A 288,358-nucleotide genomic window follows, 5' to 3' on the forward strand; every position below is an offset into this window, starting at 1 on the left:
ACAGCTGAGGGCTGTCTCTGGGTTATAGATGGGGGCATCTGTTTGGTCACTAATGATCCCATGCTATCTGGATCAGCCTCTGGGCAAAGCAAGAAAAGTGTTCTCTTAACAGACCCACCTCTGTGCAATTTAAATTTACCCACGGTGCGATGGGATTTAGAGCGAGCAGAAAGATGGAGTTATTAAATTGTTTGAGAAATTATTTAACGGGCAAAAATGTTAGCCTGATAAAGATGTGTTAAATATTTTTACTATTGTTTTTTTTTAATACAGTCCCTCCACTTTGTACCAAGAGACCATGCTAGCTCAGAGGGTTAGGACTCCAGGGTGTGCTCAGTCTAGGCATGACTTCCAGTATGGAAGGGCTAAGTTCTTGGAATAAAACAAAAATAAAAACTAGTCTTTCTCCTAAAACTGTGCCCTTTCCATAGGCCTTAATGGCATTCTGACATTGTACTCTATATTGTTGCAGTTCCTAATTTCATATATGATATTTTTTCAATAAATAAAAAGCCAAGTTTACAAAGCAGCCGGAGGACACAGTCTAGAATTCACACGCATCTTTTGGAGATGATGGTTTTATTATTTAGAGGATCCAAATGGGGATCTTTTCTTATTTCATTGCCATTTCTTCTTTGAAAACATGTGTTACTAAGGGTGGGAGCAAAGTGTTTCTTTTAGATAGCACATTCCTTATTCTTTAATCGAACGCTGAGAACTGGTGTGCGTCACACGTCTGGAATACGTAGAATGCAATCGCGCTGATAGTATTGTAACATCTACACCAGTAGATGGCACTCTGATTCAAACTGAAACTCGAACCTTCCAGGGGTCCTGCAGGAACATATTCTGAGCTCTGTGGAGACACGGCCCTTGTCAGCCAGGATGTGCCCAAGTGAAAATGTGTGGCAATACAAAAGTAACTGAAAATCATGTTCGCACGCTACTTTCGGAAAGTGGACGTGTACAAGGTTATAGAGTGATCAGATGCCGGAGTTAGAGGGATTCGTTGAGAACTCCCTTATGGAAGAGCTTCCTTCGGGGAGTAGTGTTCTGAACCCGAGTGGAAGGGGCAGGATGCAGCAGGCCACAGACACACCAGGTGGAAGTGGCGTGGAGTTCGAGAAGCGGTATGGGGACTAGGAGTCCCCATAGATAACTACTGGGAGCAAGTTATCTGATGCAGGCTTAGGGTCAATAGCAAATCTTTATACAATGGGAAGAAAGTGGGGAGACTCAGGCGAAGTTGCTGAGACCAAGACAAACACTCAGCTTTGCAAAAATAAAACATGCCAAAGTTATGGATTGTATTCCATTTTCACTTCTGACTGTTTATCACAGTAAATAAGATTCAACTCAGCCAACTGAGCCAACATCTTTAACTTCTGACTTTATGTAAATTAAGAACTTGTGTTTGTATTTTATGTTATGTAATTCTGGAGATGGTAGAACTCGTACTGGTCTACTATAAATGCTGAGGTTTCCACCTAGATATGGTGAAGACTCCGTGTGTCTCCAGAACTTTCCAAAAGCCATCCTTCAAACTTCAATTTTTTTCTTACCTTCATAATTTCCCAATCTTCTGGCTTGTCTCTCTCGGCCACGTTGCGTGTATCATTTCTGTCTTTTGCCTAAGGTTAGGATAACAGGAAGGTCAGAGTATAAAGAGAGAAATGTATTTATGGTTGGGATTTAGCTTGTATTTATTTTTAGAGCATTTGAGGCAATGGAGGAATCTTAATTGGCATTGTACTTCCTAATGCAAATTCATAGTTAAAGCAGTAAGGAGGTGTTTTAAATAATTCAGCAGAAACTGCACCAAATGAACAGTGCATTAAAATCTCTTTAAGTTCTAAAGTATAGAAAACCATTAATGGGAACTATGTTGCTTAATCTACAAAAAGTGTTTTCCATTCACCATATGTTACCAGGACTATAACTAAAATAGTAATTTATTATGAGGATGAGTCTTTAAAATGCTGCGCTGAGGCCCCGGGTTCTGGAACCACTGGCTGGGTCAGCACTTCGTGGTTTTAAGCAGTGATATGCCTTGGGTGAGAGAAAGAAAATGAGGTTCATTAATTCTTGATGTGCTTTAAACACAGAAACACTGCACTTTTTTTTTTTTTTTCCTGGATGGGGAAAATCATCCTTAAACAAATAGGCTAAATGCTCTGATTGGTTAGCTCTCCTCCAGATTAGTAATAATGTCTCCCTCTCAATGTGAGTGAATGAATGGTCTGGACAAGCTGTCATTGGGACCGGGCTTTGAGGTTTCCATGAGGTCCCTGCCTCAGTCACCATTCTAATCAATAGAACCAGTCTGTAAGAGGACTAGGTGAAGTTCAGTGTGCAGTCTGGTGGAAAGGAGTGAAGGAAATGGAGCTGTCATGCTGGGGGTCATGACCTAACCCTTGTTAGCCCGCTGCGCTCTCTAGCTCAGCCAGTTGGTCTCCATCTGGCTGAGTTTCTCATGGTGGGTGCTATCGCCCAGCTTACATGCTGGCCTTGGGATCTGAAGATAGTCCTGGGGCCATATTCCTTGATGTGAAAATGTACGTTCTGTTCAAGTAAGTTTGTGCGACTGGAAGGAGGTGTGGAGCTGAATTAAGCGGGGTGAGTGTGAAAGCCTAATCTAGAAAGATAGGAGGAAAGAGCATTGCATTGTGGAGGGCCTTGGACACCTAGGACTTGAGTTTTTTAGAAGCACATTTGGGATAGAGGCCACACATACACTCTTACACTTAGTTCCAGTGGTTTATGACGTGTTTTCCAAAGCAGTTGCCACTTAAATTTTTTATTTCCAACCATAAGCCATGAAAAGAGTCTTATGGCCCCTAAAATATTCATGTTATTGCTGCTGCATGTTCACGCTAGAATTTGAGGGCTTGCCTTCAGCTATACCTTAGCATAAAAGAAATCGTAGTAAAAATAATTGGCATAAAGCCATCAACTTGTTCATTTGCTCTCTTTCACTGTAAGACAATAAAGGAATTAAATGAGGTCTCATTTGGCTTTACACATTTGCATACTTAAATGTTTGGATGCTTCCCTGCTAAGTAAATGGAGCCTGATCAGGCTAGCTAGTAGTGGGTGAATACCTAGAATTTTCAAATGGATTAATTCTCTCTGACTGCAGATTACGAATGATATTTTTAATTATTATACCATATCGATGGCATATTGTTGGATGGATGAAGCAGGTTAACAAAACTGTGTGCTATCTGTGAGGAAAAAATTACATATACATCACATATTTTTTTTTTCTTTCTAGATACATGTGATATGGTAGTACACACACATAGACATATACACATCTAAGAAACCAGGATGTCACTGTCTGTGAATACAAATAAGTCATTTTAACATTTAAATGGCCAAACTACAATGGCCCTGAGCCCCTTTCTTGCTCCATTATCCAGTCTTTTAAAAAGTCCCCTTCCTTGAAATCTCTGTCTGTCAAATAAATAAAATCTTAAAAAAAAAAAAAAAGTCCCCTTCCCAAAATATTTCTAAGGGTCCCAGGGGAATTCATATGCATCAGAAAAATATTAGCCTCAGGCCCAATGACTCCATTAATGGGAAACCCCCATCTACATTTTTGATAAATTTGAAATTTACTCACACACATCAAGACCTATGGAAAAAAATTGCTTCCAACAGAATCACTTATTCCTGCCAACTACATGTTTTGTTCAGGAAGCAGCAGTTTGGAGGTGATAGTGAAGTCTCCTCTCTTCTTTGTGTTTTTCCACCACCCAGGATGTCCCAAAGCAAAGCAGTTTGGTGCCCAAGTGTTGCAATTCCTGAAATGTGCGCACACACACACACACGCACGCACACACACTCGCTGATTTATACATACACATATTACCTTTCTCTGGATTATAGGCCATCCACTGGGACTAAACTGGAGAAATTTTCTTTGATTTTCCTTCCACTGGGAGGAGGCATTCAGCCAAAACTCAGGCATTTTCCTCCTTCATTCTCTGCTTCCACTCTTCTTACAACTGTTCATAGAATACATGTCTCTACAAGTGCCTGGGTGGCTCAGTCCTTATGCCTCTTTGGCTAGGGTCATGATCCCAGAGTCCTGGGATTGAGCCCCGCATCAGGCTCTCTGCTCAGTGGGAAGCTTGCTTCCCCCTCTCCCACTCCCCCTGCTTATGTTCCCTTTTTCACTGTGTCTCCCTCTGTCAAACAAATAAATAAATTTTTTTAAAAAATGTATCAGCATAATACAGTCATATAGAATACAGAAGGAAAAAAAGTCTCTCCCCCATCAACCAACTTATGCCCAATCCTCCTTACTGACACTCATCCAACTCTGGATTAGGAGATTTTAAATCCACATGACCAACTTTTGTTCAGATTTTTAAAAAATCAAATATAAAGAAGATTTTAAATAACAAAACAAGAACTTGAATCTATCTACCTATCTATCATGAACCTATGATCTTTAAGAGAGAATATACTACTCAAGTCCATATGAAACATATATATACCAATCAACAATGTAACAGCATACAGAGGAAGCCACAAGAAATTCTAAAGAATCAAATAATACAATATTACCTGACTGTATGCAAAAAAATTACTATAGAAAGAAATCAGTAATAAGAAAAAAAAATTTTTAATGTATATGTCTGGTGTTGGGTCCCCCAATAATGGGTCCGTGATTAAAGGAGCGAGACTGATACAAAGCAAAAGTCAAGCAAAGCTTTATTTTGCAATCAAACCGACCATCAAACAGACCGGTTGGGGCCGCCTCTTACAGAGAGGGTGACCCCTCTCTGTTTCACAGACTAGCTTTTATAGAGCAAAGGCCATGTGATTGGGCCTGGCCACACACAGGTGACCAATGAAATTGTAACACACAGAGAAAGCTGCACAGTCATGCTAGGTGACCAATTGAATTACAATTTACCCTAGTAGACATTTGAAGCAGCCTATCACCTTGGTCAGAATTGGCGCCCAAAAGGTGCCCAAAGGGTGGGGCCCATACTCATTGGTAGCTAGGAGACAGTATGTGCCCCCACTGATTGAATACCTCCACCTGGTCTGACCCACCCTTGTATTTGGGCTTTGTTATGGGACTGGTTTCCAGGACTTGTTTTTAAGTAAGTTCCCCTGGGGGAGGGGGGGTGGGCAGAGTCAATCTAAGTTTTACAACAAAATGGCAGTTCAACCGGGGTGGGGCCACTCTGGCTGAATAGGCCCTTACATCTGGAAATTGAAAGATGTACCCTTTGGTTAAAAGGGAAATTTAGGAGTGCCTGCCTGGCTCAGTCAGAAAAGCGTGTGACTCTCGATCTTAGGGCCATGAGTTCGAGCCCCACAGTGGATATAGAGATTACTTAAATAAATAAACTTTAAAAAATAAAAAAGGAAACTTAATAACAGAGAGAGAGAGGCAAACCATAAAACAGACTCTTAACAAAGAGAAAAAACTGAGAGTTGCTGGAGGGGAGGTGGGCAGGGGGATGGGCTAAATGAGTGATGGGTATTGAGAAGTGCGCTCGATGTGATGAGCACTGGGTGTTATAAGTAAGTGATAAATCACTAAATTGTACTGTACTGAAACTAATATTATACTATATGTTGACTAACTAGAATTTAAATAAAAACTTGAAACAAAAAGAACCTTTAAAATTAAATGGTATTAAAAACATACCAGTTAGAATCACTACTTGGAATGAAATTTATAGATTTAATAAGCTTATATTTATCAGAAAACAAGAAAGACTTTAAACTAATGAGCTAAGTGCTTACCTCAGCAAGTTGGAAATGAACAACAGAGAAGGTCCAAAGATATATGAAGGAAGGAAGTCTAAACATGAGAAATCAATAAAATACTGAACAACAGCAACCTTCCAAAACAGAGAAATTCAGCTAACACAAGACTTGAATTTTTTAAAGATCAATAAAATAGACAAGCTTCAGGCAAGAATGATAAAGAGGAAAAAAATGAGAGAGAGAAATTGCAAATAAGCGAAATACAGAAAGAAATTAGAAATTGAAAATTACATACATGCATATATAAACACCAATGTATTTGAAGACCTAGACAAAATGAATAAATGTCTACAAAAGTATACAAATGCCAAAATTGATGCAAGCTGAAATCTAGAATGTGAATAGACTAAAACCACTACTCAAATCAGAAAAATAATAAAAGAATTCACCTTTGCATAAAAGGAATAAAAATCCTCCAACCCCAGATAATTATACAAGTAAATTCTACCAAATTCTTAGAAATATTTGATTCCTACCATATGCAAGTTGTTACAGAAAGTAGAAAAAGTGAGAAAGTTACTCAATTCACTTTATGAAGTCAGTAGAACCTGGATTCCAATACAAAATATAGTAGTAGAAGATAATTACCCCCATTTCATATGTGAAAATAGATCTTAAAAATCCTAAAAAAGCAATAGCTAACTGAACCTAGCAGTGTTTTTTAAAAATGACATAATGAAATAAGATTCATCCTAGGAATGAAGAATCGTTTTATAATAGAAAATCTGTCATAAAATCATCATATTGATGAACTAAAAAGGAAAAATTACCCAGCTATCTCATGGAAGCTTAAAAAGAATTTGAAACAATTGAACAACTATTTGTAATATAAAAATATAAACTCTCAGATAACTAAGAACAGAAGAGAACTTCTGGAATGTGTTAAAGACTCTGCATTGCCTCCTACAGCAAACACCATACTTACAAGAGAAAGTTTAAATGCAGCCATTGTGAGATTAAAAAACAAGGCAAGAAAACAGTTACCACCACTATTGTTCAGTATAATATTGGAAGTCGTGGCCAGTGTAATAACAAAGAAAAAAAAATTAGAAGTAAAACTATTGAAAGGGAAGAGACTTCCTTGTATCGTTATTTGCTGCAGCATGGTTACCTACATGGAAAACCTTCAGAATCAACAACCTGTCAGAACCAAAGAGCTGGGATTTTCATTACACTAACAATTAAGGAGAAAATTTGCAAAGGAAACAACTCACACTAACAACAACTATATAAAGTGTAAGAGTGAAATAATAAAGTAAACATAAGACTTCTATGGAGAAAAATCTAAGGCTTTATACCCTTAAAAGGTATTAAAAAGAATCTGAACAAATGTAGGGATTTTTTATGTTAATGGATGAAATGATTTACTTATTTTAAAATAACAGTTCTCCCAGATTAATCCGTAAATACAAAGGGCATTCCCTATTAGAAACAAGAGGTAGCCTAAAGCATTGTGGTAACGCTGTAGAAATAGGCAAAGAGAACAATGAACAAAATAGAGTCCTCCAAAATACATTCACTGACATATGGCTACTTGACAAACGAAAAAGGTGATATCTCACATCAGTGGGAAGAAACGGATTCTTTAGTAGGTAGAGTTGGTGTAACTTTCTTAATATTTGGAGAAAAACAAACATAGATCCCTCCCTTACACCATATACAAAAGTGAACTTCAGTTCAACAAGTCCTAAATACAAAAGATTAAAATTATACAGCTAAAAGAAGAAAATGTAAAGAGTATCTTTGTCTACTTGGGGGTTGGAGAGAATTTCTTAAACAAGACCTAAAAAGTATATGTCATAAGGTAAGAAAAAAATCTTGATGGTTTTGACTTTATCAAAATTGAGTATTTCTTTTTTTTTTTTTTTCTTTGAGGGTGTTTATTGTTGCATTGTCTTTTCTAGAGAGCAGCGAACCTCGAATTGTTCAACTTTAGGGGAAGGGATCAGAAAATGTGAATAGATTTTATGGGATATTATACAGGAGTGGGAAGCTATAAATTAAATATACATAGAACCACAAGATAGATCATAAAACAGTGTTGAATGAAAAAAAGTTACATCACAATACCCTTTGTGTGAATTAACACATACGCATACAAAAGAGCACAACATAAGTTATCAGCATACATAAATATCTGAGACATTTGCCAAATCCATCAGAGTGGATTGTCTTCTGTGGGGAGGAAGGAATGGGTGTGTGGGGATCGAGGTTGAAGGGGGAAAATAAAATAAAATATAATGAAATAAACAATGGGCTGTGCATAGACCCATGTCAATGGCAAAAGTGCTATGAACCAGAAGTGTGATTAACTCAGTCCTTGGCACCTGAGGAGAACGGCGCCTGGGTGGCTCAGTGGATTAAGCCGCTGCCTTCGGCTCAGGTCATGATCTCAGGGTCCTGGGATCGAGCCCCGCATCGGGCTCTCTGCCCCGCAGGGAGCCTGCTTCCTCCTCTCTCTCTGCCTGCCTCTCTGCCTACTTGTGATCTCTCTCTCTCACTGTCAAATAAATAAAATAAAATCTTTAAAAAAAAAAAAAAAAGGAAGAAAGGGAGATTGCAGAGCACTGACCGTCCCTGAGACAAATCTCCATTGTTTCATAACTAAAAGGTATCAGGAATTCCTCAACTACCCCATAACTTATAAAGTAAAACCCAAGGTCCTTAGCAACACATTCAGTTCTTTTCACCATCTGACCCCTGCCTCCTTCAACCTCTTTGAACCTTTCTATCCATTTGTTCCCTAAGAAGGCACTAGACTGTTTCATTCTCTTTGCACCTGCTACTGCCACCGCGTGGGTGTTTTCTTCCCCACTCATCTAGTCGCAAGCTCCTCCTCATTCAACATGGCCCCCTCTGTGAACACCTTCCTTGACATTTTGTCATGCTCTTCCCCCATATATACAACTATCAGGGTGCTCATCACCTGGCATTGCAATTACTTGTCCACATCTCTCTCTCCTGGATTAAATCGCAAGCTTCTTGAGGATATGACTGTGTCTTAGTTTGGCACCCAAACATGCCTTGAATATATAGCCTTCTTCACAATAAATAAGAGCATGCTCAGTCATCAGAATCTGTAGAGATTTTTAGTAAGTATCCATCTTTGTGTCCAGAGAAGATCTTATTCAAGAGGTGTTGGGAAAACACCAATGTGTGAAGTTGTGGAGACTGGAGAGGTAAGAGAGGTAAGACTGTGAAGCTAAAGATGTAAGGAATTTCGAGTTATGTCAGTGATCCTGTCACGGCCCCCCTTCTTTTTGCAGGATTCATCCCTACCACTATAAACAGCCATGGGCCCTGGGTAGGGACCTGGGCTTCCTTGCACCTCAGACCTGTTGATTCTCCCTTACTGGATCACTGTTGTGATTCCCATCAGCCTTTTTTTCACCAATGTGACAAGACATATGGACTTAAGACTCAGGGCAAAACCAAGAACATGACTAAGCGTTTGAAGAATTGTGAGGTGGATGCAAACTGGCTTGTGCACTGGGCATGTGAAAGCTGTGGCCGCACTCACTTCTCATCTCAGACCTCATCCAAGACAGGTGGGTTCAGGGAAGTCACCATTTTGGAAGATGTTCACAGATTTTCTTAAGAACCAGTCCTAATATCAGTTCCTCAACCCTTGTTGAGTTCCAGCCTAGAATTCTGATTCACTACCTGTTTTGCAGGTTTGTGGGAAAGATTAACTTGGACGATATTTACAAAGCTTCTGTCCAGTTCCTCGTGCACAGTGAGTACTTGGCAAGTTAGTCTGTTCCCAGCCGCTGCTCATGAGAAAAATAAATTAACTAATGGGAAAAATTATTCGAAGACCCAAGCGCATTATAGATTCCGATCATATTATTTCACATGCTCACCACCTTCCTTCAGTCTTACAACTCTATCTTCATCAAACTTAATCTTGATATTCTAATATGCATGTTTTGAGCTGGCTCATTGCTTAGATTAAGCAGGTATGACTCTAAGGACTCTGGTCTCTTAGTGCAGTTTCCAGTCCATAATGATTTCCCCAAATGTCCTGCTTTCAAGACTGATGTTCTCTCCATTACAATCAGTCAAGTCCCAGGCTACTCACACCGTTTTTTTAGACTTTAAAACAGTGGATTGCAAAGTCAACATATTTATACCTATTATGAGGGCATCACATTAGCAAAACCATCACCCAGGCCAGGGATCCAGAAGTACATCCTAATGAGGATAATGGGAATAGCAGACAGGAAGGGGAGGTTAGAAAAGGGGTCTCCGGGCCAAACACAGAGAGACAGGAGAGGACATGGGGTAGTAGAGGAAATGCGGAATGGGCATAGGATGGTACCAGAGAGGTGCTATCCATTTCTTAAATTGATTTCCTGTCTTCCACAGTTCTTCCATTCTTATTATGAAATTCTTGCCTGGGCAAGATTTGTGGGTATAGGGATGCCTGGGTGGCTCAGTGGGTTAAAGCCTCTGCCTTCTGCTCGGGTCATGATCCCGGGGTCCTGGGATAGCCCCACATCTGTCCCTCTGCTCAGCAGGGAGCCTGCTTCCTCCTCTCTTTATCTCTGCCTGCCTCTCTGCCTACTTGTGACCTCTATTTGTCAAATAAATAAATAAAATCTTTAAAAAAAGATTTGTGCGGGCGCCTGAGTGGCTCAGTGGGTTAAGCCGCTGCCTTCGGCTCAGGTCATGATCTCAGGGTCCTGGGATCGAGTCCCACATCGGGCTCTCTGCTCAGCAGGGAGCCTGCTTCCCTCTCTCTCTCTCTGCCTGCTTCTCTGCTACTTGTGATCTCTCTCTGTCAAATAAATAAATAAAATCTTTAAAAAAAAATAAAAATAAATAAAAAATAAAAAAAATAAAAAAAGATTTGTGGGTATAGTTTTTTTCTTCTCTTTGGTCTACCTCCTCATTTTCATAGACAAAGTATCTCCCCAAAGACATATTTTCACCTCTTTGCATGAGTTTTCATGAAACTCACCCTTCTCTCCACCTCCACTACCCCCAGTAAATTCTCCAGGTAAAGCTAAACTGCTTGGGCCAAAGGTCGGTCACATTATATTTACATAAGCATAGGGACTATCAAGAACACCGGAAACATGGTACAGATGTCTGCAGCTACACTTTGATAGGCCCAGCAGCTGGGGCCATTTGAACTCTTTCACGGGAAGTAAGAAACTAAAATCCATAAAACAATCTTCAGGCAATAACAGTGAGTTTGTCCACCGAGAATAGAAATCAGTGGAGTAAGACTCAGCATTAGTGAGCTCCCTACTGAATCTAATTATTTTCTGGAGTGAATTTGTTGTGGGGAATATAACAATTGGTGCTGACTTTCAAATAGTTCTGAACTTATTTAATGTTTGACCTCATTTTTTTAAAAAAATTTTAAAGATTTTATTTATTTCTTTGACAGAGAGAGTGAGCGAGCACAAGCAGGGGGAGTGGGAGGCAGAGGGAGAGGGAGCCCAGTGCAGATGGATCCCAGAGTCCTGGGATCATGACCTGAGTGAAGGCAGATGCTTAACCGACTGAGCCACCCAGGCGCCCCATATTATTTGACTTCATTTAATGCATTTCCTGGTAAGTATTATTAAGAATGAAGCCAAAAGAAGAGGGGGTAAGTTTTTCTTGTCTGTTTGTTGCGAATGGGACCAACGGAACTAACCCTTAAAACTACTGAATTGCTTATACCAATCTGAAAGCCACTCTCTTCTTGACATGAAATACAAGGTCGAAATGTCAGTTTGGTCAGTTAAAGTGGTATGTCCTGCTGGCGTGTTTATTCTTTGACAACCAAGAATTATGATTTTAAAAAGTGCAAAGTCTAAGTAAATAAATAGAAAGAAAAGGCAACTCTGTGCAATTCTTATCACAAATGGCACTTGATATCCAGTACCAACAAACCTACCACTGCTTTCCTCTGCTGGAGGCCACCTGTAGGGGGTGAAGAAACAGTGGAAGGCGGCAGAGACTTGGTAGGCGCTGTCCCATTCAACCCAGGCACAGTTCAATTTACTCAAAACCCCTTTATAAGAACACAGTTTACAAAACAGTTGTGAGTGTCCACTAATCTGGCTGAATTAAAAACACAACACGGTAGACTTCTACTGATAACTGATAGCGGTAGCTATCAAAGTGCATTCAGCGAGCATACTGGATATCAGGCCCTATTGTAGGCAGCTGTATTTACCTTACATATTGAGCCTCATTTTAGAAGTAAGGATCACGAGACTCAGAAGCAGTAGGAACTAGTCCATGATTTCATAGCAATTGAGGTGCAAAGTGGAGATGGGAATGTGATTCTGTGGGACCCTAAAACCCAACTTCTTTCCTTTACTCCTCACACCCCATCCCTGTCAGTGGTGCCTCCGAGACACCAGCATGTTTCATGCAGAGCCCATCTGTTGGGTAAGGTGGGTGATGGATTCCTATTTGAATAAAGGATTAAACGACTATTTAGGAAGACTTTCTGGAGCATCTTATGCAGCTGCTTCATTTTGCTTCTCCTGTCTCTTGCAACAGGGTAGTATTAAGAAAAAAAAAAAAATTCATGCTACTTGCTTCCTGAATCCAAGACGTTCCCCTAGTCTTGTACTTCCAGCAGAGCCACTTACGAGCCGTTACTAGTGGTGGTGGCTCTGAAAGGCATAAGTAAAGAGAGTGGAGGAGTTAATGTGTAGCTCTTGATATTGAAAATAGAATTGTGCAGAAAAAGATGTTTGTCCTCAAACAAGATTATTTTCTCAAGGTAACATTTTCAAAGTTCCTGTTTCCCCTTGAACATATCAAGAAATAAGTCTGGAAGAATCAACTTGAAGAGTTCTCTCATACTACAGAGAAGGTACTCCTTCCACTAGAGCGAGCTAGACCATGAAGCTTATTGTCCTAGGTTAAGAGTAAGAATATGGTAGAGAAAGAATAAAGGTCAGGAGAAAAAACTGATCCTTCTGACTCTAAGGGATAGAGAAAAGATGAGAACAGACAGAGTAGCTGTCAGAGTTCTTTTCTCTCTCTTCTTGGGACATTGGTCTAAGGGAGGGTGGCTACAGAAACACCAGCTAAACTGAGGAGCAAACACAGTGCAGGGAGGGGTACTACAGAATGAGACTAGCGCCTTTATTCCCACGTGCCATGTTTCTGAGCGAGGGTATTGAGGGTTTACCTTGGAATCAGTGAGTTGACCTCATGGCAGAGGCTTGGAGTGGACTCTTCAGACCGGTTCCAGATGGAGCCAGTTGGAGTCCTGCATGGTAAGGATGCAAAGGGGGCAGGGTCTACATGAGTAAGAGTGAGGGGAAGCCAAGTCAGCTAAGGAGCCTCTAGACTAGGAATGAGCACACTATTGTCCATGGGTCAAATCCAACCCAAATAAATACCCATTTGTTTACACACTGTGGAGTTGGATAACTGTAACAGAGACTCTAGGGTCCATAAAGCCTAAAACATTTACTACCTGGCCTTTTATTTAAAAAGTTTGCCAACTTCTGCCCTAGACCTGATGAAAGGCTAAAGGACGAGCTGCTGTGAGGCCAGTAAGAGACGGTGCTTTGGAGCTCAGAGGACCAGAGGGTACCAAGCAAGTCCAGGGAGCTGGACTCCTTTCTTTCATCATGAGATCACCTAGCATAAACCCTTTCTTCCATACACAAGCTATCCTGGAAAGAAGCTGGAAAAGGGACTGAAGACTGAACTAAGAAATTCAGGAGGCTGAGCTTTTTACCTAAAGAGACTAAATATTATCTAAAGGGATAGCTCTATTTGCTCAGTAGGTTGGCCTGAATATAGTTTTTCCAACATGAAAGGGTTGAGATTCATGAGGAAGCCTGAATCAGGAAATTGCATTTCCTCTGAATATCTCAAAGAGTGAGTTTTACAACCCACCTACTGATTTATAGATTCTGAGCCCTGATAAATACCTTAGCGATACTTTAAACCTATTCTCTCATTGTACAGATAAGATAAAGAAAGAGTGTCCCGGAAAGACCACGTTCCTGTAGTTATGTAGAGGATGAATGGAGGCTTGAATCTAAGTCCCCTGATCCAGGGGTTCCAAATACCATATTTTCAAAGGGATCATTGGTGCTTTGTCTTTCCGGTCTTGGTAGGAGAGAGCACAGTCAAACATCAAAGAAATGAAAGGAGTTGATAAGGAAACTGTTTACAAAGGTGTGGTCAGGGTTTAGATATACCACAAGGGAGACTACAGTTCGCCAGGGCTAGCAACAGTGGGGACCTCTTCCCATCCAGGGGTGGAGTGGCGGGGGGAGGGGGGGCACCCTGCCCTGAGATAAGGTACTTAGGAGGCAAACACCAACAAGAGTGGAAGGATACCTCTAGTTCAAAGTAACCCAACAGGGAAAAATCCAGGGAAGTATGTTTCCTGACTTCGCTTTTTTTCTATTCTTTCCTCTTTCTGTTATTCCATTAGCTGAATCCAGAAAATTAACCTCATAAGATCAGTAGGGTAGATGTAGTATCTAGAGGAGAAAACAGAAAAATCAGTACCAAGATATAAAATAATCCTACGAAACAGTGCCTGGAAGCATTCCTAGCTTGTGGTAGGTGCTCAGAAATTTTTGGATGAATGAATTGATGAATTAATTAACTTTACTGTTGATAAAGCCATTCTTAGGAAATTTTAAGGGATTCTTACCAAGTACCACATCCAGTCAACATACCATCCATCCAAGCAGGAAAGTTCTAAAGGGAGACATCTCTTCCCCACAACAGAATATGCAGCTCTCATAGCTGTAAGGGTTATTATCAGAGGCAGGCTTTGGATCTGTGATTGTAATAATTGCGTATCTATTGCTTCATAACAAATCATCACAAGTTTAGGGGCGTAGAACAACACGAATGTATTATCTCACAGTTCCCATAGGTTAGGAGTCCAGGCATGGGTAAACTGAGTTCTTTGCTCAGGATCTCACTGGGCTGAAATCAAGGTGTTGGCTAGGGTTGGGTCTCATCTGGAGGCTGGGGGACTCTTCCACGCTCATTCAGGTTATTGCCAGGATTCACTTCCTTGAAGGTGGAGGACTGAGGCCCCTTTTTCTTGCAGGCTGGAGGGCAGGGGTTGCTCTCAGCTCCTACAGGCCGCCTTCAGGTGTAGCTACATGGCTACCTCTGTAAGCCCCTTGATACCTCCAATCTCTTAGGTCCACCTGCATAATCCCCCTTTGGAATAAGCAAAGTCAATTCACTTATTAGTAACCTGATATCTGATATCTCATCATATTGGCAGGTTCTGTCTATATTCAAGGGGAGAGGATATATATAGGATGTATGCTCCAGGCTGTGGGGGTCTTGGGGGTCATGGCAGAATACTGCGTTCCACAGTGATGCAAGTTCTAGTGTTCTTCTAAGTTTGTAGATTTTTTTTATGTAATGTAACATAATGTAACAGAGTGTTTACATTTGTCACCCTGACGCAGAATCTTTAAACTCTAGAGTGCTTTTTGTTTTGTTTTGCTTTAATTTGGGACTATTTCCAGGCCATTTTCATTCCCAGAGATGAATGTTGAGTAGGCTGGGTATATGCTTGGATTTTTAAAATTTTTTAAATTATTTTTTAAAAGATTTTATTTATTTGACAGAGAGATAGATGGAGAGCACGAGTAGCCAGAGCAGCAGGCAGAGGGCATGGGAAAAGCAGGCTCTCCACTGGGAAGGGAGCCTAATGTGGAGCTCGATCCCAGGACCCTGGGATCATGACCTGAGCCGAAGGCAGCCATTTAATCGACTGTGCTACCAGGGCACCGCCATGCTTGATTTTAAAGCTATTTCTGAGAAGGGGATTTGGTGAATCCGATGTTATTCACAAAAGAAGGAAGAGGAAAGAATGGTTGATTTAAATATGAAATAAAATTATTTGAAGTACTAAGTACCTTATAGATTCTGATTATAGTTCTACAAAATTTTGTAAGCATGGTAGGTAGGGTCTACAGTAATTTGTAGACCAACCATGAAAAGCTAAGCAAACCATTTACAACCAAATCAAAATAGCATTAACAGACCAAATAATGTTTACTCTTAATGCCAAGAGCAAATGTATTTTTTATGCTTTTATGCTTTCCAGAATATCTGTGAGATAGGAGCATTCACACAAATGGCCACAGTTAAAAATGAAGAAAAATTCCTACCAGTAAATATTTACAGGACTTCAACTCCTGAACTTGACCCTCTTTGTATCTTCAAAATCAACATGGGGGCGCCTGGGTGGCTCAGTGGGTTAAAACCTCTGCCTGCGAGTCAGGTCATGATCCCAGGGTCCTGGGATCAAGCCCCACATTGGGCTCTCTGCTCAGCGGGGAGCCTGCTGCCTCCTCTCTCTCTGCCTGCCTCTCTGCCTACTTGTGATCTCCGTCTGTCAAATGAATAAAATCTTTAAAAAAAAAACAACATGGGCCTTACACAAAGTGAGATCATATTTGATTGTAGATTTTTTAGGACTTTAAGAAGGAAAAGTATCAGATACATTATTTTCCATAGAATCTTTGACTACATGTTCCTTTTGGATTTTGTGAGAAAAGAACAGGAATTTTAATGTCTTATCTAAGGTTTTCTGTACTGTCCTACTGAGGGCCAGGGAAGGAAGCAGAGGGGGCTGTGGAATGGTTTTGGTAGTATCCCCACTGAAGCCACCATTTTGGCATGGATCAACTCTGTTACTGCAATTGTTACATTTTGAGAAAAGTCCATCCTTGGATGCAGTTTGAGCAGGACATCATGGGGTGAGTGAGGAAATGGCACTGATTATTTTACGGACTCCCTGCTCATCCCACTTTCGAAGTCTCCCACTCCCTCACTCCCTGCCGTGGGAAGCACGGGACTGGCAGCAGAGAGAAGAGAGAGGAGAGCCGGGGAAAGGGGGAGAAACACTGTGGGAAGAGTGGCAGAAATGGTTCAGAAATGGTTTTTGCCTCCTCGTAAATAGAATAAGAAGAAAGTCTTCAAATAGGGAATTAGAGTGTATCTGGTTCCACCTTTCCTCAGAAACTAGATTCAGTCACGTTTAGCGGCTCAGCCCCAGAGGCACCACCATCATGTAATGCTACTATCGGCCACCAGGCAGAGCTCATATATGGAAATACCGCGAAAGTGGATAACTTTTAGGGAAGAGATTCAAGGAACTCTTCCGTTACAATTTAGACAAACAAATTGGCCCCACCAGTTTACTTTCTCTTGCATCCCATTGGCAGAACTAGACCACACGGCCATCCCTAGCTACAAGAAAGTAATTTGGGGGGATGGGGGAAACCCGGGTGGCACAGTGGGGTAAGCATCTGAGTCTTGGTTTCAGCTCAGGTCTTGATCTCAGGGTCATGATCTCAGGGTCTTGAGATCGAGCCCCAAGCTGGGACTCATCATTCAGCATTCTTCTCTCCTCCCTCTGCCCCTCCCCCTCCTCACATGCACATTCTTTCTCTCTGTCTCTAAAATAAACGTCTTTTTTTTTTTTAAGAAAGTGAATTTTTTTTTAAACTGGCATGTATGGAAGTGTTGAATCACTATATTGTACACCTGAAACTAATATTACATTGCATGTTAATTAACTTGAATTTAAATAAAAACTTTGAAAAAATAAAAGTAAAAACTGCATGTAGACATTGATGAAAATGGGGTTCTGTTAATATAAGACAGGGATCAGCAAACTTTCTGTAAAACGCCATGGTTTCATCTTTTGGGTCTGAAGGTGTCTGTTGCACCTGCTCAGCTCTGTCCTTGCCTCGTGGAAGCAGTCACAGGCAATAATTGGTGAGACTATGTTCCAAGGAAACTTTATTATAAGAACAAGCAGCAAGCTGGATTTCACCTAAGGACTACAGTTTACCCAATCTCGACAAAGGAGAAGAATATTAGGTAAGAAACGAGCAGGATCTCCCATCCCACCTGTCTGTTTTTAAGAATCACTCCTTGAGGGCGCCTAGGTGGGTTGAGCTTCTGCCTTCAGCTCAGGTCATGATCTCAGGGTCCTGGAATCGAGCCCCGCATCGGGCTCTCTGCTCAGCGGGGAGCCTGCTTCCCCCTCTCTCTCTCTGCCTGCCTCTCTGCCTACTTGTGATTTCTCTGTCAAAGAAATAAATAAATAAATCTTAAAAAAAAAAAAAAAAGAAAGAAAGAAAAGATGCACTCCCTGAGAATCCTTTTCCCACCCTGCATTCTAGGACTTGAATACGTCAAGTAAATAAGGATATCAAACACGGCATTTCATATTTGGAAGGGGTTCAGCTTCTGGGCTGTCACAAGACTTGGTTTCTAATCCTCTCCTGACATCGGTATCTGAGATTCTATGCGACGTGGAGCTCAGCTACTCCGGTGCCTTCGTCATACTGTTTATTCCAGTGTGGGAGCCCCACGGCACCGGAGTCTAGAAGTCACAAACAAAAGTGAAGAAGTGACTGTCAAAGGAGGATGAATGGCTGCCCTCTGAAGTTTGGATTTGGCTCCGAAATGACAAAACTGGGCCGACCTAGAGAACTTGGTAATTTTCTCTGCTTGTAGAGAAGCCACCTGGTGAATATCACATTGCAACCACCAACCCTTGGCAGAGGTTGGAACAGCAGCTATAATTATAAAGAGCAGGGAGGAGAGTCTAAAAATCTCTTCTGAGTGGCAAAAATTCTGAAAATCGAGATAATTACAACACTGGCTCATCCCTGATTTGCTTGGCTATTTATAGATGAGGAGAAGCTGATGCACTGAGAGCTTTTTCTTTTCTTTCCCTTTCTTTTCTTTTTTTCTTTTCTATCTGCATTAAATCCTGTGTGGCTCCTCTCTGAAATGTGTGCATATGCTGGGTCCATGTGAGACGCCACCACGGGCACTTGTCATAAGAATTAAATCCCTCTCAAGCTTGTTTACAGCTCAGCACTTGTCATACTGCTCCCTTGAGCTTCATGGCTGGTTGGGTTCTTTTTTTCCCCAGCTCTGCGGAAGATTTAATTTCTTCTTTGTTTATGTGTGTACTTACCCTTGCAGGTGCAGGGAAAAAAAAATTGCTGTGCCCAGATGTTTTGAAGCTACCGCAGCATACATACAGCTCAGATTAAATAGAAAAATTGCATAAGATAAGGCAGGCACTTCAAGTACATTATTCTATAGGGTATTTAATAAACCTATCATGTTTGCTTGACAATAAGACTCTTGAATATAACTTTGGGAACAGAGCAGTACGTTAAGGCATCACCAGCTCGATTTGTTTATAGACAACCTTACAATGAGATTTGCCATTTTTGAGTGGGACCCATTACATTTACCCCATTTTCAACTCAGGAAATATCTTCCCAGAACAGAACAGTCTGGGAATTGGGTAGGAACATCGCCGATCAAGTTGTCTCAGTTCATTACTGGATTAATTAGGCCTCAGGGATCTGAGGCCAGATTTCACCTTAGTCTTGAAACACAGCAAACATAAGCCAAGCACAAACAACCCTCTTGCTGCTCGTTGGGCTCTGTACTGATCTGCAAACGCCCTGTTCAAGCTGCAGATGGGTAATGCTTCTGCGGACCCTCAGTTTGGATTTTCCTTTACCCAAGGCACTGGGTTAACCTGCTTTGTACATAGCAACTGTCAAATAGCGGGAAGGAGTTCAGCTTAGGAGAGGAACTAATGCTCAAAATTCTCCAGACTCCACTTCACCAGCCTCCAGCCATTGTTTCCCAGGACTGCGGGGAGGTAGCTCATCACCTTTGGCAATGAGTCTTTTAAAATATTCCTTCACATCACAGCCAAAGCTTAGCTCACAACGCTTGTCAGGAAGGCCTATACAATATACCCACCCCCGCTTTGTGCCATCCTCCCCGCCACCCGCCCCCAGCCCGGAGCATGTTACTGTTTTTACCTTTCCCTGAGGTGTAGAAGAATTCCCAGCTGACTGGCTTAGGATGTTGGTTTAAAAGAAAACCTCTATATCTCTTTGCTCATGAAGCTAAAGACCCCCCCAGTAGAATTAGTGAGGTCTTTAGCTAGTAAAAAAAGAGGGCCTAGGCCTGTTTCCTTGTAGGGAAGAAAAGAGGTCTTGCAAAAAAAAAAAAGAGAGAGAGAGAGAGAGAGAGAGAGAGAAGCTCTCACGTTTTAATTTAAGTGCCAGTGTCGGATTCCCAGTTGGCAAAATCGTTTATAGTCAGTATTTGGCCCAGCATTTTGCATCTGCAAGATCAGAGCTTATTAGTATCATCTCTTACTTGTGCCTCCCAACACTGCCACCAGAGAACATAAAAGGCTTAGACCATGCACACTGCAAAATGAATGGCTCCTTCTTAACTTCCACAATGCAGGTTTTTGCTTGTACCAAAAGAGTTATAGTCCCCTGGTCATTCTGGTAATATGAAACACTCTCTTCATCCCAGTCACTTCTAGAACCCCCACTTGGAACATGGGGACTATATTAGAAATCAGTATCTCCTGTAATGGGCTGTGTGTGGAAGACAGAATAGTAGGCTTCAGAAGCATCTACGATTTCATAGAAGATGACTGTCTGTTTGTAGTCATTGTCAGTTCTGGAAACAAAGCCATCATATAATTTATAGTCTTGTCTATTTGAGTTTTCTGTCTTTAATTTGTTCAAAGCATACCATTAAACAGCGATTATTCTTATAGCAGGAAGCCTATGGACTCATCAAGATGGGGTGGGACTTTATGAATGAAATCTGTTGTAGTGGTGGCTTTGCTAGTGTAATTATTATATCTCTACAGGTAATGATTACAAATATTTTAAGCATATGAAGCTTGTACGTTGGAGCTCCAATCAGGCATAGCTACCCACCACCAGACTATGGGTGATAGAACCACAACCACAACTACCAATGAGATGAAAGTGGGCAGATATGGCCAGCTCCTCACTCTCAGTGGAGTGTGAACCCAGGTGATGACTTCAGCAGCCCAGAAACATCTGCTCCCCTGCTCCCCTCAAATCTTCATAAGCACACAAACAAATAGACATCCGTATACTTGCCAGATCCAAAAATTTACTTATGCAAAACCCTGATCACTTCTGCCAAGAGTCAGGTATATTGTGTTAAGAAGTAGCACAGGGAAGCTACTTTTTAATGTGTTTATCAGGTTCATGGGAGCCTGGAGCAAAGCCACGAGGAAGGGAGTCTCCGGCTGACAGTCTCTGTTAGGTCACCAGAATAAAAGCAGCTGGAAAGAAGTCTGGTGGCAGAGGGTACTCTTGGGAAGGATGGAGGGGAAGTAGAAGGGAGACAGAGAGATATTGCCTATGCACTTTTCCTGCTTCAAAACTGTCTTAGAAATGACTGGGCTAACGCACAAGAGGAGAAGCCAAGCAAAGGTCAACTAGGGGAAGCTCCATTATCTCTCAACTCTCAAGTTCAGAGGGGCTAAAGCTGTAATGCACTTAGTTGTTTCCTCTTTTCTGTATGGCTGTCCCAGTCTATCTTTCCAGTTCATCTCCTGCCACTGTAATCTTTACCTAAACCTGGTCACCTGTCGAATACTGTGACATCTTTCTTCAGCAGATCAGTCAGTTCCCCCACTGTGCTTCCAGTGTACATTTTACAAATATTACCTCCTATGGGATTGTTTAAGTGCTCCCTCCCATCTAGATTCAACTCCCAGAGAGTAGTAATGGCATTTGATTATCTGGGTGTCCTTAATGTTTAGCCCACGATAGGTACTTGATTATGTTTAGCTGTTGGATGGATGGATGGATGGATGGGCGGACGGATAGCTGGATGGGGCATTAGAATTTTTAAGGGAAGAAGAAAAGAGCATGAGGAATTAGCAGGTGAGAAATTTCCAAATGGGGTGCTAACCAAAACTCCAGCCACGTTCTCACAGAGGTTCATCTTTCACCTCTGAACATTGGTCTCAACGCTGCTGCCATCCTTTCCAAATTAGAGCTACAATCCAGGCAAGTAGTAAGGCTTAGAAAAACCATAGGAAAAGTCATGGGATCCTGCTAATTTGAAGGTGGATTTAAACTTCAGTCAGGTATCAACATTGCCGGCCTGTGTTATTTCTTCATGCATTTAACAGAGCACTTACCTCTCAAAACCCGGCTGTGACTTGATCTCACATGTTCTTCATACTTGCTTCAACACCTGTTAACCACAACACTGAGGCTGCCAGTCCTGGCTTCATCTTGCTCTCCGACTGTTACTACGACGTTGTAACCACAGCTCTGCAGCTGCTACACTGGCAGCCATTCCAGGGACTGGGCTGGCCTCTGGCCCCTGGGGTGCTTTAACGGCCACACAGCTTCTTGGTGCAACAGACACTTCTCTCTCTCCCTTCTGGCCCTCACAGCCCCTTGCTCATCCTGCCTTTATAAAGCCTCCTTCTTTGGTGTTGCTAGCTTACATGTGTCTGTCACTCTCACTGGACTGCAAGTTCTGTGAGGGAAGGACTATGTCCTACTCATTATTGTTTCTCTCATACTTATCAGAGCCTGGCAATGGAAGGTAAGAGTGAAGAATGAATGAATGAATGAATGAATGAATGAATGAAAATATTCTCATTAAAATTCTTTGCTGCAACCTCAATTAAGTCACTCATCACTCCTACCTGTTATTACGTCCCCCAAAATTATACTTGTGATTTAGTGTAATTAATTGCTTTTTTCCCTTCACCCCAGAAACAGGTAATCTTTCTTGATTATCAACAGCTATGCTGTAATACAAAACTAGAAAAGAAAAATCTAGGAATGGCATAAACCTGCTAATGGTTTCCTTTAAGAGTTATCTTTATACATCTCTAAATTACATTTAGTAGTATTTGATTTCCTCGACCTCTCAGGCCAGTTGGACATGGTATGCACTGCTTAGGAAGCTAAGTGCATCTAATTTCATGAACACCAGAGACATAGTGACTCTGCATTTTAACAATACGACTTGTAATTTTTTCACTTAAAGAACTGAATGTTTCTGCTTTTTTGGGTCTTAAGAGATAAGTGTCTCTTTGGAATCTTTGGGAAATTAGACAATATATTGAAGCTTTATCACACCTTTTAGTACTAATGATGCCAAGTAGATGATACCTCCACTCGACGTATCTAAATTGACTCACCGAGAGACTTAGCAAACTCAACACCCAAAGAACAAACAATCCAATCAAGAAATGGGCAGAGGACATGAACAGACATTTCTGCAAAGAAGACATCCAGATGGCCAACAGACACATGAAAGAGTGCTCCACGTCACTCGGCATCAGGGAAATACAAATCAAAACCACAATGAGATATCACCTCACACCAGTCAGAATGGCTAAAATGAACAAGTCAGGAAATGACAGATGCTGGAGAGGATGTGGAGAAAGGGGAACCCTCCTCCACTGCTGGTGGGAATGCAAGCTGGTGCAACCACTCTGGAAAACAGCATGGAGGTTCCTCAAAATGTTGAAAATAGAACTACCCTATGACCCAGCAATTGCACTACTGGGTATTTACCCTAAAGATACAAACATAGTGATCCGAAGGGGCACGTGTACCCGAATGTTTATAGCAGCAATGTCTACAATAGCCAGACTATGGAAAGAACCTAGATGTCCATCAACAGATGAATGGATAAAGAAGATGTGGTATATATACACAATGGAATACTATGCAGCCATCAAAAGAAATGAAATCTTGCCATTTGCGACGACATGGATGGAACTAGAGCGTATCATGCTTAGTGAAATAAGTCAATCGGAGAAAGACAACTATCATATGATCTCCCTGATATGAGGACATGGAGAAGCAACATGGGGGGGTAGGGGGATAGGAGAAGAATAAATGAAACAAGATGGGATTGGGAGGGAGACAAACCATAAATGACTCCTAATCTCACAAAACAAACTGGGGGTTGCTGGGGGAAGGTGGGATTGGGAGAGGGGGAGCGGGCTATGGACATTGGGGAGGCGAGGCGAACCATAAGAGACTATGGACTCTGAAAAACAACCTGAGGGTTTTGAAGGGTCAGGGGTGGGAGGTTGGGGCAACCTGAGGGTTTTGAAGGGTCAGGGGTGGGAGGTTGGGGGAACAGGTGGTGGGTAATGGGGAGGGCACGTTTTGCATGGAGCACTGGGTGTTGTGCAAAAAGAATGAATACGTTACACTGAAAAAATAAATAAAATGGAAAAAAATATATATATATATAAATTGACTCACCGAAATTCAATCTCCATTTCCAAGTCAGAGGGCATGTCTGGGTGGGAAGTGGGAAACGAGGGCCTGGGCTCAGAGCAGACTGAGGCTGATGGACCAGCTTTCTCTTCGTGTCTGTGAAACAGGGATCATAATGTTGACTACATGGGGTTCTTGTGCAAATTAAAAGAAAATATGGCATACATAATGCTCTTGGCCAAATTCTGTGAAGCAGCATTTCCTCCATTATATTCGTACGCTCCCCCTTTGGACATCCAGGGCGCACTGTGGTGCCAATATACAGACACAACTTCCTGTGGCAGAGGGATCCTGGGGGGTGCGGGGTGCTTCACAGAGCTAGACAGTTGGGGCAAATGGTGAGAACAATTTTACAATGTTTTGATATAAATCATCCAGAGACATTTTGCCTCTTCCCTACTGATAGCTCCTTTTTTTCTTTTTTTCCCTCCGAGTCCAGAAATTCCTCTTCTAGGCCTCGGCCTTTGGGATTACTGATTTTCCAACTTCACCCTTGTAATCCTCCAAATCTCAGGAACAAGGTCTTCGCTTCCCCACCAGCCGTGCTGGCAGTTACCTTTGCTATCAGTTTAGCCAGAGTCGTCTGTGGGTTCTCCTCACAGGAAAATGCTCCAGCTTTCCTGGTCCAGACTCACCTCTCTGACCTGGGGCCTTCACACCCTGAGTGCCATCCCCATCAGTGCAGCCAAAGCAAACACTCCTGCCTTCAGATGTTAAGGTGTTGCTTGACAGGGTATTCCTTCAACTCTGCCACTGGATCATTTTGTTCCATTCTTCTTCGGACCCTCAGTGATCCTAAAAATGCATCTGAGCTCATCACAGTCACTCTTATTCACCGTTTTAATCTTCTCAGACTGGTGTGGAAAATTCCCACCCTTCGCAGGGGTAATAGCGATGACCACCGTCAAAGGCACATTTACAGCTCAAGAACAACTTCTGGAAGTTGTTTCTCATCTTACTTTAAAATTAAAGTACAGGGGCGCCTGGGTGGCTCAGTGCGTTAAAGCCTCTGCCTTCGGCTCGGGTCATGATCTCAGGGTCCTGGGATCGAGCCCTGCATCGGGCTCTCTGCTCAGCAGGGAGCCTGCTTCCTCCTCTCTCTCTGCCTGCCTCTCTGCCTACTTGTGATCTCTGTCTGTCAAATAAATAAATAAATAAAAATCTAAAAAAAAAATTCTTAAAATTAAAGTACAATAAGTTCAGAGTGCATACTTATTTTTTTTATATATCTACTACTTCCACCTTTAACTAACTAGTTCCTTTTCAACAAACAGTCAACTAACAAGGAGTAATATTTTTAAATTTAAAATGTCAGTTTTTTCCTCTTTAAAAATTTTTTTATGTCAAAACTGCAAAATAGGGCAACTGGGTGGTTCAGTCGGTTGAACATCAAACTCCTGGTTTCAGCTCAGGTCAGATATCAGGGTCATGGGATCAGGCCCCATGTCAGGCTCCCTGCTCAGAAAAAAGTCTGCTTGAGATTCTTCCTCCTTTCTTTTCCTTCCCACTCTGTTCTTCCCTGCTACTCATGCTCTCTCTCTCTAAAATAAATAAATAAGCAAATAAATAAATAAATAAAATAGAATCCTTAAAAATAATACAAAATTTAAAAATGAAAAATATATAAACAAAAAGAAAATGTAAGATACTACATAATTCCATAAATCAGACTTAACCACTACCAAGTTTTTTGTTTTGTGTGTCTTTCATATATATCTATGTATCTATATCTGTGCTACAAAATCTCCATACAAATTTGTTGTTAAAAGTCATTAAGATATTGGGGCGCCTGGATGGCTCAGTCGTTAAGCATCTGCCTTCAGCTCAGATCATGATCCCAGGGTCCTGGGATCGAGCCCCGCATTGGGCTCCCTGCTCAGCAGGAAGCCTGCTTCTCCCTCTTCTGCTCCCACTCCCCTTGCTTGTATTTCTTCTCTCCCTGTCTCTGTTAAATAAATAAATAAAATCTTTTAAAAAAAATCTTTAAGATACTGAAAATGTTCTGACTTATGTTCCACTAAGTTTATCATGTGATCACCACTTGTCATCATGATTTCAAGAGATTTCTTTAAATAATGTGCTAATATATGTACAGTAGTTGCTTAATAAATATAATCTCTTATTCATAAACTGGATTGGATTTTATGACCTCATATAATTTTGATTGTGTTAAAGGTGCAACATCAATGCAATAATTTTGGAGAAATGTAAATTCTACTTTTTTTTTTACTTTTTAAAAATTAAATTCAATTAGTCAACATATAGTACACCATTAGTTTCAGATGTAGAGTTCAATAATTCATCAGTTGTTTATAACACCTAGTGCTCATCACATCATGTGCCCTCCTTAATGCCCGCCACCAGATTACCCCATCCCCCCCACTGCCTCCCCTCCAGCAACCACCAGTTTGTTTCCGAGAGTTAAGAGTCTCTCATGATTTGTCTCCCTCTCTGATTTCTTTCCATTTTCCCTCCCGTCTTCTATGATCCTCTGAGCTATTTCTTATATTCTGCAAGAGTCCAGGGCCAGACGGCTCCCCAGGGTAATTCCACCAAACATTTAAAGAAGAACTAACACCTATTTTTCTGAAGCTGTTAAGAAAAAATAGAAATGGAAGGAAAACTTCCAAACTTGTTTTATGAGGCCAGTATCACCCTAATCCCAAAACCAGACAAAGACCCCACCAAAAAGGAGAATTACAGACCAATATCCCTGGTGAATATGGATGCCAAAATTCTCACCAAGATAATAGCTAATAGGATCCAACATTAAAAGGATGGTTCACCATGACCAGGTGGGATTCATTCCTGGGATGCAAGGGTGGTTCAACATCTGCAAGTGAGTCAATGTGAAACATTACATTAATAAAAGAAAGGACCAGAACCATATGATCCTCCTAACTAATGCAGAAATTCCACTATTAAGAAGCACTTAACAAAGGGTTTCACTCTTTCCACTCATAGTATTTGTTTTCATAGCATTTATCTTTAAACTAGCTCATATTCATCTGTGATTAACATAGCAGCAAATTGTGTTACTTTAACTATTTCAAACTTGGGATTATGAATATACTCAGCCTTTTTGAAAAATAAGAAAATAGCTTCCCCAAGCAAGTTTCTGTCCCATGTCCTTTATTTTGTCTTCAAGCACCCATCTTTCTCTTGTAGTCCTTTGTACTGACAAATACTGATAAAGATTGTCCACATGAGCTGCCTTGAATTCCTTCTAATTACCCCGTAATTCTGGACACTGGATTCCTCCCGCTCTACTTTACTGACACCAGGCTCCTTTATTTGTTAGGACAGAGGTTTAGCTACTATTAATCAAACTGTTCCTTTTCTGTTGAGTTGGATGAGTTCTTTATATATATTGGATATTAACATATTATCAGATATATGATTTGCAAACATTTTCTCCCATTCTGTAGGTTGCCTTTTCATTTTGTTGTTGGTTTCCTTTGCTATGTAGAAGCCTTTTAGTTTGATGTAGTCCCACTTGTTTATTTTTGCTTTTGTTGCCTTGGCTTTGGTGCCAAATAAAAAAAAATAAATAAATAAAAAATCATTGTAAAGATCTAGGTCAAGGAGCTTAGGCTCTATGTTTTTTTCTTGGAGTTTTATGGTTTCCCATCTTAGGACATCTAAGGACATTCAAGTCCTTAATCCATGTCGAGTTGACTTTTGTGTATGGTGTACATATGTCCATTTTTAGATGCATGATTTGCTAGTATTTTTCCCAACCTATGGTTTGTCTTTTCATTTTTAAATGGTGTCTTTTGAAGAGAAAAAGATTTTAGTTTTGGCAAAGGCCAATGTAAGGGCCTATTTGGCCAGAGCGGCCCCACCTCGGTTGAACAGCCATTTTGTTGTTTATGCAGTAAAACTTAAACTGACCCTGCCCCCCCGCCCCCCCAGGGGAACTGACTTAAAAGCAAGTCTGGGAAACCAGTCCCAGGTAACAAAGCCCAAATGCATCCGATTAGTAGAGTGCGCAAACTGTCTCCCTAGCTACCAAGGAGTGTGGGCCCTGCCTTTTGGGTGGCAGTTCTGAACAAGGTGATGGGCTGGTTCAAATGTCTACTATAGGGTAAATTGTAATTCAATTGGCCACCTGTGTGTGACCTAGCATGACTGTGCAGCTTTCTCTGTGCGTTACAATCTCATTGGCCACCTACGTGTGGCCAGGCCCAACCACATGGCCTTTGCTCTATAAAAGTTAGTCTGGGAGGCAGGGGCGGGTCGCCTCTTTGCAAGAGATGTCTCTGGCCAGTCAGTTTGATTCTAGATGCTTGGCACAAAATAAAGCTTTGCTTGATCTTCGCTTTGTATCAGTCTCTCTCCTTTGACCATGGACCCATGTGGTTGAGCCTGGCCACACACAGGTGGCCAATGAGATTGCAACACACAGAGAAAGCTGCATAGTCATGCTAGGTCACACACAAGTGGCCAATTGAACTATAATTTACCCTATAGTAGACATTTGAACTAGCCTATCACCTTGGTCAGAATTGGCGCCCAAAAGGCGGGGCCCACACTAGTTGGTAGCTAGGGAGACAGTATGGGAGCTTTACTGATTGGATGTCTCCACCTGACCCGACTCATCCCTGCCTTCGGGATCATGACCTGAGCATAAGGCAGAGGCTTTAACCCACTGAGCCACCCAGATGCCCCTACTTATTTATTTTAGAGAGAGAGTGAGAGCATAAGCAGGAGGGGCAGAGGGAGAGAGAAAATCTCAAGCAGACTGTGCTGAGCACAGAGCCCAATGCAGGGCTTGATCTCAAGATCCCAAGATCATGACCTGAGTCATGTTGGAGGCTTAACCAACTATGCTGCCCCGGTGCTCCTAATACACCATTTTTAAAATGAATTATGTTGTTGATGTCATAGCTAAAAAAACCTTTGTCTAACCCATAGTCACAAAAATTTTGCCAATGTTTTCTTCTATAAATTTTATAGTTTTAGGTCTTACCTTATATCTATTGATCCATTTTGAGTTAATTTTTGTGTATGGTATGAGATCAGGGTCTATATTTGCTTATTTGTTTTAATGGATATACAATTATCCCAGCTCCATTTTTTAGAAAAGAATATTCTTCAGTGAGCCTGGGTGCCTCAGTCAGTTGAATGTCTGACTCTTGGTTTTGGCTCAGGCTGTCATCTAGGGGTCATAGGAATGAGCCCTATGTTGGGCTCTGGGCTCAGTGTGGAGTCTGTTTGAGATTCTCACCCTGTCTCTCTGCTCTTTCCCCACTCATGTACTACTCTCTCTCTCTCAGATAAAAATAAATAAAATAAATACATCAATAAAATCTTTTAAAAAAGAATATTCTTCTCCTACTGAATTGTTTTAGAATCTTTGTCAAAAATTGATAGACTATAAATGTGTGCGTTTGTTTCTGGACTTGCTGCTCTTTTACATTGATTTTAATGTCTGTCTTTATGCCAACACTACACTATGTTAATTTCTGAAATTTTGTAGTAAGTTTCGAGATTGTCAGTATAAACCCTCCAGTTTTTTCAACATTTGTTTGACTTTTAATTTTTTTTTAATTTAAAGACTTTTTAAATTTTTTATTAACATATGATGTATTATTTGTTTCAGGGGTACAGGTCATAAATTTTAGGATCAATTTGTCCATTTCTAAGTCAACAATGTTTTATAGTTTTTAGTGTATAGGTCTTCCTCTTTTAATGACTTTATTCTTAAGAATTTATTCTTTTGTATGCTATGGTGAATGGAAATGTTTTCTTCATTTCATTATTGGATTGCTGTCCTGATCCTGCATCTAATGGCCTCACTTCTCAATTCTAGTATTTTTGTTTTGCTTTGTTTTGTTTTTACTAGGTTCCCTAGAGTCCTTACAGGGTGGAAGGGAGGGAGACTCAAGGATCTCCCTGGTAGGGAAGTCCCTCCCTATTCCAATGTCCGCATAAGAGCTGTAGTTTTATTTTTGATATGTTGAGGTCCAGCTTCAAAATACCATTTAAATACAAATAACCTATCTTACTGTCATTGTGCAGATGAGGAAACTGATCCCAGAATCACTGAGTAATTTGATATATGGTTTAAAATTAAATGAAATACTCCAAAGGCAAAATAAGGTATGATATGGACATACAAAAGAAGTCAGTGAATCAGTAAAATTGCAGCTAGTCTCGTTCCCAACGAAACATTTTATTCTCTCATTATAAATATTAATTCACGGTAGATACAACTTTTTGGCTTTATGTAAATTTCATAGAAAAAATAAGTAGATTTGTCATTTTTCTTATCTCAAATTGAAGCTGCATTTGAAAAGGTTAAAAGGATGCATAATTACACCGTTATTAAATGTCATAAGGACTGATATTGTGCAGGTTAGGCCAAGTGGCTCTGTAACTCGAGTGTTAATTATTTGCAAACCTGCATATGGGAGGCCCCCAAGGATATTATTACTGAAGTATTGGCCTTCTCCTGACTTCACTGATGTTAGTGTCAGCAAAGCCAGTGAATCTGTCCTGTCTTTCCTGTTTATTCATAGAGGATGTAGTGGTATTTCAGCAATATTCTTGCTTTTCATGGATAATTGTTTCTACTTTTGAATTTATACTCATGTAACATTTTAATAATCTTTTTCATATGCAGAGCTCACTTAAAATGTATAATAGCCAACTTGTTATTAACTCTTTTTGACAGTGAGAAGTTAGTGAGAACTGAATATTAACAAGCAGAGAAAGAAAGCCGCCAGGACTTTCAATTATTAATAGAAGTAGGAGTTATACCCAGAGACTTTTTGACACAAGATACCAGGTAGTGAATAGTCTTATTTTAAAATAGCATGACAAAAATACTCTGAAAAGCTCAAGTAAAATAATGGTAACAAGAAAAGAGAATAATATATATTTTTAAAAATATTTGAAAATGTCTGCACTTAACTTGGTAGAAAAGCTAATCATAATCATTACACAGTAATTAGAAGCCATTGAGTTATTGTCATTTACTTAACTATACTTATATTTTGTAGATATGAAGTGTCTTCAGTTGGGTAAGAACAGAACAGAATAACTATTTATTAAAGTATAAGATAAAGGTTGCTGTGTTTAAATCTACCTTTTTTGTTGTTGTTATGATATCAGGAAGGTATCAGGGAGCAGTTGAAAATGAAAAATTGGGTCATTGCTATACAAGGAGATACTAGAAATATTAATACAACATTTTAGTACAGTTAGAAACAGCTTTATGATTGGAGATTTGTGTGTGATAATACATACAACTATAACCCTTTGTTATATCTTAAAATGGAAAACTCAACTCCAAGATCCAAAGATGCTTTTATAAACATATTGCTCATATAGAGAATTGTGAATTACAAATATAACACATGAGGAATATACACATATCTAACATATTTTATTTTTTTATAGCTAATATACTTTAAATTGACTTCAAAAAATAATTTTGCCAGTTATTTTAGAACCTAGAAGCATTTCGGTAGCATTTTGGTGGACCAGAGATCATTTAAAATCTGTTAAGATCGTGGGCACTGATACCTTCTTTTTCTTTTGATCAACTTCCCTACAGCACAAAAGAGCATACAAGATGCTTCAGTTGACTCCAAAGCTGTCTATGTTCAAAATTTATTTTATGCCAGTGCCGCTCTTCTCATTAATAAGCATTTTTAAAGTATCTATTGTTCTTGGAACACTGGAAAAATTAAATTAAATTTAATTTAAAAATAAATAAAGTATCTATTGTCTTTCAGTGCCTGCCATGGGAGAAGGTCACTGCCAAGCATTACACATTCATACTAGGGCCACCTCTATATCTGTATCACATATCAAGGAGGTCAGATGTCTGGGACAAGGGCTCAAATCCTGGCTCTGCTGCTTAACTCAATCTGCCCTACACTCAGTCTCATTAGTTTCACAACACCAACTTTATGGGATTGTTATGAGAGTTAACATGGCTGTATATAAACAAAGACCTGGCCTCTAATAGGCACTAAATAAATGATAGATGTGTAGTAACAATGTTTTGTTCATCACTATCTCAGGGTCAGGGGATAAAACTTCTGATGGGAAAAGTGAAAAAAATGACGAAAACCATCTTCTGGGGGCACCTGGGTGGTTCAGTGGGTTAAGCCTCTGCCTTCGGCTCAGGTCATGATCTCAGGGTCCTGGGATCGAGTCCCACATTGGGCTCTCTGCTCAGCAGGGAGCCTGCTTCCCTCTCACTCTCTCTACCTGCCTCTCTGCCTACTTGTGATCTCTCTGTCAAATAAATAAATAAAATCTTAAAAAAAAAAAAGAAGAAAGAAAACCATCTTCTGTTCTATTCCTTGCTTGCCCTCTGACTTCTGTATTTCTCCATTGTGGTAAATAGCAGTAAGCAGTGAAGGAGGTTCTACAGTGTTGAGGAGAGCAGCAGCCCAGCTCCAGACCTACCTCAGTGTTGGTCCAGGATTTCAGTAAAAAGAATAAAGCAATGCAGTGAGTTTACTGTCCAGGCCAGCGCACTACGGTTGTCAAGCAGACAAAGATGGAGTCAGGGTGCACCTGGGTGGCTTAGTTGGTTAAGGGACTGACTCTTGGTTTCAACTTGGGTCATGATCTCAGGGTTGTGAGATCAAGCCCCATGTGGGGCTCTACTCTCAGCAGGGAGTCTGCTTCTCTCCCTCTTCCTCTCCCTTTCCCTTTGCCCCACCCCCATGTTCATGCTCTCTTTCTCTAAAATAAATAAATAAATAAACCTTTTTTTTTTAAAAGGTGGAGTCAGAACCTTTACTTAGGAGTACAGATAATGTACTGGACTGTAGACTCTTTTGTGTTATATTTCTTAAGGAGTCTGAAAAAAGCCATCTCTGACAAGAGGGGCTACAGGTCAAAAACCCTTAAATTAGACAGCTCTTATACATTAGTAAAGGTAATTTTTTAAAAAATTCCAAAACGATGTGTGGGTGGGCAATGGGGATGTAGGCTGACTCATACATTGTTGGTGATACTATAAGAGCAGACTTTTGGAACAGTAAATTGAATGATATTTAGGGGGAAAAGAATCATTAAACTAATCATATTGGTCAAGACTTCCTTATTTAAGAAAATGCATTCTTCCATAACTTTGGGACTAGAGTTGCTAACATTATTGAAGATTGAGTTGTTCACCATCCAATATTTTATGCTATATCTCAAGATGTGCAAGAAAGAGTTAGCTATCTTTTCCTTTCCAGCTTGTACATTGACTGAACAGACTTGGGTCATGTCTTCCCACCAACAAATTAGTCACTGCCCAGCCACTGCTCTCCTCCTCATACATTCTCCAAAGGAAAGAGGATGAATGTACCAGACAACAGAGGATAGGAAAATATCCTAGATAAAGCGACTGTCACCACATCTGATATTCTAATCATGCTCATTGCTGTGATATTATTTCTGAAAATACATTCCAAGAAGCAGGTTGAAATGGTGATGGGGGAAGGTTTGTGCAATTACTGTGCCAAAATATCATAGCTGTGTACATTTTAACAGGAAATGAAAAACAAAACAATACCCAATCTGGCAATGGCCCAAATTCTCAGAGGCCGAGGAATGATAAAAGTACTTCATCATATTATAATAATAAGCCATCTTATCCAATTCAATATATTAAAGATTGAGAATGTATGTACTTTAACAGCTAGTGGGAGTATAAGGATGGATAAGGCATGGTCCCTTCCTGCCCTTAAGTGGTCACTGTGTGGTGTTGGCGATAATGGTAATGGGTGTTTTCGAACACTTACTAGTCAATAGGCAGTGTGTCAAGTGCTATATTATTACATTCAATCCTCTGAACAATATGCGACTTCCCCCAAGGACTTCTAACTCCAAAACTGATACTGTAGTAGGCGTTTCAAACAAAAATCTGTAGGATCACAGAATGGTTATTGTTTTTACAATGAGTTATAATCTGACATGCAATAAGTTGCACACATTTAAAGTATACAATGTGGGGTGCCTGGGTGGCTCAGTGGGGTAAGCCTCTGCCTTTGGTTCGGGTCATGATCTTGGGGTCCTGGGATCGAGCCCCATGTTGGGTTCTCTGCTTGGTGGGGAGCCTGTTTCCCCCTCTCTCTCTGCTTGCCTCTCTGCCTACTTGTGATCTCTCTCTCTGTCAAATAAATAAAATCTTAAAATATTTATATAAAAATAATAAAATATACAATGTAATAAACATTGAGATGAACCTGTGAAGTTATCTGATCTCTTTCCTGTGACTGTAGATTAATATGAATTTCTAGAATTTTATATTTGTTTGACTCGGCCTTATTATATTGAGATTTATCTATATTGTTGCATGTATCAAAAGTTCAATTCTTTTTTTGCTGAGTAATATTCCACTGTTTGAATATACTACAATATGTTTACCCATTCACCTGTTGAGGGACATTTGAGTTATTCCCAGTTTTAGACTATTACAAATAACGCTGTTATGAACAGTTGTGTACAAGTCTTTGTATGATCAGTGTTTTCATTTCTCCTGGGTAAATAAGGCTGATTCCTATGATAAGTGTATATTTAACTTTTTTTAATTTAAAATTTTTATTTTGAGATAATTGAAGATTCAAATGCAGTTACAAAAATAATACAGAGAACCTGTGTACCCGTTACCCATTTTCTTTCCTCTAATAGCAACATCTTGCGTTACTAATAATATCAAAACTGGGATATTGACATTAACAAAGTGAAAATCAGAACATTTCTACCACCATGTCCCCCCTCTATAGCCACATCTACTTCCCTTCTTTGTCTCCCCACCAAGAACCAAAGACTAATTAGTTCTCTATTTCTAAAATTCATTTCAAGAATATAATATAAATAGAATCATTTGGTAGGTAACCTTTGGGGGTTATCTCATTTTTATTATTAAGTTTTTACATTTTAATTCCAGTATAGTTAACATACAGTGTTTCAGGTATACAATATAGTGATTCAACAATTCTACACACTACTCATTACTGTACTCTTAATCTCCTTTGTCTGTTTCACCTGTTCCCTATCCACCCACCTAACCCTGCCTCTGGTAACTCTCAGTTTGTTCTCTATAGTTAAGAGTCTGTTTCTTGGTTTGTCTCTCTCTCTCTCTTTTTTTCCTTTGTTCATTTGTTTTCTTTCTAAAATTCAACATATGAGTGAAATCATATGACATTTTTCTTTCTCTGATTTATTTTGCTTAACACTATACTCTTCAGTTCCACCCATGTTGTCACAGATGGCAAGTTTTCACTCTTTTTTTATGGCCAAATAATATTTCATTGTATGTATTCACCACATCTTCTTTATCTGTTCACCTATCAGATGCATATTTGGGCTGCTTCCATAACTTGGCTATTGTAAGTAATGCTTCAATAAACACAGGGATGCATGTATCCCTTTGAAATAGTGTTTTTGTATTTTTTTTTTTTGGTAAATACTTAGTAGTGGAATTATTGGATCATAGTGCAGTTTTATTAACTTTTTGAGGAACCTCTGTACTGTTTTCCACGTGGCAGCACCAGTTTGTGTTCCCACCGACGGTGCAAGAGGGTTCCTCTCTCTCCACATCCTTGCCTATACTTGTTCTAGTGGGGATTAGCAGTTTTTTTCACTCAGAATAATTCTCCAGAAATTCACTCAGGCTGTTGTGTGTATCAGTTTGCTGGTTCCTTTCATTGCTGAGCAGCATTCCTTGATATGGATTTATCGTATTTGTTTAATCTTTACTCACCGAAGTACATTTATGTTGTTTCCAGTTTTTGGCTATAACAAAAAAGTTCCTATAAATATTCACTTGCAGGTATTGATATAAATGTAATTCTTCATTTTTCTGGGATAAAGGCCCAGGAGTGCAATTGCTTGGGGATATCGTATTTGCATGTTCAGTTTTATTAAACATGGCCCCAAATTGCTTTTTAGAGGCTCTATGCTGTGTTACCATCCTACTGGAAAGACGAGTGATCCAGTTTACTCACGTTGCCAACATTTGGTATTATCACCGTTTTATTTTAGTCATTCTGATAGATACGTAGTGATATCTTATTTTAATTTGCCTTTCTCTAATGGTTAATGAGGTAAACATCTTTCCATGTGCTTTTCTACCATCTATCTTCTTCAGTGAAATGTGTCTTTGTGGTTTCTTCCCATTTTCTAATTGGATTGTTTTTAGCTTTTGACATTTGAGAGGTCCTTACATATTCTTGATAGTGCATTGTTAGATATGTGGCTGGCAAAAATTTTTTTCACATTCATTTCTTGTTATGTTATCTTCTCAACGTATTATTAGGGTTTTAATTTTGATGAAGCTCAGTTTATCAGTTTTCCATTATGGATTATGCTTTGGTGACAAGTTTAAGAACTCTTGGTCTGATCCTAGATGCTGAAGATTTTTTTTCTTTTCTTCCCCCCTAAAAAGTATTATAGCTTTATATTTACAAAATGCAGGTCAAAGTCTGTTTTTTTTTTTTTTTTAACCTATGTGTGTCCATTTTCTCCATTACTGTTTATTTAAAGGCGAACTTTCCTACATTGAATTGCCTCTGCACATTTGCCAAAACTCTGGTATATTTGTGTGGGAATTGCAGAGGGGGGGTGTTCTCTTCTGTTCCATTAATCAGTGTGTCTATTCCTCAATAATACCAATCTGATTGTTTTAGCTATTCTAGTTTGTCTTCCATAGAAATTTTAGAAGAATCTTGTCTATATCTACAAAAAATTCTTGCTGAGGTTTTGATGGGAATTGTGTAAAATCAGAATATTAATTGGGGAAGTATTGACTATGTTCTTTCTTCCAATCCATAAACATGGTATGACTCTCCACTTACTGAGATCCTTGATTTTTTTTAATTCACGAACAATTAACATACAATGTTATATTAATTTCAGGTATACAATATAACTATTCAACAATTCTATTCATTACTCATTGCTCATCATGGTAAGATGACTCTTACTCCCCTTCACCTATTTCACCCATCTGCCCACCTACCTGGAAACTGCAAATTTGTTCTCTACATTTAAGAGTCTGTGTTTTTCGTTTGTCTCTTTTTCTTTGTTCGTTTGCTTCTTAAATTTTTATACGTGAGTGAAATCACATGATATTTATCTTTCTCTGACTGTCTTATTCCACTTAGCCAAAGATGGCCTAGATCCATCCATGTTGTTGCAAATGACAAGATTTCATTCTCTTTTATGGTTGTATAACATTCCACTGTCTATATATACATCTTTTTTTGGTAACTAAATTTGTTTATTTGTATCATGATTTGTTCCTCCAAAGATTTTTTTGTATTTGATTTTAGTTGACACATTATATTACATTAGTTCAGGTGTACAGTTTAGTGATTTGACAAGTTAATACAAGTTATACTATGTTTATCACAAGTTTAGCTACCATCTGTCCTGTTACATTACTATTGTAATATCATTTACTGTATTTTTTCTGTTGTGACTTTTGCTCCCATGACTTGTTCATTCCATAACTTAGAAGTCTATACTCCCCTTCCCCTATTTGGCCTAAGCCCCCCACTTCTCTCCCCCCTGGCAACCATCAGTATATTCTGTTTTTATAGTTCTGATTCTGCTTTATAATAGATATGGGAGTTTGATATATGACAAAGCAGGGCACTAGTGGGAAAAAGCCAGATTCTTCAAATAAGTCATGTTCATACAACTTATACCCAAATAAATTCTTCCAAGGCAAAATATGATATAAAAAATGACTCCATAAGTTACTAAAAGAAAACATAGATTACTACATATAATCTGGAGTAGGGTTAAAAGATGTAAAACCAGCATTACATTAAGGAAAATAATAAGTAAATTTGACTACATAAAAATCAGTAAATTGTCAATGAAAATTGTATATATTAAAGTTAAAAACAACATACTGACAAGAACATCTAAATATTAATTATGAAGTGTCACTTAAAAATCCACAACGAATATTTACAACTCAGTTGGAAAAGATAAACACCACAATAGAAATGTGGGAAATGATATGAGAAGTCATTTCACGTATAAAATGTGCTGAGAATAAAAACAAATGCTCATCCAGTGCATACTTCAAAAGTTGCAAGTAAAAGAAAAAAAAGGTATACTACTTTTTACCTATAAGTAATATATCTTTACTTACAGTTTAACAAAGACCAAAACATTTGTTTAATATTACTCATTGGCATGATGTAGAGGTACAGATGCTGTCAAAACCTGAGCATGCACATTTAAATTAGTTATAACTGCTATAGCAAAATTTAGCTGCATAAATAATTTGTCAGATTTATGGAGGTATAAATTACATGTAGTAACATATATTCTTTTTTTTTTAAGATTTTATTTATTTATTTGAGAGACAGAGATCACAAGTAGGCAGGGAGACAGGTGGGGGCGGGTGGGGGAAGCAGGTTCCCTGCTGAGCAAAGAGCCTGAGGTGGGGCTCCATCCCAGAAGCTGAGCCCAAAGCAGCCCAAAACTTAAGAAGTTAAGCCCAAAGCTTAACCCACTGAGCCACCCAGGTGCCCCAGTAAAATATATTCTTGCAAAGTGCACAATTTGATGAGTTTGACAAACACAGTTATATAATAATCACTAAAGTCAAAGTTTTATCTATGAATTATATTTTGTTCATTAATCTTTCTAGTCATACAATATTCACAAGTTGATAATATTCACAATCTTGCCTTAAGAAATAACTGTGCATCTAGCTATCCTCTATCTCCATCTTATCATAAGAAAGAAAACAAGTAATTGCTTGACTTAGTATTTCAATAAACCCCATACAACTACATTATTTAATACCTATTACTGAGTGTTATATTTAAATTAAATCAAAATAATAACAAATTTAAAAGCAAAATATAATAATATACTAGGAAAATTTTAATGTCTTAGCATCAGTGAACAAACGTACAGTACTATATTTAGTTACCCTACTTAAGACCTTCAACATAATAAAATCTTTTTGTAGTTTTATGTTCTCCTCCAAGGAATGATTGGTAATTATGTTTAGTGCAGCAAACAGTGAGTTTCTGATTGCCCTGCAGCTCTAGTTCATTAGTACTGAGCTAGAATGAGCTTGCACATTTCGAATTAGATTGCAGAAGGGTGCAAGCAGTCAATAAACTTTGGCACAATTTCCAGATTGGCATGTGAAAACCCAAAAGACGCCCTTTGTTCATAGTCATTTTTTCAAATGCTAGAGAATTAATAATGGTTCTATTCAAAATAAATGTGTTAAAATTAGAGGACTGAAGAAAAATCTTTTTTAAATAACAGGGCCAGTAAACATGAATCACCATTTGTATATAGATCCAGCAGACTGTAAGAGTAGACTGAGTTTTCCAAGGCCTCCCCAGCCTGGATATAAATGGGGGTCATGGTCACACAACAGCCTCAAGTCCTCATCTTTTTTGTGTCATTGTATTTTAGACAAATTCTGGGTATAAAACATATAATGCGATTGTGTTTTGAAATCCTGTTTGACAATATTGACCAGTTTAATCCCCTTCATTTATCATGACCACTCATATATTGAGATGCATTCCTTCCATATTTTATTGTTTTCTACTTTCTAGGCTTTTTATTTGTTCCTCCTCATCTTTGCTTGCTTATGTATGTATGTACGTATGTATGTATGTATGTGTTCATTCATTGGATTGAGTTTTCTTTTTCTTTTTTTTTTTCCAGTGTAAAAAGGTGTTTTTATTAATGCACGGGGACAGGAACTGTGGGCAAAAAAAGTTTGGGTTGAGTTTTCTTTACTTTTTCCCCCTTTACTGATTTGGGAGTTAGTGATTGTACTTGACTGAAAATCTAAAATTGGTCAATATCTCTTTCTTCTTAAAAATATAAGGACTCTAGGGGCGCCTGGGTGGCTCAGTGGGTTAAAGCCTCTGCCTTCAGCTCAGGTCATGATCCCAGGGTCCTGGGATCGAGCCCCGTGTCGGGCTCTCTGCTCAGCAGGGAGCCTGCTTCCTCCTCTCTCTCTGCCTGCCTCTCTGCCTAGTTGTGATTTCTCTCTGTCAAATAAATAAAATATTAAAAAAAAAATAAGGACTCTAATTATGACATGCCTTTACTACCCATCCTCTTCCATATTAATTTGGATTGTTTTTCAGCTTAATGTTATTTTTTTCCAGTTCTATAATGGTGATTCTTCATTTTCTTTTTTATATCATCAACTAGTAATTTTAAAAAAGATTTTATTTATTTATTTGACAGAGAGAGAGAGAGAGATCACAAGTAGGCAGAGAGAGAAGGGGAAGCAGGCTCCCCGCTGAGCAGAGAGCCCGATGCAGGGCTCAATCCCAGGACTCTGAGATCATGACCTGAGCCGAAGGCAGAGGCTTAACCCACTGAGCCACACAGGTGCCTCTCAACTAATAATCTGATTTACCCACATTGTTTTGGTCATATTGTTCTTACAGTCCACATCTCACTTGGGTTAAATCTCCTAAAGTATATATTTTTATCTTTCTTCAGGGGTATGACTGCAATAAATTTATCCATGCTTGTTTAGAAGGATTTTATTTTTCCTTACTCTTTTTTTTTTTAAGATTTTATTTATTTATTTGACAGACAGAGATCACAAGCAGGCAGAGAGAGAGGAGAAAGCAGGCTTCCCGCAGAGCAGAGAGCCTGATGTGGGGCTCGATCCCAGGACTCTGGGATCATGACCTGAGCTGAAGGCAGAGGCTTTAACCCACTGAGCCACCCAGGTGCCCCTATTTTTCCTTACTCTTAAGATAATTCACTGGGCATAGGTCTTATAGACCTGGATTCATTTTCCTTCAATATTTTGAAATTATTATTGTATCATCTTATGACAACATAACTCTATAGTCAGTCAGTTGAATTTTTTTTGCATTATAAATACAGTCTTTTCTTCTTTGGTGTCCTAAGATTTTTCTTTCTGTTTTTGGTATTTTGTACTTTGGTGACGATGTGTCTACTTCTGCATTTCATTTGATTTATCCAGTAGTGGACTTGGCATATATTCAGTCTGAAGATTCATGTCCTTTCTTTAATTCTAGAGAATGTGCAGCCATTTTCTCTTCAAATATTGATGCTTCTCTACTTTTTCCTTGTAGAATTATTTTGCGATATATGTTAGACCTGCTAATTATACCCTTTATATCTTATAACCTCTCTTTTGTGTTTTCCATATTTCAAATGTGAATTCTGTGTAATATTCAGTGATCTATCTTCCAGGTCACTGATTCTCTCTTTTACTATTTAAAGATTTACTGAGTTTCAAATTTCACTGCCTATAATGACAATGACTATATTCATTTATAAAAATATGCTTGGCTCTTTTTAAATTTTGCCTCTTTTTTCTCACAGTGATTAATTTATCATTGTAATTGCTATTACTTCCTTCATCTCTGATCATTTAACAGATTTATTTTGTAGACTGTTTGAGATTATTCTGTTACCTCAAGTTCTTAGCTTGTCAGTTCTCCAGTTTGTTATGTCTCGTGACTCCTCTTCACACTATATCACCTTGTGTTGTTTATAAATTTTTATTTCTAGCTTAACAGCAATGGAGATTTGCTTTATATGTGTGAATTAATACATCCTGGGGGTGTAGAAGGTCCCCATGAAGCAATTTTGTAGGGGGTTTTCCCTGCTGCATGCCCTCAAATTTTTTCAATAGTCATGGATAATATTTAAATTAATGATTTAGAGCATGGGATAATACAACTTCAGATACTGTACACTACATGCAGTACTGGTGGAATGGTCTCATGGTTAATTTTCTTAGAGGAGAACTCCACCCCCATGCCTCTGACCTTCCTCAAATCAGGCAGATGACCAGCTACTTTTTATTTTCCAAAAACTTTTTGGGTGAAGTTCATTTAGTCTCATTTTCATAGAAATAGCCTCCTTGGGGAGACCTTAGCTTTATTCAAGGGCTCAGTTCCAGTTCCTTATTTAGGCTCAGGGTTGTATCCCAAAGTAAGCCAAATCTCTATAAAGACATTAAAACTCCCATCCCTAGCTTTTAGACCTGATCAGGACTTCCCCTTCTGGTGATGGTGGATAGGTAGTTTAGACAAATACTCCTATTGAAAAAAACTAAAAAAGGTTACAATAGAACAACCATATTCTTAGAAGCATCAAAAAATGTAAATGATATGAAGGAAATAAATACTGGAGCTAAATCCAGAGTAGAGAATAACAACTCAGGGATTTGCTTTTGTCCAGGGAGCATTTGCTGACTCAGAACAAGTAGCTGAGAGGACACAGGGTTGTATAGACCAAATTGGTCTTCAAGGAAATAATTGATGCCCCAGCTGCTAAAAATGTTGTCAGGAAAGGGCGCCTGGGTGGCTCAGTGGGTTAAAGCCTCTGCCTTTGGCTCAGGTCATGATCCCAGGGTCCTGGGATCGAGCCCCACATCGGGATCTCTGCTCAGCAGGGAGCCTGCTTCCTCCTCTCTCTCTGCCTGCCTCTCTGCCTGGTTGTGATTTCTCTCTGTCAAATAATAAAATATTAAAAAAAAAAAAAGAATGTTGTCAGGAAAGAGCCTTCAACTATTGCCTTTTTCAGGGATTGTCTCAGCTGTAGGAAGCCACCTGACCAAAATCATGCCATTCCTAGAATAGCCCACATCCAATAATTGATTGATATGGAGGTATAAAAGTTTGGCCATTTATTCCTTCTTAGGACAACATCAATGGGCCATTTCAACTCCCCTCTTATTGGGACTGTATCTTAACCTGACCTTTCCTTCTACCCAATTTCTGCTTCCTTCACCTCTTTTTCACCATTGTTGATCTCAACAACACTCTCAAATAAACACCTTAAACATTAAACTCCATTTAGCTTTGCAGAATTCTCAAAAACATTTTTTGTTGCAGGTTGGGTTTTCTGTGAAGCAGAGCTTTTCATAGCTTTCAAAAGTTAGTATGGAAGACTTAGATTCCAGGGCTTTCCTAACGGTAATCTGTGGCCCAGAAAATGTGAAGTCCTAGGACTGGAATATAGTAATTTGAGATGGCTGGAGCATTCATTCAAACACTTGACGGCAGTAACACAATCCACCTTGGAGAACTCCTACAAATCAATAAGGAAAAACAACAATAACTCATTAGAAAAATGGACAAAGACTTGGATAGCTTCTCAACTCAGTAATCTTCAGGAAAATGCATACTAAAACTGTATTAGATGCCACTGATCACTCACTTGAATGGCTGAAATTTAAGACTGATATAACCAAGAGTTGTCAAGTATGTAGAGGAACAGAAACAGTCATGTACTTCTAAGTGGAATATAATTGGTACAACCACTTCAGAAAATAGTTCGCTATTATTCACTAAATTTTAAGATATGCATACTTCACGATCCAACAATTTTACTCCTACAATGTTCATATTCTACAGAATTGCATGTGTGTATGAAGAGATACATGCAAGGGTGTTCTTTGCAGCCAACAAACTGCTACACATAGTATTATTATTTATAGTAGCAAAAACTGGAAAATATTCAAATATTCATCAATAAAAAATGTACAAATTGTGTCCCTTAGTTATATAATGTAAAATGCTTTTATCAAACAATGAAATAATAATAGCAATGAAAAAAAACAAACTATAAATACAATCCAGATACAAAAACGTGGATAAGCTAACATAATGTTAAATAAAGGAAGTCCCCCCAAAAAAATACATTTTATATGATTCAATGTATATGAAGTACAAAACTAGGTAAAAGCAAATTATATTACTTGGCCATGCATGTTTTATGTCCTCAAGTATAAAGAAAAACAAGGACATGATTACCATAATTCAGTCAGAAGATTACACACACACACACACACACACACACACACACACACACAAATGTAGAATTAATTAATGAATTCAGCAAAGTTTCAGGATACAAAGTCAACACCCAACAAAAATCAGTTGCATTTCTGATATGCTAACTGAACAATTAAAAAAAAGGAATTAAGAATAAATGACAATTGTTGGTGAGGTTGTGGAGAAAAATGAACTCTTGGGCACTGTTGGTGCAAATGGAAACTGGTATAGCCATTGTGGAAAACAATATAGAGGGTCCTCAAAAAATTAAAAACAGAGTTATCATAGGATCTAGCAATTCCACCAGTAGGTATTTACCCAAAGAATACAAACACACTAATTTTATTTATTTATTTATTTATTATTTATTTTTTTTTTTTTTAAGTAGCCTCCACACTCAATGTGAAGCTCAACACGGGGTTTGAATTCAAGACCCTGAGATGAAGAACTGAGCTGAGATGAAGAGTCAAACACAACCAACTGAGCTATCCAGTCACCCCCCAAAACACTAATTTTAAAAGATATATGCAGGGGCGCCTGGGTGGCTCAGTGGGTTAAGCCTCTGCCTTCAGCTCAGGTCATGATCTCAGGGTCCTGGGATCAAGCCCCACGTTGGGCTCTCTGCTCAGTGGGGAATCTTCTTCCCCTTCTGTCTGCCTGCCTCTCTGCCTACTTGTGATCTCTGTCTGTCAAATAAATTTAAAAAAAAATTAAAATAAAAGATATATGCATTCTTATGTTTAATATAGCATTATTTACAATAGCTAAATTATGGAAGCAACCCAGTGTCCATCCATAGATGAATGATAAGGAAGATGTAGTACACACACACACACACACACACACACACACACACACACACTGGAATATTATTCAGCATAAAAAAGAATAAAATCTTGCCATTTGCAACAACATGGTTGGATCTAGAGGGTATAATGTTAAGTGAAATAAGTCAGAGAAAGACAAATACCACAAGATTTCACTTGTACATGGAATTTAAGAAACAAAACAAATAAACGGGAAAAAAAAGGAGACAAACAAAAAGCAAACTCTTAAATACAGAGAACAAACTGATGATTACCAGAAGGGAGGTGGGCTGGGGGATGAAGAAAATAGTGGGGATTAAGAAAATTAAGAGTACACTTGTCATGATTGGCACTGAGTAATGTATAGACTTGTTGAATCACTATATTGTATACCTGATACTAATATAATAAAAATAAATTTTAAAAATAAGTTTTAAAAAAAGAATTTCCATATGATCCAGTAATTCCATATCTGGACATATACCCAAAATAATTAAAAACAAGATTTTGAAGAGGTATCTGTGCACCCAAGTTCATAACAGCATTATTCACAATAGTCAACAGGTGGAAGCAACACAAGTGTTCATCAACGGATGAATGGATAGCAAAATATGGTATATACATACAATGCAACACTATTTAACTTTTAAAAAGAGTGCAATTCTGACACATGGTACAACATGGATGAACCTTGAGGACATTATGCTAAGTGAAATAAGCTAGTTACAAAAAAATAAATACTACATGATTCTACCTATATGAGGTACTCAGAGTAGTCAAAAGAAAGAGACATAAAATGGAATTGTAGTTGCCAGGGACTGAAGGGAAGGGAGATTATGGAGTTAATGTTTAATGGTAGTTTCAATTTTGCAAGATGAAAAGAGTTCTGGAGATAAATAGTGGTGATGGTTACACAATAATAATAATATACTTAATATCACCAAACTCTACACTGAAAGATAGCTAAGATGGTAAGTTTTATGTTATGTGTATTTTACCACAAAAAAAATTGAAAATAATCCACTGGTCATGGTTTATGGGTTATTTTGTACTCACAATTCTATTGATCTGTATGTCTGTTCTTATGCTGGTCGCACATTGTTGTGATTACGTGACTTCGTAGTAAGTTTTGAAGTCAGAAAGTGTGAGTCCTCCAACTTCGTTCTGCTTTTTCAAGATTGTTTTGTCTATTTTGAGCCCTTACATTTCCATATGAATTTGAAGATTGGCTTTTCCAATTCTACAATTAAAAAAAAAAAAAAGGTCATTGGAGTTTTTGCTAGGGATTGCTAGGGATTTGCTAGGGATTTGCTAGGGATTGAATCTGGAGACCACCTTAGGCAGTGTTGCCATCTTAACAATATTATGTCTTTCAATCCATAAACAAGGGGTATCATTCCAATTATATAGTATCACTGTATTAGTCTCTGTTCTCCAGATAGACATCAAATAGGTTAGGAGAGAGAGTGAGAAGAAGGAGAGGAGAGAAAGAGAGAGAGTTAGATTTACTATAAGGAATTGGTTCATGCAGTTATGGAGGCTGAAAGTTCAAGATCTGTAATTGGCAAGATGGAGAAGAAAGGAGGGCAGTTGGCAGGAAGTTGGCAAGGAAGCTAGTGGTATTGTTCCAATTCGAGTGTGGACAACTGAGAACCAGGAGAGCCAATGGTATAAATTCCAGTCGGAGTCCAAGCAGGGAAGGAGAATTTACCAGTTCTGAGACAGGCAGAGAGGAAGCTTTCTTTCTTACTCAGCCTTTTCTTCTACTCAGGATTTCAAGGGATAGGATGAAGCTCACTCACATTGGGGATGGCAATTTGCTTTACTCGATCTACCTACCAAAGGTTAATCTTGTCTAGAAACATCCTCAAAGACACACCAGAAATAATGTTCAACCAAATAATCTAGGCACCATGGCCCAGTCAAGGTGACAAATAAAATTAACCATCACAACTGGTTCTTACCTGCAGTCAAAGTTGAGAACCATTGCTCTAGATACTAGAAAGAATGAATTCTACAGCCTGGAACTGTCCCCAAAGAGTTAACAGTCATCTTAATTGTTAGGTGCTCCTCATAATAAGTAGGAATACAAGTTAAGAGAATGGCTAAATAGGTTGGCTAAGGATGCAGGAATTGGAGGAAATGATATCCTAACAAAAGTGTGTTATATACACATCTAAAAACATTCATTTTTCCCACATCTCCATACAAGAGAAGCAGATTCTAAACACGTAAACAGGGATTTTGATCTCTTTTAAGCAATGAACTACTAATGCAGGTTTGTTGCACTGAACAAGAAAAATGACTTTAATTTTCCAGCATAATTTGAAAACTTGCCATTCAATTACTAAATATTTTAAAACTTTTCAGTATGTTCCCTCTTGTGTTCTTATAAACCTTTTATGAGTTGGGAAAAATTAGTGTCACATTCATGAATAAGTAAGCACAAAGGCTGCATTGGTGCAAATTCAACGATCACCACTATTTTGTTTTGTCATTTGGCAGCAAGAATAGACTTAACATCTAAACATAATCAGCACTGCATTTGTGATGTTTTATTCTACAGCTCCAAATTCTAAAATACAGAATTTGAATCTGTTTATCCTCTGGTAGCATATTTAGGCACAAAAGGCAAACTTTTGAGTGTGAATCCTATTGCCTATTGGCCAAGTATGGACCCTTTCTCCATTTAGCAAAGCATCTTTGTCAACAGCAACTGGTAAAAAGTGCATGAAAAAATGAGAAAGGCCAGATATGCATCTTATCTTGATCAAAAGCTGATTCTGACTTCTTTCTGGTTATAATCAAGCTAAACTCAGAGCTAACCACCTCTGAGGGGACAGAAAACAACCTTAGAACAGACTTAAACCACCTGAGTTCGGAACTCTATTTTCATATTCTGTGTGTTGTAGCTAACTTTGAGGATGTTACCAAGAAGTTCTCTTCTTTTCATTTATACAAAAGGAAATGGTAATGTGTATCTCGTAGGGTTGTCATAAATATTAAATGACATAACCTATTTAAAAACAACAGTGCAGGTTTAGAGATGTATCTGTAGGTGCTTGTTCCCTCCATCCCTCTCTTTCAGTTTTCTACCACCTTTCCTCTTCCCCAGTTAGAATGTACATGGACTTCACTTATTGTCTGTCGAAATCTATACTGTGGATAACACCACATAATAATCCGAGGCTGAACTTGATGTAAAAGGGACAGAAGAAAATAATCCTTGCCAGATCCCAATATTTGGTGGAAATGAAGCTGAGGGGGAGTGTAGTGAGCCCAGAGAAATTGGACGCTCTAGAGAATCACAGAATTGTGAGTTCACTAAGATGGCTGTTGTTTGAATTGGTTTGCTGGTGTGTTATATCAGCCCTAGAGGTACTGAAAGAGAAAGAAAGAGATTTCCTTGATAAATAATTGAAGCTAATTTTCAAATACTTAAGAGACTGTATGACCCAATCAGTTAATTACTATCTATCCTAACTGCCCACCCTCTGTAGCTGGGTGAACTCATTCTCATGAACTACATGAGGTTGTTCAAATTTGACTATTAGAACTGCTTCATGTAAAATTCTACTGCTATCAGATTTCCCAATTTTATTTTTTTTTAATTTTAATTCAATTAATTAACATATGTTATTGGTCTCACGGGTACAGGTCTGTGATTCATCAGTCTTATACTTAGTCCTTATAGTGCCCTCCTTAATGTCCATCACCCAGTTACCCCATCCCTCCCTCCCCCCCCCCCCCCGCCTCCAGCAACCCTCAGTTTGTTTCCCATGATTAAGAGTTTCTTATGGTTTGTCTCTCTCTCTGGTTTCATCTTGTTTTACTTTTTCCTGTCTTCCCCTGTGATTTTAGCTTATGCTTTGCTCATTGTACTTGATATTATCTCCTTTAAAAAATCAAAAAACAAAAATCTTCACAACAGTTCAAATTTAAGATGTGACCTCACTAACTCCCCAAAATTCCATGAAACTTATAGTAGAGGGGTACAATGACAGTAAAAGTGTATGCCCTTTCCTCATCAAAACCCCTTCCTACCTCTCCAAAGACAATTACTGTATTAACTTTTAAAAATCATGGTAGGGTACCCATCACAAAATTTACCATCTTTGCTAATTTTAAGTGAACAGTTCAGTGTTATTAAGCACATTCATATTGTGTAAACCAAATTCCAGAATTTTCATCTTGTAAAACCTAAACTCTATACCCATTAAACATTAGCTCCTCTATTCCCTCTCCCTTATCCTTGGCAACCATCTTTCTATTTTTCTCTCTCTATGATTTTGGCTACTGTATGCACCTCATATAAGGAGAATCATATAGTATTTGTATCTTTGTAACTACCTTATTTCACTTAGCATAATGTTCTCAAGGTTCATCCTTGGGGTAGCATGTGTCAGTTTCATTCCTTTTTAAGGGCAAATAATATTCCATTGTATGTACACATCATATTTTGCTTATCCATTCATCCATTGTCAGACACTTGGGTTGCTTCCATCTTTTGTTTTCATACAGTGATTAAATTTGCAAATTACAGTGATAGAAAAAAGATTTTATTTTATTTTTTAATTTAAATTTTTTCAGTTTACGCAAAATTTTTTCCAAAATTCATTGTTTACACACCACACCCAGTGCTCTATGTAATACATGCCCTCCTTAATACCACCACCAGGTTTACCCAACCCCCACCCTTCCCTCCAAAACCCTCAGTTTGTTCGACTACAGTAAATAATGCTGCTATGAACTTGGGTGTACAGATCTCTCTTCAAAACCTTGCTTTTAATTATTTTGGTTATATGTCTAGCTGTAGAATTGCTGGATCATGTGGTAGTTCTATTTAATTTTTAAGGAAGCATCAAACTGTTTTCCACTGTGGCTGCACCATTTTATCTTTCCTCTAACAATGTGCAAGAATTCCAATTTCTCCACATCCTTCCCAACACTTGTTATTTTCTGTTTATTTGATAGCAGTTTTCCTAAAAGGTGGTATTTCATCATTGTGGTTTGGGGTTCAATTTACCTAATGATTAGTGATGTTGAACATCTTTTCATGTACTTGTTGGCCATTTTTTATCTTCTTTGGAGAAATGCCTACCCAAATCTTTTGCCTCTTTTTGAATTAGATTGTTTGCTTTTTTAAAATTGCTGAGTTATAGGTATATATACCAAGAATACACGTATTCTTGGTATTTACTCTTTATCGGATACATGATTTTCAGATATTCCCCTCCAGTTGCCTTTTTACTATGTTGATAGTATCTTTTGAGGAACAAAATTTTAAGGTTTTGAGGTAGTTCTGTTTGTCTGTATTTTCATTTGCTGCCTGTGCCTTTGAGGCCATTGACTGATTTTTGACATGTGTGCCAGAACATATGTGCCAGAACCATTTAATGGCAAAAGAAGTCCCTTTAACAAATGATATTGGGACAACTTGATGTTACATGCAAAAGAATGAAGTTGTACCCCTACTTTGCACCATACACAAAAATTGACTCAAAAATGGATCAACAATCTAAATATAGGAGCTAAAGCCAGAAAGTCTTGGAAGCAAATGTAGTAGTAAATCTTCATAACCTTGGATTTGGCAGTGGATTCTTAGATATTACAGCAAAAAGCACAAGCAGCAAAAGAAAAAAAAAACAGATAAAGTAGACGTCATCAAAATTTAAAATTTTGTACACCAAAAGACATAATCAAAAAGTGAAAAGATAATGTACAGGATTAGGAAGACTATTTGTAAATTATATATCTGATAAGTGACGAATATCTATGATATGTTACAACTTTTACAACTCAACAACAAAAAAGACCCACAACCCAATTTTCAAAATTGGTAAAAGACTGGGGCCCTTGGGTGGTACAGGTGGATAAGCATACAACTCTTGGTTTTGGCTGCGGTTGTGTTCTCAGGGTTGTGAGATGGAGCCCTGTGTCAGAGGAGTCTGCTTGAGATTCTCTTTTTCTCCCTCTGACCATCCTGCTTGTGTTCTCTTTTTCTCTAAAATAAATAAATCTTTTTTTTTTTTAATGGTAAAGAACTTGCATAGACATCTCTTCAAAGAAGATATGCAAATAGTCAAGGAGCATATGAAAAGATGCTCACTATCCTTAATCATTAATGAAATTCAAATCAAAACTACATGAGGTACCACTTCATACCCACTAGGATAGCAACAAGAACAATGACAAACAATAACAACAACAAAATATAACAAACCCTGGTGAGAATGTGAAGAAATTGAAAATCTTGCACATTGCTGGTAGCAAAGTAAAATGGTGTAGTCATTGTGGAAAATAGTGGATTCCTGAAAAATGTTAAAAATAAAATTACCATGACCCCATAATTCTATTCCTAGGTGTATATCCAAAAGAACCGAAAACATATACTCCAAGTACATGTACACACATGTTCACAGCAGCACTATTCAGAGAGACAAAAGGTGGAAATAACCCATCAATGGATGAATGGATAAACAAATTATGGTATGTACACATGTGGAATATTATTCAGCAATGAAAAGGAATGAAGTAGTGACACATGTTACAACATGGATGAAACTCAAAAATATTATAGCAGGGGTGCTGGGCTGGCTCAGTTGGTAGAACGTGCAACTATTGATCTCAGAGTTGTGAGTTCTAGCCCCATGTTGGGTCTATGTAGAGATTACGTACATAAATAAATAAATAAGTCTTTTTTAAAAATTACAGTAAATTAAAGAATCCAGATACAAAAGGTCACATATTATATAATTCTATACATGTGAACGATCCAAAATAGATAAATCCATAAAGATAGAATATAATTTGTTGATTCCTGGGAGCTGGTGGGGAGGGGAGAATAGGGGAAACTGCTTATTCGGCATGGGGATTTTTACGTTGGAGTGATGAAATGTTTTATAATTAGATAAAGGTGGTGATTGCACAACATGGTGAATATACTATATGCCATTGAAATGGCACTTTTAAATGTGGCATATCTTATATGATTTTTATATGATTTTATACGATTTTTTAAAAAAACAATTTTTAAAACAAATGTTTAAAAGAAGAATATTAAGTCACAGACTTGCCAGGAAAACTGGAGAAGTAGACTTGGAAATTGACCACAAAAGAAAAAAAAAAAAAAAGGAGCCGGGCAGTCAGAATTACATGACATTCACACCATAGAATTAGCCTGGAGGGCAAGTGCTGCTCCGAGATTGAGGCTATGTGCCACAGTTTGCTTAGAATTTTCCTCTATTACATTATGGATGGTGCCATGGGCAATGTTATCCCTTGAAGAAGAATATTGTGGTATTGTCAAAATATGAATTCTTCTTTGGTCCTCCATCCTTGCTTCAGTATCGCAGAGTCCTAATGGAGCACATCTGACTAGCTGAGTCTAAATTCAAGCGCCCACATTCTTGCTCAAGGGTGTTGGGAAAAGTATTCAGCTTTTATCTTCTCATATAGGAAGAGGCAGGTCTTACCTGATTCACCGAACACAATATTCCTTACCAAAAAAAAAATAAATAAAAAGAACAATACATGGTTCTGTTTTACTAAAACCGTGTGTGTGTGTATGTCTATCTATACTCCTAACACACAAACATGCTTCTGTTTTTTGTATGTTTAGTAGCCTTTTTCCTCCAACTGGTAAATGTCTACTGCATATTTAACCTTAATTTGGAGTTCCAGGTCATGCAAGTAGAAAATACGAGGAAAGGAGAAAAATAGCTCCATTTGCAGATGACATCCCAGTGGAAAACTGGAAATGCTAGTGAAAGACTCTAAAAGCTACTGAGAAAATTTGCTAAAATGGCCAGATACAAGAAGAATATACAAATGCCATTAGCTTTTCTACCCATTAGAAATGGGAATTGAAAATGTTCCCATGGGGGCGCCTGGGTGGTTCAGTGGGTTAAGCCTCTGCCTTCAGCTCAGGTCATGATATCAGGGTCCTGGAATCGAGTCCCGCATTGGGCTCTCTGCTCGACAGGGAGCCTGCTTCCTCCTCTCTCTCTCTCTCTGCCTGCCTCTCTGCCTACTTGTGAGCTCTCTCTGCCAAACAAATAAATAAAATCTTAAAAAAAAAAAAAGGAAGAAAATGTTCCCATTATCATAACATCAAAAATGCTAAATGCTTAAAAAAATGTGATGAAAAATTCTGTACGGCAGTCCCCTCCCTCATCCACAGTTTTTCTCTAGTTTCAGTTGCCCAAGGTCAACTATGGTTCTGAAGCACATGATCCTCCTTCTGACACGTTGTCAGAAGGCCAGGAGTTGCCTAATGGTACATCATGATGGTTAGTCCTTCAGTTCACTTCATCTCATTACATAGGCATTTAATCTCATTTAACATCACAAGGGCGACTACAGTTCAACAAGATATTTTGAGACAGAGAGAGACCACAGTCATACAACTTTTATTATAACGTACTGTCTTAATTGTTTTATTTTGTTATTAATTATTATTAATCTTACTGTGTCTGATTTATAAATTTAAAATTTATCACAATTATGTATAGGGGAAAATGTGGTATAAATATAGGATACGGTGGTATCTGTGGTTTCAAGTATCCTGTGAGATCTTGGGACATATACTCTGCAGGAAAGGGGGGAATATTATAATCTTTTAACAAGACATAAAGCAAAACTTCAAGAAATAAACTTACCATATCTATCCAGAATTGGAAGCAAATATTATAAAAGATTCAGTCCTCCCCAAATGAATACATAACATGAGTAAAATGCAGATCAGAAGAGTTATTCCTGAACTAGATAAAATTGTCCATGTACAAAAATTCATACGGAAAAGTGCGTGTGGAAGAGGAAAACTCTCTAAGAATATCCAAAATATTGTGAAAAACAATGAACAATAACTAAAATTTTGTGAAGAAGAATTGCCTTCAGATATTAAACTTACTATAAACCTACCAAAACAAAAATAGTGTAGCATAAGCGTTAGAGTAGGTAATTGGCCTAGTAGGAACAAATAGAGAGGCAGACACTAACCTGCATTATAAAGGTGACTTTTGATTTAGTTATGAAATGGTCGCTTAGTTGTGGTTTTTTAATAGTTGACTACTGAACAATACATGGTTCTGTTTTACTAAAACCGTGTGTGTGTGTGTGTGTGTGTGTGTGTGTGTGTATCTATACTCCTAACACACAAACATGCTTCTGTAGGGTTAGTTTAGGTTGTTTGGGTTTGTTTTTGTTTATAACGAGAACAAAGGCACAGTTTGATAGAATCAAGAACATATTGAGCATCCAGCATTGAATTACTTTCACTGTCCTCTGTTGAAATGTGCAGTGGGCCTAATTTATTTTTTTAATATCTGCATTCTGAATGCTGCTTCTTTAATAAAGACTTTAGCAACTCTGGGGCCTCCTCGGTATGTCTGCAATATAATCTTTTCACTGAATCAGTATACAATTTTAGGCTCATTCACTTCACTATTTAACAATTTTAACTCATTTCAGACATTCCATTGGTTTTAGATTCCTTGGCACAAGCAATGTATCATATTTTTAGCTGCTGTTTTGTCTGTCACTGAAGTCTTAATAACGTGACATTTCTTCCCTAACAGGTCACCAAATGTTTCTATTTAGACTGGTTTCAACTACTTAGGAAAGAACATTCATTATGGATTTTGGCTTCAACTGTTCTGAGTTAGTCAACGTAGGTAAGTCATACTTTCCTCATCTCTGAATGATTAGAAGAGCTGCACTTCCAAATAAAATTGTGAGAGGCAATGGACATAAAATACTTCATGATGTATACATGAAGTATGAAGTATGAAGCATGTCAAATAAAAAGTGAAAGCCCCTCCCTCTCCTTTCTCCCTATTCCCTTTTAAATCCTCATTCCTAGAAGTAACCACTGTTAAAATTTGACACGAGAGCTCCCAGGCTTTGTGCATGTATGTTTGTGTGTTAGGAGTATAGAGACACACACACACACACACACACACACACACACACGGTTTTAGTCAAACAGAACCATGTATTGACACTTCGTAAATCAGTTGTGAATATTATAAGGGTCTTCTGTTTTCCAATATCTGACAAAAATATTTTTCTCTGAAATTCTCCCAAATAATAATCTGTTTATTAGAATGACAAAATGAATTAAATATTAGGTACAAAATAGAAATATATAGGATGAGGTTAAAAACAGTGGGATAGGTTCCAACAATGCATTTTACTGGCACCATCTTGTATATGGGGGATAATACCCCCATCTTTATATCCTGGTGCCATATTGTATATAGGGGATACAGAGATAAAGTTACTTGACCAAACTTGCTTGCTGGAATAGTAGAAACTATCGATTATGCCCAGTAATACTACCTCACTTTCTTTCTGGTAGTGGTAGCTGAGATTAAAAATTACATTGCCTGGCCCCTGGTGCAGCTATGTATGGCCACATGATCAAGTTGCTGGCAATGGGCCAAAAGGAGTGATTGTTCCTAAAAGGGGAGTGTCTTTCCTCATCTGGCCTTTTTTTTTTTGGAGCAGTTTTAGGTTCACAGCACAATCTAGGACAAGGTATAGAGATTTCCCATATTCTTCTTGCTGAAGAGCTTTTTAAAAAGTTCTTTTTAGGGGCATCTGGGTGGCTCCGTGGATTAAGCCTCTGCCTTCAGCTCAGGTCATGATCTCAGGGTCCTGGGATCGAGCCCCGAATCGGATTCTCTGCTCAGCGGGGAGCCTGCTTACCCCTATCTCTCTACCTGCCTCTCCGCCTACTTGTGATCTCTCTCTCAGTCAAATAAATAAATAAATAAAAAGATTTAAGAAAAATAAAAATAAAAAGTTATTTTTAGCACAAATGACTAGGTTACATAAAGGAAATTTTGATGACTAATACTCTACTGAGATTATTCTTTTTAGTAGTTATATATGAAAGCCATAGAATCATTTGATTGAGCCACATTAACATTTGTCTGTTCGATAATATTACTTAGTTTGAAATAGTAACTTTACAAATTTGTATTCATAGTTTTTATTGACCTAAACTGGCCACATTTAAACTGCTAATGGTTTCTATATTTACCAGATAAAGCAAAGGGTGGAAAAACATTTCACTGTGAAATGTGTCATCCTCCAGGAGTTTCATCAAATTGTCTTTGCCCCCTAGCTACAATAAAGCTAATGCATTTACTAACATAAAATAGTGCACTGGTTTTGTTGAGGTTTATTTACTAGTCTAATGATTATTTCAGAAAAGCCAGGACTCTAAATGACAGACACATGGATAATTGCGTTGTAATGCGTTTTCTTTTCAATTTAGTCAGGTTAATTTCATATCTAACAAAACTAGTGCTTTTCAAATGTTGTGACTGGTAAAATATGAATGAAAAACAAATAATTTGTATAATATTTGAACATATTAGTTCTAATACTATTTACAGTGTTTTTTCAAAGTACCTTTTAGTAATGTTAATAAATATCAACAAGTCATTTGCTGCTCATTTGATAAATTAACTTTTATACTTGAGAATGAGTGTTATAAACTTACATTTTTGTGACTAGGAAAGGTAAGATTGTTAACTCTCTTTCCTGCAAACTTTGAGCTCGGCGGCTGCTATCCATTTGAAATGGAACTTACCTAAAAGGTCACTTAATTGAGTTCTTGGTTGTCATGGAATTAGCCGGTTAAATTCTGGCCTACCTTATCATTTTGGTATCTTTTGAGAAATAGAATTTTTATTTATTAAAACTTTTATTACAATGTAGTCAAATTTATCAACATTCCAATATGGTCAGTACTTTCTGTTTTCTTTTTGTTTTGTTTTCTGTTTCTACAGAAAGCTTTCTATATCAAAGTCAAGAAAGTCATTAAAGTCATTCTTCTATATTACATATCAAAATTTTATTATTTGATCTTTCACACTTAGATTCCTAATCCACCTTAATTATTTCAATGTATGATGTGAGGAAAGGTCAGGTTCACATTTTTCTTCAGTTAGATGGGGCTTTCTCTCTCTTCTGACCTGCAATACCAACTTTGTCATAAATCAAAAATCCATTCCAGCAAAGCTGCAATGTCACTGCATACTAAGTACAATGATATGCCATCTAATTTAACAACAAAATATTTCACACTCCACTGCACCTTAAGAAAACATGACATTTGGAGCCCACTTTTACTCCCTTACTTTTTTTTTTTTTTGACTTAATGGGGATGTACTGATAATAAAAAATAAGACAAAATGTTGCACATGGTGATACACATGACACCTGAAACACTGCTCAGTTATAACCGCATCATTGCAATTTATTGTGCCACCCCACAGCAGTGTGAACTAAGGACAGAGCTGCGTAAGATCTCTGTTGCAACGACAGTTGACCCTTGAACAATGTGGTGGTTGAAGGTGCTGATCGACCATAGCTGAAAATCCACATATAACTTTTGGCTCCCTCAAGACTTAACTACTAATAGCCTATTATTAAATGGAAAGCCTTACTGGTAACATAGTCAATTAACACATATTTTGTATGTGTGTATATATGTGTATATATTATACTATAGTCTCACATAAAGTAAGCTAGAGAAAAGAAAATGTTATTAAGAAAGTCATAAGGAAGAGAAAATATATTTACAGTAATATACTGTATTTATAGTGTAAGTTAACACCGTCTGTTTATAAGATAAATGGTCTGTCAGTACCTACATCATTATTGTCTGATATGATATAAAGCATTATAGGTGTTACATAGATAACTAACATTTGACATAAAAAATGAAAAGATAATGTGAAAAGGAAATTTATAGTTATTTATACATTGATAAATAAGCAGCAATATAATTGCTTTATGGTAGCCTAGTGTAATCAACACTATTGCTTCACAGTAGCCTGGCCTATATACTAATAGATGAGTTGTTATAAATTTTTTATAGCACACAGTATTATAGTCATATACATAAGCAGTATTGAAAACAGTTACTTTTTTTTAAAAAAAGAAAAAAAACACTTGTGATGATAGACTGATAATGCAGTTTCTCCAATTATGAGCGGCATAGTGTAATTCTTGAAAGCTAAGTTCTAAAGCAGGAAACTAACACATTGTTAATTTTATATTAACTATCACTCACCTTATGTCTGTGTGAGGATGGGCTGTCCACTTCCTACCAGTCTCACAGGCGATGTTCTGTGTGATGAACCCTTGGGTGTTGCTGGTAATGGTGACACAGAAGTGTCTCACACAGTTCTTGTCCTGTGTTTATTAGGTTTTCATATGAAGACACATACACTATAGAAAAGTTTATTGACTATGGCATGATGATTAGTACTATTCATTGAGTGGAAGTGAATCATCATAAAGGTCTTCATCCTCATCATCTTCACACTGGGTGGGCTGAGAAGGAGGAGGAAGAGGAAGGGTTGGTCTTTCTATCTCTGGGGTGGCAGAGGGGGAAGACGTGGAGGAGGCAGGAGAGAGGCAGGAGAGACAGGCACACTCGTGACTTTGTGCAAATATGTCATAATTTCTGACTTTTTTCCATTTCTCTAAAAATGTTTCTATATGGTACCAATTCTTCTTCCACCATTTGCTTTAGTTTCAGTGCCTGAGTCACAGAATGGTCCATGTTGTAGAAATCAAAGCAGTCTTGAATAATCAAAACTCTTTTGCCAGATTGTCTAACATCAACTTGTTTTCTAACACTGCGTCTTCCCTATCTCTTTCCTCGTTGTCTGACACTGGTTCTGAAGCACTCATCTCCGTCAAGTCATCTTCTTTTCATTCCTCTGATGTGATGTGTATTAGCCCTTGAGTTTCTACAAGATCTGTATCTTGAAACTCTCACCTTTATTGCCATATCCACAATCTCCTTCATGATTTCCCTGATTGGTTCTGTCATAAATCCTGTGAAGTCATGCACAAAATCTGGGCAATTTTCTCTAAGAGGAATTTATAGTTTCTGGCTTGATGCTTTCATGGGTTTTCCTAGAACAATGATGGCATCTTTAATGGTGATCCTTCCAGAATTTCACAGTGTTCTCTAGAGGTTCTCTTCCATTGCACTGACAATCTTTTCTGTAGAGTACCATGTGTAATCAACCTTAAAAGTCCTTATGACCCCTTAATCCAGAGGCAGAATTAGAGACATTATGTTTAGAGCTTAAGTAGACCACTTTGGTGCTTTCAGTGTTGAAGTCTGGGTGGCCAGGGGTGTTGGTCAACATCAAAAGAACTTTAGGTGACCAGGTGGGATTTATCCACGGGATACAAGGGTGGTTCAACATTTGCAAATCAATCAGTGTGATAGAACAAATCAAAGGGAAGAGAGAAGAACCACATGATCCTCTCAACTGATGCAGAAAAAGCATTTGACAAGATACAGCATCCATTCCTGATTAAAACAATTCAAAGTACAGGGATAGAGGGAACATTCCTTATCTTCATAAAATCTAGCTATGAAAAACCCACAGCAAATATCATCCTCAATGGGGAAAAGCTGACAGCCTTCCCTTTAAGATCAGGAACACGACAAGGATATCCACTCTTGCCACTGTTGTTCAACATAGTACTAGGAGTCCTAGCAACAGCAATCAGACAACAACAACAACAACAACAACAACAACAAAAATAAAAGGTATTCAGACTGGCAAAGAAGAAGTCAAACTCTCTCTCTAAAAAGACTACATGATACTTTATATGGAAAACCCAAAAGACTCCACCCCAAATTACTAGAACTCATACAGCAATTCAGTAATGTGGTAGGATACAAAATCAATGTACAGAAATCAGTTGCTTTCTTATACACTAACAATGAAACTGTAGAAAAGGAAATAAGAGAATCATAGCACCAAGAACCATAAGACACCTGGGAATAAACCTAACCAAAGAGGTAAAGGATCTGTACTCAAAGAACTACAGAACACTCAGGAAAGAAATTGAAGACACAAAAAAATGGAAGAGCATTCCATGCTCATGGATCAGAAGGATAAACATTGTTTAAATGTCTATACTTCCTAGAGCCATCTATACTTTCAATGCCATCCTGATTAAAATATCACTGGCATTTTTCAAAAGGCTGGAACAAACGATCCTAAAATTTGTATGGAACCGGAAGAGACGCCGGATTGCCAAGGAAATGTTGAAAAAGGAAAACAAAACTGGGGGCATCACATTGCCTGATTTCAAACTTTACTACAAAGCTGTGATCATCAAGAGAGCATGGTACTAGCACAAAAACAGACACAAAAGACCAGTGGAACAGAGTAGAGAGCCCAGATATGGACCCTCAACTCCATGGTCAAATAATCTTCGACAAAGCAGGAAAAATATACGGTGGGGAAAAAGACAGTCTCTTCAATAAATGGTGTTGGGAAAATTGGACAACTATGTGTGGGAGAATGAAACTCGACCATTCTCTGACACCATACACAAAGATAAATTAGAAATGGATAAAAGACCTCAATGTGAGGCAGGAATCTATCAAAATCCTAGAGGAGAACATAGGCAGTAACCTCTTTGACATTGGCCACAGCAAATTCTTTCAAGATATGTCTCCAAAGGCAAAGGAAACAAAAGTGAAAATGAACTTTTGGGACTTATTCAAGATCAAAAGCTTCTGCACAGCAAAGGAAACAGTCAACAAAACAAAGAGGCAGCCCATGGAATAGGATAAAATAGTTGCAAATGACACTACAGACAAAGAGCTCCTCAAACTCAACACACACAAAACAGATAATCACATCAAAAAATGGGCAGAGGACATGAACAGACACTTCTCCAAAGAAGACAAACAAATGGCTAACAGACATGAAAAAATGTTCATCATCATTAGCCATCAGGGAGATTCAAATCAAAACCACATTGAGATACCACCTTACACCACTTAGAATGAACAAAATTAACAAGACAGTAAACAACAAGTGTTGGAGAGGATGTGGAGAAAGGGAAACCCTCTTACACTGTTGGTGGGATGTAAGTTGGTACAGCCACTTTGGAAAACAGTGTGGAGATTCCTCAAAAAATTAAAAATAGAGCTACCCTATGACCCTGCAATTGCACTACTGGTTATTTACCCCAAAGATACAGATGTAGTGAAAAGAAGGGCCACCGGTACCCCAATATTCATAGCAGCAATGACCATAGTCACCAAACTGTGGAAAGAACCAAGATGCCCTTCAATGGACAAATGTATAAAGAAGATATGGTCCATATATACAATGGAGTATTATGCCTCCATCGGAAAGGATGAATACCCAACATTTGTATCAACATGGATGGGACTGGGGGCGCCTGGGTGGCTCAGTGGGTTAAGCCGCTGCCTTCGGCTCAGGTCATGATCTCGGGGTCCTGGGATCGAGTCCCGCATCGGGCTCTCTGCTCAGCAGGGAGCCTGCTTCCCTCTCTCTCTCTGCCTGCCTCTCTGCCTACTTGTGATCTGTGTCTGTCAAATAAATAAATAAAAAATCTAAAAAAAAAAAAAATGGATGGGACTGGAAGAGATTATGCTGAGCGAAATAATTCAAGCAGAGAGAGTCAATTATCATATGGTTTCACTTACTTGTGAAGCATAAGGAATAACACGGAGGACACTGGGAGATGGAGAAGAGAAGTTAGTTGGGGGAAATCGGAGGGGGAGACAACCATGAGAGACTGTGGACTCTGAGAAACAAACTGAGGGTTTTGGAAGGGGGGAGGTGGGGAGTGGAGTGAGTCTGGTGGTGGGTATTATGGAGGGCACATATTGCATGGAGCACTGGGTGTGTTGCATAAACAATGAATTTTGGAACGCTGAAAAAAATTAAATTAAATTTCAAAAAAGAACTTTAGAAGGCAGTCACTTACTGGCAAGGTACTTCCTGATGTCAGGGACAAAGCATCAATGGAACCAATTCAGAGAAAGGGTTCTCGCTGTTCAGACTTTCTTGTTATACAACCAAAAGACTGGCAGGTAGCATTTATCTTTTTCTTTCAAGGCTCAGGAGTTAGCAGTTTTATAGATGAGGGCAGTCTTGGTCATAAATCTGACTGCATTTGCACAGAACAGTAAAATTAACCTATCCCTTCCTGCCATAAATCCCAGTGCTCACTTCTCTTCCTTACTAATAAATATTCTTCGTGGCATTTTTTTCCCAGAATAGGACACTTCTGTCTGCATTAAAAATCTGTTCAGGCAGATATCCTTTTCTTCCCAATGTCGTTCTTAATGGTGTCTGGGAACTCATCTGCTGTCTCTTGGTTGGCAGAAGCTACTTCTCCTGTTATCTTGACATTTTTAAAGTCAAACCTCTTTCTAAAATTATCGAACCTATCTTTGCTGGCATTAAATTCTTCAGTTTTAGGTCCTTCACCTTGCTTTTTCTTTAAGTTGTCATATAAAGACTTTGCTTTTTCTTGAATCATGTTAGAGTGTATGTATGTATGTATATATGCCTTTCTTTTTTTTTTTAAGATTTTATTTATTTATTTGACACAGAGAGATCACAAGTAGGCAGAGAGGCAGGCAGAGAGAGAGAGGAGGAAGCAGGGTCCCTGCGGAGCAGAGAGTCTGATGCGGGGCTCGATCCCAGGACCCTGAGATCATGACCTGAGCCGAAGGCAGCGGCTTAATCCACTGAGCCACCCAGGCGCCCCTATATATGCCTTTCTTATAGCAATGCTGCACATATAGAAAAGCTGCATTTTCAAAATGAGATAAAAAGGTATTTCACAAAAGTACACGGTTTTCGTGATTGCTGACAGGGATGGCTTCACAAATTTCCTTTTCTTTCTTCAGTGGTCCCTAACAGTGGATGAATTTATTTTGGGCAGCCATGGCTGCAGATCTCAATGTATGGTAGATACCAAGCAGCTTCACTTTTTTCCTGCAATGTCATGACTTTTCTCTGCTTTTCTGAGGATTTCCAGCTCCCCTAGTGGCATTTTGAATGGGTCCCATGTGTTCTTTATGCAAGGTTTATGATATTCCACTAAAAACGATGAAAAATGGGCAAGAAGTGCAAAAGATCACTTTTTACTGGGATGCGCAATTTACTGGAGAGACAGACTGCTCATGAGATGATTAGCATCACACAGCATTTTAAGCAGGTCCTCCCAACACTTGAGCTCACTGCAATAGCAATAGGAGGCGGCCGCAAAATTAATTCAGAGGACGGTATATACCACAGTTAATTTTATGTGGTTATGGTTTAATGCTGCCTCTTTAGGTTTGTTTACATTTCTCTTGACTGTGGAGGGTGCCATGAATTTTCTGTGTTTTGGTGCACAAATTTAGATAAATTTTAACCTTTTATAATAGCTTAGTGTATTTTTATAGTAGCAAATGATAAAATGGACTACCATGTATATATGTTTTGTGCATTCATGACATATCTAGCTTTTTCTTTTTTTAATATTTCTGGACTATGCATTTTGAGTTTTTTCAAATTGTCACAGACCTCCAAAATAATTTCCAATATACTTATTGAAAAAAATCTGCACATAAGTGCACCTACATGGTTCAAACCCTTACTGTTCGAGGGTCAACTGTATTCAACACTGCCTTTGTTGTGTAAAAGCAGCCATTGACCATATGTAAGCCAAAGACCGCGGTAGTGTGCCAAAAAATGTTCAAGGTCACTGAAATGTAAATTTCATATAAATTTCATGCATAAAGCATCCTTTTGATTATTTCCAACCATTAAAATATACAAAAATCACTCTTAGCTCAGAGGCTATACAAGTATAAGCAGCAAGACAGGTAGGGACATTGAACCATACTTTTCCAACACCTCTCCTAGATGGTCATCCAGAACAGTATTTATCAAAATGAGCTTTGAGGAACTTTAATACAAGGAAATCTTTCTCAAATATAGAAAGTCAAATTGCTTTATGAAAGCCATAGAGAAGACCTCTGGGAAAGATGGCAGAATAGGAGAATCCTAAGCTCAATTTATCCCATGGGTACAGCTAGGTGACAGCCACAGCAGTGTAAATAAACCAGTAAATGACCCACAGACTGGCAGGACAGACTCTCTACAGTGAAGTGTATTGAGAAGAGGCTGAATTGAAGAGAATAGGTAGGACAGAGATGTGTTCTGGAGCTAAAGGGACCCACAGAACTGTCTGGGTGGAACAATGTTGGTGTGTAGAAGGAAGAGAAACAGACTTTCACACCTGGGAGCTTGAATGGGAAATAGGAATCCCCATAACTTCTGAGTTGAAAAACTAGAGGGGCCAAATGTGGGGAATTCTTACAATTAGTGGGGCTGAATAGCCCTGGAACTTTAAAAATCAGCAGGTTCATGGGAGAGCCTGGAGGATGAGAGGAGACTGAGTTCTCGTCCTTAAAGAGACAGCACAACAAACAGACTCCAGAGACACAGGATAGAAGCAGTGGTTTAAAAAGTACCTGGGATGTACAAAAGGGAGTTTTTTTACTAATCTTTGACCTTGTGCCTGAGGGACAGGGACATTGGGAGACTTCTCTAGGAACAAAGGAGCTGGCAAGCACCATTTCCTTACACTCTTGGCCACCTATATGTACCAATGCAGCATGGATACTCACTACCTAACTTGCTAGCAACATGCTCTACTCACTGTTTCCTTATTGGTTTTGTTTGGATGATCTCCTACTGTTACTGTATTACTATCAATTACTTCCTATATGTTTATTAGCTGCTTTATGCATATATAATCAATTTACAGAAATCAATTGCATTTCTATACACTAATAATGAAACTCCAGAAGAAATTAAGAAAACAATCCCTTTTATAGTTGCACCAAAAAGAATAAAACTCCTAGAAATAAACTTAACCAAAGAAGTGAAAAGTGAAAAGTTAAAGACCTGTACTCTGAAAGCTATATAACATTGATGAAATAAATTGAGGATGACACAAAGAAATGGAAAGACTTAAGTGCTCAAGGATTGTAAGATCAAATACTGTTAAAATGTCCACACTACCTAAATCTATGGATGCAATGCAATCCCTATCAAAAATACCATCAGCATTTTTCAGAGAAATAGAACAAATCTTATAATCTGTGTGTAACCACAAAAGACCCAAAAAAACCAAAGCAGTCTTGAAAAAGAACAAAACTGGAGGTATCACCATTCTAGATTTCAAGATATACTACAAAGCTGTGGTAATCAAAACAGTATGGTACTGGCACAAAAAGAGACAAGTAGATCGATGGTCCAAACAGAGAGATGATAAGATGGTCAAAATGGAGAGCCCAGAAATAAACCCATGATTATATGGTCAGTTAATCTTTGACAAAGAAGGAAGAATATGCAATGAAAAATGATAGACTCATCAACAAAAGTGTTGGGAAAAACAGAACAGCTATATGCTGGACTACTGTCTCACACTGTACACGAAAATAAACTCAAAATGGCTTAAGGACCTACATGTGAGACCTGAAACCATAAAAATCCTAGAAGAGAGCACAGACAACAATTTCACTGACATCAGCCATAGAAACATTTTTCTAGATATGTCTCCTGAGGCAAAAGAAACAAAAGCAAAAATAAACTATTGGGACTACATCAAAATAAAAAATTTGCATAGTAAAGGAAACAATCAACAAAATTAAAAGGCATCCTATGGAATGGGAGAAGATATTTGCAAATGACATACTCTATAAAGGGTTAATATTCAAAACATATAAAGAATTTATACAACTCAACACCCAAAAAATAAATAATCCAATGAAAAAATGGGGAGAAGAAACAGACATTTCTCCAAAGAAGAAATACAGATGGCCAACAGATCCATGAAAAGATGTTCAATGTCAGTCATCATCAGGGGAATGCAAATCAAAACTACAATGAGATATGACCTGTCAGACTGGCTAAACTAAAAAACACAGGAAACAACAGGTGTTGGTGAGGACACAGAGAAAGGGGAACCCTCTTGCACTTTTGGTAGGAATGCAAACTTGTGTAGCCACTCTGGAAAACAATATGGAGTTTCCTCAAAAATTTGCAAACAGAACTATACCAGTAATCACACTACTGGGTATTTACCCAAAAAATACAAAAATATAGATCAAAGGGACACATGTATCCCTGCTTATAGCAGCATTATTTACAATAGCCAAATTATGAAGTAGCCCAAGTGTCTATCAAAGATGAATGGATAAAGAGGTGGTACACACATAGGAATATTATTTAGCCATAAAAAAGAATGAAATCTTGCCATCTGCAACAAGATGAATGGATCTAGAGAATATAACGCTAAGTGAGATAAGTCAGTCAGAGAAAGACAGATACCATATGATTTCATTCATATGTGGAATTTAAGAAACAAAACAAATGAACAACAAAAAAGAGACAAAAACAGACTCTTTACTACAGAGAAGAAGCTGATGGTTATCAGAGGAGAGGTTGGTGGTGGGAAGGGTGAAATAGGTGAAGGGGATTAAGATTATACTTACCATGAGCACTGAGTTGTTTAATCACTATATTGTACATCTGAACCTAATATAGCACTGTATGTTAACTATATTGGAATTAAAATTATAAAAGGAATTTTTAAAAGCCATATTCTATGTATCTCAGTTGTAGATTCATGCTGTACATTCTGAAAACTTCTACAATAAAGAAAATTATCTTTGCCTAATCCAGCCATAAAAAAACCCTTTATGTTTGCCCAAGTACTCCTTAGTTACGTAACACACCTATTTACATGCCTTAGAACCAAGATATCATATATACTTAGAAATGTTGGTATGGTCTACTTATTTTACAAATGTGTAAAAATGAAGTAACAAAGTGCTAAGAAAAAAAAAAAAAAGTTATTTTTCCAGAAATGGCCTGAGCATTTATTGGTTCTATCAGTAGTAAGAACAAGAACCAGTTTAAAAACCATCCCAGTCTTTCAATAACTTCACATTAGTAGTCAATGATCACCCCTTTCACAAGGCAGCCAACCAAAAACAGCCTTACTCTAGTACACATGCTTCTGAAAGTAGCCAGTCAGCAATAGTCTCATTTAAGTAACTATACAAAAACAGATAAAGGTTAACCAATCCCTAACCACTTCTTACAAGTCTTCAAGTTTATATATAATGAAAAAAATATTGAGATCAGGTTTCTGGGGAAAGGTGTAAATACATTAATTAGTTCAAAACAATTTTCCATCAGAATTTAGTGGTTTCTACTATACTTTCAGGTAACAATTTTGTTCAAAACCTGAGGAAGTCTAGCTGAGAGTAAACTGTGTACTCCTGAAACTTGGTAGCTGTGCTATAATATGGGTATTTGGAGGAGACATCACATCTTCCTCACTCTGAAGGAATTTTAGGCTTTTAGAATAAAAACAAGTTCCAGAGACAGCCCATTTGGCTACAAAAGTTTAATCTCAGGGCTGAATCCAGAAATTCATAGGTCTTTATCTTTTATCTATTGGCTCTTTATATCTGAAAGGAGCTTTAAAAGCCTAGCTATTATTCTGGCAATAAAATTTTGGTTGGTTGCTTAACTCCTGAGAATAAAAAGTTTCTCATCCTCTGTTCTAGGAAAGTACTCCTTGTTCTCTGTCCATAAATCAAGTAAACTCCAGAATCAAGTTTTAAACCCACCTAAACCTACCAATGACAATGTTGTATTAGTAACTGTGGTTCTGAAAGCCAGAACTTTCATCACCGACTTGATACTTTTAGCATGTTCTTAGTGCCCTTCTCAAGTTACAAGTTAGTCAATCATTCAACTCTTTATTGAATGCTTATTATGTGCTATGAGGCTCTAGGGTCAGTAGTTCTTAACTTGGACCATATATAAACCAACTATAAGGATTTAAAATCATGATGCTCATGTCCTATTCGCAGAAATTTGTCTAGTGTGTGCCCCGAGTAGTGAGTTTTTTTACAGAGCTAGGCTGATTTTCACCTGTAACTACTGAAACCCAGGGTCTTAAAAAGATATTTGTACACCTATGTTCAAAGCAGCATTATTCATGATAGCTAAAACATGGAAAGAACTCAAATGTATATCTACATATTAATGGATAAATAAAATGTATATACATGTAACTGAATATTATTCAGCCTTAAAAAGGAATAAAATTCTTAAAATGCTACAACACGGGTCAACTTTGAAGAGATTATGCTAAGTGAAATAAGCTAATTATAATAGATAAATAGTGTATGATGTCATTTATGAGTAGTCAAAATCAGGAGATAGAAAGTAGAATAGTGGTTACCAGGCCCAAATGGAAGGGAGAATAAGGAGTTATTGTTTAATGTATTTATTTCAATTTTGCAGGATAAAAAGTTCCAGAAATGGATGGTGGTGGTGGTTACTCAACAACATGAATGCAATTAATACCACTGAACTCTATATTTTAAGATAGTTAAGGTGATAAATTATGTGTATTTTACCACCAAGAAAGAATTGAAAAATAGGGGTGCCTGGGTGGCTCAGTGGGTTAAGCCTCTGCCTTCAGCTCAGGTCATGATCCCAGGGTCCTGGGATCGAGCCCCACATCGGGCTCCCTGCTCAGCTCGGAGCCTGCTTCCCCCTCTCTCTCTGCCTGCCTCTCTGCCTACTTGTGATCTCTGTCTGTCAAATAAAATATTTTTTAAAAAAAGAATTGAAAAATAGTCTTTGGCCATAGATAAATTGTTTACTTCTGGACTCACAATTTTATTTCTTTGATCAATATGTCCATTCTTATGCCAAGTCTACTTGTCATAATTATGTAGTATTGTAATAAGTTTTGAAATCAGGAAGTGTGAGTCCTCCAACTTTTCTTTTTGAGATTGTTTCAGCTATTTGGACACTTGCAAATCCATATGATTTGAGGATTGGCTTTCCCAGTTCTGGAAAAAAAAAAAAAGACCATTGAAATCTTGCTAGGGATTGCATTGAATCTGTAGATTAGTATGGGCAGTATTGCCAATGTAACAATATTAAACTTCCTAATCCAGAAGCTCTCTTGTCATATATTTAGGTCCTTTTTAATTTCTTTCAACAATGTTTTGTAGTTTTCAGTATACAAGACTTTCACCTTCTTGGTTTCATTTAGGATAGGCTCTCTTTCCATATATTTAGGTCCTTTTTAATTTCTCTCAACAATGTTTTGTAGTTTTCAGTATACAAGACTTTCACCTTCTTGGTTTCATTTATTCCTAGTATTTTACTTTTTTGGATGCGATTATAAGTGAATTTTTTTTCATAACTTCCTTTTTGGATTATTCACCAGTAGTGTATAGAAATACAATTAATTTCTGAATGTTGATCTTGTACCCTACAACTTTGCTGAATTTGTATCCTAGCTGTAGTATCAAAGTTATCACCTAATCACTGGTCAGGACATGATTCTTTCTTTCTCTGGTATCCTCAGCCCAGATTTAGGCAACCTGAAATGAGGAAATGGTCACTGGTGTGGTGAGAGATTGGTTCCAGAGAAGACTTCTAGCTCAGGCTCAAAGAGGAAGAGTGTCTTCTGGTAGCTACAGGACTCCACAAGCATCAAAAATGTTATCATGTTGCCCAAGTTCACTTATGTTCTTAGTTCTGAGTTTTTATCAGGAAACGGTGTTGGATTTTGTCAAATTTTTTTTTCTGCATCAGTGGCAGTGATTATGTAGTATTTTTTCTTCATTCTATTAATGTAATATGGTACGTTGATTTATATTCTATGTTGAACTAACCTTGCCCTCCTGGAATAAATTCCACTTGGTCAAAGTGTTCAATCTATTAATATGCTGCTGGATTTGGCTTGCTAATATTGAGTTGAGGATTTTGGCATCTATATTCATAAAGGATATTGATTTCTAGTTTTCTTGTGATATCTTTAAATGACTTTGGTCAGGGTAATGCTAGTCTCACAGAATGAGTTACAAAGTGTTTCCTCTTTTATTTTTTGGAAAAGTTTGAAAAGGATGGGTGTTAACTTTTTAAAATTCTATGGTAGAATTTACCAGGGAAACCACTTGACCCTGGACCTTTCTTTGTTGAGAGGTTCTTTAATTACTGGTTGAATCTTTTGTGATAACTCTGTTAACTTTTCTATTTCTTCTTGATTTAATTTTTAAAATTTGTTTATTTCTAGGAACTTCTGTATGTTACTTAGGTTATTTAATTTTTTGATATTCAACTGTTCATAGTGTTCTCTTATAAACTTTTTCATTTTTCTAAGGTTAGTAGTAATGTCCCCATTTTCATTTCTGATGTGGGATGTTGTTTTTTTGTCTTATATTTATTTTGTAAGCTATTTTTTTATCTTAAATCAACCAGAGTAGATTTTCTGTGATTTGTAACTAAGAAGCCTGAGTAACATGGCAGACATCCCTGACTTGTTCTTGACTTAGTGAAATTTTAAAGTGTTGGCTTCTACCTGAAATTCTGCTTAGATTAAAATTCTGTAAGTCAGAGAAAGAAAAATATCATGTGATTTTACTCATATGTGAAATTTAAAAAACAAAACAAATGAGCATAAGGGGAAAAAAAGAGGAAGGTAGAAGAAACAGATTCTTAACTATAGAGAACAAACTAAGGGTTACCAGAGGGAACATGGGTGGGGGGATGGGTGACATGGTGATGGGGATTAAGGAGTAAACTTGTGATAAGCACAGGGTATTGTATGGAAGTGCTGAATCACTAAATTGTACACCTTGAAGCTAATATAATACTGTATGTTAACTAGTTGGAAGTTAAATAAAAACTTAAAAAGCTGCATGGAAACTTTTAGGGAAGCTTTGGCCTAGTCTTGGAAGTGTTTACACATCAAACTTGTTTGATTTTTAAAAAATTAATAAACAGCCTTCCTTGTTATTTCTGTTTTTAATTACAAAATTATAAGGATTCAAAATTGGGGGTAAGGTGGAATAAGCACACTCCATTCTGATTTTCCTATTGAATGCAGCTATAAAACCAGGACAGAATAAATGCAACATCTTTTGAGAACTCTGAAAAGCAGACAGAAGTAGGTCGAGTGAAGGAAAAGGACAGAATTCAAAGTATCACTTAATCAGTGGTGAGTGAACCATTTTTCTCCCTCTGGTGGCCCTCAGCCTGATTTTGGCAGCCTGAAATGAGGAAATGGGCATTGGTGTGGTAAGAGGGAGGTGTCAGAGAAGGTTTCCAGCTCAGGCACGCTGAGCCTCTGGTAGCTACAGGACCCCACAAGCACCAAAACCTGAGGGAGGCAAACTTTCCAATCAGGGGAGTTATAGTCTCAAAATGGTGAGGGAATCCCCATTGCTTTTCTAACTCCCTCTGAATTCCCTTCTCTACTTAGCCCTGGACATCGGTGCAGTTATGGTGAGTATTTGGCAGAAATGAAATAAATAAAGCCCCAGCATTTTAAGTGGAGGATCAAAAGGGAGTCCCATGGAATTTGTAAGTACCAAGGAGAGTAAGAGGGAGAAGCTTCTGACAAGTACCTGATAAAATTGTTAACTCCTGATATCACTGAGGAGTGCATGTGTGGTCCTGTTCATAAACAATATACCAAAGACTGAGAACTCAAAAAAGAGAGGGACGACCATTCAGGACTCTGGCCACTGAACAGCATATGTGTGAGACAGATTTGAATAAAACTGTGAAGGCTTTGAAAATGGGAGTGACATTGAAACCATACCCACTGGCTGGTTGGAACTTGCAACCTGAACCCAACCAGGTTAATTGCCAGCTTAAAAAAAAAAAAAAAAAAGTCAACATTCTCCATATGAGTAAAACAAAACAGAGTCTCAAAATATTCAAAATGTCCAGGATACAATCCGGAATACAAAGCCTATAAAGAACCAGACAGATCTGAACTTACATGAGAAAGAGACAATCAACACATACCAATGCTGATTTGATACAGATGTTTGAATTATCTGTCAAAGCACTGGAGAAGCTATTATAAAATTGTTCCTGGAATAGAGACAAACATTCTTAATATGAACATGAAGACATAAAGTCTTAGTAAAGAAATGAAAGACAAAACAAAGAACCAAATGAAAATTTTATAATTAAAAAATACAGTATTTAACAAATCTGACTGGAATGAATGGATTCAATAGCAGAACTGAGAAAGCAAAATGAATAAGTTAATCAGCAGATAGATCAATAGAAATTATCTGGTCTGAAAACAGAAAAATATTTTTTAAAAAAGTACAGAGCCTACAGAACCTGTGAAACAAAACCAAACTAATGTTTGTGTTATTGAGTTCCAGACAAAGAGAGAAATCAATTATAGCTGATACCATTCACTAAGATGGCTATTATTAACAAACCCTGAAATTAATACATGTTGGTGAGGCTGTGGAGAGATTCTTTCATTGTTATTGGGAATGTAAAATTGTGCAACCACTGTAGAAAAGTTTGGCAGTTTCACAAAATGTTAAATATAAGAATTATAATATAACTCACCAATTCCACTCTGAGGTGTATACTCAAAAAAACAGAAAACAGGATTCAAACACACAGGACTTGTACATAAATATTCATAGCAGAATTATTCACAGTGGCTAAAAAGTCAAAACAAGCCAAATATCCATCAACGGATAAATGAACAAAATGTAGCATATACATGCAACGGAATATTATTCAGTCATAAACAATAATGAAGTTCTGATACAAGCTGCAACATGCATGAACCTTAAAAACGTTACACTAAGTGAAAAAAAAATGCAGATGTAAAATAATACAGACAAACATGGTATGATACCACTTTTGGAAGGTATTGGAATATACAAATTCAGAGAGACAGAAAGTAGAAGAGAAGTTACCAGAACTAGGTGGTGGGGGAAAGGGGAATTATACTAAATGGATACAGAGTTTCTGTTTGGGCTGATGAAAAATCCTGGAAATAGATAGCAGTGATCCTTGTACAACATTGTTAATGTACTGTATACCACTGAATTGTATACTTAAAAACATTAAAATAGCACACCATCCTATATTATTATATTATTAAATGTAAAATTACCAAATTGTACCTCTGAAACTAATATTACACAGTATGTTAACTAGAATTAAAAACTTTTAAAAAATGTTAAAATAGTAAATTTTATATTGCGTATATTTTACCGCAATAAAAAGGGGTTCCCTTTGCCTGAAAACTTCCCAAATTTGGCAAAAGACAGAAATGTACAGATTCAAGGAGTTTAGCAAATCCCAAATAGCATAATCCCAAAGAAATTCAGACCCAAAGATGCCGTAATCAAACTGCTGAAAACTAAAGACAAAGAAAACAATTTGAAAGCAGTAAAAGAAAAACACCTTGTTATAAAGGAACAATAATTCAAATAACTGCAGATTTTTACCAGAAACCCTGGAGACCCAAAGTGGCACAACACTTTTTAAAATGCAGGGGAAAAAATCAGTCTACCTAAAATTCTATAACTAGTTAAAATATTATTTAGGAATCAAGGTGAAATAAAGACATTCTCAGATGAAAGAAAGCTAAGAGAATTGTCATCAGACCTTCTCTAAAAAAATTACTAAAGAAAATTCTTCAGACAAAAGGAAAATGATACCAGAGGGAAACTTTGCATATTATTAATAATGGATGAGCAAAAGAAATGGTAAGTTTCTAAGTAAATATAATAGATCATTCTCTTGAGTTCTTTAAAAAATATTTGACAGTTGAAACAAAAATTATAACATTATCTAATGGAGTGTTCAATGAATATAGGCGTAATATATATACATGACAAATAAAACATAAAACAAGGAGGATAAACGGACCTATGATGGTAAGTATTCTACATTCCACTTTAAGAGGTAAAATATTTATTCTAAGTAAAATGTTAAAGCAAGTATGCAAGTTGTGCAGCTACTCTGGAAAACAGCATCTTATCAAGTTAAATATGCACTTACAATGTGACTTAGCAATTCTTCTCCTAGGTAAGTATTCCATTGAAAGAAAAACTTACGGTTACACAAAAATATGTATATGAATGTTTATATCTATTTATTTTAGATATTTATTTGTAATCTCCACACTCTATTTATAATCACCAAACTCTACTTATAATATATTTATAATCACCAAACAGGAAAAAATTCATATGTCCTTTAATGGATTAATAGATGAACAAACTTGGTTTATAAATATAATGGATTACTACTCAGCAATAAAAAAGAAACAATTATTTATATATGCAACAGCTGTATAAATCTCATAGGCATTACACTGAGTGAAAGAAGTCAGTCTCAAAGGTTACATAAGGTAGTAATCTATTTATAGGACATTCTGGAAAAGACAAAACTATGGTAACAGAGACCATAATATCACTGATTGCAATACAGAAAATTGAAGAACTGAAAGGAGTAACAGGTGAATCAGAGTGATATTTTACCTCACATTATACCCAGTAAGCGACAGAACAAGTAGACAAAATCAGTCGGATATAAAGAGATTTGAATTACAAAATTAAGAAAATTGACCCAGTGGACATACAGCCAACAACTACAGAGTATATATACCTTTAAGTATACATGAAAAATTGACATTTACTCAGTCATAAAGATAATCTCAACACACTTGAAAGTTTGAAAATCACACAGAGTATATTCTCTGATATACCACTACAATACAGATACATACATACCCAATGGAATCGATAAAATTAAAGAGATTGATCATACCAGGTGTTGGTGACAATTTGGAACAGCTAAAACTCTTGTATAATGCTGATGAGAATATTAAGCAATGTAGCCCTTTTGGAAAACAGTGCAAGATCTTCCTAAACAACTAAACATGCATTTGCCATGTGACCTAGTAATCCCAGTCCTCAGTATTTACCAAAGGTAAATGAAACATTTATCCATTTAAAGATTTGTATACAATGTTCATAGCAGCTCAAACTAGCAAAAAACTGGAAAGAATCTGTACTGTATTCTTTTCTGTGCTGTATACTAAATTACTACAAATTTAGTGCTTAATATTGGTATTTTTGAATAATCAATTCACTAATAGTTTAAAATGCCAAAGGTATATAAGGGTATGAAGTGAAAAGTCTTCATCACCCCTGTCTCTCAGGCATCTACTTCCTTTCCCTACTCAAGTAATCCTTGTTTAAATAACTCATAAAGAGCTGTTTTGTACATAGAAAAGCAAATCTGTAATGTGTATATGTGCATGCACACACATGTGGTACATTTGTACAAGTACCAAGAATGGAATGATATACACCAGGGATATTAACACTGGTTACCTTGGGTGTGTAGAATAAGGGGAAAAGAACTAAGAAATGAAGAAAATCTATTAACTTTTAAAAATACATATCTGCATCATTTAACTGGGTTATCTAATTCTAGTCAGGAACACGGGATTTTAAGAAGCAGATTTCCTACCTGATTACCTTTGGCAAATTTCTTATTCTTTATGCCTCAATATCCTCATTTACAGATGGAAGCACTGATAGTTTCTACCTCCTAAGACCTAGGGGCAAATTATAGCAAATAATTGATATAAAGGACTTTTAGCCTAGTGCCTGGCATATAAAAAATGATTAGTAAAGGTTAACTATAAAAAATAATAACCTTAAACTCATTTTTAGAAAACAAAATGATTCGGAAGGGCCTAACCATCCAAATAAAGAAGCTAGACAGAGAACAACAAAATATACTTAAAGAAATGTGTAAGGGACACTTCAGTTCAAGAGTGTTATAAACTCATACTTTAAACTCTCCTCCTGCTCTATATATGTGGATTATAGGTTCAATCAACAACAAGAAAAAGACCAACTCATGTTCAAGCATAAAACGAACACTTCTCTGGGTCAGAAACAGAAGGCAATAGTGAGATGTAGCCAAAGCCACAGCCCTGCAGATTTCTGGGTCCACAAAGCAACTAGAAGCCAGTGGGATTTTTTTACTCATTTGAAGTGATGAAAGCACTCCATATGTGTCATGGAACCATGATCTAAGTGGGCTCTGTGAAAATGGTTGTGATCACTATCTGATGTTACTGCTTATGTAAACCTGTATAACTTCATTATTAGTATAATCAACAGAGAAAACTGCACAGAGACCTGAGCAAAGCTACTTCCTACCCAAGATACTGGGCCAGCTGCAGTCTCAAGCCACTTTGGGGCAGGGGTTCCTAGACATGGAAACCCAGTTCTGGACTAGGGTCCTGGATGACTAGAGGGAGGAAACCACAAAACTGCCAAACAGAGAGGGGTGAGCAGAGAGAAGCAGGGGGTGGGGGGAGCAAGAGACTCCCACTGAATATTGAATCTTTAGATAAAAATTCCACACCATCTGATGGAAATAAACATTAAGAAAGAGAACCAAGAACAGAATAAGAAATAACCAAAAAGTCTGGACAAATATTTTTAAAACTCTTCTTAAATAGGTCTAGTAAGAAAGAGGGAAAATAAAGCTCATGTCTAGTAGTAGGCTAGCTTACAAAGCTGAGACCACAAAGGTCTATCTCAGTGTAAGGATGAATTAGAAATACTTGCTTACTCCTTCAACCACTGGAACAGCAAAACAAAAACAAAAACAAAACAAACAAACAAATATATATATATGTTTCAAACTGTGACTTGTCTGGAGTAAGGAGGATTTCCCCTGAGAATTTGTATTTATAAACTAAGAAAATGTGTAGCTATTTCAAGCAAAATAACTTTAACAAAATAACAAAAATGTTAAGCATTACCTGATTTGATAAAGAGGGTCACTATATAATAGAGCTCAATTCGCCAGGAAAATAAGCTGTGGTCGTATGTACATTATATATAATCTTAAAGCAGAAGTTGATAAAATTACAACTATAAACTGATAAACCCATCATCAGAGTCCGAGAGATTTTAAAACGTGCCCTTTAGTAACTGATCAAGGGGAACAAAAAATCAGTAAGACTACAGAAAATCTGAATATAGTTAAGTAATTTGATCTCAAGTGTATACCTTCTGCCCACAGGACTTCTTTCAGTGTTTCTTAGATTGCGGTCTCCTGATGATAAATTCAGAAAAAGTTTTTGCCTTTGTTTTGGAAAAGCATTTTTGCTAGGAATATAATTCTAGGTTGACTGTTTGTTTTTCTTTTTCAGTGCTTTTAAGGAAATCTGATGTCATCTTCATCTTTGTTCTTCTGTATGTCATGATTTTTTAATCTGACTACTTTAAATTAAATTTTTATCTGGCTGCTTAAAATTTTCTCTTTATTACTGGTTTTGAGCAACTTTATTATGCTGCTTTTGTGGGTTTTCTTCATGTATCATGCACTTGGGATCTGTTGAGCTTCTTCGATCTGCAGTACAGTTTTCATGTTTGGAAAATATTAGGCCTTGATGCCCTGCAACTCACTGGATTGTTTCTATTGCTATCTTAAAACTCTCTGAACTTTTCTTCTGCTGTCTCTGATCTGCCATTAATCACATCAGCATAATTTTTATCCCAGATGTACTTTTTATCTTTAACATTCAATTTGGATTTTTAAATATCTTAGTTTTTTAAAGATAATTCTATTAGCTGTTTTAATGTCTGTCCTAATTCTGACATCTGTATCAGTTCTGGGTCAATTTTGACCAGCTATTTTACTCATTATGACTATGTTTTCCTGCCTCTTTGTATGCCTTGTAGCCTTTTACTGGATGCCAAACATTGTGAATTTTACTTTTGTGGATACTCAATATTTTTGTATTTCTTTATATCTTCTTGAGTTTTGTTCTGGGATATAGTACACTGGAAATTACTTGACACTATCTGATCTTGCTTTTGTGATTTGCTAGTTGGGTACAGAGCAATGCTCAGTCTGCTATTACAAGTGCTAATTATTCTCACATTGAGGCAATACTTTCCTGAGTTTTCTATCCAATGATCCCTGAATTTTACATTTTTAAATTCTTATGGGAATATGTATGGTTTCTAGCCCTATTTAAAATGCCAGCATTATTCCGCCTAATCCTTTCAGATTTTTCTTTCCCTAGTTCCTTTTCCCTAATTTCTTCACACACAACCTAGTACTCTGCTGAATACTGCAAATCTCTGTGCAGCTCTTACCTCTCTAGGACTTAGTCCTATGAACTCTTCTTCCCTGGGCCTTCCCAGACTCTCAGCTCTGTCTCTTCCAGGAATCTCTGTTTATGTCTTACTTTCCTTTCTCTGTGCTATGGCTGGTGACCTCTCAAGTCAGTAAACTCAGGCAACCATAGGGCTCACCTCATTTGTTTTGTGTCGTGGATCACTATCTTTCATTTTTGAGGTCACTGTCTTGAAAACCATTGTTTCAATGTTTTTTTGTTTGTTTGTTTATTTCATGGGGGAAGGTTAATCCAATACTTATTACTCCAAATTGGCCAGAAGTGAAAGTTCTAAAAACTATTTTTAAGCTATGCAATAAAATGATTCTTAAAAATCCCAGGGGGAACTCATCTAAAACTAGTATACAAGATGATAGTAGTAAAAGATAGGAAGTGCTGAGGTAGATCTAAAAAGGTTAGGAGGGGCGCCTGGGTGGCTCAGTGGGTTAAGCCTCTGCTTTCAGCTCAGGTCACGATCCCAGGGTCATGGGATAGAGCCCCACATCAGGCTCTCTGCTCAGCAGGGAGCCTGCTTCCCCCTCTCTCTGCCTGCCTCTCTGCCAACTTGTGATCTCTCTCTCTCTCTTTCTCTGTGTTAAATAAATAAGTAAAATCTTTAAAAAGAAAATAAAAAATAAAAAGGTTAGGAAATTCTGACATAAGGTCCTTGGATACTGGCATGAAAGGATTTTCATGATATTATCAGTCAGGATAGGTTAGACTTATAGTAACCACCCCATAATGTCAATTACTAAAAGCAACAAATTTCTCACTCATCTTAAACGTTCATTGCAAATTGGAAGGGTGATTTTTCTTTTCATTAGTTACTCAGATGACAGAGCAACCACCATCTCAACTGTTGCCAGTAAACAAGTCAGAGGAAAGACAAGAGTCTAGAAGGTCTCAAATTGGCAATTCAGTGCCTGAGTTCAGAAGTTACACATCATATTTGCTCACAATTCACAGGCCAGATCCAGACAGATGGCCCCAATCACCCACAAGAGAAGTGTAATCTTCCTGTGTCGGGTTCTCTAGGGAGAACCTAACTATATGGTGAATAATCCTAAGGACTATCACAGACCATCCTTCTGGTCAATAGTTATTCAGTGCACCCTCCTTCTTACAGCCCAAATGCATTTTCTCTTCTGAGGAGAGGTAACTCAAAAGTCCCATTAAATCAATGGCAGCAAGCTCAAAGTTCAGTTCTCTTCTGCCAGTCTCTAATCGGGGGATGGTATGCACTAGTCTCCTCTTGAACTCTTGATCTCTGACCTAAAAAGCTATCTGTCTCCTACACATACAAGGTTGAAATAGAATTAGAAAAACTGTAATAAACGCTTTTATGCAGAAAGGGAAAGACAGGTGATACATAAAGTCACTGGCCCAAAACAATTCTCTGCTACAAAAATTCCTTGAGGAGATCCCTAATCCACTGTTGTGCGTAGTTATTGAACCCACCATCTAGGAGGTCCTTCCTTTTTTTCTTTATTCTTTTCACATCTGAGGTGGATATTGGAAATAGGTTCTATTTGGGGACCAAGCGACTTTTTCCATCTGCTACCTCATATATAAAGTTGGGGGGCTCCCAAAAAATACTAGTTCAAAGGGATACATGCACCCCAATGATTACAGCAACGTTATCAACAATATCCCAGATTATACAAAAAGCCCAGATGTTCATCAACTGATGAATGGATAAAGATGTGGTGTATATATACAGTGAAATATTAGCCATCAAAAAGAATGAAATCTTCCTGGATGCCTGGATGGCTCAGTTGGTTAAGCGCCTGTCTTTGACTCAGGTCATGATCTCAGGGTCCAGGGATCGAATCCTGCACTGGGCTACTTGCTCAGCAAGGAGACTGCTTCTCCATCTGCCTGCTGCTTTCCCTGCTTGTGTGCTCTCTCTCTGATGAATAAATAAAAACTTTAAAAAAAGAGAGAGAATGAAATCTTGCTATTTGCAAGGACATGGACGGAACCAGAGTATACTATGCTAAGCAAAATATTAGTGAGTCAGACAGACAAAAGACAAATACCATATGATTTCACTCATATATGGAATTCAAGAAACAAATGAACATTTAAAAAAAGTAAGAAAGGGGATTTTAAAAAAAAGTGTAAAACTAAGAAACAGACTCTTAACTATAGAGAACACGTTGATTGTAACCAGTGGGGAGGTGGGCAGGGGGATGGGTTAAATAGGTGATGGGGTTTAAGGGGATTAAGGTTTTATAGGTGCTGGGGACTAAGGGGGATTAAGCCATTTGTGATGAGCACAAGATGTTATATGGAAGAGTTGGGTCACTAGATTCCACACCTGAAACTATTATTACACTGTATGTTAATTAATTGCAATTTAAATAAAATTTGGGAAGAAAAAAAAGGAGAATCAGGGGCCCAAGTGCTCATTTTAATTCTTGAGCAATTATAAACTTTAAGTCCAGGTTCTTGGTTTCTTTGACAGTGTAACTTTCTCAAAATATTTGCTTCTTATTTATATAATTCCAGTTAGCAATGAGCCAATAGTCATACCCACAATTTTAAAGACAAGGTCCCTCTAGCTTTTTCCCACATTTAGATGGAGTACTTCGAGCCATCAGGCATTGGTATAAGACTGACACTTTAGTACCCATTTCCCAAGCCATTTTGCCTATCTGAACAGATTTGCAGGCATTAGTATTTCCAACTCTTGACAGATATTAATATTTAGGATATGGGAATAAGGAATCAAAACCTCTGGGAATTCTCAGGAATCCCAAAATTATGCAGAATCATCACTCTGTATATGCTTAATATATTTTAAAATAGTTATCAATGACCATAATACAGAATCATTTTTCTGTGATAATTATGCTAAATGTTTCATATATTTTCTGTTGAAAAGACACAATAATAAATATGTGGTTTATTAATATGGATCAGTGTATTGTGATGATTATGTATTTCAATACCACAGTCTCTGCCTGACAAAGATATGTGATAACAGAAAATATTAAATGAAGGAAACAGCATAAATGCCAAATAAAAACCATTTTAAAAACTGAAAGTACTACAAATACTTGTTAAAAGTTTATCTTAAAATGAAACTTAAAGCACACAATAACTGCCTATCTGATAGTTTTTATCTTTTTTTTGTAACAAACATTTCAGACACAGAAACTTAATCTTTCATTTTTGCATTGGTATTAGTTGAGTTGCTAAGGATTATCCAAAAACTTCTGCAAGTTGGTTTTAGGTTACATGTTGATTTATAAAAGCTTTTTTCTCTTTTTGATAACGAAAATATTTTGTCCGCATTCCCTGGTTTTGGTCTTGCTGTTGAACATGATACTGCTTTTGCTAATTTAGAGTTTAGATCAATTTCTGATTTCATTTCAGAATGTTCCAAAAACATTACTTCTTTTCTTAGCATTTCTAGTTAAAGTATTTGCAAAAAACAGCAGACTTTGGCAAATAATCATACAAACTAGGAAATGCCAGCAAACTTACTTGGTATATTTGAATGTTACATTTGGATGTCCCATCAAGGGTAATAGCACCATACAGATTCAGAAGTCAAAACTGCCAATTTAAGGAATTAATTTGCTTCCACATGGTACTTCTTGGAACACCATTGATGGGATTTGCATAAAGTATACTACATACATAATCCTATTAATATTTATTTTACTTACAAGAATGACTCACCGTTAGTAGCAGACAGGAACATAAACATGTATTTGTAACATGGCAATAACTACAAGTAAGATTATGTGATCAGACGGTGACCACTTCTCTTCTACATCCTCTTGTTCTGGTTTCTGGAAATGTTGACTTTACTCTTGGACTCTTGCTTTTGGGCTTGATTTCAGTGAATTCCTTCAATCCAGTAATGGCTCTAAATTCATTACTAAGCTTTAATTCTTGCTTAGTTGCAATACTTTCTCCTATTTCATCAATTTTTTGACTGACTTGTCATGAGATGCAGAAAAATACATAAATTTCCCAAGAAATGCTATGAAGAATGCCTGCATAGAAACACTATCAGGCAGCCTCTTCTTAACCAAATTAGTAGTTTGAACAATTAGTATGATGGCCATATTCTTGATTTAGTTAAGCTTTGTTGCTTAAAGGTTTTCTCCTTTTTCTGATTGGGGATAAGAAGTTTTATCTCTTCCAACCCTTCAAGTATCTGAATTTCTGAACTTTCCCTATTCTCTATTTCCACTGACAATCTTACCATTTCTCATCTAGGTTCACTTCTTTCTTAAATATCTTATCAAATGCTAACTAATATAGTAAACAAAATTGTTGTACATACCCTTCCAATAGAGATACAACTTCACTGTATTATTTTTCTTCCAAATATTGTAGACAAGCTTACCAAATCTTCCACCACAGCTGAATGGAGATCACCTCATGTAACTTAACCATCTGTCATCTAAACCAATGCAATATAGTTTAATTTAGTACAGTTTTGTTTCTTTTTATGGCAGCACTCCACTTTCAGGGCTAATCCTCTATCAGATGGATTAACTAACTTAAAATAAACTGCCTTAACTTAAAATAAAAATGTTTCTTCCTTATGCTGCATGTCCATCTAAATAAACAGGCAGTCTCTGCTCACAGTCCTGCAGGAGCACTAACTGATGTAGTAATCATTATCACCATGTCAGAGAGAAAAGAAGGTTTTAAAGAGCCTCACATCAGCATTTAAATGATCCAAGTCAGAAGTTACTTTTCACTTACAGCTCGTTGGCCAGGGAATGATCATATGACCACACACTAGAAATATTTGGTGAATAGCACGAATGAAAATCACACTAGTTTAAAAAACAAACAAACAAACAACTGACTTTGAAGAGTCAAAGAAAAAAAATCTAGGTAAATAAACTCTTAACTCAAAGTTCATGCTGGAACAAGAGGGTGCCCATAACCATTTTGGGGAGATAATTAAGTTAAGGATTAGTATTTTTTAATGTAAAAACCGAATACTCTTCAATCTAATATTGCACTTAGAAGTCTAGTACAGGTAATAACAACAAAATTTGTGAACTAAGAGTTTCTCTGTCATGTTTATAATAGCAAAAATAAAAGAATGGTTATAAAATTATGATATATCTATATAAAAATATGGGCAGGTGCTGGCAAACTTTTTCTTAAAGTGCCAGGTTTAAGCTTTAGGCTTAGGAGCTATATGATTTCTGTTCTGTACAACTGTGCAGTTTCAGTGCAAAAGCTACAACAGACAATATGTAAACAAATGATATGGTTGTACTCTAATACAATTTTATTTATAAAAGCAGGTGACCAACTATGGGTCAGAATTTGCTAGCCCCTGAACAGAACAATTAATGTCATGTTCTTAAGGCAGTGGGTGAGGACTGGAAATATTTAAAAAATTTGAAACTATTAGTTTAAATTCTCCCAAGTTCTCCACAAATGGCAAATTTTACTTTAATATTTGGGGTGGGGGAGATTCATTTTTAAAAAGTGGTTGGATTGGGTGAGTAATGCAGTCAATTTTTCTGTTCTGTTTTCGGAAAAGCCAAACGGCCCCAGATGTACTTGGGGTATTTTCTGGAAACCAAAATCCAAGGTAACTTCTATGACCTGCAATTATTCAGGCCATTAACATTGTAGCAATGGCTTCATTTACAGCTTAGTTCAGTAATCTTCATAATGATGAAGTGTGTCATCATTCGTCACACAGTATGTCATCAAAGAAGACTAACTTATTTTTAGTATATCATTTTATTTATAGCTTTTGAGCTGAAAATTAAACATTGCCAGAACTTTAAAAACCTACTTGACTATTCATTTTGTCTACATGGACCTGCAGGTCTCTCATTTAAAAAAAAAAAAATCTCATTTCATATCTCATTTAACAAAATACTTTAAAAATAACTGTTTCTCTCTTTTAATACTTAGAAATATATAAGTCTAATGACTCATGTCTTAGCTAAAAGAACAAGTCTTAGTATGAAAGTAGTCTAGTAAAAATGAAGTATTTACAATCCTTCTTTAGTGTCTACACACAACAAAAGTCCTCCTTCATTGAAGTTAGCACAAGTGAGTGGTTTCGGAATAACAATTTTGATGGAACAAAAAACGATCATGTCAACCATGAACTAAAAAAATGACATTACAGAAATCTATAAATACTTGATGATGTTAAAACTTCTATAATTATTATACAAAGTATATCTTTAAATTACTTGCTATCTTTCCTATTAATAATATATTCATTTACTATATTAATAATATATTAATATATTATTATTCCTTGGTAATATTCCTGAGGTAAAATTCCTTAAATCCTATTAATAAAAGAGATCATTAGGTCCTTTTCTTTAGGTTAATAAGTCCTCCATTCCAAATGCATATAATTACCATATGAGTAAATAAAACTACAATTAGTACCATCAATGGGAGGGTTATTTGCAAAAAGGTAATTTATTTTAAAAACAGACATTCAATATAATTATAGATATGGGAGAAAACACTAATTTCAGAATCAGATCAAATTTCATTTAAATCCTAGCTTTGTACCCTTAAGCAAATAACTGCTTAGATATTTGGTTTCCTTATCTTTTTTACTTATAGCTAAAACAAGGTGACTTGTATCTTGTCAGTTCCTTTTTAAAATGTTTAGATCTTAAAAACTGTTTTGGGATGAAAAAAATTCCAATTTCCTCCCTAAAACACTGGAGAGAAGCAAAGGGGAAGAAATAACACAAATAAAGATGGCATTCAGAGTTTCAGTGTAAATTAAAAGTATACCCCACAGGGGCGCCTGGGTGGCTCAGTGGGTTAAAGCCTCTGCCTTCGGCTCAGGTCATGATCCCAGGGTCCTGGGATAGAGCCCCGCATCAGGCTCTCTGCTCTGTGGGGAGCCTGTTTCCTCCTCTCTCTCTGCCTGCCTCTCTGCCTACTTGTGATCTCTGTCTGTCAAATAAATAAATAAAATCTTTAAAAAAAAAAAAAGTATACCCCACAAAATGAATACAATGCTTCATAGTGTCATTGAACTGCACTTAGAATCAACCATGATTTTATTGTTAGGTAACAGGGAACTATAATATACTAAGGCACCTTACTTAGTAGGTAGTTCTTAGGCAGTCACTAGAGTGCATCATTGGCTCTCCCTGTTATATTAAGGTAGTCTAAGCACTCTAAAGCAGGCACAGGTAAACCACAATCCATTGGCCAAACATTCTTGTTTTGTAAATAAAGTTTTATTGGAACACAAGCAGACTATCATTCACATTGCATCTACAGCTGCTTTCAAACTACAAGGAAGAGTTGAATAATTGTGACCACGCGGCCCACAATTATTTACTATCTGGCCCTACACAGAAGAAGTTTGCTGACCACTGAACTAAAGCATTGCTACTCAAAGGTTTGATTTGCACACCAGAACTGTTTGTTCCTGAATGGAAGTGAGATGAGATGGTGTGAGAACATAAATCAATTATGTTAACCAAGTACAATGGTTATTTCAACTACATTTGTTTTCATTGGCAGACTTTCTCATTGAAGAACTTGTACAGGTTCCTTTTCTCATAGTGGATAGGTATAAACAGCTCATTGATTAGCTACCACTACTCTAAAAGTACATAGAGCCACAGCAGAAGGAACTACCCAAAGCTCAAAGGGATAACAGTGTCATTTAGAGACTTATCTTGGCATAGTAATCTAGAGTTTTGTAGCATTACGTGATAGGTTTGGTAACTAATTAAACAGGATCCAGAAAATGGTCTTTACGTTTAGACGTAAAGATATTACGTCTTTACATAGGAATAGACTTCCTTCCATTCTTTGCTCTTCCTAAGATTTAAATTACTCCAAAAATTTGTCTGCTATAGATTTATGTTTCAACAAGATGAAATGTAACAGCTAACATCCCTCTCTCCCTATCTTTTCTTGGTAGCAGGAAAGATGAAAATATTTGGCCTTCCAAGAACAACTTTTCAAGAAACTAAGTCAGTAATATATTTTGCTTATTTAGCCTCTTTAATTTGCTGAACGGATAGAAAACTATAATAGTAAATTATTTTTCTCTTTAAGTAAAAGAATTTTTATGAGACTGACGCGCTACCTACTGCGCTAACGAGGCACCTGAGTAAAAGAATTTTTAAAGTAAATCTATTCTCTGCAAACATTAACAGTATTATCCCCTGCACTTAAGTCCTAATTTAAAATAAATCATGCATCAATTAAAGAATACAGAATGAAATCCTACCGCTAAATTTAACATGAAATTTCCTTGAACAAGTATACAATTTCTAAAGGCGCCAAAGGGAATCCGACTCAAGCAGTTTTCTGAAAAATAAAATTATTCAGGGACAGATTTTTATTGCAAATATTTACTCAAAAACTACTATATACAGCAGAATTTTAATAGCCGTTTAAAACATTTAACATTCAGTGAAACAAAATTTAAGAATTCAAAGCACATTTTAAGAAGTAAAAATGTAGCATTTTAAGTAAAATTTTTTTAGTACTTTAAAGCAAACTACTGTTATTCATATTATTTATTTCTATATCTATTATTTTCTAGATGATAAAAAAAACTGAAAAATCAATTTAGCAGCCATTTTATGGATAAAATAGGATACGGATAAATTAGACTAAATAACCCAAACCAAGTTTTTACATCACTGCTTTAGGTCCCATTTGAAGTTTCTATTTTACAATTAAAGAAAAAGTCACTTAAACATGGCATGAGCCAGGACATGTTTTCAGTTTACTGCTTTACAATATCTACATTATACCATACTTTGGTTTGGCTTCCAGACCATTTTATGGGTCTATTTCTAAAGATCATTAAAACAATATTAAAAGCATAACAGCTACAGGAGTTTGAACAATGGGTTTCTATTTTATACAACTAGCACATCAAGGATTTCTGCACAGCTTACACATTGACAAAAAGCACAAATATAAATTTATATCTTAATAATTTCACTTTCACTGAAAGTTTAATTAAGGTAAGCTTACAGCCTGGCAGGCTAACACTTGTATGGAGGTACACAGATTCAAATATTCTGTTTACATGCTTCTGACAGTCTGGAATGTTATATTAAATCCAAAATTGATTTTATGTTCATCCAAATTCTCATTAGATCAATTAATTTAGCACTCTAAGCGTGCTCCATTTGCCAGCATCATACTTAAAATGAAGCCTTCATTAAAAATGCCTATCAGCCATTATTTTTAATCAATTATTCCCAAAAGGTATGGGGTTTCCAAATCTCTTCCTTTAAGTTAACTGAAAAGGATACATAGGTAATAAGAACTTTTAGCTTAGGATTGATGTAAGTTTCAAAAAGTTAATTATTATAATTAATATTCTAATAATCAATTCATACTGGCCACAAAGTTCTCCTCACAAACTGTTAAATGAGAATTTTCCATTGCAAACGTACTTTCACTAAAATCCTGTTATGTGTTAAAGGCTTCCTGGAAATCCATAGAAATCATGCTATTTTCAGTGAGTTGATTTAAGAATCTGGGTTGAACATACAGGTAAAGTGTATACAAATGACTTCCTTCACATTTTTCTCTTTCTGAACTCTAAAACAGCACCACTGAGCTCACCTGATAGCACTGTTCCAAATGTTCTTATCATTGGTACACTAAACTGAGAATGACTAATACATTTCAACTTCTTTCTTTTTCATCTGCCAGGTCTACTGTTGTCTCTGTTGCGCTAGGGCTATTTTCTCCAGGAACACTGTCAGTTTGATCAGACTCTACTTCATCAGTCTTGGCTGAAGGATCACCACTACCTTTCTGAAGAATCTCTGTGGCTTCATACTCAAGTACCTCTGATGGAGTCAAAGGTTCTAAATGAATACTGCCTTGCTCACTAACATCAGAACTAACAGATTCAGGTTCATCTCTTTTTCTCAAAAACTGGTCAATGCTAACATCACCAGATGTTAACCGCAAATCCTTAATATTCTTCGAAGAAAACCTAGTTTCACTGGAGTTGGAATCTTCAATCTGATCACATGAATTTATGTTTCCTGAACTTTGACACATCTTCAACTCTGTTTTCTGACAAATGTGCTCTATTTGTTTTTCCTTTTCTACTTTATCTGCATCAATATTTGAATCATGACTGAAGATATTCTTTAACCCGGTCTTTTGGTCTCCGAGACAGGTATCATTTTCCTTATTTGAAACTGTTATGCTTTCTTCACTTTTTGTTGCTAATGAGCCTTCAAATGAATTTGTATCACATCCATTTTTTTCTTCCTCTGAAGCTTTATCTTGTTTACTGAAAAAATAAAGCCATTTGTTATGTATTTTTTCAGAACACAATGTATTTGAACACTATCAAAATAAAGACATGCTCTTAAAAAAAAAAAAAAAAGGTCTAGGTACATTTGCCAAAAAGGAAAAGAATAATGCAGGTCCCAAGTCCTTGTCATGTTAGAATTTAGGATTTAGGAGTGGCCATTTTCTTAGGCAAGAGAGTGAGAAACTCCAGAGCCACATGTTAAAAGGAGACCTGGGGAATCTATTGAAACTGGTTTTAGTCCTGGTAATCATTACTTTTATCTATTCACACCATTGCTTGTCTTTAGTTGAAATTTAAGCATTTTTATTAATTTGTATGAGTACTTTAAATAAGAAGTGAATATATTTGAGAAAAAAAAACATTTTTTTTTAAGATTTTATTTATTTGACAGACAGAGATCACAAGCAGGCAGAGAGGCAGGCAGAAAGAGAGGAAGAAGCAGGCTCCCAGTTGTGCAGAGAGCCTGATGCAGGGCTCGAACCCAGGACCCCAGGATCAAGATGTGACCCGAAGGCAGAGGCTTCATTCAACCCACTGAGCCACCCAGGTGCCCCATGAGAAAAAAACATTTTTTAAATGATTTATATATCATCTTAAAATGTCTTTCCCTATGCAAGATCAACTATGTATTCATAAAAATTTCTCATTTCTCTAATTTTTAAGTTTTACTTAAAAAAATATAAACACATGCCTGAAAAAATATCTAAATATACAATATGCATACATAAATATGTGTATACATAAATATTTTTGTGTATATGAGTGTGTCTGTGTGTTCCCTACTGTCCTAACATGTTAACAGAAAGTATATAGTGCATCATAAAACATTAGAAACAGAAGACTTTAAAGAGAATCTCCAGCTCCTTATTTAGATGTTACAATACTTATTTTACCCAAAATAAATTTAATGATTACAGATATCTTATTTCTTCTATTAATCTACCTGGAATTTGGACTTTTTCTGAATGAACAGATAAAATATCAAAGCAACATTATCAAATGGTCATTTATTACTTACTAACTTACATTTATATAAGTTAAATAAGTCTGCTATTTATTTTGTTCTGATCTGTCTTTGGACTGTTCTTGGGCGAATACCACCAAGTCTTACCAATTATAGATTAACAATATGTTTTATTATTTAATACAGCAAATCACCTACTATCCACTACTTTTTTCCCTAAGTTTAACAGTGTAAAAATGTAAAAAACATCTGTACAAGAATGCTCATAAAAACAATGTTTAAATAGCAAATACAGAGGGGTGCCTGAGTGGCTCAGTTGATTAAGTGTCTGCCTTGGGCTCAGGTCATGATCCCCAGATCCTGGGATCAAGCCCCAGGTCAGGTTCCCTGCTCAGCCAGGAATCTGTCTCTCCCTCTGCCTGCCATGCCACTCTCCCTGGCTTGTGACAGTTCTCTTGCTTGCTCTCTCAATGAACAAAATCTTAAAAAAAAAAAAAAAAAGTGAATACAGAAACAACCAAATATCTAACAAGAGAGCAATGATTTAATAAATTATGGTAGTAAATAGAAAAATATGAAACTTCCTTTAAACACCACTGGTTTCTAAACCAAATCCCATTAGGATTTTTTAACTAAATATTCATTAAGAAACCTATAAATTAATTTGGGAAAATGGCCTATCATGCATTAGTTAATAATTAGTTATTTTCTGTCACGGTAAGTTTTCATTTTTCTTCATTTAGATCCTGTACATTTCTCATTTTTGTTATTGTGAATTAACTCCTTTGTCCATTATATTTTGTAATCACATGTTATTGGCATACTGCAACATTCAATTTTTATACCAAACTACCTTAATTAATACTCTCATTAACTTCATTCTTAGCTGATTTTTCTTGGATCTTTTAGGTCAATTATACCATCTACAAACAACTACAATATTTTCCTCATTTAAATTTATATTATTATTATTTTTATTCAGATCTTACTAGACTAACTACAATTTACAGAAAATATTAAATTATAGAGAAGTGATTAGTCTGCTTTTCCTAACGCCTTCATTGAATTTTTGTTAACCACTGTCCTGTCCCCAAATTCTAGGTGAAGAAAGGACTAGATTATTTTTCTAGTAAAGTCTAAGAGACAACTTCATAAGGCCTTATTCCATAATTTTCTTTTCAGGGGCAATAGACTAATCAATCTCATTCGATTAAAAAGCACCCTACCCCTGATGATGTATAGGTATATATAAGATACACCACATAAAGGCAGACATGCGGAGATTACTTAATTTAAAAGACAAAATAAAATTTTTGGAATTAAGGTCTAATTAGAATGTTAGATTCTCTTTTGCTAAGAAAGCTTTTTAAAAAATATTCATTCTTTTTTTTATTATTATGTTATGTTAGTCAACTAATGATATGGTACATCATTAGTTCTTGATGTAGTGTTCCATGATTCATTGTTTGCGTATAACACCCAGTGCCCCATGCAATCTGTGCCCTCCTTAATACCCATCACCAGGCTCCCCCATCCCCCTCCGTCCCTTCTAAAACCCTCAGTTTCTTTCCCAGAGTCCAAAGTATCTCATGGTTCATCTCCCACTCTGATTTTTCCCCCCTTCATTTTTCCCTTCCTTTTCCTACTGTCCTCCATACTATTCCTTATGTTCCACAAATAAGTGAAACCATATAATTGATTTTCTCTGTTTGACTTATTTTCACTTAGCATAATCTCCTCCAGTCCCATCCATGTTGATGCAAAAGTTGGGTATTCATCCTTTCTGATGGCTGAATAATATTCCATTGTGTATACAGACCACATCTTCTTTATCCATAAGATACTTTGGAATAAATCTAAACAAAGAGGTAAAGGATCTATACTCTAGGAACTACAAAACACTCAGGAGAGAAACTGAAGAAGACACAAAAAGATGGAAAAACATTCCATGCTCATGGATTGGAAGAACAGACATTGTTAAAATGTCTATCCTGTCCAGAGCAATCTATACTTTCAACATCATTCCAATCAAAATACCAATGGCATTTTTCAAAATGATGGAACAAACAATTCTAAAATTTGTATGGAACCAGAAAAGACCCTGAATCACCAAGGAAATGTTGAAAAAGAAAAACAAAACTGGGGGCATCATGCTGCCGGATTACAAGCTATATCACAAAGCTGTGATCAACAAGACAGCATGGTACAAAAACAGACACACAGACCAACAGAACAGAATAGACAGCCCAGAGAGGAACCCTCAACTCTATGGTCAACTAATCTTTGACAAAGCAGGAAAAAATATCCAATGGGGAAAAAGTCTTTTCAATAAATGGTGCTGGGAAAATTGGACAGTTATATACAGAAGAATGAAATTTGACCATTCTCTTACATGTACACAAAGATAAAATGGATGAATGACCTCAATGTGAGACAGGAATCCATCAAAATCCCAGAGGAGAACTTAGGCAGTAACCTCTTTGACATCAGCCACAGCAACTTCATTCAAGACATGTCTCCAAAAGCAAGGGAAACAAAAGTGAAAATGAACTTTTGGGACTTCATCAAGATAAAAAGCTTCTGCACAGCAAAGGAAACCGTCAAGAAAACAAAGAGGCAACCTACAGAATGGGAGAAGATATTTGCAAATGACACTACAGACAAAGGGCTGATATGCAAGATCTATTAAATTTCTCAAACTCAACACCCAAAAAACAAATAATCAAGTCAAAAAATGGGCAGAAGACATGAGAAGACACCTCTCCAAAGAAGACAAACAAATGGCTAACAGACACATGAAAAAATGTTCATCATCATTAGCCATCAAGGAAATTCAAATCAAAACCACACTGAGATAAACCACACTGAGATAAAAACAGAGAGGGAGGCAAATGGTAAGAGACTCTTAACTACAGGGAAAAAACTGAGGGTTGATGGAGGGAGGTAGAAATAGGTGATGGCATTAAGGAGAGCACTTGTTATGAACAGCACTGGATGATATATGCTAGTGATGAATTTCTAAATTCTACCCCTGAAACTTTAACTATGTTACTTGTTAACTAATCTGAATTTAAATAAAATATTGAAAGAAGAAAAAATGTCTGTGGTCTTTAGTGTTGATCAGAGAATTAAATTTTTTTAAAGCCAATCCCTGAAGTTTGAAACTTTTCTGTTAAGGTCCCACCACAGAAGTAGCTTTATGAAGCTTCTGAAAATACTTTAGCAAAAAAAGATTTTAAGATCACCTCTCTGCAAAAATTGTCCTCATTTTGTAACTTGTAGGATCCTGTAATTGTTTTCATTTAATAGGGGCAATTAAAATCTGTTAACATTTTATTTACTAGTAAAAAGATTAGTTAAAAATTTAACAACTATAAGATGTTTAAAGGATGTTTAAAAGATTTCAAAATTAAGGATCTACAGTATGTTTATGTTATATTAAAATTTCAAAAATTTTTAAATTAAACTAACAAATAAAATGTCAACTAAAATAATACAGCTCAAATATCAGCTTTTTATGTTGTTTAATTTCAAGACATTCAGTTTTTCCTTATATTTACCTTTCAGAATTTGATGTTTCTGTTTCTCCTTCAGCCATATTAGGTCTTGCAATTTCCTGAAATGATTAAGAATATGTTTCTTTTATATTCATGGTTAAACTTAAACTACTCTAAGTATACTAAACTTTCTGGATTAAGGGAACTTAAGTGTGTACCTAATACAGCTAAGAAATAGAAAAAAAACATGTATTAATCTAAAGTATGTACTATATAATAATTCTCAAAATTAAAAACAGAATTTTTAAAACTCTTAAAAAAATCTGTAAGAATCTCAGTATACTAGAAGTCTCTGAATCAAGGTCATGAAACAGTTATCCAGTTATAATACCTGCTTTTCATAGTAAAACTTCAGTGAGCCAGAGGCCAGCTTAACAGTTCATAATAATTACCAATCATTAAGCACATATGATGCATGAGGTAGTATGTTAAGAGCTTTACTATCTCCTTTAATCATATTAGACATTCTCAATTCCATTTCTATAGTAGGAAATACAAACTATGTAGGTTAAGTAGAAAACCCCAGGCAATAACCAAAATAAATGGTGAAGATCCAAATCTAGGTCTAGCTCTTAACTAGTACAGTGATTGACTGAGGAGTGTGAAATTGATAATGGTGTATTAATCACATTTTTTTTTTTTTTTTACTCTTCTAAAACCCTGGTAAAATGAGGCAAAGACATAAAACATTTTCATTCATAAAGACCATGAAAACACTAAAGTATACTAACTGTCAATGAGATGTCAACACATTTTTAGATGGAAAGTGGCTGAGAAGTTGACTTTGCAACATGGAGGAAGTTACAACTAAGTATCTGAGCAGAGGAGTGCAAGGAGAAGAAAATTTGCCCAGAGAACTGAAGCAATCTGAACCAGTACATAAAAAATGAAACACAAAGACTGCTGAGAAATCCAATGCTCTTTCCCTCATTCACACAACAGATACCTATTCCTTCCTTTACCGCAGAAGCTAAAAGTTAACTTTCTGAACTAGAGACAATTTACACTTGTGAACACCAGGAACGGCAAAGGGAAGCCATGAGGCACTGGGAGAAAACAAAAATTTAGTCAAAGTCCATAAACTGAATAAAGGTCCCCACAATTCTTCCTCTGCCTGGCTCCCAGAATGCCAGCACCCAGAGGAATCACTCTTACCACCAACAGCTGGAATCTAGAACACTCTTCTTTGGAGAAAATTATCAGTCTCAAGGAGGACAAGGTTTCCCATAATGACTTTGAAAGTATCTTCTTCACTAAAGAGTCAGCTTAGCATCTGATTTTCTTATGGTGAAGTCTAAACAATTCCCACACAGACTGTGCAGATTGTATAGAGCACAAATTCAAGAGGATTAACTAACCATCACATTATAATCCATGGCAGCAGTTCTCCAAGTGTATCTCACGGATACCTCGGGCCTCCAAGACACTTTTAGGAGGCAGTGAAATTAAAACTCTTGGTACAAAACCAGTAGTGGGTAAATATGCTGGCATGCTGGCGTCTTAACATGAATCAAGGCAGTGGCATCAAACCAAACTATACTAGTAATCACTGTATTCTTCACTGGCAAACACCAGCAGTAAAATTCACTTTATTAAATATCAATCTTTAAGTTCATGTCTTTTGAATTTTCTGTGTGATAAAAAAGTAAGTATGCATAAAGCTCTGCAATTATCTATGATTGAGTTGCAAGCTGAACTTTGGCACAATTATTTCACAGAACATCGTTTTTATTTTAAAGGATGAATGTCAAACTATGAATATTCAGACTTACTTATTTAGGAGATATTTTCTTGAAAATTGACAAAGTAAGCCTATCACATCAAAGAAAACAACCGACAGTGCTTTTCGTCAGTAATAAAATTCAAACACATGGTAAATTTTAGGAAAACTTGTATCCACCATTGATTAGATTTATGCTAATATCAATGACTTGGTATGATACATAAAAGATGTCAACACTTGCAGGATCTATGTAACTCAGCGAACCAGTATTTTCCAAATGACTAATTGATGATGTTATAAAATCATGCATGAATAACAGATCCAGATAGACCAACAGATTTGAATGTATCAAAGCTTAAAAAGTTCAGTGATATGGAGTGAGATTCTACATTGCAAAAAACCTTTAAGAAATCTTCAACTTGTCTATTTTTGATGTAGTATCAAAAAAAATCACAATTATTTGAAAATATTGTTGAAGTAACATGTAAGGCTAGATATTCTTATATATTTCAACCACAATAACAACATATCACAACAGACTGAACGCAGAAACACGTAAATCCAGTTTTCTTCTACTTAACTAGACATTACAAAGATACGCTAAAGTACAAAATGGTATCAGTGTTCTAAGTTTCTTGTGTTTTGGAAAATAATTATTTCTCAGAAAAATATGTTATTTATGTAACTATATAGTAGGTTTATTAGTTTGATTTTTAAAAGTTGCAATTTTTTTAGATATCACATTTTTAATTTCTAATATGGTAAATCTAATACTTTTTGAGAGTATATATAAATAGTACCCTTTGGAGTTCTGCAGTGCACAACCTCTATGACTATATAAAGGAAGCCCTGTCCCCATTCAACAAGTATTCAAAGAACTCGGTAGTGCTTTACTCTCTAGTATATGGGTAGCCAAGAATCACCACACCATTGAAGACATCCTTTATTTATTTAGACAACCTTTTTTAAAGGTTTTATTTATTTGAGAGTGAGAGAGAGAGAGAGAATATGAGCTGAAGGGAGAGGGAGAGAGAATCTGGGGCAGATTCTGAGTGCAGAGCTTGATGCGGGGCTTGATCTCATGACCACAAGATCATGACCCGAGCTAAAACTAAGAGTCGGATGCTTAACCAACTGAGCCACCCAGGCACCCCTGAAGACATCCTTTAACATCAGAAATTATCAAAATGATAGGAATAAAGAAAGGAGCTAGGAGACATTGGAGACATTGCTGGGGACAAAAAGAAAAAAAAAATAACATTTAATATCTCCAAAGCATAAGACGTTATTATATCCATTAAACAATTACAAAAATTATGAAGAGAAAAATGGAAGAATAAAAATATTAAAGAGCTCTTCAAAATTAAATATATGACAATTAAAATAAGAAATTAAGTTTAGAATTTTTTTTTAAAGATTGAATGAAAAAGTCAAAAAGTAGGAAGGCAAGAAAAAAGATACCATACAACTAGAGTAGTTAATGCAGGAAATACAGTGTCACATCAATAGGAGAAAAGAAAGAGAGAGAAAATGAACAAAGAAAAGTAAAAATTTGCCAAAGAAATAATACAAGAAAACTTGCTCCAAACATATATACCCAAATTACAAAGGCTTATTAAATAAATACCTATCATAATGAATGGAAAAAGGATGACTGGTGAACATATCATCATGAAATTTCAAAACATCAGAGACAGAGATAATCACTAAAGTTGCCAAAAGAAAAAAATAACCAAAATGCAAAGAAACTGGAGCAAGAATGATATCAGACTTATTACTTTCAAAACTGCACGGGAAAAATTATTTCTATGTACTTCAGCCAAACTATCTTTAAGTAAATATAGTTTAAAATACACAATGAGTCAGAAAAGATGCACCCCTTCTGAGGGAGTTGTTAGAGAACATGTTTCATTAAAATAGGAAATAAACCAAGCAAAAGGGAACTCCTAGTTTAGAAAATAGGATATCCAACACAAGATAGTAGCAGAGGAAAATCCTGATACAACAAGCTATGCACCAGGCTTAGAGAACAACTAGTTTAAACTGAAGGAGATCTGAGAGGAGAGATTCAGACTTTCTAACAATTTTTTTTTGATGTGTATGAACATTTGGAAAAAATATTTCCAAACATTAGACAAATCGCAACATTTTTTTAAAAACAGCATTAAGTGTTATAGAAAACTAAACAAATGAGTCAGTTTAACTCCATAAAAATAAAATAAGATATAGTAAAGGAAAAGAAATCATAAGATCTCAAAAACTTTGATGTAACTATGCTGAAATCAGTGCTATGTCAAGCCATACTGGAACCTGAGGTAAAAGGAAAAACACATACCCTTATATACATGTTTTTGTTTCTTTTTTATTGTGGCAAAATACACATAAAATTTACCATCAAAACCACTTTTAAGCATACAGTTCAGTGGTATTAGTGACCATCAACATCATCCATCCCAATTTTTTCATCTTGTAAAACTTAAATAATTAACCCCACATTCTCCTCTTCCCCTCAGCCCCTGACAACCACCACTATCTCCATTACGCTTTTGACTATTCTAAATAGTCTCATATAAGGGGAATCATATGGTATGTTGTGACCGATTTAACTCATTTAGCATAATGCATTCAAGGCCTATCCATGTTGTGGCATACTGCAGAATTTCTTTTCAAAGCTGAATAATATTCCATTGTTTGTGTATACCACATTTTGCCTGTTCTTTTCATCTATAGATGGTTACTTGGTTTACTTCCATGTCTCAGCTACTGTGAATAATGCTGCTATGAAAATGGGTGTACAAATATCTCCTTTAGTCTCTGCTTTCAATTCTTTTCGGTATACTCAGAAGTGGAATTGCTGGATCATAGGTATTTTTTCTTTTGAGGAACTGCTGTACTGTTTTCCACAGTGGCTGTACCACTTTACATTCCCATCAACAGCACACAAGGGTTCTGATTTTTCTATATCCTCATCAACACTTGTTTGTTTTTTTTGGTTGTTGTTTTTTTTTTTTTTTTAATAGTAGCATCCTAACAGGTATGAGGTGATTTTTTTTAATAATTTTTTAAAATAAACATATAATGTATTAGCCCCAAGAGTACAGGTCTGTGAATTGCCAGGTTTATACACTTCACAGTGAGGTGATATTTTATAGTACTTTTTATTTGCATTTCTCTAATAAGTAGTGTTATTGCATATCTTTTCATTTTAATGGCTATTTATATATCTTCTATGGAGAAGAGTCTGTTCAAGTCCTTTACCCATTTTATTAATTGGATTTTTTTTAATCATTTGAGTTTTAGGAGTTCTCTAAATATTCTGGATATTAACTCCTTATCAGACATGATTAACAAATATTTTCTTCCTTTTGTGGGTTACCTTTTTATTCTGTAGATAGTGTGTCTGATGTACAAAATTTAAAAATTTTCGTGAATCTAATTAGTCTTTTATTTCCTTACTTGTGCCTTTGGTGTGGTAAACAAGAAATCATCGACAAATCCAATGTCATGAAACTTCTGTTTTCTCCTAAGAATGTTACTGTTTTCAGTCTTATATTAAGGTTCTTGATCCAGTTTGAGTTAATGTTTGTATATAGTGTTAGTAAGGTTCCAACTTCATTCTTTTGCATGTGGATATCCAGTTTTCCCAGCAGTTTATTGAAAAGATTGTCCTTTCTCTATTGGTCTTACCTCTTTTTCAAAAATAATTTCAGCCTATATCTGTGGCCTTATTTCCAGGCTCTTTATTCTATCCCACTGGTCTATGTGTCTGTCTTTATGCCAATACCATACTGTTTTGATTTCTGTAGCTTTGAAGTAAGTTCTGAAATCAGTGTGAGTCTTCCAGTTTTGCTCTTTTCAAAACTCTTTTAGCTCTTTGAGGTTCTTTGAGATTCTATATAAATTTTAGGATGCAATTTTCTATTTCTATGAAAATTTTTAAAAATGCCTTTGGGATTTTTGTACAGATTGCAATAAATCTATAGATTACTTTTGGTGGTATGGACATTTTAATAATATTGTCTTCTAATCTGTGAATATAAGCTGTGTTTCCATTTATCTTTTATTTCTTTCAGTAAGGTTTTATAGTCTTATTTTACGAGTCTTTCATCAATTCCTATTTCATTTTTTTTTTGATGCTACTATGAATGGAATTATTTTTGTGATTTCCTTTTCAGACTATTTCTTGTGTTTAGAAATGGAACTGATTTTTGTGTGTTGACTTAGTATCCTACTTTGCTGAATTCATTAGTTCTAACAGGGGTCTTTTTTGTGGACTCTTCTGGATTTTTACATAAACAGGATAATTTTACTTTTTTCTAATTTGATTGCCTTTTGTTTCTTTTTCTTGACTAACTGCTGTTTCTGGGCAGAGTTAAATCTAGCTCTAAATGTCTACTAAATCTAGTTGGCTTATTAAGTTCTCTAGTTCCTTACTTGGGTCTGATTGTTCTATACATTATTTTAAGTGGGGTATTGAAGACTCCCAACTGTTATTGTAGAACATCAGTTCTTCAATTATGTCAGTTTTAACTTCATGTATTTTGGTGATTTGTCATTTATAATTGTTGAATCTTCTTGCTGTATTGAACCTTTTAATATATACTGTCCTTTTTTTCTTGTAACCTTTTTCCATTTAGTCTATTTTGTCTGATATTAGTAAAGACACCCAAGTTCTCTTTTGATTATTATTATTTCCATGGCATGTCTTTTTTATCCCTTCATTTGAACTTGTGTCTTTATTTTATTTTTTAAAGATTTTATTTACTTATTTGTCAGAGAAAGAGAGAGAGCACGCACACAAGCATGGCAAGTGGCAGGCAGAGGGAGAAGCAGGCTCCCTGCTGAGCAAGGAGCCCAATGCAGGACTCGATCCCAGGACCTTGGGATCATTACCTGAGCCGAAGGTAGAAGCGTAACCAACTGAGCTACCCTGGTATCCCTAACTTGTGTCTTAATCTCAAGTGAGTCACTTATAGATTATATGCAGTTGGATCCTGTGTTTTTATCCATTTTGCCGCCAACTGTCTTACAATTGGAGAGTCTAATTCATTTTTATTTAATTACTGACAAGGAGGGATATATATCTGTCATCGTGTTATTTTTAATATGCCTTATATAACTTTTTTGGAACTCATTTCCTCTACTACTGACTGTGTTTGTTTAGTTGATTGTGAAGAAATGTTTAAATTCTTTTTTGATTTCCTTTGTGTAAAGTTATTTTTTGTGTGGTTACCATGGGAATAACATTTAATATTCTAAGGTTGTCACCCTCTAATTTGATTTTATACCAGCTTAAATTCAATAACATATAAAAACTCTGCTCCTTTACAGCTCCATCCCTACCCCTTTTGGCTGTTCTCACAAAATTACATCTTTATAAACTGTGCACCCAGATATACACTAATAATTATTTTAAGTGCATTAGTTTCCTAAATTATGTAGAAAACTAGATTTGGAGTTAGAAATCAAAGTTATAGTAATGTTAGCTCTTACACTAACATCTTTTCTTTTAATGCATTTATCTGTTATTCATGTAGAAAACAAAAAATAGTTTATAAAAGTATTGTTTTAAAATAGTACTAGCTTTTATAATTTCCCATGTACTTACCTTTGTTGAAATATTTATTTCTCCTCATATCTTTGAGTTACCATATACTGTCCTTTCATTTCATCACACAGAACTCCCTTGAGCTTTTCTTGCAGGGCAGATCTAGTGTTCACAAACTCTCTTAGGTTTTATGTCAGAATATCTCACTTTGAAGGATAGTTTTTTTGTTTTTTTTTTTTAAGATTTTATTTGTCAGAGAGGGAGAGAGAGAAAGCACAAGCAGGGGAATTGGCAGGCAGAGAGAGAAGCAGACTCCCTGCTGAGCAGGGAGCCCCACGTGGGACTGGAGGACTCGATCCCAGGACCCCAGGATCATGACCTGAGCCAAAGGCAGATACTTAACCAATGGAGCTACTCAGGCGTCCCCTGAAGGATAGTTTTAACACATATAAAATTATTGAGTTTTTTTTCCTTTTAGTACTTTGAATATATTGGTCCACAGCCTTTTGGTCTCCAAAGTTTCTGATGAGAAATCTGTTGATATCCTCATTGAGGATCCCCCTGATGTGATGATTTGCTTCTCTCTTGCTGCTTTTAAGATTCTTTGTTCTTTGAGAGTTTGATTATAATGTGTCTCAGAGTGGGTGTCTGACCATCTTACTTGGAATTCACTGTGCCTCTTGATGTTTACATTCATGTGTTTCATCAAATCTGGGAAGTTTCCAGTCATTATTTCTTTATGTCTTTGTCTCTGTCAAATATTCTCTGGAACTCCCTTAATATATATGGTGGTCTGCTTAATGGTAGGCCCCAACTGCCTCAGACTCTGTTCACTTTTCCTCAATCTATTTCTTCTCTGTTCCTCAGACTCAATACTTTCCATTGTCCTGTCTTCAAAGTTTGCTGATTCTTTCTTCTGTCTGCTCAGATCTGCCTTTGAGACCCCCTAATGAATTTTTCATTTTCAGTTAATGTACTTTTCAGGATGTCTTTTTTGTTTCTTTTCAGGTTTTCCCTCCCTTTAATATTTTCATTTCGTTACCATACTGTTTTCTTGACTTCCCTCACATAACCTTTTGTTCATTGGGCATCTTTATAATATTGTTTTAAAGTCTTTGTCTAGTATATCTGCCATTAGGTCTTTTTCAGGACCAGTTTCTATTGAGTTTTTCCCTCTGAAAGGGTCACACTTGCCTGTTTCTTTGTATGTCTTGTGATTTTGTTGAACACTGGACATTTGAAACTAGTAATGTCATAACTTTGGAAATCAGATTATCCCCCTTCCCAGTGTCTGCTGTTTTTGTTGTTTTTATTTCTTTTGATTGTTGTAGGCTATCTCTGTTCCTGGGATCAACATGAGATGTAAACTTCAGGTCTCCTCATGTCTAGTCTGAGCTTTTCTCTGGGCAAGTATAACCACTTTCTAATTTAACCTATATATGTGATTGTTTTTGAATGTCCTAATCTTTAAGGTAAGGCTCCTAAAAGGGGAAAAGCACAAAATTAAGTGGAATAAAAGGGCACTGTATCTTTAAAATCTCCTGAAAGTCACTTCAGTTATAAAAGAAGGGGCTTGCAACAATGAGGAGAGATGTAACCTCAATGTGCCCACTTCTGTGGAATGTTGTGGTGAGAAGCATCTATTAGTGACAATAGCACAGATACTCAATATTTGCAGGCCAGTATCCTTTTTGGGCACTGTGGTCCCTTAAGCTGTGTGCAAGCTGCTCCAGTAACATGTGCACAGCTGCCTGCTATGTGGCTGAGGGTAGGGAATGGGTAGCTGCTACTGTGCTGAATGCCTACACAGACTGATATTAATTACAACATACTGCCCAAGTCTTTCCATTTTACAAGTTGAAGATTTTTTTTTTGCATTTTACAAGTTGAAGATTTTTTTTTTGCATTTTACAAGTTGAAGACTTATGGCAACTATGGTACCATCCAAGCCTGAATGACAGCCTATCTGTTTACTACATAGTTTACCAACTGTTTTGAGCCCACTGTTGAGACCTACTGCTCAGGAAAAAAAAAATTCCTTTCAAAATATTACTGCTTATTAGTAATGTACCTGGTAACCCAAGAGTTCTGATGGAAATGTACAGTAAGATCAATGTTTTCATGCCTGTTAACACAGCTTCCATCCTATAGTGCTGGACCAAAGAGTAATATTGACTTTCAAGTCTTATTATTTTAAAAATACATTTCATAAGATTATGGCTGTTCTTCTGATGGATCTGTACAAAGTCAACTGAAAACCTTCTGGAAAAGATTCACCATTCTGGATGCCATTAAGAACATCCATGATTCATGGGAAGAGTTCAAAATATCAACACAAATGGGAGTTTGGAAGAAATTGATTCCAACCCCTATGAATGACTGAGGGGTTCAAGACTTCAGTGGAAGAAGTAACTGCAGGTGTGGTGGATATAGCAAGAGAACTAGAATTTGAAGTAGAGCCTGATGATGTGACTGAATTGTTGCTATCTCATGATGAAACTAATGGTTGAGGAGTTGCTTCTTATGGATGAACAAAAAAGTGATTTCTTTAGATGAAATCTACTCTACTCCTGGTGTAGATGCTATAAAGACTGTTGAAATGACAACAAAAGATTCAGACTATTACATCAACTCCATTGATAAAGCAGTGGTAGAGTTTAATAGGATAAACTCCAATTTTGAAAAAAGTTCTATTGATCAGCCAGTAGCCATCAACATGGAGGCAAGACCTTTACCAGCAAAAATATTATTACTTGATAAAAGTTCTGACGATGGTTAGCAATTTTTGGCAACAGAATAATTTTAATAAAGGTAATGTACATTGTTGTTTTAGATGCAATGTTATTACATACTTAATAGACTATAGTATAGCATAAACATAACTTTTATATGCACTGGGAAATAAAAAATTCATTTGACTTGCTTTATTGCGGCATTTTCTTTGTTACAGTGGTCTGGAGCCAAAGCTGCAATACCTATGATGTATGCCTGTAGTTATGTCAGACAGATTCTGCCAGTACAACTGTTGCCTCCGTGGGAAGATAGATTCCTAGTGCTTTCTACTCTGCCATTTTCCCAGAATCCCAGAATGCTTTTTTTCCTCAAAGCATCAGTTGAAAAAGTGAAAAGTAAGTGTACTGAACTCACAAAAGTAATTTAAGTTTAAACACTTCACGAAAACCAGAATTTATTGCTTCATTTTACTGGCTTTACAGGAAGCAAGCATATCAATATCTTCAAACCTAGTTCTTTTCCCATCTTGTTTTCAAATAAGCAAATTGTCATGTTTATCAATTTCTCTTGACCAAGTGATTATTTCAAATAATTTAAAACTAACTTTGGCTTACTGAAATATCTTTTACAGGATGCTACTGTGGCTGGTATTATTTTAATATTTTGATTAACACTTTGCTAATCAGTTTTAGAGGACCAAAATACATTTCTTAATATTACAATTTGTTGATGCTGTGATAACCTATTCTACATGAAATTTCTATAGAACTTAACTTGTTCTTAACTCTAAGAACAGAGTCAGTGGCTGCTTTTTGTAAATCAATATCATTTATAGAAAATAACTTTTTTCTGGCTTAAAAATTCAAAATCTGTAGACACTTCATTTAATTTTTCATATATATATTTCAAATATGAAGTTAGCCCATTTATAATCTTAATGTGGATTCAATAAGCACTTTCCCTATAATTATTAATATTCTCATTCATTGATTCATGCATTTCTAATTTATTTTGTCTAATTTAAAAATTCATGTGAATATTTACATCTCTTGCTCAAGTTTTATATTCACTGAACACATTTTTAAAATTACTTCCTTTCATTTGTTATAAGCAAAGGGACGGGACTTTTATTAAGCATACAGCTTTATTTATGGTCATTTTTCTGATTGTAGAGTTTTATTAACTTTTGCTACTTTGTTCAAAATATCATTCCCTACAGATAATTTGTGGAAAAATTTAATATATTTGTATGAAGATGTTTTTGAGTTCAACATAATTTTGATATTTGATATTATATATTTTCATATTTAATAAACATCTTTAGTTTGTATGCAAAGTGTCTCAAGTGCATTTAATCTTGATGCCTATATCTGTATGTGATTTTCATTTGTTTTTAGAATAGACAGGAATATTCCATCTGCTTGTTGAATTACCCCACTCCCAAAATACATATCTTTTCTAAAATAGTAAAAAAGATAATCATATTTGAATTGACAGATGAGGCATTTTTTATATTAAATTATGATTATGAGTTGAGCAAGGTACAAATTTGGCATAATTATTTTTTGGGAGAAATATTTTATCATTTGATCTTTTCCTCACAATTCAGAGAGAAGTTTTTAACTTTGAATTTCATAGTAATTTTAAGAGTGTCAATGTTAAAGACTTCAAAATTTTCAGTATCTGGAAAATTGTGTTTTTCCAACCAAACTTGTTACAGTGCCCTATAATTCTGTTAAATTTTTGCATGTGTTTTTCATCTTCTGAACAATACATCACTTAACTTTGTAGATGCCGTACTTTAAAAAAAAATTTGGTATACATTTTCAGTACGTTTTTAATTAATACACACAGTTAGACATAATAAACATTTAACAATCAAATAAGTGTACATAAACATTTGTATAAAAAATATAAAGCATCAAACATTACAAACAACAGAAAATTATATAACAGGAGAATCAGATAAATGTTAAGACAGAGGAATTTATCCCAAGTCAAAGAACAAGATAAGGCCACGGCCAAAGATTTAAGCAAACAATATAAATAACATGCTTGATGGAGAATTTAAAGCAACAATCATTAGGATACTCACTGGGCTTGAGGAAAGAATAGAAGACATCAGGGTGACCCTTACCACACTGATAAGAGTTAAAAAAGAATCAATCAGAGATGAAGAATACAATAAATGAGACTGGAAACAGGGTTGATGCAAGACAGCAGGTTAGGAGAAGCAGTGGAATGAATTAGTGACAAAGAAGACAAAATAATGGAAAATGATGAAGATGAACAAAAAATAGAAAGAAGAATTATGGGACATGAGCATAGACTCAGGGAACTCAATGACTCCATCAAACATAATAGTATTAGTATTATAGGAGTCCCAAAAGAAGGAGAGAGAGAAAAGAGGGCACAAAATTTATTTGAGGAAACAATAGCTGAAAACTTCCCAAATCTGGAAAAGTAAGCACATCCACATCCAGGAAGCACAGAGAATTCCCATCAAAATAAAGAAAAGCAGGCCAACACCAAGACATACTGTAATCAAATCTGCAAATATGGTGATAAAGAAAAATAAATCTTAAAAGCAGCAAGACAAAAGTCCTTAACTTACAAAAGGAAAACCCACAAGGCTAGCTGAAGATTTCTCAACAGAAACTTGGCAAGACAGAAGGAAGTGAAATGATATACTCAAAGTGCTGAATGCAAAAAATCTGCAGCCAAGAATACTCTATCCAGCAAGGCTATCATTCAAAATAGAAACAGAGATAAAGAGAGTCTAAGGCAAACAAAAACTACAGGAGATTGTGACCGCTAATCCAGCCCCATAAGACATACTAATGGTGACTCTTTGAGTGGAAGGGAAAGACCAAAAATGACAAAGGCAAAAAATGATCAGAGAAAATCTCCAGAAACAATGACAAAACAAGTAATGAATCCCACCTACAACTGCACCAAATATTGTAACATACCTAGGGATAAACCTAACCAAAGAGGTAAAACATCTGTTCTCTGAAAACTATAAAACACCAATGAAAGAAACTGAACATGACACAAAGAAATGGAAAGACATGCCACTTATGTATTAGAACAAATGTTTTTAAAATGTCTATACTACCCAAAGCATCTACACATTTAATGCAATCCCTACCAAAATACTGAGAGCATTTTTCAGAGACCTAGAACAAACAATCCTAAAATTTGTATGGAACCATGAAAGACCCTGAACAGCCAAAGCTATCTTTTAAAAAAGAAGCAAAGCTGGAAGCATCACAATTCTGGACTTCAAGTTATATTACAAGCTGTAGTTATCAAAACAGTATGGCAGTGGTACAAAAACAGACATAAAGATCAATGGAAGAGAAGAGAAAACCAATAAATGAACCCACAACTATTTAGTCTATGAATCCTCAACAAAGCAGAGAAGAATAGCCACTATAAAAGAGATAATCTCTTCAACAATGGTGTTGGGAAAGCTGGATAGCAAGAAGTAGAAGAATGAAACTGGACTATGTTAAATCATACATAAAAATAAATTCAAAATGGATGAAAGACCTAAACATGAGATAGGAAACCATAAAAATTCTAGAGAACATAGGAAGCAGCCCCTTTGACACTGGTCATAGCAACTTCTTTCTAGAGATGTCTCCTGGGGCAAGGGAAACAAAAGCAAAAATAAACTATTAGGACTTCATCAAAATAAAAAGCTTCTGCACAGCAAATGAAACAATCAACAAAACTAAAGGCAACCTATGGAATGAAAGAAGATGTTTGCAAATGACATATCTGATAAAGGGTTAGTATCCAAAATATTTAAAGAACTTATAAAACTCAACACTCAAAAATGAATAATCCAATTCAGCAAGGGGCAGAAGACATGAACAGACATTTTTCCAGAGAAGACATACAGATGGCCAGCAGACACATGAAAAGATACACAAAATCACTCATCATCAGGAAAATATAAGTCAAAACTACAATGAGATACCACATAGGCCTACCAGAATAGCTAAAATCAACAACACAAGAAACAACAGTTGTGGCAAGCATATGGAGAAAGGGGAATCCTCTTACACTGCTGGTGGGAATGCAAACTGGTGCAGTCCCTGTGGAGAACAGTATAGAAGTTCCTCGAAAAGTTAAAAATAGAACTACCCTCTGATGCTGCAACTGTACTACCAGGTATCTCCGAAAGAATACAAAATACTAGTTCAAATTCAAAGGGATACGTGCACCCTGATGTTTATAACAGCATAATCCATAGTAGCCAAATAATGCAAACAGCCCAAGTGTCATTGATTAATGGATAAGGAAGATGTGAGATATATATATATATATAATAGATAGATATTTATATATTATAATTTGTTCTAATATATTATATTTATATACTATATTATATATTATATAAATATATAAACAAATATATATAAAATATTACTCAGCTATGAAAAATAATGAAATCTTGCCATTTACAACAATATGGATGGAGCTAGAGAGTATTATACTAAGCAAAATAAATTAGTCCGAGAAAGACAAACACCATATGATTTCACTCATATGTAGAATTTAGTCAACAAAAGAAATGGTGGGGAACAAGAGAGAAGCAAACCAAGAAATAAATTCTTACTGAGAAAGAACAAAGTGATGGTTATCAGAGTGGAAGTGGGTGGAGGGATGGGTAAATTAGGTGATGGGGATTAGGGAGTGTACTTGCTGTGATGAGCCCTGGATGTTACATGGACATCTTGAATCACTATCTTATACACCTGAAACTAATAATGCACTGTATATTAACTAACTGGAATTTAAATTAAAACTTAAAAAAAAGAAAGAATGAAAGAAAAGCATCTGTATCTGACTCCTCTCTGATATCCCTACCTGTGTTATAATGAAATTCCACTAACCCTGAAATTGGAGGGAAAGATCCATGGTATATATTTAGTTAGGGAACAATAGCAACAGATTGTTGCAGTATACAGAATACACACAGCAACAGAACAGAAGCTATGTTAGAAGTCACTAAATCATATGGATTCCAACTATAATATAGTAAATGAAAGGAATTAATTTTAAGAGAAAATGTAAAAGTATAGAAACGAAAAAGAATGATACTAGGAAAATCTTACCTGGGCATGCTAACAATTCTAGTACACTGCATTTGATCAAGATCTTGAAGACTAACTCAAGCTATCCATCCTATCAGAGGTGTATAAGTACCTGCATCTACACAAAGAACTATCCACGTCACATATATTCTCGAAAGAAACACCTGGACCAAGATTGGTCTACCTGGCCTTCCATTCAATAAGGCATTCCTTTAATTACTTATGGCTTGCTAAATTTTTAGTGTAAAGTTTTTTTCTTTTAACAAAAAATAAGCTTAAGAAATTTGGTTTTTGTATGAAAGGTGGCTTCATTTGACACAGATGAAACAGGACAATCAAAGGAAAGTAAGAGTTGATGATTTATTCTAATCAAATATGAATGTATCAGGAAAGAATCAATAGATGATATGATGAAATTATGGATTCATAGATTTTCTTAATGTTTATGCCTTTACATATTTGGAAAGAAGAGAGGCAAACCCCCATTGCCCCTAGGGCACAGGAACTGACTGACTAGGGATGGAAGGAAAAAATCCTACTCTCAAGACTCAAAACACAGAACCAGCTTAAGAGTGAGGCTACACCAGTTCCCACTCACTTCCCACCACCCACCTCCAGGCTAACAAACACCAAATAACAAGGAACAATAGTACTGATGGAAGAAAGGCAAGGGTATATTTATAGAGAGAGAAACACCCTTTAAGCCTCAGTCTCACAGGAAGAGCCAAAGCTGAGTATGAAACAAGAATCCTGAGGGAAAAATCCTCCAGTAACATAACTCCCACCCTCAGCACAAAGAAATACTACAGGAATTGAACCTGGTAGTACGCTGAGGGTAACGATAGCAACAAGAAAGCCAAAACTCAGATCAACTCACTAGGTGACATCAAATCCCATAGTAATGACCTAACATAAGAAATGGTATGCCCACTTTTCAGATACAAATACTATTTATCTCAGTCTTCCATATAATTTCTTGCTTTCAACCAAACATTATATAACAAAAATGCAAGGGGGGAAATGGACTGTCAGGAGACAAAGCAATCAGCAGACTCAGACTCAGATATGACTCCACTACTGGAAGTATCAGACAGAAAATTTTAAATTACTATTATTAATATGTTAAATGTTTTGGTGAAAAAAGGAGGACAACATGCATGACCAGAATGGTAATTTTAGCAGAGGGTCAGAAACTGTAAGAATCAATGGAAATGCTAAGGGAAAAAAACAAACAACCACAATGACAGGGATGAAAAATGCCTTTGATGGGCTCATCAGCAGATCTGACACAAATGAAAAAACGAATTAGTGAAACTGAAGACAGGTCAACAGACAGAAATTACCTAACATAAAACACAAAAAAAGTACATGGAGGATACGGTGGATACTAAAACAGGGCATCTAAGAATAGGGGTTAACATCAAATGGTATAGTATTTAGGAGATTGGAATCCCAGAAGTAGAAGATATGGGACAGCTCGGAGAACACCAAGCAGGATAAACAACCCCAAATAAATAAATAGATAAACATATAGGTAAACATATGAACAAATCAGACTTAGACACATCTTGCTCAAACTGATGAGAACTATAAATAAAATAAAGATAAAATCTTGAGGGGAACCAAAAAATTCAACACATTATATACATATAGGAAACAAAGATCAAAATTACAGTAAGACATTTTGTCAGAAAATAGGCAAACCAAGAGAAAACAAAATGACTTCTTTAAACCGCTGAAAGAAAAACTGTCAACCCAAAATTCTACATTCACCAAAAAATATCTTTCAAAAATGAAAAATAAAGATATTTTTAAATGAAAAAGGCATAGAAGAATTAATTATCAGTAGATCTGCAACATAAGATATATCAAAGGAAGTTGTTAAGGCAAAAGGAATGTGGTATTAGACAGAAATGGAGAGCTAATTTCAAAGAAAGAGCACTGGACATGGTAAAAAGAAAGTTGAATATAAAATTATTTTTTCAAGTTTTTAACTGCTCTAAAAAATAACTATCTAAAGCAAAAACATTAACACTGTATTCTGTCTTTATAACCTATGTAAAAGTAAAACATATGACAACCACAGGAAAAAAGAACCCACAAACTATTAATTAACATCAGGAATGAATGAGAGAATTATCAATGACCTTAAGACATTAAAAGATTAAGGGAACAGTACAAACAAGTCTATATAGATAAATTCAATATTAAAAACCACAAACTACCAAAATCCATTCAATAATAATCACATAACTGGGGCGCCTGGGTGGCTCAGTCAGTTAAGTGTCTGTGGTCATGATCCCAGGGTCCTGGGTCGGGCTCTCTGCTCAGCAGGGAATCTGCTTCCCCAGGCCTTCTACCCTCCCCCTCCCCTTGCTCATGCTCTTATTCTCTCTCAAATAAATAAATAAAACCTTTAAGAGAAAAGAATAATCATATAACCAAAAAATCCCGTATCTATTAAACTTATTTGTTGTTAAAAACCTTTCAAACTAAAGAAAACTTTCTATGGTGTAGAAGAAAGCTGCTTGGAAGAAGGTGGCTAAGTTCTGCTAGGTTTCACTTATTCACAGTTCAGTATGGAAATGCTGTTCAAAAGATAAATGCTGAACCTGCCTCATACATCTCTGAGCATACTCAGAGATATGGAGTATTTTGTAGTATTAAACTGACATCAAGAAAACATGTACTTGAACAAAACTATTTCTACAAAAAAACACAAAAAACAAAAACAAACAAAAAACTATTTCTACATACACCATTAGATTGCCCAGTAAATAACATTTATAGGATAACCCCAAGTATTTTATTCAGAGTGCCTGTTTAAGACAGTAAAAACACATTTAATATATATTCAAAATATTTTTTAAACAAGATTTATTTATTTTAAAGAGAGAAAGAGTGCAGTGGGGGGAGGGGCAGACAGAGAGAATCTCAAGCAGACTCCCTGCTGAGCAAGGAACTCTACAAGGGGCTCAATTTCATGACTGATGAGATTGTGACTTGAGCAGAAACCAGAGTCAGATGCTTAACCGAAAGAGCCACATGGTACCCTTGAAATATTTCTACTTTAAGTATTAAATTTTCCTGGCAGTCCAGAAAATAAAATCATCTGGAAAGATTAATTTTCCAATGTGTAAACTGTTTGACATTTTATTGATTTCAGGATTTTTAAATAATAAACTTATCTCCATTAACTCACTAGTTGAACTAAGTAACAGACAAGTGAAATATATGATGCTTTTATAAGAACAGAACCACCTCAGAATTTTGCTTAAGGTTAGATATTTTTAAATCTAATGACAACAAAAAACAAATCTTATTTTTTTCCTGATTACATGCCAATAATTGTTATTATGCACAATAAACTGAAATGTTTTAAAAATTAAACCAGTAATATTTTCATATATTCAAGCCTTTAAGGTACAGGTAAAACAAAATTTACCTCAGACACAGGTTCTTGTTCCTTAGTGGGAGCTTCATTTTTTAATCTTGAAAACAAAATAAGTATTGAATACTTTATTTTATATTTACAATGGAAAATATGCAACAGTTCTTTTCTGCATGCTTAAAATAATTATGATGTGAATTTAAGCTAATATAGATTTGTAAATGATCTTTATAAATATTGGAAAAATACACAGTAGATTCAATAAACATGCTAAAGAAATCAATACAGGCATGTATTTGCTTCTTTTCTAAAAACAAGAGCACTTAAGAAATTTTCTCTATGTTAAATACAATTATAAATAAAAGACAATATATTAGTAAAATCGTTTCAAAAAAATTACTCTTTAAAAAATAAAAGGTTGTAAGCTTAATATATATAATATGCATAAATATTTACTTTTATAGGGCTTAAAAAGTGAGAGAAGAGTAATCTTATCTACTGTGAAATTCAATATAATGCTATTTTGATATTTATTACAATTAAGGTAGCAAAATCACAGAAATAATTTATAATTCTAAGGATATAGTCTCTTAAGAGCCTTCATAAACATACCTCAAATATTAACTACAATTTTTTTAAACCTGGTTTCTAAAAACAGAAAAATTGTAACTTACTACAATATTAAGAAAGGCATATGCCATCTCTAAAATAATCTAATATAAAACCTATCTTTCCCAAAAGATCTTTTAGAAACTTCTGATAACAAAATACTATCTACTGATATTATATATTAAACTCAATTTTAAACTACATAAGTCAAGTGCCTACCTGATCTGAAATGCCATTAATAGTTAAGTGATTCATTACTTTATGAAGGCTTAGAACTATACTTAAAGATTAATATATTTAATATAAGTAACAACTATACTGACTTAAATTTCATGTACAAAAATGAAGACCTAAAGTAGGATAGATATGTCAACTACTCTAAAAGCTACTCCCGTGGTTAGGTGAAATTCGGAGTTGATAATCATCTTTATCCATTCTCTAAGGGCACACTGAAAAAAACAGGTCTATAGATTCTAATGCTTTATCAGATATTAATAATAATTTGTGTAAAATTACTTATCTATATTTTAGTTATTACATGAAATTACAAACAATTTAAAATAGAGTGTCATTTCTCATTCTTTCATTATATTGGTAATGAATTATAGTAACTTACAACTAACTTACTAAACAAATTTAGATGAATAAAACTGGCAGAAATACTGACAAAATTCATAAATGTCAATCATTCTGGAGGTTAAAGATTTTGTAATTCTTTTAAATGTTTAATTGTGAACAATATTCATAAAGATGAAATTTCACATTACTCTTTAGTGATTTATACAGGAAAATGATAGTCTTAAGAATAACATGTATAAAGTCATATGAAAACACAAAGAATTAGTGTGAAGAAACAAAAGTAGACATTGGAGTAATGAAGTTTTGAAATAAATTTGTATATTACAACTGATTTTTATTTCTAAGCAGTTAAAAATTTTAAACTCAGTTTGAAAAACTGAAACAAACTGGTCAAAAAGAAGTTTTAAAATATTTTATAAGAGAATTTCCCTGTCAAGTTTATGGTTGAAAATATTATCAAAGATCAACCTTACATTCTTATAAAAGAAAACATTACCATGCTAATCATTTTTCACATATGGCTGTTCCAATAAACTGATTTTAAGCAACAATTAAAATGAAACCTATTAAGCGTGTTAATATTACTGCTGGTATTTCAACTGGAGAAACTAAGGCCTCTCACTATCTCTGCAAAACAGGTTAGTGACAGAGTTTTTCTTTATTACTCTTCATCTTTAAGAAACTGATAGATGAGAACAAAAAAAGTTATTGAAATAATTAGCACTAAGAGGACTATGATAACAATCTTATCTTGGGGCTTTAACCACATTGGTATTCTATTTATGGAACAGAATTATAGTAACCAGTGAAATATTTAAGTAAACAAATATTTAAAAAATTCAAAAAGTACACTATATAAAATTTCACTGAGAAAAAAATTCACCAAGTTAAAAATTCATCACTAAAATGTACACTCCATTTTTATAACTACAAAAGCGTATTTTAGGATTAACAAATTAAAACAAAAAGATGAACGAATTTTAACACAACTACTAACATATCATTAACACTATTAGAAAAGAAAAAAGTGTTCTTACCTGTAATTCTTATTCATTAAAGATACCTGCTGAAATAGTCATCATTTAAGATATACAATTGCTTGGTAGAAGACAGTGAAATTTGCTAAGCTCAAAGTTCTGAGCTAAAGACCTGCTATTAGATAATTATACTTTTCACCTGTAAATGTTGCAATAATTTTTAATAGAAAAATGTAGTACAACATTTAAAACAAACACTAAAATTTCAGTGTAAAGAGAACAGAAAGATTGGTGATCAATTTCAAAATGATTACAGATCAAAATTGCAAGTAAATTACTTTTCTTCTGTATTTGAACCCGCTGAAACAGATCTTTCTGATAAAGGACAATCCTTTCCCTGTAAAGTTTAATAAAAAATAAACATTCTTTCTTGCATTTTTCTGTAGTCACATAACTAATCCAAGCCTACATGCAAAATAATTCTGGGTTAACTACATTAGTGTGTTATTCTGAGGTTTCTTTTGAGGTTTCATTCATACTATACACATACCATGGGGTAAAGGGAAAAGCTATAAAGGGAAAGTCATTCAGATTCATTTTAGCCAGGCCATATTCTGTCCTTCTAATAACATTTAAAAGCCCCAAAATTCAGTGTTGATTTTTAAAATGTAATCTTCAATTTAAGAATATTTGTAAGCATACTAAAAAGCTGAAAAGTTGCATAAGCCAGTAGGAAAGCCAATCACTCAAGATCTTCTACTTAAGACATTCAAGATTATGGGCTCCTGGGTGGCTCAGTGGGTTAAGGCCTCTGCCTTTGGCTCAGGTCATGATCCCAGGGTCTGCTCAGCAGGGAGCCTGTTTCCCTTCCTCTCTGCCTACCTCTCTGCCTACTTGTGATCTCTGTTTGTCAAATAAATTAAAAAAAAAAAAGACATTCAAGATTAAATTTAAGATAGTAATCATCAAACTACTATAGTAAAACATCTAGTCTACCATTTCTGATCATTTGTTCTGAGAGATGTTAATAGATACATGGAAAGGGTAACTGAGCTAAGCACTTACTGTGTTGCACATACATCAGGTACTGTGCTAAGAGTTCTAGTCCAAAGTTAAGACACAGTCCCTCCTATCAAGGAGTTCATCATCAAGGAACCATGTTGAAGCAAATGCTTATGGAACTGTGAAAAGTGTTTAAAAAAAAAGTGGCAAGAGAAACATCTGTATGATGGAATGGCTGTTCAAAGGACTGAGCCACTACAAAAGGGAAAGATGCAAGGAAGCAGTGAATATACTGTAGTAAACTTGGTTTTGCAGGAAGAGCAGGAGTTAGTAAAGCAAGGGAAGGAGATTCAAGGCAGAGCAAAAGCAAAGAATTTTAGCCAAGACAACAGTGTTATGAGAACCTGAGTGGTCTAATATGACTGTAATGTAGGGAACAAAGGAGAGTAGTCAAATATGCAATTGAAGAGATAGCAAGGGCAACTCAGGAAAGATCTTGATGGCCAGGATATAGTGTTTGTGCTAAGTTAACAGGAAAGTATGATGACTGCATCTGAAAGACCAAGGGAAGTATTAGAAGAGGGTAAGCTCCACTCAGGAAGCCCAGAGAAGAGATAGTTAATGACTGTCTTAAGCAAAGTAGAGGCAGTGTCAGTGGAGAAGAAGGTTTAGGGAGATGATTAACAAGGTAAAACCAATAGAATATAAGTACCAACTGGAAAAAGAACATTTAAAAGAAATATTTACCACTCAGATCGGCTCAGTCTTATTATTCTCACCCTTAAGGAAAAAATTCAACCATCACTTCTCAACAGAGAACCCCAGCGTCATCATCCAGAGCTTTACCCCCCCCCATTTATATTACTACTTATTTCAATCAATCAGCAATTCAATTCAGAAATATCACAATATATTAGAATTAGACTTGAGTCCCAAGAGATTGGCCCATCTTGTAGATGAGAAAAATCTGAGGCCTAACAATGCTGAAGTAATAAATCTATTAAGTAACAGAACCAGGATTGAAAGTGAGAGCTCTACTTCAAATTTCCACCGCATTTCTTCACAGCCAATTCCTTTCCTGTGAATCAGGCTCCCTTATAATCATGCCAGAAAAAGTGAAAAAGCTTAACTGATCTCTCTGCCTCTGGATGTTTTCCATTCTCAAACATGCTGAGTATCATTTCCAAATTAATCTTATGAATAGACCAATCCATGCCATTGTTTGCTGAAAATGTCCTATTGCCCATACATCATAGACCTAATGCTCTAAGACTGGGAAACTAGATTCTGGTCCCAATGTTACAGGTTTGTCAGTTGCTGCCTACTCTCCTGTGAAAACCCACTGAAGCTCAGTCCCATCTAGTTCCTCAGCCAATCATAACAAGGCAGGAAGTACATCTGTAACCACAAATACAACCAGAGAAGCAAAAGAGTACAGTATGTATTAGTTTGGTCTCTGAAGAAAGACTGCTATAATTTAAACTGAGGCCCTCTACATGGAAGCTATGCAATCATGAGCAAATTACTTATCTATACCTCAGTGGACTTAATATCCATAAATTGGGACTCTTAACAGCGTGTATCTTATTAGTTTGTGAGAATTAAATGAATGAATATAAAACACTGAGAAGAGTGTCTGGCACATTACATGTGCTCAATAAATGTTAGTTATTACTATTGACATGGTGGAGTTGGGAGTCAACCCTATTGTCCAGAATCTACTTGAGAGGGTGGCTCAGTGGTCTGGGCCACTGCCTTCGGCTCGAGTCGTGATCTCGGGGTCCTGGGATCGGGTCCCGCGTCGGGCTCTCTGCTCCACGGGGAGCCTGCTTCCCTCTCATTCTCTCTCTGCCTGCCTCTCTGCCTACTCGTGATCTCTCTCTGTCAAATAAATAAAATCTTTTAAAAATAAAAAAATTTTTAAAAAAGCTTATTACCACTTAAATATCTTCCGTATTTTGAGATTTTCCTGTGATACTTCCCCCACTTCCAAACACAATCCATTAATTTTGATTGCAGGGCCACTCCTGTTAGGACCAGCCCTATTTGGTCTCATACAAGATTATGTACCAATTTCTGAACAGCTAGGTATGATCTAACGTTAGGCAAGATAGAGTATAAAATCATTCTAGATAGAACTAGAGACAGGAATCAAGAGAAACAAAATATTTGTGTGTGAAAATTTGAAGCAGAAAAAAATAAGACCATCAATGGAGGCAGAAGATTTTAATGCCAAACTAGGGGTCTATTTTTTTTTTAATATTTTATTTATCTATTTGACATACAGAGATCACAAGTAGGCAGAGAGGCAGGCAGAGAGAGAGGAAGGGGGGCGCCTGGGTGGCTCAGTGGGTTAAGCCGCTGCCTTCGGCTCAGGTCATGATCTCGGGGTCCTGGGATCGAGTCCCGCATCGGGCTCTCTGCTCAGCGGGGAGCCTGCTTCCCTCTCTCTCTCTCTCTCTCTCTCTGCCTGCCTCTCTGCCTACTTGTGATCTCTCTCTGTCAAATAAATAGATAAAATCTTTAAAAAAAAAAAAAAAAAAAGAGAGAGAGGAAGGGAAGCAGGCTCCTTGCTGAGCAGAGAGCCCGATGTGGGGCTCGATCCCAGGACCCTGGGATCATGACCTGAGCCGAAGGCAGAGGCTTTAACCCACTGAGCCACCCAGGCGCCCCTAGGGGTCTATTTTGTTATTTTGTTGGCAATGTTGAATTAGCCCTGGATATTTAATTTATAATATACAAGCAAATACTATCAGTACCAGAAGACTGAAAAAAATGGTAGTAACCCTAGAATCCCTGGCAGAAGTTGGCACGGTGTACCCTAAATGAAGAACTACACTAAAGTTTCATTTGTCTTTCCATTTAACTGGGTCTCCCATCATTCTTTGCTTAACAGATATCAAAGAAGTCCAAACTGCCAGAAACCACCATATTTTGACACACTGCTCCTACTTATTGTCTTGCAATTATATACCAGGGACAAATATGTTGCATCCACTTTGAAAAGGAAAAACTATTTTAGAATTACTCAAGATTTGGTTTGAGATATTAATGCCTGTGGTAGGATGAGACAAATCTAAGGGCATGATCTCCCACTATTTCTGAAATCAGTTAGATTTCAAAAGTTTAGAAAAGGGAACCACAAACTCCCTGAATGAAAAGTCAAAGCTATCTTGAGAAAGAAGAACAAAGCTGGAGGTAATCACAATTCCAGACTGCAAGATCTATTACAAAGCTGTAGTAACCAAAATGGTATGGTATTGGTACAAAAACAGATATATAAATCAATGGATTAGAAAAGATAGCCTAGAAATAAACCCATGCTTATATGGTCAATTAATCTATGACAGAGGAAGACAAGAATATTCAATGAGGAAAAGACAGTCTCTTCAATAAACAGTGTTGGAAAAACTGGACAGCTACATGCAAAAAAATGAAACTGGACCATGTTCTTACACCATATAGAAAAATAAATTAAAAACCCAGTAATTGCACTACTGGGTATTTACCCTAAAGATACAAACATAGTGATCCGAAGGGGCACGTGTACCCGAATGTTTATAGCAGCAATGTCTACAATAGCCAAACTATGGAAAGAACCTAGATGTCCATCAACAGATGAATGGATAAAGAAGATGTGGTATATATACACAATGGAATACTATGCAGCCATCAAAAGAAATGAAATCTTGCCATTTGCGACGACGTGGATGGAACTAGAGCGTATCATGCTTAGTGAAATAAGTCAATCGGAGAAAGACAACTATCATATGATCTCCCTGATATGAGGACATGGAGAAGCAACATGGGGGGTTAGGGGGATAGGAGAAGAATAAATGAAACAAGATGGGATTGGGAGGGAGACAAACCATAAATGACTCTTAATCTCACAAAACAAACTGGGGGTTGCTGGGGGGAGGTGGGATTGGGAGAGGGGGAGGGGGCTATGGACATTGGGGAGGGTATGTGCTATCGTGAGTGCTGTGAAGTGTGTAAACCTGGCGATTCACAGACCTGTACCCCTGGGGATAAAAATACGTTATATGTTTATTAAAAAAAAAAAAAAATTTTGGAAGGGGAGGCGAACCATAAGAGACTATGGACTCTGAAAAACAACCTGAGGGTTTTGAAGGGTCAGGGGTGGGAGGTTGGGGGAACAGGTGGTGGGTAATGGGGAGGGCACGTTTTGCATGGAGCACTGGGTGTTGTGCAAAAACAATGAATACTGTTACGCTGAAAAAATAAATAAAATGGAAAAAAAAAGAATGAATACTGTTACACTGAAAATAAATAAATTTAAAAAAATTTTAAAAAATGTATTAAAGACCTAATTGTGAAGGAAAAATAAAAGATGAAAATTGAGAGAGAGGCAAACCATAAGAGATGCTGCACTCAAGGAAACAAACTGAGGGTTGCATGCAAGGATGCTGGGTGGGAGGAAGGGATAATTGGGTTATGGGCATTAAGGAGGGCACTTTGATGGAGTAAGCACTGGTTATTATATGCAACTGATGAATCATAAAATTCTACCTATTAAATTAAAAAAAAAAAAGATCTAAGTGTGAGACCCCAAATCATGTAAAACCCTTAAGAGAACACAGGCAGTAATTTCTCTGACATTGGCCATTGCAATATTTTTCTGGATAGGTCTCCTTTGGCAAGGGAAACAAAAGCAAAAATAAACAACTGGGACTCTATTAAAATAAAATGTTTTGGGGGCGCCTGGGTGGCTCAGTGGGTTAAAGCCTCTGCCTTCAGCTCAGGTCATGATCCCAGGGTCCTGGGATCGAGCCCCACATCGGGCTCTCTGCTCAGTGGGGAGCCTGCTTCCTCCTCTGTCTATCTCTCTCTGCCTGCCTCTCTACTTGTGATCTCTGTCAAATAAATAAATAAAGTCTTTAAAAAAATAAAATAAAATGTTTATTATTGAAGTGAAGCAAACTATCAACAAAACAAAAAAGGCAACCTACTGAATGGGAGAAAATATTTACAAATGATGTATCTGGCAAAAGGTTAATATTCAAAATATATAAATAACTTACAAAACTCCACACAAACAAAAATAATCCAATCTAAAAATGGGCAGAGAACCTGAATAGACAGACATTTTTCTAAAGCAGACATACAGAAGACAGTCACATAAAAATATACTCAGTATCACTCATCATCAGGGCAATGCAAACCAAAACCACAATGAGATATCACCTTAACACCTGTCATAATGGCTAAAATCAAAAAGAGAAGAAAGAATAAGTGTTGATATGCAGAAAAAAAGGGACCCTTGTGCACTGTTGGTGGGAATGTAAATTGGTATAGACACTGTGGAAAACAGTATGGAGGTTCTTCAAAATATTTAAAAATAGAATTACCACATGATCCAATAATTTCACTGGCTGTTTACCCAAAGAAAACAAAAACATTATTTGAAAAGATATATGTATCCCTGTGTTCATTGGGCCTAATTTTTTTTAAAGATTTTATTTATTTATTTGACAGATCACAAGTAGGCAGAGAGAGAGGAGAAAGCAGGCTCCCCGTGGAGCAGAGAGCCCTATGTGGGGCTCGATCCCAGGACCCCGGGATCATGACCTGAGCTGAAGACAGAGGCTTTAACCCACTGAGCCACCCAGGCGCCCCTGGGCCTAATTTTTAACAGCAAAGATATAGAAGCAAACCAAGTATCCATCAATATAGAATGGATAATGAAGGGGTTACACACACACACCAAGTATCCATCAATATAGAATGGATAATTAAGGGGTCATACACACACACACACACACACACACACCAGAATCCTACACAGCCATAAAGGATGAGATTTTACCACTTGTGACAACATGGATGGACCTAAAGGGTACTAGGCTAATTGAAGTAAGTCAGAGAAAGACAAATACTGTATGATTTCATTCATATGTGGAATCTAAAAAACAAATGAATAAAGGAAAATGAGCAAGTAGCAGAATCAGACCTATATAGAGAACAAATTAATGGTTGCTAGAGGGGAATGGGATGGGGAATGGGCAAAATGGGTGAAGGGGAGTGGGAGATCCAGGCCTCCAATTAACAAAGGAGTAAGTCATAGAAATAAAAGGCACAGCATGAAGAATACAGCCAATGATATTGCAATAATGTCTGGTGACAGATGGCAGCTACAATTCTGGTGAGCACAGCATAACATACAGAGAAGTTGAATCACCATATGTTGTATATCTGAAACTAATGTAACATTGTGTGTCAACTATACTCAAATAAAAATTTTTTTTAGTTTAGAGAAGGAAACAAGCCCCAAATAAATTCTGCATATCTCACAGATGAGATCAGTTTTCTTTTTTTTCCTGCTAAATCAAATATATGAAATGAAGACAGTGACCATTTTGAATACTTAAGATTCTCCAACTTAGATTATGTTCAGAATGAGTAATTTCTTCAAATAATTTCAGAATTTCACAGGGAAATAATGGAATGACTTCTTACATATTCTTCAATGATCACAGTATCAATGGAAGTAAACATTTTTGAAAAGAAATAGTATTCTTAAACGTAAAACGTATTTAAAATGTTGCCATTCTACTTCTAAAAGAGTTTACTTACTGCTTGCAGTTATGAAAGATAATTAATGACTTACTGGTACAGTTTAGAATGATATAATAGTGATATTTGTCTTTGGGAACAAGCCCAGATTCTCTACTGGTACAGCATTTCACAAAAATCACATAATGTAATATATACATGGTATTAGTGTTTAACTCATTGTGAAATCAGTGTACCATAGGGCCCTGTGAAGATATGGATTCAGTGTCTACAATTCTGACTGCCTTATTCTGTAATTATTCTGATGGCATGAACCATGTCTTATTCATATTTCCATTTCCAGCACTTGATATGGAGTCTTGCACACAAAAGGCAAGAAATCAATGTTCTGGGTCAAGGGATATATGGAAGGGTTATTTATATTACACTATTAAAGAGCTATGCAGTTACAGCTGGTGCTAAGTATAAAACTCTAGCCATTCTGAAATAAGACAGAGGAACTCAGTTTCAAGGAAAGTCCGTTTTGTTTTCATTTCTTCCTAGTACTCTTTAAATCAAGGGTATTTAACACAATATAACAAAAATTTTTACTTGTAAAATATTCTACATTTTTAAAATCTTCTACAATAGTGTAAAGATTATTATTGGAGAGAGCATACATGCATGCATGTATGTGGGGGAGGGGCAGAGGGAGAGAAGGACTCTTAAGCAGGCTCCATGCCCAGGTGGAGCTCGAGTCGGAAGCTTAACTGACAGCCACCCAGACGTCCCAAGATTATTTTTAATTTCACTTCAAAAATGAAGAAACTGAAGTAATATGAACATAAAATTAGTAAGAGAGATGAGTCTTGAACTGATATTTTGACTTCAGTCGGTGTCCTCCCATTGTACTTTGCTACGAACAAACTTGGAGATAAGTTGAAAGAACTAGACCAACTTTTAAAATCACTTCAAATTGTGGCTTTCAGGACATTTGATTCAATGAATAAAAGAGACAACTGGTTAAGTAGCCCAGTTTTCCAAGTTCAACACTTTATGGATTTACTATGGACTCGTAGTATGTTAGAAATACCTATGATATGTTAGAGGGAAATATCTTTCTAATCTAAACTTTCTGTCAAGAAAATAGCTTTGTGCAGGGATAGATGGAACATACCTCAACATCACAAAATCCTTATATGAAATCCCACAGCTAATATCTTCAGTGGGGAAAAACGGAAAGCCTTTCCCTTACAGTCAGGAACAAGACAAGGATGTCCACTTTCACTATTACTATTTAACATAGTACTAGAAGTTTCAGCCTCAACAATCAGACAACAAAAAGAAATAGAAGGGATCCAAATCAGCAAGGAAGAAGTCAAACTTTCACTATTTGCAGACGACATGATACTGTAGAAAATGAGAAAGACTTCATCAAAAAAATTGCTAGAACGTGATTCAATATATGAATACAGCAAGTCACAGGATATAAAATTACCATACAAAAATGATGCATATCTGTACACCAATAAGAAATCAGAAAAAGAAATCGATCCCATTTAGAAATTGCACCAAAACCAGTAAGATACCTAGGAATAAACCTAACTAAAGAGGTAAAAGATCTGTATTCAGAAAAGTATAAAACAGTGATGAAAGAAATTGAAGAGGACACAAAGAAATGGAAAACATTCCATGCTCGTGGATTGGAAAAACAAACATTGTTAAAATGTCTATACTACCCAAAGCAATCTACACCTTTAATGCAATTCCCATCAAAATACTGGTAGCATTTTTCAAAGAGCTAGAACAAACAATCCTAAAATTTGCATGGAACCACAAAAGATCCCGAAAAACCAAATGAATCTTGAGAATGAAAATGAAAGCTGGAGGTATCACAATTCCGGATTTCAAGCCATATTACAAAGAAAGCTGTAGTCATCAAGACAGTATGGTATTAGCATAAAAACAGACACACAGATCAATGGAACAGAAGATAAAACCTGGAAATTGACCCACAACTATATGGTCAATTCATCTCCAACAGAGCAGGAAAGAATATCCAATGGAAAAAAAGTTTCTTCAACAAACAGTGTTGGGAAAACTGAACAGCAACATGCAGAAGAATGAAACTGGACCACTGTGTTACACAAAAATAAATTCAAAATGGATGAAAGACCTACATGTGAGACAGGAAGCCATAAAAACCCTAGAGGAGAACACAGGCAGCAACCTCTTTGACCCCAGCTGCAGCAATTTCTTACTAGACATGTCGCCAGAGGCAAGCAAAAATAAACTACTGGAACTTCACCAAAATAAAAAACCTCTGCATGGAGAAGGAAGCAACAAAACTAAAAGACAGCCTACAAAATGGGAGAAGATATTTGTAAATGTCATATCTGATAAAGGGTTAGTATCCAAAATCTATACAGAACTTATCAAACTCAACATCCAAAAAAGCAAATAATCCAGTTAAGAAATGAGCAGAAGGCATGAACAGACATTTTTCCAAAGAAGACATCCAGATGGCCAACATACACATGAAAAGATGCTCAACATCATTCATCATCAAGGAAATACAAATCAAAAACAAGATGAGCTATCACCTCACACCTGTCAGAATGCTAAAGTTAACAACACAAGAAACAACAGGTGTTGGCAAGGATGCAGAAAAAGGGGAATCCTTTTACACTGTTCGTGGGAATGCAACCTGGGGCAGCCATTCTGGAGAACAGTATGGAGGTTCCTCAAAAAATTAAAAATATAACTACTCTATGACCCAGCAATTGCACTACTAGGTATTTACCAAAAGGATACAAAAATTCAGATATGAAGGTTACATGCACCTTGCTGTTTATAGCAGCATTATCAATTATAGCCCAACTATGGAGAAAGCCATCAGCTGATGAACGGATAAAGAAGGACATAAATATAATGGAATATTACTAGCCATCAAAAAGAATACAATTTTGCCATTTGCAACAATGTGGATGGAGCTAGAGTGTATTACGCTAACTGAATGAGTAAATCAGACAAAGACAAATACTATATGATTTCACTCATACATAGAATGTAAGGAAGAAATCAAGTGAACAAACGGGAAGGGAGGGAAAAAAGGAGAGAGGGAAACAAACCATAAGAGACTCTTAAGAGCAGGTAACAAACTGAGGGTTGATGGAGGGAGTTGGGTGGGTGGATGGGCTAATGGGTGATGGGTATTAAGGAGGGCACTTGTTTGAGCACTGGGTGTTGCATGTAAGTGATGAATCACACAGTGCTACTCCTGAAACCAATATTGCTCTGTATGTGAACTAACTAAACTTTAAATTTTTTTAAAAAGAAAAAGGAAAAAAAAATAACCTTGTAAAACCTAAAATTTTACTTCTATTCTGTTACAATTAATATACTCAGATGTACTAGAGAAGATAGAGGAAGAAGAAAATAGAAATAAGGGTGAAATAGAAAAGTACAATTCCATGATTGAATTATGATCTAACACTTGAGAAAAGCAATTTTTAAAATCATTTCAAAGGTCTACAAAAGGAACAACCACGTTAGTACTGCTAATTGGCAGAATCACACATTTCCATAAGCCTAGTAATATTGACTAAGTAGTCAGAAAGTGAATGCATGGTAATAATTTTAAAAAAGTTTTCTTTTAAAAAGGGGTTTCTTTTTAAGCTCAAAAGGACTGTTTTCCTCCTCAACAGAGAGTATTATGTACTGATTTTGAACAAGGGCGTTGTTTCATAGTCTCTAGCTCCATCTGACACTGGAGAATGCAGCAGACACATGAGACTGAAGCCCTGCCGTGAAGAGCCATCCATGCGGCAGTCTGTAGGAATGGACTGCGTGACCTGGGAACTGTAAGCCAAAATTTCAAATAACTACAGTGCAGAAGGATTGCATTAAAACTCTCAGTGATGAGAAGGTGCCACTGATAGGCCATTCCCAGGGTCTTCTGTCATCAGTAGTAGGGGTAATTGCAGTATTAACAGCAGTAATAGCAGTAACAGCTGGAGCAGGAATAGCAAAAGCCATCATAGAAGTAGCCATGGCAACAACACGCAGTTATTAAGTACTTTTTGTCAGGCCAATGCTAAGTAATTTTAATTATTTAACTAAATACCTTCAATTATTTAATAATTTAACTAATTTAATTTCCATACCTAATCTCTATTTCTTAAAACCACCCTGCACGGACTTTAATTACGGACCTTTCACTGATGAGGAAGCTGAGGCTCAACAGCCTGGGACTGCCTTATTTCAAAGCTGCACCCCTTTCACAACACCATACTTCAGTGGTATAGATATTTTTCAATGTGGAGGATTAAAAACAGTAAGTTCCTGTATTTGAAGAAGTGACATAGAAAAGGAGATGCACAGTAGCTTCCGAAAGTTTGCAGATGAGAGTAAACTCTATTTCAGGTAGTCATGACTAGAGTGAGGCTACAGAAGGACCTCAAAACCAGGAAGGTGGACTGAAAATATGAGATGAACCACACTGCAGTTAGTATAAGGCAGTATAATTAGGGAAAAAATACAGTTATGACTAAAATGAACATAAAAGCATTCACAGACATTCTGTAACAGTAGAAGTTTGCAGAGCTTTAGATAACAAAACTATTTATGGTATGACTAATGTTTGCTTCAATAGTAACTCCAAACACCCATCCACCCCACCCCACCCCCACACACAGGGTTAGAAAAAGAAAAGTTAACGAAAGTGATCTGTGTAACCATAAGAGACTCTTAATCTCACAAAACAAACTGAGGGTTGCCGGGGGGAAGGGGGTAGGGAGAGGGTGGTTGGATTATGGATATTGGGGAGAGTATGTGCTATGGTGAGTTCTGTGAAATGTGTAAACCTGGCGATTCACAGACCTGTACCCCTGGGGCTAATAATACATTATATGTTAATTAAAAAAAAGAGAGAGAGAGGAAAAAAAAAGTGATCTGTGAAATGGTATGGGAAGCTCCAACTGAAAACTGAAGTTATTCTAAGATGAATAAAATACAGGCAGAAATCAAATCATGAAGAGTAGTAACAGAACAGTAGTAACAATGGTAACTTTACACATGTAGAGCACTTTCTATGTGCCAACTACTTTCTAAGTACTTTACGCATATACTAATTCATTTAATTCCCTCAACCCTTTGTGAGCAAGTACTGTTATCTGTGTTTTACAAACGAGGAATGGGCACAAATGTCTGGTAACCTATCCAAACTCATACACACCCTAGTAAACAGCAGGATAGGAATGCCACACTAAGCAATCAACTGTAGAGCCTGTACTGTTCAACCACTCTCCCTTTAGCAGTCTGAGAGGGTTTAATGAAGAGAATAAAAACTCTCATCTTAGTATCAAGGAAGATCTCCTGACCCTGTTTAAGGAAGAAAGAAAACTTTACAATATAAGAAACTATAATAAGAAATAATAAGAAAATAAGAAACAGATAATAAAAGACAGGAAAAAGCAATAGTCTCAAGAAAAGTAAATAAATAGGTATACTGATGAACTAACCATAAGGAGTAACAAAGAGAAGCTATAAATAAATATGAAAGAGTCTTAAACATCTTCGTGTGAAATCAAGAAAGGTAACCATACCCTCCAAAAACAAACAAACAAAAAACACAAAAAACCCTTGCTGCTATATTCAGAGGCAGAATATACTAACAACTGGTCTGTCCTTGTTATGTATTTCTCAGATTTTACAAATAGTGGATATCATTTTATTTCTGTAATTTCTAAAAATATATGTACATTGTTAGCATCCAGTTATAAACTCTACCTTACAAAGATTCATAAATGTGAAAGAAAAGTCTAGGAGTCCATCTTAGTTAACACCTTAAACAACTACTTTTTATTCCCCAATTCGGAGAATCCAAAGAATGATTCCTCTAGATCAGCATTCTACATACTAATTAATGGAAATTAATGTCAGAAAGTTAATAAGTATTGAAGGAAAAAACATTCCAGGGTCAAATAAATATTCTTGTTGATAATCACAGGCCACATCTAGCAGGAAAAATCCTATATTAAAGAACTGATTTAATTTTAACTTGCATTTCCTAAATTTATTTGACCATGGAAACCTTTCCACTCAGATAGTTTAAAAATTACGGACACACTAGTTCCACAATTCAGAGTTTGGGAAACAATGACCTAGTTACTTTCTTTTGTAAAAATATAAGAAAATTAGAGAATTACTTTTATGAGAGTATTTGTAGGAAGTTAAAACTGCTGAGGAATAATGTGGACATTTAGTTTTTTAAGGCCCAAATTTTCTGCTACCAGAGATACAGATATATGGCATTCTGTACTGATCTCCTAAGAACAAATTTTAACATGTATGCATAACCAATACTGAATAAAGAATCCCAGAACTCTACAACATCTCTGCACTCATATTTTACAAAAAAGACACCATCACTCCAATCCTTTACATCATTGGCCACTCATGCTTAGTTTCCTCTGCCAGTAACTTTTCATCTCCCTAACCCTCTTGTCAGATTCTCCAGAGTTCAATCTGTGGACCTTACCTTCTCTCTAGTTTTACTATGTCCCTTGGTAATCTCATACAGTCCCACGACTTTTTTTAATTTAACATTTGTTTTGGGACAATTTTATATTCCATGTAGTTGTAAGAAATAACATAGAGACTCCATGCACCTTTTGTCCAGTTTTCCCCCAACGATAACATCTTACAAAATTATAGTGCAAAATCATAACCAAGATAGTGACAGTGATATACCAATTTTATTCATATTTCCCTGGTTTTACTTGTATTCATTCCCATGACACTTAAAAATGTTCAGTGATATTTATAGCCTAGAACATTCCCCTAAGTTCATATAAATGAATGACTATGGCATCTCCATTTGGACATCTAACAGGCCTCTCAAACTGAAACATGCCCCAAGCCAAAGTCTTCATCTTCCCTTCCAAATTTATTCTTCCTAGTCTTCCCCATCTCAATTAATATCAATGCCATTTTCCCACTTGTTTAGATTAATAACTATGAAGTCACTTTCAATATTTGATCTTATTTCACATTCACACTATCAACAAATTCAAAATATATAAAAAATCAAAGCTCTATCCCCCACACTGCTAGCTGCCTAGCCTAATCAATCCCCTGCCATCTCCTGCCAGAGTATTACAATAGCCCCCCAGCTAATCGCCCTGATTTTGCCCTTGGTCTTCTGTAGTTCATTTTCAAGACAGGGGCTAAAGTAATATAAGCACTCTTCTCTATTTATGGTTTTTTGTTGACTATAGTTTTTACTGAGGTATACAAGACTCACTATTGAAAATCCTCTAATGAATGGCTTATCTCAGAGTAAAAGCCAAACTCATACATGGCCCACATCACCTCACAGCCCCCATCTCATACTATTCTCTCTTGCTCACTCATTTGTGGCCAACCCAGTTTCCTTGCAGTTCTTTCTTCAGGACTTTACTCAGATGTCATGTCTCAGTGAGGCCTTCTCTGACTACCACGTTTTAAATGGAAGCACCCCAATTCTCAGCCTGTACTCCTTATCCCACTTCCCTACTTTATTTTCCTCTACAATTTTGACCTGTAAATAAAATCTTTAAAAAAAAAAAAAAGAAAAAAAGGAGGGATCAGACCCAAACTAAAACTCGTCATCAGCACCAAATTAAAATTCAACCAACTACCTATTACAAGCAAACTTTATACCAACTGCCTTAAGTGTTTTATTTATACCAACTTAATAAGGAAGTTATATGTGATAGAACTTTAAGAGTTTAAAATTTAAGAAAATGAACTTGATAACACTATAAAATGGAGTCCTAGGAAAGAACACAAACCAGTACTCCTACACTGTAGGAGTTCAACAAGAATGTAGTTTATCATATTTTTGAGCTTTAACCAAGGTAGAGCAAGGATTTATAAGTGAAAAAGAAACTTCTGTTACAAATGGAAAGAAGTTGTTGCTTCTGGGCAAAATTTTAAAATATTCTTTAAAATTGGGTACAAAGAACGTGAGTGACAAAACATCCTAGAGATAAGGAAATAAAGACTAGTATATCACCAGGTCCACTTATTAAGAAACAAGCCATGGCGGCGCCTGGGTGGCTCAGTGGGTTAAGCCTCTGCCTTCGGCTCAGGTCATGATCCTAGGGTCCTGGGATCCAGCCCCGCATTGGGCTCCCTGCTCAGCGGGGAGCCTGCTTCCCTTCCTCCCTCTCTCTGCCCGCCTCTCTGCCTACTTGTGATCTCTGTCTGCCAATAAATAAATAAAATCTTTAAAAAAAAAAAAAAGAAACAAGCCACTTTGGGAGCTTTTGGAAAACCATTCATTCACAGTAATAATTAGTTGGGAAATTTAAGACTAGTGGATTCAGCTTTTTTTATTATTATTTGCAAGGAGCACATTACATAATATATAGTCATCTAAATTGGCTTTAAATTTCTTTCAAAGTAAAATTAAAGAAGTTCTGATTTTAGAGGAAAAAACATAACTGAGTCATACTTTCACAGCCTGCCTGTCCTCACAGCAACTAAGATCACAAAAGGCATTTTTTTTGTCTTCAAGATTTAAGAAATTGGTATAGTATAGTGACCTTTCAATTGTTCTGGAGGAAAAAAATATAAGGTGTATTAAGTAGATACAGCTTTCAGTTTGTAGGCCAAATAATAAAAAGGCCTCCAGAAAACAAAGCAATCCTCCTATTTATATGATAAACCTACAGCTTTTGTATGAATTCTTTATGAGTAAATAATTCCTGAGGCACTTAAACAATACAATTTTTTATTAAAAGAAATTAATAGCATCAAAATTGTTTAGTAGATCTATATTTAATATAACTAAAACAAATGTCAAATTCTTAAAATATACATAGGAGGATATATACACACATATGTATGTGTATATTTATATCTATATATATATATCACAACTACATTATTGGCCCCCATAATTTTTAATGTTACCTTTACCCAAAGAGACTACATTAATGATTAAGTGGCTACTATGTATCAGATGTACAAATATGTGACTTTAAAACTTGCTTTAAGGTCTCCAAGAAGAGGTTTTGCCAATTCTTTACACTTTAAAACCCACATTAAGATAATATTGATCATAATAATCCCAAAGTAAGACAGAGGATATAATAATGTTGAATGGTCTGAACAACAGCCAAAATAAAAAACTATAAATAGGCAGCTATAAGGGAATCTGTAGAGTATCCCAAAGAATTTCTTGGAGTTCTTAACAAAACAAAGCAAACACTAAACAACAGTTTTAAAGAAAAGAATATAAAAATTGACATCATAAAATAGACATCAGTAAATTTGGAGAACATAAAACCAAGTTACCAAAATTAAATTTTTTTAAAATTCAAAAATCTGAGAATTGGTATTCCTAAAAAACTAGAAGGTAAGTATTGGGCAATATATTTTAAATGATAGAAAAATAACTGCAATTTGGAACATAATTTTAGAGACCTGTTGTTCCAAGGACATGAAAATAACCATGGTGTCCTAACAACCAGAGAGCTTTTGTATTTCTTGGACTGCATTCATGCTAGATGAAGATTAAAAGGCAGCAGCCAAAATGACTACACTTCAACTTGGATGTTGAAGCACTGATCTGATGGGGTTTTCTTGGCCACAAGTGACCCACAAGCTTAAGATCAAGAGCCAAAGCCCCCAGTGGGATGTTGTACTCAATTTGGTGGGGCTTGAAACCATCTCTGGTTAAATCATCATCAGCCTGATGGGAGGCCAGCCATGAAGGAAGGGAGTCTCCCCAAAATCTGATTTCTTGAGACCACAACCTAGAGCAGGTCCCACAGTCAAATTATTCACATTCCTTGAAAAGAGAGAACAGGCATCAGTTGTGTCCGTCGAAGGGGGACACTGTCCAGGTGTACCCTGGACATTTTTTGAAATCTCTGGGCTGCCTCTGCATCTGAAAAATAAGAAAAATAGCACAATGACAGACAACGGATGAGGAAAAAGACAATCATCTGGCCTAAAAACTTAAGACTTATAAGAAATTAAGAAAGCAGACAAAACAAACAATCAGACAAACAGCCATATCATTTGGAATGTATTATTCTGAAGGCAAATACAGCAGAGAAAAACACAAATTATTTTAAGCAAAGTAAGAAATGACCATAGCAACAAAAGTTATTTTTGGAGAGAGCCAACTGGGGGGGAAAAAAAAACAAACAAAAAAAAATATAAAAAAAAAATATGTTAAGATATGTCAACCTGACACAAAGATAAGGTGGAATAAGAATCTAGTCCCATTTGAAGCTGAAATTTGCAGAACAATGAGAGCTAGTGTCATGAACTTGGCTGCTTAACTGCCTTTGTGTAAGAAAACATCTCAGAACTTTGAACTTAGGAAATTCCAACTTGTCTTGCACCAGGTCACGAGCTCCAAAGAGCAGGAACCTATTTCAACAAGCAGCTTTAAAAAAAAACAAAAACAAAAACAAAATACTTTAATATTTTTCATTTCTTTTAATGATACATTTTAAAATGCAATAGTGCTAAAATCCACCGAAGTAAAATGCACTAAATTAAAAATTAAACTTACTCAGAAAGATGTTCAGAAGTTGGGATACAAACAGAAACTGAAATTAGAAGAAAAGTTTTATATTTAAAAGAGCACATGAAATATGATGAGTGAGAATAACGATTTAGTAAAGAGCTCATATTGTGGCTGACCAAAAATACTGGAATAAATATAAAAAATCCAAAGCAATACGATTATATATACATACCTTTCTCTAATACAACTTGACAAGTATGAGTTTCATGTTGACTTAAGTGTGTGGCCATAATATCTAAGCCAGAAACATCAGCTATGAAATCACAATTAAGGCACACTAGAGTAATGCCCCTATAAAAAAAAAAAAAAAGCAAATAGTATAAAAGAAAATGTTTTTATCTTTTATAAAAATCTATTCACAAGTTCAATGATTATTTTTCTATAATTTGGTTTTTATGTCATAACTGTCACTCTCATTTTTGTTATAAAACTTGATATAACTGAAATGATTCTCTAGAAAATCAAACAGCCATATTCAAATTATGCTACCATTTATCTACAGAAAGTACTTTTGTTTTATAAACTTTTACCACTCATGCTAGGTGACAGGAGATCTACAGCCCAGCCCTGGCCTCATTAACAACTTGTGTCATTTCAACAAGTCACAATCTATCTGTGCCTCTGTTCATCTGTAAAGCAAGGATACAGTATTAATTCACTCAATATCTATTTACTGAGGCTGCCTTTATATAAATTGTACTATATATTGCATTTTGGTTATAATGATGACCAAAAAATACAGTCTGTTTTCTAAAAGAACATACAATCTAGTATCTTATTTAGGTAATGAAAAAATTAGAAGAGAAACGTTAATGATGATGTTGTAGCTGCCATCAATTGTGTACCATGTGTTAAAGGTATTCCCATATATTTTTAGTTTAATTATTCTCATTATTCTCATTTAACACTGAATTAACGCAAGTAGTTAATTTAGTAATTACTAAAGTAGTTAATTCACTACAGAAGTCCAAAGCTTGATGATCCTCAGCTTACCAGCACCGTGAAACCAGTCCACTTGCTGGGGCCTAAATTCCTTGTTTCTTAACATAAATTCACTGAATGCTATAGTTCTTAACTGAAATCTCTAGTGATTATAAATTTTAAAAAATGTTTGGAAACAATTCCCAAAGCCGTTGATACTTTTGTTGAATTCAGGAATAGTTTTTATACTCATTGGGTCAGACTCTGTAGCACTTGCTATTTGAAATATTTAACATAACTGGCATATAGGATGTAACAATGGCCTTCAGATTCTAATTTAAATTGTTTTTAAACTTTAGATTTTTTGTTGAAAGATATTTAAAAATATTATTAATTCTGCAAAAGTATGGAAATGTTTCAGAGAACTTAGAAAACCACTATATGTTTATTATATTTACTAGACTAAGTACTTTGGATCTTGTGAGTCAAGCATCTGAAATACTGTTTAATAGAAAATCAAATATATTAAATGTATAAATGATGTTAAGCTGTTTAAGGAACTTGAATTGTAAATATTATTGTTTAAAAAATTTAGTCTATTTAACTTAAATGAACTTTATCAAATATTAATTAGAAATCCTCTTGAAATCAACTATTAAAATGTACTAGACATCTAAATGGAATATTTTAAGTGAAATCTGAAAGTTTAATTTTAATAACCAATTATATAATCTTCTCTATTAACAAACTGCCCCTGCAGAAATCAAAAGTAGTCTCAATGGTAAGTAGTAGCTAAATTACTATTCCACTAGTCATAGTTATTTGCACCAGGGATGGAGTGCCTAACTCATGCCTTCACTGAACAAGGATTTGTAAAATTGCAAATTTCTTGATCTGGAAAGATGTGGGAGACTGGGACTAGTATGTTCAAGTGATCAATAGAGAAAGCTGGTCCGCACTAAGAAAGGAAAAGGGAACCCGAGTCCAGAGAAAATAATAAAGACAAGGTCATCCTGCCTCAGCAGGTCAGACTAGAGAGAAGCCATGTTATTAAATGATCCCATTTCCCCTATTTGTTAAGGGTTTCCCCTCCTCCTCTTAGGAGTCCATGAGATTCTTTGGAATCCTGCTTATAAGTTAATTTTGCTTAGGTGAAAAAAAAATGGACCATGTAATGTGGTCATTGTTACTGTCAACTTATTAACAGAGCACAAATACGGTTTTGAAGTTCATCACATGCTTTAAAATTTAAAAGTTTTGGCAATACACAAAATACAAGTGAGTAACATACCTTAGATTGACTTCTCCCCTGCAGCTCTAGTCTAAGTGTGCTGTGTATCTACACTTAGATGCCACATTAGCACAACAAAACTGACCTACATTAAACTAAAATTATGTACTTCCTCCCCAGATCACCTATTCCTAGCTGGTCTTTCTTACGACTGGTCCTCCAATAGTAAAGCTCAAACTATAACTATCCGTCTCTTCTTCCTTTAAATAATCAGTATGGAAAGCATTTTATAATATTTATTACTTACACTGTACCAGTCTAAGAATTGTAGACGTATCATCTCATCTAAATATTTTAACAACTCGGAGCACCTGGGTGGCTCAGCTGGTTGAGTGTCCAGCTCTTGGGTTTTGGCTCAGGTCATGATCTCACAGGTTGTGGGATGGAGCCCTGCATGGGGCTCTGTGCTCAGCCAGGAGTCTGCTTGGGGGATTTTTTCCCTCTGCCCCTCCCCCCACTCGTATTTTCTCTCTCTCTCTCTCTCAAATAAATAGCTAAATCTTAAATAAATAAATATTGTAATGACCCAAAAAGGTATGCTATAACTTATCACCTTTTTATAAAGTTAGCTTAGTAAACTACCAAGGACACAAAGCTGATAAAGGTCAGGACTAGGTTTGAAACTGAGCACTTTGATTCTAGACCCTATATTCTTAAAGATGATATAATACTGCCTCATCATTTTAACTTGGGTCCTAAATAAATTGTTCATAACTATCACAATAGTTCTAATTTATAGGATTCATGCATCTATAACTCACCCTACTATTGAAACTTTCTTCAAGATCACTTGATTCTATATAAGATATCAAAGGTTCTCTAATGCTTTGCAAATTAAGTCCAAACTACTTAACTTTATTTTCAACACTTCCTCAATCTAGCTCTAAGCTTAAAACTATTCCTCCAGACTTCAATCTTATTACTATTATCTGAACTTCGTGCTCCGTCCATTTACTACTAGCCATTCCCTCTGTATGCCTTCTACTTTTTCATTTCTGCACCTTTATTCATGCTATTTCTTTTAACTCGAATGACTCTGTGCATCTTTTATCAGTTTAAATAATGTTCATTCTTTAAAGCCAAGTATACCTAACAGCTATGCAGATCATTCCAAGTTATCTCTCTCCCCTTTCGCACTTACTAAAAGTTGTCCTTGCTTTATTATAGTTTTATACATTCACCCCTTATCTCCCACCCAATAAACTATACATTCTCTGAAGGTTGGTTTCAAGACTTATTCATCACTCTCATCCTCATAGGACCTGCTATATTATGTACCTGACAGATGTATAATAAATAGCCAAAGAATGAATATTCCATTCCAACAAGAGTAATCACAAAAATTATTGTTCTATAATTTTAAGTATGCTATGTCCATTCATAGAAATTGACCAGTTTTTTAAATTTTAGACCTATTCCAGTCGAAAGAGAAGTATTTCAGATCTTTAAAATCATATAATTCATCAAACACAACTGAGCTTGACAACAGTAAGGTAAAAATCAAACCAAAATCTCATCTTTTGAAAACACCCTTTCTATTCTTTTTTTAAAGATTTAATTTGTTTATTTGAGAGAGAGAGAGATCACAAGTAGGCAGAGCAACAGGCAGAGAGAGAGGGGGAAGCAGGCTCCCTGCTGAGCAGAGAGCCTGACATGGGGCCTGATCCCAGGACCCCAAAATCATGACCTGAGCCGAAGGCAGAGGCCCAACCCATTGAGCCACCCAGGCACCCCAACCCTTTTTATTCTTATAAAAATTTTCAGTAAAGGCAACATCTAATATAATCTTAACCCATTTCTTTGAATTCAGTAAATGTCTTAAAATTTATACTAGTATTTTTTAAAACTAAATCAAAATTTTCTCTCCCTGTGAGCTACAGATCCCTATGAGCTATATCATAGATGGAACCTACTGTTCATATAAGTCATTTTCAATGTATACATTAACTTATTCAGTGAATATTTACTGAGTACCTTCCACGTGCCAGGCACTAGTCAACGCCTGGGAAAGACAAAAATCCAAACTACATGTATATTCTAGTGAGAGGACACAGAAAAATTTAAAAGGTAAAGTACACAGTATGTCAGATGATGAAGGATGATCTGGATAAAAATGAAGAATAAAAAGGAGACAGGAAGTGCTGGGGTGAAACACAGGGGAGAAGATACAATGTAAAAATCAAATGGTCAAGGAAAGGGTCACTCTGATCAGAGTAGCAGCACAATGTAGATAAAGAAAGACATACAGAAATCTGGGGAACAAAACTAGTCACAGGGACTAATACGTACAAAGGTCCTGAAACATAACATCATCCCTTCCCACTTTTTCTAGTAACTCAAAGCACGAAAACAAGTACTGGTAACCTTATCTCTATATATTAGCTTGGTATAGCAAGGACACTGACATTTCAAGTAGCAATGGCAACATGAACAATATAAAAAACAACAGAGTCCCAAGAATTCAGAAGAATATTTTTAAAATGGTGCTCGGTGGATTCTGAGTTTAGCATGTGGTACAACCAAAGTTAAGTATCAATGTCTTTAGAAATATTCATCAATACCTCTTCCTGCACAGTAAACAAGTTGTACACTTCTCTTTATTTGAGAAAGGAAAAATAAGGATTATTAAGCTACCTAATAATTTCAAGAATTTCAGGGTTTTTTTAAGATTTTATTTATTTATTTGACAGAGAGAAATCACAAGTAGGCAGAGAAGCAGGTAGAGAAAGAAAGGGAAGCAGGACTCGATCCCCAGACTGTGAGATCATGACCTGAGCCGAAGGCAGAGGTTTAATCCACTGAGCCACCCAGGTGCCCCAAGAATTTCAGTGGTTTGAGAAGTATACTTCAAAAGTAAAAAAAAGTATTAGTCATTTTACTAGGTATCTTAGGTATCTTTTTAATATTCAAATATTGTTGGAGAGCCTTATTTTTGTTCTCACTACACAATATAAATGCACAAAGATATCTTGACACCACTTGTTGCCAGTGAAATTTAGCAAGAGAAAATAGGCTAATCATACCTCTAGTCTAAGGATATAATGGATAGAACTTTCTAACATCCAGTAGCAATCATTTAGATTTCCAAACTGGGCTTCCCAACATCAAATTTTTTAAAAATTAGAACAAACCACAGTAAGATAACACTTCACACCCATTAGGACAGCTGTAATCAAAAACAGATAGGGGTGCTTGGATGGTTCAGTCAGTTAAGCATCTGCTTCCGGCTCAGGTCATGATCCAAAGGTCCTGGGATTGGGTCCCAAACTGGGCTCCCTGCTCAGCAAGGAGTCTTGCTTCTCTCTCTCCCTCTGCACCTAACCCCACTCTTGCTATCTCTCTCTCAAATAAATAAATAAAATCTTAAAAAACAAACAAAACAAAACAGATAATAACAAGTGTTGGCAAAGATGTGAAGAAACTGGAACCCTCACACACTGCTCCTGGGAATGTAGTGGAGGTACTTTGTAAAACAGGTTGGCAGGTCCTCAAAGGCTCAACATAGAGTTAGTTATCATATAACCCAGAAATCCTAATCTTACATATATATACAAGAAAAATGAAAAGACAAGTCCAGACAAAAACCTGCATACAAATGCTTATAGCAGCAATATTCATAATAGTTTCAAAGTTAAAATAACTTAACAGATAAACTATGGTAGATCTATACAATGGGATATTATTCAGCAATAAAAAATGAAGTACTGACATGTAACTACATGGATGAATCTTGAAAATATGCTAAGTGAAAGAAGCCAGTCACAAAGGATCACATATTATATCATTCCATTTATATGAAATGTCCACAATACATACAAATCTGTGGTTGCTTAGGGATGGGAGGAGTTGGAAGAAAATGGGGATGATCGTTAATTGAGTACAAAAGTTTCTTTTTGGGGTGATGACAATGTACTAATTAACTGTGGTGATGGCTGAACAATTCTGTAAATATACTAAAAACTATTCATTGTACAATTTAAAGGCGTGAATTAAATGGGATATGAACTATATCTTAATAAAGATGTCATATAAAAAAATGTCATATATACACAACTTAAGTTATATAGTTTTTCAATAGAAAGAATTTAAGACCAGCTAATTACCTGAGATCTTCTGAATGCTTCTTAAAAATACAAAACCTTTTACTTGGACGGTTACTATGAAAGCTGGAGAGACAAAACAGATTTTATTAATTTTATTATGTAGTAAGTCTTACTAATTTATAGCTTTATTATCAAGTTTGTACTTAGTTTCTAGTTTTACGTAAAAGATCATGATATAAATAATAAAGTAATATTTGCCATCCCTGCTTAATTCAGTTTTATCTTAAATTCCACTTTATCCTTTTATTTTCTAATGACACATATTTCTCTAAGTATATTCTTCTAAGAGTAGTACCTCATCATTACATAAAAAAGGAAATACTTAACTTTTAAAAAAGTAAAATAACTCAAACTAATTTTTTTCATCTGTTAAGGAAGAGTTGAAGACACTTTCAAACTTCTACAAATAACATGAATCTTTACCAATCATCATTTTTTTTAATCATTTCCAATCTTAACATGCCTATGTTGGGGGAGGGGGAGTAAAATCCAAACGATCTTTGAAGTAAATAGTACTTCAGCTAATTGCCACTGTTTACCATTTGTAAAACTGAACATTTAGAGAGTTCTTTCCAATTACTAGTTGAGGTTCTGTAAAAAACAAACAAAAGCAGAACTCTTCAGCTAAAATAATGCTTCCCCTAAACACAAAACAGAGAACCTCTAACCAAACTTTTTAGCCAATGATAATAGCTTTCATATACCTTTTTAAATCTGGTAAAGAAAGCTTTCCTGTATTAGAAACCCAGGATTAGGGGCGCCTGGGTGGCTCAGCGGGTTAAGCCGCTGCCTTCGGCTCGGGTCATGATCTCAGGGTCCTGGGATCGAGTCCCACATCGGGCTCTCTGTTCTCTGCTTGGCAGGGAGCCTGCTTCCCTCTCTCTTTCTCTCTGCCTGCCTCTCTGCCTACTTGTGATCTCTCTCTCTCTCGCTATCAAATAAATAAATAAAATCTTTAAAAAAAAAAAAAAAGAAACCCAGGATTAGCTTTATTTAGCACAGTATTACTCAAAGTGGAGTCACAGACTAGTAACATCAGCCTTACTTAGGAGCTTATTTAGAAATGCAAAGTTTTGTGCCCCCTACAAACCTAACTGAATTAATCCCTAGCAGTGGGGCCCACCAGAACATGTTTTAACAAGTTTCTCCAATAATTCTTAGGGCAAGCTAAAGATTGAGAAGCAGTAGCCCTAGTTTGCACTGACAGATTCAAAGTAGCCAACACACCAAGTCAATGGTCACTCTTGGATACAAGGTAACCATCATCAACACAGCACGTATGTATGAGAAAATAAATACTGTGACTAGCTATAATCCCCAGAAAGTGTCCTCAGAAACTCCTAACAGTCATTTCTTCAATTTGGGGATAAATACTATTAAGGAATTTACAAATATAAGACAACATCACAAAAATAATAATTAGTTTTTTTTAAGAAGAGAACATCAGGAGTTAGGAAAAACTGAAATTACATGCAAAAATTTGTGCCCATAACTGTTTCTCCAGAAGAGTAAATCCAAGATTTTATCTGATACCCAAAGAATGTGAACCAAAAGAAGTTATTTTTTAAATGAGATTTAAAAAGTTACTTTTAAAAGCTATTTTTTCTTTTTCCTTAGACAGACTATTTTGGTATTTGGTAGAGGAGAGAAAAAAAATCACATTTAAGGGTCTTTGATGGCTTCTGCCTACAACTGGTAACTTATTAAAATGTTGGCATTTTGGGGAGCCTGGGTGGCTCAATTGGTTAAGCAACTGCCTTTAGCTCGGGTCATTATCCTGGAGTCCCGGGATCGAGTCCCCCATCAGGCTCACTGCTCGGTAGGGACTCTGCTTCTCCCTCTGACCCTCCCCCCCTTCTCATGCTCTCTCTCTCTCTCTCAAATAAATAAAATCTTAAAAAAATAGTAAAATACTGGTATTTTAAAATTCAGTTGTCCAAACCCAGTTTATAAAAAAAATTATAGTGCCCCTTTATTTATATTTGCTATACAAATTCCATCCTTTTATTTTTATTCTTATAGTAAGGAAAAAGTGGTTCTATGGCTCACAAATAAGAAGGAAAAAAATTCTCCTACTTCCTATTAGATCTGCATAAAATTAATAACAATATAGATATAAATTTAAAAAAGAAAAAAGGTTATTATTTTAAAAACAATACAGTAAAAACATGTTAAAATTTAGGTTTTAAAAATTCACCATCTGGTTAGATGACTATATAATTATCAAAACTCATTTAGCTATTCTCTAAACATAGGTTAATTTCATTGTATATAAAGTATACCTCAGTAAGAACAGAAGGAAAAACTCCCTTTGACCATATTTTCTTAATAATCTTAATTCAGTACAATTAACAACTTTGTTTCTGATGAAACAAACATCAACAATATTGATGGTATGCCTCCTGTTTAAGACATTATACCAGAGGTTAAAGATACAAAAAAGAAAGAGGGCAAGCTGTCAAGGTCCCAGGGTGAGTGGGGGAAGGGGGAAAAGTCCAACAGCAGCTGGCACAGAATAAATGTCTAATAAATGCTTTAAAAATGCATGAATACATATTCATAAATAATCATAAGATAAATGTTAACAGTGACACATACAAAGTTTTGTGGCTGCATGAAGGAAAACTGCAGGTAAATGGAACAGAAGCCAACTAGCAGTCAGGAGTTCATTTCAGTTAAGATGGTCACTCTATGCTATGAGCTGTGTTAAGACAGACCTGTACCCCTGAAGCAAATAATACATTATATGCTAATTTAAAAAGAAGAAGAAGGATAAAAATAAGAAGAAGGAGGAGGAGGAGGAGGAGGAGAAGAAGAAGAAGAAGAAGAAGAAGAAGGAGGAGGAGGAGGAGGAGGAGGAGAAGGAGGAGGAGGAGGAGGAGGAGGAGGAGGAGGAGGAGGAGAAGAAGAAGAAGAAGAAGAAGAAGAAGAAGAAGAAGAAGAAGAAGGAGGAGGAGGAGGAGGAGGAGGAGGAGGAGGAGGAGGAGGAGGAGAAGAAGAAGGAGGAGGAGGAGAAGGAGGAGAAGAAGAAGAAGGAGGAGGAGGAGGAGAAGGAGAAGAAGAAGAAGAAGAAGAAGAAGGAGAAGGAGAAGGAGAAGGAGAAGGAGGAGAAGGAGAAGGAGAAGGAGAAGGAGAAGAAGGAGAAGGAGAAGAAGGAGAAGAAGGAGAAGAAGGAGGAGGAGGAGGTGGTCACTCTACTGCCTTACTCCAGGCAAAGCAAAGCAAAGGGCAAGATAGAGGGATTTTCAAGAAAATAAGCACTAAAGGGGCTGAAAAAGTGGTCAAAAATTAAATAATATAAGGTCTTATACTCTCCAGAATATCTGAACTTCATGACTATTAATGTTAGGAAGGCAAAGGATTTTAGGCCAAAAATGACCTGACCAGACATGCCTACTATAGTATCAGAAGAAAGGAAGAACTTGGGGAATTGGCAAGGGGGGAGAGGGGGGACTGCAGACAGGATGTCAGTTCTGATGCTATCACAATAATCCAACAGTTCTTCTAATGACTATTCTTTAACGCAAATAAATCTATACAAAATGTATCATGAACTCAAATATATCTTCTAAAAATCAATTCAGTGCTCTGTCTTATCCATTGTATAGGAATAAACTGTTATACCGGCTTTCTTTTTCCTTGGAAAAATTTTAAAACACCCTTCAAAGCCTATGTGAAATGTCATTTATAGAATACCTCCCCTTACTTCCTGTTTAAAGAACTCATTCTTACTTTCTCTGTGCTCTCATAGTCATTTGTTTACTATCTTAAGCTAGGTAAATATCATCTCTCTTACTAAATTGTGAAAATTAGAGGCAAGTACTTTATTTACAATACATAATAACGACAACCTAGAAATGATAACAGCTATAATTACTTGAGTATCTCCTAAGTAAAAATCATTTTGTTAAGCACTTTAAGTACATTTTGTAATTATCACAATGACTTTCTTTTTGAGAAAAGGAAATTGGGAGTCAGGTTAAGTAACTTGCCCAAAGTCACAGAGGTAATAAATAAGTGGTGAAGCTTGGATTCAAATCCAGATTTGTCTGATTCTTCACCACCAGCTTGCCATACTTCTTACTTAGCAAATAGTAAATGCTGTTAGAAAAAGAGATATTAAATACTTATGTCTGTTAAATTAATTCTATTACATGTAGAAAAAACCTTTCTTATACATCGCATTGAGGAATAATAACAATATTATATGGTAATTTGTTTCCATTTTTTTTTTCAGGTGACTTCTATTGCTACCTGAAGGCTGTAGGCAAATAAGATGCAGTAATTTAAACAACCAAACCCAAATAATACTACTTTTTAAAACAAATCACTTAAAATTACATGTTTAGTAATGCTCTTCTTCAAGTCTTATTCCAAAAAGGTTCCGATTCATCAAGATTTTTTAATACCCTCTTTCAAGATTTATTTAGAGCCCTTTAAAATTACAAATAATGACTTGCTATTTGTAATTTGCTAGGTGACATGGCAAATACAAATAGCCCCTTCTTCTCAAGGAAATAATACAGACACAAACAAATATGATAAAAGGCAAAATAAGTGACTCATACACAGCTCAAAGTGAAAAATAATCTCTGTGAGAGGCTACGGTGATCAGACACTCCAAAACAGTGGGGAGCCTGCTTCCTCCTCTCTCTCTCTCTGCCTGCCTCTCTGCCTACTTGTGATCTCTGTCTGTCAAATAAATAAATAAAATCTTTTAAAAAATGAGTTATGCAATAAACTTTATTCTGGGGAAGAGTAGTCAGTTTATGGGGATGGGGCAAAAAAAAAAAAAAAAAAAAAAAAAAGACCAGAGGGAAGGCGACCAATTGAGAGTACAGAGATGGTATAGGATAGAAATTAAAGGTACTCATCCTTAAGAGAAAATGAAGCTCCTATACATACAGAACTCAACCTATAATATGAATCCACACCAGGCAGAGATAATCATGGCCATTCAATGTACAATACCTAAGACAGTGAAGGAGGCAAGTGTACCAGCAGATAAAAAGAAAAAGAGACCTACCAAACCATAAGAATGGCAATGGAAGCTTTCAGTTCCTAAGAGGCTAACAATGAGTAGGAGCTCAGTGTGTGAAGTCAATGAAGATCAGGGTTGTGGCTCACTGGGAATTGAAAAAAGGGTATGGAGGGAGGTGGGCTAATTGGCAACATTTTGGAATAGAATGGATTTGAAGGTTCTGCAGGACAGGTGGGAAGCCTATGATAAATGGGAGAGGGAAAGGTGAAATGACCCTTGCTTTAATAAAACAGAAAACATTTTCCAATTTGATCCCCTACAAATTAAGGGCAGAATTAAAGCCCCACGCAGGCAACCATGTATTTGTCACAGAAAGAAGAAACACTCCACGCAGCAGTATATTGGGGGAAAGGATGCCTGGGGCCTGGTTTAGAGGAAATGAAATATAGGTGTAGACCACTGCAACAGTAGTGAAGCACAGTAGCAGAGAGCACAAAGGGGGGTCTTAGAAAACCATAATGCACAATGAATGATCAAGAGAACTTCATGGGCTTAAGAAACTTGGGATAGTAAACTATTTCCAGTGGGTGTTCCACAGTCACAGAAATGATGCCCTGAAAGAGTATTTGGGTGGTCGTTGTGTGAATTCTGGACAGATGATAATGTTTGGCTCATCTGTGTTCTTTTTAGAACCTAGTGAGTCAAAAGTAAAAATACATATAAAATAATTAGAAATACAGAGTTGGATCTCACGAAGACTAAGGATTAAAATTGGAAGACTTGGGGTGCCTGGGTGGCTCAGTGGGTTAAGCCGCTGCCTTCGGCTCAGGTCATGATCTCAGGGTCCTGGGATTGAGCCCTGCATTGGGCTCTCTGCTCAGCAGGGAGCCTGCTTCCCTCTCTCTCTGCCTGCCTCTATAGCTACTTGTGATCTCTCTCTGTCAAATAAATCAATAAAATCTTTTAAAAAATAAATAAATAAAATAAAATTGGAAGACTTAAAGTTGAAAGGTAAAAGTGACAGTGGTTGAGTTACCAAAAAAAAAAAAGGAAATGTACAGAAGCAAGATGAGTTAAAGGAAGAAAAGGCAAAGAAACAGAGTAGCAAAAAGGAAGAAAAAAGATAGTGGTAACAGCTTAATAGAAGCTGAAGAGGAGACTTTCACAAGTGAGTGAGTGAGTGAGGACAACTTCAAATACTCTAAAGAAGTCATGGAGTAGTAAGAGCAAAAAAAAAGTAAATAAAAAAAAGAGCAAAAAAAAGTAAATAAACATGGTGATAAATAATTTTTAAAGGGGCACTGTTAATTGGTAGATGGGGATGATATTCCAAAGGTACAGAGAAATGAATCTCAAATAAGCTAGTAAACACCTTTTTTTTTTTTTAAAGTAGGCTCCATGCCTAGCGTAGAGCCCAACACAGGGCCAAACTCAGGCTCAGGCTGAGGTCCTGAGACTGAGTCCTAAGCTGACACTAAGAATCAGACACTTAACCAAGTTAGCCACCCAGGTACCCCTTACAAACACTCATGGTAAAAGGAAGACAAAAAATAAGGACAGTAGACAGTAGGGATAAATTTCCCTCGTCTTAAAAAAATTATCTGAAAATGTTTATAAGCAGAAGAAACCTGGGAGAGAGAAGAATTAAAGTTGCAAGTTAACTGAATAAGACTGTTTAAGAACTAGAGGAGACCACGGACAGGGTTAGCTTTGGAGAAGTGGAACACATTTGATTTCTGACATCAATGTCTAGAATAAAAGTAACAAGAAAAACATTTGGCATTTTAAAGATTATTTAAAAGGATGACTTCCCCTCTCTGCCTACTTGGGATCTCTCTCTGTGTCAAATAAATAAATAAAATGTTTTAAAAAATTTAAAAAAAATTTAAAAAAAGGATGACTTCCAACTGAGTACTTCCTAGTAAGACACTGTAATAAAATCTCCAGAGGAGGGCGCCTGGGTGGCTCAGTTGGTTGAGCAACTGCCTTTGGCTCAGGTCACCATCCCGGACTTCGAGGACAGAATCCCGCATCGGGCTCCCAGCTTCTTGGGGAGTCTGCATCTCCCTCTAACCTTCTCCTCTCCCATGCTCTCTCTCACTCATTCTCCCTCAAATAAATAAATAAATAAATAAATAAAATCTTTAAGGAAAAAAAAATCTCCAGGGCGGGGGTGGGGGGGGGGGAACTCCAGAGAAATGCAGAGAAGTTTAAATAAACATTGTAGATGAAATACTACATCAAAAACTAATGATGTACTTTATGCTGGCTAACTAACTATAATAAAAAATTTTAAAACCCTAAAAAAGCATTAAAAATGAAAAAATAAATAAAGAAGTATTTTAAAATAAAAAGATAAGACCCAGTCAAAGTTAAAGACCACAAAGTCAGAGGTGATTGAATCAAACACCGGATGAGTAGTCTAGAACTGAGCATAAACTTCAGGAGAGGAAGATGTTCCAGTCTCATGTTGGGTTTTATGCCAAGTGAGCATGACTAAAAATGTAAAGGATTCTGGAACAAAAACAAAGCAGCAACAAAAACAGATGACCCTGAGAGTAAGGTTGACTATAATGTGAAATAGGTGCTACTGGTCTGGAAAAAGGAGTCAAAGTCCTAAAAACTCAAAAGGAGTCACCCTACAGGGTAATGCGAACTGAAAAGAAATGAAAGTGTGTATGATGAGATTAAAAATGGCACTGTGGTATAAGAAAGAGGGTATAGTGATAGGTGTTAAGGAGGGCATGTATTGCATGGAGCACTGGGTGTTACACAGAAACAATGAATCATGGGAACAGTACATCAAAAACTAATGATGGACTGTATGGTGACTAACAGAACACAATAAAAAAAAGTTTTTAAAAAGGGGGGGGGGCTACAATAACTTAACAGTTGATGTGAAGCACTGACACTGAAGAAGTCCAAGTACCTGAGGTCAGGCTAATAAGGGGAAAATAACAAATGAGAGAGGTGATAAGCCATCAAGGAAGGTGGGCAAATCCTTGAAAACCATAGCTGATAAGTGACCAGAAAGTAAAATAGAGGTCATTTTATGATCTGTAAGAAAATAACTTTTATACTTCAATTTCTAACTTAAAAAAAAAAAAAAAAAAAAAGAACAACCTCACTTTGCATAATCAACGTAACTGCTCTATATCTAAACAATTTTGGGCTATCTTTAAGAAAATAAAAATCGATCCTAAGGGATGCCTCTATTAATGAAATACAAATGAAGCAATGTGGGCTGTGAAGGCTTTCTCTGCATAAAGCAAATATTAGGTACTCAAAACCTAAGTTGAAAGAATTTTTAAAAAGAATTCCAACAGTGGCCTAATGACTGGAATAGTCTCTCATTCCACTGAAAGATAGATGGTTTGGTGGATAGATGGACAGAGACAATGGCTTAAAGAAAGAGAAAAAAAACAGAACTAATAAAGTTCCTAACATCACTAAAAATCCTAGAGTCTCTCAAAGTAACTGCTTTGAAAAGAATAATTTTCATGAGATTATATGTATTTGTTTGGTAAATATATTTAAAACATTTGATTTTCTATACTTGAAAATGACCATTTAAAAAATTCTATAGAAAAAAATACCCATAAAAAAATAAATAAATAAATAAAAAATAAAAAATAAATTTAAAAAAAAAAGGAAAGAAAAAAAATACCCATAGAGAAACAATTTCCCTAACAAACCTATCCTAATTTCTTAGTCTAACTATTCTTACAATTTTAGTTCCAATAATTTTATGAGTTATGATGCTGGAAAAATAGTACCAGGCATTATTCTAAGAAGTTCACTATAACTAGACATTAAGTTCCTTAAAGAGAAAAACTGGCTGCTAAAAGGATAACTGTTTTAAAACAAACTTTCTGAACTACAATTTTAATTGGTAATTACAGATGTTTAACTCATCTTACCTCATCATATGATTTACATAGGCTTTGCTACAGCTAGTGTTGTATCTGCAAAAACTACAATGGACATACGTAGGAAAGTGATTTGCAAAATCTTTTATTTCGGAACAACACTCAATGCACTTGTGAACTCCCCGACGATACCTTATGGAGATATAAAGAAAATGATAAAAATATATTTTAAGACAAAAATAATAAGGAAGGGCCTTATTAATATTCTGTTAACTAAGGACAAGATGTTTAAATGAACATGCTTAAACAAGTTATAATTTGAAAATCTGTTATGGAACAACAGCTAGAGTAAGTGTAAACAATCTAACATAAGTCAGTGTTTTCCACTGGCATAAAAGGGATTAAATTAAGCAATATAAACATCACAAGATATAAGCACAACACATAATAATACCAGTATAATAAATGAATATTATTAAAAAAAATTCAAGTACTGTCCAATAATTGTAAGAAAATACCTTTTTATTATTTGCTTGGCCTTTATGTCACAGTGGTAGCATATAAATGTACAAGAGAGTTGTGTAATAGGGTAAATTTATATTAAATAAAGTTTTTATACTTAAGATTAAATTAGTGTTATATATGAGGAATAAAAGATTACCTTAAGTTCCTCAATGCTGTATTGACTTTACTTTTTTTATTGCTACTAGCCAATGTGCTTTGTTTCTTTTGCATATTAGAGATTTTTGATTTATATTTAGATTTACTTCCATTAGGCTTACTTGCATTAGGTTTACTTGTACTGGATTTAGTTGGATTAGGTTTGCTTGTGTTAGATTTTGTGGGATTTTTAGCAGTTATATTTTTAGTCCTTGGAGGTGAGAGCTGAAGGGTAGAAGTGCTTGCACTAATGGAAGGTGTAGTTGAAGATCCTGACTGAAGCGGTCCAACAGAAGCTCGAATAGTAACCTACAAAAATGGAGATAATGTTTGCTTTAGAAAATTAATCATGGCAATAGTATTGAAATATCACTGTATACCAAAAAGTTAAACATCAAGTATTTGTAAAGGGCAAGTATAAACTATAATTGGATAAGTCTTCCATTTATTCTAAATGTTCATCCCAATTAAAATGAAATTAAACTTGATATTTATTCACTTGTAATATTACATTTTTTGTATTGATATCAGTCATGTTAACAGTTATTAATATATAATTAGGAGTTAATGCAAATTATATGACTATTAAAAGAGCGTATTCCATAGCTATTTTTATGCTCTGATATAACTCAAATAATTCAGAGATCAAAATTTAAATCTCAGAGCCCAAAAAATAATTCTAGAAAAGGCCTGCATTACCCCTCAAAAACTATAAAACAAAAAGATCTAGAGTAAACACGACCTCCTCTTTCCAGGGGCTCATTAGGCAGGATTTATGTATACATAGGTTATGGGAGAGGTTACATCAATCAATTCATTATACTGATGGAGAGTTTAATAATATTTAGAATTTCCTTAAAAAGAACTAATATAAAGTTTATAATTTAGTATCCAGAAATTGCATTTTTTGGTTGGCAATGAAAAACAATTGCCTACCAACATTCTCATTCATCATTAAACTATACCTCTCCCATATATTTGTCCTATGGAATACATGTGTTTTGGTATCACTTAAAAGCACTAGACTAGGAATCAAAAGACTTGAGTTTAAATCTCATAACATGCCTTCCTACCCATGAGACCTTGAATAATTAACTTATCTTCTTCTTTATCTATAATATGGGGCAATAACTGTCTTGCCTTCCTCACTGGATTGCTGTATGGATTAAATAACAGAATGTATGAAAAAGCATACCAAAAGCCTTATTCTAAGGTGCTATAAAAACATTTAGTATCATTATTAATATTATTACTACTATTATTAATAAGGGAAAATATGAGAGACGACTGCACTGCTTACATTAGTGTTCTGCATGTCTAGTCCCAGCATGGAATGAATGGACTGCAGGGAAGGATGCTGGATAGCTTCTCTTGCTCTAGGTCTTCAGAGCATGGCTTTATATTGTTTTAGTTAATTCAAATAACAGACATACCCACATTCAAAGGTAAGTACCCAAAGCCAAATATAAATGTTTTGGGGATTATTTCACTTTGGATTATCCATGCCTCTGTTTCCCTCCACTGGAGCAAATATTCAAGAGCTGACTGTATATAAAGAAGTCAGAGAAAACAGAGGTATATAAGGCAAAAAGGGAAAAGTAAATTACAGTCATCAGTATGCAGTCAGACATGTTGTTTGCTCACTTAAAACATAATGCTATCCAGCAGCAGAACTTGCTTCTCTGAGAGTAGACTCAGTAATAACTGCAATAAATATTTGAGAACCTATGGCACTCAAGGCACTATTCCAGATGCTGAGGACACAAAGATAAAACATGAGTCCCCATCTCAAGCATCTTATAGTTTAGCAGATAAAATCAACATACACACTGCCAACTGGAATAGCGCAAACACAGCCTATATAATATTGACACAACCCACTGACCCAGGGAATAGTTAATCTAGTTGCACATTTTATAAAGGAGTGTCACTTTAGCACAGCACACACCACTGACCATAAAACAATGGTCAGAAGGTTATTTTTTTCTAGATAGAGGAATGACAAACCTAAAATTAAAGGCTTACTAAAAGTCAGGCATCATTTTTTTTTAAAGTACTGTATTCAATAAATAAAAGAAGGCACGAGTTAATTTCTATTATCATACAAAATGCTAAAATACAACACATTTAAACTCACTTTTGTTCCAGGAGGCAACCCTTCCAGTTGTTTAGGTTTTATAAATGTTCTATGATGTTGAGTCTTATGATCCATTTTCTCTTTGCATGTCAAAAACTGTAGTCTGCATTTCGTACAACGATGTATTCCTTTTTTCTGTTTAAAAACAGAAAAAGGGAGGAAAAATAATTTCTACAACCACAAATATTGTGTCCTTAAACTGCTCTGATTTCATTTTAATGATACCTAAATAATTTTAGAACTAGTATTTTATATCACCCATATAAATAAGAGCAAAATATTATTTCATTTTTTACATACTCTGCATTAGTATTTGGGTTTCAAAAATGTCTATTTCTATACAGAAACTGAACATAAAAGTTGTATCTGTAGGTTCTTTCTTTTTTAATTTTATTTTTTCAGGGTTCAAGATTCATTGTATCTGTAGGTTCTAATGAAAGGTTCAATAGTGGTGTGAAAGCTCATCTAATTGTCATTTTAAAGTGTTTAGACACATGATATGGTTAAAAAGAGCTATGCTACGTTTTTATCCTGGAAAAAAGTAAATTCTTCTTAATTTTTGCTATTTCCAGTTGGTTGACAAGCTGGTAAAATAAATTCAAATATTTAACCAGACATTTCAAAAAGGTTGTTATAGAAATGGTTGTATAAAGTAGTGCTATCTAATGTAACTTTCTGCAATGATGAAAATGTTCTACAGCTGCACTGTCCAATATGGTAGCCTCTAGCCACATAGGTTATTGAGCACCTGAAATGTGCTAAGTGCAACACAGGAATGGATTTTTTTTTTTAAATTTTATTTGACTTTAAGTAATTTTAACTTCAATAGCCACATGAACATTGAACAGTGTTGATATGGAGACATAAATCAGACAACTACTGCTAATCTATTTACTGATTAAGATCCCTTGTGTGAGTCCCTCTTTAAACCCAATCCTGCTATTATTCTATAGCTGGAAAACAAGACTCAAGAAAAATCTAAATCACTCCCCCATAACTAGTCACTGGCACTGCCAACTCCTGACCCAGTCTTCTTTCTACTACATAATAGCAACTACAATCTTATCCATACGATCTCATTAAGAAATGATATATGTCTGTACATATATGTATACACATACTTAAACAATACACAAATACAAAAGAATGTTTTCTCAAACGTTACATTCTGCCAAATACATCACTATTTCCACTTAAATACACTCAATCATTTATAAAATTCGAACAAGGTAATATACTGAGAAGTACCTGGCACAGCTACTAGCATACAGCAGGCATTTCATAAATCAAAACTCTTTACAAAATTCAAAGCAATGTATAAATATAATGGGTTTGTATTACTATTTTAGTTGCATCTTAAGACTATTTTAGAAGTGTGGTGCATTGGATTGTATCATAGATATAGCCAATTTTTTAAAATTCACTTATATGTGCTGAGGGAATAGGCAGAAAAAGAGAAAACTTGGCTAAGAAACAGACTAAGGCACAGGACAGAAAGAAAGTTCTCCAGAATCCAATTCCCAGAAATTTTTTCTCTATCTATAATCACTCCCCAGGTTACCTCACCCAGTTTCATGGCTTTAAATACGATCTATCCATCTGTCTACTTGACATCACTACCTAAGCGCTAACACTCTCAAATCAACAGGGACAAAACTGAATTCTGGATTTTCTCCCTACCTCCCTGTCCCCAAGTCTGTTTTCTTCCTATGACAGTATATGAGAATTCCATTCTTGCAGCTGCTTCGGACAAACACTTGGTAGCTCACCCCATATCCAACCTATTAATAAAACCTGTCAGCTCTACCTTTGGGAACTTTCATAATCTTTCTAACTTCTCATTACCTACTACTGCTGCCATACTGGTCCAAGCCACTCACTTGGACTCCTATACTTCCTGTCATGTTCTTTCCTCCATGTGGTCTATTCTCCCCATAGGTGCCAGTAATCTTTAAACATGGCAGATTGTTCAGACACTTAAATGCTCTAGTTTTCCAAAGCCCTGTTCCTGGTTTACAAGGCTCTGCATAAACTGGTCTGTACTTTATCACTACAAGTTTATCTCCTACTAGTTTTCATCTTATTAGTTTACTCTGCTCTAGCCACAACTGGTCTCTTCACTGTTCTTTGAGTGCCCCATGTATATATTCACTTCAGTGCCTACAGAGTACTTCTCTTCCCAGATTTCCACATGGCTTATTCCTTATTCCCTTCGGAGAGGTTCCTATTTTACCACACCATACACATAACAAGCAACCATTTCTCCACTCCCAACACCTCCCTGGTACTCTCTACCCTCCCCACATTTTCCTTCCACAGTACTATCACCAGCTAGCAAGCATATACATTCAAACATAAGTACACATATATTTATCTTCCTCGACTATAATTCAAATTCCAGAAGGCACAAACTTTGTTTTATTTACTGCTAATATAATACCCAAAACAGCCCCTCGCACACAGTAAGGCTCTCAATAAATATTTGTTAAATAACTGGACTGTGAGGCAGAAAGCAAGAGACAGAGAAAGTACAAATGAGAAGCAGGTACAATTTAACTAGTTCAAAACATACGCCATTCCATTCAATGAACATTTGTCCACTCATGAGATAGACTAATTAATCCTCTATTCTCTTAGTTGGACATAAATCTTGCACATGTCTCTTGTGTATGAATGCATTTCAAAGCAATAAAATAAACAGTACATTTTAAAATAATATCATGTTCAGTCAATGCAACAGTGATATTTTCCAAGGCTAGAGGACTAATGATCTGTTTTGTACTTTTTTGATACATATAACACACTGTTTGGGAAGCTTGAGGGATTTAAGAGTTAATTCTGACTATACGTAACTTTTGCCCTTAGACCTAACGTCAATGTGAAATCTGGGTCTGCGGTAAAGCAGTAAAAGCCTGGACTCTGAAGTCAAATTTTAATTCTGCTTTTTATTAGGTAGTAGGACACTGAGCAAGTTGCTTTCTCTAAAACTTTGACTCACCTAAAAGTTAGAAATAATAATACACATATGGTGATTGTGAAGCTGATAATGCTTGTAAAGCACCTGCTGCCGTCATAAGGTAAGTGACTTCATATGTTAACTGCTTAACATTCTTACTAAAGATCTAATGAACATATCTTACACATCTGAAATCACTTTTATTCTTTCTTAAAAGTCATACAAAGATTGTTAACTCTAAAATCACCCGAGACTTAATACAGCTTTTTTTTTTTAAGATTATTTATTTATTTATTTATTTGACAGACAGAGATCACAAGTAGGCAGAGAGGCAGAGAGAGAGGAGGAAGCAGGCTCCCTGTCGAGCAGAGAGCCCGATGCAGGGCTCGATCCCAGGACCCCAGGATCATGACCCAAGCCGAAGACAGAGGCTTTAGCCCACTGAGCCCTTAATACAGCTTCTTTTTTTTTTTTTTTTTAAGATTTTATTTATTTATTTGACAGAGAGAAATCACAAGAGAGGCAGGCAGAGAGAGAAGAAGGGAAGCAGGCTCTCCATTGAGCAGAGAGCCCGATGCGGGACTCAATCCCAGGACCCTGAGATCATGACCTGAGCCGAAGGCAGCAGCTTAACCCACTGAGCCACCTAGGCGCCCCTTAATACAGTTTCTTAAAAGAAAGTTACAACCAAAGTTTTTGAAGACAATAAAATGAGCTACAGAATCAACCATTCTTATTGTCTAATACTGCACTAATGATGTAATCTCAACTACAAGTTTATAATCCTACTCAGCTATGGTGTTCCAGTCTTCAAAAATAATTACACAAATTGTAAATATCTTGAAGGATGCTGATGATCCTTATTAATAGATTCCCCTCCCTTTACTCTAACTGCTTACCTTCCTAAAATTCCATTGTTCCATTGGCAACAATGGCAAGACAAGACATAAAACTCAGTGTATAAAAACCTTATAAATCACATAGCCCACATAGTGGGTCCACACATCTCTCTCATAATTATCATTCTTTCCATTTCTATATCTCACTCTGGAGCTTAGGAAAGCACGTGGGGAAAATTATGATAAAAGATCCATAATGAAACAGCACTACCATTTTATATCTCATTCTCCCATTCAAATTTAAGCCCAAAGATGAAATAAAGAATACCAAGAATAGGGTTTCCAGAACTCTATTCCTCAAAAAAATGTTAATACTTATTATGCAAATAAAGCGCTCAAGGGCCAAAAAAAATTTGGGAACTAATAAGCACTATACCTGTTGCTTGGAGATTTACATTATTTATTAGCATATTAAAAACTCTGAGAAGTCCTGTTTTAAAAAACAGACAAGCAAAACTGTTTAATATTGTAAACCTAAGTATTTACCAAATTTCTTTCTTTTCTAGTAACAGTTTGGGGGGAAACATCTATTAACACCTGATGGAACACTGTTGGGGAAACCTAGAATAGAAAGATTTTGCCAGAACTTCTCAAAGATGAGTATCATCCCAACATCTCATCACAACATAGGAGATATTAAATTCACTTGGATAAAGAGGATAAAACTGGATAAAAAAATTCATTTGGATATTCACTTGGATAATATATTTTATAAATGTATATGTACATATACATTTTAAACACCCACAATGGAATATTAGTTATAAAAAAAAATGAAATCCTGCCATTTGTAGTGACACAGATAGAACCAGAGAATATTATGCTAATTGAAATAAGTCAGAAAAAGACAATTACTATATGATTCACTCATATGTAGAATTTAATAAACAAAACAAGCAAACATGGGGGGTGGGGGGGAAGAGAGGCAAATCAAGAATCAGACCCCTAACTGTAGAGAACAAACTGATAGTTACAGGAGGGGAGGTGCCCAGGAGGATGGTTTAGATAGTAATGGGGATAAAGGAGGGCACTTATAATGAACACTGGGTATTTTATGTAAGTGTTGAGTTACAAAATTCTATACTGAAAACTAATATTACTTTATGTTAACTAACTGGAATTTAAATAAAAATGTAAAAAAATTTCACTTGGAAATTCTACTTTTATGATCTTTCCAAGTTAAAAACCACAATGTGATTTCATGATAATGGAATGATTAGAACTGAAAGCAAAGGGAGCACCAATCAGCATGCCAATTTCATCAATAATAAAAAAAGTACAATGAACTGATTAGGGAGGAGGCAAAACTTGATTACATGATCAGATTCAGTAAATCCAGTGACTGATTTTGGCAAAGACACTGCTGTTGTGGGGCGCCTGGGTGGCTCAGTTGGCTAAGCGGCTGCCTTTGGCTTAGGTCATGATCCCAGGGGATCGAACCCCACATGGGGCTCTCTGCTCAGCAGAGCAGAGCCTCTCCCTCTGCCTGCCGCTCTGCCTACTTGTGCTCTTTCTCTCTCTCTCTGAAAAAATAAGTAAAATCTTTAAAAAACAAAACCGAACACCTTGTTGCTCTTTCAAGCACAGTTAAGAATAGGATCAGTGTTACATAAGAGTTTTCAGCCCAAACAAAGGATGATTTAATTGCTTCAGGAAAAGAACAGTAGGCATAACATCAGAATTCAAGAGAAGGGTGTTAAGTGCTAATACTGGTGCAATATAATATAATAATATAATATAATGTAAGTGCAAAAATTTATATAGCAAAACTAGCAGAATTCATCCACAAAACAGGTGATGACCTAAATACAGTTCTTTGGCAGAGTTCACATACCAAGCAGTAAGTGTCATTACTGTTTCCTTTATCACTGGCAGCTATAAAAGACCACGTCTGGTCAAAGATAACAACATTTATTCTCATCATAAAGGGGATAAAAAGTGGAAATTAAGTTGGAAGGAAAACAAGATTATGAGTCCTCAATCTTTTCTTAGTTCAAGCTCACCTTTACCCTCATAACTACCTTTAAAATCATTCCCATGCCCACTCTTGGACCCTGAAATATCCCATTTTATGGGTATTCCACTCATCTTCCCTTTTCCCCTTCAATCCTAGGTTTCCAATTTCTAGCTATCCTTCAGAATTTTCACTTGTGAGCCACAACATCACCAGAAAGGAAGCAAGGAGAAGAAGTGGAAGTTTTATAAGTAATTCAGCATAAATTCCAAATTAATCACGTCATTTGGAAAATCTTGCTTCCTTTGCAGAATAAATCTAACTAATGTCCTAAGTAATAATCTTGTTGCTAAAACAACATGAACAAATAAGAACTGGTAAATCTTACCTGATGCTTCATATAATGATGCATGTAGGGTGTTGCAATTTTAATAACTTTGAGGCAAAATGGACATAGCAAGTTCTTTGTGTTTTCATGGGATGTTCTAAAATGAGTTTCTACATCAGAAAATGATGATGATCTGTAATTGCAAACCTACAAATAAAGAAAGTTTAGTTTAACTTGAAAACGTATAATGATATGCAATTACAAAGTAACAATGATAACATCATTTGTTTAGAAGAACATCAACTATTTCTCATTCAGCTCCGATACCTACATAACCAAGAATCTCATTAATGTAAACACCAAAAGATAATCTTTGAGACAGAAAAGTTATCAGTCAAATTTTAGGGATACTTCCCAAAACATAACTAGGCTCCCTTCTTTTTATCGGAGCTTTTTATTTACCACCCCCATCTTAACTTGAATTTTCATGCTTTAACACCTCTTGTTCTGTAAAGTTTTCTTTCTTTTGTCATAAAACAGCACCTTCCTTTAGATTATAAATGGCCTCCAAGCTATGGCATTGCAATGTATTTTTTTTTAATATTTTATTTATTTGACAGAGAGAAATCACAACTAGGCAGAGAAGCAGGCAGAGAGAGAGGAGGAAGCAGGCTCCCTGCGGAGCAGAGAGCCCGATGCGGGGCTCGATCCCAGGACCCCGGAATCATGACCTGAGCTGAAGGCAGAGGCTTTAACCCACTGAGCCACCCAAGCACCCCTTGCAATGTATTTTTATCTTCTTTTTCTATTTCTTCTTCAAATTCCAAAAAAATGCCAATCCTAAAGCATTTGGTAGGGTTCTCTGTAACTAAAAGCATTTTGTAATTCCCTTGTATGCCTACATTCTCCCCTATATGGTAAAACAAGTCCCTATGCTTGTCTTACTGCCACAGGGCTTTTCTTTGTCCAATCACGAGTAGGTATAAAATGGCCTATGGGCCAATTTCAACTCTCTGCTGATCCCACAGATAATACATGAGTTATGCCAAAGTTTTTTTATTAATAAATAGTTTACAAGAGGAATTTTAATTTTAGTAACCAATTTTATCTAAATGGTTAGGAAAATAAAAGAATGTATTTCATGGCTCTTGAAAATTATGTGAAATTCAGATTCTAGTGTCCATAGATATTTTTAATTCTTATTATGTTTTGTTAGACACCATACAGTACATCATTAGTACATAGAGAGAGTTTAAATAAATAAACACAGAGCTGGATCACATCCATTTACTTGTTGTCTATGGCAGCCTTTGTGCTACAATGGCAGAGTTGATTGTTGCAACACAGACTATATGGCCCTCAAAGTCTGAGGAGCTTTATATCTGGTGCTTTACAGAAAAAATTTGCTGGCCTCTGGGTCCCAGTAGGTTTAAATCTGAAAATCAAGACAACAGAAACAAACCAAACAAACAAACACTAAGTAAACAATAAAATATGTGTATACCTGGCAAATATATGGCATTTCCCCAGGCTTATGATTGTCCTTCATATGTTGTAAAAGAATATGCTCCGTTTCAAATGATAATTCACAGATTTTGCAAATGGCTAAAAGTGGGGAGGAAAAAGACATTACACCATTTTAAGATACAGATACAGACATACACACACACACACACACAAATATCAAATTATGTTATATAACTGAAACTATATATCACTTACCCCTCAATAAAAAAAAAAGGTATCTTCACCAGGCAAACAAAACAGATATATATATATATATATAAAATTCATTTTATATATCTATATCAACAAAAATAACAATAGTATTGGTGGTGATAAACAACAGTTACACAGTTTTTAACTGTATGCCTAACACAGTTCTAAGAACTTTACTTACATTAGCTTATTTAATTCCCATAACAGCATTATGAAGCAGATATTTCTATTATCTCCACTATTCAAATATTATCTCCACTATTCAAATATTAAGTAACTTGCCTGAGATCACATAGGTGTATTAAGAGGCAGACCTGGGATTTGAACTCAAGCTATTTAGCGCCAAAATATGTGATTTTAACTATGATTGTAGTTATTTTCCTTATTCAAGTTCAAAAGAAGGGCATTAATTTCATATCTGAAAACAATGATCTGAAGTTTTTAATTTAGTTCTCCACCTATAATGCACAGGTTATTTACTTTAATGAATTATTTATAAGAGGGACTTTAATTTTAATGACTCATTTAAAAAATTTAGATAAGTTAAAACTTTTCCAGGTTTGCCCCCAGAAATTCCAAAGTTTTTTTCTTAGTCTTATGTTTCTAACAAGATTCTTTCTCAGAGTTTACATTATCAAAATTGGTAATATCCACTACTTAAGCAGAACTGTAACTTACTAGAAAATTCATGGGGTGTATGTGTGCTTTCAATGTGACACTGCAGTTGAAATGGTGTGGGAAACTGACGATAGCAGTGCTGGCAGGTGGTGTGGTTTTCCCAGCTCTCACTGCTCTGCTTCTCAAGTTCCAAATGGTGTTTCATGTGGTTCATAAACCTATAAATGATTGTCAACAGGTGCAAAAGTTCAGATTTAAAAACACAAATCTAACAAATAAGTATCTGCATCTAAATCTTAAAACTATAGGTATATTATTCAAAATAAAATCTCAAAAGCCTTAAAGTCCTCTAGAAAACCATGTGTTTTAAATAATCACTTTCAATTAAGTGGCTAAATAAACATCTTTGCTTTAAAAGAATTCATCAATTTAATTAATCTGAAATATCACTAATTTGCTCAAATTCTTAATCATTTCAGATTATTAAAATGTTTTTTAAAGATAAAAAAGCAGGGTATTTTTCCATACATGAATACTATTTACATTTTTAAATAAAATACTTCAAAGGAAGGAAACCCTACCACCAAAAGCAGCTATAATCATAAGAGAAATCTTTTAGGGCCATGAAGATATACAATAGATTCCAGCTGTTTAAAAGACAAATTACTGGTATTTTTACTTGTGTCTTGGTTTCTAAATGCCTGTAATAGCAATTTTAATGCCTACAATTATAAGAACCTTTTGTTTTATTTAATGATACTGGTTTACTGTTAGCACAGACTGTTCATTTTAACTTGCAGACTGTGCCCTTTGTAGGCAATGTCCATTTTTCAGTTTTACATTCTGCTATTTCAGCTTCCTTAAAAGGCTTCTTATGAGCAGGAACTATGACCTTCAACAGCAAAGAGTGCAATATAAATGGGAATACCTATTTAAACGAGCTTACTGAAGCTTTTTGCTGAATTTGAAAGTAAAGTTGTAACAATTTTTAGTCTGGGTCAACTATTAACAATTATTCACTTTAGCCCATAAAGGAAAGAATCTTGAAATTCTTTTGATATTGAAATTGATAATGTCATCAATCTGGATAGAGGTTACCATGAAGGCTATAACGTTTATCTATCTTTCACACCTCCACAGCAGTACTTGTCTTGAACAGGTTATGGCACACTTTGAAATATCTTTTTGTCCCCCCTTGGTTTTAACACCAGCTCTACAAACACCTACAGAAAATCTTAGTATTGGCTAAATATTTATATAGAGAGAAAGGGTCATGAGCCATTAAACTTTCAGATCACAATTTTAAGCAATTAAAGTATATCTATATAAAATAATCTCTTAACTAGCAAGCTTTCTCACAATTATATGAGCCCACATTGGGAACGTAAGCAACTTAAACCAACAGATGGAAATGGAGGAAACATAAAAGCAAACTTCTTAAAAGGATGTTCACAGAATAAAATCAACCTAACTGTTTTTGGTGATATTCAGTGTAGGAGGAAAAAAAATATCATACCACAATATTCTGACAAGGCAGAGAGTAAAAATCTATAGCTAACAGTTTTCTACCATTCTCTACAAACACCATTCAATTTGCCTTCCCAGTTTTTACTGTTTAACACATATAAATTCTTTGGTTACAAAGTATTTACCATTTACCATTAAGATTATGTTTCCTAAACAATCGGTATTTCAAAAAATGCTTAATTCCAAGATGTTATAAATGCTGTTTGCTTTAAATTTTGAAATATTCAGGTACACTAGAAATATGTAACTACTCTTCTAAAATAATAGCAAAAAAGGAATTTAATTTTCATATGTTTAATATTAAGTGGACTAGTCTCAAAGGAAAAGCCAAAAGCTATTGCTGAAATAACTTCTAATATGTACATATTTAAATATAATAAGGAACTAAGTCAGTGAAACATATTTCTATGCTATCACCATATTTACTAACATGACTTTTCTGGTGTATTTTACTATGAATATGGAAATAGGTGACAGAGTTCCATTGTAATATTATTTCAGTGTTATATCACAAAGTACAATATCCTTTCTGTTAAATTATTAACTATTGATGGCTGTTAAGGTTTAAAGGAGATAAAGAAATATCAGGGCTCATATGAAATAACATGTGAAACAATCTGGAAACTATAAAGCACCACCGTGAACAAAGCTTTAATAATTGTTATAGGAGTTTATCACAATGTATTTCAGGGGTTTTCTATATGCTTCTTTTTGGACCCAATAACTCACAAGAAAATGAAATAAATACTGCATCCAGAAGTACCCTACAGGTACCTAAGAATGCTATTTACAAAGTTATCAAAGACAAACATAAAAAGGCATACATATGTATGTTTCCACAAACATACACACTCATCTAAGGGCAGTATAATGGTGTCTGCAACTTACTTTGAAAGCCATAAGAAAAAACTAGCTTAAAGGAAGAATGAACAGATATATGATAAAGCAAGGATAATAAAATGTTAATGGCAGAATCAAGGTGATAAGCATACAAGTTATCTGCTGTAAAAATTTTTTAAACTTTGCTGCATGTCTGAACATTTTTATTATAAAATGGTATAAAAACAACCTTACCTAATATAAATGTCAAGCTATATAACCACTGAAAAGTATCAATCAGTATGTCTTGTTACCTTGTTCTTGTTGCACACTCACTTATAGCGTAACAGTTACTAATATGCCATGTAACTCAAAGATCACAAAGTAAAGTTCCTAAAATTTAAAGCATACATGTATAAAATTCAAAATTCCACTGGAAATTAAATTTCTAATTTTTAAAGGGGTTAAATTTTAAAATCTAAGCAGACCTGTTTCTAGAACTGGTACTTCTCTAAAGAAGATCACTTTTCCTGCAAGGGAAATGTTCTAAAAATTATAAATCTGAATTAAAAGACTTGAGCATTAAGTAATATTAGTATGGAGGAGGTCAAACTGGACATACTAAAGTGGTTCTTCTTGTGAAGAAAAATTCAAATGCAGCTAAAAATGAAATAATCTCATGAAAATTCCTAAAACAGTGATAATAAAGGGAAAAGTTAATTTCCCCTTATTTGAAATGAAGTTTGTCCTTTCTTAAGTTATCTTAAAAAAATACAACTAAGTAAATCCAGGAATCAACTCTAAATTACAAGAAAGAACAAAAGCTTTCAACAGAACAATCTGCCTTTGTCCTTAGTAGAAAGAATTAAAATTGTTTATCTAGAATGACACAGAAAAATATAAGATAAAGATAAAACATTTATATCTGTGGCATTCCAATTTTCAAACAAAAATGAAGGTAAGTATTTACATACCTAATATTATTTTTAAGAATTTTCAAGCAACTGAAGCATTTAAAAGTTGTGTGAGTCTTCTGTTCTTCCTGGGCATCTCCTTCATGTTTTCCATAATAAAAATCATTAACTAACATGATCAATTTTCCTTTCTCTGAATCAACAGTCTTATTTTTATTTGCTGTACTTGAAAATTCTGTTTTAGCCAGTCCTAAAAAGTTATTTATCATGTCTGGACAACAGTACTGAAAGAGAAAAAAAAGTTGTTTTATTTATCCCTTAAAAAAATTAGATTACCAAAAAACAATTCTCTTTACATCTAAAGTCAGATCATGTAAAACTATGCTTGGTAAAATGTCAGGAAAAATATTAATTTACAAGTATGTGGTATATACTCACACTCTAAATAACAATAAACATCTATTATCTTCCTATTATCTTAAAAAACAAAACTTTTTAAAAAAACAAAATTTTTAAAAAGAGTAACCCTAAAACTAGGACTTGGCTACTGATCTAATAGCTTTTTTTCCTTGCAATTTATCTTTTCAGATATGAATACTGAATAATAAATGTTTAAATTAAACTCATTCATTTCATATCCATGTCAAGATAGAGCATTAAAAGAAAATGTAGTTTTAAACGCCATAATGGATATGTTTAACTATCAAGTGATACATGAAATTTCATTAAGTAGTTAGAACTAAAAACCGAACACAACTAATTTGCCATTGCCCAGAAGCAAGGTGCTAGAAAATGTGTGAGGAAAAAAAGATTTTTAACAATTCTTTAAAAATTAGTTACATCTTGAAAAATTGTACAGTTACACCTTGAAATCTAGATCCTTAAATATTTGAAGGGGAAATTTAATTCCTCATGAATAAAATCAAGATATCACATAAACTGGTTCTAATGTGGAATACTTTCATACATGAGCTTTTTTTTTCAATAAGACATAATTAATTCATTTATTGTACATTATTTTCAGTTGTAGAATTTCTCTAAGGCAGTTTTTCTCAAAGGCCAGTCCAAAGAAGACCTGCATGAGAAAAACCAGAAGTACTTGTCAAAATGCTAATTCCTGGGCCCACTTCAGACCCATAAACTACAACTTATAGATACAGGGCCCAGAAATCTTTATTTTTCAACAAGCCACCCGGGTAATTCTTTTATAACATACACCAGCTGACTTAAACTCTTACTAAATGTGTTATTTAGTAAATTAATAACAACATTAAAAAGTTTGAAACTCTAACAGAATTCTATTCCTTTTTTTTAAAACCCAATTAGCCAAGATTTAGTACATCATTACTTTTTGATACGATGTTCAATGATTCATTAGTTGAATGTAACACCCAGTGCTCATCATATCACACGCCCTCTTTAATTTCCATCACCCAGTTACCCCATCCCCCGCACCGACCTCCCTTTCCCCAACCTTCAGTTCATTTCCCAGAGTCAAGAGTTTGTCTCCCTCAGTTTCTAAGGTAACATCCATTTCCTCTCCTGCCACACTGAAATGTTAGATCATTGGTAAAATGGTCTGTATCACATGGGAAGTTGGGTCTTTGATCCAAGACAGATCTATTAACATTTCAATTGCATTTATTTTGTTCACTTGTCAATTCTGAAAACTTTAGGGGGAGAAAAAAACAAAAAAACAAAAAATAGAAAATAGATCTAAAAGGGGAAAAATACTGAATAAAATGAGCCCACAAATAGTGACATAATCTGCATTTGGGAGTTAAGGTTGCATCTATAAGCTAAATAAGGATAAAAACATTAGGTTCCTAATACCACATGATCCTCTGAGGCCAACTACTCAATAAATAGTTGAAATGACACCACAACGAAAAGAGGGAAATGAGAAGTTTCTAGATACTTCTTGGGACACATGTAATATTTAAGAGTTCAATCGTAGGAAAGTCAGACTATTTCTAAGGACTATTATAAGGCAAAGTTCCTTCTAGAACATGCTGGTTTTGAATTTAAGGATAAGTGGAGAAAAGGATGGTTCAGAATAAATCCATCAGCACTATCAGAAAAATAACTCAAAATACATCTTACTACAAATGATGTATACCCGTAGTTTCATTTTGATAGAAAAAAATCCCTGACAGTATGTGCAATTTTACCATACAAGTGATCTCAAACAACAATGAGAAACATTATAATGCACAAAAATGATATAATATAGAATAGTGTCCCTAATTAGAAATGTGGACAATCTCATATATTCAAACATTAAATCTGGTTTTCACACTGTAGGAGTTATTGAGTCATATTTGAGACTTGATTCTCTTCTGAAATCTACAAAATAACCTAAGTAGTCTATAGTAGAGTGTGCTACTATAGACATTATATTTTTCAGAAACATCTAATTTGGTACATCTATAAAAGTTAAAGTTACCTTAAATGCTCATAAATTATAATATACATAACAGATGATCAATTGCTAGCAGTTTTTTCATTTTCCTTTTTTTAATAAAAGAGATAAGAACATATTTTAAAAATAAACATACAAATCTTAACATATTTTTTTTTAGTACAGTTGACACACAATGCTGCATTAGTTTTACTCACAGTATCTTTTAAGCAATGTTTTGGATCCCTATAAGAGAGATGAGTAATAATAAACCACTGAAAACCAAGAATGGGTAACCAAGTTCAGGAAATTTAGTAATTGAGAGAAAAGCAAAGAACCCCAAAGAAAGTATCTTTTTTTCAGTCTTAAAACCCTTTTGGGTCTAGCCCTTCACTGTAGCCCTGGATTATCCCTTATTTTCCTGGGGATAAAATATTAAATACTTTAATGCCATATAGTGTAATTTGACAAATAGCAGATACCACCTAAATAACATTCTCATCTTCACTCCTCCTAGCAGAGATACCATGTCCTATTGCTTTGTTTGTGCCTAAAATTTAGGTTAGGTTTTCAGAACAAAGAAAGTGGGATGTTATTTTTAAATAGTAAAAAAGAAGTTCCCATATGATCAGCCTACATAAGTCAACATTTTCCCCTTCTGCTGGGACTCATCCAAAGCCACAACAACCAAATTCTAAAAATTTATTTTCATTGAAACTAAGAGCCAGATAAAATCCACAGACTCTACAACATATGACAGCACTACCCAAAGCAGCCAAGCTCAGACAGAAGACACGTAGTTGGAAGCAGATCAGAGAAGTCAAATGGACCCCAAAGTAACAGATCTTAGAAAGTCTCAGCAAAAATTCGCATTCTAAAGGTGAAAGACACATCCTGAAGTGCAAAGCCACATACTTTGTTTATAAAAACAGGTACAGAAGCTGGGGCAAGAAGGATCCCACAAGTCCTCCAGACTCCATTTGGTACTGAGAAGCAAATTAGGCAATGCTACATATAAAAATCAGACACACAAGTCACATTTACAGAAAGCCTTCCCAGCAAAGAGGTGTATAAACCAGTTAGTAGGATGTAAGATTATCCTGGCAATCCTTCCTAAAATGAGCCTTGTACGAAAGAGTTAGCCCAAGAAAATCCAACTTGCCCTTCACTATGATTGAAACTTATAGCTAAACAAAAATAAGATAAAAGGAGGAAAATGTAAAATTCTGACAAAAACACCATGGAGAAGCTGCAGATGAAAATAGTATCCAAAGTTTTTGCTACAAATTTTTAAAAACTTAATGAAGTAACTGTGTCTATTTAGAAAACCACAAAGCAACAAGACATGGCAAGACAAAAGAGATCTTAAAAAGGAGTGGCAAAATTCAAGGAAAAGTAGAGAAATCAGAGAGATAAAGACAGAAAGGAGAACAATGGGGAACAGGCATTGGAAAATAAAATGAAGGACACAAAGGCTGATAATGACAAAAGCAAATAAAGAAAACTTAAGTGCTAAAAGGGTTAGAAAGAAAATGACAGATATGCCAGACAAGGGACATCAAGCGAATGCATACTGGACAACATTCTCCCCTCCCACAAAATGACAAAACAATAGTATGGGACCAATATTTTAAAATATGAATATGAGGGGCGCCTGGGTGGCTCAGTGGGTTAAGCCTCTGCTTTCAGCTCAGGTCATGATCTCAGGGTCCTGGGATCAAGTCCCGCATCAGGCTCTCTGCTCAGCAGGGAGCCTGCTTCCCACTGTCTCTCTGCCTGCCTCTCTGCCTACTTGTGATCCCTCTCTGTCAAATAAATAAATAAAATCTTAAAAAATAAAATATGAATATGAATCAAGAAGACCGCACTAAAATAAAGACACAAACATACAAGCAGAAAGAGCATGTTATGTATCAGAGAAGACTGACCCAAACCCCAACACCAACTCAGTCATTATAAAATTATCAGTCTTCCAAAATAAAGAATCGTATGGACAGCTAGGCAAAAAGATCAAATCACTTATAAGGAGCAAAATAATTCAGGCTTATCCCAGATTTCTCAACAGCAATATTCAATATTATAAAACAGAACCACCACAACAAGATCCTCAAAGTAGGATCCAACTTACATCCTTTTAATTTTTTTAAATTTAAATTCAATTACTTAACATATAATATGTTATTGGTTTCTGAGGTAGAGGTCAGTTATTCATCAATCTTATATAACACCCAGTGCTCATTACATCACAGGCCCTCCTTAATGTCCAGCATCCAGATATCCCATCCCCCTACCCCTCTCCCCTCCAGCAACCCTCAAGTTGTTTCCTATGATTAAGAATCACTTGGGGCGGGGCGCCTGGGTGGCTCAATGGGTTAAGCCTCTGCCTTCAGCTCAGGTCATGATCTCGGGGTCCTGGGATCGAGTCCCACATCGGGCTCTCTGCTCAGCGAAGAGCCTGCTTCCCTTCCTCTCTCTCTGCCTGCCTCTCTTGTGATTTCTCTCTGTCAAAAAAAAAAAAAAAAAAAAAAAGAATCCCCTGGGGCACCTGAGTGGCTCAGTAAGTTAAGCTGCTGCCTTCAGCTTAGGTCATGATCTCAGGGTCCTGGGACAGAGTCCCACATGAGCTCCCTGCTGAGCAGAGAGCCTGCTTCTCTCTCTACCTCTGCCTGCCACTCTGCCTGCTTGTGTGCTCGCTTTCTCTCTCTCTCTCTCTCTCTCTCTCTCTCTGATAAATAAATAAATAAATAAGATCGTAAAAAAAAAAAAAAAAAAAACTCTTATGATTTCTCTCCATCTCTGATTTAGTCTTTACTTTTCCCTAACTTTATGATATTCTAGTTTTATTCCCTAAATTCTTAAATTCACATATAATTGAGGACATGTAACAATCATTTTGCCCTGATTGACTTATTTCACTTAGCATAATACACACTAGTTCCATCCACGTCCTTGCAAATGGCAAAATTTAATTTTTTAATGGCTGTGTAGTATTCCATTGTGTGGGGTGTGTGTGTGTGTGTATACACACACCACATCTTCTTTATCCATCTGTTGATGGACATCTGGGCTCTTTCCATAGTTTGGCTATTGTGGACATTGCTGCTATAAACACTATGGTGCAGGTGCCCCTCAGGATCACTACATTTGTATCTTTGGGGAAAATCCCTACTAGTGCAATTGTTGGGTTGTACAATAGCTCTGATTTCAACTTTTTGAGGAATCTCCATACTGTTTTCCAGAGTAGCTGCAGCATCTTGCATTCTCACCAACAGAGTAGGAGGGTTCTCCTTTCTTTTCATCCTCATCAACACCTGTGTTTTCCTGACTTGTTATTTTCGCCATTCTAACTGGTGTGAGGTGGATCTCATTGTGGTTTTAATTTCTATTTCCCTGATACCAAGTGACGTGGAGCACTTTTTCATGTGTCTGCTGGCAATTTAGATGTCTTCTTTGCAGAAATGTCAGTTCATGACTTCTGCCCATTTCTTGATTGGATTACTTGTTCTTTGGGTGTTAAGTTCTTTATAGATTTTTAGATACTATCCCTTTATCTGATATGTCATTTGCAATATCTGCTCCCATTCCATAGGCTGCCTTTTAGTTTTTTTGACTGCTTCCTATCCTATGCAAAAGCTTTTTATCTTGATAAAGTACCAGAAGATCATTTTTGCCTGTTTCCCTTGTCTTTGGAGACGTGTCTAGCATGAAGTTGCTGTGGACAGGGTGCCTGGGTGGCTCAATGGGCTAAGCCTCTGCCTTCGGCTCAGGTCATGTTCTCAGGGTCCTGGGATCGAGCCCCACACTGGGCTCTCTGCTCAGTGGGCAGCCTGCTTCCCTCCCCCCTCTCTCTGCATGCCTCTCTGCCGACCTGTGATCTCTCTCTCTGTCAAATAAATAAATAAAATCTTTAAAAAAAAAAAAAAAAGAAAAGAAGAGTTGCTACAAACAAGGTAACAGCAGTTGCTGCCTGTGTTCTCCTCTAGGATTTCGATGGATTCCTGTCTCACATTTAAGTCTTTCATCAAGTCTATTTTTGTGTATGGTGTAAGGAAATGGTCCCGTTTCATTCTTCTGCATGTGGCTGTCCCAATTTTCCTATATATCATAATTAAAGGGTCTACCCAACAAGATCTAACAGTTGTAAATATTTATACCCCTAACATGGGAGCAGCCAATTATATAAGCCAATTAATAACAAAATTAAGGAAACATATTGATAACAATACAATAATAGTAGGGGATTTTAACACCCTACACATTGCAATGGACAGATCATCTAAGCAGAAGATCAACAAGGAAATAAGGGCTTTCAATGACACACCTGATCAGATGGACTTCATAGATATATTCAGAACACTGCAACCTAAAGCAACAGAATACACATTCTTCTCACGTGAACATGGAACATTTTCCAGAACAGATCACATACTGGGTCATAAATCAGGTCTCAACTGGTACCCAAAGACTGGGATCACTCCCTGCATATTTATAGACCCCAATGGTTTGAAACTTGAGTTTAACCACAATAGGAAATTTAAAAGAACTCAAATACATGGAGGCTAAAGAGCATCACACTAAAGAATGAATGGGTCAACCAGGAAGTTAAAGAAGAATTTTGAAAATTCATGGGAACAAATGAAAATGAAAACACAACTGTTCAAAACTTCAGGATGCAGCAAAGGTGGCCTTAAGAGGGAAGTATATAGCAATGCATACCTTTCTCAAGAAACAAGAAAGTTCTCAAATACTCAACCTAAGGAGCTGGAGAAAAAAACAGCAAATAAACCCTACACCCAGCAGAAGGAGAGAAATAATAAAGATTAGAGCAGAAATTAATGAAACAGAAACCAAAGAACTGTAGAACAGATCAACAAAACTGGGAGCTGGTTCTCTCAAAGAATTAATAAAATTGATAAACGCCTGGCCAGACGTATCAAAAAGAAAAGAAAAAGGATCCAAATAAATAAAATCATGAATGAAAGAGGAAAGATCACAACCAACACTGAAGAAATACAAACAATTACAAGAACATATTATGAACAACTATATATGCCAACAAATTAGGCAATCTGGAAGAAATGGTTGCATTCCTAGAGAGTATAAACTACCAAAACTAAACCAGGAACAGAAAACCTGAACAGACCTATAATCAGCAAGGAAACAGAAGTAGTAATCAAAAACTTCCAACAAATAAGAGCCCAGGGCCAGATGGATTCCCTGGGGAGTTGTAGTAAACATTTAAAGAAGAACTAATACCTACTCTTCCGAAGCAGTTTCAAAAAATAGAAATGTAAGAAAAACTTCCAAACTCTTTTCTATGAAGCCATTACCTCGATCCCACAAGCCAGACAAAGACCCCCACCAAAAAGGGTAATTACAGACCAGTCTCTCTGATGATCATGGATACAAAAATTCTCACCAAAATACTAGCCAAGAGGATCCAACAGGACATTAAAAGGATTATTCACCACAAACAAGTGGGATTTATTCCTGGGCTACAAGGTTGAGTCAGCATCCACAAATCAATCAATATGATACACTACATAAATAAAAAAAGGACAAGAACCAGATGATCCTCTCAACAGACACAGAAGAAGCATCTGACAAAGTACTGCATCCTTTCTTGATTAAAACTCTTCACAATGTAGGGAACATACTTCAATATCATAAAAGCCATATATGAAAAGTCCCCAGTAAGTATCATTCTCAATGGGGAAGAACTGAGAGCTTTCCCACTAAGGTCAGGAACATGGCAGGGATGTCCACTGTTGTTCAACATAGTACTAGAAGTCCTAGCCTCAGCAATCAGACAACAAAAAGAAATAAAAGGCATCCAAACCAGCAAAGAAGTCGAACTCTCATTCTTAAAGATGTCATGACACTCTATGTGAAAAACCCAAAAGACCCCATTCCAAAACTGCGAGAACTCACACAGGAATTTAGCAACGTGGCAGGATATAAATAAAATCAATGCACATAAATCAGTTGCATTTCTATACACTAAGAATGAGACAGAAGAAAGAAATTAAGGAGTTCATCCCATTTACAAGTGCACCCAAAACCATAAGATACCTAGGAATAAACCTAACATAAGAGGCAAAGAATCTGTATCCAGAAAACTATAGAACACTCATGAAAGAAATTGAGGAAGACACAAGGAAATGGAAAAATGTTCCATGCTCTTGGATTGGAAGAACAAATATTGTTAAAATGTCTATACTACCTAGAGCAATCTATACATTTAATGCAATCCCTATCAAAACACCATCAACTTCTTTCACAGAACTGGACCGAATAAACTTAAAATTTGTATGGAACCAGAAGAGACCCTGAATAGCCCAAAGTATGTTGAAAAAGAAAACCACAGCTGATGGCATCACAATTTCAGACTTCAAGCTGCATTACAAAGCTGTAATCATCAAGACAGTACAGTACTGGCACAAAAATAGACACACAGATCAATGGAACAGAACAGAGAACCCAGAAATTGATCCAAATCACTTTATATATGGCCAAACTATCTTTCAAGAATGGGATATAGTCAAACTGTTTGAACATGAAAGAACTCAAAAAATGTTGTTCCTTCTTGAGGAAAATTTCTAGAGGATGAACTTCAGCCAAACAAGAGATAACTAAAGAAACCATAAGAAACAGACTGGTAATCAACACTGAATATATTTACTGTGAGAAAAGATTATAACAAATATAGAAATAAGGTTAAGAAAATCAAATGCAAATGTTATCTGCCCTGACAATGAAAAAATGATACAACCAATAAATGAAAACTGGGGGTGCCTGGGTGGCTCAGTGGGTTAAGCCTCTGCCTTCGGCTCAGGTCATGATCTCAGGGTCCTGAGATCGAATCCCGCATCAGGCTCTCTGCTCAGTGGAGAGCCTGCATCCCCCCCTCTCTCTGCCTGCCTCTCTGCCTACTTGTGATCTCTCTCTCTGTGAGTCAAATAAATAAATAAAATATTAAAAAAAAAACTGGGCGGGGAGACAATGAACATAAGGCTGAGAAAGTTCATGATTGCCTCACATATACTAGCAGTACATCAAAGAATATCATTAAGAGCCACCAAATGATGTAGTATAGGTATGAGAAACCTTAATGGTACAAAGGTAAATACTCAGGAAGATAACACTGACTAAAATCAGGTAGGAGAGGAGAAGGTAAGGATGGGTGGGTTAAGAACAGAAAATTTAATACTACTTTAACTAATTTTAATATTAGAGAATGGCCAAAGGAGTAGAAGACTACTAGAATTTTATCAACATTAAAATTAAATGAGAACAAAAATACAGCTTCCCTAAAAACCTAAGCTACATACATACAAAGCAACCACATAGTGAAAGATTAAAAATAAATAAATAAAAATAAAAAAAAATAATAATAATGAAAAAACTGTGATGGGGTGCCTAATTGGTTCAATCAGTTAAGCAACAGTCTTTGGCTCAGGTCATGATCCCAGGACTCTGCATCGGGCTCCCTGCTTAGCGAGGAGCCTGCTTCTCTTTCTCCCTCTGCCTGCTGCTCCCCCTACTTGTGTACTCTCTCTCTCTCTCAAATAAATAAATAAATAAAATATTTAAAAACATATGGAAATAAATGATTATGACAGAACCAAGACCAATAAATCTATCATGTACTATATATAAATAAGTTTAACTCAAGTGCCAAAACAAGAGAGATTTTCATATAGGATCACAAAGGAAAAATCAACTCTACTGAAACCAAGGGGCATTAACATGATTTAAAAGGGCAAAGAAAAGGATGTACAAATAATATACCAGGCAAATGGAAGCCATAAGAAATCATGGGTTTTAAGCCTAACATTGAGACAAAAAAGAACACTTTATAAAAATGTTAAAGGATGTATTTTCAATACAATTATGAGATTCATCTATTTCAAAAACAACAACAGTCTTAAAACAGAACTGCAATATAACCAAGAAAATATTAGTAATGAACGATGTAGACTGATATATGGTATTGCTCAATCCGTGTAAGATCAGACAACAAAATAAATAAAAATACAAATATCTAAATAATGTAATTAATATGCTAGATCTGGTTGATAAATATCAAATTCTATAACTTAAATTATTTACCTATTTTCAAGTTTCCATGAACATCAAATAACCTATATACTAAAAAAGGAAAAATTTGTTGGAACTTGGGTTTTTACCATTAAAAGTGTGAATGCCAGTTATGTCTTTAAATAAACTGGCTATAAAACAATGAGAATTATGTCAATCTCAAAGAATTTTCTAAGGATTAAATAAGATAATATATTTAAAGTTTAGTAGTCTGGCACAGTCTCAGATAAATAAATTGCTCTTATTATTGTAGGATTTTGCTTTATGTTTTAGATATTCTTTATTGAAAAGAAACATTATTTCTTGGTATAGTCACCTACTTATCTTGAGTAACAGCAAAAAATCATTTATAAAGAATCTAAAAATCACAGTTTTCAAAAATGGAAATCATTGTTGTAATACTAAAACTTCAACTGATATATAAAATGCATAAACTAGGATGCAAAGATTCTACACAGTTTTTAACTTCCTAGCCCTATTCCATCACAACTCTTTATGACATAAACACACATGTTATTCACATTATATTTAACTTAGTTCAAAAATATATCTTAGAGATCTTTCCATATCATTACCTATTATAGAGATTCCATTCTTTTAAAAGGTTGTGTAGTGTTGCTCTATTACATGAACATTGTATGAAATTTTGGTTGTTTCTAATATGACTAATCCCAAACAATGTAATAATACATTTTGGATGTAAAGCTACATTTTGGAAAATGGTTAGGAGTTTCCCTAGTACCAAAGTATATATAATAAACTATATACAAAACAGAAAGGAAGTAAGAACATTTCTGTTTACCTGTATATGCAAAAAGAAAACTGGGGAAAATACAAAAACCAATTAATAAAAATTCTCTGAGAGCCATTCTGGCAACCAGGTAAGTAAGAGACACAATTATGATTTTTCACTTGTGTGACTCTGTAAACTTATTTTGAATAATATCACTGTATTACCTACTCAGATAATTAAAAGCTAAAGAATTTAACCCTTTTTTCCAAATTCAAAACATAAAAAAAAAAATCAGGTAGCTCATCAAAACATTACACAGATTTAAAAAGTGAAAGCACTTGTACAGGTTAATTCTCATATAAGAAGAAAACACAAGTGCAATTATCAGAGACTGTATTCTGGGAGCTAAGTAGTGATAGACCAAATATAGGTTTGTATATGAATAAAGAGATGGTATTTGAAATTCTAAAAAAGTTCCCTTATTTTTTCTACTTTTTCTGTCAACTGTTGTATTTGTTTAAGGATTTATTTATTTATTTGAGAGAGAGACAGAAAGTGAGTGTGGAGGCTGGGAGGGAGGCAGAGGAAGAAGGAGAGAGAGTCCCCAGCAGACTCCATGCTGTTCTAAGCCACAAAGCCACCCCTCCTTCCTTTCTTTCTTCATATAATCTACATGGACCTTTTTCTTCCTCTTTCCCCCTTCCTGCCATTTATATTAGGCATACAAAGAGAATATAGACTATCCTCAGACCATTGTGGGATACTGTAATACACATTAAAATATTTCAAGTGAAATGTTACCTACACCCCATATTTCATCTGTACTTGAACATTTCTTTTTTTTTCCTTTTCTTTGGGGGTGCAGCAGAGGAAGATGGGGAGAAACTCTTAAGACGGCTCCCCACCCAGCCTGGAGCCCAAACCTGGGCTCAACACCACGCTGGATCTCATGACCCTCAGATCAGGAGCTAAGCCCGAAATCAAGAGTCAACTGTTTAACCAAATGAGCCACCCAGGTGCCCCTGAAAATTTCTTAAAATTTAATTTCAAGAGCTTACTACCCCAACAAAAAAAATCTGAATTAATTAAGGACAATTATACAAACTACATTCTGAATAGAGTTAAAATAATTATTTCATATGAAATGCTCCATCATTTGGGACTTAAGTCTGTTGAAAATTAAATGTAAAATTTAAATTTTCATTGTATAATGTGACATGCACATATTACCATAGACACAAAAATAAGGTAACTGAAGAAACTATATAAAAGTGTCTTTTTTTATGTCTTCTTTGGAGAAGTGTCTGTTCATGTCTTTGGCCCATTTTTTGACATTATTATCTGTTTTTTGAGTGCTGAGCTTGAGGAGATCTTTATAGATCTTGGCTATCAGCCCTTTGTCTGTAATGTCATTTGCAAATATCTTCTCCCATTCCATGGGTTGCCTCTCTGTTTTGTTGACTGTTTCCTTTGCTGTTCAGAAGCTTTTGATCTTGATGAAGTCCCAAAACTTGATTTTCACTTTTGTTTCCTTTGCCTTTGGAGACATATCTTGAAAGAAATTACTGTGGCTGATGTCGAAGAGGTTACTGCCCATGTTCACCTCTAGGATTTTGATAGACTCCTGCCTCACTTTGAGGTCTTGTATCCATTTCGAATTTATCTTTGTGTATGGTGTCAGAGAATGGTCGAGTTTCATTCTTCTATACATAGCTGTCCAATTTTCCCAGCACCATTTATTGAAAAGAATGTCGTTTTTCCACTGTATATTTTTTCCTGCTTTGTCGAAGATTATTTGATCATAGAGTTCAGGGTCCATATCTGGGCTCGCTACTCTGTTCCACTGGTCTATGTGTCTGTTTTTGTGCCAGTGCCAAGCTGTCTTAGTGATCACAGCTTTGTAGAAAAACTTGAAATCAGGCAACATGATGCCCCCAGTTTTGTTTTTCTTTTTCATTATTTCCTTAGCAATTCAGGGGTCTCTTCTGATTCCATACAAATTTTAGGATTGTTTGCTCCAGCTCTTTGAAAAATGCCAGTAGAATTTTGATCAGGATGGCACTGAATGTATAGATAGCTCTAGGCTATATAGACATTTTAACAGTTTATTCTTCCAACCCATAAGCATGGAATGCTCCTCCATCTTTTTGTGTCTTCTTCAATTTCTTTCATGAGTGTTCTGTAGTTCCTCTAGTATAGATCCTTCACCTCTTTGGTTAGGTTTATTCCTAGGTATCTTATGGTCCTTGGTGCTATAGTAAATGGAATCAATTCTCTAATTTCCCTTTCTACATTTTCATTGTTAGTGCATAAGAAAGCAACTGATTTCTGTGTATTCATTTTGTATCTGACCACATTACTGAATGAGTTCTAGCAGTTTGGGGGTGGAGTCTTTTGGATTTTCCATATAAAGTATCATGTCATCTGTGAAGAGAGAGAGTTTGACTTCTTCTTTGCCAATCTGAATACCTTTTTTTTTTGTGTGTGTGTGATTGCTGTGGCTAGGACTTCTAGTACTATGTTGAACAACAGTAGCGAGAATGGATATCCTTGTCGTGTTCCTGATCTCAAAGGGAAGGCTGTCAGCTTTTCCCCAATGAGGATGATATTTGCAATGGGTTTTTCATAGACAGATTTTATGAAGTTGAGGAATGTTCCCTCTATCACTATACTTTGAATCATTTTAATCAGGGACAAATGCTAAGAAGACATACAAATGGCTAACAGACACATGAAAAAATGTTCATCATCATTAGTCATCAGGGAGATTCAAATCAAAACCACATTGAGATACTACCTAACACCAGTTAGAATGATCAAAATTAACAAGACAGTAAACAACAAGTGTTGGAGAGGATGTGGAGAAAGGGGAACCCTCTTACACTGTTGGTGGGAATGTAAGTTGGTACAGCCACTTTGGAAAACAGTGTGGAGATTCCTCAAAAAACTAAAAATAGAGCTACCCTATGACCCTGCAATTGCACTACTGGGTATTTACCCCAAAGATACAGATGTAGTGAAAAGAAGGGCCATCTGTACCCCAGTGTTCATAGCAGCAATGGCCATAGTCACCAATCTGTGGAAAGAACCAAGATGCCCTCCAATGGACAAATGGATAAAGAAGATATGGTCCATATATACAATGGAGTATTATGCCTCCATCAGAAAGGATGAATATCCAACTTTTATATCAACATGGACGGGACTGGAAGAGATTATGAGTGAAATAAGTCAAGCAGAGAAAGTCAACTATCATATGGTTTCACTTACTTGTGGAGCATAAGGAGTAACACGGAGGACATTGGAAGATGGAGTGGAGAAGTGAGATGGGGGAAATTGGAGCGGGAGAGAAACCATGACAGACTGTGGACTCTGAGAAACAAACTGAAGTTTTGGGGAGGGGCGTGGAGGGTGAAGTAAGCTTGGTGATGGATAGTATGGAGGGCACGTATTGCATGGAGCACTGGGTGTGGTACATAAACAATGAATTTTGGAACACCAAAAAGAAATAAAATAAAATAAAATGGAAAAAAAAAGTCTTTTTTTAAAAAAAATTTGTAGTATACCAAATCTACTAAATTAAAATATTCTGATTAATACCTTATTTTCAATTAAAATTAGAATATAAAAAGCATATTATAATGCATATAAATTTAATCTTAAAATTTGATGACTCAGAGGAATTTTTAAAATCTTATATGAAAATAATCATTATGAATATCTTTGCCTAAATTATATGGAAACACCACTAGGAGAAGATTTTTTACCTAAATATCTCCACAAAACATTTACTATAAACCAATCAGTATTTTTAGGGAATTAAATTTTGAAAAAGTTTTACCTTCATGTGATTTTTCAAAGGATCCAAAAGATTAAAATGAATATTGCACTTTGGACAAGCTCTCGGAAAAGGTGTTCCATTTTTAGATTGATTTGATGAGGTATTTGTACCTAAAATAAATTCAAAACACATATAATACAAAATTCATCACTTTACAACCTTAAATAAACACTAATAACAGTTTCTAAATTTACTACAACTTCTAAAACTTATGTATAAATAATGTTTTTTTAAGTGGGGGAAGGACAAAGGGAGAAAGACAGAGAATATTAAGCAGGCTCCATGTCCACAATGGAGCCCATTGTGGCTCAATCTCACAGCCCTGAGATCATGACCTGAGCCAAAATTAAGAGTCAGATGCTTAACCAACTGAGACACCCAGGAGCCCCTATAATTTCTTTTTTATATGCCACATTTCACATTTACCTTTTGATGACGCAGCCTGTGAAGATGTCACTGAAAGAGATTTAACTGAAGGAAATACAGCTGAAGAATTTAATCCAGAAATACCATCACTGGGCTTTGGCTTTTTTGGATTAACGCTGTTTACTTCAGAAGTAGAAGGACGTTTTGATAAAAACGAACTTTCATTCATACCTACAATGAATTAAATAGTGAGAAGTATATTTTTAAACACTTAGGCATATTCCTTATAACAAAATAAAACTATTTTGGAGCTAAATTAGATGTAATACAATTGAATTATCCTATCATTCAACTGACAATAAATAATGATTAAAAACTGTTATGATCAAAAGTCGGGGGTGTACCAAATATCAATCTTAAAAAGAAGAATAAAACTGGAGTATCACAGTCTCAGATTTCAAGATATACTACAAAGCTGTAGTAATCAAAAGAGTATGGTACTGGACAAAAAGAGACACACTGATCAATGTAATACAATAGAGAGCCCAGAAATAAACCCATGTTTTATATGGTCAATTAATCTACAACAAAGGAGGCAAGAATATAAAATAGGAAGAAGTCTCTTCAACAATGATGTTGGGAAAACTGGACAGCTACATGCAAAAGAATGAAATTGGACCACTTTCATACACCATCCACAAAAATAAACTCAAAATGGATTAAAGACCTAAATATGAGATCTGAAGCCATAAAATTTCTAGAAAAAAACACAGACAGTAATCTCTTTGAAATCAGCCATAGAAACATTTTTCTAGATATGGCTCCTCTGGGCAAGGGAAACAAATTAAACTATTTGGACTACACCAAAATTAAAGGCTTTTGCATAGCAAAGGAAACCATCAAAACAAAAAGGCAATCTACCAAATGGGAAAAGATATATCCAAATTATATATCCAAGAAAGAGTTAATATCCAAAATATAAAAGTAACTTATACAACTCAACACCAAGAAAAAAACCAAATAATACAATTAAAAATAGGCAGAAGACATGGACAGACATTTCTCCAAAGACATAAAAATGGCCAACAAGCACATGAAAAGATGCTCAAAATCATCTGTTAACAGTGAAACACAATTCAAAAGCACAAAAAGATATCACTTCACACCTGTCAGAATGGCTACAATCAGGACAAGAAATAACAAATGTTGGTAAGAATGAAGAACAAAAGGAACCCTCATGCATTGCTGGCAGAAATGCAAGCCAGTGCAGTGCAGCCACTGTGGAAAACAGTATAGAGGTTCCTCAAAAAATTAAAAGTAGAATTACCATATGCTATGCGTAGAATTATAAATAGAATTACCATATGAGTAATTCCACTACTGGGTGTTTACTCAAAGAGTACAAAAACACTAAAAGATATGTTTACTGCAGCATTATTTACAATACAATAGCCAAGATATGGAAGTAACCCAGGTATCCACCAAGAGATGAATGGATAAAGATTTCGCACCTAAATAAGTGGAATAAAAAAGAATGGAATTTTGCCATTTGCAGTAACATGGATGGATGGATCTACAGGCTATAAAGGATATAATGCTGACGTAGTAAGTAAATAATTCAGAGAAAGACAAATACCATACGATTTCATTCACATGTGGAATTTAAGAAAGCAAACAAATGAATAAAGAAAAAAAGGACAGAAAGAAAAAAACCAAACACTTAAAATACAGAGAACAAACTGGTGGTTGCCAGAGGGAAGGTAGGTACGGGGATGGGTGAAAGAGGTAAAGGGGATTAAAAATAAACGTATTGGGGCACCTGGGTGGCTCAGTGGGTTAAGCTGCTGCCTTCAGCTCAGGTCATGATCTCAGGTCCTGAGATCAAGTCCCGCATCGGGCTCTCTGCTCAGCAGGGAGCCTGCTTCCCTCTCTCTCTCTCTGCCTGCCTCTCTATCTACCTGTGATCTCTCTCTGTCAAATAAATAAATAAAATCTTAAAAAAAAAAAAATAAAATAAAATAAAAAATAAAAATAAACGTATTGCGATAAGCACCAAGTAATGTACAGAATCACTGAATCACTATACTATACATCTGAAACGAATAAAACACTATTTAATTATACTTGACTTTTTCTATTTTTTTTTTAAGAAGGGGAGGGGCAGAGGGAGAGAGAGAGAATCTTAAGCAGGATTCACACCCAGAATGGATGGAACCTGATGCGGGGCTTGACCTCACAACCCTGAGATCATGACCTAGGTCAAGATCATGACCTGAGCCAAAATCAAGAGTTGGACACTTATCCAACTGAACCACCCAGTTGCCCCTATACTTGAATTTTTTTAAATTAAATTAATTGGGGGGAGACTAACATAGTGGCACAGTAGGAGAATCCTAGGCTCCTCTCGTCCCTTGAATACAACTAGATAATTATCAAATCATTCTGACTACCCAAGAAATCAACCTCAGGACTGACATCACAACTAGAGGGAGAAAAGAGGCCACATCTACGAAGGTAGAAAATATGGAGACATAGCTTGGGAGAGAAAGGGATCATGGGTGCTGCAGAGGGGAGGGAGCCCTGGTGGCTGAGAGAGGCACAAGGAGAACAATTCCCCAAAGCTTTCGGCTGGGAAAACGAGAAGGGCTGATTTTCACAAGTTTTTGCAAACAGCAGGACTTGAAGACTGGAATTTTAAAGGCTGGTGGGCTTGGCTGGGATAGACCCCTGAGGGCACTGCCTACTCCCAGAGAGAAAGAAGGCAAACAACCCCAGAGGCAGATGACACCATCTGAGGAATGTCTAAGGTACACAGCGGGGAGATTGGTCACTCTTCTTGGAGCACATCTGTGAGAGGTGGTGTTTACAGAGACACCTCTCCAAGGACAAAAGAGCCAGTGGATGCTATTTCCCTCCCCTGCCCCTCATCAGAGGCATGGAACTGCCTACTAAAGAAAGCTTAGCTGGACACTGGCTGCCTAGCCTGCTTGCTCCAAGTTCCACAACCCTTTTCTCTGACTCAACTGCCCTTCTCGGTCAAATTGGCATTAGTCCCAGTGCAGCAAGATGGTCCACCAGAAGACCAATGCAGGCCCCACCCCACACCACATCTCTAAAGTTTGGAGTTTTTTTTTTTTTTTTAAGTTTTTTTTTTTTTTAATTTGACAGCGAGAGAGATCACAAGTAGGCAGAGAGGCAGGCAGAGAGAGGAGGAAGCAGGCTCCCTGCGGAGCAGAGAGCCCGATGCGGGGCTCGATCCCAGAACCCTGAGATCATGACCTGAGCTGAAGGCAGCGGCTTAATCCACTGAGCCACCCAGGTGCCCCTAAAGTTTGGAGTTTTAAAGGTCAGCAGGGCTGGCTGAGATAGTGCCCAAAGTGCACTGTAATGCTAATGGCAGGCAAGCAACCCAGAGACAGCAAGAAAACAGCAATCTGAAAAACGCCTGGGATGCATGAAGGAAAATTATTCATTTGTCCTTCCCTAAGAGCAGCAAGCATGAAGTCCCCTCTCTGGGGACAAAGGAATAGGCTGGTGCCATTTCTCTCCCCACCCCCACCCCAACTGAAACCCCTACACACACCACATCTCCAACCAGAAAGTTCTGCAAGGTTTCAGTTCTAGCGAACTAGGTAGCATCATATCTCATTTAATAAGCAGCAGACCATAGTGCACCTAGTTAAAACTCACCACACACTGGCCAAGGCCCAAACACTACCCACTGCAGGCAAGAAGAACATCTGCATATGACTGAACTGAATGATAGAGCAGCCAACACACAGCACCAGAGTGCATGCAGCACACACCAGAGTGCATGCAGCACACACCAGAGACATACCCTGAAGCACCAAGCTCTGGACACTATATGGCCTCTTCATAAAACCATTAGTCTCAGGAGCAGGAAATATAACAGGCTTTTCTAATCCACAGAAGACAGAGACTTAGACAAAATGCCATGAAGGAACAATTCATCCCAAAGGAAACAACAAGAAAAAGTCACAGCGGAGATCTAATCAAAATAGATACAGGTAGGACATGGGGAGATGGAGAGGAGAGGGAGTTGAGGGAAACTGGAAGGGGAGATGAACCATGAGAGACTATGGACTCTGAAAAACAACCAGAGGGTTTTGAAGGGGCGGGGAGGTGGGAGGTTGAGGAACCAGGTGGTGGGTAATAGGGAGGGCACGTACTGTATGGAGCACTGGGTGTGATGCCAAAACAATGAACACTGTTATGCTGTAAATAAACAAATAAAAAAAAATTAAATTAAAAAAAAAATAGATACAGGTAATATGCCTGATGGAGAATTTAAAGCAACAATCATAGGATACTTACTGGGCTTGAAAAAAAAAAACGAAAGACTTCAGCGAGGTCCTTACGACAGAGATAAAACAGTTAAAAAATAGTAAGTCAGAAATGAAAAATGTAATAACTGAGATTTGAAACAGACTAGATGCAGAGAACACAAGCATGAAGAAGCAGAGAAATGAATAAGTGATACAAAAAATAGAACTATGGAAAATAAGGAAGCTGAACGAAAGAAAAGAAGAATTATGTGTAATGAGAATAGACGTAGGGAACTCAGTGACTCCATCAAATATAATTAACATTTATATTACAGGAATCCCACAAAAAGGAGAGAGAAAAGGGGCAAAAAACTCATTTAAGGAAGTAACAGCTGAAAACTTCCCTAATCCAGGGAAGGAAACAGACATCCACATCCAGGAAACATAGAGAACTCTTAATCAAAATCAACAAAAGCAGGTCAACACCAAGACATATTGCGATTAAATTTGCAAAATGTAGTCACAAAAAAAGTCCCTAACTTACAAAGGAAGACCCATAAAGCTAGCTGCAGATCTCGCCACAGAAATTTGGCAAGCCAGAAGACAGTGATGTAATATGTTTAAAGTTCTGAATGGGGAAAATCTGCAGCCAAGAATATTCTATCGAGCAAGGCTATCATTCAGAATAGAAGGAGAGATAAAGTTTCCCAGACAAAAACTTAAAGAGTTCATGACCACTAATCAGCCCTCAAGAAATATTAAGGGGACTCTTGAGTGGAAAGAAAGACAGTAAGTGACAAAGGAAAGAAAGGAAAAGAGAAAATCTCCACAAATAACAACCAAACAAATAATAAAATGGCCCTAAATACATATCTATCAATAATTACTCTCAATGTAAATGAACTAAATGCTCCATCAAAAGACAAAAGGTATCAGAATGGATTTAAGAAGAAGAAAGAAAAAAGAGTACCATATGTTGCCTACAAAAGACTCTTTAGATCCAGAGATACCTGAAGATCTAAACTGGGGGATGGAAAAATATTATCATGCAAATGGAAATCAAAAGGAAGCCAGAGTAGCAATACTTGTGTCAGACAAACTTGATTTTAAATCAGACTGTAACAAGAGACAAACAAGGGCACAATATCATAATAAAGGGGCCTATCCAACAAGAAGATCTAACAATTGTAAATATTTATACCCAACATGTGAGCACCCAAATATATAAAGCAATCAATAACAAAATTAAAGAAACTTGTGGATAATAATATAGTAATAGTAGGGAACTTTAACACCCCACTTACATCAATGGACAGATCATCTCACCAGAATATCAACAAGGAAACAACGGCTCTGAATGACACACTGGAACAGAAAGGATTTAACAGATATATTCAGATCATTTTGCCCTAAAGCAGCAGAATACACATTCTTTTCAAATGCACTAGGGACATTCTCCAGAATAGATCTCATACTAGGTCACAAATCAGGTCTTAACATGTACAAAAAGACTGAGATCATACCATGTCATGCATATGTTCTAATTACGACACTATGAAACTTAAAGTCAACCACAAGAAAAAATGTGGAAAAACAACAACATATGGAGATTGAACAAAATGCTACTTAAAAATGAATGGGTCAACCAGGAAATCAAAGAAGAAATTTAAAAACACACGGAAACAAACAAAAAAAAACACACTGGTCAAAAGCACTGAGATGTTGCAAAGGCAGTCATAGGGGGAAGTATATAACAAAACAGGCCTACCTTAAAAGGCAAGAAAAATCTCAAATAAACAACCTAACATTACACCTAATGAAGCTAGAAAAAGAACAACAAATGAAGCCTACAGTCAGCAGTGGAAGGGAAAGAATAAAGATTAAAGCAGAAAAAAATAATATAGAAACTAAAAACAAACAAACAAAACAAAAACAAATCAATAAAACCAGGAGCTGGCTACTTGAAAAAAAATCAGTAAAATTTATAAACCCCTAGCCAAACTTATCAAAAAAAGAAAGGTCCCAAACAAATAAAATCACAAACAAAAGAGAAGCAATTACAACCAGCACCACAGAAATATGAACAATTATAAGAGAATATTATGAAAAACTATATGCCAACAAGTCAGACAACCTGGAAGAAATGAATAAATTCCTAGAAATATATAAATACCAAAACTGAAATAGGAAGAAATAGAAAACTTGAACAAACTGATAGCCCAGTAAAGAAACTGAATCAGTAATCAAAAAAATTCCCAACAAACAAAAGTCCAGAGCCAAATGGCTTCACAGGAGAATTCTACCAAACATTTAAAGAAGAGTTAACACCTATTCTTCTCAAACTAATCCAAAAAATAGAAATGGAAGGAAAACTTCCAAATTCATTCTATGAGGAAAAAGACTCAACTACTAAAGAACTATAAGCCAATATCCCTCATGAATATGGATGCAAAAATTCTTAATACTAACAAATCAAATCCAATAGTATATTAAAAGAATCATATACCACGATCAAATGGGATTTATTCCTGGGCTGCAAGGGTGACTCATTTACAAATCAACGTGATGCACCATAATAATAAAAGAAACAACAAGAACCATATGATCCTCTCAACAGATATAGAAAAAACATATGACAAAGTACAACAACCATTCATAATAAAACTCTCAACAAAGTAGGGATAGAGGGAACATACCTTAACATCATAAAGGCCATATATGAAAAACCCACAGCTAATATCATCCTCAATGGGGAAAACCTGAAAGCCTTTCCCTTACAGTCAGGAACAAGACAAGGATGTCTACTCTCACCAGTTATTTAACATAGTACTGGAACTCCTACGCACAACAATCAGACAACAAAAAGAAACAGGAGGCATCCTAGACGAAGTCAAACTTACACTGTTTGCAGATAACATGATACTTTATACAGAAAACCCAAAGACTCAACCAAAAAATTGCTAGAGTTGACACATGAATTCAGTAAAGTTGCAGGATACGAAATCAACATACAGAAATCTGTTGCATTTCTATACACCAATAATGAAGCAACAGGATACGAAATCAACATACAGAAATCTGTTGCATTTCTATACACCAATAATGAAGCAGCAAAAAGAGAAATCAAGGAATCAATCCCATTTACAATTGTACCCAAAACCGTAAGATACTTTAGGAATAAATCTAACCAAAGAGATACAGGATCTGACTGAAAACTATGAAACACTGATGAAAGAAATTGAAGAGGACACAAAGAAATGAAAAAATGTTCCATGCTCATGGGCTGGAAGAACAAATATTTTTAAGATATCTATATTACCCAAAGCAATCTACAGATTTAAATGCAATTCCTATTAAATACCACCAAGATTTTTCAGAGAGCTAGAACAATCCTAAAATTTGTATGGAACTACAAAAGACCCTGAATAGCCAAACCAATCTTGAAAAAGAAAATCAAAGCTGGAGGCATCAAAATTCCGGATTTCAACCTACACTAAAAAGCTGTAGTCATCAAGACAGTATGGTACTAGCACAAAAACAGAAACATAGAGCAATAGAGCACAACAGAAAACCCAGAAATGAACGCCTAGTTAAACCAATTCATCTCCCACAAAGCAGGAAAGAATACTCAATGGAAAAAGTACAGTTTAGGGTGCCTGGGTCATTAAGTCATCAGTGCCTTCAGTGCAGGTCATGATCCCAGGGTCCTGGGATGGAGCCCCACATCAAGCTCCCTGCTCGGTGAGAAGCCTGCTTCTCCCTCTCCCTAGGTCTGTTGCTCTCCTGACTTGTGCTCGTTCTCTCAAATAAATATAATCTTTTTTAAAAATTAAAAAAATGTTCTCTTCAACAAATGGTGTTAGGGAAACTGAATAGCAATATCCAAAGAATGAAACTAGACCACTTTGTTATAGCATACACAAAAATAAATTCAAATTGGATGAAAGACCTAAACGTGAGACAGGAAACTAAAAATCCTAGAGGAGAACATAGGCAGTAACCTCTCTGACATTGGTCATAGCAATTTGTTTCTAGACATGTCTCTTGTGAAAGGGAACAAAAGCAAACTCTTGAGACTCCATCAAAATAAAAGGCTTCTTCTGAATAGTGAAGGAAACAATCCACAAAACTAAAAGGCAATCTTCAGAATTGGAGAAGATATTTGTAAATGACCTATCCGATAAAGGGTTAGTACCCAAAATCTGTAAAGAACTTATTAAACTCAACACCCAAAAAACAAATAATCCATTTCAAAAATGGTTAAAGACTTGAACAGACATTTTTCTAAAGAAGACATACAGATCACCATATACGCATGAAAAGATGCTCAACATCACTCATCAGCAGGGAAATATAAATCAAAACTACAATGAGATATCACCTCATACCAGTCAAAATGGCTAAAATTAACAACACAGGAAACAACAGATATTAGCGAGGATACAGAGAAAGGGGAATGCAAACTGGAGTAGCCACTCTGGAAAACAGTATGGAGGCTCCTCAAAAAGTTAAAAATAGACCTATCCTATCATCCAGCAATTGTACTACTGGTATTTACCAAAAGGATATAAAAATACTAATTCGAAGGGATACATGCACCCCAATGTTTAGAGCAGCACTATCAACAATAGCCAAATTATGGAAAGAGCCCATCAACAGATGAATGGATAAAGATGAATATATATATCATAGAAACTTACGAGACATAAAAAAGAATGAAATTTTGCCATTTGCAATGACAGGGATGGAGCTAGAGAGTATTATGCTAAGTGAAATGAATCTGTCAGAGAAAGACAAATAGCACATGATTTCCCTCTTATGTGGAATTTGAGAAACAAAACAAATGAACAAGGAGAGAAAAAGAAAAAGTGAGGCAAACCAAGACACAGACTTTAAAAGAAGAGAACAAACTGATGATTACCACAAGGAAGGCAGATGAAGGGATGGGTTAGGTGATGGGGACTCAGGAGGACACTTGTTTTGATGAGCACCAGGTGTTGTATGTAAGTGCTGAATCACTGAATTCTACACCTGAATAATATTACACTGCACATTAACTGGAATTTAAATAAAAACTTGAGAAAAATAAATAAGCATTAATTTTTAAGAAATAATTTTTTAAAAGATGTTATTTATTTATTTGACAGAGAGAGACACAGCAAAAGAGGGAACACAAGCAGGGGGAGTGGGAGAGGGAGAAGCAGGCTTCCCGCCCAGCAGGGCACCCGATTAGGGGCTCGATCCCAGCACCCTGGGATCACGACCTGAGCCAAAGGCAGATGCTTAATGACTGAGCTACCCAGGTGTCCCAAGAAATAAGTAATTTTTTAAAAGTCAGGGGTATAAAAAAATTATACAAACATCTATTATGGACTATATATATTCAAATAATTCAAGAAATAATCTCTTTATGCAAGAAAATGCTAGGGGCACCTGGGTGGCTCAGTGGGTTAAGCCGCTGCCTTCGGCTCAGGTCATGATCTCGGGGTCCTGGGATCGAGTCCCACATCGGGCTCTCTGCTCACCAGGGAGTCTGCTTCCCTCTCTCTCTCTCTCTCTCTGCCTGCCTCTCTATCTACTTGTGATCTCTCTCTGTCAAATAAATAAATAAAATCTTTAAAAAAAAAAAAAGAAAATGCTAAATATGGCTTCAAATAAAAGAACATATAAACAGCAATTATGAAAGAAGCCAGACCAAAATACCCCAAGCAAAAAAGAAAAAATTAAAGCAGAAACTACTCCAAACTAAGTTTCTACAAATGAATCACCTTTCGATGTTTTAAGTGCACTGGAGTTAGTTTACAAATGAAAAATTTTATTTTATTCTAAAAATCTAGAAAGACCCATTTTATTTATTTAAAATGTCTAATGGAAGGTTAGCTCTTTTTCTACCTAAAAGGTGGGGGGGAGGTCTACTCATGGCTTTAGTTTATATTATCCATTTATTCAAAGTGGAAAAGTGGAAAAACTACAAAAGTGGAAAATACAAAGTGGAAAAACTAAACTTGAATGATAATACCTCATTCACTCATATGAAAGGGCTTGTAATGGAAGGACTAAGTACAATGGTTTTCAAATTATGTTCCTGGAGTCTAATGGACTCATTTTAGGGAATATTTTGGTTGTGTCTGACAGAGGAACTCTGTCATATTTTATTTATTAGAACTCTGAATAAAATTTTCTTTACACAGGAATTTTATTTGTAAAAACAGTTTCTAATTTGAAAACCATCACCTTAAAGCTAAAGCATTTTAGCCCTATTCAAAGCATTAGCAAGAGAAATAGGGATATTTAGGCTACAACCAGGCCAGGCAAAAGTTCCTTTTGAAAACACCACACAACTACTTGGCAATAAAAAGATTCTAAAACTGCACACCATATTTTAATGTTCTCAACTGTACAATAAAAGTAGAAGTAGTAAACATATTAGAAATAATTCAGGCTTTTAAACCAGACAGTATAAGTTGAAATTCAAGCTCTGTCAATGACTAGCCATGTATTCTTGGCTTATTTAATTAACTTCTCTGAGCCTCTTTTGTAAAATAAGTTATAATGCCTTATTTCACAGAACTGTTTTAAGATCAAACAAGATTATGTATTTGAAGCACTCAATACACTATCTGACACACAGAAAGCATTCAGTAATAAATGACAACTACTGTCCTTACTAAAAAAATATTTTGTATCTTAATTTACTTTTAAAAAGCACCCATACAACATCTGACATAGAGAAAGCATTCAACAATAAATGACAGCTATTATCATTACCAACAAAATACTTTATAACTTAACTTACTGTAGAGGAAAAAAAATTCTAATAGATTCACCTGTCAGTTTTTTAATAAGGGGAAATGTGCCAGAAAAAGAAAGAGTATTATACTAGTTGGTTCCTCTGTTTCATCCTGTGAAATAACATAAAAAAAAATTTTTTTTTCCATCTTCAAGGCACGTGATTACTGATGGCTATAATATAGGTACTTAGAAAAGATTTGTGTATTTGTGGTAGGATTCTTGTGAGATACTTAGGTTACTTGAAAAGCCAATGAATGCTGGTATTTTGGTTAAGCATCTGCTTATATAATGTAACAGGCTGGACAGTAGAAACACACAGCTTTACACCATAAGAACTTTTTAACATTAAGGAGGCCTGAGCACAGGGAGTCCTGGTTGGACTGGATCTCAGGACCCCAGGGTCATGAACTGAACCACGGCAGCCTCTTAATCAACTGAGCACTCAGGTGACCCCATTTAAGAGTTTTAAATTCTTTATTTATCCCTGTTGTCTTTGGTTTGTGTTGCTTTCTACACTGAACAACACTCTCTTTCAGTCAGTAAAATCCTTTCAAAAACAAGCTCAAATCCATTCTCCAAATATCCATGATCACTGGACAGTGTTCAGTTAATCATGCTACTGAACATAAAGCACATACTATCATTCATACCAACTATTGTCAAGTCCTTTGAAGTTCATAATTCATTTTCACATTTTATTTATCTTATTTGTGCCTCAAAAAAGCCCTGACTAAAGTAGAACGAGAATTAAAATTTTATCTCCCAACGGCTGACTCCAGGCCTGGAGAATGAATGCATTTAACAAGAAAAATAAAATCTGCATTTTAACAATATGAGAAGACTGAAGTGTAAAGACTTAATGGAAACTACAAAAATCTTAAGAATAGAAGTTCAAATCTACATCTTCTTCATCATCCTACTTACTGCTCACGCTAATGTCTCTCTCCACAGCAGAAAACTTAGAGGTAGAGCAGGAGTCATTGTCCTAACTCCCAAGAATACAGATTTTTTCTATTAATAAAGTCCTCATGTTTTACAAAACCAAACTTAAGACAATTTTTCTCCTTACTTCTTTTGGTTCTTATCTATTTTACTAACTAGATTTTGTAAGTATACAAGTGACACCCAAAGTGGTAAATATCAACTAAATATTACCTAAATGGAAAAACGTTTTAGGCACTAATAACACAACAAAGAAAAATGGGGGTTTGGAGCTTCTCCACACTGATTTGTTAGTAAATAATCTAAATCCCCCCAAATTTTGTTTATCTTGTCAAATATTTGAAATATACCAAAACTACTAATATAAAAGCCTAATTGCCTTGATTATAGGGAATTTTCAATTAGATGAAATTCCTTCATAGCACACTAATTTATTTTAGGTTAACGAAGAACTATATTTCAGTATACAAAGACTTTAATTCTACCTTAACAAGGGAATTTCATATTCCTCCAATAGGCATTTACTGAGTAATGGCCATATACAAATTTACTGTGCCACTTTTATCACAGCACTCTATAATCATATATAACTATACTATATAAAGCGTTTACTGAATAGAAAGACACTAATTAGGAAATCACTTGTAACCATACACTTTTTCACACTAGTAGTCATAAAAATTAATACTTTTTAATTTCTGTATTTCTACATTTCTGTAACTTACAGAAATTACTTTAAGATTTTTCAGTCCACTTTCAATGCCAAGTGAGAACAAATTCAAAGCTAGTTAGCCTACTTAACAGGAAAAAAATAAAACATCTTATTATTTTTTTAAATATATTTTGATTTAAATTCAATTAACATACAGAGTATTACTAGTTTCAGAGGTAGAGTACAGCGATTCATTAGTCTTCTCTAACACCCAGTGCTTATTACACCACATGCTCTCCTTACTGCCCATCTTATCAGTAAATAGGTTTTATTTTAAAATCACCCAAGGAGGTAGAAAAAGTCACCAAGAAAGTCATTCAAGAACTATTAGCACCATGCCACTTTACAGTATATGAAAAACTTAACATGAAGGCACGAACTTGAAAACAGAAAGTCAATTCCATATATATATATTCATCAAGTTTCTTATAATTTTTTTTTAAGTGCGAAAACCAACCTGGTATAGAAAGTGTTGGTCCCCCTTGGTAATGGGATGATCCTGTATCCTGGGTCAAGTCAAATAGTAACTCTGAAGAATTATTAGACACAACTCGTGCTGAGTTCGTTATATAACCCTGTTAAAATATTTCAAAGGAAGAATATTACACTTACTCAACATAGTTACAATTATTTTGTTTCATAAACTTTTATGAAGGTAAATTGAAGTGTATGTCAATATTATAAGAATAGCCTTTGATGGCTCAGTTAGCAATTAATAAGTTATAATATGCAGAGGTAATTATTACTATCTGTCAAAATCATCATCTACTAAAATTGAAAGCAAGCTCTTACAACTGTTGTGTTTCTAACTAGCCAATTAAAATAGGGCAAATTCTAGTCTTTTTTTTTTTCCCCAGGAGAAAGAAAACATATATACCCGTTTTAAATCAGCAGGATTAATACACTCTAGAGGACTACTAAAAAATGCAGTATTCCCATCAAAGAGCAAATGGTAAAACTTTGCAAAATCTATGGGTAAAAGTAAAAAAATAGGAAAATACACTGACCTAAGTACAAATTCAAAAGCTTCTGTATTTCTATAAGCCCCCCAGACAAAATATCAGGGCAAACAAATGAGGAATCATCTGCAATATTGTGCATCAGGATTAGGGATGAATATAGCACATGGTTTTGAGTTTTGGCATCATCTTTATTGGAAAAATTTGTAAGGCAAGTGTCAGGAAAAGAAAGGATTCCCCCCCACCACCACCCCACACCTCCTGCTATTCCACAGGAAGCCATGTGAGACTGAGGTAATCTCCCATCTCATAAGGCAAATACGACCGCTGCGTGGTCAACAGGGTAAACCCAAATCAGAAAGCCAGGCAAACGGGTTAGAATGGAAGCTATTTATAGGAATAATCTGAGACAGCTGCTCTGCTCCTGGAAGCCTTAGGGCTCAAGGGAAGTTTTAGCCTTTCCATCAGGAGAAAAGATGGTCCCAGCTAGTAGGACCACCTCAAGAAGAGTGAAAAGTATGAGACGAATGATAATGTGCTCAAGAATTAGGTAGAAAAAATTTGTGTATTTAGTATAATTATGAAAAATGTGATCAATTTAGGGATGTATACACGAATACTATTATATATTAAACATACTGTTAGACACATTCAAAAAAATATATTCCAATTCTATTTTTAAAAGACCATTATTGTAGAGTAAGCTCTCAGAGTGAATTTTGGACCATTCTATATGTCATAATATACAACAAGCAAAAGTTTTAGGATGTTTAACAATGCTTAAAAATCAAAAGGGAAAAAGTCACCTTAAGAGAAAAATGGGCAAAGGCTATAAACTGAGACATTTCAAAAGCAAAATACAAATGACCCATAACACTTTCCAACTTACTAGTCAAAGAAATGCAATAAAAACAATGGCTTTAACCCACTGAGCCACCCAGGCGCCCCTGAATTCACATTGTTTTAAAGATAATAATATGTAATACAAAATAACTGCCTACTCCTCTTTAAAGTATTCAAGTAATGAAAGAAAAAGAATGAATAGCTACAGAAAAATAGGAGACTAAGAAGAAAAAACTAACTGTAAGGTGTGATCCTGAATAGGATCCTGGGAATGAAAAATGACATTAATTGAAACTTTGGTAAAATTCAGTTAAAGTTTGAAGTTTACTTAATGTTTATTACCTGACTATGATACATAAAATGTTAGCATTAGGGGAAACTAGGTTAGGCATATATGAGAACTCTCTGTATTATTTTTCTTGTAAGTCTAAAATTAGCTTGAAATAAAAATTTAAAAATTTTAAAGTAATGAAAACATTCACTACTGGCAAAGTGGAGGTTATATTTTGGTACATTTTTGCATTAAAAAAATCAAAGGCTTTATGTAAGTTCACATCGTTTGGTCCACTTATTCCACTTTAAAAATTTATGATAAGGAAATGAAGACATTTAATGAGAATTACTTTTAATAACAAAAAATTAAAATCTGTATGTCCAACGAAAGAATGGTTAAATAAATTATGATAGACTATCATGCAAACACTGTTTTTGAAAAATATCCAATGACATAATCCCAGTAGAATGTTCAGAGAAAAAAGAGGAATACATATTTGTATACGTAGTATGGTCCTGATTTATATACTCTATACCATGTCTGCAGGGGGGGGAAAATCAAAATATAGTATGTATCCTTTTCTCTTTCTAAGCTCTTCTCCAAAATAAATATTAAAGATAGAACATAAAGGTTTTACTTCATTTGTGCTTATTAACTAAGGGATAATTAAGTTTTTAGAATTTTGGTTTGCTAACTTTTCTGACACTGGTTTAAGTCATGGAAACAAAATGAATGGAGGGAGTCAAAAGGTATAAATAAACTTTTGGTTACGGAATAAATTAATCATGGAGATGTAATGTACAGCATGGTGACTATAGATAACAACACTGTATTGCATATTTAAAAGTTGTTAAGAGTGTAGATCTTAAAATTTCTCATCACAAGAAAAAAATTCTGTAACTACACATGGTGATAAATGTTAACTCGATTGTGGTGAACATTTTGCAATATAAATAAATACCAAATGATTGTTATGTTGTACATTTGAAATTAACGTAACGTTGAATGTCAGTTAGACCTCAATAAATTTTTAACATTTTAAAAAGAAATGACCTTTCCTCACCACACTCTGCACAAACTGCAGAATAAATAAATACCAAGTAAGTAAATAAACAGTTGTTTTTTTTAAACAAAAAAGAAGTCATGGGAACAGGTACTGAAGTAATCCAAACCACTTCTAGAATTTGAGGCCTAACAAGGCAAAATCTGTATTTGAAAATTAACATGTAATATAAAAAATGGGTAATGCCATATGACCTGACTGTAACCAAGCTCAATCTTGTTTCATAATAAATATCTTCTCCAAGTATTTGCACTAAAAAAATGGAAAATGTTCACTTGTATTTTCCAAAATAGTTCTCTAACAGAAATATAGTTAATACTCTTAAAAACTTTATTAGGAAACAACTCTAGTTAATTAAGCTTCAGAATTTCAGAGAACAGGCACACACTGTTCAATAATAACTGATTAAAATAGTTCTCCAACAGGGAGAATACAAAAAGTTCAGAAAGATATCAAATACAATAGTAAGGGTAGAATAGACACTAGGCTTTGATTCAGAAGACTGGCACATTTAACTATATATACCCTGGGAAGGTCACTTCTGAGCTTCAAGTTATTCACCTTTCAAATTGAAGTAATAGTCACAATTGTGTTTTGAATGTAATTGTACTTCATGATTCATATCTGTATTAAATCAAATAGTTATCACAACATTACTAATAAAAACCTAGTATTATACCTTATTATATAAATAGGTTAACTAAAGTTAGTTGTGGTTATATAGGGCTCCCAATACAGTCCTGCTTGTTACTGATGGAGCTGTAACGAGATCCCAAAACCTGACAGATTCCAAAGCTTATACCCTTAACCTAGATCACACTGAACTAATTTAAAGTGATAATAATATAACACTATTATTGGCAAGAGCTCTGAAAGAGATGCTAGAGTGTAGCGATAGTCCATGAAAAAGTAAACACACACACACACACACAGAGGACATAAAATGAAAAATGTAATTATAATTTATTAAAAGCAGTGGCTTCCAAAATTCAGAGTAAATTCCCTTAAATAGGAGTCTCAAAATTCATCCCAGAATATATCTCTCATTCTTAACTTTGCACATTAGAATGCCTTGAAGAGTTTTTTGTTTGTTTGTTTGTTTGTTTGTTTTACAAGATACCATTTCCAGGACCCACCCAGACCAACTGGCACAGCCTCTCCTTTTAAAAACTTACCAAGACTGAGAAACACCAATTGAGGTGTTTTGATTTTAAAACTATATGCAACTAATGAACATTGAGTACTATATCAAAAACTAATGATGTACTATATGCTGGCTAACTGAACATAATAATAAAAAAATAAAAATTAAAAACATAAATAAAACTATGCCCAGAGAAATAAACATCGCAGAAATAGCTCTAGTTTCTAACTTTTATAACACCAAAGATACAAACCTTCCCTTTGTTTTTTGTTTTTTTTTTCTCACTGGGTCCATGTTGGAAAGATTTTTATTTATTAAACTGAATTAAATACTAAAGTTTCTTTTTCCAGTTGTCTACCCTGCAAAAGCTATAATTTATGAAAATAACTGAGTTAATTTGATTCCAATTAATAGCAAAAAATCTTAAATTTTAAGCAGCTTTTCATCTTTTCAAATATTAGTAATAACCTGCAGAACCTTAGGATCCCAGATTGAGAGTCAATGGTCTGGTTAAAATCTCTCACTTTTGAAATGAAGAAAACGAGGCTCAGAGAGGTTTCAACAATGCTTATTAACAAGGCTGAATCAGCACTAAAGTCTCTTGCTTCAAATCTAAGTTTTTTAAACTACTGGCCCAGGGCTTATATCACTGTTAGTTATTATTTCAGATAGTTATTATCGGTATCAAGTAATAATAACTCAGGGAGAGAGAAACATTTGCCTAAACATATGCTTTTATGATACATAACATCTTCAAAATATAAGTGGGAGGTGAATATACTTAGCCATAGATTTAAAAATCTGTAGCCTTCCTTTCCATTATTATATAAATTATAATTAAAATAACTCTTCTATGAAGTAACACCTCAAAATATCAATTTTTAGTACTAACAGATCTGCAGATTACCTAATAATAATATGAAATAGAGGAAAAATGGACTATTCCTACCAAACATATTTGGATTCAATTCTGGTTTTGAACTTGAATATTTGCAAGAAAATTTATAGGTGCTTTGATAGACAATAAGTGAATTACTGTCAAAGCACAAACATTTTCATTCAAATTTATTATTTCTCTAAAGCCAGTGCCAAATAGCTTACAATAAGCATGGCAAAACTACGGAGTTAGCTCAATTCCAACTAAGAGCAAAGAATCTTTACATTTGGGGTAACTTTTTGTTTGAGTAATCTAATTCCTTGACTTCAGGACCATTTTACACATTTTTAAAAATTATGGAGGCCCCAGAAGAATTTTTATTTATTTGGGATAACTATTGATATTTACCATATTAGAAACAAAAACAGAGAAATTTCTTAAAATATTTAAGTAATAATAAACCCATTACAGATTAACATAAATAACATTTTTATGAAAATTGACTATCTTGCAAACACACAAAATATTAGTGAAAAGAGTGCTACTGTTTTACATTTCTGTAAATCGCTTTAATGTCTAGCTAAACTTGCAGTTTCGTATCTGCTTCTACCTTCAATTTATTAGAATATGTTGTTTTATTTGAAAAATAGAAAATCTGGCTTCATAAAGATATATAGTTGAAAAAGGGAGTAGTGTTTTTTTTTTTAAAGATTTTATTTATTTATTTGACAGACAGAGATCGCAAGTAGGCAGAGAAGCAGGCAGAGAGAAAGGAGGAAGCAGGCTCCCTGCTGAGCAGAAAGCCAGATGGGGGGCTGGATCCCAGAACCCTGGGATCATGACCTGAGCCGAGGGCAGAGGCAGGAAGCAGTATTTTAATAGCAATTTAGGATAACTATGGATACACTTCTTTGATACTACACCAAAATTCAACAGTTGATATTTTCTTAAGAGTTTACTGTAATGTGGCATCTGACTTCCTATTTACTAAACTTTTCATATTTTGTTACATTAAAATCTATCAGTCTCACACTTTGAATGGATCTTTTATCTGTATGATTCTGTAACATCATGCACTGGTTATTTTGAAAATATTGGGGTTTTTTTGGATTATGCTGATCCTCCAAATGTACACAGAATTCAATATACAGTAACAAAAAATTGTATTTATTAATTGCACCACCGAGAGGAAAGTCTTTAAGTAGTAGGAAGCTACCAAGAATGTAGTGGCAAATACAAGTTTTCCAAAATTCTAATTTGTACTTGAAAGCACAATTTTACCCAAGAAATGCTATCAGTTGTTTTCCTTTAAATGTGCACTTTGTTCAATTTTGAGGAAATGTCTGCCAAGTAACCAAGACTGAATCACTCACTATGTGTAGCAACCAGACTCTAAAGTGGCCTCCATTGCCACCATCCCCTGGCATTCATGTCCTGCACAATTCCCACCCCTTTGTGTAGGCAAGACGTATGACTTATTTCTAACCAACAGAAAACAGCAAAGGTGACAAGATATACATCATTTTGTGTATATAACTATATTACGTAAGATCATAATGCCATTCTCCTAAGGATTTTCTCTTGTGGGCTTTGAGCAAGTAAGAAGCCATGTGGGAAAGACCCAGTTGGCAAAGCCAGAGACTCCCAGTGTGACAACCCTTAAGAAATTGAATGCTGCCAATTACCATGAGAATTTGGAAGCAGATACCTCTCCAGTCAAGCTTCAGATAAAACTGCAACCTCAGAGTCCACACCTTGAATGTAGCCTTGTGAGACCCTGAAGCAAAGGATCCAGCTAAGCCATGACCTGACTTCTGACCCATAGAAACTATGAGATAATAAATGTATGTGGTTTTAAATCATTGTTTGTGGTAATATTGATACACAAAAATATATAATACATCATGGTTTATCAGTTATTCTTTCAAGCAAAAGAACTCTTCTATTTTTAAAAAGTGGGTAGTTTAGCTCACATTTCCATCACAGGAGTGCTTTTCCTCAAGATAGCCATTGAACTTCAGACACAGAAGTGCTTTTGCATACTATCCATTTCATCACACAAAATATTTTTTAAAAAGACACATATTGAAGGTAGAGATTTTACAAAAATAACATGTTAATACTTCATCAAGGAAATCAAGCATGAATGTATTTTATTGGGAGTGCATAGTGAGAATGAATACAAAAACTACTCATACTTGGTACCACCGTCTTGATTTATACTAAGACACCAGCAGTTTACCCAATATTACTTTTGCATCACAACGCAAGTGTCAACATGGTGGAAAAGGCAAACAGTGTCTTTTATTATTATGACAATAGTACTGACTCCCAAACCCATGAAAGAGTCTCAGGGACTGAAGACGACACACTGAAAACTATTGCACTAAGGTAATGGTTCCATTTTAAGTCTATACATATATAATACATATGTATATATTTATGTAAATACAGTTTGTCTGGATTGAAATCCTATATCTATCATTTTGCCAGCTGTGTGACCTTGAATGAATAATTTAACCTCTGAACCTCAATTTCTTCACCTATAAAACGGGAATAATAATAGTGCATACTTTACAGGGATGGTTAAGAATTAAATGATTAATTTATGTGTAGAACAAAGCATTTAGAACAAAGCATTACACATAAATATCAACTGTAATATTAACTATTACCATTAACTATTATTATTTATTAAGAGTTTTTTAAACTAAATTATGAAGATGTATTTTCAGAATAAAAATCTATAATGTCCTCTCAAAAGTTTTTCCCAATTAAGAACAAAGAACAACTGGGGCGCCTGGGTGGCTCAGTGGGTTAAGCCTCTGCCTTCAGCTCAGGTCATGATCCCAGGGTCCTGGGATGGAGCCCCACATCGGGCTCTCTGTTCGGCAGGGAGCCTGCTTCCTCCTCTCTGCCTGCCTGTGATCTCTCTCTCTGTCAAATAAATAAAATCTTTAAAAAAAAAAAAAAAAAAAGAACAAAGAACAACTGACCCAATTTACAATCTTAAATAATTTTCCATTATGCAATATTCATTATGCTTTAATCATATTTTGATAACACAATTTTCAATACTTTACCTATTAAACTTAAGCATGTCATCTGATTTAGGAACTGGATGGATGAGTAGTTCCTGCAGTTATTACTCTGGGTACTGGCTAAGATATCATAAAGATGATGACACTTTCTGATTTTAATTATGCTTCTATTAGATAGCTACCCATGACAATCCAGAATTTTAATTGGTATTGTTTATACTGATAAGTAATATTCAATGTATCCCTGAGCTGTGCAGTTTCAGAAACACTTACAGGTTTAGACAAAGGCTGAGCAATAACAGAACTATCGGAAGATCTAGATTCAGGATGAAAATTTACTGGCGAGGCAGCCACTGGATTTGATGTTGGGTTGGTGTAGTGTTGACTTGTAGGCTTGAATGCAGCAGTAATACCTGTATTTAAAATTATACAATACATTAAATATATTTTCATATAACTAATGATGTCAAAATACTTCATTTTAAAAGTAAAAAAGTAAAGTAATACTGTACCTCGACTGAGTGCACCGTTCTTTACTCCCCTTGAATATGAGCTGGGGTTTACTCTATTCAAAATATCTACAAAAAATTATATTTATTTTAAAATTCATTATTTGAATAAAATATATACTAAGAAAATAGAAATCATTAATTGAAAACAATCAAAGAGATTCCTGGAAGGAGTATATAAATTATCACTCACTTAAAATAGTTAATTTTAAACATATGTATCTTTACCTCCTAAAGAAACAAGATTACTAGCCTTGTTTCATAAAGATTTTTTTTATTTTATTATTTATTTGACAGAGATCACAAGTAGGCAGAGAAGCAGGCGGGGTAGAGGGGGGGGAAGCAGGCTCCCCACTGAGCAGAGAGCCCGATGTGAGGCTCCATCCCAGGACGCCAGGATCATGACCTAAGCCAAAGGCAGAGGCTTTAACCCAGTGAGCCACCCAGGCACTCCACTAGCCTTGTTTTACAGAATAAGAACCACCTTTCTAACTGTAACTCAAAATCCAAAAGCCAGAAGTAAAAGACTGATAAATCTGACTACATACAAGTCAAACTTTCTACAAAGTTTCTTTTATGGCAAAGAAATATTCCATGTAATTAGTAAAAATCTTCCAAAAATATATGTATATAGAACCTATAATTAACGTATATATCTTTCTTTGAATGGCAACAGGGCTATAACCACTCGGGTTTCTATCACTCAAAACCAAACCCCTATCCAACCTCCATATTCCATTCACAACTTCCCTGGAAGTATCATTATGAGGAATCTCACCAGATTATCTGCAGCATTAATCTTGAGTCCTGAAAGGGAAAAACTAGCACAGGTTGCAGGCTAAAATTAGTTTATCAGAGTACCTTATAACTTAAGGGGTTTCAAATCTACCAACATACCAGAATATACCAGAAGTCAATCTGAGCATAATACAGAACTCTCAGGATCACTTTAAAGTTCCTGATTCTGGCATGCAATTTCTGCTACTTCTAGACAATTTTCTAGTCAAACTAAAATTGGGAAGAATATGGATTTGCCAAAAATTGATGGTTACAAAAACGTAAAAGCACAAACAAGTCCTAAACGTCATAAAAATTTCCTTTTTCCCTCACAGTGAAAAAGAACCAGATCCCATAAAATAATTCTATGCAGTACAGGAACACACAAAAGTAGGGCTGTTTTCTGATAATGGCAATGCAGTGCTCTATACCTAAGCATTACTTATGTCTTATAGAATAAAACCTTCTCACAGAACTTGACACCATTCTCACTCAGAAATTCAAGGTTAATTATTACTCAAACTATCAAAGACCTATTGGCTAATGTACTTTTTCGTGGATGTATTCTACACACAAGTTTTTAATCCCCTTTCTAGCAGTTCATATACAAACAACATTAAAAATTTTATGGCTTACACAAAAAATAAAATTCATTTAAATTCTGCGTAACTGTCAAGAAAATAATTTTTACTGGGGTCAGTCTCCTTTTTGACAGAATTATTTTAACATTAATAAACACTGTTCTAGTTGACTACTGTTAACAATTTTCTACTAGTATAATTCAACTTGATCTTAACCGTTATCTTTCCAATAATTCTAATAACTATTTTGTAATACGGTAATATTCCAGTATAAAATGATCACAATGACTAGAAATAGTAATTAAGAGAATGTATAATCATGTTCCACTATCATCAACAAGCATGCCATCATGCCTAGCTCAATTTACAATCTAAGTGGCACTCCACTTAAATCATCAATCTGCCACAGGAAATGGTATTGAGAATTTAATTGGTTAAGTGATTCTCCCTCTGATAAAACTGAATTAAAAGTGCCATTCCAAATTTAGAGGCAACAGAAGAAAGAACAAAGCTTTCAGAAAAGTACTTTTGAGCACTGCCTTGATAAGAACACTCTATTACGCTGGTCATATTCTTTGGTAAATTCCCCTGGCTTAAACAAGCGAACAAATAAACATGTACCTGCAATGGGAAATGATTTTCTCCTTCTGCCCTAAAATCTGTATATTAGTTCTCTGTACTTTTTTACATTTTTGAGTGGACATTTTAATAAGTGTCATTGGTCACTGCTTAAACATTCTAACAACGTCAAATCCAACTACTCTAACAAAAATCTAAAAATCCACAAAGGTAACAAAATATTATGCTAGAAAGCCATGAAAGATTTAAGTATTAACTAACTGCTACATCACCCAAGTACAGGGGCTGTAGACAGTGCTCTTCTCTTTCATGACTATAAATATGAGTTGCTGGAAGATGAATGTGGTCAGAAGCTGAACCCCCTGTTGGCACACAGGCTAGAGACTGCAATTATTCTCTGCCTATATATTTTGTAGCAATGTATGGATGACACTGTAGTTGTCTGGATGTGACAACCCCTGTTTGAGACTAAAATTTATTTAGTATATTAGGACATTTGAAGAAAAGTATTCTAACCTCTTCCAGTTCTCTTATTCTGTGTTTAAGGTAGCGGGGGGAGGGGAAATAAACAAACAGATAAACAGGTTACTTGGCTCCACTAAAAACTATGATTTCCAATTTCAAAAGACCTCCAATGTACCAGCTAATCTTAGTCTATTTCTTTTCCTCCCATCTGGTATTTTAACCTTTTACTTCCCTCCTCAAGTCCTTAATCACATCCTCATCCTAATTCTATAATTCTCACTCACCTCTCACCAAATCTTTCATCTCTAATTCCCTACAGAGGAACACAAGTACCTTATAAAGCAGTTCACAAGGTCTTCCATTAGAAACAGTATTTTATAAAAATCAGTTCCACTAAAAGTAAATGCTTACTTGAAATTGCTGGTTTTGAACTTGATATCTCTCCAACAAAGATTGGCTCATCATCATCATCATCTTCAACCTCTTTTACTTTCTTCTGCCATGGTTCTAACTCCTCTTCTTCACATTCCATAAAGAGTTCTGCCATTTTTGAATTATCTAATTTTCAAAAGGAGAGAAGTAAACCTTATTTTCAAAAAGAAAAGTAAATACATTTTTTTAAATGCACAGTATATTTAAGATCTACTCTAATAGCCCTAATAGCAACTCGTGACTTGATAGTTCAGGGAAGCAACAGTGAGAAACTCAGAGCTCACTCTCTAAGATAAAAACTAAAGAATTTAGATAAATAGGTAATAATTGACAGTAGTTATTTACATCAAATAGTCGAAACCAGTTTCAGTCTTATGCCTGGAGTATAATTTTATCTACAAAAGAGACTGCACCTAACCATTATCTGGGGAGTAAACGTATTCACAAAGGGGAGCTAAACGAAGAGTAAGAGGCAACTCATAGGAGAGATACTAGAAAAACAGAACCAAATTCAGGAATTCCAGCCACAAAACAGGGATGAGGTGCTAAAGTAAAATAAGGGAAACAAAGTGAGATTTATTCCATTCAGGGCAAATTAGACATTTCTTATCTAAAGAAACAGATCGAAGAATATGCAGTAAATATGAACATACACCACCTTAGAAGTTCTGACCAAGCACAGAGCTCCTAGAATGAATTTTAAATATTAAATGTTACTCTTAAATGTTAATATTTAAATATTAAATATTAGTGGACAATCAATAAGTACCAGAAACTTGAGGAAAACCTCCTGTCTTTTAGACCAAATCAATAAAAAACATTAAGAAATCTAAGGAAAAGAGATAAAGCAGAGAGCAAGAAAAATGTCAAGGAAAATATAGTTAGCATCTTTAGAGATATTAGGTAAGAATGTTATAAAAATATTCAGAAAACAAAAAGTTTTAAAAATATGATAGCCAAAAATTTTTAATTCAATTGCTTTTAAAAACTCAAAATATCCCCAGAGGTGGAACTAAGAGAAAAAGAGAAAAATACACACACACACACTCACACAAACTAGATAGAGAAGAAGACACAAGGTTGTCAGAGAAAATCAATTTCAAAGTACAACATTCACCTAATAAAATTTACAGAAAGAGAACAGAGGAAAAAGCAGAGAGTAGGTATCTGAGATTGGAAAACATAAGTATCTAGGTTGTAAGGCCCCACGAGGTACACAACACAAGGATCAAGAAAAAAGTTACGTCAAGACACATCATCATGAAATTCCAGAACGAAAGAGATAAAGAGATAAGATCTATGGGGTGTGGTGGGGCACAGGGGTGAGGTGGGAAGAACTGTTCATATAAGAAAGGTCAGTAAGAATAAGAACCGTAGAATAATACTTTAGTAGAAGACAGTAAATAATACTTCAATAATTTCTTACCAGAATTATTTTTCAATTTAGAGTTCTTTACCCAGTCAAACTTTTCATCAAGTGTGAGAATAAAGAACAGCAACATCACACAAGATTTACTTTCCATGTAAAACCCTTCTCAGAAAGTTACTACAGAATCCATAAAAACATAAGACTTGACCAAGAAAGAGGACACAGCATGTAGAAAATATGATATTCAATACAATACAAAGTCCCAGGACAACAGCTGTTCAGCCCACCCAGAAGACAACCAGTCCAGACTAGGTTGAATCAGTACTTCAAAAGGAAATGTCTCTGGGACAACAAAGAAAAGATAATTAAAATGTAAACTTTTAGGTTACCTGACAAGTTTTACTGTGTAGAAAATTGAACTGAGAGGCTACTGAAGGGTGTGGGAAGACGTGCCTACAGATTTTAATATAACTTAGCAAATGAAAAAAAGTGAAAAGCATTAACAGCTGTACAGGAGAGAAAGAAAGAAAGAAAAAGAAAAGAAAAGGGAGAGAGGAAGGAAGGAGGAAAGGAAGGGAGGGAGGGGGAGAGAGAGAAGGGTAAGTGGGTGAGTGGGAGCGAACAGTAAATGTATGTATTCTATGTATAATAGAATATTAAAAGCATATTACAGATATTACATATTACAGATTACAGATTTTACAGTGCTCATCAGTGAACAGCATTTATTGTAGTCATAATGAAACATCAACTATGGATTAACAAAATATTGAGACAATAATTATATTGGGAGATACTTAGAGGGAAGGAAGGGGTAGCTCTAAGCAAGCAAAAATTCTCATGATTATTAGAAAGCGTTAAAATTGATTATGCAACAGACAGCACAACATATATGCATATATGCACATAAGCACTCTTCAAGAAACTATGGTTAAGCCATTTAAAGCCTTTTCAGATGGTCTTGACTATGTGTTTATACTGCTTTAAGCTGAAATGGAGAAAAAAGAAAAGGTGGACGGGAGGGGGAAGAGAAAGAGTACTAAGGACCTAAACTAAAGTAGTAACAGTGGAGACGGATATAAGTGGATATAACTAAATATACAGAATGAGATGGGGGACCACCCCCCCCAAAAAAAACTCTAGAGTACTGGCTTTAACAATATCTTTCATTTACCATTTAAACATAGTCATTTCTAAGGGTAATTTTTTATTAGAGTAATGCCACTTCTACTTTTGACTCAAAATTAGGAAAATGTTCTACCACCTCTTAAAAGATAAGAAAAAATACTGTAACTGAAACAACACTTTGGGGATGGCATACAAAGGAAATACCGTATCAAATTTGGAACGATTCTTTTCTTTCTATAAAAGTATGTCACAGGGGCACCTGGGTGGCTCAGTGGGTTAAAGCCTCTGCCTTCAGCTCAGGTCATGATCCCAGGGTGCTGGGATCGAGCCCCACATCGGGCTCTCTGCTCTGCAGGGAGCCTGCTTCCTCCTCTCTCTCTGCCTGCCTCTCTGCCTAGTTGTGATTTCTCTCTGTCAAATAAATAAAATATTAAAAAAAAAAAAAGTATGTCACAAATTATTTCCTGTCTTAACATAATTTAAATGTTAATAGCCTACCCACCAAAACAAAAAAGACCTCTCCATTTCCCCAAATGTCATGAACATCATGAACTGATCCCTTTTTCTAAACTATATTGTTTTATTAATTATATAGAATTCTGCAAGTCAAATGATTAAAAATATTATATGTCCCAAGACCAAACTGAGCTCTTTGAGTGTATTTCCTTCTATACACTAGATAGCCAATAGGCACATAGTATATAATTTATGGACTAGATAGCCAATAGGCACATGGTATATAATTTACGGACTAGGAAACTAAGTGGTCAGACAATGCGTAATTTTTTTTTCTTTTTTCTTTTTTTTTTTTCTAATTAATTAATTTGACAGAGACCACAAGCAGGCAGAGAGGCAGGCAGGGGGAGAGAGAGGGGGAAAGCAGGCTCCCTGCTGAGCAGAGAGCCCGATGTGGGACTCGATCCCAGGACCCTCAGATCATGACCTGAGCTGAAGGCAGAGGCTTAACCTGCTGAGCCACCCAGGGGCCCCGACAATGCGTAATTTTTAAAAATTAGGCAACTTACTGTATATGGATAATAAAAGTTTCTGATCAGTTTGCGTTATGGGATGAACTATGTTTTTCCAAGATTCCTATGTTAAAGTCCTCACCATCAGTACCTCAGAATATTACTATATTTGGAGACAGGGTCTTTAAAGAGGTGGTGAGGTTAAAATGAAGTTATTAGGGTGGGTGCTAATTCAATATGACTGGCATCCTTAAAAGATGAGACCAGACCATGCATACACGCTTGGAGGTAAAACTATCTAAAGACATAGGAAGCATATGGGCATCTATAAGCCAAGGAAAGAGCCCGGAACATATCCTTCCCTCAAGGCCCTCAAAAGGAATCAACCCCACCAATGCTTTGATCTCATACTTCTAGTCCCCAGAACTGTGAGAAATTCTGAAATAAATTTCTGTTGTTTACGCCATCCAGTCTATGGTTCTAGGTTATAGAAGCCCTAGCAAACAATACAGAATACAAAGGTCTTCCTCATTCTTCTTAACAGGGCATTGCCATTGTCAGTACACTCAGGATAGATTGTTGAGGAAAAAAAATTTATAGACACAAAAGAGCTTTATGTTTTTTAGAAGTAATTATTTTTTGTCTATGCATAAAAGAAACAGAGGTAATTATGTACACTGACCTAATAGTTATCACTGGTCATAAGAAGAAAAAACACTTCATTTCTACTGTACTCATTTCTTAATTGACATTATCTATTATGCGAGCATTTGTTACTCTAACAACTTTAAGTTTTTTTGTCTTTAAGAAAATGTGCCTACCTCTCCTCCTTTCTATTGAAGCAAATTTATTAGTACAAAAGCCACGTATACTAGTATCAGTTGTGGCAGCAACACTTACTTTTTGGCTGAAAAGGGTTGTCGCCCATCAAGTTGCAGAGTTGACTTTCTGTAAATTGTCACCTAAGTACTGACACATGATATCAGTCAATTTTATGAGTCACTTTAAGTAATGTCAAATATTGAAATATGAAACTTGGGGTTCAGAAATTCTTGGATCTAATTTTGATCTCGAAACTCACCATGTGACTCCAGACAAGAGAGCAACTTATATCTCAGTTTTCCTTCCTATAAAATAAAGATACCTAGTATTAGAGTGGATCTCATTAAATTAAATGTATACATACTTAATCTTTTTTCCTACAAAAAGCTCAATTTTTAAGTTTGATATGTCTGACGTATACTTGCAACTTTATATAATTGGTTCATTCCTGAATGAACGCAAATTCAGTAAATAAAATGGTAATTCTATTAAACTTACTCCTTGGAAGAAGTCTGAATTATTAACCTACAAATATTTTTTTAAGTGCCCTTTTATAAAAATGAGTAATCACTTTATGATGTATTGTTTTAGCAAGTCTGAATTTTCAAATACTAAGGGATACTAATCTTTACAACCTATTCACATTTCAGACATAAATGTAATTATTTCCACAAGAAAACATAACTTTAAATAAATTTTAGTTTATATATTTCTGATTTTTTAATCAAAGACCTTTAAAGGGAAAGAAAATTAATTGGAAAGGGAGAGAAAATTGGACATATTTCATCACAGATTAATTCATTCAAAAGTAACTACTCATTGGAACGCCTGGACTACCTCAGTCAAAAGAGCATACCACTCTTGTTCTCAGGGTAGTTTGAGGCCCAGGCTGGGTGTAGAGTGGCTCAGTGGTTTAAGCCGCTGCCTTCGGCTCAGGTCATGGTCTCGGGGTCCTGGGATCGAGCCCCGCATCGGGCTCTCTGCTCGGCAGGGAGCCTGCTTCCCTCTCACTCTCTGCCTGCCTCTCTGCCTACTTGTGATCTCTCTCTGTCAAATAAATAAATAAAATCTTTAAAAAATAAATAAATAAATAAATAAACAAACCAAAAAAAACAGTAAGAACTCATTGCCTTCTAAATGTAAGATAATGTGCTAAGTTCTAGGGAAAAAACAGTCATGGTCCTTGCCTTCAGAAATTTATAATCTAATATACCTATATTTCTTTGGGATTGAAAAGATATTGTTATTAGAATAAAAATTATCAAAAAGAAATTTTAATTCATTTATTTAAAACAAGAAATATTCTGGATTCCCAAACACACAACAGCGTAATTTTATAAAATTTACAAATTTTTAAAATATTTTATTTATTTATTTGACAGAAATCACAAGCAGGCAGAGCGGCAGGCAGAAAGAGAGAGAGAGAGAGGAGGAAGCAGGCTCCCCGCTGAGCAGAGAGCCCAATATGGGGCTCGATCCCAGGACCCTGGAATCATGACCTGAGCAGAAGGCAGAGGCTTTAATCCACTGAGCCACCCAGGCACCCTAAAATTTACAAATTTTAAAATAACTTTTAGTTATAAAGCAAAAAGAGATAAAAACTAGATGGCAGATACCTAAAATACTAAAATGCACACTAATTCAATCTTTATATTTCTCCTTATCCTCGGTCTGACATAAACAAATTTTCCTGCTTTTTAGTTCCCAATTTATTTGAACTGCATGAATCCACAGGGAAAAATAACTAACTTTAATTTCAGAAGTTACTGTTATATATGTTTTAAATAGTATCACAAGAGTCTCTAACGATCTTTTTTTTTTTTTAAGATTTACTGATTTATTTGAGAGAGAGACAACACAGAGCAGAGGGAGAACGACAGAGAATCCTCAAGCTGACTCTGCTGAGCACAGAGCCCCACATGGGGCTCAATTCCATGACCCTAAGATCATGACCTGAACCAAAATCAAAAGTTGGACACTTAAACGACTGAGCCACCCATGGGCCAAGACTCTAATATATTTTGTGTTTAAATGAATTCACCAAGTTCTGAAGTCTATTTAAATCTCATGAACTCAATTATTTAAAAAGTTGTAGCGTACCTCTAAACTAGTATCAATATTATGAATATGTCAAGGAGATAAATACATGACAATTTTTGCTCATGTTAAGGACCTACTTGTTAGCTAGAATATTTTTCAAGAGCCACAATTACATAGCTTATGAGACTCAAATATAATATTTTTTATTTCAGTAGTTATATTGGGTTCTAATAATGTTTATATTGAATATTATATAGTTGACATATATGTATTTTTTGCTAAGTGATCATATAAATATCTCTTACCAAAACTCTGAAATTAGTATTCAATTTACAAATATTCAATTAATGACTGACTTGTCTATACGAACAGACATCTACTGCCTGCTATGATAGAGATAACTTTAAGATAACTTACTTCAAAAGCTCAAGGAAACCTCAGAAACCTCAACTGATGTAGTCTCAAACACACTATAAAGTTGGAAATTCTCAGATGTAATTAGAACCATAATTTCAGCCTAAAGCTGTATTGTATATTATAGTAGCCCTTAGCCACATGTGACTATGTAAGTTTAAACTAATTAAAATTAAGTAAAATTTAGAATTCAGTTCCTCAGTTTTACTAGCCATATTTCAAATGCTAAAAGCCACATGTGGCTGGTAGCTACTACTCTACTGTATGGGAAAGCTACAGAACACTTCCACTGGATAACACAGGACTAAAGAATCATTGCCGTATTTTGTTCTGGTTAATAAACACTTTCATGAATTCCTTTGGCATCTTAGCCACTGAAGGATGTCAAAATTACCACCATAAAAACCTCTCAGGTCACCACTTCAGAATTTTGGTGGTAAGGAACAGAATTCTATGAAGGATTAAATCAGCTACCATGGAAGTAGAATATCCAGCAAAGGTATGCAGTGGGGATCTCAAAGTTCCAAAGTGTCTCTTAATGGCTGCTACAGCTCAGATGGAGCCCCAAAATAGCCAGAAAAAAAGAACACTCAATTTCAGCTACTGACTTGTTTTACGACCATGTTTAATATACTTGTTTCTATGAAGAAAAACATAAATTCCAATTAACTGACTTACCAAACATTTTTTAGAAAATCATTCATTCACTGTTGGAGACTGCTCGCATAAATATTTTTAATTCCTATCTTACTATTTTTTTCAGCTTTTATACATCTAAAATTAAACAATATCTTAATTTTTTCTATAGATATTTTAAAAAAATCAATGGAAATGTAGGTCTAAATTTTTAATTGTTAGAAAAATTTACTTTTATCCATTCAGAGGTATCACCTGATAAAATATTACTGTGTTAAATAAAGGTAATGCATTTTCTCTGGTACCTAAGCACACAGTATGGCACAGGTGTGTTATGTACTGGATATAGTTCTATTTACTTTCTGATAAAAGATTAAGCAATTCTATGAACCACAACTGTAGAGTCTGCACATGAAGAAAGAGCATTAGGCCAGAAGCCAGAAGAACCAAATCATAGCCTCAGCATTGCTACAACTTTCAATCAAATCACCTTACAATTCTGGGTCTTGGCTCTAATAATCTCTACAGCCTAATTTAGCTCTATACTGAATACTGTGTACTTTAAACATTTATTAACAATAAACAGTAAAACATGGTGAAGAATGAATGCCACATTCAAATTCTGACTCAACCATTTACTAGCCGGATGACCTTGGGAAAGTTAATCTCTGTGCCTTGCTTCACTATACATATTAACTTATTTCATAAAGTTATAGTGAAAATTAAATTAGACAACATACATAAAGCATATAACTCAGTGCCTGGCACACAGAAATAATCCAATAAATCTTAACAATTTTTAACTCTGTGCTTAATACCATTTTCAAGAACCCTAAGAACAGATCACAATTTTGTTAGTATACTAGAATTTAAAAGCTATCAGCTGAGCATTCAGAAATTATTTTGTTTTTTAAGATCTTCATTACAATAGTATTTCACATGATGACATGTTAGTTTTGTAAGTACACCTTCTAGAATGTAGCAGCAAATCTATCCTACCATATTTTCATCTCTTTAAGAAAGAAGCATTTGAAACCTAGTGAAAACACATAAAAAATTTTATACCTTCATATAAACATAACACAGAGACCTACAATGTATCAATACTGTTAAATTACATATTACTAGTCTCATAGAATAAAACAAATATCTAATTCAAAGATACCAGCAGATAAAAATTAACATTCAGATAAAGTGCTTTATGCCATTTCCATGAAAAAAAAAAAACTTTCATTTTACATCCATCACTGTATTTTAACTTCTAAAAAAATCCTTTTTAAAAATGAGTAAGCAGCAAGTAAAATAAAAAAGTGAGGAATATGGTGAATTGAAATGGTGAATGGTCCATTTCCCCAGACCCAAAAGTTATTCAATGAAATAATCTGAGAAACCATATTGTAAAGTTAATCTTTGTTCTTTTCTCATTACAAAGATAAAGTTTTAATTGGGGGCCTGCATTCCTAACCAAGAAATTGGAAACATCAAAAACCAGATTAACATAAAAGGGAAAATACAAAACCAAAATTAATGTAATTATTTTAAATACTGAATTATTCAAAATAAGGATAGCATATACAAATAATGTTCAACTAACTCATAAATTATGTCTAAAATTAACAAGCTAGCTGTAAGAAACACTAAACCTTTAATAATTTTACTTATATACTTAGAAGAGTTTTTCAGCAGACTGATTTTGATGATACAGGGTCACCAGAACACTGTCATTTTTTTCCTCTCACAAATTTCACAAGAAATCGGGTATTCAAATCATTCCACTAACTTTAAAACTTTGGTTTACAGTCTATTTCATTTTATAAACAATTCTTCAGTCTTTGTGACTAACGGCATACCGAAATAGAGGTCTATCCCAAATGAACAGAGCTTTAAGGATTCAAAGTGAGTTCTTAACTATGAATAACAATTTAGTATTTCCAACCCTGGTTCTGTGATCTCTCAAGAATTTCTGGCTATCTCAAACTGATACTAGAAAATTCATTTTAATGTTCATTATCTTAAAAACATACATAGTCTTTTGAGGACAGAGAGCCATTTTAAAAATTCCACTTCTCTATCACCTTAATATCCATCACCTATTGATCCCATCATGGAAATTAACTGTAACAGGGTTAGAAAAACAGAGAATGATGATGTGTACCTTGGCATATAAATCACAGAAATACAAACCTTATAGCCTAAGCAATAAACCCTATATAATTAAAAAAGACCACAACTATTTGATAAAATTCAGATGTTTAAATATGAAATTTTATAAAGAAATTAACTTAATTTATAAACATTAAGCAGATGAAACCCAATTTCAAATAAATAAAAATACAAATAAAAGTACTTCCCCCTAAAAAAAAAAAAAAAAAAAAGTACTTCCCCCTTTTATGCCTCTTATTTTTTAAAATACTTTATTGTTAGAAAACTCAGTATCTATACTTTTTTAGAATCAGTCCAGTTAATCGGTTATTGTTAAAAACCACAGACTTCTTAAAAAGGGCACATTTCAACCACACAAAATGTACAATTAGAAACATCTGATCACTAGCAGCTAAACCCTACAGACGAATCATAGAAACTTTAGAAGATACCTCACCAAATCTTAACCAATTTCTGAAAGATTCTAATTTTTATTTTAAGCAGAATACTGCATTCTGAAAATGGTCACACCAAGAGTAGGAGAAAAGGTCCCCCCAAAGAGGAGAATATGGATATACAGTATTATTTTTTAAATAAACCAAACCTCTCAAAAGTCATTTTAAAAAAAGATCATACATGTAGCAATGTTAACAGTGAACAGGCAAAGAAAGAAAGAAGGGAACGGGTTGGAACTCAGCCTTGATTGGAGTTAATAGGGAAAGGGCAGAAAGGAAAAGAAGCATTCCATGCAGAAAGAACAGCATGTATGTACAAAAGATCTAAGGCACAGCAAATATGAGAAACTGGGGGAAAAGGGAAAAAAAAAACAAAAAAACCTAGTGTGAGTGGAAAAGAAAAGGGGCTATATGGTAGGAGATAAGACAGAAGTCAAACAATACAGCACCCTAGAGATCATATTGGGAATTTTTCCCTTAACCCAAGAGCAATGGGAAGCCAAGGAGGGGATTTTCAGCAAGAACTGATAACGATCAGATTTGTGATATAATGTCAAAATAACAGAATTTGAGACTAAAAGACACAGTGGTTTTATTCTATTGTCCTAATCAATCCCCACTTGGCATATTGTATATTGGCTATGACCCCTTCAACTATAAGTAACAGAAAACCCAACTCAAACTGGCTTAAGCAAAAGAGAATTCCTCAGCTCATTCACAGAACTAAATACAGGTACAACAATGATATGTAAATCTAGATTTTGTATCTGCATTCCTGGGTTTTATTCTATGTTGTTTCTACCCTCAGAAGAGACTCCCCACTGTGAATGACTATACCAGCTCCAACTTAACACCTTCCAAGATTCAAGTCTAGGGCAGTAATAGTGGACTAGCTCTGATTGGAGTTAACTGGTTTGGCTTAAGTCAATCCAATTATTGCTAAGGACTTGTAATAGGTTTAGTCCTATATCCCATGCTCCCCCTGGTACCAGAGATAGAAGAAACCCAACCAACCTAAAACAACAACAACAAAAAAACAAGCCCAGTAAGATAAAGATTTTCCCAAAGGATAATCAAGGTATCTGTTACCAAAGTCGGAAGGAAGATGTTGGGTAACAAAAACATATGTTCATTATAATGAATTAGAATTAGAGCTCTGTCTCGGTCAAAAGACTAAAGATATTTAACCTAGGAAACATGAGATTGTGGGGTAGAGGTGTCAGAAGTAAAAACAATTTACAGATTATTTTTAAGTTTGTGATGAGAAAGAAGGAAAGAGGATAACTTATTCTTTGTGATTCAAGTGATAATAACAATATTAGTAATATTTACTAGCTTTGAGTAAACTAGAGAATTTCATTCCTAGTGTTGAGCTTCAACACTACTTAATTCATTATATACTATTATGTTATCATATTACAAATTAGGCTATTTATAATAACAACTTCATTACCATTAGTTAAACGCACACATTTTGTCTGATCCTCAAAAATTCTATGATGTAGACACTATTATCATCCTCACTTTACAGCTGTAGAAACTGAATTACAGAGGTTAAGTACCTTGCCCAAAGTAACACAACTAAGAATAGAGCAAGGATTCAAATCTAGGCACTTAAAAGGCCAGCGATTTCAGCCACATACCACTTGCTCTATCAGGAACAAGACCAAAGTTACTGAGAAGCAGATTTCATCTCAACCTAAGAACAAAACAATTAATAGTTAAAGTATCAGGAAATGAGATGAACTCAAGATCTGATATATCACCAAAGAAAAATACGAAATATTTAAGCATTATATAATTGAAAATGGTCACTTTCAACATCTCCAAGGGCTCTTCCAACCCTAGTATTATAAACATATCCATCTGTTATAGGGATATAAATTTTTATCTAGACAGAAACAAAGGGAATTTATTATTTCAGTTTAAAACAAACAAACAAATAAACAACTGTTCTGAGAATGTTGAATTATGAAATGCCATTTCGGTATTATGAATAAAGTCTTTTGGTAATCAACCTACCATAGATATTTTCTAGAAACTTTCAAGTTTAATGTAATGAATGAAGCAACAGGGCTGACGTTCAACACTGAGGATAAAATTCTTGAGTTTACTCAAAGCAAGTAAATTCCTAAAGAAAGAATAATAATTGAAAAAAAATAGTGGATAATTTTAAACAATATAAACTGCATTTTAACAAACCTGTTTGATGTCAACTCCCAATGATATCAAGTTCTATTTCACAGACACTGATTCAGAGCAAAATCTGAAATCTCAAATCATGATAAATCCATCTCTGAAATTTTAACATTTCTAATAACAAAATTTTTTTAATGTAAAAGCGCTAAGTAGAAGGCCTGTGCTTCAGTAGACTGCTTACATCCACAAATCAATCTAAATCAGCGGAGCTTAAAAGCTTCTATATAAAAGGAACCCTTCTTCATAAGGATATGGGGACTCTCTCTTTGCACCATCTCCATTTCATCCAAGTAAAACCCCTGCTGACCCTGGCTGCAGTCCCTTTGCTCTAGTTATCACCATGCATTCTGTCACTCAAAACTAAGTTGAGCACAGCAGTGCAGCTACTACATTTTCATGCACAGTATTCTACTGAAGGTATCCAACTGAAGATCCCCATAACCCTCCCCTTGCCAAATCAAATTACCCTTTCTTCATTTACATTTTCCTTGTTTTATCCCAATTTCTTGAAACATCCTCCTCGAAATCTGTTTATATGACAATAGACTGGTTCTCTACCCACCCCCTCCTATTTAACTTTATACAGATTCTCCATATTCTCTTGCTCCTTAAACAGTATAAAATAGGTTTTTCATATAGTTTAGTCCTCAGCCCTGCACAAATTGTTCCCTAAATGACAGATGTAATATACCTCACAGTCTTAGCCATCAGTTCTCAATAGCAGCCTATAAAATCATCAAATATTAATCTCCAACTCTGACTCCTCAACTAAATTCCAGCCTGTCATCTCTTAACTGCTGAAAAGTGCTATCTGGATATTTAAACTCACGTCAAATTCAGTATTTCCAGAACTGAACATAACTTCACAAAAATTAGCCCTACAGCACTATTCATAACAGTCAAGAAGTGAAAACAAGCCAAATGTTCATCAACTGATAGATGAATAAACAAAATGACATATTCATACAATGGAATATTATTCAACAGTAAAAAAAAAAAATGAAGTACTGATTCATGCTGAATTGATGAATCTTGAGAACATTATGCTAAGTGAAAGAAGTCAGCCACGTATTGTATGGTTCTTTTAATATCAAGTGTCCACAATAGGCAAATAATCCATAGAGACAGAAAGTACATTCGTGGTTGCTAAGACTTGTGGGGTGGGGAAATGGGGAGAGATTACTTAATGGGAATGGGTTTCCTTTTGAGAAACTGAAACAACTATTCTGAGATTAGTGTTGATGCTTGTTTAACACTGTGAGTGTACTAAATGCTACTGAATTGTACTCTTTAAAATAATTTAAATGGTGAACTTAATGTTACCTTAACCTTACTTCAGTTATAAAAATTAGTTCTGGGCGCCTGGGTGGCTCAGTGGGTTAAGCCGCTGCCTTCGGCTCAGGTCATGATCTCGGGGTCCTGGGATCGAGTCCCGCATCAGGCTCTCTGCTCAGTGCGGAGCCTGCTTCCTCCTATCTCTCTGCCCGCCTCTCTATCTACTTGTGATCTCTCTCTGTCAAATAAATAAATAAAATCTTTAAAAAAAAAAAATTAATTCTACCTTTGCACTTCTCTTTTACCACCAAGGAAATTGTCATCCTTCTGATCTTGAATCCTTAAATTTTTTTTTCAACAAAAAAATTTTTTTTTAATTTTTTTTTTTATTTCACAGACAGAGGTCACAAGTAGGCAGAGAGGCAGGCAGAGAGAGGAGGAAGCAGGCATCCCGCTGAGCAGAGCCTGATGTGGGGCTTCATCCCAGGACCGCAGGATCATGACCGGAGCCGAAGGCAGATGCGTTAACCCACTGAGCCACCCAGGCGCCCCAACAAATTTTTTTTTTTAAGTAGGATCCATGCCCAGTGCAGTTTAACTCAGGGTTTGAACTCACAACCCCGAGACCGAAATCTCAGCCAAGATTAAGAGTAAGAGGCTTGTGATCAAAAACCTCCCAAAAAACAAGAGCCCAGGACCTGACGGATCCCCTGGGGAATTCTACCAAACTTTCAAAGAAGAAATAACACCAATTCTCCTGAAGCTGTTTCAAAAAATTGAAGCAGAAGGAAAACTTCCAGACTCTTTTTAGGAAGCCAGCATTACCCTGATCCCCAAACCAGGCAAAGACCCTACCAAAAAGGAGCCTTTCAGACCAATATCACTGATGAATATGGATGCTAAGATTCTCAACAAGACCCTAGCCAACAGGATCCAGCAGCACATTAAAGATTATACACCATGACCAGGTGGGATTCATCCCTGGGTTACAAGGATGGTTCAACACTCCGCAAATCAATCAATGTGATAGAACAAATCAATAAGACAAGAGAGAAGAACCACATGGTCCTCTCAATTGATGCAGAAAAAGCATTTGACAAAATCCAGCATCCGTTTAAAACGTTTAAAGCGTTTAAAACGCTTCACAGTCTAGGGATAGAGGGAACATTCCTGAACTTCATAAAATCTATCCCTCAATGGGAAAAAGCTTGTAGCCTTCCCGTTGAGATCAGGAACACGACAAGGATGCCCACTCTCACCACTCTTCTTCAACATAGTATTAGAAGTCCTAGCAACGGCAATGAGACAACAAAGAGAAATAAAAGGTATCCAAATTGGCAATGAAGAAGTCAAACTCTCTCTCTTTGCAGATGACATGATTCTTCATATGGAAAACCCCAAACACTCCACCCCCAAACTACTAGAACTCATACAGCAATTCAGTAACGTGGCAGGTACAAAGTCAATGTACAGAAATCAGTGGCTTTCTTATACACTAACAATGAAAATACAGAAAGGCAAATTAGAGAATCGATTCCATTTACTATAGCACCAAGGACCATAAGATACCTGGGAATAAACCTAATCAAAGAGGTAAAGGATCTCTACTCGAGGAACTAGAGAACACTCATGAAAGAAACTGAAGAGACAAAAAGATGGAAGACCGTTCCATGCTCTTGGATCGGAAGAATAAACATTGTTAAAACGTCTACACTACCGGGGCGCCTGGGTGGCTCAGTGGTTTAAGCCGCTGCCTTCGGCTCAGGTCATGATCTCAGGGTCCTGGGATCGAGTCCCGCATCGGGCTCTCTGCTTGGCAGGGAGCCTGCTTCCCTCTCACGCTCTCTGCCTGCCTCTCTGCCTACTTGTGATCTCTCTCTGTCAAATAAATAAATAAAAAATAAAAAAAAAAAAAAAAAAAGTCTACACTACCTAGAGCAATCTATACTTTTAATGTCATTCCGATCAAAATTCCACTGGTATTTTTCAAAGAGCTGGAGCAAATAATCCTAAAATTTGTATGGAGCCAGAAGAGACCCCGAATTGCTAAGGAAATGTTGAAAAACAAAAACAAAACTGGCGGCATCACGTTACCTGATTTCAAGCTTTACTACAAAGTTGTGATCACCAAGACAGCATGGTACTGGCATAAAAACAGACACATAGATGAGTGGAACAGAGTAGAGAGCCCAGATATGGACCCTCATCTCTATGGTCAAATAATCTTCGACAAAGCAGGAAAAAATATACAGTGGAAAAACGACAGTCTCTTCAATAAATGGTGCTGGGAAAACTGGACAGCTATAAGTAGAAGAATGAAACTCAACCATTCTCTTACACCGTACATAATAAACTCGAAATGGATAAAAGACCTCAATGTGAGACAGGAATCCATCAGAATCCTAGAGGAGAACATAGGTAGTAACCTCTTCGATATCAGCCACGGCAACTTCTTTCAAGATATGTCTCCAAAGGCAATGGAAACGAAAGCGAAAATGAACTTTTGGGACTTATTCAAGATCAAAAGCTTCTGCACAGCAAAGGAAACAGTCAACAAAACAAAAAGGCAACCCACGGAATGGGAGAAGATATTCGCAAATGACAGTACAGACAAAAGGCTGATATCTAGGATCTATGGGTCTTTACCCCAAAGATACAGATGTAGTGAAAAGAAGGGCCATCTGTACCCCAATGTTTATAGCAGCAATGGCCACGGTCGCCAAACTGTGGAAAGAACCAAGATGCCCTTCAACAGACGAATGGATAAGGAAGATGTGGTCCATATACACGATGGAGTATTATGCCTCCATCAGAAAGGATGAATACCCAACTTTTGTAGCAACATGGACGGGACTGGAAGAGATTATGCTGAGCGAAATAAGTCAAGCAGAGAGAGTCAAGTATCATATGGTTTCACTTATTTGTGGAGCATAACAAAGAACATGGAGGACATGGGGAGATGGAGAGGAGAAGGGAGTTGAGGGAAATTGGAAGGGGAGATGAATCATGAGAGACTATGGACTCTGAAAAACAACCTGAGGGTTTTGAAGAGGCGGGGGTGGGGGGGTGGGGGGGGAGGTTGGGGAACCAGGTGGTGAGTATTATGGAGGGCACGTATTGCATGGAGCCACTGGGTGTGGTGCAAAAACAATGAATACTGTGACGCTGAAAAGAAATTTTTTAAAAAGTGAAAAGAAAAAAAAAAAAAAGAGTTAGATGCTTACCAACTAAGCCACCAAAGCGCTTAAAGTTCTTTTCAGTGTTTCCCTCTTTTACTTATCATATCTAATCAATTCCCCTAGTACTCTTGTCCTCCTTCAAAATATTTCCTACAACCACCCTTCATTTTCCATTCACTATATATTTGTTCAGGTCCTTAAAACCTCACACCCATAGTAAGATTTACTTTGTAAAATTCACTTTATACTCGGCCTCACAGCTTCCGGATCTGATTTCATCCATTTAACACAAAACCACCAAATTAACAATGTCCTAAAATAATGTTTTCATTGTATCACTTATCAATTCCAAACTCCTCAATAACTCTCACCAATCCATGCAGAGATGTGCTATCCTAGACCTAGAAGCTTCCAGAATGCAATGAGGTACTAAACAGCCTAAATATTCTAGGAACTGGCACTTCCACTGGTGGTTGTCCTGCCAGGCTACTCCAATGCTTTCTAACCCAAGAAAAGAACATTCAATCCTGGGATTACAAGGCTGAGGTTGGAATGAGGGAAGACCAAGGTATCAAATCTTAAAAAACTAATATACAGCATCTGGCAACCAGTAAGTATAATAATGAATGAAATGAACTTTTTGAGACTCGATTCCCTCACCTGTAAAGGACAGATGATGGTAATAACCACCCATCTCAAAGAAGAATTTTTTTGAGCATGAAATATTATCTATGAATATACTCTGTAATCTCTAAAATACTACAATAAAATAATAGAAAGACAACTCTTATGTTTTAACTTCTCAAACATAAATACCAACAATGTAATGTCAAAAAAGTAGGGCCGATTTTCTTATTTACTTTTTTCTATTCAATAAAATTGAGAGGTCTATTACTATTTTCACCCATGGAACTTAATAAAGCCATTTTGTTCACCAGGGCCTTTCTATCTGTAGTCAGCAATCCTGTACAAAGTCAGATCAGCTTAAATGCTGAATGGGAAAAGCAAAATGAGTAAACAAAGCAGGAAATAGGAATTACCTACATCTAAAACACTCAGACTCCTCCCAAGCCCTCAGGTTTTGCTTCCCAGACTTGTCAAAGGTAACAATTAAGAAAAATTAAATACATTAATTTACTTTAAAATGACTATAATAAACTCATTACATATTAATGTAAGTATTTGTGAAAAATATTGTCCAAAACAAAAAATTTAGAGCCGTGGCATTGTTTTACATTTCTGCAAAACCCATCAATAACTGTCTTAATAAAGACAGCTGTATATTCTCTCATCTGCTTCTACACTTAATCTGTTGCATTACATTGCTCTGCTGAAATGAGGAAAATCCAGCCTCACAAGACAGGTAGGTAGTAAAGGGAGGATCTGGTAGAACTCTTGAAAGCACCTCAAGTCCCCAAGACTACAGTCAGAGAACTGCTACACTACATAAATCAATTCAAAGCCTCTGTTTAAAAAAGAGAGCTAAATTACTATGTGGCTACTGGCTGGTCAAAAATTTTGGATATACCAATCCAAAGAGTAAAATAGTAACGTTAAACAGGCAGTATTCACATGATGAGCACAACTCTAAAAAAACATTTATCAAGCACGGAATAAAACACTGTTTAAAAACAAAAAGATGCAAAACATGTACCATTCCAAAAAATCACAATGTGATCATCATGATGTATTAAACTAGAAAAGCAAAAACTTTGGAATAAAAAATAATAGAAATAAAAATACATTTTTTATTTAATCCAGTTTGCCAAAAAGCCTAAATATTACACCTTGATACTACAGAGTTTCAGTTAATCATTTTTTATTACAGAAGAGCTCTGAAGGTAAAGTTGGGAAGGGAAGAAAAAATGGTAACAATAAAAATTTTTTTGGAACAGAAACTTCAAGGAATAATTCAAAGTACTACCCACATTCATTATAGATGGAGTGGAAACAGCTGAAAATAGAGAGGCAGGCAGGTTTAATACATGTGTTGGAAAGAGGAGGAACTCTGTATATTTAATGGTCCAAATTAACCATTAACCTTCAATATACTATCAGAATCCATAAAAACAATTCTAGTTTTTTATTTTCTTTCTTGAGTAGTTCTAGTTGTAAAGATTGATGTTTTACAGCTTTTATTATTCCTGGAAATCTTCAAACAACACCTTATTACTTTTAAATAGAATAAAACTCATTATATTTTACAATTACTATGTAAGCCTACAGAATCCTTTTATAAATCTGAGCTACATTATGTGATTTTAGTTGATTTTATTTTTCCTACCACTTGAAATATTTTGCTAATTCCATGATCCTACATATTACCTCACCATTGCTAAACAAATATTCCCAACTATGCTTACAAAAAAAAACAAAATAGTAAGAAATTTAAGAATGATTTAATTGCCTAGGATAATGCAACAATGAAATAAATCATCACTATGCTTTATCTTTCACTTTTCTCATCTTTATTTTCTTATTGCTTTGCACAAAATATTGCATCAACTTTCAAAAAGATATATAAGACTGAAGACATCATCTTTGCAGTCTGCACCGAGAAGAAAAAACTTTACTTCTACCCTTTTATGTTGCAGTTCCTGGGGACCTGTGGATTAAACTAACAAAAAACAGAGTAACAGAAGGAAAACCACAAAATTTTTATTAATATTTATATACACGGGAATTCACAAAAAAGAAGTAAAGCTCAAAGTGGTTAGACTCAAGGTCTTCTATACCATTTTAACAAAGGAAAGGGGATTAGAGCTTTGAGAGACAATAAATCATGGAGAAGTAACTAGAATATACATGGGAGAACTAATGGAAGATAAGGATTATTATTCTCATTGAGTCTGCTTATGCAAACTCATCTTGCTATTAACTCTCCATCTCAAGTAGTAAGAGTCACTCTTCCTTTCCCTGGACAAGGGGGAAAACATCTTCAAAAAGGGATATTTATGACTGCCTTTTAGGTGGATAACAGGAGAACAGAAAACAGTTTTTGTTTCTATTAATTCTAAATTGCCATCTACTCAAAATAATCCTTAGGTCAAAGTGACATATGTTAGCACAGCATATCCTGATCTTCATTTGTCTTTAGTTTTCACTGAATACAGTTAAGAACTCAGAACTTTCATTTTCTGCCCATTTTTGGAACAAAAGAAAACTGGCAGAGGTCATATTTCACCATTATTAGATGAACCTAAAAAATGAACGCAAAGACAGATAGCAAGCACCTTAGACTTAATATTAGACAAAATTTAGGAAATCTCAGACTGAATCTTCAGAGGAGAGTAACTTGATACAGTTCATAAGTGGACAAGTGTTGAATACACGTATATATGATGGTGACTAGAAGGAAACAGATGACGTGGGAAATTTTTAAATTCACTGGATTGGTTATGCTAACTGGCATCTACAAATCTAGAACTAAAAATATCTTGCAATAATGAAGCAAAGAAGATCGCCAGCTTCCCTTCAACAAAATTAAGAACCCTCAAAGTTTCGAAAAATTCTTTAAGTATTGCATTTAATGATACACACGCAAAAAAGCCCTGGAATGATAAGCTAGAATTTATCATTAGTATTTTAAATATCAAATCAATATTTATAAGGTGGAAACATCCCAGGTTCACATGACAGCTGATAAGTAGTTAGTCACATTCAATGTTGCCCATTTTCAAGTATATATATATACCTTCAAAACCCGTAAAATAGATATAAAAATCTGGACAACATGGGACAGTGAAACATCCTAAGCTTGAAAGATGTAAATCTACACAGAGCTTCAGAAAAGGAGAAAGAATAGAACCAAGATTAATACAAAAATTACAAGAATGGACAAAAGAATTTAAAATTTCTGTCAGGAATACAACTTGTGACAAAATTTTTGTAAGTGTAGAACTGGCTTAGTATTACCCAGCAAGAAATTTTCTTGATCTGGCAGTATCAGGAAAAACAGGGTTGAACTTCTATGGATTTTCACAAATGAGAAGCAAGAAAAGTCAACTGCACATAATCTGAACTTATACATATTTGATGAAAAAATACTTTTCCTGGGGCACCTGGGTGGCTCAGTGGGTTAAAGCCTCTGCTTTCAGCTCAGGTCATGATCCCAGGGTCCTGGAATAGAGCCCCGCATCGGGCTCTCTGCTCAGCAGGGAGCCTGCTTCCTCCTCTCTCTGCCTGCTTCTCTGCCTACTTGTGATCTCTGTCTGTCAAATGAATAAATAAAATCTTAAAAAAAAAAAAAAAAAGGAAAGAAAAAAAGAAATACTTTTCCCAAGAAAAACTAGTTTTTCTTCTCAGCTCAATGCATTCCCAAGCATAAATGAATGCAAAAACCCTTTCAGGGGTGCCTGGGTGGCTAATCAGCTCTTGATTTTGGCTCAGGTCATGAGATCTGGCTCAGGTCATGAGATCAGGGTGCTGGGACCAAGCCCTGCACTGAGCAGGGAGTCTGCTTGAGGATTCTTTCTCTCCCTCTCCCCCAACTTGCACACTCTCTAAAAATAAATAAATCTTAAAAAAAATAAAATTTAAAAAAAAAAACCCAACCTTGCATAAATTAACATGGAGAGCCATATTATGTAAAGACTACAGAAGAGGTAGATACACTCATTAAGAGGGTCAGAACCTATACCTGAAAGATATGACTCAAAATCACTTGCAAAGGAATGACACAGGAAAAGCTTCTATTACCAAGAAGACTCTTCCTCATACAACTAAGAAAAGAACTTGTGGAAACTAGGGAACGAATTTTGTCTAACCCTTCAACCACATTTTTTTGCACATTTTTTATCCTGAAAGTGAGAAGAACAAAGGAAGATGTTCTTTGTGTGTATATAAAAACTAGAGAAGTGTGCATATTCACTGTAGGGGTGGTATGCAATTAGATGCAGGATATATATTTGTTTTTCATGTCTTAAGATATATACAAAAAGATTATGTCTAAATTCTAATTAAACGCTCTAATGAGTTGTTTTACATAACCTTTTTATTTTTCTATAAATTACACAATAAAATTTATATAAAATAATGTAAAGTGTCAAAAAAAATAGTTCCTTTAAATCTAAATGGTAAATAGCAGTAAGCTTTTTTCCTGTTATGAGTTAAGTCCTTTAAAGAAAATTACTTTGTAGAAACGAATAAAAATTCCACATACAGGGGGGCGCCTGGGTGGCTCAGGTCATGATCCCAGGGTCCTGGGATCGAGCCCCGCATCAGGCTCTCTGCTCAGCAGGGAGCCTGCTTCCTCCTCTCTCTGCCTGCCTCTCTGTCTACTTGTGATCTCTGTCTGTTAAATAAAATAAAAATAAAATCTTAAAAAAAAAAAAATTCCACATACACATTTGATACAAATTACCAACTAAATCATTATTCATATCTTTAATCTGACTGAGAAATCAGATTTTTTGAGTCCTCTGAAGCAGGATTATATATTTAATTAGTAAACATGTCATAAATAAACATATCTCACCTTTCAAAAGTTACTTTTGAAGCGTAACAAAATATGTTGTCAATAATCTCCAATTTCCTGTCACCTAAAACTATAGTTTACTTTCTATTTACCAGAATTGTTACTCCATTCAGATACATCCCCTGCTGAATTTGTACAGGGCGGAAAAAAATCTTGGTATGGTTCTAAGTGTTCTCTTGAATAAATAAAGCAAGTGTGGAAAGAGGAGTGTACAAAAATTATATGTTCTTTTCCTTTGCCATTTTGTCTCGACTAAAAACGCCAATTCAGAGTAGTAAAACACTGGACTAAGAAGCAGGACTGGACTAGATAGTGTTAACTGGTACAAATGGTTGAAATGGGAATGCTGAGATTTGTAGTTCTCCAACATTTAACTAAGAACTTTCCTATTAATCACAGCTCACCACTGCTATAAGGGCCCTGAACAAACTTGGAAAGCAGGTGAAGTCTGTGACATCTCTGATGTCAGGCTCCAATGGCAATGGATAGCAGCAATTCAAAGTTCCCTAAACTAATAAGTTGGTCCTATCCGACTTTCCTTCACCCCCATTTCTAGAGGACTGCTTCCAATGATTTCATTAGCAGATTACTGCAGGTAAATTCATGCCAATACTAATGCCAAAATATCACTCCCTACATTACTTGCTAATTGCAAAAGAAAAAGCTTAGCGTGGAAAGATAGTCTGTCACCGTTTTATTGGAGAGATCAAATTTAGGATTACTAATAGGGTAACATATAACCCTCCTTTATGTGCCTTCTGATGTTGTATAATGTGAAGTACACTGCATGACTTGAGTATTCTTGCCAAAAATAGTAAGCCTGATCTACACAAGCCTTCAGATCTAACTTCAAGTTTACAGAAAATATAGGCATAGAGGCATAGAGGGTATAATCAAAATCTAATTAAGAGGAAACTATCAGTAAATACAGAATGAGGGTTATTCTACAAGACTACTGGGAGCCTGGTCTCTTCAAAAGGGCAATGTCATCCAAAAAAAAAAAGAGAGAGAGAGAGAGAGGAAACTACACTAAATTAAAAGAAACTAACAGAAACAAATGTACATGATTGGATACTGGTTCCAAAATAAACGACTAAAAAGGACATTTTGTGGGACAAAGGGGAAAATGTGAATACATACTACATATCTATATTAGATTGTACAGATTATACTTAAGTACAGTTACAGTATTGTGCTTATACAGAAAATTGGTCTTATTCTAATGATATCCATATAGACACATCAACAGGACTTCAGTGTGAACTGTCATGATACCTGCAATGTGCTCTGAAAATGTTCACTAAAAAACATGTAAGATAGCAGATAAAGGAAAGGTGGCAAAATGGCAACACTTTTAAAACTAGGTGGTACATATGAATGTGCAAATGGGCTATTCTTCAACTTTTCAGTATGTCTGGGGGAAAAAATAACATGAAAACTTTAGTAATAAAAGTTGAAAAGCTAAAAGCAAACTCTTAAAAACAAAAATGTAAAAGGAGCAGTTGAGTATTTCTTAAATTTTGTAGGTGCGCCTCCCTGCTTCTCCTCAGTCAGCTTATTCCCACAAAAGAAATATAGTGAACTGAGCACTGAATGAGAAATCAGAAGACCTAAGGTTCTAGAAATGGTTCTATCACTTCCTAGACATGACCTCATTAAAGATGTCTCCCTGAGGCTCTCTTTCCTCATCTTCCAAACAGTCCCATAAACACACAACAGTCCAAAAGGGGTCTAGAGGTACAAATCAAGCGTATCAATGGCAGATACAAATGCAAGATACAATTATAACGGTATCTGTAGTGATGTTTCAAACATTAACAGCACACAGCCCTAACAATTCTCCAAGCAAACCTGTGCCTTCCATGGCACAGCAAGTTTCCACTTAGACAGCCTGAGTTGTCACTAATCCCCCAAGGTAGGACTTATCACAAATGCTATGAGGTGGCTTTTGTACTTTAAAACTCTCCTCTAGGTTTCAATTTTATGTCTAATGGCATGAAAAAAACGTCAAATTCTTAAGACCCGGTCCAAATCTGAAAACAATAAAGTTTACGTTCACAGAATTTTCAAAAACAAATCTTTGCAAACAAAGAGAACCCCTTGGACCAAGGTCTTCCCGTGCTTGCAGAAGCGGGTTCCCTTTGAGGTCTCTCCTCTCTAGCAAGATTTCTCCTTAAAAGCCTTCAAACTTGAGCTAAGTTGGGAGGAACTCCATCTGTAGAGCAGGATAAAACCTCAGAGTGAGCTCATTCTTTCCGTCTCATTAAGTGAAACCTGAAAACTCGGTCAGTAAATTGTGTACCCAACTCCACGTTTCTCCTCAGGGCCCTTCTGTAGACAATAACGGGCAGAGCAGGGAAGTCCCTTTGACAAGAACGACGGTGTGAGCGTGGGATGACTAATCACCTGGGCTGGGGGTGGGGGGTGGAGGGGACAGGGGCCTTCGGGCCCCGGATGCCTGGAAGTTCGGAACCCCCTCCGGTCTCCGTCTACCATGAAGAGGCTCCGGGGAGCGTTGTTGTTGGGGAAGCATGGGTCCCCGCTAAACATTGGCACAATATGTACAGCGGACCAAGAGGAGCAGTAGAGAGAAAAGCCAAACCCAGGCTGGGGCAAACAGGCGCTCAGGCCCTGGGTGCCGAGGTGGAGGAGGTGCAGGAGGCGGAGGAGGAGACGGAGGAAGAGGTGGCGGAGGCCTGCGCGGCTCCGGCCTGCCGCACCAAGCCGTCTGCCGCGTCGCGCCGGGATCCCTCCCCCGCCGGGGCCGGCGCAAGATGGCCGTCCGGCCGCCGCCGCGCAGCCGTCCCCTCCCCCGCGCCCTGGGCGCTCTCGGCAAACCGCGCCGGCCTCGACACCCCCGGCCCAGCGCCCCCGGAGTGAGGCGGCGCAGGCCGCGCGGGAGGGCCTCTGCCTGCTGCAGCGCGGGGCGGGCGGGGGCGGGGGGCGCTTACCGTGAGCGGAGCGGATCGGCCTGACTGGGGCCCTGAGGAGGAGGAGAAAGAGGAGGAGGAAAAGGAGGAGCACGAAAAACTACACAGCGGCGACGGCGGCGGCTCCCATTGCGGAGCAGCAGCTGAGCCGTGGGAAGAGGGGGGGGTTCTCGTGGAGCCGGCGCGCTGCCTCATGGGTAGGCTCCGGGTCAGCCTCCGCGCGTCCGGGTTCCCTTTCTTCTCGCCGACGCGGGAGGCGGGCGCGGGCATGTGCGTCGCGCCGCAGGCCCTCGAAGGCCGCGGCGCCCCGCCACGCGCCCGCCGCGGGCAAGGACCAAGGCAAGGCCTGGCGAGGCTGTGGGTGGCCACCTGCTTGTTGGTTGCTGGTCGGCCGGAGGCAGCGATCCCGAAGTCTGGGCAGCACCGTAGGTGTAGGCGTGGGAACGTGAGTTCCGGGTCCTCCCTGTGTATAACAACTAGTATTCGCAGGCTTGGAAAGTAAGAGGGTCTAGGAAGAGAGGCACCATTACAAAGAAATACTGTGCAGGAGGGGCGAAGACCTAAGCCAGAGGAGAAGTAAAGTCGGGTTCTTTTAATAATTGACTAATTTTCCCATATTTGTTTCAAACAAACGATTTCACTTGTGTCTCTAATTCTTAACTCTGCTATATGGATCCCTGTAATCACTTTTTTAAAAAGATTAAAATAAGTGCATTTACAAGAACACTTAGTAAGATAGTGCCTGCATAAATGCCTGCTACATCTTATATGCTGATCTGTAAGGGAAGTTTCCTCTTCCAGTTGTCTTCACAAGATCACTCTTGCTTCCTTAGATCACTGCACAAACCCATCACTGAATTGTACTAATTCTTCCTGTTTGATTTAGTTTCTTCTTTCTCATCCAGACGTCCCCCCAGCTTTCCTATGGTGCTTAGCATTACAGTCATTTCCTTATTGATTACCATCCCCAGATCAATCTCACCAAAATACCACTTAAATTATTCCTAGACCCGGAAAGTCTACAGGTAACCATGACCCCCAAACTGTGGGGACCCACAGTCCCCCAAACTGTGCCCGAGTTAATCTATCCAGCTTTCTCTTTCTTGCCCTGAAAGTAAGCTTTACAGGAAAAGAGAATAATCAAAATACCAAACTGGAAATCTAGAAGTTCAAAAATCTTGCCATATTCTTAAGTCATTGTAGCTCTAATATAGTTCTAATGGTTTGTGAAGCATGTTATGGTAATGAAAATGAACTGAAGATTTCAATCTGTGTTCTATAGTTTGGTCCCAGGTGTAGAGAAAGAAACTTAATATTATTAGACCTTAGAGCTAATTTAAATGGAGGGGATGATTCATGTCAACCAAACCTACTAGAGACTGATGTACAAACCAAAATTTAAATTTATTCCTTTTTTTTTTTTTCTTTCATGACAAGTATATCTGCCCTGAAGACCAGAAAATTCTGGGTGACACATTTTCACTCAATGGAAACATTTACACAAGAAGCCAAATTATAAAAGATTTCCAATGAGTATGAAATCATGCATGAAGTAATTTAGATGACTTTTTTGATGATTCCATCCTTTAAACTTCTTCCTTGGCTGGTAGAACATGACTCTCTTGGTTCTCTTGACTTACTGTTCACACTTTCCTATCATTTTTTAAGAGTTTCTTTCTCTGACTTGACAATTTCCTGCCCCTGAACATTCTGTACCTACTTTTTAAGTATCCTCACAGTACTTATTCTCCTTAAGTGAGTTCATGCTCCACACTCTTCCCTGACTGTAATGGATATAGGTGATTGCCCAGCTTCCATTTTCACATCACATCTCACAGCTCACCTATATAGTTTGGGTGGAATGACCACTACCCACCCCTAATTCCAAGAGTGGTCCAGCCAGCCTAAAACTATTAGAAACACCCTTCCCTCCCTTTGAACCAGTTTTGTTTCAGAAACCAATCAGAGTGAAGCCCAGGATTTTTGTTTGACTATGGGAAAAAGATTTTTCTTTCTCTGGATGATAAGGCCTTGATATTAGAATGTGAATACTAGAAGAGTTACAACTTTTTGTCTACTACAGAGAGCCAACTGATGATAAAGCTAACAGGTGGAGGAGGAAGGACTGGGTGAATCAATCTTAGAGAAAGAAACACAATCTCAGACCATCATAAACCTCCAAATCAAACCCAATCTGAACCCTATGCTACCTCTAGACTTCTCTGTTATATGAGCAAATAAATTCCCCTTTTCTTTTTAAGCTGAAGGGGTCCAGAATAAGCCTCTGTGACATAAAAATTATTTTTAGCTGAAGGCATTTGAGTTTCTGAAATCTCTTATCTGCCTGAAAGCAGAGCCTCCCAAAAGAACTCAATTGTCATAAATCTCCTCCCAGGCAGCAACCCGAGAAGAGCGGCTCTTATCACCAGAGACAATGCGAATTGTCGCCACACCTAAAGAGTCATTGTCCCAAAACTATCATATCTCCCATCTATTTTCCTAAGGGCCCTTTTATCTTTCCTAAATGTCATTTGTTTTCCCATAAGTGCATGCTCTCCCCCACACCCCTTCCACTATGTCTTTTGTTTTCACATAAGTGCCCTTCCCCCTCCTGTCCACCTATTAAAATGGTATATTAGCCCCAATTTCTAACCACTCCTTTGAGTCACATATCTTGGTAAACTCCTTTACCGAGTATGTGATTAAAATCTGTCTTTTCTCTTGCTAACCTGTCCTTTTGTCAGGTTTAATTCACCAGCCCCCAAAAAGTAAATCTTAAGAGGTTAGAGAAAAGTTCTTTTTCCTGACAAAGCCAATTTGAATTGGGTTTTCTGTTATTTACAAGTGAAAGCATCCTAACTGTGGTGGAGACAATGATAAATACTCACCATCTTACTTTCCTCTTGCATACTCAGGAAACCCACATTTCCTAGTTCCTTTACTTCTGTATCAGACCATGTGACTTTATTTAGCCAGTGCAATATAGGCAGTGATTTCCCAATCTAAGCCTGACCATTAAAACCTCCAGTGATTTATCATTCCTTTCTGTTTCTCACATTTCAGTGGTCGCATACAGAAAATTCTGAGGAGCTAGGGGATGGCAGTAACATTGGATGGAAGAACCAAGGTCTTAAATAATTGCACAAAAGCCCATCTATTACACAGATCCTCCCTGTACTGATTAGAGCAACACATAAACCTTTACTGGTTCTGACTGATTTTTGAGGGTTGTTTGCTACTAAATTCACTAACCCTGATTAATAACAGAAATAGTGGCATACTGTAACAAAAAATCTAAAATATGCAGTATTAGTTGAGCATAGCAGTTAGGTGGGAATTAAGGAACCATGTAGTAGGCTGGATAACCAAAGATTCATATTAGCTGGTGGGTATACTATTGTCTACAATACCTTAGAAGGCAGATCAGTACAAGTATCTATTTTCTAGCTCTAAGGGAAGAGTTCAGAAAACAGTAGTAGATGTTGGTGATTTTTTATGTGCGATTTGTAAAATATTACCAGAAAAAGATTAGCATGGAAGAGAATTAACCAATTTGCCAAAAAAAAAAAAAAAAAAAAAGAGAGAGAGAGAGAGAGAAAACAGAATCCAGCATTTAGGTCACCTTACAGAGTTTGAGAACACAATGCTTCCAGATTCCAAAGAGAGAGAGCTATATTTTAAAAGGCTTTGAGCAAAGAAGCCTCAGTAGGATTTGAACAGAATGACTCAGCCCTTAGGAAAAGATCAGATTACACATGTTGTTTCAGATAGTATCTATTGTTTCAGATAGCCTCAAAGAAGCAGCTACTATTTTTTCCCCAGCCTTATTAAAGTGTAAGAAACAAAATTGTACATAAATAGGACGTGATGATTTGATATGCATATCCATTGTGAAATGATTACCTCAAGAATTAATTACCACATCCTTCCCCTCATATAGTTACAGTCACTTTGCATGTATGTGGGAGACAGCTTAAAATCTACTCTTAGCAAATTTCAAGTATACAATACAGTGTTGGGCTATACATTAGATCCCCAGAACATATCTTGTAATTGAAGAAACAGGTATTGAGTTGAGAGATAGATTTGATTAAGAAAGCAGAGAAATAAGGCAGCTTTTAAAATCATGTCCCAGAGGGTTATATGGTTGGTGCTTCAACCATTATTTTTGGGTATCTATCCACCTTTTTTGGGTAGTCCCTTTGCCGCAAGCTCCGTTGTGCCTTTACTTCCAACAGCCAGGATCTGCAGCTCTTTTTCAGGGACTACCCTTAGGCTATTGGAGCCACTTCACCTGCCTTCATAGAGAAAGAAACTGTGAATAATGCCAGCTCTTTAACCAAGGACTGATAAGTGCAGGACAGTGGAAGCCCTAACTTTCTCATCTTGGGTGCGAACAACTTTGAGGCATGACCTACACTCCAGAATCCCGCTGTAGGACCAGGCTGAGGCTACCTTCTGTAGGGTTTTGTCTGATGTACTCTTGCTAGTGTGCATATTAAGCTAATATGCTAGCTCCAAAGCCACGCTTCTTAAAAGATAAATGGATATTTGGGGTGAGACGAGTGGCTTAAAGATGGAGATAATCACTCACTTTCCTCCTCTGAACATTTCCCATCCCTTTCACATTCAAGTAGCAGCATGTAACTAGTTCAGGCCAGTGGAATGTCATCAGAAGCAATTTACGCCAATGCTAGGAAATATGGTTCAGAGACCAGTATTGTTCCCTGATTTGTTTGTTTCTGGTCCATTTCAACGTAAGTACATCAAATGAAAATGTTTAGAAACTTTTATAGAAATTTGACATTTTCACAACAGCTTTATTGTCTTCCAAAAAAGTAATCGTCTGCAACAGATTGTGAAGTTTTTAAAAAGTGATCCTTTGCTACAGATAGTTTGAGCTGTGCGCTAACAACACTTCTAGCTCAGCCTCTAAAACCTCTTTACATTTTTCCTAGACATTTTTGTTCTTCAGTTGGTCATGTGCAGAGATCTACCAGAGTCCTCGAAGCCCTAGAAAACAGTTGAAGGTACTAGGTAGAAGAAACCTGGGGTTTCTGAATGATTGATGGAACAGAAACACTTCCCCCAACAAACATATCAATATTCACTAGACTATAAGGTGAAACATAAACTTTAATATGTTAAGTCTCTGGGATTTGGGGGTTATTTTTTTGAGTACCTAGTATTAGTTATCCAAATACACTGTTACTGAATTTTCCTATGACATTGACTTTTATCTCTACTTTTATGAGAAGATATATCTTCAAAGCACATCCCTTTCTAAAGCCTCAGAGCCATATACCTCATCATATACTTGATAATCCCATTTGGATGTCCCACAGGACCTAAAACCTCAACATCTCTAACACTTATTCCATCATGCTCCCCTCTTCTTCTCTGTTTCATTTTGTTCAGCCATATCACCTTCCCTTCAACTGTCCAACCCTGAAACCTAGGAGTAACACTTGGCTGCTGCTTCGCTAGTGCCCGTCATAACCCATCAACCCTGTACCAACTTCTGAAGATTCTACCTTCTTCACATCTTTCCAACCCTTACTTACCCTACTCTTAATTTCTAGTTCCTCTATCACACTTGAGTGAGAAAATTTTCTATAGTACACTCCTGCAATTAATTACTTCCAACATCATAAAACCCCCTTTTGAAAAGCAAATCTAAGTATGTAACATCCATGCTTTAGAAATAGATCCATTTTTTACATAGTCCTTAAGACAAAACTCCTGCTCCATAACATGGCATGGTAGATACTATGGATCAACTACTTCAATCTCCATTCCACTCTCCTTCTAACTGGAAATGATAGGAAGCTAAACAAAACAGACCCAAAAACAACTAGATTCTCCATACAGCCTTGCCACTAGAGTTCTAGCTGTATTGGGTTCTGCCAATTTAATGCCCTGCACTAAATCTGAAAGATGAAAATGAGATAGAAGCCGTCTTCTGTTATTGTAGCTACTACTGGCAAACAAAGTGATTCAGATGTGACTGGTAGAAGCAACTGCAGAGCAGAGTACTAGCATTAGTATCTATTCACCAGCCTCATGGAGGCAACAGCAGCAACAGTGGCAGGAGCTTCCTGAACCCTGTATCTCAGCTAGGAAATCACAGCAGCCTCTGATTTCTATTCCTCTAGCCTTTTGCTAATATTGCAGTTCCCTGTATTTAATACCTTTCTATCTGAAATACTAAAAAGAGTTTCTATTTCCTGCACCACCACCTGGCCAATTGACATGACATACAAGGCTCTTCATGCTCAAGCCCCAGTTTCTCTCGCCAACCTAATCTCGTGACGCTTTCTCCTGCTGCCACTTCATATATCCATCTGTATACACTGTAGTTGAGCCACGCATGCTGAACTACCTCGGATCCCCAGATAGACAGTGTTTTCCTCATTCATGTTACTCCCTTCAACTCCTTTTGTGTTACTCCTTTCTGACTCCGATTGATTCTTTAAGATTCAACTTGAACCTTATCTACTGTGGGAAGCCTTCCCTGATATCTCTGCTCTCATCTGCCAACTTGTAATAAAAAATTTCTCATTCTTTCTTTTGCCACCTAGTATATGAGCCCCTACCTATGTCTGAGATATTCCCCATTCTTATAGGGTCACCTCTATAGAAATTGAAGATGCCAGCTGCTTGCTTTCCCACTTCACCTGTAGTTAGGGAATGTGTACATGATCTAGGATCTGTCAGTCAGCCATGACTACCCTGGATTATGAATCATCAGCTAATGGCATGGTTTTCTTGCTAACTCTAACAATGCGCAGCAGGAGAGAAAGAACCTAAAACCAGTTTCTAGAGACAGTAGTGCCAATAGTTCTAGAAACAGAGGTGTGGGTAGCTTGAGCTGGAGTGTCTGTGCTACTGGCAATAACAACAATGTCTTCTCCAGCCTAGTTCTATGTGATTTTGAAAGTTTTTCTTGGCTGCATGGTCTCTGAGACTGATTTTTAAGGCTTCTAAGAGGCTATATACTAATGAATAGCTCCCTAATAGATTCCTTCTATGCTTAAATAAGCCAGAGTGTGTTTCTATGGCTTAAAACCAAGAATTTTGATTTATATAATATCCTCCCTGTTCTCTCCTATTGCACTTCATATGTGTAAGTTTGAATTATTGCTTAGCAAATATTCCCTCCTGTATACTCCAAATATACATTCCTGCTCTATTGGTGTTGGGCTTGATCATATGTTTTTCTTTGGCCTATGAGATGTCAGCATTTATAATTCACACAAGGGCATGTCCCAGGTGGCTGGTGATTATTCAGCCTGGGCTGCATAGTGAGACACATGGACAGACCACATACCTCAAGTAGCCATTGGTCCAAAAATAAGGGACACTGGGAACCTCCCTGAACCCTATCATCATCGTTGAGCTCAGAACCTGAAGCCTTCACTCTTAGCTAGCCATTCCAAAGACTATAAGCAAGAAAATGAGATTACTATTTTAAGTTACTGCATTCTTTTTTCTCTTTTTGACTTCTTATTTTTAAAAATTGAGGTGTAATGATTCAATATTTGTATATATTGCAAAGTGATCACAATAACTACAGTTAATATCCGTTACCATACATAGTCACAAAATGTTTTTTTCTGGTAATGAGAACTTTTAAATCTTACTCTCTTAGCAACTTTGATGATAGTATTGCTATACTATCATCAGTATGATATAATAATGATGTAATGATGTAGTATTGTTAATTGTAGTCACCATGCTATGCATTATAACTCCATGACTTATTTATTTTATAACTGCAAGTTTGTACATTTTGACTCCCTCACCCAATTAGCTCACCCCCAATCTCTGCCTCTGGCCACCACCAATCTGCTCTCTATATCTATGAATTTGATACTTTGCTTGTTTATTTAGATTTCACATATCAGTGAGACCATGCAGTATTTGCCTTTCTCTGTGTGACTTATTTGACTCAGCATATTGACCTCTAGATCCATCCATATTGTCACAAATGACAAGATTTCATTCTTTTTGTGGTTGAATTACATCTACTACACACACACACACATACATGTGTATATAAAATGGCATGTCATATATATATATGTATATACATATATAATATGTATATATACATATATACATAATATATATGTATATATATACACATATATATATACACACACACATATCACATTTTCTTTATCCATTTATCTGACAGTGCACACTTACATTGCTTCCATACCTTGGGTCTAGTATATAATTCTACAATGAACATGGGGGTGCATGTATCTTTTCAAGTTAGTGTTTTTGTTTCCTGTGGATAGACACCCAGAAATTGAATTGCTGGGTCGTATGCCATTCTATTTTTAACTTTTTGAGATATCTCCATACTATTTTTCCATGATGGCTGCACCAGTTTGTATTACTACCAATAGTGCACAAAGGTTACCTTTTCTCTACATTTTCACCAACACCTGTCTTTTTTTATAGTAGCCATTCTAAAAGATGTGATGTGATATCTCATTGTAGTTTTTGGTTTGCATTTCCCTGATGTTTAGTGATGTTGAACATGTTTTCATATACACATTGGCCATCTGTATGTCTTCTTTGGAAAAATGTCTATTCAGATCCTGCCCATTTTTTAATTGGATTGGGGGTTTTGTTATTGAATTGTATGAGTTTTTTTGTTTGTTTTTTGTTTTTTTAAAGATTTTTGTTTATTTAACAGAGAGAGAGCCATCACAAGTAGGCAGAGAGGTGGGCAAAGAGAGGGGGAAGTTGGCTCCCCGCTGAGCAGAGAGCTGGAAGCGGGGCTCGATCCCAGGACCCTGAGATCATGACCCAAGTAGAAGGCAGAGGCTTAACCCACTGAGCCACCCAGGTGCCCCTTGACTGAGTTTTTAAAATATTTTTTGGATATTAACCCTTTATCAGATAGATGATTTGCAAATATTTTCTCCTATTCTAAGTGACTACATTCTTACATAACATTGTATTTATAGCTAATATAGTATGTAATTAGTATTAATCACTATAGCAAAAGTCTGTCTGTATTATAATTATGGTCTATTGTTCTCTACTACTAAACTGTAGGCCTGTTGAGAGTGGAGACTATGTCTTATTAGTCTTTACATTTTCAGTGATTACTACGCAACCTATATTAAGCCTCAGTGAATGCTTGATGAATTAATAGGCAAGTATATGAATGAATGACAAACACTCTAAGAAACAGCAATTTTTTTTGTCTGTTGTACCAGTATAGGAAACTTACAGAGCATTTCTTTATTAAATGTTCTTCTTCAGTCAGAGCTGGTAAAATTTATTAGATTAAGCTGGATTGAATTATTACGTGGTAATACAACCATTCTTTCCTGAGACCACTCTTTTTTTATTTTACTTGGAATTTTGGGTACTCCTCAATGAGGTAGAAACACAGGTCCAGCTCATAATAAATATGTTCAATGAATTTCACTTCAATTTTCTTTCCATAACTCCTTAGTTACTGATTTACATACAGACTTCTACTACTTCTGTAGGTAGTCGGTTACTTCCATTATGTATAGATTTTACTAGTTTCAGTTCTAAATATTAAGTAAATCCTAGTTTTCAAATTTGGGCATATTTGGTAGTGTCTCACTGTTTCATGCATCAAATACCTGACTGATAGCTTAGACTTTGTGAAACTAACTTGTTAAATGAATTTGGCATTTGTTATACTAATAGTTTCCTGAGTATGTAAAATTTTCATGTAATCATTTTGACTAGGAAACATTTTGGTTCAGACTAAAATAGAAACTCGTGCATGTTTTTCATTTTGACAAAATATACAAAATTATTTTTCTCAACCCATTCCTAAGTTTCATAAAATTGCTTCATAAAATTACCCCTCAGTTGGAGTAAAAATCGAGAATGTGATGAGGCTTAGAGATCGAGTGAGTATAAGGAATGAGGTACAAACAACAAAAAAGAGTTTATATTTTGTCATGATCTTGACCATTCTGATGAGACTCTAACAACTGCGTCAAAGTGGCCATATCAAGAAACAGAATTCAGAACTATGTACATGTCCTGTCTCCATTTCTAAGTTTAAGCTCTAAAGCAGTTCTAGGGTACTGGGTTATATATTATCTGGGCAGATATATTTCTTTAATTATTAGAAGCGATAATATTTGTAAGGGATAAACAGGTGGAACGATGTAACATAATCTCTAAATATGTTGATTGAGTACCCATGAACAGCATTTAGTCATGAAATAAAAATATAACACATTTCATCCAAAACATTTAGTAATATACATAATCATAGTTATTCATCATAATGAAACATAGTTAACAATGAATTCACAAAAGTGATAATCAGTGATTTTTTTCCAGATTGAGATATAATTGACACATAACATTGTATAAATTTAATATGTATACCATATGATTTGATATATGTATTATATTGCAAGATAATTACCACAATAAGTTTAGTTAACATCCGTTAAAGCTCACGTAGCCACATTTTTTCCTTGTGATGAGAAATTTTAAGATCTACTCTCTTAGCAGTTTTCAAATATGCAATATAGTATTGTTAATCATAGTCACCTTATACATTACTGTATTTTATATCCCCAAAACTTGTAACTGGAAGTTTGTACCTTTTGAATACCTACACCCATTTCCTGCACTCTCCAGCCTCTGTCTCTGGGAGCCACTAGTATGTTTCCTCTTTTTATGAGCGGGTTTCTTAGGTTCCATATATAAGTAAGACCATCCAGTGTTTGTCTTTCTCTGCTTGACTTATTTCACTTATGTTGTAGCAAATGGCAGGATTTCCTTCTTTTTTTATGGCTGAGTAATATTTCCTTGTATATATAACAAATATGTACAATACTGTACATATGTATGTGTAATAAATTTTCTTTATTCATGTATCTAACAATGGACACTTAGGTTGTTTCCATTTCTTAGCTATTGCAAATAATGCTACAGTAAATACAGGGGGCAGATATCTCTTCAAGACAATGATATTTCATTCAGATATATATCCAGAAGTGGAACTGCTGGATCATATGGTAGTTTTATTTTTAATTTTTTGAGGAGCCTCTGTGTCATTTTCCATAGTGGCTACCCCAATTTACATTCCCATCAACAGAATGTAAGAGCTACATTTTCTCTACATCTTTGTCAGCACTTACAACTTTTTTCCTAGTAGCCATCCTAATAGTTGTGAAATGATATCTCATTGTGGTTTAGGTTTGCATTTCTCTGATGATTACTGATGTCGAGTGCCTTTTCATATACCTGTTGGCCACTTGAATATCTTTTTTTGGAAAAATGTCTGTTCAGAGCCTTTGTCCATCTTCTGATTGGATTATTTGTTTTGTTTTGGGGGAATTTTGATTTTGGGGTTTTTTGGGGTTTTTTTTCTGTTTTTGTTTTGTTTTGCTTTGTTTTAGGTCTTTTACCTGTTTGTTGGTTTTGCTATTGAGTTGTTTGAGTTCCTTATGTATTTTGGATATTATATTTTTGCAAATACTTTCTCCCATTCCATAGATTGATCTTTCATTTTGTTGATCATTTCTTTTGCGGGGCAGAGGCTTTAAGCTTGATGTAGTTCTGCTTGTTTATTTTTGCTTCTGTTGCATATGTTTTAAATGTCCTATCCAAAAAAATCATTGCCAAGACCAATACCCAGGAGCTTTTCCCCCGTGTTTTCTTCCAGTATGTTTATGGTTGCAGGTCTTATATTTAAGTTTTTAATCAATTTTGTGTTAATTTTTTAAAATTTTTTATTTATTTATTTGACAGAGAGAGAGAGATCACAAGTAGGCAGAGAGGCAGGCAGACAGAGAGGGGGAACCAGGCTCCCTGCTGAGCAGAGAGCCCGATGTGGGGCTCGATCCCAGGACCCTGAGATCATGACCTGAGCAGAAGGCAGAGGCTTAACCCAGTGAGCCACCCAGGCGCCCCCTTGAGTTAATTTTTGTGAGTGATGTAAGATAGGGGTCTAATTTCATTCTTTTGCATGTGAATATCCAATTTTCCCAGTACTATTTACTGACTATCTTTGTTCCATTGAGGAGTATTGGCTCCCCTGTCAAATACTAGCTGATAATACATGCTTAGTTTATTTCTGGGCTGTCATTTCTGTTTCATTGGTCTATGTGTATATTTTTATACCATTATATCATTCAGATAGCTTTGTAATATAGTTTTAAATAAGATAGCATGATGCTTCCACTTTTGTTCTTTTTTCTCCTGATTGCTTTTGCTCTTCAGGGTCTGGACTTTTTTTGTGGTTCTGAACACATTTTAGTTTTTTTCTATATCTATGAAATCTATTGATGGCTTTGGGTAGTGGACATGGGATGTGAACATGGGATATATTTCCATTTATTTGTGTCATCTTCAATTTCTTTTTTTTTTTTTTTTTTAATATTTTACTCATTTGACAGAGAGAGACACAGCGACGAGAGAGGGAACACAAGCAGGGGGAGTGGAAGAGGGAGAAGCGGGCCTCTCGCCAAGCAGGGAGCCCAATGCGGTGCTTGATCCCAGGACCCTGGGATCATGCCCTGAACCAAAAGCAGATGCTTAATGTCTGAGCCACCGAGGTGCCCCCAATTTCTTTCAACATCTTATAGTTTTTAGTATACAGATTTTTCACTTCCTTGGTTAAATGCTAAGTATTTTATTATATTTGATGCCATTTCAAATGTGATTGTTTTCTTTATTTCCTGTTTTAGATAATTAATTATTAATGTATAAAAATGCTACTGATTTTTTTATGTTGTTTTTGTATCCTGCAATTTTACTGAATTCATTGATTAAATCTAACAATTTTTTTCATGGAGTCTTTAGGATCTTCTATATATAAAATTATGTCATGTGCAAATAAAAATAATTTAATTTTTTCTTTCCAGTTAGGATGCCTTATTTCTTTTTCTGCCTGATTGCTGTAGCTAGGACGACTAGTGCTATGTTGAATAGGAATGGTGTGGGTTGGCACTGTTGTCTTATTCCTGATCTTAAGAAGAGCCTTCAATCTTTTTACCATCAAGTATGATCTGTCATACATGGCATTTATTATGTTGAGGTACACTCCTTCTATACCCGATTTGAGAGGTTTTTTTAATCATGCATTGATGCTGAATTTTGTTGAGTTTTTTCTGCATCTATTGAGATGATCATATTTTTATTCTTCATTCTATTAATGTGGTACATTACATTTATTGGTTTGCATATATGAAACCATCCTAGTGTCATCCCAGGGACAAATCCCACTTGATGATGGTATATGATACTGTTATTCTGTGGCTGAATTCAGTTTGCTAATATTTTGTTAAAGGGTTTTACATCTATTTATCATAGATACTGCCCTGTAGTTTTCTTTAGTGTCCTTACCTGGTTTGGAATTAAGGTACTGCTTGACCTGTGAAATGAGTCTGAGAGTGTTGCCACCTCTTTCCTTTTTTTTGAAGAGTTTGACGATTGCCATGAATTCATCTTTAAATGTTTGGTAAAAGCCACCAGAAAAAAAAACAAAAACAAAAACAAACATGCAGTCCTAGGCGTTTTTTTTTTTTAATTGGGAGGTTTTTGATTACTGATTCAATCTTTTTACTTTTCATTGGTCTATTCAGATTTCATTTATTTTCTTCCTGATTCTGTTTGGTGAGTTGGATGTTTCTAGGAATTTATTTATTTCTTCTGGTTGTCTAATTTGTTGGCATATAATCATTCATAGTAATCTCTTATGATTCTTTGTATTATGGTGTCAGTTGTAACGTCTCCTCTTTTGTTTACAACTTTATTTTTGTGTCCTCTTTGGTTAGTCTGGCTAAAGGTTTGTCAATTTTTTTTTAAGATTTTTTATTTATTTATTTGACAGACAGAGATCACAAATAGGCAGAGAGGCAGGCAGAGAGAGTTTGGGTAGCAGGCTCCCTGCCGAGCAGAGATCCTGATGAGGGACTCGATCCCAGGACCCAAAGATCATGACCTGAGCCGAAGGCAGAGGCTTAACCCACTGAGCCACCCAGGTGCTCCAGATTTATCAATTTTATCTTTTCAAAGAAAAATTTCTTATTTTGCTGATTGTTTCTATTGTTTTCCAGCTGTTTCATTTATTTCTGCTCTAATCTTTATTATTTCCTTACTTCTGCTGCTTAATTGGGGCTTAGTTTTTTCTTCTTTTTCTAGTTCCCTGAGGTATAAAGCTAGGATGTTGAGATCTTCTTTATTCTTGATGTGTGCATTTATCACTATAAACTTCTTGCTTCATAAAACTGCTTTTGCTGTATCCCACAATTTTGCAATGTTGTATTTCCATTTTTGTTTGTCTCAAGACACTTTTTTAAATTTCTCTTTTGATTTCTTCTTTGGTCCATTAGTTGTTCAGGATTGTGTTGTTTAATTTCCATGTATCTGTGAATTTTCCAGATATCCTCTTGTTGTTGATTTCTAGTTTTACACCATTGTGTTCATAAAGGATACTTAGTATTATTTCAATCTTCTTAAATTTGTAAGCCTCATTTTGTGACCTAACATATGATATATCCTGGAGAATGATCTGTGTGCACTTGAGAAAAATGTATATTCTGCTGCTATTGGATGGAATATTCTGTATATGTATCCTAGGTCCATTTGGTCTCTAGTCCTGTTCAAATCCACTATTTCCTTATTGATCCTTCGTCTGATCTATCCATTGTTGAGAGTTGGGTATTGAAATCCTCAACTATTATTAATGTGTTTTTATTTTTTAAAATTTTTATTTAAATCCATTTAGTTAACATATAGTGTATTATTAGTTTCAGGAGTAGAATTTAGTGATTCATCAATTGCATATAACACCCAGGGCTCATTACATCAAGTGCCCTCCTTCATGTCCATCACTCAGTTACCCCATCCCTCTAACCACCAACCCTCAGTTTGTTTCCTATAGTTAAGAGTCTTTCAGGGTGTGCCTCACTCTCTTTTTTTAATTTATTATTTTGTCCCTTCCCCTATGTTCATCTGTTCTGTTTCTTAAATTCCGCTATGAGTGAAATTGTATGAAATTTGTCTTTCTCCAACTGACTTATTTAGATCAGCATAATACCCTTTGTTTCACCCACATTGTTGCAAATGGCAAGATTTCATTCCTTTGATGGCTGAGTAATATTCCATTATATGTATGTACCACACTTGCTATATTCATTTACCTGTGCATGGGCATGAAGGCTCTTTCTGTGTTTTGGCTATTGTGGACACTGCTGCTATAAATATTGGGGTGCATGTGCCCCTTTGAATCACTATGTTTGTATCCTTTGGATAAATATCTAGTAGTACAATTGCTGGGTTTTAGGGTAGTTCTCTTTCTAACTTTTTGAGAAACATCCATACTGTTTTCCAGAGCGGCTACACCAGCTTGCATTCCCACCAACAATGTAAGCGGTTCCTCTTTCTTTGCATCCTCACCAACATCTATTGTTTCCTGAGTAGTTCATTTTAGCCATTGTGTTAGCTTCATTGTGCTTTTGATTTGTATTTCCCTGATGCTAATTGATATTGAGCATTTTTTCATGTGTCTCTTAGCCATTTGTATGTCTTCTTTGGAGAAATGTCTCTTCATGTCTTTTGGCCATTTCTTAACTGGATTTTCTTGGGGGTGGTTATTTGATAAGTTCCTTATAGATTCTGATATGTCATTTGTGAATATCTTCTCCAATTCTGCAGGTTACCTTTTAGTTTTGTTGATTGTTTTCTATGCTGTGCGAAAGCTTTTTATCCTGATGAAATCCCAATAGTTCATTTTTTTTTTAAGATTTTATTTATTTATTTGACAGAGATCACAAGTAGCAGAGAGGCAGGGGGTGGGGGGAAGCAGGCTCCCTGCTGAGCAGAGATCCCAATTCGGGGCTTGATCCCAGGACCCTGAGATCATGACCCGAGCCGAAGGCAGAGGCTTAACCCACTGAGCCACCTGAGCGCCCCACCAATAGTTCATTTTTGCCTTTGGAGACATGTCTAGCAAGAAATTGTTATGGACAAGGCTGCCTGTGTTCTCCTCTAGGACTTTGATGGATTCCTATCTCACATTTAGGTCTTTCATCTAATTTGAATTTGTTTTTGTATATGGTGTAAGAAAGTGGTCCGGTTTCATTCTTCTGTATGTTACTGTCAAGTTTTTCCAACACCCATTTGTTGAAGAGACTATCTTTATTCTTTTTTTTTTTTTTCAAAGATTTTATTTATTCATTTGACAGAGAGAGAGATCACAAGTAGGTAGAGAGGCGGGCAGAGAGAGGGGGAAGCAGGCTCACCACTGAGCAGAGAGCCCAATGTGGGGCTCCATCCCAGGACTCTAAGACCATGACCTGAGCCGAAGGCAGAGGCCTAACCCACTGAGCCACCCAGGTGCCCCAAGACTGTCTTTTTTCTGTTGGGTAATCTTTCCTACTTTGTCAAAGATTTGTTGACCATAGAGTTGAAGGTCCATTTCTGGGTTCTCTATTCTGTTCCATCGATCTATGTGTCTGTTTTTGGGCCAATACCATACTGTCTTGATGATGACAGCTTTGTAATACAGCTTGAAGTCCAGCATTATGATGCCTCCAGCTTTGGTCTTCTTTTTCAACATTCCTTTGGCTATTTGGGGTCCTTTGTGGTTCCATACAAATTTTAGAATTGTTTGTTCCAGCTCTGTGAAAAATGCTGGTGGTACCTTGATAGAGGTTACACTGAATATGTAGAATGCTTTGGATAGCATAGACATTTTAACAGTATTTTTCTTCTAATCCATCAGCATGGAATTATGCTAGTTTGGATGCCTTTTTAATCTTCTTTTTATTGTCTGATTGCTGAGGCTAGGACTTCCAGTACTATGTTGAACAACAGTGGTGAGAGTGGACATTCCTGTTGTGTTCCTGACCTTAGGGGAAAAGTTATCAGTTTTTCCCCATTGAGGATGATATTCACTGTGAATCTTTTGTATATGACTTTTATGGTATTGAGGTTTATTACCTCTAACCCTACATTGTGGAGGGTTTCTATCAAGAAAGAATGCTGTATTTTGTCAAATACTTTTTCTATATCTATTGAGAGGCTTATACAGTTCTTATCCTTTATTAATGTGGTACCTCACATGGATTAATTTGCAGATGTTGAACCACCTCAGTAGCCCAGGAATAAATCCCACTTGGTTGTGGTAAATAATCCTCTTGATGTACTGTTGAATCCTACTGGCTAGTATCTTGGTGAGAATTTTTGCATCCATATTCATCAGGGATATCGGTCTGTAATTCTCCCTTTTGATGAGGGCTTTGTCTCAATTGGGGATCAAGGTAATGCTGGCCACATGGAACGAGTTTGGAAATTTCCCTTCCATTTCTACTTTTTAGAATAGCTTCAGAAGAATGGATATTAATGCTTCTTTAAATGTTTGATAGAATTCCTCTGGGAAGCCATCAGTCTCTGGACTCTTAATTGTTGGGAGATTTTTTATTACTGATTCAATTTCTTGCCTGGTTATGGGTCTTTTCAGATTTTCTGTTTCTTCCTGTTTCAGTTTTGGTATTTTGTATGTTTGCAGGAATTTATCCATTTCTTCCAGATTGCCTATTTTGCTGGCATATAATTTCTCATAATATTTAAATTGTTTGTATTTCATTAACTCCTCACTCACAGTAATGGACAGATCATATAAGCAGAAGATCAATAAGGAAACAAAGACGTTGAATGGCACACTGGACCAAATGAACTTAAGAGATATAAAGCATTTCATCCTAAAGCAGCAGAATACACATTCTTTTCCAGTGCACATGGAACATTCTCCAGAACAGATCACATACTGGATCACAAATCGGGACTCAACTAGTATAAAAAGACTGAGATCGTATCATGCTTATTTTCAGACTCTAATGCTATGAAACTTAAAGTCAACCACAAGAAAAAATTTGGAAGGACCACAGATATATGGTGGCTAAAGAACATGCTATTAAAGAATGAATATGCCAACCAGGAAATTAAAGAATTTAAAAAAATAGATGGAAGTAAATGAAAATGAAAACTCGATAGTTCAGAACCGTTAGGATGCAACTAAGGCAGTCCTGTGAGGGAAGTATATAGCAATACTGGTCTTCCTCAAGAAGCAAGAAAAGTCTCAAATACACAAACTAACCTTACACCTAAAGGAGCTGGAAAAAGAATAGCAAATAAAGCCCAAGTCCAGCAAGAGAAGAGAAATAATGAAGATTAGAGCAGAAATCAATGATACAGACATAATAATAATAAAAAGAACAGTAGAATAGATCAATAAAAGTAGGAGCTGGTTCTTTGAAAGAATTAACAAGATTGCAAGCTGGTCCAACCACTCTGGAAAACAGCATGGAGGTTCCTCAAAATGTTGAAAATAGAACTACCCTATGACCCAGCAATTGCACTACTGGGTATTTACCCTAAAGATACAAACATAGTGATCCGAAGGGGCACGTGTACCCGAATGTTTATAGCAGCAATGTCTACAATAGCCAGACTATGGAAAGAACCTAGATGTCCATCAACAGATGAATGGATAAAGAAGATGTGGTATATATACACAATGGAATACTATGCAGCCATCAAAAGAAATGAAATCTTGCCATTTGTGACGACGTGGATGGAACTAGAGCGTATCATGCTTAGTGAAATAAGTCAATCGGAGAAAGACAACTATCATATGATCTCCCTGATATGAGGACATGGAGAAGCAACATGGGGGGGTAGGGGGATAGGAGAAGAATAAATGAAACAAGATGGGATTGGGAGGGAGACAAACCATAAATGACTCTTTTTTTTTTTTTTTTTAATTTTATTTATTTATTTGACAGATAGAGATCACAAGTAGGGAGAGAAGCAGGCAGAGAGAGAGAGAAGGAAGCAGGCTCCCCGCCAAGCAGAGAGCCCGATGCGGGACTCGATCCCAGGACCCCGAGATCATGACCTGAGCTGAAGGCAGCAGCTTAAACCACTGAGCCACCCAGGCGCCCCCATAAATGACTCTTAATCTCACAAAACAAACTGGGGGTTCCTGGGGGGAGGTGGGATTGGGAGAGGGGGAGCGGGCTATGGACATTGGGGAGGGGAGGCGAACCATAAGAGACTATGGACTCTGAAAAACAACCTGAGGGTTTTGAAGGGTCAGGGGTGGGAGGTTGGGGGAACAGGTGGTGGGTAATGGGGAGGGCACGTTTTGCATGGAGCACTGGGTGTTGTGCAAAAAGAATGAATACTGTTACGCTGAAAAAATAAATAAAATGGAAAAAAAAAAAAAAGAATTAACAAGATTATCAAAAAGAAAAGAGAAATGACCCAAATAAATAAAATCATGAATGAAAGAGGAGAGATCACAACCAAAACCAAAGAAGCTCAACAATTATTATATTGCTGTTTATTTGCATCCAACTCTGTTAGTATTTACTTTATATATTTAGGTGGTTTGATATTTGGTACATAAATATTTATATAATTTTTTTTAAAAAAGATTTTATTTATTTATTTGACAAACAGAGATCACAAGCAGGCAGAGAGAGAGGAGAAAGCAGGCTCCCCGTGAAACAGCCCGATGTGGGCCTTGATCCCAGGACCCTGGGATTATGACCTGAGCTGAAGGCAGAGGCTTTAACCCAGTGAGCCACCCAGGCATCCCTATAATTATTATTTTTAATTTGTATCTATACAATGTTTTGTTTCAAAAAAGAAAATATATAAAAGATACAAACAATATAGAAAATCAAATAAATTAAAAATAAGAAGGTCAAAAGGGAAGAAAAGTTAGGAAAGTTTCATATCATCCTAATGCAGAAAGCAAACCAATTTCTTAGGAAAGCAAAACTGTGCTTGAATTCAAACCAGAAAATAATTTCTCCATTGGATCATTGTAGGCAAGATTCGATTCAATGTATAGTATGCCTTAATCTGGGAATAGATTTCAGTGTACCCAGAGAAATGGATGAATTATAAATCCTGTAGGTAGTCTTCCTTAGTGTTTCTTTCATTTAAGCTTAAAAAAAAAAAGGATAGTGAACAGCTCTGAATTTGAAATTAAACCACCTGAGAAATACCTAGAATACAGCTATTCATTGTCACTAATTAAGTATAGAGTCTTATGTTTTAATAATCAGTAGAGCTGGGGGGTAGCTTTGACATTTTCTGGTGAATATTAAAATATGCAAAAAGCTGCCTGTATGAAAGTCACTCCACCTGGCACTTGGAGTTGTGCCAAAAAAATAAAGTCTAGGAATAAGGATGAAATTGTCTTCAGAAAGTTATTTGTGTCCCCTCTAAACTACAGAGAAATGAGTAACTGATACTATGGAGTTCCACACCATAAAGCATGGCAGCAATAATTTTGGTCTGGAAAATTCCAAGTACTACCACCACACTTTGCCATTAATACTTTTTATACTAAAATATCTACAGAGCATCAATATGTAAGTATTAATTTGTCATTATTGAATAGCCCACCTGAAACTTGCCTGCTTTTTAATTATAATATTGGCCGAAGATGGCTAGAGTTCCAAATTATCAAGTATGAAAGTGGCAGTTTAAATTCACATATCTGGTAAGCAGCACATAAGTGAAGCTTCTTATTTTCATTGCACAAAGGAAACTATTTATTTATTTACTTACTTTTAAAAGATTTTATGTATTTACTTGATAGGGGGCAAAGGGAGAGGGGGAGGGAGATAATTTTAAGAAGATGCTGGACTGAATGCAGAGCCTGACACAGGGCTTAATCTCATGACCCTGAGATCACAACCCCAGCCAAAACTAAGTGTTGGATGCTCAATGGACTGAACCACACAGGCACCCCTGGAAGCAGTATTTTTAAGAAGGCTCCACACCCAGCATGGAACTTGAACTTACCACCATGAGATCAAGACCTGAGCCAAGATCTATAGTTAGACACTGAACTGACTGAGCCATCCAGGAACCCCAAGAAATAGTATTATTTTTATTTTTATTTTTTTATTATGTCCAGTTAGCCACTGTACAGTGCATGATTAGTTTTTGACATAATGTTCAATGATTCATTAGTTACATATAGTACGCAGTGCTCATCATAACACATGCCCTCCTCAATACTCATCATCCTTTTAACCTCTCCCCTCAACCCCCTCCCCTCTGAAACCCTCAGTTTGTTTCCTGAGGTTGAAAGCAGTATTTTTAAAATAGAATAGCCCATATTGCAAATATTTAAGAGCTATCTTGAGATTGCCAAGTCACCTGAAGTGAGATTCTTCATCATTTTTGGAATGTCCTTGGTCATTACTTCTTCAAGCATTGCCTCTGTTCCATTCTCTCCTTCCTCTCCTTTTGGAACTGTGATTAAATGAATATTAGATCTCCTCTCCATGTCTCCTAACTGTTCTTCTATATTTTCTATCATTTTTGTCTCTCTGTGCTGCATTCTGGCAGCATTTTGTAAGTCATGTTTTAAAAATAATCTCTGTCTAATAATTTCAATATATGCCATGTTTTGTTTCTGTAATTTTTCTCATGGGATGTTTTCGGGGGGTGTGTGTGTGTGTGTGTGCGTGCATGCACACGCCTTTGTGTGTTATATTGTGCACTGCTCATTGTCACAGCTCTCTGTGCTGCATTGCCTCTGTTCCATTCTCTCCTTCCTCTCCTTTTGGAACTGTGATTAAATGAATATTAGATCTCCTCTCCATGTCTCCTAACTGTTCTTCTATATTTTCTATCATTTTTGTCTCTCTGTGCTGCATTCTGGATAATTTCTTCTAAAATATTTTCTAATTAGCTCTTATATATATCTGCTCATTTTAAAATTTTTTATATTGCATTAAGTTATGTACAGTGGCATTTGTTCTTTTAAAAATCTTATCAGTCACTTTTTAGACTATTCTCAATTCATTTTTTACTTAAGTATAGTAAGTCATTTTTTTAAATTAGAGAGGAGGAGAGGGGAGGGGCAAGGGAGAGAGAATCTTAAGCAGGATCCACATCCAATGCAAAGGCCAACGTGGGGCTTGATCTCACAACCCTGAGATCATGTCCTGAGCTGAAATCAAGAGTCAGATGTTTAACTGATTGAGCTTCCCAGGGACCCCCAGTAAGTCATGTTTTAAAAATAATCTCTGTCTAATAATTTCAATATATGCCATGTTTTGTTTCTGTAATTTTTCTCATGGGATGTTTTCGGGGGGTGTGTGTGTGTGTGTGCGTGCATGCACACGCCTTTGTGTGTTATATTGTGCACTGCTCATTGTCCCTAAAGTATTATGTGAAAGGATTCTCTAAGGTCCAAGATAAATGTACCTTCTTTCAGAAAGGATTTCCTGCTACCAGTTCAGAACCAAATTATCCAAGTTCAGGGCTTCATGTTTCCTGGACCATTCAAATCCAGGTCTGTAACTCTTGGGAAGAGCAAGCCCATTGCCACAACCTCTAAAGAGGAGATTTTCTCCTTTTCTTCTTATCTCTGCTTTTCTCAATGTGAAGACAACATTCCCTTTGGTCCTCTGGGTGTATGGGTAGGTATATTTCAGGTTTTCTTTTGTTCTGAAAGTTGACACCACTTCAGTGGAGAAGGGGTGGTCTACTATGCTCCCCAACTTGAGCAGGACTTGGGTTTCAATTTCTGATTTCTCCACATGTGAGATTGCTAAAACCAATATCCAGACCTGCCCAGATCAACAAGTTCCCTTAGAGAGTAAATCACCCTTAGTGTACCAGTGTTCTGCTTAGCTCCAGAATCTAGTGTTTTCTTCAATTTTTGTCATAATTTTGGCTCTACACCTCCTGGAAGAAACACTTAATTGTTCCAATATTTGTAGGTTCCTTCGTTGGGAAGATTGAGAGTAAAAATAGAAAATATAATTTTACAAAGAAGAGAGATTTTCTTTTCTTCCAATGTCTGTGTCTGGTTTTGGTGAGGGAGTAATGCTGGCCTCCCAGAGTTGGGAAGTGATCATCCCTCCTCTTCAGGTTTTTGGAGTGTTATTGTTTTCTTAATTAAATATTTGGTAGATTTTCTCAGGAAAGTCATCAGGGCCTGGATTTTTCTTTGTAGGAAAGTTTGTTTGTTTGTTTTAAAGATTTTATTTATTTATTTGATAGACAGAGATCACAAGCAGGCAGAGAGGCAGGCAGAGAGAGAGGGGGAAGCAGGCTCCCCGCTTAGCAGAGAGCCCGATGTGGGGCTTGATCCCAGGACTCTGAGACCATGACCTGAGCTGAAGGCAGAGGCTTAACCCACTGAGCCACCCAGGCACCCCAGGACTGTCTTTTTTCTGTTGGGTATTCTTTCCTACTTTGTCAAAGATTAGCTGACCATACAGTTGGAAGGTCCATTTCTGGTTTCTCTTTTGTTCCATCCACCTATGTGTCTCCAAATGAGAATTTCACACTTCACCCAGTGGTGAGTTTTCCTGTTTTCTTGCTTGTGTATTTGGATGAACAAAATTTATTTATTTATTTTAAAAATATTTTTATTTGTTTATTTGACAGAGAGAGAGAGAGATCACAAGTAGGCAGAGAGGCAGGCAGAGAGAGAGGGAGAAGCAGACTCCCCATTGAGCAGAGAGCCCAATGCGGGACTCGATCCCAGGACACTGAGATCATGACCTGAGCTGAAGGCAGAGGCTTTAACCCACTGAGCCACCCAGGCACCCCCGTAGGAAAGTTTTTAATTACAAATTCAATTTCTTTAATAGACGTACATATATGTAGGTCATCAGTTTCTTCTTGGATGAACTTTGGCAGTCTCTGTATTTCAAGTAATTCATCCATGTCATCTAAATTGTCAGATTTATTGACATAAAGCTGTGCACAATATTCTTTTTAACCTTTTTTTTTTTTAAAGATTTATTTATTTATTTGACAGACAGAGATTACAAGTAGGCAGAGAGGCAGGCAGAGAGAGAGGAGGAAGCAGGCTCCCTGCCGAGCAGAGAGCCCGATGTGGGGCTCGATCCCAGAACCCTGGGATCCTGACCTGAGCCGAAGGCAGAGGCATTAACCCACTGAGCCACCCAGGCACCCCTCTTTTTAACCTTTTAAAGATATGTATGTCTCTTCTCTCATTCCAAATATTGCTAATTTGTGTCTTCTCTCGTTTTTTCTTTTTCTAATCAATCAGGCTAGAAATTTATTAATTCTTTTTCCATTATCCCAAAGGACTAACTTTTCATGGATTTTTTCTGTTGTTTTTCTGTTTTCTATTTTATTGATTTCTGTTCTAATATGTTTTATTTCCTTTCTTCTGCTTATTTTGGCCTTAACTTTCACTTCTTTTTCTAGTTACTTATGATGAAAGGTGAGGTCACTGAATTGAGACCTTTCTTATTTCCTAACACAGGCATTTAGTGCTATAAATTTCTAGGTATAGATTTAGCTGCATCTAACACATTTGACTTGTTGCATCTTCATTTTCATTCATTTTATTTTAGCAAAATACTTTGCTTCAGTTCAAATCTATCTTGATATGTTATATGACACTTAGGTTATCTAGAAATGTGATTTTAGTTTACAAATACTTGAGGGTTTCCTAGATATTTGTTTGTTATTGATTTACAATTTGGGTTTTTGTTTTTGGTTTTGTTTTTTTACATTAATTGACGTTACTTTTACAACAATTCTAGGTTTTCAGAAAAACTGGGCAGGAAGTACAAAGTTCCCTTTTACCCATTCTCCTTCCCCTCTAATTTCCCCCATTATTAACATCTTTTATTAATGTGGTACATTTGTGGCAGTTGTCTATAATTTATATTAGGGTTCATTCCGTTTTGTACTGTTCATTCAAATATTCATTTATTTTGACAAATGCATATTGTTATGTAACCACCGTTGTAGTATCATACAGAATAGCTTCATTATCCTAAAAATCCCGTGTTCCACCTGTTTATGTCTCTCTCCCTGCAAACCCTTAGCTATGACTGATCTTTTTATTGTCTCTATAGATTTTCCTTTTCCAGAATGTCATATAGTTGGAATCATAGAGTATGTAGCCTTTGCAGAATGGCCTGTTTTGCTTAGCAATATGCATGTGAGGTTTGTGCATGACTTTTCATGGCTTGAAAGCTCATTTCTTTTTATTGCTGAATAATATTCCATTGTCCTGATGTACCACAGTTTGTTTATTCATTTGCCTATTAAAGGACATTTGGTTGCTTCTAGTTTTTGGCAACTATGATTAAAGTTGCTATTTACATTTATGTTCAGGCTTTTGTGTGGACACATTTTAAAATCATTTGGATAAATATCTAGGTCTTTAAGAGTTTGATTCCCTTGTCCAAGGTCATATGGTTACAGAATAACACAGCTAGGGTTTGAAACCAAATAATCTGATCTAGAGTCTGTACCTTAAACCACTACCTTAAACTGCCTTTCAACATGTGATACAAGTGAGATGAACACAGTAAGGGAAGATTCATGGATGAAGGGGTTTGAATTCAATCTTTTTTAAAAAATATTTATTTATTTGAGAGAGATAGAGCACAGGCAGGAAGGAGGGAAAGAGGGAAAGAGAGAGGGAGAAACAGACTCCCCACTAAGCAGGGAGCCTGATGGAGCTCTAAACCAGGATTCTGAGATCATGACCTGAGACCTGAGCCAAAGGCAGATGCTTAACTGACTGAGTCACCCCCGAAATCCAATCTTAAAAAAGAACTAAGAATTGGATAAGTGGAAGTGGGGAGAAACTTTCAATAAAGGGTATGGCGAAATGATGCTTGGAAAAGTATAGAGTGGGAAAGTGACAATGGTTGCACAATAATGTGAATTGCTTAAGGCCACTCAATTGTAAACTTAAAAATAGTTAAAGTGGTAAAATTTATGTCATGTGTATTTTATTGCAATTTTTAAAAAGGTATAGTGTACATGTTGATTTATGGGTGTGGTAGTAAATTAATCTGATGGAAGTTAAAGTTTTATTGGGGGAATAAAAGACAATGAAGTTGAATATGTTAATTTAGAATAAGATCAGCATGAATTTTAGTTATAGTATAAGGTTTTGGGGAATCGTTAAAAATTTGGAAGATGAAATAGACAAGAAATCTGTAACTTTCAAGTTTTAAGCTATGCTTTATGAGAACTTTATTGAAATGGGGCAAGGCTGGGGGCAACTCAATCTAGGTGTGTTTGCATGTACCTTATCTCATTTCCTCCCATAGCGTCTTTATAAGGTGGGTATTACTGCTCCCATTCTAAGTCAAGGAAGCTAAGGTTTATTCATGCTCACAATACTAATACAGAGTAAAAGCACAGTAATTTGAAACCAGATCTCTTGACTTCAAACCTAGAGGGTTCATAAATGGCAGAAACAATATAGATTTAGGAATTACACAGATCTTCATCTGAATCCTGGCTTTGTCTTATTAGCTATGTGACTTTAGGAAGATTATTTAGCTGATCTAAGCCTCAGTTTTCTCATCTGTGAAAATGTGATAAAAATATGCATCTCCTAATGATTAACTTCTTTGTATATAGAGTGATTAATGAGTACATAGCCTCCAAAAAGTGCTCAATAATCGTTCATTCACTTTCTTCCTCCTTAATTTCTGATGTTTATCTGACATTTATTTGTAGCTTATACATGCATCATAAATTATTTATTGATTGCCTAATGACACTTAAAACTTATTTGTGAATTTGGGTTTTCTTGCATGGACAAATGATAAATTTTCATACATTAGTCTCTTTCTGCATAGTAGAAAAGCACATTTTACTAATTAAAGGCACAAAATTCTAAAGAAAAATTATGAACATGGTTTGGAAACTCATGTACATATTTATTTAACACCATTTCATATCTTTGAGAAGGCTTTTGGAAACTTATTTAGAAAGCTGAAAAGTCCTTGAATACCAAGTGGTTTAACAAGAATTTTTTAATGAGTTAAGTGTAAAGGAATCAAAAACATATGAATTCTATTTTCTGTAAATAACACATGGTTTTGAAAACTGAAAATGTACTTGAAAAAAATGTTTCCTGTGCACTATTGAATTAAAGCTCTTGAAAAATAATGTCCCCCCAAACTAAGGCAAGTTCCATTTAGATTCTAGAGTACTCTCTGTCCACAATGAAAATATTGGCCACAGCATATCTTACATGTTGGATTTTGTTGAGATAAAATTACTTTAAGATGGTGTCTAAAATAGGAGGATATTTCCTGGGTATCTGCACTTTCACGGTGGGTAGAATAAATCATTTTCTTCTTGGACAAAAGAGGAAACAGTTGTTTTAATCCACATAAATTGTTCATAGAGGAGCAATTCTAGGACCTCTGACATGAGAACAGTAGGATGACAGTGAATAAAGGAATATGGCGAAATGTGACATCACAATTTTCCAACAAGAATAGTTTATTATTATTTTTTTTTTTGGAAAGGCAAGAGAACTAATCAGCTAAGTTTTCATTAATATATTAAAACCTTTCACTGGCAATGCTACATAATATAAGTGCCTTCAAATATTTTATTTATATTGTGCCTATAACTGCCTCTCTCTTTTCTAAGAAGGAGATAGCTACCATATATAGGATCCAGATGAGGCAATCATCTTTCAATATTACCATTCTTCTTGAAACTACCCAGTTCCCAACTCCATCTTTGGGTATTCAGAAGAGTTTCCATTCATTTGAAGTAGTTCATTGCCTCTTATAATTTGTAGTCCTCCTCTCGCCTAAGAGAATGAAAAACATACAGATAAAGTTGCTTTAGAATAAACCATATGTTTGTGCAGTAATGGACAAAAGGACACTGATTAAAAGAACCAGAAGCACTGGTAGAAGGAGAAACATATAAATGGAACAGAATTGAGAGTCCAGAGATAAGCCCTCACATTTATAGTCAACTGATGTTCAACCAGAGTGCCAAGACAATTCAGTGGGGAAGAACAGTATTTCCAAAAATACTCCCTAAAGGGGAGAACTAGTTATTTTAATGCAAAAGAATGAAGTTGGACTCTTACCTTATACCACATACAAAGTTTAACTCAAAATAGATCAAAGACCTCAGTAGATCAAAGATCAACTCAAATTAATCAAAGCTAAACTAAAATTCTTAGCAGAAAACATAGATATAATTCAGCATGACCTTAGAATGAGCAACGGTTTCTTAGATGTGACACCAAAAGCACATGCAACAAAAGAGAAAAAAATAAAGTGGACTTCATCAACATTAAAAACTTCTGTGCTTAGGGGTGCCTGGGTGGCTCGGTCGGTTGAGCATCAGACTTTTGGTTTCAGCTCAGGTTGTGATCTCCAGGTCGTGGGACTGAGTCATGTATTGGGCTCCATGCTGAGCCTGCTTGTCCCTCTCCCTCTGCTGCTCCCCCTGCTTATGCTCTCTCTCTGACAAATAAATAAATAAAATCTTTAAAAAAAAAAACAACCAACAACTTCTGTGCTTAAAAGGACACCATCTAGAAAGTGAAAAGACAACACACAGAATAAGAAAAAAATATGCAAATCACATTTCTGAGAAGGTACTTCTAACTAGAATATTCAAAGAATTATTACACTCAATAACAAAAAGACAAATAACCTATCTTAAAAATTGGCAAAATATCTAAACAGACATTTCTCCAAAGAAGATACACAAATAGCCAATAAGCACATGAAAAGGGCTCAAATTAGGGTAATGCAAGTCCAAACTACAGTGAGAAACCACTCCAAATTATTAGGATGGTTATAATAAAAAATAGAGATGACAGCAAGTATTAGCAAGGGTGTGGATACATTGGAACCCTTATACACACTGGTGGAAATGTAAAATGGTTTGACTTATTGGAAAACAATCTGGTCATTCTTCAAAAGTTTAAACACAGAGTTACCGCATGGCCATATGGCTCGTTGATTCCACTATTGAATTATACCCAAGAAATATGAAAACATATATCCACACAAACAACTTGTACATAAATGTTTATGGCAGCATTATTATAACCAAAAAGTGGAAGCAACGCAATGGATAAATAAAATGTGTTACATCTCTACATGAAGTATTATTTGGCAATAAAAAGAAATGAAGTTTTGATCCATGCTACAAAATATTATGCTAAGGGAAAAAAGCAAGTCACAAAAGACCACATATTTTATTATTTCATTTATATGAAATGTCTAGAATAGGCAAACTCATAGAAACAGAAAGAACTGTGGTTGCCTAGATGTGGGAGAGTTGAGGAAACTGAAAATATTTTAAAATTGATTGTGTTGATGAAAGCACCACTCTATGATTATATTAAAAACTACTGAATTGTATACTTAAAGTGGGTGAATTGTATGTTATGTGAATGATATCTTAATAAGGCTGTTCCTCTCCCCTGCAAAAAGAACCAGAAATAACTGGTAAATAGAAATGTTGGGTGATTTTTACCTTAAAATATTTTTATATAACTTAGAGCTGAACTAATAGATATGTGTCAAATTTCAGGTTAAAGAGGTGAGAGAAGAAGGATAGATGGTCTCTAAAGGTCTGACTGTAATTGTCTTTTCTCTTCTTTTGTATTTTTTTTTTTATTTCCCAATGCACTGGTTAGAATATGAAACTAATTCCAACTGTTTTTTTGGTGTTGGAGATGCTGGGGAATAAAATTCCCTGCTGTCAGCCTTCATTCTAGTAAGGGGAATAGAGTGGGGATAGTAGGAGGGAATGGCCTCTTCAAGGAAGTAATATTTGAACAGAGATCTAGATAATGTAAAAAATCTGGAGGAAGACAGCATTCGGTGGAGGATGCAGAAATAAAAGCCTTGAGTTAGGAGGAAGATTAGTGTATCAGAGCAGGGGTTCTACAACATAAGCATGCACAGGAATCAGCTGGAGATCTTGTTAAAACAGACTGCAGGCTCCCCACACAGTCTTATTCTGTAAACCTGGGAAAGGGCCCAAATTTGCATATCTAGCAAGTTCCCTAGTGATGATGTTCTATGGACAACACTTAAAGAACCACTGTTAGGGAAACAACAAAGAAACTAATGTAGCTGGAGAAATTTGAGTAATTGGGAGAATGCTAGGTGATAATGGGCCAAAGTCAGCTTATACTAGCTCACAAGAGCCGAAATTGTGCATCTCTTTCCAACCTTTTATCCAGTGATGTTCCATTGTTAGCTTGGTAGCCATGGTGGAAGTACTTATACTTCAGAAATTGGCAAGAGCAACATATTAAGGGTCCCATTACAAGTGATAGGATTGAGGTAAAAAAAGGTAGGCCAGTGTCAGAATTTGAAGGGTCTTGTCCTCCATGACAAGGAATTTGGATTTAAGTACAAGGGCAATGGGAAGGAAGAGTTGTGACCAAAGGAGAGATGTGATTTGTTTTTTAAAATGGAATATCCTGGGCGCCTGGGTGGCTCAGTGGGTTAAGCCTCTGCCTTTGGCTCAGGTCATGATCTCAGGGTCCTGGGATCGAGTCCGGCATTGGGCTCTCTGCTCAGCGGACAGCCTGCTTCCCTTCCTCTCTCTCTGCCTGCCTCTCTTGTGATTTCTCTCTGTCAAATAAATAAATAAAATCTAAAAAAATAAAATAAAATGGAATATCCTGGCTGCTGATAGGTGTACAGATGATGGGCGTTATGGTTGTACCCTCCAAATTCAATCTGTACTTTACTGCAATTAGCTGCTTAACTAAAGACTACATTTCTCAGCCTTCCTTGCAACTACATGTGGTTATGTGCTTAAGTATATACCAACAGAATGTGAGTAAAATGATGTGTGGCATTTTTGAACCACTGGATAAAGAAGAAATCCTTACCCTAAATGTTCACCCTATCCCTTTCTGGAAGCCACAACCCAGACGTAGCAGTGGCCCAGTTTGGACTATGCCAATGATGATAGTACCCAGGAGATGGAGAGGCAATGACTTAGAAGCCACCCTGATCTCTGAATCACTGCAAGAACAAAGCTCCCCATCAACCTGTGAGAGACCAAAAAAAAAAAAAAAAAAAAAAGTTTTTCTTTAAGCAAAAGTCACGGCACTGTTGGTTCTCTGTTACAGTCATCTCACCTTAGCCTAACAGCGGGAGAGTGTAGAGTAGAAGCAGGGGGAAGACTTGCGAGAACTGGTTTGGTTTGGTTTTGTTTAGATATTTTATTTATTTATGTGAGTTGGGGGTAGGGGAGAGAGCACGAGCAGGGGGAAGGGCAGAGCAAGAGGCTGAGGGACAAGCAGACTCCTTGCAGAGCAGAGAGCCTGACGCAGGGCTGGATCCCAGGACCCAGAGATCATGACCTGTGCCAAAGTCAGATGCTCAACCTCGACCAACTGAGCCACGCAGGCGCCCCCAGGAGACTACCGTAATAGCCAGTGAAGAGATGACGATGGTTGAAGTAGGATGTGTGCCAGTTGGGCCTCTTTGTTCTCAGACTCATTCCTCTCCCTTCTGTTCCTCTGCTGCCTGATTCCCTAGCAACTGACTTCTGGCTGGCATTAGGCACTCTCTAGAGATGGAAGGGCAGGAATGGGGGAAGCCAGGTGATTTCTCTCTCCCTCTCTCTCTCTCTTTCTCGGTCTCTACCTTAGGCAGCATGTCTGGCAGGGATGGAATGGCCCTGGCTTCTGCCAAGTGGTATCACTATGGATCCAGCTTCTTCTGGGGCACTGTGACCCTTCCTCCTTCTGTTCTCCCAGCCTGGACATGGCAGCATCTTCTGGGTTGTCTCATCATCCCATTTGGCTTCTCACTTCTCATGTCACTAGTATAACCAATTTCCTTCATTAAATCTCTGTTTTAAATGGTTTCACTTCTGCTGGGTGAGCCTGGACTGCTACAGGAACAGGTGGTAAGTGAGTGAGAAGTGTTGGAATCAGAGCATATTTCTAAGTAAAAATGACAGGATTGGTGAGAGATTGGATATGGTGTATGAGGGAAGGGTTTAAAGATCAAAACAAAACATTTCCCTGCAACCTCCCCACCAAACTGCTTCTCAGTCTTCCCACTCTCAGAAAACTAACACGATCATTTACCCAGACTCAAAACAAAAATCTCGGCCTCATCTTTTATTTACTGGATTCTTCATCTAGTCCTTCATAAAGTTGTACTTCAGTTTTTGTGGTATGTGGGGACTTGTCTGGAATTACAAATATCCATATACACTTTATCATACTTGATCAAAAGCCTTATACTGGAAATAGAGCCTAATTCAGACATTACTGCTAATTTCAAAAATTCCAGTGAACTTCACAAAGACTGTCCTTTGAGAAATAAACCAGAAACTGTATCTGGATTAGACAGCCTGGTCCCTGGACCATTGCCAGGACAGCCTCGGGGAGTGTAAGGATGTGCAACAGCCAGGGTTTTGCTGTGTCTCTTGGGAAACCAGAGCAGGTTTAGAGAGGAAGAAACACAGGAGCTAAAGCACGCTTGGAAGATGTTAGGCAAGTGGAAAGTCATCACCAGTTAAAAGGGCTGGGGCTCAGATAAGTCTCGATTTTCCCTTGATTTGAGAATAAACTGAGGATAAACACAATCTCTGGGAGGGAGAAAGACCTCTCTATTTATTAGCTGTGTAATCTAGGATAACGTTGATAACCTCTCTAAGCTTCAGTTTGCTAATGTGTCCAAAAACAGGAAAAGCATTACCTACTCTGCAAGATTGTTGTATTAAATCATGTGATAGACCTTAAAACATGGCACATAGCATGCCTTTTTATTCATTTTTCTTCTCATCCTTTTCATTCACCCCACACAGGTAGCACTGCAGAGTAGATTAGGTATAACTGTCTGTAACTTAGGATAATCTCAGTTAATGACTATTGATTTTCTACATATATGGTTCCCAGATCAAATGAATGCCATGGTTTGATTCATAATTAAGATAAAATGTTTTCATTGCAAAATTCATTGCCAGCTTGTTTGCAGAGATACTATCTGTGGTTAATGGAGTAGGGTTCAAAAGTTTTGGGAAGAAAGGCAAAATACTGTTAATATCTATGTCACATGCAAGACTAGCAATTGCAAAGTAACAACCATGGTCTCATAAGAAGCTCTTCCCTCATGAACACCATTGTTTTGTTTCTCTGGACCTACTGGACTGTACCAAAAAAGTAGCAATGTGTACTATGGACAACCCATATTTATTGGCATCATAATAAGTTTTCTTAAGATACTTCATAAATTTAACTTTAAAATATTCCTTATATAAAAACTTTAATTCTCCAATTTATGAAGATATTCTAGACAAAGACCAATTGAAAAAGGTAACTCAAAATGATGAGGACAGAGTGATTTTGTTTTATGTATTCTATTTTCTGACATTTAAAAAATTATAGTAATAGAAATCATTAATTTTTCTTCTGCAAAGAAATTAATTTCCAAAATATCAAACATGCTCTTGTATGATTACTGGATTCTCTCTACTCAAGAGCTGGCCAGTTCTTTCTGTTTACAGCTAAAATGAAATGAGAATATTAAAATGAGTTACTTTCCTACTTAAGTGGGTGTAATTGTTAATTTTATGTGCCAACCTGGCTAGGCCCTAGTATTCAGATACTTGATCAAACTCCAGTTTAGATGTTGCTTTGAAGAGATTTTTTAAGATAAGATAAATATTTAGGTCAGCTGACTTGGAGTAACACAGACCACCCTCCGTAATAAGGGTAGGTCTTATCCAATCAATTGAAGACCTTACGACAAAAAGAGTGAGGCTCACAGAGGAGAGGGGAATTCTGCCTCCAGAATGCCTTCTCAGACTGCTTTCAGACTCCAGTTGCAACATCTACCCTTCTCTGGGTCTCCAGCTTGCTGGCCTGCTCTGCAGACTTCAGATTTTTCTGCCCACAGTCACATGAGATAATTCCTTAAAATAATAATTCAATCTCTCTCTCTATCTCTCTCTCTCTCAACCTGTCTTTCTCTGTTGTTTGTGTGTGTGTGTGTATGTAAGTATATATATGGATGCAAGTATATATAACAATATATATTGTATAATGTATTATATATATTATACATGTGTTCAAGTTCTCTGGAAAACTCTGACTAATACAGTGGGAAACACTAAACCAACCATCAAAGTAGCAAAAAGATAATGTTTTACCAGATACAGATAATGTTCACCAGATAAAACATTTTTAAAACTTGTAGCGATTCTTATTTTATTATTAATTTGCCTTTTATATTCTATATAAAATATCACATTTTTCCCCAAAAGGACTGTTATCTCAAAAATTGGACTAATGTGAAAATTTTCCTTTTGCACTTTCTAATGGCTTACTTGAGATACACTACCATACAAATCACCCCTTTAATATACAATTCGCCCATGCATATAAGGCCAATTAATTTATGACAGAAGAGCAACATACAATGGGGAAACTACAATCTCTTCAATAAATGGTGTTGGGAAAACTGGACAGCAACAGGCAAAAAAATGAACCTGGACATACACCATACACAAAAATTAACTTGAAATGGAGTAAAGATTTAAACACAAGACCTGAAACCATAAAGTTACTAAAAGAAAAGATAGGCAGTAAACTCCTTGACAATGGTCTTGGTTATGATTTTTTGGATTTGACACTAAAGCAAAGGTAAACAAACAAAAACAAAACAAGCAGAACTACATAAAAGCAAAAAGCTTCTGCACAGCAAAGGAAACCACCAACAGAATGAAAAGGTAACCAGCAAATGAGAGAGGATATTTGCAACTATCTGATAAGTGACAAGGGATTAACATTCAAAATACTTAAAGAATTTATACAATTCAGTAGCCAAAAAAATAAATAATCTGATTTTAAAATTTTTCCAAAGAAGACATACAGATGACCAACAGACACATGTAAAGAAGCTCAGTATAACTAATCATCAGGGAAATGTAAATCAAAACCATAATGATATTTCACCTCATATCTGTTAGAATGGCTGTGATAAAAACAAACAAACAAACAAACAAAAACAACACAAAAAATAATAAGTGATGGTGAGGATGTGAAGGAAAGGGAAACCTTATGTATTATAAATTGGGATAACCACTAGGGAAAACAATATAGAGTTTCCTCAAAAAATTACAAATAGAATTACCACATGGTCCAGCAATTCCACTTCTGATAATTTATCCAAAGAAACAAACAAACAAAAACTAATTTGAAAAGATAGTGGTTCATTGCTGTATTATTCATAATAGCCAAGACGTGCCAACAATCTAAATGTCCATGAACTGAATAAATAAAATTTCATATACATATGAATATTATTCAGCTATTAAAAAAATCAAATCTTGGGGCACCTGGGTGGCTCAGTGGGTTAAAGCCTCTGCCTTCAGCTCAGGTCATGATCCCAGAGTCCTGGTCGAGCCCCACATTGGGCTCTCTGCTCAGCAGGGAGCCTGCTTCCTCCCTCTCTCTCTGCCTGCCTCTCTGCCTACTTGTGATCTCTGTCTGTCAAATGAATAAATAAATTCTTTTTAAAAAAAATCAAATCTTGCCATTTGCAATAACATGGATGGAACTCAAAGGCATTCGCTAAGTGAAATAAGTGAGACAGATTCCACTTATATACGCAATGGCACGGTCAGTTAAGTATCTGACTCTTAGTTTTGGCTCAGGTCATGATCTCAGGGCCTTAAGATTGAGCCCTGCCTTCAGCTTTGCACTCAACAGGGAGTCTGCTTATGATGCTCTCTCTCCCTTTGCCTCCTTCCACCACTCTCTCTCTCTAAAATAAAATAAGTAAATCTTAAAAAAACATAAAAATAAAATAAGACAAAAGACTGAGCTCTTGGATATACAGAATGGTTTGGCAGTTGTTTGAGCCGGGGGTTGGGTTGGGCAAAATGGGTAAAGAGGCTCAAAAGGTACAAATTTCCAGTTATAAAATGAATAAATCATAGGAAATTAATGGTCAGCATACTGATTATAGTTGATAATACTGGACTGCATATCTGGAAGTAACCAGGAGATTGGATCTTGAAAGTTCTCATCACAAGAAAAAAAATGTGTAATTATGTATGGTGATAGATACTAACTGCATTTATCATGGTGATCATTTTGCAATATATACAAGTACAGAATCAATACAAGGTACACCCAAAACTAATATAATGTTATGTCAATTTATGCCTTAATAAAAATATTTTGAAATCTTAAGAACAATTTCATTGCTCCAAAAGGAAATCTGATATCCTTTAGCAATCATTCCCATCCTGCTTCCCAGTGCTCAGCCTTAGACAAATATTAATCTCCCTGTCTCTATGGATTTGCCTATTCTGACATTCTATATAAATGTGACTGGTTTCTATACCACATTTTATTTATCCATTCTACTAGTTGATAGACATTGGGCTATTTCCACTTTTTGGATATTAGCATTTGTCTTTCTCTTGATCTTAGTACCAAAATGTGAAATGACTAAAAGGTAAGAAGAAAAAACATATTAAATTCCGGAAAAGTTCTCAAGAGAATGATCAGTGAATAAATGAGTTCTCAGAACACTGCATTCAGTATATGCATGATTTCTATTAACTAATCATTTCCAAAGCCATAACATTAATTAAATGTCTTTCAAAACATTTTCTTATTAAAAGCATTTTGCCTAAGTGCTTCTGTTTATGGGACAAGAAATTGAAATGACTGTCTTGGCAGTGTAACTCCAGTTGTATAAGTCAAGGGATTAAGAGTACTTTTGAGAAGGAGTAACAATGTGTTCTCCACGGCTTTGGAAATGATGGCAAATTTATATATAATGTATAGATGATTGTATTATATATACCCTTATGAGATTGTCAATCAAAGTAGCACTTCTTTCAGGAGATAGTTTCCAGTTCACATTTTTTTAACTTTAGAATCCAATTCAATGTTCATATTTCCCCTCAACTAATTTTTAAAATCCATTTCTAAAAATGAAATGACTAATAATTCTGACTTTGAGCAACAACTATCCATGCCAGCCTGGTACCAGAAAGCTTAAATCTAATCCTAAAATCACTCTTCATATAATGTAAGTGCCTTTGATGTTGCAAAATCTCAAGGTGGTACTCTTTAATTACCCTTAAACTAGCTGCTATGGCCAGTATTGCTTCACAGGATATAAAAAGAACAGTAGCTAAGCTTGCATAGAGGAGCTCTAGAAAGAACAATAATGTCAACTGGACTTAGTGTGGAATGCAAGGCTTAGAAATTCCATAAAGTAGAGAAGAAAAGCAGGAATTTTACTTATAGGCATCTAAAAAGAGTTTATCTTCTCACCAGGGTGTGTTCCTATACTAAACTTTAGGTTTGATTTGCCTTTAGGTATGTTTATATAATTTTAACTATGAATAAAATATAAGTAACAACTTCACTTGCATTCTTTTTTTTTTTTTACTTTTTTAAAAAAAGGTTTTATTTATTTATTTGACACAGAGAGAGATAGTGAGAGCAGAAACACAACAGGGGGAGTGGGAAAGAGAGAAGCAGGCTTCTAAAAGAGCAGGGAACCGGATGTGGGACTTGATCCCAGAACTCTGGGATCATGACCTGAGCTGAAGGCAGATGCTTAACAACTGAGCCACCCAGGTGCCCATTTTACCTTTTTTTTTTTTTTAGATTTATTCATTTACCTGAGAGGGCCAGGTTGGGGGAAGGGGGAGAGGGAGAGAGAGAATCCCAAGGAGCCGTCCACTGAACAGGGAGCGCAACTCAATCCCATGAAACCGAGACTATGACCCAAGCTGAAATCTGAAATCAAAAGTTGGGTACCCAACTGACTGAGCCACCCAGGCGCCACTTGACTTGCATTCTTTTTACACAAGTCCAGCTAGATCGAACTCTTAAATGGGCAGTGTTCATCTTGGTGTTCAGTGTTAATCTTGGATGTTCTTTAATTTATATTTCCTCTATTCCCTTTTTCAGTGTACCTTCCTCTAGAAATAATTTCTAAAAGTGATTTACACAAAGATGTCAATGATGACTTACTTCCAAAGAAATAGAGGCATTTGAAAAGATCTCATAACAACAAAAAGGAATAAATTGTTACCAATGGAATTTCACATATGCATGCAGATCAGAGAAGTATATTTCATGGGTTTCCTGAACCCACAGTTTGTTTTTTTTTCCTACAATAAAGAAGCGCTTCCATAGACCCTAGACATAAAAAATGATTTACAGAACTGTATAATGAGTGCATTTTGCAGAAGGAAGGGGAGGTCCTACATCACAATCCTAGTGTCAGCCAGGAACAGCTATTTTCATTCATACCTGAAGATTACTGGAATGATTGCATAATAGAAAAGACACTGATGGTTCTGATCATTGAATCAGAGGACATGAAGATAATTGCATGCAACATACAAAACTAAGAATGACCCATTTCACACCCAGTTCTCTGACCGATACTTCTTTGTGTTATACTTTCTTATCATAATGCTCTTGATTGCAATTATCAGCTGGGGCTCCTTGGTTCAAATAACCACAATATTACCTAAAAGCGTTCTCAAACCTGGAGGTTTACAAAAACAATAAAGCACCAACAAAACAAAACAAACAAACAAAAAGCAAGCAGAATAATAAAACATTTAGTTGAGAATGACTTATCCTAACCTATGGAAGAAGAATTAGATATAGATTTCCAGTTTGATAATGGAGTAAAATTGACCTGTCCTCCTTCTCTAGGAAATCACCCAAAAGAAGAATGCGAAAGAGAAATGCAAGGTAGGCTACATATGAAACCTTAAGCCACAGATAGATAGAAGGGCTGCCAAAAGCAGTGAAGATCAAACAGGATGTGGGAGGAAGCTGAGGGGAGGACTGTGAATGCAAATCCCTCAGAGAGCTGGCAATACCCCAAAATGAGGAGCATGCCCAAGATACAGAGCTAAAATCTTCAAGTATCTTAAAAGGGACAGGGAGCATGGGGGTAGTGACAGAAGTATCCATACACTAGTTTGATTCTGAGAAGCAGAGGTAATAGGACTGAACAAGGATATAACTGATTAACAAGCCAGTTTTTAAGAAACAGTCTGTTGCTGAGGCAGAGGGTTGAAAAGACTCTGAATGATGTGAGTCTTAAAGCTGCTTCTCCCTGCTGGCCTGGGAGAGGTAACAGTTAAATAGACTCTCACATTTAACTAAGGGCTCTACAGAGAATGCTGCTAGCCTTGGACATAGCTTTAGCATCTCCAATATAAGATCCATTAGCAAGCAGCTGGTCAAGGAAGCCCACTCATCAATTTGAAGGATCGAAAATAAACCATTCAGGATCCATATAAAAATGTAAGAAAAGAGGAGAAAAGGAACAAAAATTAAAATGCAGATGAACACTGATCAAAGCAGTATTTCCATGAAACAGACAAAAATGTTGATCAAATATTTTGTCATAGCTTTAAACAGTTAATGAATTCAGTAAACAATTCATCAGTAAACAAGAGCCCATACATACAAGCAATGTATTTAAAAGCCTTGAAAAATAAAGGAGAGAAAATCAATGAAACCAAAAACTGGTTCTTTGAAAAGATAAATAAAAAGGTAAATCCTCTAGCCAGCCTAAGAAAAAAAGAGAGTTGATAAAAATTACTATCAGAAATGAGAGAGGGGACATTGCTACAGATCCCAAAGACATGAAAAAAGATAATAAAGGAAGATTACAAACAAGTCTATTCCCACAAATTTGATAACCTAAATGAAATGGACCAATTTCTTGAAAGACACAATCTGCAAAACTCACAAAAGAAGAAATAGATTGTCTGAATCGGCCTATTAAAGAAATTGAATCAATAAAATTAAAGAAATTAAATCAATAATTAATAACCTTCCAAAACAGAAAGCATGAGGTCCAAATGGGTTCACTGGTGAATTCCACCAAACATTTAAGGAAGATATCATACTAATTTTTGACAATCTTCTTCAGGGGATAAAAACAGGGGGAATACTTCCGGCCTCATTGTATGAGGCCAGCAGTACCTTAATATCAAAACCAGACAGATGGGGTGCCTGGGTGGCTCAGTGGGTTAAAGCCTCTGCCTTTCGCTCAGGTCATGATCCCAGGGTCCTGGGATCGAGCCCCGCATTGGGCTCTCTGGCAGGGAGCCTGCTTCCTCCTCTCTCTCTCTCTGCCTGCCTCTCTCCCTACTTGTGATCTCTATCTGTCAAATAAATAAATAAAATCTTAAAAAAAAAAAAAACCAGACAGAGACATCACAAGAAAACTATACAGAACAATATCTCTGATGAACATAGATGTCAAACCCCAACAAAATATTAGCAAATAAAATCCTGCATTGTATAAAAAGAATTATATACCATAACCAAGTAGGATTTTTTTCCAGGTATATAAGGCTGATTCCGATTTTGAAAGCCAATTAATGTGCTCTGTCACATCAATAAGCTAAACAAGAAAAAGCACATGAGCATATCGATAGATGCAGAAAAGGCATTTGACAAAACCTAGCAACAATTTGTCACTAAAACCCAAGTAAAAGAATAGAGGGGAGGGGCACCTGGGTGGCTCAGTGGGTTAAAGCCTCTGCCTTCAGCTCAGGTCATGATCCCGGGGTGCTGGGATTGAGCCCTGCATCGGGCTCTCTGCTCCGTGAGGAGCCTGTTTCCCCCTCTCTCTCTGCCTGTCTCTCTGCTTACTTGTGATCTCTGTCTCTCAAATAAATAAATAAATAAAATCTTTAAAAAAAATAGAGGGGAACTTACTCAATTTGGTAAATAATACCTACTAAAAAACCCACAGATAACATCACAGTTAACGGTGAAAAACTACAAGCTTTTCCACTAAGATCTAGAATAAGGCAAGCAAGTCCCCTCTCGCCAGTTCTTTTCAATATTATACTAGAAATCTTAGTTACTACAATAAGACAAGAAAAGTATCCAATTGGGAAGGAAGAAATAAAACTATCTTTGTTTGCAGGTGACTGATTTTCTATTAGAAAATCCAAAAGCATCAACAAAAACTCCTAGAACTAGTGAACAATTATAGCAGTTGCAGGATATAATATTAATATACAAAAGTCAATTGCTTTTCTATAGACCAGCAATTAATAAGTGGAATTTAAAATAAAAAACACAGTACCACTTACATTAGCAACCCCCCAAGATGAAATATTTAGGTATAAATGTAACAAAATGTGTACAAGATTTTTAGAAGGAAAACTACAAAACTCTGATTAAAAAAATCAAAGGAAAAGTAAATAAATAGAGAAATAGTACCAGTTCAATATTGAGGAAAACTCAGCATTGTCAAGAGGTCAGTTCTTCTCATCTTGAGAAGATTCAATGCAAACTCAATCAAAACCCCAGCAAGTTATTTTTGGGTGTTGACAAATTGATCCTAAAGTTTATATGGAAAGATCAGACTCAGAAGAGTCAACACAATATTGAAAGAGAAGAACAAAGTGGAGGACCGATGCTACCAGACTTCAGTACTTACTGTAAAGCTACTGGTGAAAGAAGAGACCAAAAAAGAAAAAAAAAAAAATCAATAGACAGCCCAGAAGGGGACCCACATAAATATAGTCAACTGATCTTTGATAAAGGACCGAAGGCAATAAATGGAGCAAACACCATCTTTTTAACAAATGGTGCTGAGACAGCTGGACCTCCATATGCAAAGCCATGAATCAAGATGTAAAAACTAGCAAAAATGAACTCAAAATGGGTCATATATCTAGACGTAAAATGGAAAACTATGAAATGTATATACAAGTAGGAGAGACTATAGGAGAAGACTTAGATGACGTTGGGCATGACAACGACTTGCCCAACACCAAAAGGCACAATATATGAAAGAAATAAATGATAAGCTGAACTTCATTAAAATTTAAAACTTCTGCTCTACAAAAGACAATGTTGAGAGAATGAGAAGACAAACCACAGACTAAGAGAAAAATATTTGCAAAAGACACATTTGAGAAAATACGTAAAGGATTCCTAAAACTCAACAATGAGAAAACAAAGAAATTGATTTTAAATGTGCTAAAGACCTTAACAGACACATCACCAAAAAAGATATATGGATGGCAAATAAGCGTATGAAAGGAGGCTGCACACCTTGTCATCAGAGAATGCAAATTAAAATAATAATAAGATGCCACTACATACATTTGAATGGTCAAAATCCTGACCACTGACAACACCAAATGTTGCCAAGGAAGGAGAACAATAGGAAATCTCCTTTATTGCTAGTAGGAATGCAAAATGGTACCCATACTCTGGAAGACAGTTTGACAGTTCCTTGCAAAACTAAACATACTCTTACCACATGATCTAGCAATCACATTCCTTGGTATCTACTCAAACAAGTTGAAAGCTTACAGCTACACAAAAACCTGCACATGGATGTTTACAGCGCCTTTATTTATAACTGCCCAAATTTGAAAGCAACCAAGATGTCTTTCAGTAGGTGAATTCTTAAATAAATTGTGGTACATCCAGACAATGGAATTTTATTTAGTGCTAAAAAGAAAAAACATGTTACTAAGTACAAGAAACCAATATGAGAAGGCTACATATTATATGATTCCAAGTATATGACATTCTAAAAAAGGCAGAACTGTGAAGACAGTAAAAAGATCAGTGTTTGCCAAGGGTTTGGGCAGGAAGAAGAATAGGTAGAACACAGAGGATTTTTAGTGCAGGGAAATATTCTGTATGATACCACAATGATGAATACATGATAGATTTGTCCAAACCCACAGAATGTACAACACCAAAAGTAAACCCAAATGTAAATTGGTGATTATGATGTGTCAGTGTAGATATATCAATGGTAACCAATGTACCCACTGGTGGGGATGTTGATAATGGGGGAGGCTATGCCTGTGTGGGGGCAGGGAGTTTACAGGAAAGCTCTGTACCTTCCTCTTAACTTTTCTGTGAACGTAAAACTGATTTAAAAAAGAAAAAGTCTTGGGGCGCCTGGGTGGCTCAGTGGGTTAAGCCGCTGCCTTCGGCTCAGGTCACGATCTCAGGGTCCTGGGTTCGAGTCCCACATCGGGCTCTCTGCTCAGCGGCGAGCCTGCTTCCTTCTCTCTCTCTCTGCCTGCCTCTCTGTCTACTTGTGATCTCTCTCTGTCAAATAAATAAATTTTAAAAAAAAAAAGAAAAAGTCTTTTTTTTTTTTAAAGGACATTCTGACACATGGTACAACATGGATGAAATTTGAAGACATTATTCTAAGCAAAATAAGCCAGTCACCAAAAGACAAATATTGTATAATTCCACTTACATGAGGTATTTAGAGTAGTCAAATTCATAGAGACAGAAAGTAGAATGATGGTTGCCAGGGCCTGGGGTGTTCAGGCTTGGAATCAGGAGTTAGTATCTAATAAGTACATTGCTGGGAAAGACAAAAAATTTCCGGGGTTGAATGGTGCTGATGGTAGTACAATAATGCAAATGCATGTAATGCCACAGAAACATTCACTTAGAAGTGGTTAAAGTGGTAAATTTTGCATTATGTATATTTTATTACCATATATATGTATATATATACATATATTTATATTTAATTAACAGAGCAAAAGGCAGGCGTATGAGGCTTAGGAAGACAGAAAAAACTAAAGGAATAAAACACAAGCTGACAGATCTCTCAGGGGAATAGTGGTTTAAAAAATCACAGAGTAAAACCTGGAAGTAGCCCCGGGAAGACTAGATGCTGATGAGAACGCAAAAAGGAACATAGGTTAGATATGAGAAAAGCAAACAAAATAAGTGAAAATAAATAGCATTTAAAACAATTAGAGATAAAGTGATACCTAAGGAAGACAGGCAAAGGAGTCTAACATACACTTACCTGAAATCCCCATACAATGTGTCAGAACAAATACCTGAAGTATGATTAAAGAATATGTTCATTTTGAAAGGGCATTTCAGGTCCTGGGAAAATTTGACACATAATGGTCAACATAGATATATCCTAATACAATTGCTGAATTTTGAATCTTTTGGACAATCAGACAAAAATAATGAGTCATCTATGAAGGATGAAAAACAAAACAGGCTGACATCAGTCTTCTCTGCAACAATACATGGTTCTAGAAAACTGGAGAAATGCCTCTAAAAGCCTTAAGGAAAGAAAATATGACCCAAGAAGTTTATATAACCCAAACTGTTATTCAAAGATAAGGGCAATCAATAATTTTTAATATTCATGAACTCCGTGGAAATACCGGAAAAAATATTTACAACTCATATCACAAATTGCCAATATTTTTGTCTATAAATAATTTTATTTTTTAACTATAAATATAACAGCTATATGCTAACAGTTTTGAAAACTTAGACAACATGAACAACATATTATATATGTTTCTTGAAAGCATACATATACCATACGACATGTGACAGAAGAAGAAACTAAACTTTGAATAGTCCCACAACTCTTAAATATATTAAAGCAGTCATTAAAAATCTTCCCACAAAGATCAGATTAGGTAATACAGGTAGTTATAAGGATATATTTTTCTGACGGTCAGGAGAAAGGTCAGGGATAATACCTGTCAATACGTTATCAGAGAACATGTAAAATAGAAACACAACTATAAGAATTGTTAGAATTTTTTTAAAATAAAGTTAACAACAACACCTTGAATATGTGTAGCAAGAAACTGCTGTTGTTCTCAAAGGCACAGCTGGCAACTTACCCAGCCTGAGCTGTTCACATGCTGCTGTGTGAGGGCTGTTCTTTGAGACAGATTGCCCCTGTCAGACCAGTCATAAACCACTACTTCTCACTTCTGCCAGGAAGGAAGAACTCCTTCCTTCACTGAATAAATGCAGGTGGCATTTATGAAAATAAATGAATTATGACACAGAAAATAAGGAAATTCAGTGGAAAGGAGACATTTGTAACAACTGGGGGGTTGAAAGTACTATTACCAAACATTTCTAGATTTCTTTGGTTTCTGGGAAAGGGAAAGGCATCCCACTTTCCCCATTTCCAGCATATTTTACATACATTTTCAAAGCTCAGCCCTCATCTTTATTTCCAAATGGGCTCAATTATCAGCCATCGTTTTTAGGATTTGGGATGAAGTGCAATGTCTGAACTAGCTGCACAAAGAAAGGGGGCTCAAACCCCTTTCTATAAGTGAATGGCTCTTCCTTCAGGAGCAGCGTTACCAAAAGTAACCTCACTGAAGTTCTTTCTTTTTTTTTTTTTTAATATTTTATTTATTTATTTGACAGAGAGAGAGGTCACAAGTAGGCAGAGAGGCAAGCAGAGAGAGAGGGAGAAACAGGCTCCCCACTGAGCAGAGAGCCCAATGCGGGACTCGATCCCAGGACCCTGAGATCATGACCTGAGCTGAAGGCAGAGGCTTAAACCACTGAGCCACCCAGGCACCCCCTCAATGAAGTTCTTGAACAAACTTCAAAAGGAACATCAACCACTCATCAGAATATAAGCTCGAAGCTCATTTGTTGGGATCAAATATCAACCAACTGAATACATTCTCTCACAAGGACAGCAACTCCAGATTCATTTTGGCCTAAAGTAAAGAGAATTAAATAAGAAGAAAAAAAAAAACAAAAAAACAAAAAAAACCCTACAAGTAAACCAGTAACCCTGAAGATAAAGGGGCAAAGAATGAGAATTTGCATAAAAGGAAATATAAATGGACCTAAAACATATCTGAAAAATGTTCAGTCTCATGAAGAGAAAGGAAAATTAAAATTAAACTGAATTATTATGGGTAACCCATCAGATTGGAAAAGATCACAAAGCTTGGTTAACACTCTGCATTAGTGAGAGTGGTAGAGGCATTTTCATATATTGCTGATAGGAACATAAATTAGTACAACCTCCATGTAGGGTAAATTAGCAACATTTATCAAAAATCATAATCACACATACTCCTAGGGTCAGTAATTCTTCCTCTAGGAATTTATGCTATCAATTTTTGACATATGTAGAAAATAACTTATGTATAATACAAGTCATTAGAGTACTATTTGCAGTTGCAAGACTGGAAACAAATGTCCATCGGTGCGGAGTGGGTCAAATAAATTATGGTGCATCCATTCAATGGAATACTATGCTGTTGAAGAAAAATGAGTGAAATTTATTATCAATACAGAATTAATTCCAATATGTAAAGTAAAAGAAAAAAATTCAGAGTATACAGAATGTTATAATTTGTGTGAAAATTGTATATACATTTGCTCATGTATGCACTGAAGGCTGATATATAAGATAGTTGTAGTATTAGTTGCCTTTGAGGAGAGGGAGACTAGTTGACTGGATAGGAGTTAAAGTGAACTTACTGGTACTCTTTTACTTGGGGAATTTTTAAATGTGAACTCATTACAAAGAAAGAAAGAAGGGAGGGGCGCCTGGGTGGCTCAGTGGGTTAAGCCGCTGCCTTCAGCTCAGGTCATGATCTCAGGGTCCTGGGATCGAGTCCCACATCGGGCTCTCTGCTTAGCGGGGAGCCTGCTTCCCTTCCTCTCTCTCTGCCTGCTTCTCTTGTGATTTCTCTCTGTCAAATAAATAAATAAAATCTAAAAAAATTTAAAAAAAAAGAAAGAAGGGAGAGAGGAAGGGAGGACAAACAAAGGAAGGAAGGAAGGAAGGAAATGTGTGCTTCTGTTTATGTCTATTTTCCCAGGGAATTTGTGATTCCTCTTAGCTGGGAATGGCTAAGGGAAGTGTCCTGGGCTGCCTCTTCTTTTACCAACCCAGTCAGTGTTGGGTTATTAATCACCTTTCTTCTGAGTTGTACTTTATTTATATTCCCCTGATAGTCTGAGTCAGACGAGTATCTCCTTGCATCAGGGCTTTAAAGATTTCAAGTAATTCTCATGCTTATTCACATGCAAACACCAAAAATTTATATTTTACAAGAGTCTTTATAAAGCTCTAACTATACCTGATTTTTAATTCCATAGAACTTAAAGAGGTTTCTTTCTATTTGTTGTAAAGTCTGCCAAATTAGTAATACTTCCCTGCTCAGGGACAAGCCATATTTTAATTCTTTTATAACAATGAGACAAATTCAAGACTCTAAAAACAGAAACTGGGGGCGCCTGGGCGGCTCAGTGGGTTAAAGCCTCTGCCTTCGGCTCAGGTCATGATCTCAGGGTCCTGGGATCAAGCCCGGCATCGGGCTCTCTGCTCAGCAGGGAGCCTGCTTCCTATTCTCTCTCTGCCTGCCTCTCTGCCTACTTGTGATCTGTCTGTCAAATAAATAAATAAAATCTTTTTAAAAAATAAATAAATAAATAAAACAGAAACTGGTCAAAAGTGATTAACATACTCTTTTATTTTCTATCAAATCCAATATTCAAACAATAATTCTATTTAGCCATACTCTTTCCAGTTGTTTACTTAAAGGGGGAAAACTTTCATTGTCCAAGCACTCCTGAGCCCTAAGTTTATGTGGCTTGCTCATGACTGGAAGGGGACTACAGATGGGGTATCAGAAGCCTACAGGTAATCCCCACAGGATATTTGTAGGTTTTTGCTCTAGCAAATTGGAGGGATATCCTGACCCTGTACATTTTTAAAAGTATAATCTTTCAAGAGGTAGTGATAGTAGCTTTCTAATGAAATTTACTTAAAATCTCCCGATACCCTGTTAAGCCTCCACCAATGGCAAAGTCCCATTAGACCTGTCCATGCCAAAGCCTATTTGATATTAAAACAAAAGGAAAGGTCTCTGCCTAAGTAGATTAGGGAGACAAAATCAAGCCAGATTTCTAAACAAGGGGACTTTAAGCGTGGAATTTGCATATATTATTCATTCTCCCTCCATGCAAACAGGCAGCCATTGCTCAGTGAACTTTGGCCTACCGTGCTTAAAAACAATGGTTATAACATTAGTATCCCTCTTTCCATGGCTGCTGCCAGAGGAATTTCAGGCTCCATTGGGATTTTCACAGAACTCCCTCTCAACATTCTCCAGTATCCTTTCTCTCAAATGCCACTCAGAGCTCTTTAAGTGGAATGGTTTCTTTGCCTCTGAACAAGTTTCTGTTCTGTGCTATCCGTGGCTGCTAGACTGTTGGTACTTTTCCCCTCTTATCTTCGCTTCTGGCTAAAGGAGCAACTTACAGGTCAAATTTAATTTGATAAAGGATTAAACATTGTAAAGAAGGAACAGAATCCATGTTGTACCCTGTGTAACAATACTAAGTGCCCTCCATTCCACTTTGCTGCAGACATAGAGGGTTTTGTGATTAAACCGTTTGAAGTGTGTTCATATTCTACAAGTGGAACGCCTGTTATTTGAGTCATACTGTTTACCACTTCGATTTAGTGCCTTTGTTCATCTATGTCCATGCCTGTATTTCACTTATGAAAAAGCATAACTTATTATTGTCTGTTACGGGCCTCAAAAATTTATTCAGTGGGGGTGAGATAGAGTGGGTGGTATTCCTTTTTATTATTTTTTTAATTTAAATTTGATTCAGCTAACATATACTGTATTATTAGTTTCAAGGGTCAAATTTAGTGATTCATCAGTTGCATGTAACACCCGGGGCTCACTGCATCAAGTGCCCTCCTTAATGTCCATCACCCAGTTATCCCATTCCCCCCCACACACACTCTTTTCCCTGGATGAACGCTTGGGAAAGTTTCATCACTTCTCTGACCACTCTAAGGTACTAGGAAGATCAGTGTCATTTTAAATATATGGGTGATCTCAGGTCAGAAATTAGAATGTTCATATTCAGAAAAAACTCACAATTCCTTTTTTTTTTTTTTTTAAAGATTTTACCTATTTACTTGACAGAAAGAGATCACAAGTAGGCAGAGAGCAGGCAGAGAGAGAGAGGGAAGCAGGCCCCCCGCGGAGCAGAGAGCCCGATGCGGGACTCGATCCCAGGACCCTGAGATCATGACCTGAGCCGAAGGCAGCGGCTCAACCCACTGAGCCACCCAGGCGCCCCAAAACTCACAATTCTTAACTTCATTTAATATGCACACCTGCTTTTATTTAAGCTAGAGAAAGAAATATTTTAATAGCCTTTTCATATCATTGTGGATATTCTTTGATACTATGCCAAAACTCAACGCTTAATAGTTTCATAACTGTTGGTTACAATATGGAATTTAAAAGCATATAAATGAACAATTATACTGTTACATTGTAGTCTATTTATTTGTTTTGAAGTCTGAATTGATCTTTAACCCATTCGTGATTCTAAACATCATGCATTGATCATGTGGAGAATGTTCGGGCCCTCAGTTATGTAGATTTCCAAATGCTGACTTTTTTTTAATATAATAATCATAAACCACATCAGTTATCAATATCGCATTATCTCATTAGAAACATCTTTAAATATTGAGAAGTTGCCAAGTTCATGGTGGTGGATACAATTTCCAAACTTCTAGTTTTTGGTTGAAAGTTCAAATTTTATTGCTGGAACAAAAAGTTTCAGTTGTTTTACTTAAAATGACAGACTCACTCACTTCATTCATTTTTAAGAAAATATCACTCAAAATGCAAGTCTAACTTATCATAGTTTGTTTCTTTATCAGTTGTTCTTTCAAGCAAACATGATGTTCCATTAAAAAAAAAAATCTGCTGATTCAGTTCACAACTCAAAAATTGCATAAATGCTTTTCTCGAAACAGGATAGCATCTTGAGGTGGAGAGCTCTCTCAAGATCATGGATCAATATCTTCATCTCCAATATTAACTTTATTTCTTTTGCCTTTTCACTACTTGTTTTTTCTCTGTTAATGGATGAGAAGACAGTGCTCCTTACCTCTGGCAACTATCAGTAATTCTACGGCTAAGGCCATAGCTGCACCACAAAAGTCCTTCAGTTTTCTTGCTAAGGTGGTTTTAGATCACAAAATTGCTTTAGATTACTAATTGTCTGAACAAGGAGGAGTCTGTGCCATAGCAAATATCTTCTGCTATACTGCAATCAATGCCTCTGGTATTGTAGCAAATACAAGATATTAATATGCAACTCACTTGGCTGGAACAGATTGGTACCCCATCAGGTACATTCTTTGATTTATTTGATACTAACTGGTTTGGTAATGTAGATCCTGCTGGCTAAGGAGTGTACTTTGGTCTCTTGATACCATCCTCCTTAGAGCTAGCATTGTAGGCTCCCTGGTGCAATATGTTCTCTCAGAGGTCTTAAATATATGTTCATAGCCATCAACAGTATATTACGTGGTATTATTGTGCTTGGAGAAACAGACACAAGATGAACAAGGACAGGAACAGCAAAACCACTTCTTCTACAATCTGACAACATAGCCTGTGAGTTTCACTAATGAAATGAGGAACTTAACTCTGATGGTGTCTGAAAGTGGCACTAATACTTTTCATCAATCTCTCATATATGATAACTAATAGGGGAAACTGTTAAGTTAAACAAGGAGGATATTAGACTGATGTGGCTCTATTGCCATGGAGACCTACACACGCAAACCAAAGTCTAAGCCTGTAAATGCCTCAAGGTCATAAAATCAAAATACAAAGGACAACCGATCATTCAACAAAAGCAAACTAAGCTTTACCAATAGCCAATTAACTCCCCTACTTTGCTTCCTCCTGTCAATAAAGTCTCTTCCCAGCTCCTGACAGTCAAAGGCTCCTAACTACTTCTGGCCTGGTGTTGCCCAATTCCAGTTGATTTTTGCTAAGATAAACTCTTAAAAAACTTTTTTAAAAATGGAAAGCCCTCAGATACGGAATGAGTAAGTCACAGGAATAAAAAGCAAAGCATAAGGAATATAGTCAATGATATTGTAATGGCAATGTAATGGGACAGATGGTGGCTATACTTGTGATGAACATAGCATAATGTATAAACTTGTCAAATCACAGGTTGTACAACTGGAACTAATGTAACATTGTGTGAAGTATACTAAAAAAAAAAATGGAGATCTTGAGGGGAGAAGGAGCCCCTTACTCAGAGTACAAACTGAGGAAAATGAGGCAACTATATATATCCATATTCAGAAATGATAACAATTCCTTTTTTTTTTTTTTTTTTTGGCAGGGGAGGGGCAGAGGAAGAAGGAGAGAGAGAATCTTAAGCAGGTTCCATACCCAGCACAGAGCCTGACATGGGGTTTGATCTCACAATCCTGAAATCATGACTTGAGCCAAAATCAAGAGTCAGACACTTAACTGACTGAGCCACCTAGGCACTCCTGGAATAATCACAATTCTTAATTTCATTTAATGTCCATATCTACCTTTAATGCAAGGACCACTACACATATCCTTTATTATTTTCCTGTTGCAGTTATCACAAATTAGCACAGTTCAGTGGCTTAAAACAACACAAAGGTACTATCTTACAGGTCCACAGGTCAGAAGTCTAACATAGGTCTCAACTGGCTAAAATCAAGGTGTTGGTAGGGCTATGTTCCTTTCTGGAGGTCCTATGGAAGAATCTCTTTCCTTGCTTTTTCCAGGTTCTAGATGGTGTTTTCATCCCCTGGCATATGGCCCCTTTCTCCCGTCTTCGAAGCCAGTAATATCACATCTCACTGTCCATTCTTCCTTCATTACATTTCTCTCTCTCTCTGACCACAGCTGGGAAAGGTTCTCCAATTGTAAGGACTTGTGATTAGATTGGGCCTACCTTAGTAATCCAGGATAGTTCCTTATCTCAAGGTCTGTAGCCTAATCATACCTGCAAAGTCCCTGTACCACTTGTTCAAGCCAGCATCATCTCTGACCTGTTTCTCTCCTGGATTATTGCAATAGTCTTCTATCTGGTCTTCACTGTTATACTCTTGACTGTTATAGAAAAGTATCCTTACAGCAAAACCAAAAGTTGTGTTCTACACATTTCAAGTTTGATATACCTATTAGACAATCAAGAGGATTTGACATAGTTGTCTAACAGATAGATGAGTCTTCAATTCTGGAGCTTAGGGAGAGGTTTTTTTTTCTTGGAGATATAAACTTGGGAGACATCACCATATAGATGGTCCTTAAAATCATAGGGCTGGAAGAGATAACCAAAGGAGTAAGTGTAGCTAGAGAACAGGCTAAGAAGTGAGTCCTAGGGCTTTCGACAAGGAATGAATCATCAAAGACTACTAGTCTACCAGTGAAAATAGGAGGAAATTTGGGAGTTTGTGGCTTTTTGGAAGTCAAATGAGGAAAGTATTTTAGGAAAAATAAAGTAGCTGTGTCAAATGCTGATAAAAAGTTGAACAATATAAAGATTGCCAGCGGATTTGGCAAGATGAAAGTAGTGATTTCAACAAGATCAGTTTTAGAGGATGAGTAGGTACCAAAGCCTAATTGCAGCATGTGGTAGCCATGGAAATATATGACTCAGATCTCCTGCTGCAGGGAGCATAGCTGACTGACAGCCCCAGCCGCAGCCCCTGTAGATCCACCACTGGATTTGTGCTGAGACCAAGCTTTCTCCAGACTGCTCCCAACCAGTGATCGAAACTTGTGAGGTATTAGTACAGGCCCACCTTTGTGGGAGGCAAGACTCCTCAAACAGGCAATTTTTTGGGTTAAGGACTTCTCGTCAACATCACCAAAACTTTCTTGGAATTGTGATACAGTCTGAAATTCCTCATCCCTACCTCATTCCTTCCCTCTCTCCTTTCACAGGCATCAGCCCCACCTAATGGCCTAATGGCTCCTCCTAACTACTTCTGCTCCACAGCCCCTCCCCTTATCATTGACTAGCATTTCCCCCAATAAATCTCTTACACATCTAATCCCAGCTGGGTATCAGTTTATCAGAGTATTCAAACTAACACAGAGTAGTTTAAGTAAAGAATAGGGAGAGACAAACATGATACAGAGGAGCAGAAAAATGACACCTGGTTGGGGGAACTTGAGGTCTAGGTTTGCTGCTGTTGTTGTGATGTTGTGTTGATAGGAGCTACTACAGCATGTCTGTATATTCATCAGAATTATCCAAATAGACAAGGAGAAACTTATGTTGTAGGAAACACAGAGAATGGAATCCAGTGCACACACAGACAGGTTAGCCAGCTCCAGGATTTTTGTCCTCTCTAGCACCCCATAGTCAATCTAGCTCTTCAAAGCCTGAAAGACATCTTCCAGGGTAAAAGTACTTTATAAGGGACTTTAACACACATTATCTCATTTTATCCTCACCACTATACATGAATTGGTAGGCATTAGCATCAAATGCATAAAAAATAAGAAAATGGGGCGGGGAGGGGGGATAGGGAAGGGAGCTGGGCAGCTCAGTCAGTTAAGCGTCCAACTCTTGATTTCAGCTCGGATCATGATCTCAGGGTTGTGAGACTGAGCCTCATGCTGGGCTCCACAGTCTCCCTCTGTCCCTCTGAACCACCACCACTCATGCAAACACACAATCTCTCTATCTTTCTCTCTCTCTCTGTCTCAAAATAAATAAACCTTTGAGGTGCCTGGGTGGCTCAGACAGTTAAGCATCTCCCTTCCACTCAGGTCATAATCCCAGAATCCTGGGTTTGAGCCCGGAGTCAGGCTCCCTGCTTTCCCTCTCCCTGTGCACTTCCCCGCCCCTCATATGTGCACACTCTTTTTCTCTCTCTCTCTGTCTCTAATAAATAATCCTTTAAAAATAAATAAACAAACAAATAAATAAATCTTTTTTTAAAAAGATAAGAAAGTTAAAATGCAAAAACCTTGGGGCACCTGGGTGGCTCAGTGGGTTAACACTCCTGCCTTCGGCTCAGGTCATGATCCCAGGGTCCTGGGATCCAGCCCCACGTCTGGCTCTCTGCTCAGCAGGGAGCCTGTTTCCTCCTCTCTCTCTGCTTGCTTCTCTGACTACTTGTGATCTCTGTCTGTCCAAGAAGTAAATAAAATCTTTTTTTTTTTAATTCCAAAAGCTTAAGTGAATTTTCAGTTTTGATGATTAGCAAAGAATAGAATTTAGAGTTAAAATTTTGCCTTCTGATTTCAGTCCAGTTTTAGACTGCTGCTCCCGAGAAAACACAAGAGGGTGGACAGAAGCCATAAAGAGTAGGGTAGGCAGGGGGTGATCACACCAGGATGGAGCATCAGTGTAGGGAAGAATTGGAGCTCATATTTAGGGCCCCCAAGGCTGTTTAATAGACAAGCGATAGGCAAAAATGAAATAGAGTGCCATCTAACCTAATAAAGGTAGTCCATCTAACTTATATATCATTCCAAAGCTACTAGCCAACCAATAGAAAATTCAAGTGTGGCACACCTGGGTGGCTCAGTCGTTAAGTGGCTGCCTTCTGCTCAGGTCATGATCCCAGGGTCCTGAGACTGAGCCCTGCATCAGGCTCTCTGCTCAGTGGGAAACCTGCTTCTTCCTCTCATTCCCTCTGCTTGTGTTCTCTCTCTGCTCAGAGAGTCTGTCAAATAAATAAAATCTTTAAAAGAAAATTCAAGTGTTTGGTAGCAAAACAGATGCTGGGATACTTCAGATTAGAACAAGAATAGTCAAAGCTGGGAATAGTAGGAAACATTCAGGAGAATTCCTGAGCCCCTAGAGCAGTGCTTTGGGCATTTTTATAGAGCCACACTTAGGCTATCATAAATGACAGAGACACCGCAGGTTCAATTCCAGACCACCGCAATAATGTTAATACCACAATAAAGCAAGTCAAATGAATTTTTTCATTTTCCAGTGTAAATGAAACTTACATTTACATTATACTGTAATCTATTAAGTGTGTAATAGCATTGTATCTTAAAAAAGAGGTACATATCTCAACTAAAAAATAAGTTATTGCTAAAAAATGTAAACCATCTGAGCTTTTAGCAAGTCATAATATTTTTGCTGGTGGAGGGTCTTGCCTCAGCGTTGATGGTTATTGACTGATTAAGGAGTGGTGGCTGAAGTTGGGGTGGCGGTGGCAATTTCTTAAAATAAGACAATGAAATCTGCACATTAATTGACTCTTCACTTCACAAATGATTTCTCCATAGCATGTGACGCTCCTTTCAAAATTGGAGTCAATCCTTTGAAACCCTGCCACTGCTTTATCCACAAAGTTTATATCATATTCTAAGTCCTTTGTTGTCATTTCAACATCTTCATAGCATCTTCACCAAAAGTAGATTCCATCTCAAGAAACCACTTTCTTTGCTCATCCCTTAGAAGCAAGTCCTCATCTATTAAAGTTTTATCATGGGATTGCAACAATTCAGTTACATCTTTGGGCTCCACTTCTAATTCCAGTTCTCTTGCTATTCCCACCTCATCTGCATTTACTTCCTCCACTGAAGTCCTGAAACTCCTCAAAGTCATCCATGAGGGTTGGAATCTACTTATCCCAAGTTCCTGTTCATGTTGGAAGTATAGTTCAGGGTTAGAGCATTTGAGTGCAAACCCCTTTTCATGTTGATATTTTGACCTCTTCCCATGAAATACAAATGTTCTTAGTAGTATCTAAAGTGGTGAATCCTCGGGGCGCCTGGGTGGCTCAGTGGTTTAAGCCTCTGCCTTCAGCTCAGGTCATGATCTCAGGGTCCTGGGATTGAGCCCCGCATCAGGCTCTCTGCTCAGTGAGGAGCCTGTTTCTCCCTCTCTCTCTGCCTGCCTCTCTGCCTACTTGTGATCTCTCTCTCTGATAAATAAATAAAATATTTAAAAAAAAAATAAAAAAAATAAAGTGGTGAATCCTCTGTGAAAGATACTCAATTGACTTTGTACAGATCCATCAGAGGAATCATTATCTATGACAGCTCTAGCCTTACGAAATGAATTTTTTCAATAATAAGCTGTGAAAGTCAAAATTATTCCTTGATCCATAGCTGCAGAATGGATGTGGTGGTGAGCAGATATGAAAACAACACTACTCTCATTGTATATATCCATCATCATTCTTGGGTGACCAGGTTCACTGTCAACAAGTGATAATATTTTGAAAGGAATCTTTTTCCCCCATGAGGAGTAGGTCTGAACAGTGGGCTCAAAATATTCAGTAAACCATGTTGCAAACAGAGAGGCTGTACCCAGGCTTTCTTTCCATTTAAAGAGCACAGGCAGAGTAGATTTAGCATAATTCTTAAGGGCCCTAGGATTTTCATAAGGGTAAATGAACATTGGCTTCAAGTGAAAGTCACTAGCTGCATTAGCCACTAACAAGAGAGTCAGCCTGTCCTTTGAAGATTTGAAGCCGGGGATTGATTTCTTCCCTGTAGCTATATAAATCCTATGTGGCATCTTCCTTCAACAGAAGACCGTTTCATCTACATTGGAAATCTGTTGTTTATTATAGCCACCTTCCTTAATTATCTTAGCCAGATCTTCTGGAAAACTTGCTGCAGCTTCTACATCAGTACTTGCTGCTTCATCTTGCACTTTTATGCTGCGGAGGTGGCTTCTTTCCTTAAACCCATGAACCAGTCTCTGCTATCTTCAGGCTTTTCTTCTGCAGCTTCCTTAACTCTCAACCAAGGAGAGTAAGGGCCTTGCTCTGGCTTAGGCTTTGACTTAAGGGAATGTTGTGGCTGGTTTGATCTTCTATCCAGATCACTAAAACTTTCTCCCTATCAGCAATAAGGCTGTTTCACTTTCTTATCTTCATGGAGTCACTGGAGTAGCACTTGTAATTTCCTTTAAAAATGTTTTCTTTCATTCATAACTTGGCTAACTTTTGGTGCAAGAGGCCTGGTTTTTAGCCTATCTCCACATTTGATATAACTTCCCCACTAAGTTTATTCATTTCTAGCTTTTGATTTAAAGTGAGAGATGTGTAACTCTTCCTCCTACCTGTACACTTAGAGGCCATTGTAGGGTTATTCATTGGGATAATTTCAATATTGTTGTCTCAGGGAATAGGAAGGCCTAAAGAGAGGGAAAGAGATGTGGGCATAGTCAGCATTTCTGTGGAGCAGTCAGAACACACTCATTTATTGATTAAGTTTGCTGTCTTATAAGAGTGCAGTTCATGGTACTCCAAAATAATTATAATAGTAACACTAAAGATCACCATTACAAATATAATAATAATGAAAAAGTTTGAAATATTACAAGAATTTCTAAAATGGGGCAGAGAAGCACGAAGTGAGCAAATATGTATGGAAAAATGGAGCTGATAGTCTTGCTCAATGCAAGGTTCCCACAAACCTTCAATTTGTAAAAAATGCATATCTGGGAATGCAATAAGCAAAGCACAGTGAAAAGATGTATGCCTGTAGTTTGGAAGAGAATCATTAAGGATTCTGAGTTAGCAGGGAGGTAGCATGTTAGAAGTCAAAGATAACCATAAGGTTTCTGTGTAGGGGAGACCACATGGATGCACTCAACAATACTAAGATGGTGGGATGGGGGTGGGGGTTGTTATTGAGGTAGATGACTAATTCCTCTTGATATATGATGATGTTTGGGATTAGGGGAGACTCCCCTCCAGATCTAAGGGGACCTATTAGATTAGTTTAATGAAGAGGTAGAACTGGTATCATTTCAAGGAAGAAAAGAGGACTAGTGTCATTTCTCTAAGTTCTTCAGTCAGGGGAAGGATGGAAAAGAGAAGTCTTAAGTAGATCCTTGGGATCAGGAAGGAATAGGTCTTTTATTTTTTCTTGAATTCCTTGATCCTATTGGTGAACAATACAACTTTCCTGACTTGTTAAAGGTTTTTCATGGTTATTATCCCAAATATCCTCTTTTTTGCAAAAAACAATTTTTGCTTTGTCCATTGTGAGAACATTAATAGCATTAGTTCTCCCTTCACATTACACAGCCTTCCTATACATAAAAAGCTAATCAATTCTACCAATCCATCTCTCCTTCTCCACCTTTCTCCCCATCACCACCTCCTTCCCTCTCCTCTTCTCATTCCCTTCCTCTGTCTCTGTCTCTGACTCTGCCTTTCTCTCTCTCTCTCTCTCCCTCCCTCCCTCCTGCAAGCATACTCTAGAATGTGAATCTCAGTCCCGTAATTTTTTTCATAAACTCTATCGTCCTCATGAAAGGATGATCAGTCATCAAGGATGTATAGTGAAAGGAGACAGTAAAGAAATTTCAAGATGTCATAAAAGACCAAAGCCAGCCTAATATAGACAAGAAACAACTGGGAGGCAGTTGAACTGTGCAAGCTAGAAGACTCTAGCTATGGCTAGAGTTCCAATGGTTCTCCATCTTTCCGGACCCTGGGCAGGATGTATGAGGTATGACCAAGAATAAAGATCCAAAGTCAATGGAATATATGTGCAAATAAGTCTTCTTTAATTCAGGTTGTTCACTGACCATTTAAATATTTTCTCTCTCCTAGATCTGGTCTCTGCTCCCCAAATGTAACTGAAGCCCCCCTACTCCTGAACAGGAAGAAACTTCCAGTCATATAGACAATATCTACCTTTTAACACTCTATTTTGCTGTTCCATGCATCTTAGTTTCTTCTAGTTTAGATTTTATGCAGTTTATATCCATTGTCTTAACTAGCTCAGAACTGAATTAATTATTTTCCATTCAAACCCCTGTACTCTGGTCTAAGCTTCTTCCTAGATCATGAGCTACATACAGGTAGAGTATTATTTCTTTCTGTGATTTGCCACAAAGGAGGATTCCCCCCAAAACATTAGGTGGATGAATGGGTAGATAGATAAGTGGATGAATGGATGAATTACTCCCCCTTTATTCTCCATTCTATCTATCAATGTCTTACCTCAAATTATTCCTTTTTTATGAAGCCATTCTTTAGTTCTTCCTCCAGATATCCACTCCCCTATATTTGAACCCTTAAGGATTTTTTGTCCTGAGATGCTTACTTAATCCCATCTTATATTTTTGTTTTGCCATCTTGTATCTTGTGTTTGTTTTAGTCTTCCATAGAGAGGCACTATGTCTCATTCATTTTTACTTCCTGTTGAACCTAACACAGGGTTTACATGCATTATATAGTCAATAAATATTTTGAGTATAATTTAATCTAGAGTAATTTCATTTTCATAATATCCTTGTAAGATAAACAGAACTCACTTTACTGGTTAAGAAACTGAGGTTTAGATAAGTTAATGACAATCATCCACTGGCCATGGTTGCCCAAATGGGCAAAGAGCTGGCTAGGAAGCGAGCTCGGGGTGGGAAAGAAGAACCAGCTTTCACCAGCACCAGTTCCTGACTGAGTATGCATTTAACAGATCTGCTTTCAAACAACCTTTAAAAGGAACATGCTGGGTCATAAAAGCCAAACCTTCTGCATGTACAAAAAGGATAAGGTCTTTAAAGATATTTTCCTGCTTTGATCTTTCCTTCAGTAAGGCTTATGTTATATTTTCCTTTTAACCGTATACATCCATCACCATACACCATCTTACCCAGATGTCTTATGTGTCTACAATCTGTTCTATGTTTAATGTTACCATTGCTCACCTAGTCAAGGGCCGCATTGCCTTATAATCACACAAGTGTTGTAGCTCTTCAATTGCTCTTTCTTCCATATGGGTTCCTCCACCTTTCAGCCAATTCTCCACAACAATGCTAGTAAATCTTTCAAAGCTACAATTGTTTACATACTTGCCAATAGGATGCTACAATATTTTTTAATGGCTGTCTCTTATTTCAGAATACGATCAAACTCTTTGGCTTGAAATCCTATCCTCTTGCAGTCTTCTCACCAACCTCATTTCCAACCTTTTCTCATACAACTCCTTAAAGGAGCCTTCTACTCAAGCTCAGATTTCCCACATATGACAAACGTTCCCTCCCCTCTCAGTCACATCAGTTTTCCTACTTATATTTAAAATGTTTTCTTTCTTCACCTTTTATCTAAATGCTACACTATCTTCAAAGCACAGCTCAAAGGCTATCTCTGCTCTGAAGTTTTACTATATACATCATCCTTTGGTAATCATTCTTTCCTCTGAATTCCCTTAGCACTTTCCATATGCTACTTGACTATCTTTTAAGGTACATATACTCACAGACCCCAAATAAATCTTTAACTCATTCCAAATGGAAGCTCTGTACCCATTAAAAAATAACTCCCCATTCCTCTCTCCCCTTAGACACTGTTTTTTTTTTTAATCTCTTCTTGTGACTATAACGTGCACTATGGTTGAGAAACTGAATTTATAGTTTAGTATACCCATCCTCAGATCTAACCCCATGTTACCACTGGGTCTTAGGAATCATTGTTTGTTGACTGCACTGTGCCAAAGGTGGTGGCATTCTATGGTATTTTGGTAGAAACCTTTCCTAAAATTTTCAGTGGGGCAGTTTTCTAAATATGTAGCATCTTTTTGCTCAAGTTTCTGGTGTTAGCCAAATCTGCTTATCTCTCATTCTTGGAGTTCATAGCAGTGAGGGACTCAAGCTCTATTTTCCAATTCAGTTTCTGGGTCTTGTCCCTTATTTTTCAGTTTGGTACCCAATCTGTTTAGGTTTGTTTTTTGTTTTTTGTTTTTAAATTATGGAATGACCTGGATTTGCATCTCTGTAGCAACCTTCTCCAGTGCATTCCTGCCTGAAGAGGTGGATGAAGCTTTTTCACTGTGGTGGTCATTCTACATCATTCATCACCTCCAGGGAGTCAAGTGGCCATTATGAACTTAAAGAAACGTGTGGAGCTGAGCATTTTAGAAGACACCATATTGCTGATAGTGGGAAAAGTGATAAGCAAATCTTAAGCTTTCTATTTCAGAATAATGATCTGATCCTTACTTTTTTTAGCTACTAAAATATTTAGGACGCATGATTTTATTCAATGCTCTTCTACCACAATAGAAAACTTGAAGAAGATGAGGAGAAACACAGAAGAGTGAAATGACATTTTAAAAAAAATATTTTATGAAACAAGATGGGATTGGGAGGGAGACAAACCATAAATGACTCTTAATCTCACAAAACAAACTGGGGGTTGCTGGGGGGAGGTGGGATTGGGAGAGGGGGAGCGGGCTATGGACATTGGGGAGGGGAGGCGAACCATAAGAGACTATGGACTCTGAAAAACAACCTGAGGGTTTTGAAGGGTCAGGGGTGGGAGGTTGGGGGAACAGGTGGTGGGTGATGGGGAGGGCACGTTTTGCATGGAGCACTGGGTGTTGTGCAAAAAGAATGAATACTGTTACGCTGAAAAAAAAATAAATAAATAAAAAGGAAAAAAAAAATATTTTATTTATTTGACAGAGAGAAATCACAACTAGGCAGAGAGGCAGGCAGAGAGAGAGGAGGAAGCAGGCTCCCTGCAGAGCAGAGAGCCCGATGCAGGGCTCGATCCCAGGACCCTGGGAATCACCACCCGAGCCAAAGGCAGAGGCTTTAACCCACTGAGCCACCCAGGCGCCCTAAGAGTGAAATGACATTTAAAATTTTGAAACTATAATGCTGGAATTACAAGCCTACTTTCACTTATGTTCGAATTAAGGCAACAACAGCTGTGAATGAAAATAGAATAGAGAACAAAAAGGAGAGCTGAGTAAGGTGCAATTATTTAGACTTTTTATCATTCGCTTACTTATTGAGTATTTGCTACCATACTAGTTACTGAGAGGGGTTCTTTTTTTTTTTAAGATTTTTATTTATTTATTTGACAGACAGAGATCACAAGTAGGCAGAGAGGCAGGCAGAGAGAGAGGGGGAAGCAGGCTCCCCGCAGAGCAGAGAGCCCGATGTGGGGCTTGATCCCAGGACCCTGGGAATCACCACCCGAGCCAAAGGCAGAGACTTTAACTCACTGAGCCACCCAGGTGCCTCCTGAGAGGGGTTCAAAAATGAAAACGCACGGTCCTACCTTCTAAGAACTTATAATCCAGTTCGGGGAGACAAATAAGCAGTTTACAAAGTAAAATTAAATGCAAACAAGAGTGATATGAGTAGGGTATAGTGAGAGCAGAAAGAAAAAGGAAGATTCACTCTAATTGTATAAAATCAATTATGTATATATGTATAAATGTATAATATGTATATATACATATATATATATGTATATATGTATAAAATCAATTTTACTTGGGAGTAAAAACAAAATTTGAGTAATGTCTCTGATGGCAGATAAGATTAAAATATGTCAGTGTTATACGAAGGTCTGTCCTCTGATTAGACTAGTTTTAACCAAAGGATAGAGTCTGGTGGGATATACTTGCCAGGGTGAAATAGCTAGAAAGAAGTGCAGATTAGGCATTTTTCTTACTTAACTATTAGGAACCATTATTGTTTCTGTCCAGATGAATGTCATAATTAGAGTTGTGTTTCAGGTAGATGAGTTTGACAACAATGTGTTGGTTGATTGGAATGGGAAAGGTTATAGGCAGGGATAATACAACACTAGACTGCCTTTTAAAGTTTTCATCCTTAGGGGCGCCTGGGTGGTTCAGTGGGTTAAAGCCTCTACTTTCAGCTCACGTCATGATCCCAGGGTCCTGGTATCAAGCCCTGCATTGGGCTCTCTGCTCAGTAGAGAGCCTGCTTCCCCTCCCTTCTCTCTCTGCCTGCTTGTGATCTCTGTCTGTCAAAAAAAAAAAAAAAAAAAAATCTTTAAAGTTTACATCTTTAGAGTACCTGGGTGGCTCAGTGGGTTTGCTTCCAGCTCTTGATTTCAGTTCAGGTCATGATTTCAGATTCGTGACATCAATCTCTGCATCAGGCTCTGCACTCAACTTGCAGTCTCTCCCTCTCTCTCTCTCTTCCTTGCGAATAAATAAATCTTAAAAAAAAAAAAACAAAAAACAGTATAGATCCTCATTCTTACATGAGTGGCAGCTTGATAGAGTGGAAAAAAATCACTGGACCTGAAGTCTGAAAGCATTTTCTGGCTGTGTCTCTTATTAACTGTGACCTTGGCATATTACTTAATATGTATACTCTATGTTTCTTTTTCTGCTAGGTGGAATTAATAACTGTCTTATGGAATTGTTGTGGCAAATAAGAGAAGCCTCGGAACACAATGCCTTGCACAAAGTAAGTGCTCATTGAATGTTTGTTTCCCTCCTTTCCTACATAATCCAGATTTTAAAGGTGCTTATTTCTATGACTATACAGTTTAGTCAGTCAATACCCACACAGTTCATTTCAGTATTTTTTTTAAGATTTTTATTCATTTGACAGACAGAGATCACAAGTAGGCAGAGAGACAGGCAGAGAGAGAGAAAGAGAGAGGAGGAAGCAGGCTCCCTGCGGAGCAGAGAGCCCGATGTGGGGCTTGATCCCAGG

General features: G+C 36.2%; 1 protein-coding gene across 11 annotated transcripts; it reads right to left on the reverse strand.

The window, feature by feature from the left end:
• Positions 1–84,389: 84,389 nt before the first annotated feature.
• Positions 84,390–225,616, reverse strand: ZNF280D (zinc finger protein 280D). 11 transcript variants are annotated; one of them, XM_046008434.1, is made up of 22 exons: positions 225,472–225,565; positions 204,964–205,009; positions 204,783–204,844; positions 200,397–200,543; positions 197,587–197,652; positions 197,348–197,487; positions 189,331–189,448; positions 176,202–176,372; positions 175,776–175,885; positions 160,761–160,984; positions 157,501–157,658; positions 156,608–156,708; positions 155,164–155,310; positions 148,967–149,101; positions 146,831–147,138; positions 146,221–146,361; positions 137,320–137,382; positions 131,177–131,295; positions 130,990–131,026; positions 110,788–110,833; positions 92,234–92,289; positions 84,392–87,685 (listed from the first exon to the last, which is right to left on the reverse strand). In XM_046008434.1, the coding sequence occupies exons 3-22, from the start codon at positions 204,808–204,810 to the stop codon at positions 87,064–87,066; spliced, it is 2,937 nt and encodes a 978-aa protein (XP_045864390.1). In that variant the 5' UTR covers positions 204,811–204,844; positions 204,964–205,009; positions 225,472–225,565; the 3' UTR covers positions 84,392–87,063. The 11 variants fall into 11 exon arrangements, with proteins under 11 accessions (XP_045864393.1, XP_045864394.1, XP_045864392.1 ...); XM_046008433.1 differs by having other exon boundaries at positions 204,783–204,851; XM_046008439.1 differs by lacking the exon at positions 204,783–204,844 and having other exon boundaries at positions 84,391–87,685; positions 225,472–225,616.
• Positions 225,617–288,358: the final 62,742 nt, after the last annotated feature.

The sequence above is a fragment of the Meles meles genome, chromosome 6 (genome assembly GCF_922984935.1).
Source record: "Meles meles chromosome 6, mMelMel3.1 paternal haplotype, whole genome shotgun sequence".
In the NCBI taxonomy this organism is placed as follows: domain Eukaryota; kingdom Metazoa; phylum Chordata; class Mammalia; order Carnivora; family Mustelidae; genus Meles; species Meles meles.

Excerpts from the sequence above, each read along its gene's own strand:
- ZNF280D (XM_046008434.1), bottom strand. The coding sequence starts at position 204,810 with ATGGGCGACAACCCTTTTCAGCCAAAAA. Across the intron at positions 175,886-176,201 it reads ACAGGCTGCGTCATCAAAAG|GTACAAATACCTCATCAAAT; the intron begins GTAAATGTGAAA and ends AATTTATTTTAG. Across the intron at positions 131,296-137,319 it reads AAGCATTCAGAAGATCTCAG|GGGCATTACTCTAGTGTGCC; the intron begins GTAATTAGCTGG and ends TTTTTTTTATAG.